The sequence below is a fragment of the Carettochelys insculpta genome, chromosome 8 (genome assembly GCF_033958435.1).
Source record: "Carettochelys insculpta isolate YL-2023 chromosome 8, ASM3395843v1, whole genome shotgun sequence".
Lineage (NCBI taxonomy): Eukaryota > Metazoa > Chordata > Testudines > Carettochelyidae > Carettochelys > Carettochelys insculpta.
In genome coordinates, this window is record NC_134144.1 from 74,746,224 (window position 1) to 75,021,299 (window position 275,076).

Sequence of the window (275,076 nt, forward strand, 5' to 3'; positions counted from 1 at the left end):
CCAGCCCATTGGTCTGCGGGTGGTAGGCTGTGGCCCAGGTGTGCCGGACCCCACACTTGTCCCACAAGCTTTGCAGTAGGGCCGACATGAAGTTGGACCCCTGATCTGTGAGGACCTCCTTGGGGAACCCCACTCTGCTGAAAATGGACAGCAGTGCATCAGCCACGGTGTCAGCGTCGATAGAGGTGAAGGCCACTGCTTCTGGGTATCGCGTGGCAAAATCTACCACTACCAAAATATATTTCTTCCCCGAACGCGTTGCCTTGCTGAAGGGGCCCACTATGTCTATAGCCACTTTCTGGAAAGGCTCCTCTATGATGGGCAGTGGCCTCAAGGCAGCTTTCCCCTTGTCCCGGCTCTTCCCCACCCTCTGGCAGGGATCGCAGGACAGGCAATACAGACGGACAGCTGCAAAGATCCCTGGCCAGAAAAAGTTCTGTAACAACCTTCTCCTGGTGCGGTGGATCCCCTGGTGTCCTGCGAGCGGGACATCATGGGCTAGGTACAGCAGCCTGCGCCGGTACTTTTGGGGAACCACCAGTTGCCTCTGGACCTTCCATGGCTCCGCTTTGCATCTGGGAGCCCATTCCCGGTACAGGAATCCCTTTTCCCACAGGAATCTCTCCCTGCAGCCCTCCCCCAGCTGTGGAGCTGGGCTGAGACTGGCCAGTTCCCTCAGCTTCTGCAAGGAGGGGTCTCTCTGCTGCTCTGCCTGGAATTCTTCCGCTCGGGCAGGAGCGGAGGCTACTTCCCCATCCCTGCCTGGCTCCAGCATCCCTGGCCTGTGAGATCTGGTTTTTGGGGGCCCCCTTTCTCTCAGGGTTGGCCCCTGTGGCTTTGGCTGGGCCTGTACCCCTGAATCTGGGGAGCGCACCCCTCGTTTTCTTTGGCTACGGGTCAGGACCAGGGCACGAGGGCGTTCACCTTGCCAGTTCTCCAGGTCAGCGCCCATCAGTACATCTGCCGGCAAATGGCTGTGCACGCCCACTTCCTTGGGGCCTTCCTTCTTCCCCCATTTCAGGTGCACCCTCGCCATGGGCACCTTGAAAGGGGTCCCATCAATTCCTGTTATCGTCAGGTGGGAATCGGGTATCATGCAGCCCGGTGCCACCACCCCGGGTCGGGCCAGCGTCACGTCAGCGCCTGTGTCCCAGAACCCCGTGACCTTTTTCCCGTCTACCTCGAGGTGTTTGAGACACTTGCTCCACAGAGGTAGCGCTGCCCCCACTCTGTAAACTGGCCTCTGAGCATTTGGTCCCCCTGAGGAGCTGGTCTGTGGGGCGGACTCGGCCCAATTCGAGTGCCCATTGTCAGCACCACCCGCCTTGGCCGCCTGCCCCTCTGGCTTCTGGGACCCCACCCAGTTGACTCCATGACCCCCCGGCCTCTGAGCATTGGGTGGCTGGCCCCTCTTTCCTGGGCTTGCCCAAGAGGTGGTCCCCTCTGGCTCTTGTGAGACTCCTTCCTTCTCTGGTGCTCAGTCAGCCACTGCTGGGAGCTCATCCGTGGGTGCAGTGCATCCCACTTCTGACACCAGTGTGATGGGGTTCAGGGGTCCCCCTGCACTGCACCCCGTCCGCTGGCAGGAGAGACTCTCACTCAGCAGGTACAACAGAAGGTTTATTAGGCAACAGAAGCCCAGTTTCTCCCAGAAGCGACAGCACAGCAGCTAGAGACAGTCCTTCCAACCTGTCCTGGGGAGAAGACCCCGAGGGGTGCCCCTCTGGGGTGTAGCTTCCCCCTCCTCAGGCTGGCTGCCTTCCAGCTCTCCCTTTTCCTCGCCTCTAACTGCCACCCCCGATTCAAAACCCAGCTCAGCTCCTCCCTGCTCTTTGTTCAGGTAGAGGTGTTACCTGCCAGTTGTAGCCCCAGGGTCATCCTTAGCCACTGGGAGCTGCTGCTTGTCTCAGACATCCAGCCTGACTCACACATGCACTCCCCCGACTCCATCACATCCTGTCTGACTCACCTGGCTAGGGACTTTAGAGGAAGCAACTCTTGGTAACAACTACAAGAGGGAATGTGTGTGAATGTGAGTGTGTGCACGCGCGTGTGCACACGTGTGTGCATAAGTGTGAACATGAGTGCAGGTGCATGTGCATGAGTGCGCGCACATGCACGAGTGCATGCGAGTGTGAGCGTGCACGTGTGACTGCATGCACATGCATGTGCGAGTGTGCACGTGCGTGTGCGCGAGTGTGAGCATGCGTGAATGTGCGTGACATATCTCACGCGCCTACGAGAAGTGTTCGTGTCGCACTGCCAGTGGGTGCAGCGTGGTGCCTTTCCCCGGAGAAGGTCCCGGACGCTCCGTACCAGCGTGACAGGTGCGGGCAAGGGCGGTGCCCAGACCGTGGGACTGACAGGGACGTTTGTGCGGCTGACAGCTCCAGGCTGAGTCACGCTCCTACACCCCCAGGAAGCCCCAGCTGCCATGCAGAGAGACAGCTGCCTCGCTCCACGGCTTCCAGGGCCCCCAGGGAACAGCCAGGGCCTGGCCCCCGGCCGGGAAGCCATAGGCCCAGCGGGGCAGGCAGCGTCACATCCTTGCAGAAGCTGGCGTGGCCCTGATGGCCCCCGGGAGCCAGGGCCCAGCCCAATAGCTCTGGGGGGCCCAGGGCTGGGAGAGTTTGTGGGTGGCTCTGTCTCAAGGGAGAGCCCGGCACTGAGCCCCCCCACAGCCCAACGCCCCAGGTACAGGCATGGGGGTCGGCCCTGCCTGTGACAGGAGAGAACCCCCCCAGCCCACACGAGGGCCGGCCCTGCCCGCGAGGGGAGAGACCCCCCAGCCCAGCGCCCCCAGTGCCACACAAGGGCTGGCCCTGCCTGCGAGGGGAGAGACCCCTCAGCCCAGCGCCCCCAGTGCCACACGAGGGCCGGCCCTGCCTGCGAGGGGAGAGACCCCCCAGCCCAGCGCCCCCAGTGCCACACAAGGGCCGGCCCTGCCTGCGAGGGGAGAGACCCCCCAGCCCAGCGCCCCCAGTGCCCCCAGTGCCACACAAGGGCTGGCCCTGCCCACGAGGGGAGAGACCCCCCCAGCCCAGTGCCCCCAGTGCCACACAAGGGCTGGCCCTGCCTGCGAGGGGAGAGACCCCCCCAGCCCACACGACGGCCAGCCCTGCCCGCGAGGGGAGAGACCCCCCAGCCCAGCGCCCCCAGTGCCACACGAGGGCCGGCCCTGCCTGCGAGGGGAGAGACCCCCCAGCCCAGCGCCCCCAGTGCCACACAAGGGCCGGCCCTGCCTGCGAGGGGAGAGACCCCCCAGCCCAGCGCCCCCAGTGCCCCCAGTGCCACACAAGGGCTGGCCCTGCCCACGAGGGGAGAGACCCCCCCAGCCCAGTGCCCCCAGTGCCACACAAGGGCTGGCCCTGCCTGCGAGGGGAGAGACCCCCCCAGCCCACACGACGGCCGGCCCTGCCCGCGAGGGGAGAGACCCCCCAGCCCAGCGCCCCCAGTGCCACACGAGGGCCGGCCCTGCCTGCGAGGGGAGAGACCCCCCAGCCCAGCGCCCCCAGTGCCACACAAGGGCCGGCCCTGCCTGCGAGGGGAGAGACCCCCCAGCCCAGCACCCCCAGTGCCCCCAGTGCCACACAAGGGCTGGCCCTGCCCACGAGGGGAGAGACCCCCCCAGCCCAGTGCCCCCAGTGCCACACAAGGGCTGGCCCTGCCTGCGAGGGGAGAGACCCCCCCAGCCCACACGACGGCCGGCCCTGCCCGCGAGGGGAGAGACCCCCCAGCCCAGCGCCCCCAGTGCCACACGAGGGCCGGCCCTGCCTGCGAGGGGAGAGACCCCCCAGCCCAGCGCCCCCAGTGCCACACAAGGGCTGGCCCTGCCTGCGAGGGGAGAGACCCCCCCAGCCCACACGACGGCCGGCCCTGCCCGCGAGGGGAGAGACCCCCCAGCCCAGCGCCCCCAGTGCCCCCAGTGCCACACAAGGGCTGGCCCTGCCCACGAGGGGAGAGACCCCCCCAGCCCAGTGCCCCCAGTGCCACACAAGGGCTGGCCCTGCCTGCGAGGGGAGAGACCCCCCCAGCCCACACGACGGCCGGCTCTGCCCACGAGGGGAGAGACCCCCCAGCCCAGCGCCCCCAGTGCCACACAAGGGCCGGCCCTGCCTGCGAGGGGAGAGACCCCCCAGCCCAGCGCCCCCAGTGCCCCCAGTGCCACACGAGGGCCGGCCCTGCCCGCGAGGGGAGAGACCCCCCAGCCCAGCGCCCCCAGTGCCCCCAGTGCCACACGAGGGCCGGCCCTGCCCGCGAGGGGAGAGACCCCCCAGCCCAGCGCCCCCAGTGCCACACAAGGGCCGGCCCTGCCTGCGAGGGGAGAGACCCCCCAGCCCAGCGCCCCCAGTGCCCCCAGTGCCACACGAGGGCCGGCCCTGCCCGCAAGGGGAGAGACCCCCCCAGCCCAGCGCCCCCAGTGCCCCCAGTGCCACACGAGGGCCGGCCCTGCCCGCAAGGGGAGAGACCCCCCAGCCCAGCGCCCCCAGTGCCCCCAGCCCACACGAGGGCCGGCCCTGCCCGCGAGGGGAGAGACCCCCCAGCCCAGCGCCCCCAGTGCCACATTGGAGGGGGGAAGGAACTGGGCCTGGGGAGGGGTTGGGCGCTGGGTGGGAGCTGCTGGGTCTGGAGGGGGGCTGGGCTCTGGGGGGGGACTGGGCCCCGGGGGAGTCCCTGGAGTGGGGAGGGAGCTGGTCCCTGAGAGGGGCTGGGCCCTGGGGGTTCCTGGGCCCAGGGGTCCGTGGAGAAGGGAGGGGCTGGGCCCTGGGGGGGGGCTGGTCCTGGGGGTCTCTGGAGGGGAGCTGGGTGCAGGCGGGGAGGGGCTGGGCCCTGGGGGGGGCTGGGCCCTGGGGGTCCCGGGGAGGGCATGTCAGCCCCAGCGAGACACAATTAGCTCAGCCGTCTGCCAGCGCCCCGGGCTGGCTATTTCCAGCTGCTGGGCTGAGTGGCAGCAGCGGGTGTGACCCCCCCACGCTCCGGGGTGGGCACTGAGGGGCGCCCAGCTGGCAGCTCCCCAGTGTGGGGGTGGGGAGGGGGCTGGGAGAGCATCCAGAACAAGTCCCAGCACCAGGTCTGACCCCCGCCCCCCGGCAAACCACCTGCCGGTGCCCCCTGGCCTGCACCTGCCCCCCCCGCCACCAACCTGGCCAGGCCTGGCAGCCAGCCTCTGCCCCTCACCCCAGCCGGCTCCCACCCAATGGCCTCTGCCCCTCACCCCAGCCGGCTCCCACCCAATGGCCTCTGCCCCTCACCCCAGCCGGCTCCCACCCAATGGCCTCTGCCCCTCACCCCAGCCGGCTCCCACCCAATGGCCTTTGCCCCTCACCCCAGCTGGCTCCCACCCAATGGCCTCTGCCCCTCACCCCAGCCGGCTCCCACCCAATGGCCTCTGCCCCTCACCCCAGCCGGCTCCCACCCAATGGCCTCTGCCCCTCACCCCAGCCGGCTCCCACCCAATGGCCTCTGCCCCTCACCCCAGCCGGCTCCCACCCAATGGCCTGTGCCCCTCACCCCAGCCGGCTCCCACCCAATGGCCTGTGCCCCTCACCCCAGCTGGCTCCCCCCGACTCAGCCCGTCCCTGTACCCCCCCAGCCGGCTCCCACCCATCGGCCTCTGCCCCTCACCCAGCCGGCTCCCACCCAATGGCCTGTGCCCCTCACCCCAGCTGGCTCCCCCTCACTCAGCCTGTCCCTGTACCCCCCAGCTGGCTCCCACCCAATGGCCTGTGCCCCTCACCCCAGCTGGCTCCCCCTCACTCAGCCCGTCCCTGTACCCCCCAGCCGGCTCCCACCCAATGGCCTGTGCCCCTCACCCCAGCTGGCTCCCCCTCACTCAGCCTGTCCCTGTACCCTGCAGCCGGCTCCCACCCATTGGCCTCTGCCCCTCCCCCAGCCGGCTCCCACACATTGGCCTCTGCCCCTGTGCCCCACAGGCTGCTCCCCCCAACTCAGCCCCTCCCTGTGCCCCACAGCTGGCTCCCACCCATTGGCCCCACAGCCAGCTCCCACACATTGGCCTCTGCTCCTGTGCCCCACAGGCTGCTCCCCCCAACTCAGCCCCTCCCTGCGCCCCACAGGCTGCTCCCCCATTGGGAGTCTCCCCCGCTTTGTCTGAGCCCTCAGGGCTGAGGGACGCCTGCCCCAGCGCCACTCTGGTCTCCTTCTGTGGGTTCCCCACGGAAGATCTCTGCTGAGCCAGGGCCTGGCTGGAGGCAGCACCTCGCACTCCTCCTGCCTGGCTGACGGCTGCAGAGGAGTCACTGCGAGGCTGGGGGGCTGCCAGCTGGCCAGGGAGGCAGGAACCAGCCGGGCTGTCAGCTGGGGCAGGCCAGAGCCTCTGCAGCACCCCTGAGAACTCCAGCAGGGCTGCAAGCCCCTAAGGCTAGGGGTCCCACAGGAGCTATGGGACCCAGGAGGGTAGCGGGGAGGTCCTGGCCCCAGAGGGGTTCTCAACCCCGTCGCGCAGGATCTATGGGTCCCAGGAGGGTAGCGGGGGGGGGGTCCTGGCCCCAGAGGGGTTCTCAACCCCATTGCACAGGATCTATGGGTCCCCGGAGGGTAGCGGGGGGGGGGGTCCTGGCCCCAGAGGGGTTCTCAACTCTGTCCAACAGGAGCTATGGGCCCCAGGAGGGCAGCAGGGAGGGGTTCTGGCCCCAGAGGGGTTCCCGGCCCGGCCCCACAGGGTCTATGGGCCCCAGGAGGGCAGCAGGGAGGGGTTCTGGCCCCAGAGGCGTTCCCGGCCCGGCCCCACAGGGTCTATGGGCCCCAGGAGGGCAGCAGGGAGGTGTCCTGGTCAGGGCCCACAGGGGTTAATCGCACAGGCCGTCCAAGGAGCGTGTCCACAAGGAAGCTGCCTGGAGCCGGGCCAAGATTCCTGCACATCCGGGCTGGGGCCCGGAGGCTCGGAGCTGGGGGAGGCAGCCCCAGCCCCAGCCCTGGAGCTGGGACAGTGGATTCCCAAGCTCTGACGCCAGGCTGGGCCCGCAGCCGCGCTGCCTTAAATGTCCCTTCCCGCCGGGTGGGGCGGGGGCTGCCCTGCCCCTCACGTCTCCAGCACGGAGCCAGCTCCCGGCACCCACAGGTGCCCACCAGCCACACCCACAGGGGCCGTGGGGCACAGCAGGCCGGGCCCTTGGCCCACACGGCGGGGCACTGCCCAGCTTCGGGGTTACCGGGGTGCCAGGCCAGGATGCCACGAGCCCCGTTCCCAGGGAGCCCTGCCGGGCCCAGTGGGGCAGAGCGCTTGGGGGTGCCCCGGCAGGGCTGGGCGCCAGCCCCGCCGGAGCCGTCTCCTATTTAGACAAAGAGCCAGGCAGAGCGGATCCGAGGGCTGGGCTGGCGGGTTCTTCCTACTTAGGCGAACGGTGCCGCACGGCTGTAAAAGGAGCAGGGAGCAGCCGGGGTGGGGGGTGGGCACATTGGGAGCCGGGGCAGGGACTTGCCCTGTGAGCTGAGTAGCCCCAGGGGATCTGGGCTGGATCTGGGTGCCTGGGGGGCCCTACACTGGCTCTGGGTGCCTGGGGGGGCCCTACGCTGGCTCTGGGTGCCTGGAGGGGGTGCTGTGATGGGGTTCAGGGGTCCCCCTGCACTGCACCCCGTCCGCTGGCAGGAGTGACTCTCACTCAGCAGGTACAACAGGAGGTTTATTAGGCAACAGAAGCCCAGTTTCTCACAGAAGCGTCAGCACAGCAGCCAGAGACAGTCCTTCCAACCCGTCCTGGGGAGAAGACCCCGAGGGGTGCCCCTCTGGGGTGTAGCTTTCCCCCTCCTCAGGCTGGCTGCCTTCCAGCTCCTCTTCCCCAAGCCTCTAACTGCCGTCCCCCGATTCAAAACCCAGCTCGGCTCCTCCCTCCTCTTTGTTCAGGCAGAGGTGTTACCTGCCAGTTGTAGCCCCAGGGTCATCCTTAGCCACTGGGAGCTGCTCTGCTTGTCTCTCACATCCAGCCTGAGTCTCGCATTTGCACTCCCCCCGCTCCATCCCAAGGTGATACCAAGCTGGGAGGGGGCTGCATCTGCTTTGGAGGACGGCGTCAAAATTCAGAATGATCTGGACAAACTGGAGAAATGGTCTGAGGGTAACAGGATGAAGTTTCATAAGGACAAATGCCAAGTGCTCCACTTGGGAAGGAACCACCAGCTTCCGAGGTGCAGAATGGGAAGTGACTGTCTCGGAAGGGGCGCCGCGGAGAGGGGTTCGGGGTCAGAGTGGATCACCAGATAAATATGAGTCTCCGGTGTGACGCTGTTGCCAAAAGAGCAAACGTGGTTCGGGGAGGCGTGAACAGGAGAGTTGTGAGCAAGACAGGAGAAGTCGTTCTTCCATAAGAACATAAGAACATAAGAATGGCCATACTGGGTCAGACCAAAGGTCCATCGAGCCCAGCATCCCATCTGCCGACGGTGGCCAATGCCAGGTGCCCCAGAGAAGGAGAACAGAAGACAAGTGATTTATCTCCTGCCATCCATCTCCTGCCCTTGTTCTGAAGGCTGGGGCACCATACTTTATCCCTGGCTAATAGCCATTTATGGACCTAACCTGCAAAAATTTATCAAGCTCTTTTTTAAACCCTAATAGAGTCCTGGCCTTCACAGCCTCCTCGGGCAAGGAGTTCTGCTTCAGCCCTGCGCTCGTGAGGCCTCGGCTGGAGTGTTGTGTCCAGGTCTGGGCGCCACATTGCAAGAAAGATGTGGAGAAATTGGAGAAGGCCCAGGGAAGAGCAGCAGGAATGATGAAGGGTCCAGAGAACACGAGCTGTGAGGGACGACTGGAAGAACCGGGCTCGTTTAGCTCAGAAAAGAGAAGGCCGAGAGGGGACAGGACAGCGGTTTTCATGCACCTCAAAGAGGGTTACCAGGAGAAAGGGGGAAAATTGTTCTCTTGGCCTCTGAGGACGGGACAAGGAGGTTAAACTGCAGCCAGGGAGGTTTGGGTTGGACACTAGGAAAAGCTCCCTGCCGGTCCGGGTGGTCGAACACTGGAATATGTTGCCCAGGGAGGTTGTGGGATCTCCATTGCTGGCGATATTTAAGAGCAGGTTACACAGACACCTGTCGGAGATGGTGCTTGGTCCTGCCATCAGGGCAGGGACTGGACTTGGCGAGCTCTCGAGGTCCCTCCCGTTCTAGTGTTGTGGGATTTTCATTCTGAGAAGGGGCCTCGGGATCTGGACAGCCGGTGCCCTCAGCGATCACAGCCACCCTGCGGGTGAGCCCCTGTGCCCGGAGAGACCCGATTCCCCCCAGCCCTGTGGGGGCAGGCGTTGCGCCAGGTTGGGCATCACGGGCTGCGGGTGTAGGATAGGCAGCTGGGGGGAGGCAAGCAGGCAGGGGGGAAGATGAGGGGTCAGGAGGGGGGGTTGGATCGTGGGGCAGGTCAGGGAAGGGTGCAGGGGCAGATTGCTGGGCAGGCATGGGGGCAGGGTGGTGACTCATGGGACAGGCATTGGGGCCGGGCGACAGACAGTGGGGCAGGTGTGGGGGCAGGGGTCAGAATTCAGGACAGGTGTGGGGATCGGGGGTGGACTGTGGGGCAGTTATGGGGGGCAGGGAAGCGGATCATATGGCAGGCGTGGGGGGTAGGGAAGTGGATCATGGGGCAGGTATGGGGGACAGGGAAGTGGATTGTGGGGCAGGTGTGGGGGACAGGGAAGTGGATTGTGGGGCAGGCGTGGGAGGCAGGCAAGTGGATCATGGGGCAGGCGTGGGGGACAGGGAAGTGGATCATGGGGCAGATGTGGGGGGCAGGAAAGTGGATCATGGGGCAGGTGTGGGGGTCAGGGAAGTGGACTGTGGGGCAGGTGTAGGCGGCAGGGAAGCAGCTCATGGGGCAGATGTGGGGGCCAGGGAACTGGATCATGTGGCAGGTGTGGGGGGCAGGGAAGCGGATCGTGGGGCAGGCGTGGGAGGCAGGGAAGTGGATCATGGGGCAGGTGTGGGGTGCAGGGAAGCAGCTCATGGGGCAGGTGTGGGGGGCAGGGAATCGGATCGTGGGGCAGGCGTGGGAGGCACGAAAGCGGATTGTGGGGCAGGCGTGGGGGGCAGGGAAGCGGATTGTGGGGCAGTCCTGGGGGGCAGGTCGGGTGGGACGGATGCTCTTCCTCACACATCTGGATGTCCCACCCCCTACGGCCGGAGAAAGCGAGGAGCCCAGCTGGACATACCTTCCCTTTAAAGGCCAGCTCCGTCCCTGGGGCCGGGCCAGGCCTTGGGGGAGCTGTAGCATTATGTCATCTGCTCCCGGCCTGCTCTGGGGGGCTGGCTGCCCCGGAGACCCTGGTGGGGGGAGAGCAGGCTGGTTTGAAGCAGGTACCCCCCAGGGCTGCACCCATGGGTGCATGTCGCAGGGAGGCAGGGAACAGGCATGGGCTGGCATTCAAAGCATCTGCACCCGAACGCCTGGGTCCACTTCATGGTGCTGGCCCGATGCTGGCAGTGACCTGTGGCGAGTCCTGTGGCTGCTCTGTGCCTCAGTTTCCCTGTAGCTTGCTGATGGGTGTGCTGGGGTTCAGGGGTCCCCGAGCTCTGCCCCCCCGTCGCAGCCAGCAGTGACTCTCACTCAGCATGTAGAACAGGAGGTTTATGAGACAGAGCCCAGCTCAGCACAGAGGTGTCAGTACAGCCGGCAGAGACAGTCATTCCAACCCGCCCTGGGGAGAGGACCCCGAGGGGAGCCCCTCTGGGGTGTAGCTTCCCCCTCGCCAGGCTGGCTGCCCTCCAGCTCCTTCCCCCCAGCTTCTAACAGCTGCCTCCGATTCAAACCCAGCTCAGTTCCTCCCTCCTCTTTGTTCAGGGCAGAGGTGTTACCTGCCAGCCTAGGTTATAGCCCCAGGGTCATCCTTAGCCGCTGGGAGCTGCTCTGCCTGTCTCACACATCCAGCCTGAGTCTCACATGCCCCCCGCCGCATTACAAGGGGGTCCAGGAGACAGACAGGGCCAGACTGATGTCAAGAAGTCAGGGCCCCGTGTCTCCAGTCCGGTTCCTATGGGGCCGGGCAGGATAGGGCTAAGCAGCTGGGTCCCCATAGGTGGCCTGGCACCGAGGTGGAGACCATGGGCAGAGCTCTGGCGGCCTGGCACTGAGCTCGGGACCACGGGCAGAGCTCTGGCGGCCTGGCACCGAGGTGGGGACCATGGGCAGAGCTCTGGCGGCCTGGCACCGAGGTGGGGACCATGGGCAGAGCTCTGGCGGCCTGGCACTGAGGTGAGGACTATGGGCAGAGCTCTGGCAGCCTGGCACTGAGCTCAGGAACACAGGCAGAGCTCTGGCGGCCTGGCACCGAGGTGGGGGCCACAGGCAGAGCTCTGGTGGCCTGGCACCGAGGTGAGGACCACGGGCAGAGCTCTGGCGGCCTGGCACCGAGGTGGGGACCAGGAGCAGAGCTCTGGCGGCCTGGCACCGAGGTGGGGACCACGGGCAGAGCTCTGGCGGCCTGACAGCGAGGTGGGGACCACGGGCAGAGCTCTGGCGGCCTGACACCGAGGTGGGGACCACGGGCAGAGCTCTGGCGGCCTGGCACTGAGGTGAGGACTATGGGCAGAGCTCTGGCAGCCTGGCACTGAGGTGAGGACTATGGGCAGAGCTCTGGCAGCCTGGCACTGAGCTCAGGAACACAGGCAGAGCTCTGGCGGCCTGGCACCGAGGTGGGGACCACGGGCAGAGCTCTGGTGGCCTGGCACCGAGGTGGGGACCACGGGCAGAGCTCTGGCGGCCTGGCACCGAGGTGGGGATCAGGAGCAGAGCTCTGGCGGCCTGGCACCGAGGTGGGGACCAGGAGCAGAGCTCTGGCGGCCTGGCACCGAGGTGGGGACCACGGGCAGAGCTCTGGCGGCCTGACAGCGAGGTGGGGACTACGGGCAGAGCTCTGGCGGCCTGACACCGAGGTGGGGACCACGGGCAGAGCTCTGGCGGCCTGACACCGAGGTGGGGACCAGGAGCAGAGCTCTGGCGGCCTGACACCGAGGTGGGGACCAGGAGCAGAGCTCTGGCGGCCTGGCACCGAGGTGGGGACCAGGAGCAGAGCTCTGGCGGCCTGACAGCGAGGTGGGGACCACGGGCAGAGCTCTGGCGGCCTGGCACCGAGGTGGGGACCAGGAGCAGAGCTCTGGCGGCCTGACAGCGAGGTGGGGACCACGGGCAGAGCTCTGGCGGCCTGACACCGAGGTGGGGACCAGGAGCAGAGCTCTGGCGGCCTGGCACTGAGGTGAGGACTATGGGCAGAGCTCTGGCAGCCTGGCACTGAGCTCAGGAACACAGGCAGAGCTCTGGCAGCCTGGCACCGAGGTGGGGACCACGGGCAGAGCTCTGGCGGCCTGACACCGAGGTGGGGACCAGGAGCAGAGCTCTGGCGGCCTGGCACCGAGGTGGGGACCACGGGCAGAGCTCTGGCAGCCTGACAGCGAGGTGGGGACCACGGGCAGAGCTCTGGCGGCCTGGCACCGAGGTGGGGGCCGCTGCCATCAGGGCCTGCCCGAGTGCCTCCACAGGGCACCTGCCCTGGCCCAGCCCAGGCCCCAGCATGGAGACGGGAGAAGCTGCACCCGCTGGCCCGGCCCTGCCCCACCCAGCCCTGGAAGCTGGGGTCCTGGCCCCAAGCACATCTCTTTCCTGGGCTATAAATACCCAGCCTGGGGCCGGCCTGCGCCACGGGGCTATTTCGAGCTCGAGCTGCCTGCTCCAGGAATGTGCTGGCGGGACACAGCTCCTCCCGTCCCAGCAGCGCAGGGCTCCGGTCACCCTTCCCAGAGTGACTCAGCCGGGCGCTGGGGAGCAGGGGGGCTCCAGCCGCCGTGGGGTGCAGCTGGCTCAGTGGGCAGAGGGCTGTGCTGGGGGAGCCTGTGGGCCTGCGACTGGGAGCTGGGGTTACCAGGCGGGGGAACTGCTGGGCTGCACTGGGCAGCAGGCCCCTCCCCGGAGACCCTGGCCTCTGCCAGGGCTGTAGCTGGGCGCCAGAGGGGCTGAGCTGCCCCACCCACGTCCAGCCAGGGACGGGTACGATGGGGAGGCCCCTGCCTGGTCCCTGGGGTCCTGCCCAGCAACTCTCCCTCCACGGGGCTGCTCTGGCCCCGGCATCTGCCCAGTGGCCCGGCCTGGCAATCACCCCCAGGGGGGCCCCTCGTTTGGTGTACGAGGCACGTTGTGGGCCCTGGCAGTGCCATCCAGCCAGCAGAGCCTCGCCAGCCCCCAGGGCAGGACCGGCTGGCACCCAGCAGGCGCAGCATGGTCCAGAGCAGAGCTCCTGCCGGGGGAGACCCCGCCAGCCCCCAGCAATACTGACGGGGGGCCAGGCCCTGCGCTGCGGGTACGAGAGCTCTGGGCTGGGGGGGCAGACCTTGGGCTGCAGGCCGGGGGGCTGGTGGCAGCTCCTGTGCTGTCTGGCAGCCCCCAGCTCCCCGCCCCCGGCTGGCCCAGCTGTCGCTCCCGTGGGGCTGGGCTGGCTGATGTCAGAGCCGTACAAATAGCCGGCGCCCGGGTCCCTCCCCGACTCCTCTCCCTGGGCTCCTCTCGCTCCACAGCCGGCGCCGCCACCATGAGCCAGTCCTACTCCAGCCAGCGGGTCTCGTCCTACCGGCGCACCTTCGGCGGGGGCTCCCCGGCCTTCGCCCGCACCTCCCTGGGCAGCAAGGGCTCGGCCAGCGCCGTCTCCTCCCGCGTCTACCAGGTGTCCCGCAGCGCAGGCGCCGGGCCCAGCCTGGGCAGCCTGCGGGTCACCCGGGTGGCCCCGCTGCGCTCCTACGCGGGCGCCGGCGAGCTGCTGGACTTCCAGCTGGCCGACGCGCTGAACCAGGAGTTCCTGCAGACGCGCACCAACGAGAAGGTGGAGCTGCAGGAGCTGAACGACCGCTTCGCCAGCTACATCGAGAAGGTGCGCTACCTGGAGCAGCAGAACGCCCTGCTGGTGGCCGAGGTCAACCGGCTCAAGGGCAAGGAGCCCACGCACGTGGCCCAGCTGTACGAGGAGGAGCTGCGCGCCCTGCGCCTGCAGGTGGACACGCTCACCAGCCAGCGGGCGCGCGTCGACGTGGAGCGCGACAACCTGCTCGACGACCTCAACAAGCTCAAGCAGAGGTGAGGGGCGGGGGGGCCTGGGGCTGGGGCTGGGGCTGGGGCCGCCCTCCGCCGCTGCCCCGGACCTGCGCGCCGTGCGCGGCCGTCCCCGTGCCCGGCACTGCCTGTGCCCGGTTCCCTGCCCCCAGCGTACCCGTCCCCGTGCCCGGCACTGCCAGTGCCCGGTTCCCTGCCCCCAGCGTACCCGTCCCTGTGCCCGGCGCTGGCTGTGCCCGGTTCCCTGCCCCCGGCGTACCCGTCTCTGTGCCCGGCACTGCCTGTGCCCGGTTCCCTGCCCCCGGCGTACCCGTCCCTATGCCCGGCACTGCCTGTGCCCGGTTCCCTGCCCCCAGCGTACCCGTCCCTGTGCCTGGCGCTGCCTGTGCCCAGTTCCCTGCCCCCGGCGTACCCATCCCTGTGCCAGCCGCTGCCTGTGCCCGGTTCCCTGCCCCCGGCGTACCCGTCCCTGTGCCCGGCGCTGGCTGTGCCCGGTTCCCTGCCCCCGGCGTACCCGTCCCTGTGCCCGGCGCTGCCTGTGCCCGGTTCCCTGCCCCCGGCGTACCCGTCCCTGTGCCCGGCGCTGCCTGTGCCCGGTTCCCTGCCCCCGGCGTACCCGTCCCTGTGCCCGGCGCTGCCTGTGCCCGGTTCCCTGCCCCCGGCATACCCGTCCCTATGCCCGGCGCTGCCTGTGCCCGGTTCCCTGCCCCCGGCGTACCCGTCCCTGTGCCCGGCGCTGCCTGTGCCCGGTTCCCTGCCCCCGGTGTACCCGTCCTCGTGCGTCGCACCCCTGCTCCTTGGTGTGCCCATGCCCATGCGTTGCACCCCTGCTACCTGTCCCCATGTGTCACACCCTGGTTCCCTGCCCCCCGTGTGCCCGTCCCCCTGTGCCACACCCCCACTCCCTGCCCCCCGGTGTGCCCCATCCCCATTTCCCACACCCCCACTCCCTGCCCCCCGTGTGCCCGTCCCCCTGTGCCACACCCCCACTCCCTGCCCCCCGTGTGCCCATCCCCCTGTGCCACACCCCCACTCCCTGCCCCCCGTGTGCCCGTCCCCTTGTGCCACACCCCCACTCCCTGCCCCCCGGTGTGCCCCATCCCCATTTCCCACACCCCCACTCCCTGCCCCCCGTGTGCCCGTCCCCCTGTGCCACACCCCCACTCCCTGCCCCCCGGTGTGCCCCATCCCCATTTCCCACACCCCCACTCCCTCCCCCCGTGTGCCCATCCCCCTGTGCCACACCCCCACTCCCTGCCCCCTGGTGTGCCCCATCCCCATTTCCCACACCCCCACTCCCTGCCCCCCGTGTGCCCATCCCCCTGTGCCACACCCCCACTCCCTGCCCCCCGTGTGCCCGTCCCCCTGTGCCACACCCCCACTCCCTGTCCCCCGGTGTGCCCCATCCCCGTTTCCCACACCCCTGCCCCCTGCCCCCTCGTGTACCCCATCCCTGTGCATCGCACCCTCACTCCCTGCCCCCGGTGTACCCAATCCCTGTGCATCGCACCCCTGCTCCCTGCCCCCTCATGTACTACGTCCCCGTGTGTCGCACCCTCACTCCCTGCCCCCTTGTACACCCCATCCCCTGCCCCGCAACCACTGACCCGTGTCTTACAACTCCCTTCCCATATGCTGCATCCCCACAACCTGCAACCCTGACCCTGTGCCCCTCACCCCCAACCCTTCCCCTGCCCCCGGCACCTCCCTACCCCCCCGGCCCCCCCAGGCGCTCTCTGCCCAGCTCCAGCCCACCCAGGCAGCGAAGGGGCAGCGTGTCCTGTGCAGGCGCTGGGGGCGCTGGGAACACCCCAGTGCTGGCTGCAGAGGGGCTCCTGCCTCGGGGGCTTGGGAGCCCTCTGGGCAGGCACAGGAAGTCCACTGGGGCAGCAGCCTGGGTGACTGCATCACAGACCAGGCCCCAGGGCCCCGGCAGCTCAGCTCAGCTCAGCTCAGCACCCCCAGTCCGGGCCAGCCTGGCCAGAGGGGGACAGAGCCTCCAGCCCCATTCGCCAGTGCCGGGGTGTCGCCGACCCACCCGGGTCTGTAACCCACCGACGAAGCTCTGGGGCTAAGGGTGCCAGCAGGCCTGTGCGCTCACTGGTGCTCAGCACCTTCCCCCACGGCACCTGCCCCCGCCCCAGAGCTCCGCACCCTCCCTGCACAGCACCTACCTGTGCCCCCACCCCAGTGCTCAGCACCCTCCCCCTCACAGCACCCACCCCTGCCCCCACCCCCGCCCCAGCGCTCAGCCCCTGTGCTCAGCACCCTCCCCCCACGGCACCTGCCCCTGCCCCAGAGCTCCGCACCCTCCCTGCACAGCACCTACCTGTGCCCCCACCCCAGTGCTCAGCACCCTCCCCCTCACAGCACCCACCCCTGCCCCCACCCCCGCCCCAGCGCTCAGCCCCTGTGCTCAGCACCTTCCCCCACGGCACCTGCCCCCGCCCCAGAGCTCCGCACCCTCCCTGCACAGCACCTACCTGTGCCCCCACCCCAGTGCTCAGCACCCTCCCCCTCACAGCACCCACCCCTGCCCCCACCCCCGCCCCAGCGCTCAGCCCCTGTGCTCGGCACCCTCCCCCCACGGCACCTGCCCCTGCCCCAGAGCTCCGCACCCTCCCTGCACAGCACCTACCTGTGCCCCCACCCCAGTGCTCAGCCCCAGCGCTCAGCCCCTGTGCTCGGCACCCTCCCCCCACGGCACCTGCCCCCGCCCCAGCGCTCAGCACCCTCCCCCTCACAGCACCCACCCCTGCACCCACCCCCGCCCCAGCGCTCGGCACCCTCTCCCCACACAGCACCCACCCTCACCCCAGTGCTCAGCCCCAGCGCTCAGCACCCTCCCTGCACAGCACCTACCTGTGCCCCCACCCCACTCTGAGCCCCAGCACTCAGCACCCTCCCCCTCACAGCACCCGCCTCTGCCCCCACCAGCACCCCAGAGCTCAGCACCCTCCCCCGCACAGCACCCGCCTCTGCCCCCACCAGCACCCCAGCGCTCAGCACCCTCCCCCGCACAGCACCTGCCCCCGCCCCCGCCCCACTGCTGAGCACCCTCCCATGGTGAGTGCCTCAGCCCCCCCCCAGCACAGCCCCTCCCACCTGCCTCTGTCTGTCTGTCTCCCCCTCCCGCTGCCAGGCAGCACCTGGCCCAGCTGCGCTGGGGCAGCACATCCTGCTGGGGCAGCCCCTGCGGCCAGGAGCCCTGGGCCCTCGCTCCCTGGGGACCCCGGCACTCGCCCAGGGGGTTGGGAGCCCCACCTCCCCCCCCCCGCAGCAGCCCGGGTGCAGCTCCTGGGGACCCCGGCACTCGCCCAGGGGGTTGGGAGCCCCACCTCCCCCCCCCACAGCGGCCCGGGTGCAGCTCCTGGGGGGCCCAGGCACAGGGAGCTCCCCAGCGGGCACAGACCTGCCCTGCAGCCCCTCGCGCCCCGGCCATGCCGTGACTTGTGTCTGCCGTTGCCAGCTTCAGACAGGCCCAACACCCGCACCCCTTACCCGAGCCCCCACTCCCCCCTCCCTCTCTGCCCCACACAGCTCAGGCCCCATGGGCCAGGGCAGCTGGGGCCCACAGCAAACCACCTCGGGGATGCATAAGGGCCAGGTCAGCTCCGCTCTGAGGGGTGGGCAGTCCCAGAGCAGCTGGAGCACAGAGGGGCTCACGGGGGGGGGGCCCACCCTGCCCCTCCTGCTGTGGGAGGGGCAGTGACCCCAGCCCCCAGACAGCGGGGTCCCTGCAGGCAGCCTCTGCGCATGTCCTCGCCCTCGGAGGGCTGGTGGCAATGCCTCCCCGTGGGAGCTGAGCAGACCCCAAACCCTGGGGTCCCACAACTCCCCTGCCCTTCTGCAGGGCCCTGGCGGCCCCTGACTCTGGGTGCTGCCCAGCCAGGCCAGCCGGGAGCCACAGGGTGGGGGGGGCTGGGTCTCTGGACGCCCCCGGGCTGAATGTCACTGCACTGAAGGCAGAGGGGGCAGCTGGTGTCGGTGCCCCACGGCTCTGCTGTGACCCCCATCAGGGCACAGACTGTGCTGGGAGGGAGTCCAGCGGCCGGGCCTCAGGCAGGGCCACCATTCCTGGTCAGCCCCTTTGCACTGCCCCTGCGGGGTCCCTCACCCCAGTATTCCCCGTCCCATCTGGGGATCTCTGACTCACCCTCTGGCGTCCCTGCCCCCCAAGCACCCCAGCCCTGTGTTGCCATCCACGGTCAGTCCCCTGGGCGCGCTCAGCTGACACGCAGGGTCCGTGTGCCCCCTTCCACAGCAGAGCCCCCCAGCCCTGACTCTCAGCTCCCGGCCCCCGACACCGCAGCCCAGATCCCTGCCCTGCCAAGCCCCCAGGCCAGGCCGTGGTGCCCCAGCGCCTCGGCTGCTCCCCTATAAGGCAGGGGCGGCGCCGGTGACCTCAGCCTTTCTGCCGGGCTCTGGGCTGTGACTATAATAGGCAATGGGAGGCCAGGCCGCTGGCCCCGGGCCAGCCAGCGGGAATGCGGAACCAGGGGCCCTGCAGCGCCGGGGCTGTGCTGGCCCAGGCCCTGGGGGGCGGGGAGCCTGGGCTGTCCGTCCGTCTGTCCCTCCGCCTGCGCGCGGCCCTGACGCCCCTCTCGGCTGCCCTCCCCGCAGGCTGCAGGAAGAGATCCAGCTGAAGGAGGAAGCGGAGAACAACCTGGCTGCCTTCCGGGCAGTAAGTGCCGGCGCCGGCCATGCCCTGCGGGAGGGGAGACGCTGGGGGCTCCCGGGGGCGGCTGTGGGGCTCCCTGCCCCCTCCCCAGCACAGAGTCCCTGGCCCAGCGAGCCTCCCTCGCCCGGTGACTCCAGTGCCCGGCTGCGCCTGGCGCCCTCCCGCGGGGGGGCCAGTCTGGTCACGCCGGCCCCTGCCGCCTGGCACCCCGGGGCTCAGCTCTTCATTCAAGGGCAGGTGCCCCCCTACGGCCCCCTGGGCCAGGAGATCCCACAGCCCCCGGCCAGGTGACCCCCTACGGCCCCCTGGGCCAGGAGATCCCCACAGCCCCCGGCCGGGCGACCCCCTACGGCCGCCTGGGCCAGGAGATCCCCACAGCCCCCGGCCAGATGACCCCCTACGGCCTCCTGGGCCAGGAGATCCCCACAGCCCTGGCCAGATGACGCCCTACGGCCGCCTGGGCCAGGAGATCCCCACAGCCCCCGGCCAGATGACCCCCTACGGCCTCCTGGGCCAGGAGATCCCCACAGCCCCCGGCCAGATGACCCCCTACGGCCGCCTGGGCCAGGAGATCCCCACAGCCCCCAGCCAGATGACCCCCTACGGCCCCCTGGGCCAGGTGACCCCCTACAGCCGCCTGGGCCAGGAGATCCCCACAGCCCCCTGGGCCAGGAGATCCCCACAGCCCCCGGCCAGATGACCCCCTACGGCCCCCTGGGCCAGGAGATCCCACAGCCCCAGCCAGGTGACCCCCTACGGCCTCCTGGGCCAGGAGATCCCCACAGCCCCCGGCCAGATGACCCCCTACGGCCCCCTGGGCCAGGAGATCCCACAGCCCCAGCCAGGTGACCCCCTACGGCCTCCTGGGCCAGGAGATCCCCACAGCCCCCGGCCAGGTGCCCCCCTACGGCCTCCTGGGCCAGGAGATCCCCACAGCCCTCGGCCAGGTGACCCCCTATGGCCGCCTGGGCCAGGAGATCCCCACAGCCCCGGCCAGGTGACCCCCTATGGCCCCCTGGGCCAGGAGACCCCCTACAGCCGCCTGGGCCAGGAGATCCCCACAGCCCCCGGCCAGGTGACCCCCTATGGCCTCCTGGGCTAGGAGATCCCCACAGCCCCAGCCAGGTGACCCCCTACGGCCCCCTGGGCCAGGAGATCCCCACAGCCCCCGGCCAGGCGACCCCCTACGGCCCGTGGGCAGCCCCTGGCCCAGTGCCATTGGCTCAGCCGGGCTCCCTGGCTCCCAGGATGTGGACGCGGCCACCCTGGCGCGCATCGACCTGGAGCGACGCATCGAGGCGCTGCAGGAGGAGATCGCCTTCCTCAAGAAGGTGCACGAGGAGGTAGGTCTGGGGAGCCCCAGGATCTGCCCCCGTCCCGGCCCTGCCCCCGCCCCCGCTCCCGTCCCCGCCCTGCCCTCCAGTACTGCCCTGGGATCCTGCCCCTGCCCCGGAGCTGCCCCCACCCTGCCCTGCCCCCACCCCCGCCCCACCCTGCCCTCCAATACTGCCCTGGGATCCTGCCCCTGCCCCAGCGCTGCCCCCACCCCGCCCTGCCCCCGCCCTGCCCTCCAGTACTGCCCGTGGATGCTGCCTGTGGGGCCCTGCCCCGATTACTCCTCTCCCAATCACTGCCTCAGGGCCCCCCACACCTGCTTATTGTCCCAGGACCCTGCCCCCCAGCTACTGCCCCAGGGCCTCAGCCCCATCAGGTTACTGCTCCAGGGTCTCACTCCACTGGTTATTGTCTTGGGGTCCCAGCTGCCCAGTTATTGCCCACCCCCCGTTATTGCTGAGGGCCCTGCCCCCATCCTCCCCTCTTCCCCCCGGCCCAGCCCTGGGCCCTGCTCACAGGGCTGTGCTTTGACCTTGGCTCTCTGCTGCTCTGGGGTGGGGGGCTGGGCTGTGGGGGGCCGGGCGGGGTCCCTGGGTCCCTGCTCCCACGCTGCCCCTTGCCCCAGGAAATCCGGGACCTGCAGGCTCAGCTGCAGGAGCAGCACATCCAGGTGGACATGGACGTGGCCAAGCCAGACCTGACGGCTGCCCTGCGCGACATCCGCGCCCAGTACGAGAGCATCGCCGCCAAGAACATCTCCGAGGCCGAGGAGTGGTACAAGTCCAAGGTCTGGCCCTGTGCTCCCGGGGACGGGAAGGCGGGAGGGATGTGCTGGGCTGGGCTGGGGGGCGACGGGGTCTGTGCTGGGCGGGGGGGTGATGGGGGCTGTGCTAGGTGGTGGGTGACAGGGGCTGGGCTGGGTTGGGGGGCGACGGGGTCTGTGCTGGGCTGGGGGGTGATGGGGGCTGTGCTGGGTTGGGGGGCGACGGGGGCTGTGCTAGGTGGTGGGTGACAGGGGCTGGGCTGGGTGGCGACGGGGTCTGTGCTGGGCTGGTGGGTGATGGGGGCTGGGCTGGGCTGGGCTGGGCTGGGGGGCGACGGGGGCTGTGCTAGGTGGTGGGTGACAGGAGCTGGGCTGGGCTGGGCTGGGGGGTGATGGGGCTGTGCTGGGCTGGGTGGCGACGGGGTCTGTGCTGGGCTGGTGGGTGATGGGGGCTGGGCTGGGCTGGGCTGGGGGGCGACGGGGGCTGTGCTAGGTGGTGGGTGACAGGGGCTGGGCTGGGCTGGGCTGGGCTGGGCTGGGGGGCGAAGGGGTCTGTGCTGGGCTGGTGGGTGATGGGGGCTGGGCTAGGTGGTGGGCGATGGGGGCTGGGCTGGGCTGGGGGGCGACGGGGGCTGTGCTAGGTGGTGGGTGACAGGGGCTGCGCTGGGGGGCGACGGGGGCTGTGCTGGGCTGGTGGGTGATGGGGGCTGGGCTAGGTGGTGGGTGACAGGGGCTGGGCTGGGCTGGGCTGGGCTGGGGGGCGACGGGGGCTGTGCTGGGCTGGTGGGTGATGGGGGCTGGGCTAGGTGGTGGGCGATGGGGGCTGGGCTGGGCTGGGGGGCGACAGGGGCTGTGCTAGGTGGTGGGTGACAGGGGCTGGGCTGGGCTGGGCTGGGCTGGGGGGTGATGGGGGCTGGGCTAGGTGGTGGGCGATGGGGGCTGGGCTGGGCTGGGGGGCGACGGGGGCTGTGCTAGGTGGTGGGTGACAGGGGCTGCGCTGGGGGGCGACGGGGGCTGTGCTGGGCTGGTGGGTGATGGGGGCTGGGCTAGGTGGTGGGTGACAGGGGCTGGGCTGGGCTGGGGGGTGACGGGGGCTGGGCTGGGGGGCGACGGGGGGCTGCGCTCTGCTGGCCATAGATGCGGGGGCAGGACCAGGTCCCTCTCTTCACTCCGCTGTCCTGCACTGGCTCCCCGCCCCGTCCGTCCCAGAGCGGGGAGGCGGTGGGGGTCATGGCCAGCAAGGCCGTGTTGCTGCCCTGCGGGGGCCCAGTGAGCTGCTGCCCCCAGCCCATTGCCCGCAGGCCCCAGCGCTCCCAGCTGACGCCCGGCGCTGCCCCCACAGGTGTCCGATCTGACCCAGGCTGCCAACAAGAACAGCGACGCGCTGCGCCAGGCCAAGCAGGAGATGATGGAGTATCGGCACCAGATCCAGTCCTACACCTGCGAGATCGACGCCCTCAAGGGCACGGTGAGCCGTGGGCGAGGGTGGGCACCAGCTGCCAGTCACAGCTCTGCCCACACCCTGCCCTGGCCCTGGGTGACGCCCCCCTGCTCTGGGGTGTGGGCCGGGGGCAGCTCCCTGGCAGCCCAGAGTGCCAGTGGCTGGGACGCACGCGGAGCTGCACTGCCAGAGCCCTGGCTCTGCCGGGAGAAGGTGGACGCTGTTCTAGGGAGCAGCTAAGGGCACCAGCCCCCCTGCCCTGAGGCCTGGACTGACCCTGTGCCGGCTGGAGCAGCATTAGTTCCCAGCGCTGCTGAAAGGGCCAAGCTGGGGCAACGGACAGCCCCAGGCTGGGGGTTCTCCACAGGGTCACACCGAGCCCGGCTGTCGCCTCTGCCCGGCCAGCCCTCACGCTGGCACGCGCCAGCCTCCCCCGGGCCCCAGCCCTCACGCGCCAGCCTCCCCCGGGCCCCAGCCCTCACGCCAGCACGCGCCAGCCTCCCTCGGGCCCCAGCCCTCACGCGCCAGCCTCCCTCGGGCCCCAGCCCTCACGCGCCAGCCTCCCCCGGGCCCCAGCCCTCACACCGGCACGCGCCAGCCTCCCTCGGGCCCCAGCCCTCACGCGCCAGCCTCCCTCGGGCCCCAGCCCTCACACCGGCACGCGCCAGCCTCCCTCGGGCCCCAGCCCTCACGCGCCAGCCTCCCCCGGGCCCCAGCCCTCACGCCGCCCTCCCTCGGGCCCCAGCCCTCACGCGCCAGCCTCCCTCCGGCCCCAGCCCTCACGCCAGCACGTGCCAGCCTCCCTCGGGCCCCAGCCCTCACGTGCCAGCCTCCCCCGGGCCCCAGCCCTCACGCCAGCACGCGCCAGCCTCCCCCGGGCCCCAGCCCTCACGCTGGCACGCGCCAGCCTCCCCTGGGCCCCAGCCCTCACACCGGCACGCGCCAGCCTCCCTCGGGCCCCAGCCCTCACGCGCCAGCCTCCCTCGGGCCCCAGCCCTCACACCGGCACGCGCCAGCCTCCCCCGGGCCCCAGCCCTCACGCGCCAGCCTCCCCCGGGCCCCAGCCCTCACGCCGCCCTCCCTCGGGCCCCAGCCCTCACGCGCCAGCCTCCCTCAGGCCCCAGCCCTCACGCCAGCACGTGCCAGCCTCCCTCGGGCCCCAGCCCTCACGTGCCAGCCTCCCCCGGGCCCCAGCCCTCACGCTGGCACGCGCCAGCCTCCCCTGGGCCCCAGCCCTCACACCGGCACGCGCCAGCCTCCCTCGGGCCCCAGCCCTCACGCGCCAGCCTCCCTCGGGCCCCAGCCCTCACACCGGCACGCGCCAGCCTCCCCCGGGCCCCAGCCCTCACGCGCCAGCCTCCCCCGGGCCCCAGCCCTCACGCCGCCCTCCCTCGGGCCCCAGCCCTCACGCGCCAGCCTCCCTCAGGCCCCAGCCCTCACGCCAGCACGTGCCAGCCTCCCTCGGGCCCCAGCCCTCACGTGCCAGCCTCCCCCGGGCCCCAGCCCTCACGCCAGCACGCGCCAGCCTCCCCCGGGCCCCAGCCCTCACGCCAGCACGCGCCAGCCTCCCTCAGGCCCCAGCCCTCACGCCAGCACGTGCCAGCCTCCCTTGGGCCCCAGCCCTCACGTGCCAGCCTCCCCCGGGCCCCAGCCCTCACGCCAGCACGCGCCAGCCTCCCCCGGGCCCCAGCCCTCATGCCAGCACGCGCCAGCCTCCCTCGGGCCCCAGCCCTCACGCGCCAGCCTCCCCCGGGCCCCAGCCCGTCCCCTCCGCGCGCAGCTGAGAGAGATTCTGAAACCCAGTCTCATGCCCCACGGGGCTGGAAGGGACCTCAGGTCACTGCGCCCAGGCCCCTGCCCTCCCGGCAGCACCAAGCGCCACCCTGCGGGCTTGAGCTCACAACTCTCGGGGTAGCCGGCCCACGCGCAAGCCACTGAGCCATCCCAGCGGATCTGCCGGGTTCCTCCTGCCCCAAAGGGCCAGACCGCCAGCACGTGCCGTGTGAAGGGCTGTCAAAGAGAGCAGGAACAGGCAGCGGGCAGGAGCTCTTGGCGCAGGCCCGTAGCGGAGGGGGAGTCTGTGGCGTCCAGCCTGGGCGAGGCCAGGTCAGCGATGGCCCCGGCTCAGCGCATCACAGAGATGCTCCTGCCGAGAGGGGCTGGAGCGACGGCGAAGCTGGAGGAGCCTCAGGGCCCCTCTGTCCCCTGGCCCAGGTGGAGGGAATCCCATTGTTCTCCCTGGGTGGAAGCAGGGCTGAGCTGGAGCCTGTCACCTGTCACCTGTCCATGGCCCTTTAACCAGCCGGTCATGGCCTGGCTGCTGGGTGACGCCCCCCGGCCAGGTCCCTCCCAGGTGGGTGGCACCTGCTAACGTTCTTTGTCTGCGTTGGGCCCTTTGCAGGAGGGTGCCCAGCCGCCTGCTGAGGTCGCCCAGCCACGGCCCTTTCACACACACGCGCAGAGCCCCTCCTGCCCCCGCCCGCCCCACACAAACGGCCGTGGGGCCGAGCGGCACAAACCGAACCCGCCACGCGGCAGCGCTCGCGGCGCACCTCACGTGGCCCCTCCGGGCGCGGGTTGGGTGCAAACAGGGCTGTGCTGCTACCATGTGTTGCGTTTTCATCTAAAATGCAGGAGTGTCCCCCATCCCCCCATACCCCCAGCCTTACCCCGTCTCCCAGGCTCCCCGGCTGGGGGCTCGGGCGCTGCGCTGGGAGTGGCCAGGCCAGGCTCTGGGCAGCGTCTCCCATGGGTGCCTGGCACCAGGGCTAGGAGCCTCCTTGGCATCGGCACCAGCCAGCTCTGACCTCAGACCCCCTGCGCCCCGCCATGCACCCCCTGAAGCGCGTCCCCTGCTCGCACCCCCAGGACCCTGTCCCCCCGCACAGTGCATCCCCGGACGGACCGGGGGAGCCTCACACCCCACCGGGCCCTGCCCCCACAGCAAGTCCCCCTGAGGTAACACCCTCCAACCCCAGTCTTGGCCCTGTCTCTGGGCAATGTCCCCCCATATACCACCCCATGCCTCTCCACAGGCCTCCTCACTGGCCCAGCTCTCCCGCATCACAGACCCCCAGGGCTGGGGCCGTGGCCCTTGCAGGGCAGTGGGCTCTGGGAGGTATCGTCAGTGGCCAGGCCTGTAAGGGGTCTCCATCCAGCTGGGGAAGTCACATGGCTCCATCACCGACGGGGCCTGGACCCCCGTCCCTGCAGCCCCCCGGCTCCCTCCAGCTCTGGACAGCGAGTGCCCTGGAGACAGACCCTTACCCAGCCCTGCCCCCCTGCAGGTGGACGTGGGTCTCACTCTCCAGGGGAACACCCGGGGGGTCGGGCGACAGGGACCCAGCGTAGAACAGACTGGTCAGCACAGGGACCAGAAGCCATCAGTACTGTCCAGCTTGGGGAGAGGGTCCCAGAGGGGTCCCCGAGCCGGGTCCTGGTCCCCCTCCTCCCTCTCCAGCCAGAGCAGACTGCCCCACCCCCCAGCCCAGTTCCAATTCACACCAGCCAGGCCCCTCCTCTGCCTCTGTCCTGTTTCCCGGGGAAGAAAGGGGGTCACCTGGTTGCTGTGGTTACATAGGCCCTGGAGGGCCATTGTGTGTCTGTCCGGGGGGTGGGGTCATCACACCGAAACGCCCCTCACTGCTATGTCCTGATGCTGTGCCTGGGGAAACTGAGGCACACAGCCGGTGTTACTGAAAGACAGTAGGAAACACATGCAACCAAACCAGGGGTCTGAAACCGCCCTTCCTCCACACAGATTCCTCTAGGCCCCAAAGGGTCCAGCCCCAGCCCCAGCCCCAGCCCCCAGTCAATATATACCTGGATCCTACCCAAACCACACGCCCGCCAGTCCGTCAGATCTAACCAGCTAAAGATTTATTACTCCAAAAGAGCAGGGTCAGAGGGAGGGATGGTTAGAGCCACACTTCACATGCGTCAGCCGTACCCACTGGTGCAGCCAGCGGTGTTATCTGCTGATTCCTGCGAGTCCCTGAACGGGCATTTCAAGTCACATTGGTCCAGTCACTGGAGCGCTGCAGGTCTGTCCCGCGGGGCTGGACAGGGACCTTGGAGACAGGCCCAGGTACCAAAAGACAATAGATGCAAGATGGACCCTGCAAAGTCCACATCAGCCTTTGCGTCCAGGGCCAAAGCCCTTCCTTCTGCCCGCGGGCCCTAGGGGGTCAGAAGTCACCTGACCCAGGTGAGCCGCTGTGGCAAACTGCCTTTGGTCGCAGCTTTGCCAGCCCGCCCCGTCATTTACATGGCAGCCGGGATGGTGCCTGGACGTCCCATTGCAATTTCTTTGCGGAGCCCAGGGCCCCTGCCCAGTGGGCTGCACCCACTGACATGGCCCAAGCCTCTGGGAGGTGGATCGGGTGCCTGAGCCTTTGCTCACGGCCCATTCACCCTGGCGGGGGCGGGGGCTGAGTTCACACCCCCCAGCGCGACGCCGAGCACTCAGCCGTTTCCAAACACCCTGCAGAGCTGACCCACCTGCGTGCCACGGACGTGAGCGGCACCCTCAGGCTCAGGGCACCCTCAGCTTCCGTTAGACCCCTCCCCCGGCCCCCCCGGCACAATATTGGTCATGTCACAATGCACCCCCCGACCCCCACCTCCGGCCTTCGCTCCCCAGTCTGGCCACCTGCCGAGGTGGGGCTCATCGTGGTCACTGGCTGCCTGGTGTCCGCCCCCCCAGTGTCTGGCTGTGCCTGGGTCTGCCTCCACCAGGCCGTTTGCAGGGACCTGTGGCCCCCAGCCTGTCGGGTGCATGCGCAGCTGTGCCCCCCCAGCCCCGCAAGCAGCAACGCTGCCCCGCGGGGGAAACTGAGACACTCGCTGACGTCAGCCCCGCTTGGTCTCTGCTGCCGGCAGAACGACTCGCTGATGCGGCAGATGCGAGAGCTGGAGGAGCGCTTTGCTGGGGAGGCCGGGGGCTACCAGGACACCATCGCGCGGCTGGAGGAAGAGATCCGGCACCTGAAGGACGAGATGGCGCGGCACCTGCGCGAGTACCAGGACCTGCTCAACGTCAAGATGGCGCTGGACGTGGAGATCGCCACCTACCGCAAGCTGCTGGAGGGCGAGGAGAGCCGGTGAGCGGCCTGGCCCTGCGCCCCCGGGCAGCAGCCTGTGGCTCCGGGCAGGGCGCTGCCAGCCACTGGCACTGCTGGGCAGCCTGCCCCAGGGAGCCCAGCCAGCCTGGCCAACGGGCACTGCCAGGGAGCCCACGCCGGGGACCCCCCTCTGGCCGGGGCAGGGCCAGGGCCCTGAGGCAATGGCACTAACCCTTTTCCTTCTCCGTGTGCCGCAGGATCACCCTCCCCATCCAGACCTTCTCTGCGCTCAACTTCCGCGGTGAGTGCCGCTCGGCCAGCCCAGCCCTGGGCGGGGGGAGCCGTCATCGGCAGGGCCACGGCCGCACGCGGGGCTGCCCGGAGCCCCTGCAAAGGGGGCCTAGCCCTGGCGGCGTGAGGCGGGGCTGCCCCAGCCGGGAGGGCCCCATGGCCGTTGCCCGTGCCTCCCGCCAGCCACTGTCTGGCCCAGCCCGGTGGGGCAGCTGCGGCTCTGCACAGGCCAGCCCGTCGCCCCCCATTTCCCCGCAGCCAGACCGTCACCTTGTGCCCCAGCCCCTCCTGCTAGTGCTCAGCCCCTATGGCCTAGCCCACGGCCCAGCCCCCCTCACTGCCCCATCCCCTCGCCCCACACCCCATGGCCCAGGCTGATTCTCCCGCGCTCTGCAGAGACCAGCCCGGAGCAGCGTGGCTCTGAGGTGCACACCAAGAAGACTGTGATGATCAAGACGATTGAGACCCATGACGGGGAGGTGAGCCGGCGCAGGCGGCTGGGGGGCAAGGGGCCCCTGCCACAGCCGGGCCGTGGGGTGGGCACAGCTGGAGACGGCTCCCAGGCTCCGCGTGGGGGGGCTCTGATCCGCTCCTGGCGGCAATGGGGGCCCCAGCCATGGCACTGCAGCCCAGACTGTGCCGGACACAGACTCCACGGTGGGCTTCCTGCCCGCCCCCCCCACTGACGGGTCGGGCTTAGACGTGACCCCTGAGCGCCTGGCCCAGCCCAGCCGCTCTGCGAGAGGGCCCTGCCCAGCTGCCCCTGGGCTGCCCCAGGCCGGGCGGGGAGGGGCTCTGGGGCTGGCCGGGGGGTTGCCCTTTGCCAGCCTGGCAGCCGTCTCACTGGGGCTCTCTCCCGAGCAGGTGGTGAGCGAGGCCATGGAGCAGAAGCACGAGATGCTGTAGCCATCAGCACCTTCCTGTCCCGCAGACACCCGTCGCCATCCTCCCGCCTCCCGCCCTCACCAGCCCCGGGCACCACCCCCGCCCCACAGCCGTCCCCCCCACGCCCCGTCTCTCCCCTGCTTCGCATGCGCTGTGCTGGGACCGGCGCCGGGGAACCCTGAAGGCGGGAGCCAGGCTGGGCATGGGGACCAGGGCCCCGGCTTGGGGCTGGGTGGGGGGCAGTGCAGACTCCTGGCCAGGGATTCTGCTTCCCTCCCCCCGCCCTCGCACTCACGCACACAGCCCCAGGGCATGATGCCTGGCCGGGTGGGGCCTGCTTCTCCAAGCCAGGGCCCTCGGCTTCCTGCCCACAGCACAGTGGGGCCTGGCTCAGCTCAGCCTTGGGGAGAGGCAGGGCAGGTCAGCCCCCCTCACCCCTCGCCTAGACCAAAGCCATGGCACACCCAGCAGTGCCCAGCACTGGGGAGCTGGGACAGATGCAGGCTCCAGGGATGGTGAAAGTGGGGGGCAGCCCCCAGGAGTCAGTTCAGGGACAGGCTCCAGGGATGGCGAGGGGGGCCCCCAGGAGTCAGTTCAGGGACAGGCACCAGGGACGGCGAGGGGGGCCCCCAGGAGTCAGTTCAGGGACAGGCTGCGGGGACGGCGAGGGGGGCCCCCAGGAGTCAGTTCAGGGACAGGCTGCGGGGACGGCGAGGGGGGCCCCCAGGAGTCAGTTCAGGGACAGGCTCCAGGGATGGCAAGTGGGGGCCCCCAGGAGTCAGTTCAGGGACAGGCTCCAGGGACGGCGAGGGGGGCCCCCAGGAGTCAGTTCAGGGACAGGCTGCGGGGACGGCGAGGGGGGCCCCCAGGAGTCAGTTCAGGGACAGGCTCCAGGGACGGCGATGGGGGGCCCCCAGGGGTCAGTTCAGGGACAGGCTCCAGGGATGGCGAGGGGGGGCCCCCAGGAGTCAGTTCAGGGACAGGCTCCAGGGACGGCAAGGGGGGGGCCCCAGGAGTCAGTTCAGGGACAGGCTCCAGGGACGGCGAGGGGGGCCCCCAGGAGTCAGTTCAGGGACAGGCTGCAGGGACGGCGAGGGGGGCCCCCAGGAGTCAGTTCAGGGACAGGCTCCAGGGACGGTGAGGGGGGGGCCCCAGGGGTCAGTTCAGGGACAGGCTCCAGGGATGGCGAGGGGGGGCCCCCAGGGGTCAGTTCAGGGACAGGCTGCAGGTGCTCCCGAGTGGGAGGGAGCCAGGGGTGGTGGGACCCGCCTGGCCTTAGAGAGGAACCGCGCAGGTGACGGAAGCAGGAGAGAGCGGGCGAGAGAGGGACTGATGCCGAGGGGGGCTCCTCGGCCCCCACCCAGCCGCCCTGCAGTGCGTGTGACTCCCCAAGGCTGCTGAAATAAACAATGGAGCACGATCCTGCCTCCGCGTGCTGACTGCTGTGCCGGCCCCCGGCCTTCTCGGGGCATCTCTGGGCCGGGGGAGGGTGGAGCAGGGCTCTGGCCTGCTGGCTTGGCTCCTCCGAGGGGCAGTTGGGAGCTGGCAGTAGCCCAGATGGTGCAGCCGGGGTGCCGGGATGCAGCCTGGTTTGTTTTTCCAAGCAGGCGACTGCACAGGGCCTGGCTGGGCCAACCCTGCGTGTTTGCCCAGGTCTGGGGCTCCCGAGACATTGCTGCCAGTGCCCTGGGGGGGCACGTGCTCCGGGGTGGTCCCCCGGGCCAGGACAGGGCAGGGAGGGCGGGAGCCCTTGTGCACTCGCTGCCGGGGAGGGGGCGTGAGAGCGGAGAGCAGAGCCACTCCGCAGGCCAAGCATGGACTCGCCCCAGGCCGACGCATTCCCAGCGGCGCAGGCGGGCCCTTACTTATAGCAGCCTCCCCAAGGGGGCGGGGAAGGGGGCAGTGCTGCCCATCTCCGGCAGGTGGCAGTGTGGCACTGCGAAAGGCTCCTGACCCACAGCCCCTGCTAGGGCTCCCTGCTGTGACAGTGGGACCACTGTGTGTGCCTCAGTTTCCCCATAGTTGGGCTACTCACCAGGTGTGGGTGCAGAGGCCAGAGGGACCTCTGTGCCGAATGCCAGGGCCCAAAGGCTGAGTCCCTGAGGCTGCTGGGTTGGGGCACTGCCCCAGCGGGGGGGCTGTGATGGGGCTCAGGGGTCCCCCAAGCTCTGCACCCGTCCGCAGGCAGGAGTGACTCTCACTCGGCAGGAGAACAGCGGGTTCATTAGCGGACAGGACACAGCGTTGTACAGAGGGGTCAGTACAGCAGGCAGAGACAGCCAGTCCCATCCATGCTGGGGAGAGGAGGCCCCGAGGGGCCCCCAGAGCCGGGGCCTGTCCCCCTCCTTTGTCTCTCTCTCTCCCAGCCCAGACTCACTGCTCCCAACTCCCAGTTCCAATTCAAACCCCTCAGGCTCCACCTCCTCCTTTGTCTGCAGCCCAGAGGTGTCACCTGGTCGCCAGGTTACCCCCAGCAGGAGCCCCCCACCCTGTGTGAGACACTCACACACACACACACACACACACACAGGTATCCCCCACTCCACCACATCTCTCCCCCCTTCCAGACCGAACTGAGCGGGGTCACTCAGCCAGTGACCTGGGGAAGTTTGGGGCCCTCCCCTCGTGATCGGGCATCGGCTGTACCCTCGGTGCTCCCCTTGATGTGCACCACCTCCGTGTCATAATCCTGCTGGGGGAGGCTCCAACTCAGGAGCTCGGCATTGGCCCCTTTCATGTGATGCAGCCGGGCAAGTCCCGTTGGGTCCCTCAGGTTGGCTGGTCTCCCTGCTTCGGTCTCTGGTCTATCAGCCACGTTCTCCAGTCAGGCAGGCAGAGCCCATACAGATGCTGCAGCACCAGCAGATCAAACAGTTCTTCTCTGGTCTGGGCCCTGCCCTGTCTGCCCACCAGTCCACACAGCTGCTCTGGCACATGTTTGGAATTCACAGTCCAGTAAAGGAAGGTACAAATGCTTCCACCCTTGGCATTTAGCCAGACCACCAAAATGGCTGGGTGCCTCAGTTTCCCCTTCCTGCCACACAATAGGTTTGGAATGTTCCTCCTCAGGTGAGAAGTTGCAAGACGAGTTACAGGGAACAACGGTGACATTTCAGAATTACAAACTCCTTCTGTTACGCTTAAACGAAGCACACGAGATCTTTTATGGGGGGAAAAGGCAGTACACCGCATTTACTGAGAACGTAACAGAAGCATATGCTTTTAAGACACACACACACACACACACACACACACACACACACACACACACACACACACACACACACACAGAGTGCTGCCAAACGATGTTATAGTTACCAATCCAGAGCCTGGATCAATCTAGTGGCCAGCTACACTGATCACAGAGGGGCAGCAGGGCCTTGTCGGTCACCATCCGATGCTCTCCTGGAGTTGGTGGCAAGAAGAACCCAAAGTCCCACGGCAAAGCACCCTGCTTTTATAATCCTGTCCACCGTGCAGTTTGCTGTGTCAGTCTGTGACTGCTGTGTTATCTTTTGATACCAGTTGTTCTGAAAACATCTGTGGAAGGGTCATCCTGTACTCAACAAACATCTCCGAAAGGCTCACCCTCTAATCAATTGTCCTTAGGGGTGCCTGGTCCATGCTTTAGAGTCGTCAATCTGCCAATCCAATCACTTCTTGACCAGGGGTACGTACTGATGGTCCTTCTCTGACACCGTGGAGTCTGTCTTCACCCACACTTCGCCCCTCCTTCCTTGGCCATCTGGCTCTGGGTATAACCTTCCCACCTTTATCTCAACACAGGCACACCACTTTCTTACCAGGACTCTCAGAGAAAAGCAGAGTAAAGGGCATTGTAAATCAAACAATTAATGCCTCCGCCGTCAATATCATCCTGTAATCTCATTAACATAGACACAATACCAAACTGTCTCTTACTTACTTACTAACTAAATTCACTAACTCTAAAACAGGAGGCATATATTCAATTAAAGTTCAATAAGTGTTACGTATGGTAATATGTTACCTTACACTGCTACCTTGTTAAGCTTAAAATCCAAAATTTAAACAGACTAAAAGAGAATATAACTTTCAAACCCAACACCTCAACACACAATTCATGCTTATACATCAATGTCAACACATCACGTGGCTCTTTCCAAACATTCAGTACATGGTACAATTCTACAGCTTTGGGTAGCAGCACCCACTAGTTACAGCAGCCAGTGTGAGTAACAACAAACCCATTGCAACTGTACATTCACATTGCTCTTTGGTAGACCACAACCTTTGTGTAAAATCCCTGAGAATCTGGTATTTTGGGGCTAAGTGGCTGAGGCCTTTCTTTGCACCATCAAGTTCTAATCTTCTCTCTTGCCCCCTGGGGTGGAAATCTTATCATCATGAATAAGTCAGACTATGAACAGGAGGCAGCCAGACAACTCTCCAACACCACATTTCACAGACCTCTCTCCTCTGATCCCATTTTGGAATTCCAAAAGAAATTACAACAACTACTGAAGGGACTCCCTGCTGCTACTCGGGACCTCATTCACTCAGACACACCAGCTGAGCCCCAGCCTGGATTATTCTATTTACTTCCCAAAATCCACAAACCTGGGAACCCCAGATGCCCTATCATTTTGGGTATTGGCACCCTTACAACTGGACTATCCAGTTACGTGGACTCTCTCCTCAAACCCTATGCCACAAACACTCCCAGCTATATCCGAGATACCACCCACTTCCTGAGGAAATTACAAAACATCGGAAAAGTTCCTGACAACACCATCCTTGCCACCATGGATGTAAAGGCTCTGTCCACTAATAGTCCACACGAAGAAGTATCACAAGTGATCAGGAATACCATCCCTGATGTCACTGCAGCCAATCTGGTGTCTGACCTCTGTAACTTTGTCCTCACCCACAATTATTTCCAATTTGGAGACAATTTATACCTCCAGATTAGTGGAACTGCTATGGGCACCCGCATGGCCCCACAATACGCTAATATATTTATGGCTGACCTGGAACAACGATTCCTCAGCTCTCATCCCCTATAACCACTCCTCTGCTTCAGATACATTGACGACATATTTATGATTTGGACCCATGGTACAGAGACTCTAGAAGAATTCCACAGAGACTTCAACAATCTGCACCCCACCATCAACCTATGCCTCAACTACTCCACGCGAGAGATACATTTCCTGGACACTACAGTATGGCCTGAGATCAGTACCACACTGTACTGGAAACCCACTGATCCCTATACTTACCTACACACTTCTAGCTTCCATCCTGCACACAGAACTAGATCCACTGTTTACAGTCAAGCCCTTAGGTACAGTCGCATTTGCTCTAATCCACTGACAGAGACCAAAAACTACAAGATCTTTACCAAATAGTCATAAACCTGAATTACCCACCAGGAGAAATAAAAAAACCAATCGAGAGGGCCAGACGAATACCCAGAGACCAGCTACTCCAACATAGGCCCAAAAAACCAAGAACAGAACAACACTGGTCATTACCTACAGCCCCCAACTCAAACCACAGGAACACATTATTAAAGACCTACAACCTACGTTATTAAAGACCTACATTATTAAAGACCTTAATCAGGATGCCACACCCCAGAAGGCCCTAGGTGACAGGCCTGTTCTCTCCTACAGACACCTCCCAACCTTATGAGGATTCTCACCAACAGCCACAGTCTATGCCCCAGGAATACCAGTCCTGGGACTTTTCCTCTGCCAACTTTGTCCACATGTCTATTCTGGAGATACCATCACTGGACCTAACCAGGTTAGTCACAGAATCACGGGCATATTCTCATGCTCCTCTACTAACATCATATACGCCATCATGTGCCAACAACGCCCAGATGCTTTGTATATTGGACAGACTTCAAACTCTCTCAGACAAAGAGTTAATGGGCACAAAACAGACATAAAAACACTCCTGATCCACAAACCGGTCGGCCAGCATTTTAATGGAGTGGGGCCAGTCTGTTAATGACTTAAAAGTTTGCATCTTATGTGATGGAGTGTGGGGAGCGCATGTGTGAGTCAGGCTGGGTGTCTGAGGCAAGCAGCAGCTCCCAGTGGCTAAGGATGACCCTGGGGCTACAACTGGCAGGTAACACCTCTGCCCTGAACAAAGAGGAGGGAGGAGCCGAGCTGGGTTTCGAACCAGGGGTGGCAGTTAGGAAGCTGGGGAAAAAGGAGCTGGAAGGCAGCCAGCCTGAGGAGGGGGAAAGCTACACCCCAGAGGGGCACCCCTCGGGGTCTTCTCCCCAGGACGGGTTGGAAGGACTGTCCTCTGGCTGCTGTGCTGTCGCTTCTGTGAGAAACTGGGCATCTGTTGCCTAATAAACCTCCTGTTGTACCTGCTGAGTGAGAGTCACTCCTGCCAGCAGACGGGGTGCAGTGCAGGGGGACCCCTGAACCCCATCACACTGGTGTCAGCAGTGGGATGCACTGCACCCACGGATGAGCTCCCAGCAGTAGCTGTCTGAGCAGAAGAGAAAGAAGGAGCCTCACAAGAGCCAGAGGGGGAGCAGAGCAATTCTTGCAGCTGCTGCTGGTGAGCGGATACCCCGGGAGGCAGCGGGGAGATGAATTATACCTGACTCCTGAAGGCAGAGCTAGCGGGGCTGTGCAGAGAGAGGGGCCTGACCGTGGGGAAGGCGACCAAGGCCCAGCTGATTGCCCAGCTGGAAGAGAGTGACCGATCCGGGGGGGCAGAGCCTGTCCCAGCAGAAAGTGGCCGGTCAGCCTCGGGAAGCGTTTCGGATTCTCCGACAGGAGCAGGGGCTCGACGCCGTCAGACAGACGCGGTGCCCGCCAGGTCGCGCTCAGCTAGCGGTGGTCCATCGCGGGCAGAGTCCCCCGCTGCAGAGCTGCGACGGCTGGAGCTCGAGGTGAAATTAAAGGAACTGGAAGCCCAGGAACGGCAGAGGGAACATGAGCGCCAGAAACGGGAAAGAGAGCGTGAGCACGAGCGCCAGCTACAAGAGAGACAGCAGGAGGAGAGAGAGCGAGAACGGAAGGAGAGAGAGCGAGAGCGGGAGCACGAGCGGGCCATGGCAGAGGCGAGACGCCAAGAGGCCCCAGCTGCGGTAAGTGGGGAGAGGGCCAGACGGCTCGGGGTGGCCAGTCACTTGGAGACGCGTGTGCTGGCCCAGTGTCAGGACCCAGGGGACATGGACGAGTTCCTTACCGCTTTTGAGCGAGCCTGTGAGTTGCATGAGGTTCCCCCATCTGAGTGGCTCTGGCACCTCACCCCCTTGCTGGGCCAGAAGGCCGCAGCGGTGCTCAGCCGGCTGGAGGGGCTGCAGCCTGGGGACTGTGAACGGGTCAAACAGGCCCTGCTGCATAAGTTCGGCCTGACTCCGGAGATGTACAAGAAGAAGTTCCAGGAGGCGCAGAAGAGGCCAGAGGAAACCCATGTAGATACAACCGCCCGCCTGAGGCAAAACTACCAGAAGTGGGCATTCGGAATGGGATCCCAGTCCGTAGAGGACCTGATCGAGCCGGCGGTCCTGGAGCGATTCTACGAGATGTGCGCACCTGACCTGAGGGTGTGGCTCGTGGACCGGAGGCCTGGGGATTCACACAATGCAGGGAAACTGGCAGATGACTTCACAAACAGCCGGGCCAGGTTTGAAAGTGAGCCCCACAAAGAGAGGGAGTCCCGGAGGGAGAGGGAGTCCCGGAGAGACTGAGAATCTCAGAGAGACCGGTCCCTGACTGTACGACAGAGGGGACCACCTCTTGGGCGAGCCCAGGAAAAAGGGGCCAGCCACCTACCCCACAGAGAGCCAGGCAGAGCCTGGGCAGAGCAGCCGGCCCGAGGGACACAACAAGACCCAGGCTGTTATCGCTGTGGGTGAAAGGGGCATAGAGCAGCCCAGTGCCCCAAGCTCCCAGACAGGTTGACCAGGCCGGGGGGTCGTGGAGTCAACTGGGTGGGGTCCCAGAAGCCAGAGGGGCTGGAGGCCAAGGCGGGTGGTGCTGACAATGGGCACTCAGATTGGGCCGAGTCCGCCCCACAGACCAGCTCCTCAGGGGGACCAAATGCTCAGAGGCCAGTTTACAGAGTGGGGGCGGCACTGCCTCTGTGGAGCAAGTGTCTCAAACACCTCGAGGTAGACGGGAGAAAGGTCACGGGGTTCTGGGACACAGGCGCTGACGTGACGCTGGCCCGACCCGGGGTGGTGGCACCGGGCTGCATGATACCCAATTCCCACCTGATGATAACAGGAATTGATGGGACCCCTTTCAAGGTGCCCATGGCGAGGGTGCACCTGAAATGGGGGAAGAAGGAAGGCCCCAAGGAAGTGGGCGTGCACAGCCATTTTCCGGCGGATGTACTGATGGGGGTTGACTTGGAGAACTGGCCAGGTGAACGCCCTCCTGCCCCGGTCCTGACCCGTAGCCAAAGAAAATGAGCGGTGTGTTCCCCAGATTCAGGGGTACAAACCCAGCCAAAGTCACAGGAGACACAGGGGCCAATCCTGAGAGAAAGGGGGCCCCCAAAAACCAGATCTCACAGGCCAGGGGTGCTGGAGCCAGACAGGGATGGGGAAGTGGCTTCCGCCCCTGCCCCAGCCGAACAGTTCCAGGCAGAGCAGCAGAGAGACCCCTCCTTGCAGAAGCTGAGGGAACTGGCCAGTCTCAGCCCAGCTCCCCAGCTGGGGGAGGGCTGCAGGGAGAGATTCCTGTGGGAAAAGGGATTCCTGTCCCGGGAATAGGCTCCCAGATGCAAAGCGGAGCCATGGAAGGTCCAGAGGCAACTGGTGGTTCCCCAAAAGTACCGGCGCAGGCTGCTGTACCTAGCCCATGATGTCCCGCTCGCAGGACACCAGGGGATCCACCGCACCAGGAGAAGGTTGTTACAGAACTTTTTTTGGCCAGGGATCTTTGCAGCTGTCCGTCTGTATTGCCTGTCCTGCGATCCCTGCCAGAGGGTGGGGAAGACCCGGGACAAGGGGAAAGCTGCCCTGAGGCCACTGCCCATCATAGAGGAGCCTTTCCAGAAAGTGGCTGTGGACATAGTGGGACCCTTCAGCAAGGCAACACGTTCGGGGAAGAAATATATTTTGGTGGTGGTAGATTTTGCCACGCGATACCCAGAAGCAGTGGCCTTGACCTCTGTCGATGCTGACACCGTGGCGGATGCACTGCTGTCCATTTTCAGCAGAGTGGGGTTCCCCAAGGAGGTCCTCACAGGTCAGGGGTCCAACTTCATGTCGGCCCTGCTGCAAAGCTTGTGGGACAAGTGTGGGGTCCAGCACACCTGAGCCACAGCCTACCACCCGCAGACCAATGGGCTGGTGGAGAGGTTCAATGGGACTCTGAAGCAGATGCTGAGAACCTTCATGAATCAGCACCCCCATGACTGGGACAACTACTTACCCCACCTGCTGTTTGCATACAGGGAGGTGCCCCAGGAATCCACGGGGTTCTCCCCGTTTGAGCTGCTGTACGGAAGGAGGGTACGGGGACCCTTGGACTTGCTCAGAGCAGAGTGGGAGGGGACGGCCTCTCCTGAAGGGGAGTCAGTGGTACAGTACGTACTGACCTTCCGGGAAAAACTCACCGAGCTCATGGGCCTGGCCAGGGAGAACCTCTCCATGGCCCAAAGGAAGCAAAAGGTCTGGTATGACCGTAACGCCAGGGCCCGAGCCTATGCCACCGGGGACCAAGTGATGGTCCTTGTACCTGTGCGGCGGAACAAGCTGCAAGCGACCTGGGATGGGCCCTTCAAGGTCGTCAAACAGCTAAATGACGTGAATTATGTGGTGGAACTGTCGAACCGGGCCCACAGCCACCGGGTCTATCATGTGAACATGATGAAACCTTACTGGGACAGACAGAACTTGGTGCTGGCCGTGTGCAGACACTGGGAGGGGCAGGGGGATGATCCCTTGGTGGATTTGCTCACAAGGACTGGAGCCAGCTCCTTGCTGGAGTCTATTCCCCTCTCAGACCAGCTGACCCCTGCCCAGCAGACGGAGATCAAGGAGGTGCTGCTGTGATGGGGTTCAGGGGTCCCCCTGCACTGCACCCCGTCCGCTGGCAGGAGAGACTCTCACTCAGCAGTTACAACAGCAGGTTTATTAGGCAACAGATGTCCAGTTTCTCACAGAAGCAACAGCATAGCAGCCAGTGACAGTCCTTCCAACCCGTCCTGGGGGGAAGACCCCGAGGGGGGCCCCTCTGGGGTGTAGCTTTCCCCCTCCCCCAGCTGGCTGCCTTCCAGCTCTCCCTTTTCCTAGCCTCTAACTGCCGCCCCCGATTCAAAACCCAGCTCGGCTCCTCCCTGCTCTTTGTTCAGGCAGAGGTGTTACCTGCCAGTTGTAGCCCCAGGGTCATCCTTAGCCACTGGGAGCTGCTGCTTGCCTCAGACATCCAGCCTGACTCACACATGCACCCCGCCCACTCCATTACAGCTGCATTCGCATCAACAGCTGTTCTCGGACAGACCCGGACGCACTGACCTGGCTGTCCACCGAATAGAGACAGGCACCCACGCCCCTATCAAGTGTGTGCCATTCAGAGCCACAGGGAGGATGGCTCAGGACATAGAGCGGGAGGTTGAAGACATGCTGGCTGTGGGGGTGATCCAACCCTCGTCCAGCCCCTGGGCCTCTCCCGTGGTGTTAGTGTGATGGAGTCGGGGGGGTGCATGTGTGAGTCAGGCTGGGTGTCCGAGGCAAGCAGCAGTTCCCAGTGGCTAAGGATGACCCTGGGGCTACAACTGGCAGGTAACACCTCTGCCTGAACAAAGAGGAGGGAGGAGCTGAGCTGGGTTTTGAATCGGGGGCGGCAGTTAGAGGCTAGGAAAAGGGAGAGCTGGAAGGCAGCCAGCCTGAGGAGGGGGAAAGCTACACCCCAGAGGGGCACCCCTCGGGGTCTTCTCCCCAGGACAGGTTGGAAGGACTGTCTCTGGCTGCTATGCTGTTGCTTCTGTGAGAAACTGGACATCTGTTGTCTAATAAACCTTCTGTTGTACCTGCTGAGTGAGAGTCACTCCTGCCAGCGGACGGGGGTGCAGTGCAGGGGGACCCCTGAACCCCATCACAGTTAGTCCCTAAAAAAGATGGGTCTGTTCGGTTTTGTGTGGACTATCGCAAGCTTAACACCATCACTGTATCGGACGCCTACCCCATGCCCAGGCCTGATGACCTTTTAGACAAGCTGGGGGGAGCCCGTTACCTCACCACCATAGACCTCACCAAGGGGTACTGGCAAGTGCCATTAGACCAAGATGCCCGGCTCAAGTCAGCTTTCATCACCCCTGTGGGGCTCTACGAGTTCCTGGTCCTGCCCTTTGGCCTCAAGGGGGCACCCGCTACCTTCCAGCGTCTGGTGGACCAGCTACTGAAAGGGATGGAGAGCTTTGCCCTGGCTTACATGGACGACGTTTGCATCTTCAGCCAGACGTGGGAGGACCATGTGTCCCAGGTCAAGCAGGTGCTGGACCGACTCCAGAAGGCTGGTCGGACTATCAAGGCAGGGAAGTGCAAGGTGGGAATGGCTGAGGTGACCTACCTGGGCCACAAGGTGGGCAGCGGCTGCTTAAAGCCAGAGCCAGCTAAAGTGGAGGCTGTCAGAGATTGGCCAACACCCCAGACTAAGAAGCAGGTCCAGGCCTTCATTGGGATGGCGGGGTACTACCGGAGGTTTGTGCCCCACTTTAGCTCCATCGCAGCCCCCCTCACGGAGCTATGTAAAAAGGGAAAGCCTGACAAGGTGGTCTGGACCGAGCAGTGCCAAGAGGCCCTCTGCGCGCTGAAGGAGGCTCTGGTCAGGGCCCCAGTGCTGGCAAATCCAGACTTCAACAAGCCCTTCCTGGTGTTCACCGATGCCTCAGACGTGGGGCTGGGGGCGGTGCTAATGCAGGTGACTGACAAAGGGGAGAAACACCCCATCGTGTACCTGAGTAAGAAGCTGCTGCCCCGGGAGCAGAACTACGCGGCCATAGAGAAGGAATGTCTGGCCATGGGGTGGGCGCTGGGGAAGCTGCAGCCGTAGCTGTGTGGATGGCGTTTCACCGTGTACACCGATTACTCACCCCTGACCTGGCTGCATCACATGAAAGGGGCCAACGCCAAGCTCCTGCGGTGGAGTCTGCTCCTGCAGGACTACGACATGGAGGTGGTCCACGTCAAGGGGAACAACAACACCATAGCCGATGCCCTGTCACGCAGGGAGGGCCCCGAACTTCCCCAGGTCACTGGCTAAGTGACCCCGCTCAGTGCGGTCTGGAAGGGGGGAGAGATGTGATGGAGTGGGGGGAGGGCCTGTGTGAGTCAGGCTGGATGTGAGAGACAAGCAGCAGCTCCCAGTGGCTAAGGATGACCCTGGGGCTACAACTGGCAGGTAACACCTCTGCCTGAACAAAGAGCAGGGAGGAGCTGAGCTGGGTTTTGAATCGGGGGCGGCAGTTAGGAAGCTGGGGAAAGAGGAGCTGGAAGGCAGCCAGCCTGAGGAGGGGGAAGCTACACCCCAGAGGGGCACCCCTTGGGGTCTTCTCCCCAGGACAGGTTGGAAGGACTTTCTCTGGCTGCTGTACTGTCGCTTCTGTGAGAAACTGGGCATCTGTTGCCTAATAAACCTTCTGTTGTACCTGCTGAGTGAGAGTCAGTCCTGCCAGCGGATGGGGTGTAGTGCAGGGGGACCCCTGAACCCCATCACACCCTCTGACACCCACCGCCTGCCGTCACCGCGCCACCTGCCTGCCCTGGCCACCCGCCTGCCGTCGCCCTCTGACACCCACCGCCTGCCGTCGCTGCGCCATCTGCCTGCCCTGGCCGCCCGCCTGCCCTGGCCACCCGCCTGCCGTCACCCTCTGACACCCACCGCCTGCCGTCGCTGCGCCACCTGCCTGCCCTGGCCGCCCGCCTGCCCTGGCCACCCGCCTGCCGTCACCCTCTGACACCCACCGCCTGCCGTCACCGCGCCACCCGCCTGCCCTGGCCACCCACCTGCCGTCGCCCTCTGACACCCACCGCCTGCCGTCACCGCGCCACCTGCCTGCCCTGGCCACCCGCCTGCCGTCGCCCTCTGACACCCACCGCCTGCCGTCGCTGCGCTACCTGCCTGCCCTGGCCACCTGCCTGCCCTGGCCACCCGCCTGCCGTCACCCTCTGACACCCACCACCTGCCGTCGCTGCGCCACCTGCCTGCCCTGGCCGCCCGCCTGCCGTGGCCCTCTGCCTCCTGCCGTCACCTTGTCGCGTTCGGCTTGCCGTCACTGCGCCACTATCCAGCACCTCCTCCAAAGGGTTTTCAGTCCCAGCTCCCCGGCACGAGCCCCTCCTGTCCGTACGGCTGCACCCTCGCTGCCTAGACCCAGGTGCATTCAGCAGCGTGAAGAGGTGGGTCTGTGCGGCCCCAGCATGGCACCGGGGTGCTCTGCAGCAGGGACCCCGCCCCGAGCTCTGCGCCTGCTGCGAAGGCACAGCGGGAGCCTGGGGGTTTTCTGGCGGGTCTCTGAGAACAACGTCAGGTCGCGCAGGGTCTGGACCGGCTCCCAGTGGGACCCCAGTCGGAGCCAACCTGCTCGGGTGCCATTCCTGTATAATTGCGACTGCAGCCCCCCGCGTTTGCTGGCTCTCCAGCCAGTCCCTGCGGGCCAGGTCACCGTCACCGCGGGCTGGTTTTCAACGGAGCCATCCGCCCACACCAGGCACAGCACCGCACACAGTCAAAGCCTGGGACACAGGTGCTGCTCCCCCCGGCAGCTCCCTGAGCGTGCAGTCGGGTTGGCCTGACCGGCTGCTGCCCTGGAACAGGCTGAGGAGGGTGTTCGCCCCGGCAGCGAGGTGCAGGGGCTCTCACGCCGGTCAGAAGCTAGCTGGGGGCCGTGGGCTTGGCTGGGGCTGTCTCAGGGCATGGGGGCGCGTCTCAGTTTGAATCCCCGGCCCTTGCTGAGGAGTCGCTGGTGGGGCCAGGCCCTGGTGCGCCTGCCAGGGGCCGCGTCCCCGCGGCAGGTTAGAAAACACCAGAGAACCTCATCGCTGGCACAAGCTGGCAGTGGCGGAGGGGGCGGAGAAGCCGCTGTTTTGACAATCCGGGGACTGTGGGGCACTCGCGGTGGGCAAGGGAGGGAGGCTGCAGGCCCTGCCCAGGGAAGTGGGCTGATCTGGGGGGAAATGGGAAAATCTGCTACAAATGTTGGACCTCCAGGGCAAGACCCCCACTTGCCTCTGTGCACTGGTGGGAGGGGGTCTGAGGCGGAGAAACAGGCGAGTTGGCCCAGCTGGGCGTGCGGAGCTGGTCTCACCAGCAGCGGTCCTTGCTGGGACTCTTCCCTCACATACCTGCGCAGACCAGAGACTCCGCTGCAGCTGCCCTTGGAGCCGGCCAGGGGGCTGGGCCAGGCCAGCAGCAGGTCCCTCTCCGCTGCGCAGCTAATATGGAAAGGCCCAGGGCCCCTTGCTATCTTTGCAAGGGGAGCCGAGCTGTCCCCGCCGCACACTCTGTTCTGAGCGGGGAGCCTGGCCAAGGAATGTGACACATCAGAAGGCAGCTGCTACTTCAGGAGAGGGGGCAGAGACGGCCCAGCTCTGCCGGGTGGGGCTGCAGCCGCAGGAGGGGGGCACCAGGGACGAAGGCCAGAGAGGAGCCCCGCAGGGGCCGCACCCCAGGAAGGAAGAGGAGCAGGGACTGAGTCCCAGAGCAGCGCAGGGTTTGAGCTCAGCCCCGTGCTGCTCCCAGCTTGGCGTGTGGCGTGGGCCCCCTCGGCTCCGCTGCGCAGGCAGCAACCTGAGCCCTCACCTAAAAATAACCCCACGCTCGCCCGGAGCTGCGACCTTCGGGGCTTCGTCTGGCCGGGCGGCACCGAACCGAACGCCATCCGCACCGGGCAGCGGCCGCCTCCGCTCACCCCAGCACACGCCGGCCGCCCCAGGCCGCGCAGCAGGAAGGAGAACCGGACTGGGGGGTGCCCTGAGAGCAGGGCCCAGGGCACAGGCTCAGCAGGGAGCAGGCCTGCAACAGAAACCCCAGCAAGGGGCAGGCGGAGCAGCCGGGAGCCATGCACAGAGCCCAGGCACAGAGAGCCCTGAGTGGCCCTGGAGAGGAGGCCGGGGGGGCAGCGCGCGCGCTGGGGAGGCCTGGAGCAGCCCCTCCGAGTCCCGGCATCCCCCCAAAGCGCGCCAAGGTCACGGCGGTGCCCGGGGCGGGAGCCGTCCGCCCAGCTGCTCCCGTCTTCGCGCGGAAGCTGAAGAACGCGGCCATTGGCACCGGCTGCGACATTCGGCTGCGGGTGGTTGTGCTGGGGAGCCCCCCGCCCCGCCTGCGCTGGTACAAGAACGAGGCCCCCATCCCCACAGCGGGAGAGGAGTACGGGACGCTGCGGATACGCGACAGCAAGCCAGAGCACGCGGGCGTCTACACCTGCGTGGCCCGGAATGAGCAGGGGGAGGCCGTGACAAGCGCGGTGCTGGCCATCATCGACATGGAAGGTAAGGCCCGTGCTCCCGGAGTGGGAGCCGGTGCTGAGGCCAAGACCCTGGGAAGGTGCGCAGGGGCCCCGCCTGTCGCCGAGATGCAGCTGCCTCTGGGGTGGGGTGCAATGCTCACTTTCCCATGGCACCTGAGTGGAACTGCCGGGGCTGCACTTTGCCATGGGAATTTGCACCGGGGCCTTAGGTCCCCGAGCTGCAGTTGCTGCCCCCGGAGAGCTCTGAGCATCGAGGGGTGCCCAGCGCAGGGCTCGGGCCACAGGCTGGGCACTGCAAGAGGGGGCGTGGCGAGGCTGTGGTGGGGCAGGTTCAGGGAGCCGCACTCGGGGCAGGAGGAGAGAGAGAGAGTGCAGTGCAGAGGTGCTCACAGACTCAGGGCACCCTTCCAGCTGGCACGGCACAGGGGGTGAGGCTGGCTGACCGCCAGATGGAGCCCCCCTGCCCAACAGTGCCCAAGGGTGTGCCTGGGAAATGACCCATCCCGCCAGTGGCTGGATCAGGCCTCGTCTGTGGGGTCCAGCCAGGCCGTGGTACGGACAGTGCCCCCTCGACCTGGTGCTGCTGGAGCCCGGGGCCATGGGGGTTAACGCTCTCAGGGGCTGAAACAAGCTGCCACGAAACGGAGACCATTGGGTGTCACCAGCATGGGACCTGCCCATTGGTCAGTTGTGGGGGGGGCACAGTGGAGTGGGCGGTGCCCATTGGTCAGTTGCGGGGGGGGCACAGTGGAGTGGGCGGTGCCCGTTGGTCAGTTGCGGGGGGGGGCACAGTGGAGTGGGCAGTGCCCGTTGGTCAGTTGCGGGGGGGGCACAGTGGAGTGGGTGGTGCCCGTTGGTCAGTTGCAGGGGGGGGCACAGTGGAGTGGGCGGTGCCCGTTGGTCAGTTGCGGGGGGGCACAGTGGAGTGGGCGGTGCCCGTTGGTCAGTTGCGGGGGGGGGCACAGCGGAGTGGGTGGTGCCCGTTGGTCAGTTGCAGGGGGGGCACAGCGGAGTGGGTGGTGCCCGTTGGTCAGTTGCGGGGGGGGCACAGCGGAGTGGGTGGTGCCCGTTGGTTAGTTGCAGGGGGGATGGGCACAGTGGAGTGGGCAGTGCCCATTGGTCAGTTGCGGGAGGGGCACAGTGGAGTGGGTGGTGCCCGTTGGTCAGTTGCAGGGGGGATGGGCACAGTGGAGTGGGTGGTGCCCATTGGTCAGTTGCGGGGGGGGGCACAGTGGAGTGGGCAGTGCCCGTTGGTCAGTTGCGGGGGGGGGCACAGTGGAGTGGGTGGTGCCCGTTGGTCAGTTGCAGGGGGGATGGGCACAGTGGAGTGGGTGGTGCCCATTGGTCAGTTGCGGGGGGGGGCACAGTGGAGTGGGCAGTGCCCATTGGTCAGTTGCGGGGGGGGGCACAGTGGAGTGGGCGGTGCCCGTTGGTCAGTTGCAGGGGAGATGGGCACAGTGGAGTGGGCAGTGCCCGTTGGTCAGTTGCGGGGGGGGCACAGTGGAGTGGGTGGTGCCCATTGGTCAGTTGCAGGGGGGGGGCACAGTGGAGTGGGTGGTGCCCATTGGTCAGTTGCAGGGGGGAGGGGCACAGTGCAGCCTTGCCTTGGGGACTGCATGGCGGTGTTTGGGGTGTGGAAGGGACCATGTGTGGACCTGGGTCATGGAGGGAGATTTGGCTGCAGTAGGTTGTGCTGGGGAGCCCCCTGCCCCGCCTACGCTAGTGCAAAACCAGGCCCCCACCCCCTGCCGGGAGTGTGTGGGGAGGTGCCTTGCAATGGGGCCCGTGTGTGGTAAGGGGGGGCATGTGTCGCAGTGTGTGGGGAGCGGGGGCTGTACACGGGCTTGGAGCGTGTGTGGACATGCCTAGCGGTGTGTGGGGAGCGGGGGCTGTACACGGGCTTGGAGCGTGCGTGGACATGCCTAGCGGTGTGTGGGGAGCGGGGGCTGTACACGGGCTTGGAGCGTGCGTGGACATGCCTAGCGGTGTGTGGGGAGCGGGGGCTGTACACGGGCTTGGAGCGTGTGTGGACATGCCTAGCGGTGTGTGGGGAGCGGGGGCTGTACACGGGCTTGGAGCGTGCGTGGACATGCCTAGCGGTGTGTGGGGAGCGGGGGCTGTACACGGGCTTGGAGCGTGCGTGGACATGCCTAGCGGTTTGTGGGGAGCAGGGTCTGTACATGGGCTTGGAGCATGTGTGGACATGCCTAGCGGTGTGTGGGGAGTGGGGGCTGTACACGGGCTTGGAGCATGTGTGGACATACCTAGCAGTGCTGGGAGTGGGGGCTGTACATGGGCTTGGAGTGTGCGTGGACATGCCTAGCGGTGTGTGGGGAGCGGGGGCTGTACATGGGCTTGGATTGTGTGTGGACATGCCTAGCGGTGTGTGGGGAGTGGGGGCTGTACATGGGCTTGGAGCGTGTGTGGACATGCCTAGCGGTGTGTGGGGAGCAGGGTCTGTACACGGGCTTGGAGCGTGCGTGGACATGCCTAGTGGTGTGTGGGGAGTGGGGGCTGTACATGGGCTTGGAGCGTGTGTGGAGATGCCTAGCGGTGCTGGGAGTGGGGGCTCTACACGGGCTTGGAGCGTGTGTGGACATGCCTAGCGGTGTGTGGGGAGCGGGGGCTGTACACGGGCTTGGAGCGTGTGTGTACATGCCTAGCGGTGTGTGGGGAGTGGGGGCTGTACACGGGCTTGGAGCGTGTGTGGACATGCCTAGCGGTGTGTGGGGAGCGGGGGTTGTACACGGGCTTGGAGCGTGTGTGGACATGCCTAGCGGTGTGTGGGGAGCGGGGGCTGTACATGGGCTTGGAGCATGCGTGGACATGCCTAGCGGTGTGTGGGGAGCGGGGGCTGTACACGGGCTTGGATCATGTGTGGACATGCCTAGCGGTGTGTGGGGAGCGGGGGCTGTACACGGGCTTGGATCATGTGTGGACATGCCTAGCGGTGTGTGGGGAGCGGGGGTTGTACACGGGCTTGGAGCGTGTGTGGACATGCCTAGCGGTGTGTGGGGAGCGGGGGCTGTACACGGGCTTGGAGCGTGTGTGGACATGCCTAGCGGTGTGTGGGGAGCGGGGGTTGTACACGGGCTTGGATCATGCGTGGACATGCCTAGCGGTGTGTGGGGAGCGGGGGCTGTACATGGGCTTGGAGCGTGCGTGGACATGCCTAGCGGTGTGTGGGGAGCGGGGGTTGTACACGGGCTTGGATCATGTGTGGACATGCCTAGCGGTGTGTGGGGAGCGGGGGTTGTACACAGGCTTGGAGCGTGTGTGGACATGCCTAGCGGTGTGTGGGGAGCGGGGGTTGTACACGGGCTTGGAGCATGTGTGGACATGCCTAGCGGTGTGTGGGGAGCGGGGGCTGTACACGGGCTTGGATCATGTGTGGACATGCCTAGCGGTGTGTGGGGAGCGGGGGTTGTACACGGGCTTGGAGCGTGTGTGGACATGCCTAGCGGTGTGTGGGGAGCGGGGGTTGTACACGGGCTTGGAGCGTGTGTGGACATGCCTAGCGGTGTGTGGGGAGCGGGGGCTGTACATGGGCTTGGAGCATGCGTGGACATGCCTAGCGGTGTGTGGGGAGCGGGGGCTGTACACGGGCTTGGATCATGTGTGGACATGCCTAGCGGTGTGTGGGGAGCGGGGGCTGTACACGGGCTTGGATCATGTGTGGACATGCCTAGCGGTGTGTGGGGAGCGGGGGTTGTACACGGGCTTGGAGCGTGTGTGGACATGCCTAGCGGTGTGTGGGGAGCGGGGGCTGTACACGGGCTTGGAGCGTGTGTGGACATGCCTAGCGGTGTGTGGGGAGCGGGGGTTGTACACGGGCTTGGATCATGTGTGGACATGCCTAGCGGTGTGTGGGGAGCGGGGGCTGTACATGGGCTTGGAGCGTGCGTGGACATGCCTAGCGGTGTGTGGGGAGCGGGGGTTGTACACGGGCTTGGAGCGTGCGTGGACATGCCTAGCGGTGTGTGGGGAGCGGGGGTTGTACACGGGCTTGGAGCGTGCGTGGACATGCCTAGCGGTGTGTGGGGAGCGGGGGTTGTACACGGGCTTGGAGCGTGCGTGGACATGCCTAGCGGTGTGTGGGGAGCGGGGACGGGCAGTACCTGCCATGGGGACTGTGCGTGGCAGTGTGGGGTGGGGAGCCATGCGCTGCAGCGTGGGGAGCGGGGGGACTGTGTGGGCCTGGATCATGGGAGAGCCTGCCTTGCAGCGCGTGCGTGCGCGTGCGCGTGCGCGTGCGAGGCATGGGGAGGGGAGGGGAGGGGGTGTGTGCAGGGGGAGCTGTGCCTTTCCGTGCGTGTGAAGAGAGGGGCTGGGGGCCGTGCGTGGCCCTGAGGGAGCTGCTTACCTGGAGCTGCGGCTGTGCAGGCGGTGGAGAGAGAGGGCCCCTCCCTGGGACAGACTGCTCTCCCCTGGTGCCTACGCCTGGCACCCCCTGCTGCTTTGTGCCCCCCTTGGAGCTCGGCTCTGGGGCAGCTGAGGGTGGAGCTGAGCATTCAGGTCCCCGCCCCGACCTGGCGGCCCGGAGCGAAAAGGCGCCCGGGTGCTTGGGGTGCCGCCTGGCTGGACGGTTCCTGGAGGGCTCCTCACAAGCCGTCTTCGAGCAGAGAGACGCCCGGGGACTGGCAGCCCTCTGGCGTGGGAAGCTGCCTCAGCTGGGCGCAGGGACTGTGCGGAGCATGGTGGCACTGAGCTGAGAGGGGCTGGGTGCTGGCCAGAGGCAGCGTCTGTCTGCCCAGCCCCAGCAGCAATGCCTCCTGCTCTTCCAAGGCTCTCGTCCATGTGGCAGGGGCAGCAGGCACCCGAGCTGTGTGCAAGGCCCTGGCTGGCTGGGGCGGTGCATGGGGTGGGGCTGCCCCAGGCTGGGCCCTCCCCTGGGCTGCTCAGCCTTGCCTCACCTTTTCAGATCCCTGCCGGGGCCCTTTGTCCCACTGCTGCGGCTGCCCAGTGCTTGTCCTCTCTGCAGAGCCAGGGCCAGTCGCTGCCCCCACAGCTCCGCGGTGCGGCCAGCTGCCAGTCTGCCTACCCCTGACCCTAGGTGTCTGCTCACACCAGCTCCTCCCCTGGAGCCAAGTGGGCCCCAGCCCCTGCCCGCTTGGCCTGGGCTTCGTGGTCACACTCCGTTCCCCACTGCCCCGGCAGGACGAGCCCCGAGTGTGGGACGTTCAGCGCCCCAGGGAGCTGCCAGGCTGGAGGTGCCCACATCAGCTGCCTGGTGGGAGGGCTGGCCACCGCCCCTAGCTACGTGCTGTCCTATTGCGCCAGGGCCCAGCTCTTTAGGGGGAACTCAGCTCCCACCCTGGCTCCTCCCTGGGCACCCTCCTGATGCTGGGTCTGAGCAGCCCCAGTGCCCGCGGTGTCTGCCCCCATTTCTGGATGCCCTGCTCTTCCTCGGCTGTCTCTGGCCTCACTCGCTTGTGCGGCAGCGGTTTTACTGCCTGTGGTTGTTCCTGGCACGCGGTGGCTGGTTCCGGTTAGGAGCAGGCCCTGAACCACGTGCTGGCTGGGGCTCTGCAGGGGGCTGTTGTTGGCAGATTGCTCTGGGCTCTGCAGAAGCCGTGGCAGCTTCCCGTGGACCCCCTGCCCATGCCACTCAAACGTGGCCCTAGCTGCAGCCAGCAGGGGCCTGGCCGGCTGCAGTCCTGTGTGGTCCCACTGCTGTTGAGACGGTGACCCAGGGCCTGCTCAGGTGGTGTGGCACAGACGGCTGTCACAGAAGATGCCTTAAGCTTCTTCCCCAGTGTGCTGGTCATGCCACTGACAGCCACCTTCTGGGTGTCCCCCCACCCTGTCCTGCTGGACCAGAACGTCTGGTCTCCCCCAGCCCAGGCACAGAGCTGGAGTTACCACGTCCCTGCAGATCAACGCAGACACTGATTAACGGCAGCTCTGGGGGGTGCAGCTCGAGAGCACAGCACCCAGGAAACCAACCCCCAGAAGGGATCGAACCCCCAAATTAAGCTGGCTCTGCAAAAGTTTTGCACCGGGAGGGTTCCTCAGGGAAGCCGCTTTATCCGTGGCAGGGTGATATGCGCAGCGGGGCCCCCAGGCAGTAATAATTCGCACCGAGCTGGATGGTGAAGTGGTCATTAAGCAAAACAGGTCGGATTTCAGTGGTTCTAAGTGAAAACAGGCAGCTGAAAGTTACCTTACGAAAGGGGCAGGAAAATGCATGGCTAGTCCCAACTGCCCCAGGAGGCTTACAGCCTCCAGCTTCTCCCCCCCGGTAAAATCTTCAACCCAGAGCTCCTCTTTTCTCCGTCCTGGGGCAGCAGCCTTCCCTAGGCCTTGATTTCTTCTTGGGGTGTGTCGGGCAGACTCCAGAGCCGCCTGAAGACAAAAACCAGTAGCTTCCCACTGCCTACGTAGACTTTCGGAGGACTGGGAACCTTCGTTCTCCAATGGAAAACACTGGATCAAAGTAGCGTTCCACACCAGCCCGCCTGGCCACGGGTCTGGCTGGCACCAACCACCCTCTACTTACCGGACAAACAAGGCTGTTTACAAGTTGCTAACTCCTTGGGGTTCAGGGCAGGAGCGATGGCTCTCGTTGGCACATTTACCAATATAAACCGACTCACAGTGGCCCTCTACCCCGCACAGAACAATCCATGGCAGGCACCCAGCCAGCATACCCAGCTCCAGCAGAGTGTAACATGAACGTTGGTGGGCGACTCCCCGAGTTCTGGGTATTGATACCCACCAGCCGCTTTCCCTAAAGTGGGGGTGGGGGGGCGGTACAGAGAGTCCACAGAGCGTGTCCCTTCTGCGAGGGCAGCTTGTGCCCGCTGGGCACTGCTGTTGCGGGGTGGAGAGCCAACAGCAGGGGCTGACGGGTGGGGTCCATACTCACACCAAGCCTGGCATGAGGGCACACACAGCCCCGCAGTGTGGGCGTTCAGCAGCTTGCAGCCCCATGGCCAGCATCCCTCACTGTGTGGGAGCTGAGCTGTCTCTGCCGGCTGCACTGACCCCTCTGTATGACGCTGTGTCCTGTCGGGTAATAAACCTGCTGTTCTCCTGCTGAGCGAGAGTCACTCCTGCCTGCGGCTGGGGTGCAGAGCTTGGGGGACCCGAACCCCATCACACTTTCATTTCTGGGTACTCGAGTACAATCAAGATGTGACGTGTGTGCGCTTTTACTCAAGTAGTTTTCCAGAGGGACACCAGCGACTTGTACTTACACCTCCCTCCTCCCCACCACAAAAAGCAGCCATACTTTTACTGAACTAACTCTTTGGGTAGTTTTCCCACCTCAGCTTCCGGGGCACTGCTGAGAGGGTCGATCAGCACCGAGTCGGACGCGGGCAGGTGACCTGCTCGTGTGACACGCTCCATCTTGGGACATACTAGCTGCGTCTACACGTGCACGCTACTTCGAAGTAGCGGCACCAACTTCGAAATAGCGCCCGTCGCGTCTACACTCGTCGGGCGCTATTTCGAAGTTAACTTCGACGTTAGGCGGGGAGACGTCGAAGTTGCTAACCTCATGAGGGGATCGGAATAGCGCCCTACTTCGACGTTCAACGTCGAAGTAGGGACCGTGTAGACGATCCGCGTCCCGCAATGTCGAAATTGCCGGGTCCTCCATGGCGGCCATCAGCTGGGGGGTTGAGAGATGCTCTCTCTCCAGCCCCTGCGGGGCTCTATGGTCACCGTGGGCAGCAGCCCTTAGCCCAGGGCTTCTGGCTGCTTCTGCGGCAGCTGGGGATCTATGCTGCAGGCACAGGGTCTGCAACCAGTTGTCAGCTCTGTGTATCTTGTGTTGTTTAGTGCAACTGTGTCTGGGAGGGGCCCTTTAAGGGAGCGGCTTGCTGTTGAGTCCGCCCTGTGACCCTGTCTGCAGCTGTGCCTGGCATCCCTATTTCAATGTGTGCTACTTTGACGTGTAGACGTTCCCTCACTGCGCCTATTTCGATGTTGGGCTGAGCAACGTCGAAGTTGAACGTCGACGTTGCCGGCCCTGGAGGACGTGTAGACGTTATTCATCGAAATAGCCTATTTCGATGTCGCAACATCGAAATAAGCTATTTCGATGTTGGCTGCACGTGTAGACGTAGCCACAGTCACACAGGGAGAACAATGGGATTCCCTCCGCATGGGCATGGGGATAAAGAGGGGCCTAGAGGTTTCTCCACCTTTGTCTTCACTCCAGCTCCTCACTTCAGGAGCATGAGCTGAGCCCGGAAGGACTGATGGCCTGTCCTTACAAAGGATGTCCTGCAGAGACTTATAAGACAGCAGCCTATTCCATCTGCTGCAGCCTGCCTCAACGACTTTCCATTTGGTGTATGTAACTCAACTCCTTTACCAATTCTACTCTCAACCTTTTTTTCTTTCTTTATATTCATAACCTTTAGATTTTAGATGCTGAAGGCCTGGCCCAGCTGCTCTTTGGGTCAGATCTGAGGTACACATTGACCTGGGGATGTGGCTGGTTCCTTGGGGCTGGAAGAAGCTGTTTGGATTTGCTGAGGGTGGTGTCCATAACCTCTCACCTGTACAAGGAGTGGTGCGGTTGTGGCCCAGGAGAAGCTGGAGTGTCTGGGGGGGTTGCTGGTGTGACTTGTTGGCTAGTGTGGTGAACAGGAGCAGAGCTCTGTGTGGTGCGTTTGGTGTCTTACTACTAGAGGACCCCTAGGCTTGGTCTGTACCTACCCCTCTCTCTGAGCAGTTTGCCCTGACTTGACCCTCTGAGCAGCGCCCCCAGAAACCTTCCAGTGTTACCGGAATTCTTTGAACACCAGGTGTCTCCTTATGCACCACTATTACCAGGAAAAACAAGCAGAAATGTCACAATTTCCAGACTAACAAAATGGCACGTTGGGTGATGAGCTTTCGTGGGCCGGGCCTGCTTCGTCACTCATCACCGCGTGGATCACTGGGTTAGTCTTTGAAGTGTGACATTGCTGCTGCTTTGTTTTGTTGGAGTGCAGACTAAGGCGCCCACCACCCTGTCACTATTAACAGGGCCAAGGTTTTTCAATAGGACCAGGCACACTGAGAGTTTGTACAGCTTTTGGTATCAGCAGCACATCAGTTGCAGAAGTGAGCCTGAGCAATAAGAACAAATCCACTTCAAACCTACATTTATAAACACTTTTTCACTGCTCCCCGCCCCGCACTTTGGCTCATCACCACTGGAGTTCAGTATCGGAGGGGCAGCCATGTTAGTCTGGATCTGTAACAGCAACGAAGGGTCCTGTGGCACCTTATACACTAACAGAAAAGTTCTGAGCATGAGCTTTCGTGAGCACAGACTCACTTCATCAGATGCTGGTCTTGGAAATCTGCAGGGCCAGGTATAAATAAGCCAGAGCAAGGGTGGGGATAACAAGGTTAGCTCACTCAGCAAGGGTGAGGCTTACTACCAGCAGTTGATCTGGAGGTGTGAACACCAAGGGAGGGGAAGCTGCTTTTGTATTTAGCCAGCCATTCGCAGTCTTTGTTTAAGCCTGAGCTGAGGGCATTGAATTTGCAGATGAATTGTAGCTCAGAAATTTCTCTTTGGAGTCTGGTCCTGAAATTTCTTTGCTGTAGGATAGCTACTTTTAAGTCTGCTACTGTGTGGCCTGGGAGATTGAAGTGCTCTCCTACGGGTTTTTGTATATTGCCATTTCTGATGTCTGATTTGTGTGCGTTTATTCTTTTACGTAGAGACTGTCCAGTTTGTCCGATGTATATAGCAGAGGGGCATTGCTGGCACACGATGGCATAAATTATATTGGTAGATGTGCAGCTGAATGAACCCACGATGGTGTGGCTGATCTGGTTAGGTCCTGTAATGGTGCTGCTGGTGTAGATATGTGGGCAGAGCTGGCAACGAGGTTTGTTGCATGGATGGGTCCCTGAGTTAGAGTGACTGTGGTGCGGTGTACAGTTGCTGGTTAGGATTTGCTTCAGGTTGGCAGGTTGTCTGTGGGCAAGGACTGGTCTGCCTCCCAAGGCCTGTGGAAGTGGGGGATCATTGTCCAGGATGGGTTGTAAATCCCTGATGATGCGCTGCAGAGGTTTTAGCTGAGGACTGTAGATGATGGCTAGTGGTGTTCTGTTGGTTTCTCTCTTGGGCTTGTCCTGTAGTAAGAGGCTTCGTGGCACACGTCTGGCTCTGTTGATCTGTTTTTTCACTTCCTCAGGTGGGTATTGCAGAGATCAAGAATGCTTGGTGCAGATCCTGTAGGTGTTTGTCTCTGTCAGAGGGGTTGGAGCAAATGCGGTTATATCTTAGTGCTTGGCTGTAAACGATGGATCGTGTGGTGTGTCTGGGATGGAAGCTGGAGGCATGAAGGTAGGCGTAGCAGTCAGTAGGTTTACGGTACAGGGTGGTATTGATGTGGCCATCGTGTATTAGCACCGTGCTGTCCAGGAAGTGGATCTCCTGTGTGGACTGTTCCAGGCTGAGGTTGATGTTGGGCTGAAAGTTGTTGAAGTCCCGGTGGAATTCCTCCAGAGTCTCCTTCCCATGGGTCCAGATGATGAAGATGTCATCAATGTAGTGTAAGCAGAGACGGGGTGTTAGTGGACGAGAGCTAAGGAAGCGCTGTTCCAGGTCAGCCATGAAAATATTGGCATATTGAGGGGCCATGCGGGTACCATAGCTGTGCCGCTGATTTGAAGGTATATGTCATCGCCAAATATGAAATAGTTCTGTGTGAGGATAAAGTTACAGAGCTCAGCTCTGTATTTTCATGGCTGACCTGGAACAGCGCTTCCTTAGCTCTCGTCCACTAACACCCCGTCTCTACTTACGCTACATTGATGACAACTTCATCATCTGGACCCATGGGAAGGAGACTCTGGAGGAATTCCACCGGGACTTCAACAACTTTCAGCCCAACATCAACCTCAGCCTGGAACAGTCCACACAGGAGATCCACTTCCTGGACACCACGGTGCTAATACACGATGGCCACATCAATACCACCCTGTACCGTAAACCCAGTGACCGCTACGCCTACCTTCATGCCTCTAGCTTCCATCCCAGACACACCACACGATCCATTGTCTACAGCCAAGCACTAAGGTATAACCGCATTTGCTCCAACCCCTCCGACAGAGACAAACACCTACAGGATCTCTACCAAGCATTCTTGAAACTGCAATACCCACCTGAGGAAGTGAAAAAACAGATCAACAGAGCCAGACGTGTGCCACGAAGCCTCTTACTACAGGACAAGCCCAAGAGAGAAACCAACAGAACACCACTAGCCATCACCTACAGTCCTCAGCTAAAACCTCTGCAGCGCATCATCAGGGACTTACAACCCATCCTGGACAATGATCTCCCACTTTCACAGGCCTTGGGAGGCAGACCAGTCCTTGCCCACAGACAACCTGCCAACCTGAAGCAAATCCTAACCAGCAACTATACACCGGACCACAGTCACTCTAACTCAGGGACCCATCCATGCAACAAACCTCGTTGCCAGCTCTGCCCACATATCTACACCAGCAGCACCATTACAGGACCTAACCAGATCAGCCACACCATCGTGGGTTCATTCAGCTGCACATCTACCGATATAATTTATGCCATCGTGTGCCAGCAATGCCCCTCTGCTATATACATCGGACAAACTGGACAGTCTCTATGTAAAACAATAAACGCACACAAATCAGGTATCAGAAACGGCAATATACAAAAACCCGTAGGAGAGCACTTCAATCTCCCAGGCCACACAGTAGCAGACTTAACAGTAGCTATCCTACAGCAAAGAAATTTCAGGACCAGACTCCAAAGAGAAATTTCTGAGCTACAATTCATCTGCAAATTCGACGCCCTCAGCTCTGGCTTAAACAAAAACTGTGAATGGCTGGCTAAATACAGAAGCAGCTTCCCCTCCCTTGGTGTTCACACCTCCAGATCAACTGCTGGTAGTAAGCCTCACCCTTGCTGACTGAGCTAACCTTGCTATCCCCACCCTTGCTCTGGCTTATTTATACCTGGCCCTGCAGATTTCCAAGACCAGCATCTGAAGAAGTGAGTCTGTGCTCACGAAAGCTCATGCTCAAAACTTTTCTGTTAGTCTATAAGGTGCCACAGGACCCTTCGTTGCTGTTACAGATCCAGACTAACATGGCTACCCCTCCGATATAAGAAGTCCTGTGGCGCCTCATACTCTAAGAGAGATTTTGGAGCACATTTTGGATTTTGTGGGCTTTGTGAAGTGGGCTTCCTAATCAAATTCGACACATCAGCACTTGAATAGCGACAGAGAGACAGCCATGTCAGTCTGTATTCTATCAGAACAACACAGCAGTCCAGTAGCACTTTAAAGACTAACAAAATAATTTATTAGGTGACGAGCTTTTGTGGGACAGACCCACCTCTTCAGACCAGAGCCAGACCAGAGCAGACTCAATATATAAGCACAGAGGTCCAGAAGTTGTTATCAAGGTTGACAAGTCAGAAAAATTGTTATCAAGGTTGGCAAATCAGAAGAGCAGCGGGGAGGCGGGAGGGGGCTGTGGGGTGGGGAAGTCAAGAGTTAGATAAAACAAAGTAAGTAAAAGAGTCCTTATAATGGGCCAGGTAATTGCTGTCCCGGTTGAAACCATGTGTTGATGTGTTGAATTTGAATATAAATGAGTGTTCTGAGCACTCTCTCTGTAAACGATCATTAAGTTCCTTTTCAGTAAAACACAGACTTTCAGGTCATTAACAGAGTGGCCCACTCCACTACAGTGCTGGCTGACAGGCTTGTGAGTTGGGAGTTTTCTGATGTCTGTTTTGTGTCCATTCATTCTGTGTGGAAGAGTGTTTGCAGTCTGTCCTATGTGCCTGAGGTGTGGGCGTTGTTGGCACATGATGGCACATATGATGTTAGTTGAGGAACATGAGAATGTGCTCATGATTCTGTGAACAACCTGGTTAGATCCAGTGATGGTATCTCCAGAACGGATATGTGGACAAAGTTGGCAGTGGGCCTTGTTGCAAGGAAAAGTTCCAGGACTGGTGTTCCTGCGGTATAGACTGTGGCTGCTGGTGAGAATCCTCATGAGGTTGGGAGGTGTCTGTAGGAGAGAACAGGCCTGTCTCCCAGGGCCTTCTGGAATGTGGCATCCTGATTAAGGATAGCTACTAGGTCTTTAACTATGCGTTGCAGTGGTTTGAGTTGGGGGCTGTAGGTAGCGACCAGTTGTGTTCTGTTGTTGGTTTTTTGGCCTATCTTGGAGTCGCTGGTCTCTGGGTATTCGTCTGGCCCTGTCGATTTGTTTTTTTATTTCTTCTGGTGGGTAATTCGGGTTTATGACTATTTGGTAAAGATCTTGTAGTTTTTGGTCTCTGTCAGTAGGATCAGAGCAAATGTGATTGCACCTAAGGGCTTGACTGTAAATGATGGATCGTGTTGTGTGTGCAGGATGGAAGCTAGAAGGGTGTAGGTGCGTATAGCGATCAGTGGGTTTCCGGTACAGTGTGGTACTGATCAGGCCATCCTTGATTTGTACTGCCGTGTACAGGAAATGTATCTCTCGCGTGGAGTAGTCGAGGCATAAGTTGGTGGTGGGGTGCAGATTGTTGAAGTCTCTGTGGAATTCTTCTAGAGTCTCTGTACCATGGGTCCAAATCATAAAGATGTCATCAATGTATCTGAAGTAGAGGAGGGGTAATAGGGGACGAGAGCTGAGGAATCGTTGTTCCAGGTCAGCCATAAATATATTAGCATATTGTGGGGCCGTGCGGGTGCCCATAGCAGGGCCCATAGCCCTTGGTACGAACAAAGACAACAACTCTCTCACACATCACAAGGCCGGCTGCCCTTCCTTTGATGCTTGTAATGATCTCAGGCAGGACATTAACGTCCCCCTCAGCCGCTCCCTCAGTTCACGTATTTGATGTGTCAGTTTCTACTGCAATTTTTTGGACCTCTGTGCCATCTATCTGGGTCTGGACTGGAAATTACACCGCTCTGAGGACGTGGGTCTGGCCTGCGAAAGCTCATCAGCTCGGAAATCCTTTTGTTAGTCTTTAAAGTGCGACATGACGGCTGGTTTGTTTTGTGCAAAGTATCTGTTAGTCTGTAAGGTGCCACAGGTTCTTTTCACTGGTGAATTGACAGACGCACTTTGGAGAAGAGCCGCCTGCCTGCACGCTGCAGCAGCCAGCTGCGGGAACTCGCAGGGACAGGCAGCGTAGGGGTAGGAGAGCAGGGAGGTTGAGCACTGCATCCCAGGGAAGGCCTTGCCACACCTCAAGCACAGAGCGAGCTGCTTTCCCGCTTATTCCATCCCGCACTCCACGCTAGAACTAACCAGCAGTGGCTGGGCTACCCCGCTAGTGATCTAACTCAGTTACTATGACAACAATCGGATCTATCACTACGACAACCCAGTACCCAAGATCTATCACTATGACAACCCAATGCTCGTCACTAGTTTCCACATTGTCCGTGCGCACAACAATCAAATCCCCTTCGTGCTCTCCTGTGCCCTGGGTAGGGTGGCACCCCGCTGGGACAGAGATGTCTGCCCGTTTCCCACCAGCAGAACAGCCACAATTGTTCAGTCTCTGGGATTTTGCTAGGCTGTTATCTGGACACAACCAATTTACAGCAGCTTTCTCCCTGGCAGACACACACGTAGGGCCGGTCCCTCTCTGAACCAGCGCTGGGACAACTGCCCATCAGCTACCACAGGCTGAGAGGCACCTTGTGCACACAAAGGACCGGAAAGAAACTCTTCCCCCAGACTGCTGCTGCTCAAGGCACACAGACACGCGGAGACCTTCTCTGCTGTGTCCCAGCGCCCCCGGCTGGAGTCGGACACACACCGGGAAACGGAGCCGCCCTCCACGCCCATCAGAGGCACCGCTGGGCTCCACAAGCCATGGCAGATCCCACGGAGCTCCCTCGCGCCGCTCCTTTTCCTCCTGTTCAGGTTCACCTGCACAAGCGTCAGTAGCCAACAATCCATCCTCCTCCCCTACGTCCCCTTTCCTCAGGCCGGGCTCCAACCTGACCAGCGTCACTCCGCGCCAGCGAAACTTTCTCCTGATCCCCGAGTTCTCCCTGGGCTGGAGCTAATGCCGGGCCCCTTCTGAGACCTTAGCCCAGGGCTCAGAACCCTCGCTCTGCCGACAGACACCCAGAGAAACCTGCCAGAGGCCTGCCACTGCCCCAACAGACCTGGGCTCAGGGCCATCCCCTCCCTGGGCTTCGTTCGTGGCACTGACTTGGCTGAACAAAGCTCTGGTGTCATCTCCAGCCAGAATCTCCTTAGGCAGTAACTCTTTTACAGCAGCTGCGACCTCATGCCCAGACCCTGTCCCATCCTGGCCCCAGGCACACGCCCAGCTAACTCCCAGAGGGCTGGAAGAGTCTCCTCTTACTTGGTACGTAACCCTCCTCCTTGAGAGACCTGACAGCCTGTGATTTGACCCCCTCATGCTCTGTGAACTCTCCAGTCCTGCTCCTGGGCCTAGCACCAGCCTTCACCTGGGCCCACAGCAACAGCAGCGCTGGTCCGTTCGGTTACCCGCCGCCAAGGGCCTGCGGTCACAGCTGCTCTTCGTTAACCTCCCTGATGTGGCAGGTGACACCCAGGAGCTGCATCCGCACTCGCCTTGGGGCTGGGCCATTACCCTGAGTAACACATTGACCCTGTTAAAATCAGCCCATCTTCCAGCAGTGCTAGGAGACAGACACCCGGGAGCTACAGGCCCTGCAGTCCTTCCCCTGCTTTCTCCACATGGAGTTCGAATCTGGCATCCCTCCCTGCGGCCAGCCCGGCCCCCACCCGCCCCAGCCCAGCTCTCTCCCCACCGCCCACCGCAGCTGGCCTGGCCCTCCCCACAGTTCAGCACTCTGGCTCAGCGGTGGGCGGCCTCCTGGGCTTCCTACCTGTGCTGTTTGCACTGCCCTTGTGAGAGCCACGTGCAGGCACAGCGCTGCTCGGCTTCGAGCAGCAGCCCCCACGCAGCGAGCAGAGCAACCCGCGCCTGGGTCCCGACAATCTTGCAACCCACGGAGGTGGCGGAGGGCTGCTCAGGCCTCCCGCTCACTAGCCTGGGCTGCCTGTAGGGGCTTTAGTTTCTCTTTCTAGATCAGCCGTGTTCAGCTCCTTCAGCAGAGGCGTCTCTGCAAGTTCCCAGTCCTGCTCGAGTTGTGGTGTCTTCGCTGCCTCCTGCATTCCAACTGCCCGGCCCCTTGGGGTGGGGGGAGGCAGGGGGGTGCATGGCTGCCCACTGGTCACAGCTCTCCAGCAAGGGTCTCAGCTGTGCACCCTGTGGCTTTCCTGCTCCAGGGAATTCCTGTTTCCAAACACAACTCTTCCAGGGCTCTTTTTCCAAAACCCTCATGTCGTTGCTCGGACATTGCACCTGCTCGTTAACTTGTGTACTTAAAACTACTGCACAGGAGCAACACACTGCTTTTACTGGACACTCACATAGCAATCCACATGCCTCGTCTGCATGTGCCATATGAAACTCACACACACGCTCCTGTCTTGTGGCTGTTACCAATAGTTGCTCCCCCCAGTTGCACTGGACAGCTGAGTTAGAGGGGGGAGGGCAGAGCTGGGCTTCTGCCGGTCCTGATCCATGCTCCAGTGCTGACAAGATGAGACCCGGGGTCCCTCTGCAAGATGCTTCCACTGACAGTGTCCGCTCTCCCATGCAGGTCGACACCAGTTGGCCATCTCAGGCATATGAATAATCTGGGAGAGCCGTCATTTGCCTATGCAATTAGACATCCCTGGTAACTTCTGGGTGGTGTCTCATTCACCTTTGAAGACACAAAAGCCGTCCAGGAGCACTTTACAGACTAAGCAAATAATGTATTAGGTGATGAGCTGTCATGGGACAGCCCCACTTCTTCCGCCCAGAGCCAGACCAGAACAGACTCCATATTTAAGGCACAGAGAACCAAAAACAGGAATCAAAGTTGACAAATCAGAAAAAAAAATGATCAAGGTGAGCAAGTCAGAGAGCAGAGGGGTGGGGGGCGGGGAGGTCAAGAATTAGATTAAGCCAAGTATGCAAACGAGCCCTGATAATGTCCCAGAAAATTTGCATCCTGCTTCAAACCACGTGTTACTGTGTCGAATTTGAATATGAAAGAGAGTTCAGCAGCTTCTCTTTCTAAAGCAGACTGGAAATTCTTCTTCAACAACACGCAGACTCCTAAGTCATTAACAGAACGGCCCACTCCATTGAAACGTAGAGCAGCTGGCTTGTGGCTCCGGAGTGTTGTGATGTCTGGTTTGTGCCCATTAACTCTTTGTCTGAGAGAGTCTGAAGTGTGTTCTTCAAAGAGGGGAGCACTTCCAACGAAGGCATTTGCTGGAGACGCCCAAGGTGTCCATATGTCCTTCGTTCAACGGGCCCACTTCACAGGTCCCATTGTCCTTCTCCTGGGTCTTGGATCTGTCTTTTATTCTTTCTCCAATCCAGCAAATCCCTGGAGGTGCTGGTCTTGTGCACTGTGATGGAGTGGGGGGAGTGCAAATGCGAGACTCAGGCTGGATGTGAGAGACAAGCAGAGCAGCTCCCAGTGGCTAAGGATGACCCTGGGGCTACAACTGGCAGGTAACACCTCTGCCCTGAACAAAGAGGAGGGAGGAGCCGAGCTGGGTTTTTGAATCGAGGGCGGCAGTTAGAGGCTGGGGGAAGAGAGAGGGAGGGCAGCCAGCCTGAGGAGGGGGAAAGCTACACCCCAGAGGGGCACCCCTCGGGGTCTTCTCCCCAGGACGGGCTGGAAGGACTGTCTCTGGCTGCTGTACTGTCGCTTCTGTGAGAAACTGGGCATCTGTTGCCTAATAAACCTCCTGTTGTACCTGCCCAGTGAGTGTCACTCCTGCCAGCGGACAGGGTGCAGTGCAGGGGAACCCCTAAACCCCATCACATGCACCTTATCCATTCCCACCTCACTCCCGCCACAGGGCACCCAATTAAGCAAACCAAAAAAAAGGGGGGGGGGTGGAGGGGGTGGGGAGGGGGAAGGTACGAAGGCATTTCCTTTACCTTTCAAGGCCGATTCTGCAGGGTACAAACCTGCCGTGTGCAGGGAAAAAGAGGCAGTGATCTAGCAAAGGACTCCAGTGAGATGTGGTTAGCCCAGAGACGGACCTGCGCTCTCTGTCCCACAACGCAGACTGACCCAGAGCTCCACGGACGTGGGTCCATGGCTCCAGGCACGGGCAGGCGGCAGGAGGGTTTCTGGGCACTGGGAGAGGGTCCGTGGGGGGGAGTTGCTCAGGGCAGGGGGAGGCTGCAGCGAGCTGGTGCTGGCTTTCCACTCATGGGGGGGCAGAAGCACCAGCACCAGCTCACCGCTGCGGGGGGCAGGGGAGCCCTGAGCCTTGTGGGCCCCAGCAGCGGAGGCTGGGGCCCAGCTTGGCCCAGAGGCTCTGGCTGGCAGATGGAGGAAGCAGCGCTGCAGGGGGAGCACCGCCCCCCAGCACCGCCCCCAGCGCTTCCATTGGCCAGGAACCGTGGCCAATGGGAGTAACATGGCGATCCTTGCAGAGACCACTTCCCTGCAGCCGGCAGAGCTGCGTGGAGCACCTGCGACCCTCCCCCCGAGAACACAGCCCGGTAAACAGCTCCCCACTCGTTCCTGCCCCCGCTGGCCTGGCCGGACTCCCCACCCCCTCTGCTCCGCCCTCCAATTCCCCCCCAGCCTGCTCCTGCGGCCCAATTCCCATCAACCCTGCCCTCCCCCCGCCTGCTCCTGCACCCCAATTCCCATCAACCCTGCCCTCCCCGCAGCCTGCTCCTGCACCCCAATTCCCATCAACCCTGCCCTCCCCCCGCCTGCTCCTGCACCCCAATTCCCATCAACCCTGCCCTCCCCCCAGCCTGCTCCTGCACCCCAATTCCCATCAACCCTGCCCTCCCCCCGCCTGCTCCTGCACCCCAATTCCCATCAACCCTGCCCTCCCCGCAGCCTGCTCCTGCACCCCACGTCCCATCAACCCTGCCCTCCCCGCAGCCTGCTCCTGCGGCCCAATTCCCATCAACCCTGCCCTCCCCTGCCTGCTCCTGCACCCCAATTCCCATCAACCCTGCCCTCCCCCCAGCCTGCTCCTGCACCCCAATTCCCATCAACCCTGCCCTTCCCCCAGCCTGCTCCTGCACCCCACTTCCCATCAACCGTGCCCTCCCCCGCCTGCTCCTGCACCCCAATTCCCATCAACCCTGCCCTCCCCGCAGCCTGCTCCTGCACCCCAATTCCCATCAACCCTGCCCTTCCCCCAGCCTGCTCCTGCGGCCCAATTCCCATCAACCCTGCCCTCCCCGCAGCCTGCTCCTGCACCCCAATTCCCATCAACCCTGCCCTTCCCCCGCCTGCTCCTGCACCCCACTTCCCATCAACCCTGCCCTCCCCGCAGCCTGCTCCTGCACCCCAATTCCCATCAACCCTGCCCTTCCCCCGCCTGCTCCTGCACCCCACGTCCCATCAACCCTGCCCTCCCCCCAGCCTGCTCCTGCACCCCACTTCCCATCAACCCTGCCCTCCCCGCAGCCTGCTCCTGCACCCCAATTCCCATCAACCCTGCCCTTCCCCCGCCTGCTCCTGCACCCCACTTCCCATCAACCCTGCCCTCCCCGCAGCCTGCTCCTGCACCCCAATTCCCATCAACCCTGCCCTCCCCTGCCTGCTCCTGCACCCCAATTCCCATCAACCCTGCCCTCCCCCCAGCCTGCTCCTGCACCCCAATTCCCATCAACCCTGCCCTCCCCCGCCTGCTCCTGCACCCCAATTCCCATCAACCCTGCCCTCCCCCCAGCCTGCTCCTGCACCCAACTTCTCATCAACCCTGCCCTCCCCCGCCTGCTCCTACACCCCACTTCCCATCAACCCTGCCCTCCCCCAGCTTGCTCCTACACCCCACTTCCCATCAGCCCTGCCCTCCCCCCAGCCTGCTCCTGAACCCCACTTCCCATCAACTCTGCCCTCCCACAGCCTGCTCCTGCACCCCACTTCCCATCAACCCTGCCCTTCCCGACTGCTCCTGCACCCCACTTCCCATCAACCCTGCCCTCCCCCCAGCCTGCTCCTGCACCCCAATTCCCATCAACCCTGCCCTCCCCCAGCCTGCTCCTGCACCCCACTTCCCATCAACCCTGCCCTCTCCCCAACCTGCTCCTGCACCCCACGTCCCATCAACCCTGCCCTCCCCCAGCCTGCTCCTGCACCCCACGTCCCATCAACCCTGCCCTCCCCCAGCCTGCTGCTGCACCCCAATTCCCATCAACCCTGCCCTCCCACGCCAGCCACTGCACCCCTCATTTTTGACCTCACTCCAGAGCCCAGGAGGATCCCACAAAATCTACTAGGCCCTGGCCCTAAGGAGAGTTATTGAGCCCTGGGTGTAAGCTCTTAGCCTCGGCACCTCCCTGCCCCCCCACCCCCCCCCGCCATCCTGTGGGGCTGGGGCTGGGGCTGGGGCTGGGGCTGGGGCTGGAAGGGAGGGGCAGTGTCAGCTGGGAGCCAGCTCAGGGAGCGTTTTTGTTCGGTTTGATTTGGTTTTGGCTTTGTACTTGTGTGTGGCCCCCAGGTGAACTGTCTGTGGACCAGCAGCCCCGACCCAAGAGAGGTCCGGCACCCTGGCTTAAAGACCGGGCTACGTACAGCCCAGCTCCGTACTGCAGGTCCTCCACTACCAGGCACCAGCCCCTCACGCCGAGCCCGGCTGTCACCACACTGCCCAGCCAGACCTCACACCAGCAACTCCCTCCCACGCTCCAGCTTCTCCTGGGCCCCAGCCCGTCCCCTCCGCACACAGGGGAGAGGTTGCGGAACCCACCTCACCGAATCCACCCAGGTTCTGCCTGCCCCCAAGGGCCGGCCGCATCCCCGGCTCAGTGTGCGCCTCGGGTCTGACCGCAGGGAGCAGCTAGGCCAGGCCTTCGCAGCTAACAGCTAAGGGGTTCCAAAGAAAGACGAAGCAACCAGGGGTTAAGGTTGTGAAAGGGATCAGTTACAGCCCCGCTGCACGGCTCTCGCTGCAGGATTGTTGCAGAGGTGGAATAATCTGCTGGTTTAACACAGGTCTCTGGAATACAACCACTCTTGGGATGGGTCATCAGCCCTATCAAGCCTCAATTCATAGCACAGGTGATGAGCGGATTGAATCACAGAGTCCTGGGGCTGGAAGAGACCTTAGGAGGAGACCAGAGGAGAAACCTCCAGGGCCCTTTTTCTACCCTGGCCCACGCAGAGGGAATCCCATTGTTTTCGCTGTGTGAAAGTCCCTCTGTGATGGGGTTCTGGGGTCCCCAATGCTCTGCACCCTGTTTGCAGGCAGGAGAGTCTCTCACTCAGCAGGAGAACAGCGGGTTTATTAGCCGACAGGACACAGCATCGTACAGAGGAGTCAGTACAGCAGGCAGAGACAGCCAGTCCCATCCATGTTGGGGAGAGGAGGCCCCTCGGGGCCCACAGAGCTGGGGCCTGGCCCCCTCCTTTGTCTCTCTCTCCCAACCCAGACTAACTGCTTCCAACTCCCAGTTCCAATTCAAACCCCTCAGGCTCCACCTCCTCTTTTGTCTGCAGTACAAAGGTGTTACCTGGTCGTCAGGGTTACCCTCAGCAGGAGCCCCACACCCTCTGTGAGCCACTCACGTACACACAGGTATCCCCCACTCCATCACATCTCTCCCCCCTTCCAGACCGAACTGAGCGGGGTCACTCAACTGGTGACCTGGGGAAGTTCGGGGCTCTCCCCTTGTGACAGGGCATTGGCTGTACCCTCTGTTCTCCCCTTGATGTGCACCACCTCCACGTCATAGTCCTGCTGGGGGAGGCTCCAAGTCAGGAGCTTGGTCTTGGCCCTTTTCATGTGATGCAGCCGGGCAAGTCCCTTTAGTTCCCTTGGGTTGGTCGGTCTCCCTGCTTCGGCCCCGGTCCGTCAGCCATGTTCTCAAGTCGGGCGGGCAGAGCCCATACAGATGCTGCAGCACCAACAGATCAAATAGTTCTTTTCTGGGCTGGGCCCTGCCCTATCTGCCCACCAGTCCATACAGCTGCTCCAGCCAATGTTTGGAATTCAGTTACAGTCCAGAAAAGGAAGGTACAAATGCTTCCACCCTTGGCATTTAGCCAGACCACCACAATGGCTGTGTGCCTCAGTTTCCCCTTCCATGCCACACAATAGGTTTGGAATGTTCCTTCTCATGTCAGAGGTTGCAAGACTAGTTACAGGGAACAATGGTGACATTTCAGAGTTACAGACTCCTTCAACATACAACTCATGCTTCTACATCAATGTCATCATGTCACATGGCTCTTTTCAAACATTCAGTGCATGGTACAATTCTACAGCTTTTGGTAGCAGCACCCCTTGGTTACAGCAGTCAGCGTGAGTAACAGAACGAACCCATTGCAACTGTACATTTACGTTGCTCTTTGGTAGACCACAACCTTTGTGTAACCTCCTTGAGAATCTGGTATTTTGGGGATAAATGGCTGAGGCCTTTCTTAGCAACATCAAGTTCTAATCTTCTCCCTTGCCCCCTGGGGTGGAAATTTGATCTCTCTGGCTGTGCCCTCCCTTCTAACAAGAGCTGGGCCATTGATGATCTCAGGGAGACGGCCCCCTCCCAGCCAGCCTGGAACTTTGCAAACCAAACTGCTTTCTGAGAGTTGTTTTGTGAGTCCCAGACGCAGAATCCACATGAAGGAATCCCTGTTTATCCCTTACTGGCCCACCAGGCCCAAAGCTCCTTTGTCCTTTCACCTCCAACTACTGCCTCCCCCATGGAACCAGAAATGGAATCCAGTATGAGAATATAAGTGTTTCCACCATCTGGAGATGGGGAATTGCTGAACCTCTCCTGCATCCTACAGAGACTGACTGCAGCTGTTTTACTTGGTTCTCACAGGGCTGCTCACATTCCCTGATAGTTTTTACTTTACTTGCACCAACTTCCAATTCCTGAGAAACTTTTACACTGCCTGCTTTGGACCCTTCCAGAGCACAGCCAGTGGTTTCATACTCAGGCAGGTCCTGGCCATCAGGAGCTGAAACAAACTTCTCCCCAGGCAAAGGGCTGCTCTGGCTCTTACAGACAAGCACCTTTCCTGTTCACTTTCCTTCACCTTACTCCCATTTTCTGCAGTCCCCACAGATGGGTCAGGAAAAGTTTCAGGGAAATTCTCTTCCTCAAGAGCTTCCCCAAACAATAACTCACCCCTGTCTGCCTCCACGGGGGCACTGCTCCCTTGAGCCACAACCAGCTCCTGGGTTCCACCTACACCCAGGATCACTTCTGGCCCATTAGGCAGATTCCCACGTAATCCCCCTCCAGGCAGACAGCCAGTACCACCGGACAGAAGGTCAGGATCCCTTTCCTCCCTTCTGCTACCAGCTCCTTTATCTTCATCAGTCAGCGTAACTCCATTGCCCGTCTGTTCTTGTGTCCTGGCGAGAGGATGACTCTGGTAAGACAGAGTCCTCTCACCCCCTCCCAGTAACACCTCAGCGTCAGGCAAAGAACAAGTACCAGAATCGTCTGGTCTCTGGGATTCCCTGATGATACTAACTGGATCAGACCGAGTTAAAGCGTCATCCCCCCTGAGAGACACAGAGGCAGGCCCACTTCCCATCTGGGCTTCAGCTGCCCTCAGATCCAGCTCTGGGATCTTGGCTCCATCTCGAGCCCCCACAGGCTCAGGCAAAGGATTCACTTCCCCAGAAGCAGAAGCACTTTTTCTTGCACCAAGGACCAGTGTCCTTAGCAGGGACACCACTGCCCATCCCAGAGCCATTCCCTCTGCTCCAGCCCCCATGGTTGGATTCAGAGACACACCTGGAATGCTCTTTTCTGGTGGATCCTTCTCCAGCCACCCTAGGCTGAGGAATCCTCCTCAGACAATGGGCTAGTTTCCTCATTGGCACCTTTTCCAAACGCAGGCTCTGCTCTCTCCCCAGGCTGCTGCTGCTGTTCAACACAGACAGGCAATGGGAGACACTCTCTGCTTTGTCCCAGCCCCCCGGCTGGTCTCCACACACACACAGAAGGTGAAGCAGCTTCTCTCACAGACAACTTGCCATTCCCAGTGGATCAGCTGCTTTCCTGCACAGACACACAGGCACCTTCCTTGGCCCAGGCCTGGAAAACTCTTCGCAGGTCTGTCTTGGCCACTAGTAGATGATGGGTTGGAATCGCTCCTTCCCTCCTTGAGCTGCGGCAGGCCACTCGGTTCAGAGCTCCATGCAGTCCAGGGTTCCCTGCCCCGATCCGGGCTCACCTCTGCAGGATTTTCCCCAGCCCTCAGCTCCGCCACTGCACATCCACGCTGCCTTGTCCAGCTTCTTTAATCTCGATTCGGTTTCCAGGTGCTGCCACTTCACAGCGGAGTTGCTCAGCGTGGTTGCAGGCTCTCAGGCTGATGCCCTCTGCACCCCACGATTCCTGGAAGAATCCCTTCAGTGTGCCAGGCTTCTTGCGGGTCACAAGCTGCCCGGGGTTAGGCTGTAGGCCCCTCTGCCCTCTGGGACCGACTCCAACAGACTCCCAGCGGAACCCCTTCTTCAGTGTGACACCCGCTCTCAGGGACCATGAGCACACTGTCTTGGGAAGAACTCATTCAGCGTCAGCCTCCTCAGGGGTCACTTGTTCCTGGGGGTTGGGCTCTCGGCCCCTCCACCTTCTGGGACCGACTCCAACAGATTCCCAGGAGTAACCCCTCCTCGGGTGTGACACCCCCTCTCGAGGACCACGACCGCAGTTGCTTGGGTTCGGCCGCAGGCCCCTCCGCCTTGGGGAGCTGCACCTCACTGCCCGTCAGCACACCTGGGTCTCGCAGGCCCCACTTCTTCTGGGGCCCCGGTCACTTACTGCTGGATGCTCCATCCTCAGGGTGCAGAACATCCCACTTCTGACACCAGTGTGATGGGGTTCTGGGGTCCCCAATGCTCTGCACCCTGTTTGCAGGCAGGAGAGTCTCTCACTCAGCAGGAAAACAGCGGGTTTATTAGCCGACAGGACACAGCATCGTTCAGAGGAGTCAGTACAGCAGGCAGAGACAGCCAGTCCAATCCATGTTGGGGAGAGGAGGCCCCTCGGGGCCCCCAGAGCTGGGGCCTGGCCCCCTCCTTTGTCTCTCTCTCCCAGCCCAGACTAACTGCTTCCAACTCCCAGTTCCAATTCAAACCCCTCAGGCTCCACCTCCTCTTTTGTCTGCAGTACAAAGGTGTTACCTGGTCGTCAGGGTTACCCTCAGCAGGAGCCCCACACCCTCTGTGAGCCACTCACGTACACACAGGTATCCCCCACTCCATCACACCCTCCCAAGATGGAGTTTATCATATGACCAGGTCACCCGTCCATGGCAGCCGGGGCTCACGTGCTGGTCTGAGTGTTCACAGAAAACCTCGTCGGATGTGGATTGGCGCCAGCTAAGGCACGTTGTCAGGGAAATGCTGGTTCACCTGAGTGGCCACCCTTCCACAGCAGACTGGCCCAGCCTCCTGCCGAGGTCTCCCAGATGCAAACGTTAGCAGCACAAGTACAGAGCCGGTACTTGCAACCTTGGCTACAAAAGTGGCACGTGCACCTGAGCAGCACAAACAGAATCAGCAACTCCTCCGATTTCCACAGACACCTCACCTGGCCCCACCGCCCACCAGGTTTGGTGTGAACAGAGACCCATGGTTGCAACAACGATCTGCATTTGCATTAGACTGCACCATCACACTCCAGTGCCGGCGTAACCCTCCGGCACAGCTCCGTCCCGGAGGGGCCAGGGCAGCTGGGCTCTGGAGCACGGGCGCTGACGGCCTGTCCTGTGATGCTCCTGGCTAACGTTGAGCCACAGGTGTTACTGTGGAGACAGCTGGTTGTGTTTGGATCCTGGAAAAGGCAGATGCCCCATCCCCTACGGTCGTAGAAGCCTAGACTCCTAGGGCTGGAAGAGACCTCAGGAGCCCCCTGCCCAACGCAGGATCAACCCCAACTAAGTCATCCCAGCCAGGACCTTGTCACACCGGGACTTAAAAACCTTCAGGGGTGGAGATTCCACCACCTCTCTAGGCAACGCATTCCAGTGCTTCCCCACCCGCCTGGGGAAGTAGTTTTTCCTAATATCCAACCTACACCGCTCCCTCTTCAACTCCAGGCCATTGCTCCTTGTTCTGCCATCTGACACCACTGAGAACAGCCTCTCTCCTTCCTCTTTAGGGCTCCTCTTCAGGACATTGAAGGCTGCTATCAACTCGCCCCTCAGCCTTCTCTTCTGCAGACTAAATAAGCCCAAATCTCAGCCTCTCCTCATAGGTCATGTGCTCCAGCCCCCCTATGCATTTTGATTGCCCTCTGCTGGACCCGCTCCAATGCATCCGCATCCTTTCTATGTTGGGGCCCCAGAACTGGATGCAATACTCCAGAGGAGACCTCACCAGTGCTGAGCAGAGGGGAATAACAACTCCTCTAGATCTGCCAGAAATGCTCCACCTAATGCACCCAATATGCCATTAGCCTTCTTGGCTACCAGGGCACACTGCTGACTCCAGTCCAGCCTCCCATCCTCTGTAATCTCCAGGTCTTTTTCTGCTGCACTGCTACTTAGCCAGTCGGCCTCGCTGAACCTCAGCAGATTTCTTTTGGCCCAGTCCTCCAATTTATCTAGGTCACTCTGGACCCCATCCCTACCCTCCAACATACCTACCTGTCCCCCAGCTTAGTGTCATCTGCAGATTTGCTGAGGGTGCCATCCATCCCCTCATCCAGGTCATTAGTAATGATGTTGAACAGTACAGGCCCTAGAACCAATCCTGGGGGAACCCCACTTGGAACCGACCACCAACCAGACCTTGAGCCATTGATCACCACCCGCTGGGCCTGACCGGCAAGCCAGCTTCCTGTCCACCTTACAGTCCATGTGTCCAGTCCATACTCCCTTAACTTATGGGCAACAACGTTATGTGAGACTGTATCAAGAACTTTTGGTCCTTGGGGGCCCTGGCTATTGTGGTACAGGGCTGCAGGGAGACCGGCCTCTGACCTGGTCTGCTCTCCAGAGACCTCTCAGGGCCTCTGCACTGCCAGATGCCCTGGACCAGCTTGTCCCCTGCCCAGGGAAACTCCTCCATGCCCCAGCAAAGCTCCGCGAGGCTGCCAGGCTGAGCTGTCGTCCTCCCCAGAGCCTGGCCCAGCCTCATGGCCGCTTCCTCCTTAGAGCGGCCCCAGGAAAGCTTGCTGGTTCCAGCTGGTTGCTGGCCCTGCCGGGCAGCCCCAGACTTCCCAGGATGGCACTCCAGGGCTTCTGCCCCACCCGTGGGCACTCACAGGGCAGGCGCTGGGCTGCTCTGCCTCGCAGGTGCTGGGCTGCTTTGCAGCAGTGAGTTCCGCAAGTCGTGCACTGCAGCCAGACTCACTTCTTCCCCCCTGCGGAGGTGCTGCCCCTGCAGCACAGTGACTTGGTCTCAGTCTCCTTTTCCCCACATGCCCTGCAATGGCCGCAGCAGCAGCAGTTCCTGCCCGTGGGCTCCAGGACAGGGCAGGGTGCGCCCAGTTCCCTGCCAGTGACTCCCTGCCGGGCCCCCTGCCTGGCCCTGCTCCCCTTCGTACATCTGCCTGGGCTCCACAGGGCACTGCAGAGAGGGGCTGGCCTCCCCTGCCCAAGCCTTAGCCCCACTGGCCTCCTGTGCTGGTCGGCCGCTCCGTGGGCCGCCCCCAGGGCTCACTGGGGGGTTAGACGCTGCACAGGGGTTGCTTGGCCAGGCTCTCAAGGCTCCACCTTAGCAAGTGCGGCCACACGGCGGCTCCTCCTGGGTCGAGGGGCCTCCCTGAGGAGTCTCCGGAGCTGTGGCCAGCCCTGGCAGGAGCAGCTCCGGGCCCGTGGGGCAGTGCCCGCTGCATGGGGTGCTTCGCGTGCCGCGATCCGGAGCCTGGGGACGAACGGCCTGGCTGGCCGTGTGATCCAGGCTCCCTGCAGCTGTCCAGTCAGTCAGGGCCGCCACGGCCCCGCTCCCTGCGGCAGTGCTGGGGGTTATTTTTGCTGTGGAATGTGCCAGCCCCTCAGATTCTAGCAGGGCAGTGGGCTCTCGTGTTACACACAGGGCGCGACAGAGACCGCGGTGGGGGTGACTATAGCACCGGGCTGCAGGCTGGGCACCTTTTCCTCTGCCCGTGGCCCCGAGCAGTCCGTGCTCTAGCTGGTAGGAGAAATGATGGGGCTCCCCGTCCCTTCCCACTCCTGCCCAGCCGGCAGAGGGCTCCCGCCGTGCCCAGCTCTCCGGCTCGGGACCCCCTGCATCCCAGAGGCGTGAGGTTTAGGCTGGCCGTTCTCTGTGCTAGTGGCACACAGCTCTGCAGCTCCCCGGGCAGCTGTCACCGCCCCACACTGGGCTGTGGGCCTAGGTGGGGAGGAGACAGTCGTGTCAGTCTGTGCAGCCCCCAGCATGACCTCAAAGCCCAGCTGGTTCCCAGGCTCGGGGCATGTCTGCCACACGTCTGGTGGAGCCCCTGCGCCGGTCCCCGGCTGTGCCAGTGGGTCAGTGCGAAGGGCAGAGAACGGGTGTGCAATGAGGCCCTAGCAGGGCCGAGTGCCCAGCTGCAGCAGGGACCCCACAGGCAGTGCACAGCTGCCCTTGATAGGCTGTAATGGAGTGGGGGGAGTGCATGTGTGAGTCAGGCTGGATGTCTGAGGCAAGCAGCAGCTCCCAGTGGCTAAGGATGACCCTGGGGCTACAACTGGCAGGTAACACCTCTGCCTGAACAAAGAGCAGGGAGGAGCTGAGAGGGGTTTGAATCGGGGGCAGCAGTTAGAGCCTAGGAAAAGGGAGAGCTGGAAGGCAGCCAGCTGAGGAGGGGGAAGCTACACCCCAGAGGGGCACCCCTCGGGGTCTTCTCCCCAGGACGGGTTGGAAGGACTGTCTCTGGCTGCTGTGCTGTCGCTCCTGTGAGAAACTGGACATCTGTTGCCTAATAAAACTTGTGTGGTACCTGCTGAGTGAGAGTCTCTCCTGCCAGCGGACGGGGTGCAGTGCAGGGGGACCCCTGAACCCCATCACACAGGCCGAGCCTCGTGTGGGACAGAAACCTCGGTGCCAACACAGATGCCAGAGCCAGTGGGCCCAGCTGGTGCTGCAGGTCAGCTCCGTGCCAAGCTCCGGCACAGACGAGAGAGCCGCTGCCACGGCACAGCCAGAGTCACCCGCCGCTGGAGAGGAGAGAGGAACCCGCAGGAGGGGCCTGCCAGCTGCATGTGCAATAGCCCCCGGGGTGCTCACGGTGCTGCTGGGGGGCGCAGGCCCAGCCCGCACCGCCACTGGGGGGGCACTCGTAGTGCTGCTGGGGGGGGGCGCAGGCCCAGCTGGCACCGCCACCAGGTGCTCATAGTGCTGCTGGGGGGACACATGCCCAGCCGGCATCGCCACCGGGGGGCGCTCACAGTGCTGCTGGGGGGTAGCAGGCCCAGCCGGCTCCGCCACTGAGGGGTGCTCGTAGTGCTGCTGGGGGGCGCAGGCCCAGCCGCCACCGGGGGGCGTTCGTAGTGCTGCTGGGGGGGCGCTCGTAGTGCTGCTGGGGGGGCGCAGGCCCAGCCGCCACCGGGGGGCGTTCGTAGTGCTGCTGGGGGGGCGCAGGCCCAGCCGGCACCGCCACCGGGGGGTGCTCGTAGTGCTGCTGGGGGGGGGCGCAGGCCCAGCTGGCACCGCCACCGGGGGGTGCTCGTAGTGCTGCTGGGGGGGCGCAGGCCCAGCCGCCACCGCCACCGGGGGGCGCTCGTAGTGCTGCTGGGGTGGGGGGGCGCAGGCCCAGCCGGCACCGCCACTGGGGGGCGCTCGTAGTGCTGCTGGGGTGGGGGGGCGCAGGCCCAGCCGGCACCGCCACCGGGGGGCGCTCGTAGTGCTGCTGGGGTGGGGGGGCGCAGGCCCAGCCGGCACCGCCACCGGGGGGCGCTCGTAGTGCTGCTGGGGGGGCGCAGGCCCAGCCGGGGTTGGTCTAAGGCCAGGCCTGCACTACGTGGAAGCGTTGATCTAAGATACGCAATTGCCACGGTGAGAATTGCACTGCTGGAGTCGACGGCTCGCAGACCGATTTTTCTGGCTGTGCCGGCAGCAGGAGGTTGGCAGGAGAAACTCTCCCCTTGAGCCCCGGGCTCCTCGTGCGAGGAGGACCTGGACTGATGGCAGAGCCCCGATGGCGCGTGGAATCGAACCCTGGTAGGTGACCGTGAGCAAGCTGGTCTTCCAGGAAGTGCAGATGCGCCATTTGAGTCATGAGCCTCTCTGCAGCCCCTGCCCCAGCACGCAGAGGGGCCAGTCCCTAGGCCAGCGTTGCGTTGGGACCACAGACCCACGGGGCGAGCAGGACATGCAGGGGTCACCTAGCCAGACCCTGCCGCAGTGCTGGGTGTGCTGGGTCTGCCCCACCCCAGACAGACGCTCTCCAGCAAAGGAGCTCCTGTGGCCGCCCCAGGCACCTGCTCCACGTCCTGCTGCTCCCACAGGGCAGCAGTTCCCCCGAGATGGACCCCAACTCTGCTCCGCTGCAGTTTGGCCCCTTGCCCCGGGGACGAGAGAGAACAACTTTCTCTGGCGTTTTTCTGGCAGCCTTTCCCCTACCTGCCGCCTGCTGGCACGTCCCCCGTCTCTCCTCCAAACCGAGTGGTGCCCAGTCTGGCAGCCTTCGCCCCGAGTGCTGCATTGCCCCCCATGGGGCAGCTTTGTCGCTGCTCTCTGGAGCCTTGCCGGTCTCTGCGCCGCCTCCCTCAGCACTGGCCCCAGCCCTCCAGCTGAGACCTGCCCACGCCGACAGAGCGGTGCTAGCCCCTGCCGGCACTAGCCTGCTCTGCCTCCTCCTCCACCCTGACATGGCCGGGGCGCTGTGCAACCGGATCCCACTGCTGCCCCTTGTCCGGGCTGTGACCCCCCCCACCTCCCAGGCCCTCCCAGCAGTGCTGCTGCAGCTGGCTGTCCCGCACTGCCTTGGGGCGTTTGGCTTGGCTTCCCTGAGAGCAGCGCCGTACGCCGGGCACCGCTGGGGTTCTGTGTCCGGCTGTGGGGGCCCAGGCCGGGCACTGCTGGGGTTCTGTGTCTGGTTGTGGGGGCCCAGGCCGGCACCAGGGGTTCTGTGTCCGGCTGTGGGGGCCCAGGCCGGGCACTGCTGGGGTTCTGTGTCTGGCTGTGGGGGCCCAGGCCGGCACCAGGGGTTCTGTGTCCGGTTGTGGGGGCCCAGGCCGGCACCCGGGGTTCTGTGTCTGGCTGTGGGTGCCCAGGCCGCCACCAGGGGTTCTGTGTCCGGCTGTGGGGGCCCAGGCCGGGCACTGCTGGGGTTCTGTGTCCGGCTGTGGGGGCCCAGGCCGGGCACTGCTGGGGTTCTGTGTCTGGCTGTGGATGCCCAGGCCGGCACCAGGGATTCTGTGTCTGGTTGTGGGGGCCCAGGCCGGCACCCGGGGTTCTGTGTCTGGTTGTGGGGGCCCAGGCCGGGCACTGCTGGGGTTCTGTGTCCGGCTGTGGATGCCCAGGCTGGCACCAGGGGTTCTGTGTCTGGCTGTGGGTTCCCAGGCCGGCACCAGGGGTTCTGTGTCCGGTTGTGGGGGCCCAGGCCGGCACCCAGGGTTCTGTGTCTGGTTGTGGGGGCCCAGGCCGGCACCAGGGGTTCTGTGTCCGGCTGTGGGGGCCCAGGCCGGGCACTGCTGGGGTTCTGTGTCCGGCTGTGGATGCCCAGGCCGGGCACTGCTGGGGTTCTGTGTCCGGCTGTGGATGCCCAGGCTGGCACCAGGGGTTCTGTGTCTGGCTGTGGGTTCCCAGGCCGGCACCAGGGGTTCTGTGTCTGGTTGTGGGGGCTCAGGCCCAGGCCGGCACCAGGGGTTCTGTGTCCAGCTGTGGGGGCCCAGGCCAGCATCAGGGGTTCCGTGTCTGGTTGTGGGGGCTCAGGCCCAGACCGGCACCAGAGGTTCTGTGTCCGGCTGTGGCTGCTGTGGTGGGCTGGGCTGGTGGCCGTGGTGAGTGGGGTGTGGAGCTGTGGTGACCCCATGGCGGAAGGGGAAGGGGTGTCTCGGGGAGGGGCTGGGCTGGTGTCTCTGGAGAGCTCCAGAGGCACAGGCTGTGTGCATGGCGCAGGGTGGGGCAGGATTAGGGGGAGTGTGTCAGTGGGGTGGGGGAGCCAGGCCCCTGTCTCTGTGGGGCTGTGAGGCCATGAGTCGAGAGCAGCTGGCCTGGCTGGGGGCTGCAGGGGTGCGGCCATGCCCATGTTACCCACGTCCCTGGGATTCCTGGGGCTGCTGCGGGGACCCAGGCCAGGGCAGGTGCCTGGTGCCTAGGCTGGATGGACCCAGGGGCAGGGACAGACTGCTGGAGCAGAACCAGCAGCAGCTGGAGGGGCAGAGACCCCCCCAGCCCTGTTCCCAAGACAGATGCAATGAGCAAGGGGAGGGGAAAGAGTCTCACCCCACCCGCCCTGAGCTTTCAGACACCCAGCCCCATCCTGCCCAGCCCTGCCCTGCCCTGGGAGCTCCTGCCCTGGGCTCCCTGGGGCCTGCGCACCCTTCTCCACTCGCTGCCTCCCCCCACTCCATCCCCTCCCTCCCTCCCCCACCCAGCTCCAACCCACCTGTCCCCTCTGCCCCTCCCCCGTCCTTCCCCTCCCCCACCCAGCTCCAACCCACCTGTCCCCTCTGCCCCTCCCCCGTCCTTCCCCTCCCCCACCCAGCTCCAACCCACCTGTCCCCTCTGCTCCTTCCCCGTCCTTCCCCTCCCCCACCCAGCTCCAACCCACCTGTCCCCTCTGACCCTCCCCCGTCCTTCCCCTCCCCCACCCAGCTCCAACCCACCTGTCCCCTCTGCTCCTTCCCTGTCCTTCCCCTCCCCCACCCAGCTCCAAACCACCTGTCCCCTCTGCCCCTCCCCCGTCCTTCCCCTCCCCCACCCAGCTCCAACCCACCTGTCCCCTCTGCCCCTCCCCCGTCCTTCCCCTCCCCCACCCAGCTCCAAACCACCTGTCCCCTCTGCCCCTCCCCCGTCCTTCCCCTCCCCCACCCAGCTCCAACCCACCTGTCCCCTCTGCCCCCCCGTCCTTCCCCTCCCCCACCCAGCTCCAACCCACCTGTCCCCTCTGCTCCCTCCCCGTCCTTCCCCTCCCCCACCCAGCTCCAACCCACCTGTCCCCTCTGCCCCTCCCCCGTCCTTCCCCTCCCCCACCCAGCTCCAACCCACCTGTCCCCTCTGACCCTCCCCCGTCCTTCCCCTCCCCCACCCAGCTCCAACCCACCTGTCCCCTCTGCCCCTCCCCCGTCCTTTCCCTCCCCCACCCAGCTCCAACCCACCTGTCCCCTCTGCCCCTCCCCCGTCCTTCCCCTCCCCCACCCAGCTCCAACCCACCTGTCCCCTCTGCCCCTCCCCCGTCCTTCCCCTCCCCCACCCAGCTCCAAACCACCTGTCCCCTCTGCCCCTCCCCCGTCCTTCCCCTCCCCCACCCAGCTCCAACCCACCTGTCCCCTCTGCCCCCCCGTCCTTCCCCTCCCCCACCCAGCTCCAACCCACCTGTCCCCTCTGCTCCCTCCCCGTCCTTCCCCTCCCCCACCCAGCTCCAACCCACCTGTCCCCTCTGACCCTCCCCCGTCCTTCCCCTCCCCCACCCAGCTCCAACCCACCTGTCCCCTCTGCCCCTCCCCCGTCCTTTCCCTCCCCCACCCAGCTCCAACCCACCTGTCCCCTCTGCTCCTTCCCCGTCCTTCCCCTCCCCCACCCAGCTCCAACCCACCTGTCCCCTCTGCCCCTCCCCCGTCCTTCCCCTCCCCCACCCAGCTCCAACCCACTTGTCCCCTCTGCCCCTCCCCCGTCCTTTCCCTCCCCCACCGCCCCTCCCCCTACCCGGCTGTCGGGGGGGCGGAGGGAGCCCCCCCACGCTCGCGGCTCCCTGCGCACGCTCGGCGGTTGGCTCGGTGCGAGGCGCGGGCGCGGAGCCGAGCCGGGCCAGGCCATGAAGAAGCGCTGGGGGAAGAAGCGGCTGCAGGTGAGGCCGCGGCCGGGCGCTCTCCAGGGTGCTGCGCGGGGGCTGCGTGGGGAGGCGGGATCCGCCCTGCCCAGCACCGCCCCCGGGCCGCTCCCCTCCCCTCCCCTCCCCCGGGCCGGGCCGGGCCCCCCGCCCATCCCTGGCGGCCGCAGCGGGCGGTCCGGGCAGAACCTCCCTGCGGCCGCCGGTGCCCCGGCTCAGCGGGTGCCGCCCCCAGCCCGGCCCAGGCCCCGCTGCTGGCCTGGCGTGCAGAGCCCACTGCATACCGCCCCGTGCACATGGCAGCCCCGCTCCGGCCGGGGAAACTGAGGCACCGCACGCAGGGGCCTGGCCCAGGGTCACCCACGCAGCGGGTGTGGGAGCTGGGAGCAGTGTCCTGGAGGCCTGGGTCCTGCCCTGCTTTCTGGCCTTGGCCCCACTCCCTGCGGCAGGGGAAACTGAGGCAGGGCACCCAGCCCCTGGGCCTGGGCCTGGCCCTGCTCCACCCGTCATGCCTCTCCCAGAGGGAGCGTCCCTCTGCAGGCTGGTGGCCTCCCTGCGATGGCCAGAACCCAGCCTTGCGGGGCAGGTGGAGGGGTGTTTCCCACGGCAGCTGGGCAGGGCTGGCGTGGCCGTTTCCCAGCCGGCAGCGGGCCCAGGGGCGAGCGGGGGCAGGAGAGCGCCTGTTAATGGCTCTCGATTGCATTTTCATGTTGAAATGGAGGAATGATGCGTCGCCAGCGTTGTTAAATGCTCATACGTCTTCCCGGGCTGGGAAACCCAGGCTCCGAGCCAGAGCCAGCTCAGCTGGTGGGGAGGGGAGCCCAGCGCAGGCCGGGCACGGTCAGATCCCTGCTTGCCAAGGTTGGCAGAGACCACCCTCTGCATGTGGGGGCCCTGCTGAGCACAGCCACAGACCTTCCCCAGGCAGTGACAGACCCCACCACGGCCCAGGGTGAGGCTTCCCGAGGTAATTCCTGTCCCGGCCCACCTGTGCCAGGGGACGTGGCTAGTGTCAGTGCCCAGCCCTGCCTAGGGTTCGCCCTGCCTCTGCCAGGCTGCAGAGCCAGGAAATGCCTCTTTCCTGGCTGCACGGCCACCCAGTCGTGCGCTGCTGGGCTCAGCAGTGACGGGCCCCCAGACCTGTCTCCGGGCGGGTTTCCCCCTGGGTCGTACCGTCTGGCTCCTGAGCTGGGGCACCAGCCAAGGGCCCAGGACCCCAGCAGCGGCGCCTAGCGCAGAGACCCAGCAACGCCAGCGCTCGGCGCTGCCTGGCAAGTCCTTTCCGCCCACCAGGACTGCATCTGCCCTTTGGCCTCAGAGCTCTGCACACCCACGGCCGCCGGGCTAGAGCCAGTGCTGCTGTCCCATGCCCGCTCGAGGCGCGGGGGCAGCTGCCGATACAAGCCCAGGGCTCTGCTCGTGGGCAGCCACTCAGGCACATGGCGCCAGCTCCCTGCCAGAGTTGCTGCTTCCCCCGGCACATGTGGCTGTTCTCTGCTCCGAGAACCCCTGTGTCCTGTGCCCCTGCCCAGGGATCCGCCCCCCACCCTGCACGCCCTCCACAGGGATCTGCCCCCTACGCTGCACACCCTGCCCAGGGATCCACCCCTGAACCTGCACGCCCCGCCCAGGGATCTGCCCCCCACCCTGCACACCCTGACCAGAGATCCGCCCTCACCCTGCACGCCCTCCACAGGGATCCACCTCCCCACCCTGCACGCCCTGCCCAAGGATCCACCCCCAACCCTGCACGCCCTGCCCAGGGATCTGCCCCCCACCCTGCACACCCTGACCAGAGATCCGCCCTCACCCTGCACGCCCTCCACAGGGATCCACCTCCCCACCCTGCACGCCCTGCCCAAGGATCCACCCCCAACCCTGCACGCCCTGCCCAGGGATCCACCCCTGAACCTGCACGCCCTGCCCAGGGATCTGCCCCCCACCCTGCACGCCCTGCCCAGGGATCCACCCTCACCCTTCACTCTCTGCCCAGAGATCTGCCCCCCCACCCTGCACGCCCTGCCCAGGCACCCGCCCCCTCACCCTGCACGGCCCTGCCCAGGGATCTGCCCCCCTAACCTGCACTCCTGCCCAGGGATCTGCACCCCACCCTGCACGCCCTGCCCAGGCACCTGCCCCCCACCCTGCATGGCCCTGCCCAGGGATCTGCCCCCCACCCTGCACGCCCTGCCCAGGCACCCACCCCCCACCCTGCACGGCCCTGCCCAGGGATCTGCCCCCCACCCTGCATGCCCTGCCCAGGCAGCCACCCCCCCTCCCTGCACAGCCCTGCCCAGGGATCTGCCCCCCACCCTGCACGCCCTGCCCAGGGATCCGCCCCCCCACAGCCCTGCCCAGGGATCTGCCCCCCACCCTGCACAGATGGCCACTTTCTGTGTCCCTAGATCCCCACGAGTGCGAGCCCCTTCTAGGTCTCAGTTGCTCTGTGCTGGTGACCTCTCCTCAGCTGTGTTTCCACTCCCTCGGTTTCTGTGCTGCTGCAAATGTTATCAGGTTTGCCTCTGGGTCATCGCTAAAAGCACTGCGGAGGGCCAGGCAGGCTAGATGCCTGGGGGACCCCTGGAAGCAGGCTCTGGGTGATGAGCTCCGGGGTGGTTACCGTCAGACCAGCCGGCCAGCCCTTCTGCAGCGGGGGGAGAGCGCCATGCGCATTTCACGCTCTTCTACCGTTTTCAATCAAAGTGCCACGTGGTAGCAGTCAGCTGCCTGGAGCCGCTGCTCCGTCACAGCTCTTAGCGTTGTCATTCCTTCTCCATGTCTCATCTCCCTAAAAAAGGCTCTCAAGAGAGCGCTGCAGCTCGCTGCCATAGGCCCAGAGCCCCTGTCTTCATTCCAGCCCTCCTTCCATGGCCTGTTCGCTGAGTCTTGGGTCAGCTGCTTCCGTCTCATCCCTGGGATACCCGTCAGGCCAACAGGCCACAGTTACCAGCTTGTTCCGCTAGCCCTGTTTAAAACGTGGCCCAGCGGCTCTTTCTCCCGCTGCCTGCCGAGTGCAGCAGTCAGCCGGGCAGGTGGGCGCGCGCTGCCTGTGTGCTTTGGGCGGTAGGCATGTGCACGTACAGCTCATTCTCCCTGGCCACTTTCTCCCAGTTTGCTGGTGCCCCGGGTGGCTGCAGGCGGTTGTCACCGAGTGCGGGGCCCTGGCCCCAGCCACAACCAGACGTGACTCTCACTCAGCAGTAACAGGTGGGCGCGTTAGTCTGTTCGCCCACAAAACAGCGCAGCAGAAACGCAGCACTTTGCGGACTAACAAAGCGATGAAGCTGGTCTGTCCCGCCGAAGCCCATCACCGCGTACCATTGTGTTCACCTAAACTGCAACATTTCTGCTGCTTTGTTTTCTCACTCTGCTGGTGAAATAGAAGGTTATTAGCCAACAGCGCAGCACAGAGGGGTCAGTGCAGCAGCCAGTCCCGTCCATCTCGGGGAGAGGAGGCCCCGAGGGGGGCCCCAAGCCGGAGCCTTGTCCCCGCTTTGTCTCTCCCCCGGCCCAGGCTCACTGCCTTCCAACTCCCAGTTCCCGTTGGACCCGGGCACACCCCACCTCCCGCCTGTGTGCTGCTCCCCAGGGAGCAAAGGTGTCACTGGGGAGCCCCCGTTACCACTGGGCACTGACGCTGCCTAGTGCAACTTGGGGAATCGCCGGGGAACCACAGGGCACCAGGAAATACTGCCAGTTACCCAGGGAATAAAACCCTCACAGTCCTCACCTCAAAAACAACAAGAAGTCCCGTGGCACCTTATAGACCTCACCTCATCACATCTCTCCCCCTTCCAGACCGAGCTGAGCGGGGTCACTCAGCCAGTGACCTGGGGAAGTTCGGGGCCCTCCCTGCGTGACAGGGCATCGGCTATGGTGTTGTTGTTCCCCTTGACGTGGACCACTTCCATGTCGTAGTTCTGCAGGAGCAGACTCCACCGCAGGAGCTTGGCGTTGGCCCCTTTCATATGATGCAGCCAGGTCAGGTGGCAGTTGGGGATCACCCAGTCTGGTGCCAGCACATTGGGCTGGGACAGCGTCACATGTGCGCCTGTGTCCCAGAACCCCCAGACCTTCTTCCCATCCACCTGCAGGGGGGTGAGGCACCCGCCCCACGGAGGGAGCCCTGCAGCCTCCCTGTAGACTGAGCCCAGTGCACCTGGGCCCTCAGAGGAGCTGACCCGGGGATCTGCCTCCTCCCAAGCTGAAGGTACTGCCAGCCCCTCCTACCTGGGCAGCCAGCCCCTCCTGCAGCTGGGCCCCTACCCAGTCCCCCCACAAGGCCTCTGGTTGCTCATCCCAGCTGGGATCCGGGGGCACTGGGCCTGCTTATGGCCCTTCTGCCCCCAGCGCTAACAGCTGAGGTATCCCTGTGTCCCTTGGGGTGGTTGGTCTCCCTGCTTTGGCCTCTTCTCCTTCAGCCACATTCTCATGTCAGGCAGGCAGAGCCCATACAGTTGCTCCAGCACTAGCAGATCAACCACTTCTTCCCCGATCGGGGCCCCTGCCCCATTTGCCCACTTGCAGGGTTACTGCCCCACCCACAGGAGCTGTTCCTCATAGGTCTCCCCATGGGACTTCCGTGAGCTCCAGAACCTTTTTCCGATGTGCCTTGGTGGCCACCCCAGACTTGTGCAGCGGGGCCTTTCCGAGCAGTTCAGAGCCCCGACTGCGCCCCCTCCAGCTGGCTGAACATCCCGACGGCTTTGCGATCCAGTAGCAGGGTGAGACAGATCAATCCGGAGCAGATCACCGGCCTTCTCAAAGGCATTGAGGAAAGCATCGATGTCACCCCACCTTTAAACTAGCAGGGTATTTGGTTCAGAGCTCCAAGCAGTCCGGGGTCGCCTACCCCAATCCTGACTCACCGCTGCAGGAGTTTCTCTAGCCCTCAGGTCTGCCTTCGCACATTCATGCTGCCTCTCTCGCGCTCTCTCTCAGTCGAATTGCCAGGTGCCGTAGCTTCACAGCCGAGTTGCTGAGCAGAGTTCTCGACTTACAGGCCGATGCCGCTGCACCCCACAATTACCAGAAGAAGCCTTTCAGTGCGCCAGCCTCCCTGTGGGTCACACCCCTGCTGGGGTTCAGGCCGTGGGTCCCTCTGCCTTCTGGGGCCAATTCCAACAGACTCCAGGAGTAACCCTTCCTTGGGTGTGACATCCCCTTGTGAGGACCACAACCACGACCACAACCACACTCTCTTGCGTTCAGCAGTGGGCCCTCAGTCTCTGGGGACTGCCCCTCACTGCCCTTCAGCTCACATGGGTCTTGCTGGTCCCCTTCTTCCTCCTGCGCCCCAGTCACTTACTGCTGGATGCTCCAGCCATGGGGTGCAGCACATCCCACTGCTGACACCAGGTGTCCCCCTGACCTTCCTGCCAGTCCCAGTCACTTGTCCATCTTCAGCTTCTCTGTGGCATGAGCATCCTGCATGTGGTCCTCGTGTCCCACTCTGCTTGAGTGCCTGTGCCAGCCTTTGCACTGGGGCTGCTGGCCTGGGGTCGGTGGCCAGTGACAGCCTTGGCTGGGTGGGTCTCCTGGACTCCTCTCCCCTGCTGGCTGCAGGAGCTGCTCCCAGGAGCATCTACAGATGGAACTACCCAGGACCATCCTTTCACATGGGGGCAGGGCCATTGCAAGGGGTGCGGGGCAGGGCCCAGGGCAACCCCCAGTGCCCAAGGTGTGGGCCCCAGCAACCCCCTCTGTGCTGCAGCCTTGCCCTTCCCCCGCTCTGCCCCTACCCCTGACCACCTAGTGGGGCTTACCTAGGGCAGGGTGTGGCAGTGAACGGCAGCAGCAGCCACAGAGGTCGCCTCCCCCTACTGCCCTACCCCACCCTGCACTCACCACGTGGCACTGTGCACCACTCTGCCATGGCTTCCCAGCCAGCTGAGCTGCACTTCTCCCCAGGCAGCTGGGTCAGCCTCCTCGCTGCCCCTGGGGAAGTGGGGCTCGGCAGGCTGGGAGGCTGCAGTGGAGTGCCTGGTTGTGATGGGGTTCTGGGGTCCCCCAAGCTCTGCACCCTGTCCACAGGCAGGAGAGTCTCTCACTCAGCAGGAAAACAGCAGGTTTATTAGCCGACAGGACACAGCATCGTACAGAGGAGTCAGTACAGCAGGCCGAGACAGCCAGTCCAATCCATGTTGGGGAGAGGAGACCCCGAGGGGCCCCCAGAGCTGGGGCCTGGCCCCCTCCTTTGTCTCTCTCTCCCTCAGCCCAGACTCACTGCTTCCAACTCCCAGTTCCAATTCAAACCCCTCAGGCTCCACCTCCTCCTTTGTCTGCAGTACAAAGGTGTTACCTGGTCGTCAAGGTTACCCTCAGCAGGAGCCCCACACCCTCTGTGAGCCACTCACATACACACAGGTATCCCCCACTCCATCACACTGGTGGAGGGGAGAGGAAGTGGCCCCTGCAGCTGCCCCAGGTAACGCTCCCCCTCCCGCCCATAGGCAGTGCTCTGCGGTTTAGTTTTCAGTTGCTCTGTGCTAACTACAGGAGACCAAGTCTGCGTAACAAGTACAGGTTGAGCCTCTCTAACCCGGCACCCTCAGCCAGCAACACCTGCCATCCGGCGTGATGTCAGTCAGCCGGGTGGGCGGGCCCTTAGCACGGGCGTGGCCAAGCTTCTTGCGGCCCCATACAGTTTGTGTTACACGATGCACACGGGATGTTTTTAGAGGGACAAGGCAAGAACGCCACGTTTATTGAGAACACAGCACCGCTCTATTGCATGCATATAACATATATCGCTTACTCAGAGGAGTACGCGCGCGCGCACGCACACACCCCTCCCGTCTTGTGGTTGCTTTATAGTTACCAGACGTTGCTCACTCCAGTCCGTTGGCCAGATGGATCAGAGGTGCGTGTAGAGCCAGGTTCTGTTGATCTGGATCAAAGCTCCGATGTTGACGAGAGGAGCCCAGCTGTGGAGTGGGGCACACGTCTCTTATAGCTTTTAGCCCACAGTCCTGGTTCTGTCCCACTGCCCCAGGCACCATGAATCACCAGTCAATGGCAGAGGGGTTTGATCCTTTCCTGTGTGACTCATCACCTGCAGATGGGACTTAGGTCACTGCTGCAGAGTCCAGTTCTTATTGTTCTTCAGCCTCCAAGTCTTTGTTGTCCAGACAGGCAGCTCCAGAGAGTAACTCTCTAAGCATCCACATTCGCACTTCCCGGTGGCTCTCACACACACCCATTGTCACACACAGACAGCACAAGGGTTACCGGCTCGTACAAAGTTAAAAGGGAGTTTTAGGTACAATATGGAATCAGGTGCAGTGTCTTATGACTATACAATAACCAGTGTAAAGGGTAATAGGAAGGCAGAAAGTAATGTACAAAATAACAAATCTAAAGAGCAATACCAGGTCTGCAGCCTGTTGAAAGGCTACAGGGTGATACAGGGTGATGCCAAGATACATAGGAATACAAAGTTCTATTACAATAGGCCCAGCCATTTAGAGTTGCTACATTTGTTTCCAGCCACCAGCCCTGGCTCCCATGTTCTGGCCACTGTTTAGCTGTCATTCGCCCCTCCCTGTTTTCTCAGAGCCTGGTGAGCCGTGGGAGTGTTGATAAGGTGCTAGACTGTATTGACCTCCTATAGGCTGGCAAATTCTCTTGTCCGGCCCCAGTCAGTCCCGAGGGTGCCAGGGAGAGGTTCAACCTGTGTCTTTGTTTTGGTAGCAAATTCACCTTGGCTAAGGCAACGGTTTGATTTTGTGTCCTGGAAGGCAGCGGAGCATCTGCGTGTGCCTGAGACTGAGAGCGCAGCTGTCAGAGATGGCCATTGCTTTCCTCTTGTTTCCAAGGGAGGGTGAAGGCCTGGGGGATAATCCTGAGGCAAGAGCCCGAGAGTGGCGGCCTGGGCGCGAGAGAGGGGGTTGCATTCGGGTGGTGCAGCGCATCTCCCAGGGTCGGGGATCTGTGACCTCGAGGAGGGATTTTCAGCAGAAGCCTAGCGGCAAGGCACTGAGCACCTCTTGCAGGCCTCACCTTCTGAACTCCAAGTGCCCGGTGGGGTCAGCCTTGACGGATGCCTTCCTGGTGAAACACATCCTAGAGTACTCGAGGAGCTGACTGAGCCGTTAGCTATTAGCCTTGAAAACTCCTGGACCACGGGGGAGCTTCCAGGAGACTGGAAAAGGGCAAATCTAGTGCCCATCTGTACAAAGGGAAACAGAGACAACCCAGGGAACTACAGGCCAGGCTTGTGTGCTGGGAAAGATAATGAAGCGAGCAATGACAGCAGCCGTAAGGTGCTAAGTAACGGCATCAGAGGGACAGCCATGTCAGTCTGTATCCCAGCAGGACAAAACAGCACTCAAGTCGCACTTTAAATACTAACAAAATAGTTTATTAGGTGATGAGCTTTTGGGGACAGACCCACTTCTTCAGATCAGAGCCAGACCAGAACAGACTCCAGAAGGCCCTAGGTGACAGGCCTGTTCTTTCTTACAGACAACCTCCCAGCCTTATGAGGATTCTCACCAGCAACCACAGACTATACTGCAATAATACCAATCCTGGAACTTTTCCTTGCAACAAGCCCTGTTGCCAACTTTGTCCACATATCTACTCTGGAGATCCCATCACTGGACCTGACCATGTTAATTACAGAATCACGGGCTCATTCTCACATTCCTCAGCTAATGTCATATACACCATATGTGCCAACAATGCCCACAGACCAGGTATATCGGACAGACGCAAACACTCTTCCACAAAGAATGAATGGACCCAAAACAGGCATCAAACACTCCAAATACACAAACCCGTCAGCCGGCACTGTAATGGAGTGGGCCCTTCTGTCGATGACCTGAGAGTTTGTGTTTTACTGAAAAGGGATTTTAACAACCGACTACAGAGGGAATGCTCAGAACTAACATTCATATTCAAAATCGAGACATTAACACATGGTTTGAACCAGGACAGCAATTACCTGACCCATAATAAGGGCTCTTTTACATACTTTGAAGTTTTATCTAACTCTTAACTTCCCCACCCCCACCCCTCTGCTCTTCTTATTTGCCAACCTTGATAACAACTTCTGGACCTCCGTGTTTTATATATAGATTCTGCTCTGGTGTGGCTCTGGTCTGAAGAAGTGGGTCTGCCCCACAAAACCTCATCACGTAATAAATATTTTTGTTCGTCTTTAAAGTGCTACAGGACGGCTATTTCCACAGAGAGTAGGTATCAGTGGCTCCCAGTCATGCTGGAAGGGATTAACATGTGGGGTTCCCCAGGATCAGTCTGGGAGCTGGTTCTGTTCAATATGTTCATCGGATGCAGCAATCCCTCGGTTGATGCATCTTCCGGTTGTGCTGAACTCGCTTTAACGGGAGTTTCACACAGCTTGGAGACGCGCGGCTGCCAGCCTGCCTAGCTTCCTGCAGCAGCCGGTGACTAGGCGGGGTGAGAGCCTCTTCCCCCTGCTTCCCAGAGCAGCGCTAGGCACCACTCTGGGAAGGTGGGGGGAAGGCTTTTCGCTCACCTAGCTGCCTGCCACTGCGGGCAGCCAGGAGGACTAACACCCCCTTCCCAGAGTGGGGCTACTGTCAAGCTGACAGCAGCCCCGCTCTGGGAAAGTAGGAAGAGAGTTTTAGGGATCAGCCCCCCCCCCATGGCCTGAACTCAGCCCCAAGCCACGCACAGGGCTCCCAGCCCTTGGTGCACTACAGCCCCACACGAGGCTTGAGCTCAGCCCCTGTTGTGGCACACAGGGCTCGGGCTCCAGACCCCTGCCCACCACCTGCCATGGACCCGGCTCCAACCCCCACAGACCTGGCTCCAACCCTCACATGCCCCAGCTCAACTCCACCTTCCTGCCTCCCCTACAGCCCTAACCCTCCCCAGGCTTAACCCCTGAGCCCCAGCCCACTAGCCAAACCCCCCTCAACTTGTCCAGAATTTGGGATGCGCAAGGGTTGTGTAGAACACATCCCTCGCGTATCCCAAGGGACTACAGTACTGGCACAGAGAGAGCGCTCAGACAGTTTGCACAGCCACAGGGTGGGAGGGGTTGCAACTGCCTTGGCGGGGAAGGCTGTAATTAAAGTGATCTGTGCAAACTGGAGAAATGGAGTAAGATAAATCGGATGATGTTGTGATGGGGTTCTGGGGTCCCCCAAGCTCTGCACCCTGTCCACAGGCAGGAGTGACTCTCACTCGGCAGGAGAACAGCGGGTTTATTAGCCGACAGGACACAGCGTCGTACAGAGGAGTCAGTACAGCAGGCAGAGACAGCCAGTCCCATCCATGTTGAGGAGAGGAGGCCCCGAGGGGCCCCCAGAGCTGGGGCCTGGCCCCCTCCCTTGTCTCTCTCTCTCCCAGCCCAGACTCCCTGCTTCCAACTCCCAGTTCCAATTCAAACCCCTCAGGCTCCACCTCCTCCTTTGTCTGCAGCCCAGAGGTGTCACCTGGTCGTCAGGTTACCCTCAGCAGGAGCCTCACACCCTCTGTGAGCCCCACATGTACACACACAGGTATCCCCCACTCCATCACATCTCTCCCCCCTTGCAGACCGAACTGAGCGGGGTCACTCAGCCAGTGACCTGGGGAAGTTCGGGGCCCTCCCCTCGTGACGGCATCGGCTGTACCCTCGGTGCTCTCCTTGATGTGCACCACCTCCATGTCATAATCCTGCTGGGGGAGGCTCCAACTCAGGAGCTTGGTCTTGGCCCTTTTCCTGTGATGCAGCCGGACAAGTCCCGTTGGGTCCCTCGGGTTGGTTGGTCTCCCTCCTTCAGCCCTGGTCCATCAGCCACGTTCTCAAGTCGGGCAGGCAGAGCCCATACAGATGCTGCAGCACCAGCAGATCAAACAGTTCTTCTCTGGTCTGGGCCCTGCCCCGTCTGCCCACCAGCCCATACAGCTGCTCCAGCAAATGTTTGGGATTCAGTTATAGTCCAGTAAGGGAAGGTACAAATGCTTCCACCCTCGGCATTTAGCCAGACCACCAAAATGGCTGTGTGCCTCAGTTTCCCCTTCCTGCCACACAATAGGTTTGGAATGTTCCTCCTCATGTGAGAGGTTGCAAGACTAGTTACAGGGAACAATGGTGACATTTAGAGTTACAGACTCCTTCAACACACAATTCATGCTTCCAGATCCATGTCATCATGTCAAATGGCTCTTTCCAAACATTCAGTGCGTGGTACAATTCTACAGCTTTGGGTAGCAGCACCCCTTGGTTACAGCAGTCAGTGTGAGTAACAGAACAAACCCATTGCAACTGTACATTCACATTGCTCTTTGGTAGACCACAACCTTTGTGTAACCTCCTTGAGAATCTGGTGTTTTGAGGCTAAATGGCTGAGGCCTTTCTTTGCACCATCTAATCTCTCTTGCCCCCTGGGGTGGAAATCTGATCTCTCTGGCTGTGCCTTCCCTTCTAAAGAGAGCTGGGCCATTGATGATCTCAGGGAGACGGCCCCCTTCCAGCCAGTCTGGAAATTTGCAAACCAAACTGGTTTCTAAAAGTTGTTTTCTGAGTCCCAGACGCAGAATCCACATGAAGGAATCCCTGTTTATCCCTTACTAGCCCACCAGGTCCAAATCTCCTTTGTCCTCCCACCTCCAGCTTCTGCCTCCCCATGGAATCAGAAGTGGAGTCCAGTATAAGAATAGACGTGTTTCCACCATCTGGAGATGGGGAATTGCTGGCCCTCTCCTGCATCCTACAGAGATTGACTGTGCAGCTGTTTTACTTGGTTCTCACAGGGCTGCTCACACTCCCTGATAGTTTTCACTTTACTTGGACCAACTTCCAATTCCTGAGAAACTTTTACCCTGCCTGCTTTGGACCCTTGCAGAGCACAGCCAGTGGTTTCACACTCAGGCAGGTCCTGGCCATCAGGAGCTGAAACAAACTTCTCCCCAGGCAAAGGGCTGCCCTGGTGCTTACAGACAAGCACCTTTCCTGTTCACTCTCCTTCACCTCACTCCCATTTTCTGCAGTCCCCACAGACGGGTCAGGAGAAGTCTCAGGGAAATTCTCTTCCTCAGGAGCTCCCTGTGATGGGGTTCTGGGGTCCCCCAAGCTCTGCACCCAGTTTGCAGGCAGGAGAGTCTTTCACTTAGCAGGAAAACAGCGGGTTTAATTAGCTGACAGGACACAGCATTGTACAGAGGAGTCAGTGCAGCCAGCAGAGACAGCCAGTCCCATCCATGTGGGGAGAGGAGGCCCCGAGGGGCCCCCAGAGCTGGGGCCTGGCCCTCTCCTTTGTCTCTGTCTCTCCCAGCCCAGACTAACTGCTTCCAACTCCCAGTTTCAATTTAAACCCCTTAGGCTCCACCTTCTCCTCTGTCTGCAGTACAAAGGTGTTACCTGGTCGTCAGGGTTACCCTCAGCAGGAGCCCCACACCCTCTGTGAGCCACACACACACACACAGGTATTTCCCACTTCATCACACTCCCCTAAACAACAACTCACCCGTGTCTGCCTCCACAGGGGCACTGCTCCCTTGAGCCGCAACCAGCTCCTGGGGTTCACCTACACCCAGGATCACTTCTGGCCCATCAGGCATATTTCCACATAATCCCCCTCCAGGCAGACAGCTGGTACAACCAGACAGAAGGTCAGGGTCCCTTTCCTCCCTTCTGCTACCAGCTTCTTTATCTTCATCAGTCAGCGTAACTCCACTGCCAGTCTGCTCTTCCTGTGTCCTGGCTAGAGGATGACTGTGGTGGGACAGAGTCCTCTCACCCCTCCCAGTAACACCTCAGCATCAGGCAAAGAACAAGTACCAGAATCGTCTGGTCTCTGGGATTACCTGATGATCCTAACTGGATTAGACCAAGTTAAAGCATCATCCCCCCTGAGAGACACAGAGGCAGGCCCACTTCCCATCTGGGCTTCAGCTGCCCTCAGATCCAGCTCTGGAATCTTGGCCCCATCTCGAGCCCCCACAGGCTCAGGCAAAGGATTCACTTCCCCAGAAGCAGAAGCACTTTTCTTGCACCAAGGACCAGTGTCCTTATCAGGGATACCACTGCCCATCCCAGAGCCATTCCCTCTGCTCCAGCCCCCATGGCTGGATTCAGAGACACACCTGGAATGCTCTTTTCTAGTGGTTCCTTCTCCAGCCACCCCAGGCTGGTGAATCCTCCTCAGACAATGGGCTAGTTTCCTCATAGGCACCTTTTCCAAACGCAGGCTCTGCTCTCTCCCCAGGCTGCTGCTGCTGTTCAACACAGACAGACAATGGGAGACACTCTCTCCTTTTTCCCAGCCTCCCGGCTGGTCTCCACACACACACAGAAGGTGGAGCAGCTTCTCTCACAGACAACTTGCCATTCCCAGTGGACAAGCTGCTTTCCTGCACAGACACACAGGCACCTTCCTCGACCCAGGCCTGGAAAACTCTTCACAGGTCTGTCTTGGCCACTAGTAGATGATGGGTTGGAATCGCTCCTTCCCTCCTTGAGCTGCGGCAGGCCACTCGGTTCAGACCTCCAGGCAGTCCAGGGTTCCCTGCTCCGATCCGGGCTCACCTCTGCAGGAGTTTCCTTAACCCTCAGATCTGCCACTGCACATCCACGCTGCCTTGTCCAGCTCCTTTAATCTCGATTCGGTTTCCAGGTGCTGCCACTTCACAGCGGAGTTGCTCAGCATGGTTGCAGGCTCTCAGGCTGATGCCCTCTGCACCCCACGATTCCTGGAAGAATCCCTTCAGTGTGCCAGGCTCCTTGCGGGTCACAAGCTGCCCAGGGTTAGGCCGTAGGCCCCTCCGCCCTCTGGGACCGACTCCAACAGACTCCCAGCGGAACCCCTTCTTCAGTGCGACACCCGCTCTCAGGGACCATGAGCACCCTGTCTTGGGAAGAACTCATTCAGCGTCAGCCTCCTCAGGGGTCACTTGTTCCTGGGGGTTGGGCCGTCAGCCCCTCCACCTTCTGGGACCAACTCCAACTGACTCCCAGGAGTAACCCCTCCTCGGGTGTGACACCCCCTCTGGAAGACCACGACCACAGTTGCTTGGGTTCAGCTGCAGGCCCCTCCTCCTTGGGAAACTGCACCTCACTGCCCATCAGCACACCTGGGTCTCGCAGGCCCCTCTTCTTCCGTGGCGCCCGTCACTTACTACTGGATGCTCCATCCTCGGGGTGCAGAACATCCCACTCCTGACACCAGTGTGATGGGGTTCTGGGGTCCCCCAAGCTCTGCACCCTGTCCGCAGGCAGGAGTGACTCTCACTCAGCAGGAGAACAGCGGGTTTATTAGCCGACAGGACACAGCATCGTACAGAGAAGTCAGTGCAGCAGGCAGAGACAGCCAGTCCCATCCATGTTGAGGAGAGGAGGCCCCGAGGGGCCCCCGGAGCTGGGGCCTTGCCCCCTCCTTTGTCTCTCTCTCCCTCAGCCCAGACTCACTGCTTCCAACTCCCAGTTCCAGTTCAAACCCCTCAGGCTCCACCTCCTCCTTTTGTCTCCAGTACAAAGGTGTTACCTGGTCGTCAGGGTTACCCTCAGCAGGAGCCCCACACCCTCTGGGAGCCCCCCCCCCACACGTATCCCCCACTCCATCACAGATGTTCATAAGAACAAGTGAAAAGTGCTCTGCTGAGGCTACGCCTACACTGTGATAGAAATTCAGTTTTATTGAGATCAGTTTTATAGCGCTGGGTTTGATAACGTCCGTGCTGAGTGCGCTCACCTCCCTGCAAAGTCGAGTTCGTGCTGCCACACTGAGTCGCCAAACAGCGACTGCTGCAGCAGTGCATTGTGGGAACCTATCCCACACTTCCCTCAGCCCTGTAGCATTTTTGGCTTTTTCCCTGATGCAGTATGGGGGGAAGAAAATGCCCCACAAATGGCCGTGGGTGTGTGATGTCACCTTCCCACGCTGCACTGCCCTCATTCCCCTCCCGAGGAAAGCAAGCGGCCACTTTTTCAGAAGGAAAGAAGTAAAAGTCGGGCATCCCAGGCACAAGAAAACCAAACAGGCTGGCTTCAGAAAGTGACTGAAACTGGTTGCTCAGCTGGTTTTTCCCCCATTGAAAGAACACCTTCACGCTACTCCGTTTAGTACGACTTTTGCCTGATTAGCCGGCTAACACGCCAGGCAGGGGACTGTCATGCCCACATGCCAGCTTGATTCTGTGCCCTGAGCTCACCCAGGTGACCCTGCCATCTCAACTGGTCCCACAGCTACTTTTCCCCCTTGACACGCCCTGCCTGGGCAGAACGGTACGACTTCGACCAGGAAGCTCCTCTGAAAATGTTCTGGGAACAGATCGCAGCTTGTGAGGAAAGTCGTGGGGCACCGGTTGAAGGGCCAGTTGACAGGGTCTCTTCAGTTGCTTTCTACGGCGGGGGAACAGCCCCAAATGCCTATGACTGTGGGGGCCAGTTGCCCCCGTTCTAAGAGGGATGGGAACGTGTGGGTGCCGGATGTCACAAGCTGTAATCTGTTACCCTTCAACACCCAGCCCCCAAAGTCTTAGCCACAGGGGGTAGATTTCCCCCTGGCAACAACCATCCCCCAAAATCTTTGCCATCGGGGGGACATCCCCCCAGTGACAGGCAGTCCCCAAAATCTTAGTCTTCCCTGCTATATCCTGTACAGGGAAAAGCCACCACCCTGTCCTGGGGCTAATTTTTCATGGCTAGAAGCAATCGCCCCACTGATTATCAATAAATGAATTAAAAATGGGCCCAGGTGCCCACTTCAATTTCCCAGGCTTCCTGGGGCCGAATTCAAATTCACAGGCTTCCTGTTACCTACTTCCTGCACACCTGGAGAGCAGCAGAGATGGAAGCAGCCAGAGTGGACAACCGTGGGGCATTGTGGGATACATACGGGACACCTCTCGAGGCCAATAACTTCAATGTAAATAAATGCCATTCCCACATTAGCGTTAATCCAACTGTTTAAATTCGAACTTGCCATTATGCCAGCTCACTTTGTGGGTGTAATAATATTGACCTCAGTGCTCCCAAAAATCGACCTAATGGCGTTTGCAGTGAAGACAGTGACATTGTAAAATCGAGCTAAACCTGCCTTTATCAGGTAGAGCAGACACAGCCTCAGGGAGGAGCAATCGGTGTCACGCGTAGCGCATGGCGGGGGCCTTCTCGGAAGCAGTACTGTGGAAAGGTCACAGGTTCAGCCTTCAGTTCCTTGTCAGCTGCCCTCTTGGTGAGAGGCGCCTAGGGCACAGCCTGCCGCCTTCTGGGACACAGGCCTCAGCTCAGCGAAGACCTACGTTGTCAGCACACGTGGCGGTTGGGTTTAGGCGGTTACAGAGCAACCAGGAAAAGGAAGATTACAACACGGAGTGACTGCCTGGGACCCAGCTGAAATGTTGTGGAGCGCAGAGGGTGCCTCACTCAGCCGGGGAAGTCCTGCAAACCTACGCAAAATTGAAAATGAAAAATCCTGATGCCATCTGACCATACATCCCCTTCCTACATTTCAGCCTAGTCCTGTTTCTCTCCCCTGGCCACACAAGTACTGCCACAGGCACATCACCGCTTCCGTTCCAAAATCCCCCTCTCTCTTCCCATTGGCTCACCTGGCTCCTTCCCAGAGCTTCCTGGAGATTTGCAGAGACCCACCAGCTCTGGGTTTAACCCTTATGGGCAATTTAGTTAACAGAAAGCCGGGATGTCTAGGAAAGAGATACTCGCCCTCCCATCCATCACATGGGCCTACCATGAATTTATAGAGCAGCAGTAAGATATTCTCTGTCTTATTCTTGATCCCTTTTTAAAATATTCCTAACGTGCTGTTTGCATTTTTGACTGGTGCTGCCCATCGAGAGGACGTTTTCAGAGAACTGTCCACAGTGACTCCAAGATCTCTCGAGCACAAACAGCTAAATTAGTCGCCGTTGTTTTTCTCGTGTATTTGGTACTGCGTTTCCCAACGTGTGTTACTTTGCATTTATCAACACTGAATTTCACCCAACACTTTATGGCCCAGTCACCAGTTTTGTGAGATCCTTGTGATGCTCCTCACAGTCCACTTTGGACTTAACTCTCTTGAGCAGTTTAGTACCACCTGCAAATTTTGCAGACTCGCTGTTTGCGCCTTTCTCCAGGTGGTTTATGAATGTGTTGAATAGGACTGGTCCCAGCACAGACCCTGCCGGACACCACTAGTGACACCTCTCTCCAGTCTGAAAAACTGACCATTCATTCCTACCCATCGTTTCTTGTCTTTTAACCAGTTCTCAGTCCATGACAGGACCTCCCCTCTTATCCCCTGACACCTTACTTTACTTAAGAGCCTTTGGTGAGGAACCTCATGAAAGTCTAGAAATCTAAGTACACGATAGCCAGAGGATCCTCCTAATCCACACACTTGTTGACCCCCTCCTCAAGAACTGGTAGATTGGTAAGGCGTGATTTTTCTTTACAGAAAATATGTTGACTTTTCCAAAGTTATGTTCATCCATGTGTCTGACAATTCTGTTCTTTACTATAGTTTCAAGTAGTTTGCCTGATACTGACATTAGACTTACTGGCCTGTAATTGCCAGGATCACCTTTAGCACCCTTTTTAAAAGGGTTGGTGTCATATTAGCTATCGTCCGATTGTTATGTACAGAGGATGATTTAAAGGAAGTTTTGGGTGGCCTTCAGTAAAAACTTCCTAGCCATGCGGATGACTGAGCGCTGGAATAAATTGCCCAGGGAGGTTGTGAAATCTCCATTGTTGCAGATTTTTAAGAGCAAGTTGGACACACATCTGTCAGGGCTCGGCTAGATGGTGGTTGGCTCTGCTGTGAGTGCTGGGAGCTGGACTTGATGACCTCTTGAGGTTCCTTCCAGTTCTGTGGTTGTAGGACTCCTTGGTCTGGGCATGGGCTGTCTCTGGGGTCTCTGGCTGGAAGGATAATGCTCTTCTCTTTTCCTCTGCAGAAACCCGGCCACTCACGGCGCTTTGGGCGCTTCACGCATGGTGCGTTGTTCCTGGGACCCAAGCTCCTCCCCGGGTCTCCCCAGTCCCTTTCCAATGGCAACCAGGGCTCTTGCATTGCGGCACACCTGGGCCATCCCCTGCCAGAGTCACAGGCTCCTGTGGGGAGTGACTCCTCCCCACGGGACAGCCAGCTGGAACTAAGGAGCAGGGGACCACGCTGGTGGCCCCTGTCCCACTTGGCCAGGCCCCAGGGAGGGGGCTCAGCCCCAACATCCCCTCGCAGGGGTGCCCCTGGGATGCAAGAGGGCCTGGGAAACAGACGCTGCTCTGAGCTGTGAGCTGCATGGTATTTCCTGGTGCCCCATGCCGGGTGCTGCTGTGGTCAGGGCAGGGCTGGTCCATGGAACTGCTGGGAAGGGCAGGGCAGGGCTGGTCCATGGTGCTGCTGGGAAGGGCAGGGCAGGGCTGGTCCATGGTGCTGCTGGGAGGGGGGCAGGCCTGGTCTACAGTGTTCTGGGGTTTGGGGGGATCAAGTCTCGTCCATGGAGCTGCCGGGGGAGCAGAGATCTATGGGGGATCTGTGGGGGAGAGGAGGCCAGCAGAGTGTGGCTGGGAAGAGGAGGCCCATAGAGGGTGTCAGGGCTGTAAATGGGGCTGGGGGCCTGTCCAGGGTACGGGGGAGGGGAAGTCTGTACAGGTGCCAGCAGAGTCTGTGGGAGGTTGGGTGGAGGCACCAGTTAGGGGGTGTCTCAGGCAGGATCCCACTGGGCAGCAGGTGGGTCCATGGCTCAGGCCAGGCAGGAGAGCGGGGGGCACTTACAGGGGGCGTCTGAGATGGGCGAGGGGCACCCACCACTGAGTTACGTGAAGCTCTGATTGGAGCCAAGGGGCAGTGGGCACCGAGCCCCCCACCCTGCTATGCCAGCCCTGGGCCAGTCACTCCCAGATGCCTGCTGGCTGCCACTGCATGTCCATCACATCCCAGCCCAAGGCCTGCCCCTCACCTCCCGTGGGTCCCACCCCAGCCCCTCTCGCCCCTCACCTCCCGTGGGTCCCACCCCAGCCCCTCTCGCCCCTCACCTCCCGTGGGTCCCGCCCCAGCCCCTCTCGCCCCTCACCTCCCGTGGGTCCCGCCCCAGCCCCTCTCGCCCCTCACCTCCCGTGGGTCCCGCCCCAGCCCCTCTCGCCGCTCACCTCCCGTGGGTCCCGCCCCAGCCCTTCTCGCCCCTCACCTCCCGTGGGTCCCGCTCCAGCCCCTCTCGCCCCTCACCTCCCGTGGGTCCCGCCCCAGCCCCCTTCATCCCTCAACTCCTGTGGGGCCCACCCCAACCCTTCTCGGACCTCACCTCATGTGGGGCCCATCCCAGCCCCCTTCATCCCTCACCTTCTGTGAGTCCCGCCCCAGCCCCCCTCGGCCCTCACATCCTGTGGGTCCCGCCCCAGCCCCCTTCATTCCTCACCTCCTGTGGGGCCTGCCCCAGCCCCCCCTCACTCCTCACCTCCCGTGGGGTCCACCTCGACCCCCCTGGGCCCACCGCCCCCCGGCTGCCGGCAGTGCCGCTGGCTGGGCTGATAACGGGCGCTGATGTCTCTCTCTCTCTTGCTGCCCCAATGGAAGCGAAGTTTTCCGCTCCTGCAGGAAACAAAGTTACGGTAGGAAACCAGCCAGCCTCGCCCCCTCCCCTCCCCTGGGCCTCTCGGCCCCCGCGCTGCTTCTTCCCGCGCTGCCCCCCACGCGGCCCCCGCGCTGCCCCCCGCGCTGCTTCTTCCTGCGCTGCCCCCCACGTGGCTCCTGCGCTGCCCCCCACGCTGCTTCTTCCCGCGCTGTCCCCCGCGCTGCTTCTTCCCGCGCTGCCCCCCACGCGGCCCCCGCGCTGCCTCCCCCGCGGCTCCTGCGCTGCCCCCCGCGCTGCTTCTTCCCGCGCTGCCCCCCACGTGGCTCCTGCGCTGCCCCCTGCGTTGCTTCTTCCTGCGCTGCTTCTTCCCGCGCTGCCCCCCACGTGGCTCCTGCGCTGCCCCCTGCGTTGCTTCTTCCTGCGCTGCTTCTTCCCGCGCTGCCCCCCACGTGGCTCCTGCGCTGCCCCCCACGCGGCTCCTGCACTGTCCCCCACGTGGCTCCTGCGCTGCCCCCCACGCGGCTCCTGCGCTGCCCCCCACGCGGCTCCTGCGCTGTCCCCCACGTGGCTCCTGCGCTGCCCCCCGCGCTGCTTCTTCCCGCGCTGTCCCCCACGCGGCTCCTGCGCTGCCCCCCGCGCTGCTTCTTCCCGCGCTGCCCCCCACACGGCCCCCACGCGGCCCCTGCGCTGCCCCCCACGCTGCTTCTTCCTGCGCTGCCCCCCACGCGGCTCCCGTGCTGCCCCCCATGGTGTTTGTTCCCACGCGGCCCCCCACGCGGCCCCCCCCATGCTGCCCCCCACGCGGCTCCTGCGCTGCCCCCCGCGCTGCTTCTTCCCGCGCTGCCCCCCACATGGCCCCTGCGCTACACCCCACGCTGCCCCCTGCGGTGACCCCCGCACTGCTCCCCAAGCTGCTTCTTCCCGCGCTGCCCCCCGCGCTGCCCCCCACATGGCTCCTGTGCTGCCCCCCGCGCTGCTTCTTCCCGCGCTGCTTCTTCCCGCGCTGCCCCCCACGCGGCCCCCTGCGCTGCTTCTTCCTGCGCTGCTTCTTCCCGCGCTGCCCCCCACACGGCCCCCACGCGGCCCCTGCGCTGCCCCCTGCGCTGCTTCTTCCCGCGCTGCCCCCCACATGGCCCCTGCGCTACACCCCACGCTGCCCCCTGCGGTGACCCCCGCACTGCTCCCCAAGCTGCTTCTTCCCGCGCTGCCCCCCGCGCTGCCCCCCACATGGCTCCTGTGCTGCCCCCCACGCTGCTTCTTCCCATGCGGCCCCCGTGCTGCCCCCCCACAGACCCCGCGCTGCCCCCCGCGCTGCCCCCCACCCTGTTTCTCCCCACACTGGCCCCCCACCCTGCTGCCCCCCCATGCTGCTTGTCATCCCATACTGCTCCGTCCCAGCTGCCCCTCCCAGACTGTGCTGCTCCTGTTCCCCCCACGCCCACCGGCCAGGCTGCAGCTCCCCTTTCCCTGGCCTTGTGTGCTGCTCCGGGCGTGCCAGAGCCTGGACCACCTCAGGCCCGCTGGGGCCCCCGGCTCTGGCTGCCTGCACCGGCAGGGCCTGGGCACTCGCCAAGTCCCTCCCAGCACTGACCCCAGCTGGGCGGTCGGAGGTTCCCGGCCCTGTGGCCCTCACCGCTGCTTCTCTCTGCCCAGACTCGGAGACAGGTGAGGAGGACGCCAGCGAGGCCCAGGTGACGCAGCGCCCTGAGCTCCAGGATGAGACACCTTTCAGCTCTCCCACAGGTGAGCCCAGGGGCTGCCAGTGGAGGGGGCGGCGGGGAGGCTGACCAGTCAAGACTCCACTGGGGGGCAGGGACACAGCCGGTTGTGGCTCCATTGGGGGTGGGGACTGGGCACAGGCCTGGTCTCAGCAAGAGCCGGGGGAGCCCGTCCTGGCTTCAGAGGGGCTGGGGAGAGCAGAGGGGGACCCAGCGTAGAACAGACGGGTCAGCACAGGGACCAGAACCCGTCAGTACCGTCCAGGAGGTTTCTCAGGGTCGTGGCAGATGGGAACCATCGGCAGGTCACAGTCCTGCCTTTCGGGCTGTCTGCGGCCCCAAGGGCTTCACCGAATGCTTGGCGGAAGCAGCAGCACCCACAGGCAAGGGGGGCAGCTGTTCCCGTACCTGGGCGACTGGCTACTCAAGCGTCGTTCCGGGGAGCAGGTGGTTCAGCATGTACAGCTGATCCGTCAAACCTGTGTGAGCCTCGGTCTCTTGATCGACGGGGTAAAGTCGGGGTCGGTCCCGTCTCTGTCAGTAGAATTTGTAGGGGCACGGCTGGACGACAGGTTCAGGTCCATGGGGGCCATCATCTGAGACATCCTGGCAGTCCCCCCACGACGGCCGGGGCTGCCTGCGTTTGCTGGGTCACATGGCAGCGTGTACCTTCGTGGTACAGCGCGCCAGGGTAAGGATGAGCCCTCTGCAGCTACAGCTGGCATCGGGGTATTGCCCTGGACGAGACAGTTTAGAGGTGGTGGTTACAGTGTGGACATGTAGGCAAAAGGTTTTGAAAGGTTTGGAAAGAGTCGAGCCCCAGGTTCGGGCACCGCTGCCCTGTGGGATCTCGGTTTGGTGTTAGCCAGGCTTGTGGGGCCCCTCTGAGCCCCTGCTCCCTGCTGTTTGAGTTACAAAACAGCGTTTTCTTGGCTGTCGCCTCAGCCAGGGGAGTGTCTGAGCTGAGGGCACTTTCCCGCAACCCCTTGTGCACCGCGCTTCACGAGGCCGAGGTTAGGCTGAGACCTCGCCCGCGTTTTTACCTTAGGTGGTCTCCACGTTTCATGTTAACCAAGACATTTCCCTACCGGCATTTTACCCAAAGCCCCCTGCCAGCCCGAGGGAGCGACGGCCTCATACCTTGGACGCTAGAAGGGCGCCGGCCTTCTCTATGGATAGGACCAGTCCCATTAGACAGACACAGCAACTCTTTGTGGCAGTCGCTGCTCGGAGGAAGGGCCGTCCAGTCTCCTCCCAGTGGATTTCCTCCTGCATAGTGAGGTGCACGGAGGAGTGTTACAAGCCCTAACCTTCCCCGCCGGTTAGGGCTCTCCACGAGAGCGCGGGCGTCGTCTGTGGCGTATTTGGGGCAGGTGCCTACCCAGGACATCTGTGGGGCGGCCACCTGGTCCTCAGTTCCTACCCTTACCCACGCTGCGCGTTGACCTAGCACGCACGGGAAGGCGCCGCGGTGGGCAGGGCTGGCCTGCGGTCCGTTCGGGGCCCCAACCCCACCTCCTAGGCACTGGCTTGTGTTCACCCAGCTTGGAGTGCGCATGAGCACTCACTGGACGGAGCAAAGACAGGCCCGTTCTGTAACCGGTGTTCTTCCAGACGTGCTGCTCCTGTCCCCTCCAAAACCCTCCCCCCTTCCCCGCTGTCGGCGTCAGCGGCGAGAGGGGCCTGAGTTGGGGCGGGTCGCTATGCCTGCACCGCTCCAGGGGTGCCTCCCCAAGCCTAGGGCTGCTGGGTAGGGCACAAAGCTTCCGGCGACTGGGCATGAGCGTGAGCCGGCGCACACCCCACTTGGAATGGACGTGAGCGGCACCTCTCGAAGAACACCAGTTACAGAGCAGGGAACTGGCTTTTGTGTGCCTGAGGAAGCCGTCATGCCGAAATTCCCATCATCATGTAGGTGTTAGTACAGTGCCCAGGGCAACTGAGGCAGTGTGACATAGTACATTTTCTGAGGCACCACTGAGAGGGCCAAATCAGGGTGAATTGCTAACAGACGGCTACATACAGTCCTGAGTAGAGGTACTCCACTACAAGGTGTGCTGGGGTTCAGGGGTCCCCAGGCTCTGCACCCCGGCCGCAGCAGGAGTGACTCTCACTCAGCAGGTAGGACAGGAGGTTTATGACGCGACAGAGCCCAGCTCAGCACAGAAGCGTAAGTACAGGCAGCAGAGACAGTCCTTCCAACCCGTCCCGGGGAGAGGCGCCCGAGGGGGGCCCCTCTGGGGTGTAGCTTCCCCCTCCTCAGGCTGGCTGCCCTCCAGCTCCCTCTCCCCTCCAGCTTCTAACTGCCGCCCCCAATTCAAACCCAGCTCGGCTGCTCCCTGCTCTGTGTTCAAGGCAGAGGTGTTACCTGCCAGCCTAGTACCAGAGGTGGCCATGTTAGTCTGTAGCTTTGAGAACAACAAGAAGTCCTGTGGCACCTTGTAGACTAACAGATAGTTTGGAGCATGAGCTTTCGTGGGCAAAGACCCACTTCATCAGATGCATGAGTGGGGGGTGTGGTTTCAGAGGGGTATTTGTCAGTGCTGGCTTCCCTCTTACTGGGACCCCACTCTTTAAATACCCCTCTGAACCCCGCCCCCCCATGCATCTGACGAAGCGGGTCTTTGCCCACGAAAGCTCATGCTCCAAAATATCTGTTAGTCTATAAGGTGCCACAAGACTTCTTGTTGTCCTGCCAGCTTAGGTTCCAGCCCCAAGGGGTCATCCTTAGCTGCTGGGAGCTGCTCTACCCGTCACACACATCCAGCCTGAGTCTCACATGCACCCCTCCGCCTCCACCACACAAGGCACCAGGCCAGCCACACAGAGTACTTCTGGTCACCCCGCTGGCCAGCCAGACCTCGCACCAGCAACCCCCTCAGACACCCCAGCTTCTCCTGTGCCCCAGCCCGTCCCCTCCCCTCCGCACACAGCTGAGAGGTTACGGAACCAGCTTCACCAAATCCACACAGCTTCTTCCCGTCCCAAAGGGCCGGCCACATCCCCAGGTCGGTGAGCACCTCGGATCTACCCAACGAGCAGCTGGGCCAGGCCTTCGCAGCTAACAGCTAAGGGGCTTGGGGAGGAAGCCTGGGACAGGGCTCAAATACACACCCCAGTTGCACAGTTCTCAGTGCCGGCCACAGCAGTGCAATGCCTGTCTGATAAGCCTCAGGAAATCATCCGCTTTGGCTGGATCGTCGACCCTTCTGGGCCCCCGTTCACAACAAAAATGCTCCTGCAGTGAGGAGCTGGAGTGAAGACAAAGCTGGAGGGGCCTCAGGGCCCCTTTGTTCCCTGGCCCAGGTGAGGAATTCCATTGTTCTCCCTGGGTGGAAAGACAGCTGAGATGGAGCCTGTCACATAAGCAGGTCACCTGTCCACATCCCTTTTAATCCATCAGCCGTCGCCTCTCTGCTGGGTGACACCTCCCAGCCAGGTTCCTCGGAGGTACATTCGAATCCAATAAGGCCGTTTGTCCATTGAGTGCAGCTTCACCTGACTCTCTTAGCGGTCGCTCGATACCGAGTAGGATGCCTTCGTGTGACCCTGCTATCTGTGAGTTCGGTGATGGCTATCAGCCCAGTTCTGGAGCTGCAGGTCTCATCACAGAAGGGGCAGGTGCTGGTAGCTGTTGGAGGGGCGCAGGGCAGTTTTCGATGCTCTTTTCTTCTTCTCCGCCTGTCCTTGACTGCGCTGTGGTGGGACCTCTCAACTTGTGCCATCCCCTCGCAGATCACCGCTCTCCACTGGGGACCATCTTGGGCGAGGTTCTCCCAAGTGTCAGCTCCAGTGCTGCACTTCTTCATGTGCGTCTTCGGCATGTCCTTGTATCACTTCCGCTGGCCCCAACGATCCTCGGCCCTTCCTCCAACTCGGAAAACAGAAGCTGTTTTGGGAGGCGCTGATCACACATCCCAACCACGTGGCCAGTTCAACGAAGCTGTTGATGAATGATAATAGCTGTGTCTACACGTGCACGCTACTTCGAAGTAGCGGCACTAACTTCGAAATAGCGCCGGTCGCGGCTACACGCGTCGGGTGCTATTTCGAAGTTAACTTCGACATTAGGCGGCGAGACGTCGAAGTCGCTAACCTCATGAGGGGATCGGAATAGCGCCCTACTTCGACGTTCAACGTCGAAGTAGGGACCATGTAGACGATCCGCGTCCCGCAACGTCGAAATTGCCGGGTCCTCCATGGCGGCCATCAGCTGGGGGGTTGAGAGATGCTCTCTCTCCAGCCCCTGCGGGGCTCTATGGTCACCGTGGGCAGCAGCCCTTAGCCCAGGGCTTCTGGCTGCTGCTGCGGCAGCTGGGGATCCATGCTGCAGGCACAGGGTCTGCAACCAGTTGTCAGCTCTGTGTATCTTGTGTTGTTTAGTGCAACTGTGTCTGGGAGGGGCCCTTTAAGGGAGCGGCTGGCTGTTCAGTCCGCCCTGTGACCCTGTCTGCAGCTGTGCCTGGCACCCTTATTTTGATGTGTGCTACTTTGGCATGTAGATATTCCCTCGCAGCGCCTATTTCGATGTGGTGCTGCGCAACGTCGAAGTTGAACATCGACATTGCCAGCCCTGGAGGACGTGTAGACGTTATTCATCGAAATAGCCTATTTCGATGTTGCTACATCAAAATAAGCTATTTCGATGTAGGCTTCACGTGTAGACGTAGCCAATGTCTTCAGTGCTGGTCATGTTCGACTCTTCCAGGACGCCAGTGTTCGTGCACCCGTCCTCCCAAGAGATATTTACGGTTCTCCTGGGGCAGCGCTGACGATTTTGTTCAAGCAGCTTTGTCTTGGGGTAGACGTCCCGGTTCTCGAAGACCCTTTGCCTCAGGCAGGCAGAAGCAGAGCTGGCGTGGCTCAGACAATGCTGAATTTCCGCAGCAACGTCGACTTTCGTGGAAAGACGACTTCCAAGGTGTGGGACACGCTCCACATTTCCCAGCAGTCCTACACTCTGCTTCCACAAAGGAAGCGTTGCAAGATCACCCTTAGGAAGCTGCTGAGGGATTTGGTCAAGGGATTCTAGGACCACAGTGGAGGGGCGGTTCAAGAGCTCATTATAGAGTTTCCTCCAGCGAGGAACAACGGCTTCATTGTTCTTCAAGAGTTGGGCACTACCCTTTCATTTCAGGGGATCGATTCCATGGCTTCTCTGTCCGTAAACAGCATTGTTAGCATTGAAGAGACCTCTTGTATCGTTGATGCCTGCGGGATGGTGGAGCTCTCCCACCTCCTCAGTCCACCGCTGGTTTTTCAGAGTCCTTGTTTTACACTACACTTCTACCGGGGCCTCGGCGTGTGCTTCGCCCTTCGTCGTGCGGTCGGTGTCCCTTTGCCCGTCCCTTCAGCCTTTCCTTTTTGCCTCACTCAGGTTTTCAGTTTCCACATGGTTCTCATCAAACCAGTCCTGGTGCTTCCTGGTCTGGTGGCCGATGGTGTCTCCACAAGCTCCAATGATGGAGTTTTTCGATTGACACTAAAGTTCTTCTACATCTTCAGGGTGTGCTGTTGCAGCTTCCTTTGGAGCGCTGTCTGGAGGTCACTTCATCTGATGGGGTCCTTCAAGCCTCATACGTTGATCTGTCATCGGATCTCTCTCCTCTGACTGCTCCATTTGGTGACAATCCGAAGTGCCGTTGTGGATGGAATAAGGCGGTGGCTGGTGTAGCAGGTACCAGCGCTGGTCACTGCACGTGTGAAAAGGACGTCACGCCGATCCCAAGCGCTGACGATGACATTGTCTGTGAGGTGCCCCTGCCTCCATCGAGGATGTTGCTGTGAGGTCTTAACTCTGTTTCTCCGGCGGCACGGGGCGTTCGTGATGACGAGCTCGTGTTCCGCACGTTTCGTGAGGAGGAGCGCGCCAGGGAGTTGCTGTTGCTGACTCCTTTGTTCCCAGTGGCAGTCTGCCAGAGGTCCGTGTTTCGTCCAGCCCTGGCACTGAAATCCCCCAAGAGAATAATCTCGTGTCCTGGGGGGAAGTCTTGCAGGACTGCGCGCAATTGGGTGTAGAACTTCTCCTTCACTCCATCTTCGGCGGCCAGAGTTGGGGCATAAGCACTGATGACAGGTGCCTGCTGGTTTCTGGCAAGCTTCAATCGGGGAGTCATGAGATGCTCGCTGATTCCGACCGGGACTTCAGATGGGACCCTTGTCAGTTTGTTCTTGATGGCAAATCCTACTCCATGCAATGAATTCTCTTCCTCTGGGGACCTTTCCAGAAAAACGTGTGCCCTTCACCTTCTTCTCTTCACTGTCCTCCTTCTGGCCCGGGTGTTTCTCCTTTCACAATGGATTCCTGCACCTCCTATTGTGGTCTCCCAGAAACTGACATTTCAAATGTAAGCACAGAGCCCATATTCCTAACTCGATCTATTATTTTGCATTTATGAACACTGAATTCCATCGACCCTTGAGTTGCCCAGTCACCGGGCTTTTTGGGACCCCTCTGGACTTAACTAGTTGGAATAATTTTGTATCATCTGCAAATTTTGCCACCTCACTGCTCACCCCTTTCCCCAGATTGCTTATGAGTAAGTTGAACAGCCCTGATCCCAGTGAGACCCCTGGAGCTCACCACTCAGTGGTCCTACTCTTTACCTCTATCTTTTAACTGGAATACCGTGTAATATTATGAGGGATTCTGGGCCAAGCTGGGGGAACAAACCCTGGGCAGATTGCTGAGAACCGGGCCACTTACAGCCCAGGCCGGGATTTCCTTCTCACTGAGGTAGATCAAACCAGCCACAAAGGTACCTCTGCCAGCCCCCCTGGCCAGCCAGAAGTCAAACAAGCAAACCCACAGATTCCCCAGCTGCTCCTAATGCCCAAACCAGCAACTCTTCTTACTCTGGTGAGAGGGTGTGGAAACCCATTTCACCAACGCCACACAGATTCTTCCAGGCCCTAAAGTGTCCAGCCATAGTCCCAGGTCACTTTTTACTTGGCTCTTGCCCAAAACAGCACGCTGGGCGAGTCCTTTAGAATCTAAACTCTAAAGGTTTAGAAAGAAAGAAAGAAAGAAGAGGGTGAGAGAGAGAAATTGTTGAAGTGATCGTTACGTACGTCAGTTACGGCTGTTGATGCAGGATATGGTGGTGTTATACGCTAATTTATTGAAAGTCTCTAAAAATACATCCCGTGAGGGATGGGTCCAAGTTCACACAGGCATAGCTCAGGAGGATGGAGAACAAAGATGGCCCCTGGCAGCTGGCCATGTGGCAGGAAAAATTCCTTTCGTCTTCCGCAGGGGATGGAGGGTCACTTGAGCAGCGGGCTGCTGTGGCGGTCTGCCCTTGGCTCCAGCCCTCAAGACAAGTCCCAAATTCCCGAGATGTTGTATCTGATGCCTGAGTCTTTGTTCACCGTCCTGCCTGGGAGAAGACCCCCCGTCCCATGTGAATCCTTAGCTCTAAAGCATTTCTCATACAGAGCTAGAACCAACATCTACAACTTTACAAGGAAACAAGGCACAGGTGTACAAGTGTGAAATTCTGGGGTTCAAATTCCATGAGGGGGGCCTCCAGCCCTCCTAGCACCCCCTAAACGGTGCCTCCGGCAAGGGGGCCCATGTAGTCCTAGCTCTAGCTGGAGCGGGGGGCCTGGACGGTCCTGGTTCAGCCCTGGCTCCCAGGGGGGTGGGTCTGGCCAGTGCCAGCTTTGTGCGGGTGGGGGCTCTGATCCAACCTCTCCAGACGCTGCCTGCCAGTCCCCCTCTCTCCTCTGCCCAGGGGAGTCGGACACGCTGGCGGACGCCTCCATGAGCATGTCAGCGCTGGGCCTGTCGCAGGCGGAGGATCACTCCAGCTGGTCGGGCAGCCAGCAGACGGTGGTGGAGAAGGAGACAGCGTCCGGCCTCCCAGTGAGGGGGCCCTACCTGCGCCCCAGTGGCTGGCAGCCGCCGGGGACCCCAAGGCAAGCACATGCGCTGGCCCCCCGCGGCGCCGAGGTCAGGCACCTGGGGGTGGAGCCACTGCTGCGGGCCTCGCGTGCTAATCTGGTGGGCCCAAGCTGGGGGTCGGAGGATAGCCTCTCGGTGGCCAGCGACCCCTACGGCAGCGCCTTCAGTCTGTACAGAGGACGGGCGCTCTCGATCCACGTGTAAGTAGTGGGGGAGGCTGCGGAGGGGGCATCACGCCGGGGCCATCTCCTCCTGACCCCCGCAGCCTTGGGTCTTTCTTTGCTCCTTCATCCCCGGGGGAGGAGCAGGGCCTCTGAGCACGCCGCAGACCCTGCCCGCGGGAGGGGTGGGGCGCAGGGCCACGCGGCTGGCTCGTGGGAACTGCTTGGCCCTTCTCCTGGGCCGTGGGCAGGCAGCGGTGCTGATCCTGAGCCCTGCAGTGCCCAGCCCTCCCGCCCCCATGCCCCCGCAGCTCTGCTGACCCCCGCCGATGCGACCCCCTCTCCGCCCCCCGGCCCTGCTCCCTGGCTTTCCCAGCACTTGCCCCCCAGAGCCCGCTGGTCCTGGGGCGTGGGGCTTGCCGGCCATCCAGCCCCCGCTGGGATCTGAGGCAGGGCCCTCCGGCAGACAGGGCTGGCCCCTTACAGCAGGCGCCCTGGGACACTCATTTTGCCCGGTTGCAGCCCCAGCCGGGCTGCTGGGACTTGCTGGCCCGAGGGAGGCGGGGTGGGAAGCGCCATCTCCCCAGCTGCCTGCTGTGCTCAGAGGCCCCATCCTGCCCGCGCGGGCGCCTGCCTGCCCCTGTGACCTCCATCGCGCCCATCTGCGTCCCAGGCTGCTTGCTCCACCAGACTCATCTTCACCCGCGGTCCCGCCCGCAGCCCCGGGCTTCCGCGCCCACCGCCTGCCAGCCGGCCGGCCAGCCCACCACCCCAGCGGCCGTGGGGCGGGGAGGGGGTGGCGCAGGTCTGGCCGTGTCTCGGAGCCCATGGGCAGGGCCTGAACCAGGGGAGTGTGGGCCCTCGTGTCCGTGTGTAGTGCCCGCGCGTGTGTGTCCGTGTGTGTGTGTCGTGCCCACGCGTGTGTGTCCATGTGTGTGTCTGTGTGTCTGTGTGTAGTGCCCACGCGTGTCCATGTGTGTGTGTGTGTGTCTGTGTGTAGTGCCCACGTGTGTGTGTCCGTGTGTGCGTGTCCGTGTGTAGTGCCCACGTGTGTGTGTCCATGTGTGTGTCTGTGTGTAGTGCCGACGTGTGTGTCCATGTGTATGTCTGTGTGTAGTGCCCACGTGTCCGCGTGTGTGTCCATGTGTGTGTCTGTGTCTAGTGCCCGTGTGTGTGTCCATATGTGCGTAGAGCCCATGTGTGTCTGGGTGTGCGTGCCCATGTGTGTGTGTCCATATGTGTGTGTACAGCCCACTTGTGTCTGGCTGTCCAGATGTGTGTAGTGCCCACGTGTGTGTGTGTGTGTCCTTGTGTGTAGAGACCACATGTGTGGCTGGGTGTCTGTATATATGTGTGTCCGTGTGCGTCTGTCCGTGCACGTGTCCGGGTGTGTGTGCCTGGGGGTGTGTGTGCCCACGTGCATGTGCCCGTGTATGTCCGGGTGTGCGTGCGCCCAGGTGTGCGTGCCCATGTGTGTGTGTGTGCCCGTGCATCTGCGTGTGCATGACCACGTGTGGCTGGGTGTGACGCGAGGCTGTGTGACTTGCATGACCACTGTGGGAGCCCAGGGTGACTTCCCCCTCCCCGGGCCCAGCTGTTGAGTGCATTGGTTCGTCTGAGTCTGCCGGCTGGCCTCGGCCGTGCCACACCCAGGGGCTGCCCCAGGGAGAGCGTGGGCCCAGGTGCCCCCAGACAGGCCGTGGGTAGTGGGAGCACTGCACCCCTGCTTGCTGGGCGCAGCCCGGGCAGCACCAGGGGAGCAGCTCATCCCTCCGCCGCTGGCCTCCAGCCAGGCAGCCTGCCCCCAGCTGGGCGACAATCAGTGGGGCCAGGATGGGGCCCCGAGACGGGAGATGCCTCCTCAGCTCCGCCAGCCCTTGCCCCAGAGCAGTGCCGGCTGTGCCGAGGGGCGGGGGGTGCGTGCCCAGCCCGATCGCCCTCCCCCCTTCTGAACTTCCTCCCCGGTCACACGCCCCTCCCAGCCCTGGGGCAGGGCCCTTTGCCAGCCGTGCACAGGCCTGGGTCTGACATCCCGTTTCCCTTCTGCCTGCAGCAGCGTCCCCCAGGGAGGATACAGGAGAGAGGAGCCCAGCGGCAGCATCTCCGACCTCTCGCCGAAGCCTGGGGCAGACCCCCGAAGGCCTGCAGAGCAGCTGCTGCCCCCCAAGCCACCCGTCCTCCGCCCGCCCTCTCCCAGGGTGGCCCAGAGCCCAGCCCAGCCGGGCAGCCGAGGTCCTGGTGTCCCCTCCTCCACGCCCCTGACCCCCCGCAAGAAGGCCCTGATGCCGGTGGAGTACCAGGACACGGTGCCCGAGGAGTACGAAGAGAAGGTGAGGAAGCCCAAGTCGGTGGGGCGCTCGCAGGCCAGCACGCTGGAGTCCCGGCCCCAGACCCCGCTGAGCGAGACCTCCAGCCGCCTGTCCGTGCTGCGGCACTCGCCCAGGCTGGTGCGCTCCGGCTCCAAGATCTTCGAGAAGCTGAAGTACTTTGAGGAGCGCCGCAGGAGCCTGGAGCAGAGCGACAGCCCCCTGCCGGTGCACGCCTGGCTGCCCCTGCGCAAGACGCGCTCCTTCGAGCAGCCCGACCTGGGCGGCTCGCAGGAGGAGCTGCAGGACGGCGTGCAGTCGGAGCTGGGCGGCCCCACGTGCTGGCGCCTGGCCTTCCGCCGCAAGGCCGCCTCCTTGGACGAGCGGGGCCGCTGCGCCAGCCGGGTCGGCGACCTCGAGCACAAGTTCTCCCAGGAGCTGAGCCGCATCAAGAGGACAGTGTCCAAGCAGCAGCTGCTGAGGTCGCAGGAGCTAGTGAAAGCCAGCCTCCCGCGGGGCCCCAGGCAGCCCCTGGGAGAACAGGGGGCCCCGCCCGGCCCAGCCACGCCAGCCCCCAAAGGCCAGCTGCCCAAGACCCTGCCACCCACTGAGAACGCTCCCGGCAGCCAGCAGCCGGCCCTGGCCAGCGTGGGGCGTGGGGGGTCCAGAGACGGGGCGGAGCGGGCGGCTACGCGGAAGCCACTGCTTCGCAGCTGTGCCGTGGCCAGCCGGCCCAGCGCGGAGGCTGGAGCCAGCAGTGTGGAGCCTGAAAGTGGAGCCGAGGGCAAGAGGAGGGTGGAGCAGTGCCCCTTGTCGCAGGCCGCTCCGCTGGGGCGGGCAGGGACCCCCGAAGGAGTCGCTTGCCTGGATGGAGGCCCCAGGGGCCGGGCGAGAGCTAGTCGCGACGGCAGGACCTCTGGGGCTGGGAGCGAAGCTCTGGCCACAAGGCTGGAGGGCCAGCAGGGGCCGCACAGAAAGCGGGACGGGGCCCCCGACATGCGGTTCCTACCCTTGGCCAAGCTTGGCCCGGAGGGCAGCAGGGCAGGACCGCGGGGCCCTGGTGGGGCCACGGAGCAGAGGCCGCTGAAGGAGAGTGAGAAGGATGAAGGGAGAAGAGCTCGGAGCAAGGGGAAAGGCCGCCGGACTCGGCCCACCTCACCAGAGCTAGGTAGGGGCAGCCCCAGCAGTACCTCGCCAGCCCCCTCAGTTCTGGGCAGCCCAGAGCCCCCCAGAGGGCTGGGGTGCAGCTGTGAGTTCAGGTCCTGTCTCCCCTGCCGACTCCTTGGGCGAGTCCCTCAGTACCACCTGCCCTCGGGGGCGGGGAAGGCTGGGGTAGTGGTGTAATACTTAGAGGGATGCTGGGCCAAGCTTAGAGACCGTACCCTGGGCAAATGGCTAAAATCTGGGCCACTCACAGCCCAGGCTGGGATTTCCTTCTCACTAAGGTGAACCAGGTGAGCCACAGCAGCCCCCCGGCCAGCCAGAGCCACACCAGCAAACCCACGGGCTGCCCAGCTGCCCCTAATGCCCAAACCAGCCACTCTTCTTACTCTGGTGAGAGGGTGTAGAAACCCATTTCACCAACGCCACACAGACTCTTCCAGCCCCCAAAGGGCCAGCCCCAGGTCCATGTATGCTTGGCTCTTACCCAAAGCAGCACGCTGGGCCGGTCGGTTAGCACCTGAGATCGAAAGGGTCATTAACTCGGGAAGGAAGAAGGAAGAGGGTGAGAGAGCCCAGGGTGAAGGTGGTACGTTCCGGACATCGGGTACAGCCCTGGCTGCAGGCCACAGCCGCTGGCAGGAGCTGCTGCCCTTGAGAGTCTCTGAAATCACATCCCGAGTGACAGGCCCCCAGTCTACACAGGCTAAGGTCATGAGGCCTGAAGAACAAGATGGTCACTGCCAGGGACGTCTTTATAGACTCCCCATGTGGGAAGACCCTTTCTTCACGTAGGCAGCAGGGCATCACCTGAGCAGGTGGCCTGTTATCACAGAATCCCAGGGCTGGGAGGGACCTCAGGAGGTCATCGGGTCCAGCCCCCTGCCCAAAGCAGGATCAACCCCCACTAAGTCATCCCAGCCAGGGCTTGGTCAAGCCAGGACTTGAAAGCTTCTCAGGATGGAGAATCCACCACTTCTCTCGGCAACGCATTCCAGTGCTTCACCCCCCTCCTGGGGAAAGAGTTTTTCCTAATATCCAACCTACACCTCCCCCTCTGTAACTTCAGCCCATTGCTCCTTGTTCTGCCATCTGACACCACTGAGCACAGCCTCTCGCCATCCTCTTCAGAGCTCCCCTTCAGGAAGTCGAAGGCTGCTATAAATCACCCCTCAGTCTTCTCTTCTGCAAATTTAATAAGCCCAAATCCCTCAGCCTCTCCCTATATGTCACGTGCTCCAGCCCCATTAATCATTTTCATTGCCCTCTGCTGAACCCGCTTCAATGTGTCCACATTCTTTCTATGCTGGGGGGCCCAGAACCAGATGCAATACGCTAGATGTGACCTCACCAGTGCTGAGTAGAGGGGAATAATGACTTCTCTAGATCTGCTGGAAATGCTCCTCCTAATGCACCCCCGTATGCCATTAGCCTTCTTGGCTACAAGGGCGCACTGTTAACTTATGTCCAGCCTTTCATCCTCCATAACCCCCAGGTCCTTTTCTGCTGCACTGCTCCTTAGCCAGTTGGTCCCCAGCCTGTAACAGTGTTTGGGATTCTGCCGTCCCAAGGGCAGGACTCTGCATTTCTCCTCGTTGAACTGCATCAAATTTCTTTTGGCCCAATCCTCCAATACATCCAGGTCACTCTGGACCCCATCCCTATACTCCAGTGTATCTACCTGACCCCCTGTTGGGGCACTCTGCCATTGGCCACTGGGTTAAACAGCAGGGCTCAATGTGGATTCAACAACTGGGTCTCTGTTCCTTTGTTCAGCCCACGTCACCGGGCTGGGGAGCTGATCGCACCTTCCTTTGGGACCCTTAGCTCTGAAACATTTCTGATCCAGCTATAGAGCCAATATCCATAACTTAAGAACATAAGAACATAAGAATGGCCATACTGGGTCAGACCAAAGGTCCATCCAGCCCAGCATCCCATCTGCCGACGGTGGCCAATGCCAGGTGCCCCAGAGAAGGAGAACAGAAGACAATGATCAAGTGATTTATCTCCCGCCATCCATCTCCTGCCCTTGTTCTGAAGGCTAGGGCACCATACTTTACCCCTGGCTAATAGCCATTTATGGACCTAACCTGCAAAAATTTATCAAGCTCTTTTTTAAACCCTAATAGAGTCCTGGCCTTCACAGCCTCCTCGGGCAAGGAGTTCCACAGGTTGACTGTGCGCTGTGTGAAGAAAAATTTCCTTTTATTAGTTTTGAACCTACTACCCATCAATTTCATTTGGTGTCCCCTAGTTCTTGTATTATGGGAAAAGGTAAATAATTTTTCTATATTCACTTTCTCCACACCATTCATGATTTTATATACCTCTATCATATCGCCCCTCAATCGCCTTTTTTCCAAACTGAAAAGTCCCAGTCTCTCTAGCCTCTCCCCATATGGGACCCATTCCAAGCCCCTAATCATCTTAGTCGCCCTTTTCTGAACCTTTTCTAATGCCAATATATCTTTTTTGAGGTGAGGAGACCACATCTGCACGCAGTACTCGAGATGTGGGCGTACCATAGTTTTATATAGGGGAAGTATGATATCTTTTGTCTTATTATCGATCCCTTTTTTAATAATTCCTAACTTCACATACAGCCATGACACAGACATACAATTGGCATAAACAGCTTCAGGGCAGCATCAGTTTTCATTAGACACCAATGTAAAAAGGGAATAAGAACAACGCAGGAAACTACAGACCAGTCAGTTTAACTTCTGTACCAGGAAAGATGATGGAACAAGTAATTAAGGAAATCATCTGCAAACACTTGGAAGGTGGTAAGTTGATAGGAACAGGCAGCATGGATTTGTAAAGAACAAATCATGTCAAACCAATCCGATAGCTTTCTTTGATAGGATAACGAGCTTGTGGATAGGGGAGAAGCGGTGGATGTGGTGTACCTAGACTTTAGGAAGGCATTTGATATGGTCTCGCATGATATTCTGATCAATAAACTAGGCAAATACAACTTAGATGGGGCTACTGTAAGGTAGGTGCAAAACTGGCTGGTTAACTGTACTCAGAGAGTAGTTATTAATGGTTCTCAATCCTGCTGGAAAGGTATAATTACTACTCAGAGAGTAGTTATTAATGGTTCTCAATCCTGCTGGAAAGGTATAACAAGTGGGGTTCCGCAGGGGTCTGTACTGGGACTGGTTCTGTTCAATATCTTCATCAACGATTTAGATATTGGCATAGAAAGTACGCTTATTAAGTTTGCAGGTGATACCAAGCTGGGAGGGGTTGCAACTGCTTTGGAGGACAGGGTCAAAATTCAAAATGATCTGAACAAATTGGAGAAATGGTCTGAGGTAAACAGGACGCAGTTCAATAAGGACAAATGCAAAGTGCTCCGCTTAGGAAGGAACAATCAGTTTCATATACAGGATGGGGAGAGACTGTCTAGGAATGACGACAGCAGAAAGGGATCTCGGGGTTATAGTGGGCCACAAGTTAAATATGAGTCAACAGTGTGATACACATCTCCTAGAACTGGAAGGGACCTTAGGAGGTCATCTTGTCCAGTCACCTGCCCTCTTAGCAGGGCCAAACACCATCCCTGGCACCTATTTTCCCTGAATCGTAAACGGCCTTCTCAAGGATTGAGCTCACAACTGTGGGTTTAGTAGGTGAATGCTCAAACCACTGAGCTATCCCAAACATGATTCTGGGATGCACTCACAGGTGTGTTGTGAACAAGACACGAGAAGTCACTCTGCCGCTCTACTTTGCACTGGTTAGGCCTCAGCTGGAGTATTGTGACCAGTTCTGGGCACCGCATTTCAAGAAAGATGTGGAGAAATTGGAAAGGGTCCAGAAAAGAGCAACAAGAATGATCAAAGGTCTAGAGAATGTGACCTATGAAGAAAGGCTGAAAGAATTGGGCTTGTTTAGTTTGGAAAAGAGAAGATTGAGGGGGGACATGATAGCAGTTTTCAGGTATTTAAAAGGGTGTCATAACGAGGAGGGAGAAAACTTGTTCTTCTTGGCCTCTGAGGATAGAACAAAAGGCAATAGACTTAAACTGCAGCAAGGGAGGTTTCGGTTGGACATTAGGAAAAAGTGCCTAACTGTCAGGGTGGTCAAACAGTGGAATAAATTGCCTGGGGAGGTTGTGGGATCTCCATCGCTGGAGATATTTAAGAACAGGTTAGATAAATGTCTATCAGGGATGGTTTAGACAGTACTTAGTCCTGCCATTGGGGCAGGGGGCTGGACTCGATGGCCTCTCGAGGTCCCTTTCAGTCCTCGTGTTCTATGCTTCTATGACCTCACTTGGCCCACCTGGCACGAGATTTGGTGCACACACAATACGATGGTCACAGAAATGGTTTTATAATTATTGCAAAATCCAGTGACATCCCAGATGGGCCTGTGGATGTGCCTGGCATGGGTAGGGCTTTCCTAGCCTGCTCCAGCATGGACGCCCCCGTTATCCAGCCAGAAACCATGCTGGTCTGGGCAGCCAGGCGTAAGTTCTACCTGCCTCTCCCCCAGCCTAACTGTGGGCCCTGCCGGGCTGGGGGCCTGGGGGCTTCCCATCTGTGCCAGCTGGAGAGGTTGAGAGTGCTCCACAGACACACCTGCCCCAAGCCTTCTCACCTGGCTGTGCCCAGCCTGGGGCTGCCAGCAGGGCAGGGTGGGGCAATACAGCTGCTGCCCACTGCCAGTGAGTGTCAGTGGTGTGCTGGGGACACTTGCTCAGTCCCTGCTCTGCCCTGCCCTGCCCTGCTGCGCCCTGCTCTGCCCTGCTGCACCCTGCCCTGCTCTGCCCTGCCCTGCTGCAGGTGCTTTGGGACTTTGCTGTTTGCCTTGTGCTCTGAGAGGTGGAGCAGAGGAGGGCTGGGGGCTTGGCTCATCAGGGTGAGTGGGCATATGGAGGAGAGACTGAACATCCCCTAGGAGTGGGAGTGGGGTGAACGAATCACAGGCTGGGGGCTGCACAGGGCTGCAATGCCAGGAGTGTCGGCATAGGGCGGTGTGTGGGGCAGGGGTCAGAGGCAGGGTGAGCTGTGTCCAGGGGGCGGTAGGGGAGGCGACAGGACTCGGGGTGCACCGCCTGGCTGGATGGGTCTGGCACTGTGCAGCGGAGGGCCAGGAGGGGATCTCTGGGGCCAGAGTGTCTAGCTAAGGGAGTCCGGGGCAGGCATGGGAGCCTTTGGGTCACTCAGAGCCAGGCCTGCCTGGGCCCATGCCCTGGCTACCCTGAGCTCTGCCCAGCCTGGGCTCCAGGGCACCAGAACCCAGCTCACCCTTGCCTTTGACATCTCAGCGTGCTCCCCGGCCCCACCCCACTCGCTGCTGACTCGGGGGGCACTGGATTGGCCCTGGCACCCCTTCTTCAGCTGTGCCTGAGCATGGCAGCTACTGCCTCCCAGTAGAGGGGCACCGAACGCTGCTCTGAGCCTGGCATTGCGGTTGGCTGCTGGCTTGGCAGGTCTCCTTCGCTTGGCTAGGGCCAGGGACTGAGCTTTGGCACCCCAGCTCCTGGGCAAGACTGCAGGGCACCTCTCTGAGGGTTGGATGGCACCTTTGCCCAGTGCTGCCCTGCTGGCTTTTCCAGAGGTGGCTCAGGCACTGCAGACACGGAGCCACCACACTCCTAGGATGGGCATCACAGCAGAAGCCCTCCTGGCCCAGCACCCAAGCTGCGAGTGCACCCGCTGTGCTGCCTGGGCTGTGTGGCCAGAGGCCGCCTGTCTGGGCACAGGGTTTGGTAGCCCTGACCCTACATCAGTCCCACACACCTAGTTTGCTGCAGGACCCCCACCCCCAGGTGCACCCTCAGCTCCTGCGGGCAGCGGTGTGCCACATGGCTGGGGAAACCCACCTGGCACTGCACCTGGGCAGGGAGTGCAGGGCGCCTGGGTCGCACTGGCCCAGGAGAAGCAAACGCTCCCCAGTGGGGCAGTGAGGAGAGCCCCAGAGCAGATTTCCCCAGGAGGTCCCTGGAGTCTCTGCCTTTGCCCTCCATTGTCTCTCTGGCACTTGGCTGGAGCTGAGCACCGCCAGGAGCTCCGACGCCCTGCGCCGGGCACCGCCAGGAGCTCCGACGCCCTGCGCCGGGCGGATAAAAGCCCCAGCTGCTTTACCTCTTGGCAGAATGTCACTGCAGCTTGGGGCAGGCTGGGGCAATGGGGCAGACATGGCTCTGCAGCAGGCAGACCCAGACTCCCTGAACTGCAGTGAACACCCCCCACTACCAGGGTGCACTCACCTCCCTAGCTCCTTCCAGCTTTGGGCCCTGCAGGGCGCTCTGCAGCCCTGCCCCATGGCTCCCCTCTTTGCAGGGGTGTTCGCTGGCGGCTGGCGCAGGCGCCCTGGGGGCATCTCCCTGACCGTGGGAGCAGTGTGGGTCTGGCTGGGCAGCATGGTGCCTGGAGCCATCTCCCTCTGTCCTGCCTGGGCCCCCACACCCCATGTACTCCAGAGCCCTAGCCTGGGCCCCCATATATCCTCATGGGGCTGATCCCTCCCTCTGCCGTGTGCCCGTCTCCATCCCCGCTCGGTGCCATGGGGCTGATCCCTCCCTCCGCCGTGCGCCCGTCTCCATCCCCACTCGGTGCCATGGGGCTGATTCCTCCCTCCGCCGTGCGCCCATCTCCATCCCCGCTCGGTGCCAAGGGTGTGATCTCTCCTCTCCCTGCTCAGAGTCGTCTGACGATTCGTACATCTCCGCGGACGAGGACCCCCTGGAGGCCCCCGTTTTCGAGATCCCCATCCAGGACGCTGCAGTGAGAGTAGGGGAAGAGGTGCTGCTGAAGTGCATTGTCACGGGCCACCCCAGGCCCCAAGGTGAGCTGTGCTGGCTGCTGGAGCCTGGGAGGGTGGGAGCTGTGCCGGCTGCTGGGGCCTGGCAGGGTGGGAGCTGTGCCGGCTGCTGGAGCCTGAGAGGGGTGGGAGCTGTGCCAGCTGGGGGGGCAGCTCGGGGTTGCAGAACCAGCAGGGCCTAGAGAGCTGGGTCCCCTCCAACCCAACACTGACTCCAGCGGTGTCACTTCCATGCCAGGATTGCAGGGGGCATCATCCTGTCCCTACCCCCTCCCGGCTGGGGGGTACTGGCTCACAATCACACCACTGGGGGTCGGGTGGGGGGCACACAGACCACAGCTGTCTCCTGCGGGCTGCCTGGGGGTCCCTGGCTCCCAGGTCATGCCCACACGTGGTCCCTCTGGTGTGACAGGCCCTTCTTGAGGAGTCTCCTGTCTGTTGCAATACCCCAGCACGTCTGGCCCCTCGGGGAGTCCCCTCGCCCTGCCCCCAGCCCCCAACCTCCCCCTGAATGGCCTCCCCCCTACCCCCACTGCCCATCCTCCCCCTGCCTCCCACCCCACCTCACAATCCCCCCAACCCCAGTCACAGGCTCACAGCTCCCCTCGCTCTGCCCCCAGCCCCCACGCCCCGAGGGAGCAGCCAGCCCTGTTCTCCAGCCTGGAGCCACTCCCAGCCGGCCTCACGCAGGCGATCGCTGAGCACTGGACCCAGCACACGACCTCCCCGGCCCGTGGGCCTTGGTCCCCAGCACCGCCCGGCTGAGTCTGCCCTGCGCCCGGGGGTGGGGGCCCTGCCTCATCTCTGCCCCTTCCCGTCCTCTCCCGTCCCACAGCCCCCTGTTTCCAGCCCAGCCCAGCCCCCAGTACCCCAGCTCCTCCCCTGGCCTTTGTCCTCCGCCAGGTAACCAGGGCGCCTGGACCCCTCTCTGCTCCGCCAGGTAACCAGGGCGCCTGGACCCCTCTCTGCTCCCGCCTTTGTCCCCGCTGGCTGGGACCAGCCGGGCAGGGCACCGGGCTCCTCTCTCCGCAGCCCATTGTCCTCCACGGGCCAGGACCGGCTGTGCCACCCGAGCTGGGTCTGCCGGGCACCGGGCACCTGTCGCCAGGGTCTCTGTTCTGTGCTCCTCCTGCAACAACCAACCCCCTCCCCCTCCCCTCATTACACCAGGGACCCAGGGCACGGAGTCCCCACCCCCGCATGCCAACCCCCCAGGCCCCACTTGGGCACAGCAGGGCAAAGCAACCAGGTGCTCACTGCAGAGCCGAGACAGGCGCTTCCCACAGGGGGTCCCCCAGCCCCAGTGAAGGGGTGTTTTCGGTACAGCCCATTGCACCGCGCGGCTGCCCTGGGGCTTTCGCTGTGGCTGGGTCTGGGGAAGGGCCTTGTGCTGGCACAGGATGATGCTCTGGCCACAGGGGAAGTGGCAGCAGCCCGGGGGCAGTACCAGCCTGAGAGACTTGCCCATGTTGCAGAGGCAGTGGCAGAACCAGGAGCCTGGAGCCTCTGTCCCACGGGCACAGTATCCAGTCCTGCCCCACGCAGGGATGGCTGCTGGGGGTGTGGCTCGGTGCCCGGCCTCAGCAGTGGCGGGGGGCGCTGGGTGTCTGGCTCAGTGCCCGGCCTCAGCAGTGACGGGGGGCGCTGGGTGTCTGGCTCGGTGCCCGGCCTCAGCAGTGACGGGGGGCGCTGGGGGTCCGGCTTGGTGCCCGGCCCCAGCCGTGGCGGGGGCCCTGAGGATGCTGGGTGTCTGGCTTGGTGCCCGGCCTCAGCAGTGACGGGGGGTGCTGGGTGTCTGGCTCGGTGCCCGGCCCCAGCCGTGGCGGGGGCGCTGGGGGCCCGGCTCGGTGCCCAGCCGTGGCGGGGGGCGCTGGGGGCCCGGCTCGGTGCCCAGCAGTGGCGGGGGGCGCTGGGGGCCCGGCGCGGTGCCCAGCCGTGGCGGGGGGCGCTGGGGGCCTGGCTCGGTGCCCAGCCGTGGCGGGGGGCGCTGGGGGCCCGGCTCGGTGCCCAGCCGTGGCGGGGGGCGCTGGGGGCCCGGCTCGGTGCCCAGCAGTGGCGGGGGGCGCTGGGGGCCCGGCTCGGTGCCCAGCAGTGGCGGGGGGCGCTGGGGGTCTGGCTCGGTGCCCAGCAGTGGCGGGGGGCGCTGGGGGCCCGGCTCGGTGCCCAGCAGTGGCGGGGGGTGCTGGGTGTCTGGCTCGGTGCCCGGCCCCAGCCGTGGCGGGGGCGCTGGGGGCCCGGCTCGGTGCCCAGCAGTGGCGGGGGGCGCTGGGGGCCCGGCGCGGTGCCCAGCCGTGGCGGGGGGCGCTGGGGGCCCGGCTCGGTGCCCAGCAGTGGCGGGGGGCGCTGGGGGCCCGGCTCGGTGCCCAGCAGTGGCGGGGGCCCCGAGGGTGCTGGGGGTCCGGCGGGGGGCGGAGGTGGGGGTCTCCCTGCGGCTCACCGCCCGCCCGCCCGCAGTGCGCTGGAGGAAGGACGGGGCGCTGGTGGAGGGCAGCGCCTGGCGCCCCATCAAGGCAGAGGGCGAGCGCCACACGCTGCTGGTGCGGAGCGCCCGGGCCGCCGACGCCGGACTCTACACGGTCACCGCCGCCAACGAGGTCGGGGAGTCGCGGTGCAGCGCCGCGCTGAGCGTGCGGCCGGGTAAGCGCGGGCCGGGCCGGGCCGAGCCGAGCCGGGCGGGCCGGGGCGGGGCCGGGCCGGGCCTTACCCTACAAGGCGCGCCCTGAGCCGGGGCTGGCGGGCGGGGGCGGGGAGCCGGGCTCTGCTCCTTCCCGGCCGGCTCCCGTGAGGCGGGGCTCGGCTCGGGGCCTCGGCCGGGGGCGGCCCCCCTACCCCATCCCACCGAGCCTGCCGGAGAAGGGCCCCGGGGCGGAGCCGCTGCCCGGCTGCGCCCATCCTCGCGGCGTCGGACCCGGCCCCGCCCTTCTCGGCCGGGTGCGCCGCGGGATGGAGCCGCCCGCCGCCCTGGGTAAGTCGGGGCGGGGTGGGGGGTCTCACGGTAGTTTCCCAAGGGCCCCCGCTCATCCCCTCCGCCCGCCCCGGGGGGTGCCCGGCTCACCACCGCCCCCCTCCGCCCGCCCCGGGGTGTGCCCGGCTCACCACCGCCCCCCTCTGCCCGCCCCGGGGGGTGCGCGGCTCACTGTGTCCCACAGCCGTCCCTGTGCCACTTTGTGCCCCGCTTTGGGCTCTCTTCCGGGGGCAGCTGGTCTCTGCCGCACAGCTCTGGCACCCTGGGGCAGGACCCTGGCGTGAGGGCGTTGGTCAAGGTCACCTTCAGCTTTGTGAGGCAGCCTCTTGCCTGACCTCAGCCCCTTTCAGCCTGCCTGGCCCCCGCTTTGCCCCCAGCCCCTCCCCTGCACGCTGCTGGGCCTGGGGCGCTGCAGGGTCCCATCTGCCCCCTGCTCGCCAGCCCGGGGAGACGCCCCACCACCTGCCTGGGGCCTGGGAGAAGGCAGGGCAGGGCTGGAGCAGCCCAGGGCTCCCGGTGGGGTGGGGTGAGGCTGGCAGAGCAGCCCTGGCACGCGGGGGCCCTGCCTGCTAGATCTCATCCGGGACTTGCAGCCCTGGCCCAGAGGGCAGTGCATGGCCACCCCGGGACTGGCCCACTGCTGCCGTTCCAGCCTGGGCAGCTGCAACCTCCTGCCGGCCTGGGAGCTTTCACTAGCCTGCTGCCTTCTCTCTCCCGGGCCAGCTTCCCCCGCAGAGCGCCAGGGCGCCCTGCTGCCCCCACTGGGCCTGGTCAGCCCCATCACGTCAGACGAGGAGTACCTGAGCCCCCCGGAGGAGCTCCCGGCCTCTGGGGCCCCCCAGCGCCGGCTGCAGCGCAGCGTGGACCTGGTCCCCACCCACACCCCCGCGGAGACCAGCTTCAAGGCTGCCCCCTCCTTCGAGGTGAGGGGCGGGAGCCGCGTCCGGGCAGCACGGGGTCGCTGGGCTGGCCGGGGTGACTGGTGGGGAAGGGCGCTGGCAGCGGAAACCCAGGGGAGGGGCTGGGTTAGTCCCTGAGACACCCCCACGTCGCCTCTGCCCTGCCCCACCCCTCGGGCCGACCCCCTCCCTGGAGGGCCGCGGTGCAGCCGCTGGGGCTGCGTTCGGAGGGCGAGCGTGGGGGCCGCCCCGCTCCTCCCCGAGTGCTGCGTTGTCGGCTTCCTCTGCTGCCGCCCCGGCCCCTGGGGGCACCCGGCCCCCCAGCTCCTCAGGCCGCCCAGAGGCCATGGCCCCTCCTGCCCGCGTGCTCTCGGGGCACCTGCATGTCTCAGCCTGTGCTCCCCGTCCCAGGTGGCTCTGTGTGACCAGTCGGTGCAGGAGGGGCAGGACGTTGCGATGAGGGTCCGGGTCCGGGGCGAGCCCAAGCCCATGATCTACTGGTGAGTGCCCCCAGAGTGGCTCCCCAGGCCTGTGGGGCCAGCAGTGCTGGGGCAGGGCCCTGCAGGGGGACCGGTGGGGGGCCCAGGCCGAGGACTGGCTGGTGGGGGGGCAGGGATGGGGCCTGGGGTCTGCCCCCTCTAGGAGGGGCTGGCTCTGATCAGCCCAGGGCAGGGGCTGGCGAGGTGACCCCGGTCGCAGGAGGGGGGCAAGAGCCCTGGGCTCCTTTAGCACCAGGGGAGAGAGGCCCAGGGGCAGCGCCTGAGCAGACTCCCCCCAAGCCAGGGCAGCTGCTGACTGTGCCCCCGTCTCCCCCCAGGCTGAGGAACCGGCAGCCGGTGCGGTTCGGGCGGCGGCTCTCGGTGGCGGAGGAGGAGGGCGGCGCCTGTGCTCTGCACATCCTGGCGGTGGAGTGTGCGGACGCCGGCTTCTACGCCTGCAAAGCCATCAACGAGTACGGCACCAAGCAGTGCGAGGCCCGGCTGCAGGTCCGAGGTAACGCGGCCAGGCCCACGGCCACAGGTGGGGCCCACACGGGGTCCCTGCAGTCCCAGGGAGGCACCTCCCCTTCAGCACGACAGCCCCTTCTCGGGGGCTGCTCTCGCCAGGGCAGCCCCTCACCTCCGGAGACCGGTGCCTGGCTCTGCCGTGGGCCCCTCAGGGAATCCCCTCGCTCTGCCCGGCCCCCACGCCCCGAGGGAGCAGCCAGCCCTGTTCTCGAGCCGGCCTCACGTGGGCGATCGCTGAGCACTGGACCCAGCACACGACCTCCCCGGTCCGTGGGCCTGGCTCCCCAGCACCGCCCGGCTGAGTCTGCCCTGCGCCCAGGGGTGGGGGCCCTGCCTCATCTCTGCCCCTTCCCGTCCCGTCCCGTCCCAGAGCCCCCTGCTTCCAGCCCAGCCCAGCCCCCAGTACCCCAGCTCCTCCCCCGGCCTTTGTTCTCTGCCAGGTAACCAGGGTGCCTGGGCCCCTCTCTGCTCCCACCTTTGTCCCTGCTGGCTGGGACCAGCCGGGCAGGGCACCGGGCTCCTCTCTCCGCAGCCCATTGTCCTCCACGGGCCAGGACCGGCTGTGCCACCCGAGCTGGGTCTGCCGGGCACCGGGCACCTGTCGCTGGGGTCTCTGCTCTGTGCTCCTCCTGCAACAACCAACTTCCTCTGCTCCGTACACCAGTAGGCCCCTGGGACATTGACTGTGCCCCTCTCTCCCCCGCACGCAAACCCTTCAGCCCCCTCCCCACATCCCCCTGCACCAGCCAACCCCCTCTCCCCACAGCGGTAAGCCACAGGGACACCATGTGCCCCCTGTCTGCAAAGCCCTTGAACCCCACAACTACCCATGTCGTCACACCCTGCCAGGCTGGGCTGGGGGCCAGGTCCCTGCAGAGGAGCTGCTCCCAGGCTGGGGTGGGGCTCAGCTGCCTGGTTCTGCTGCTGCTCTGGCCCTGCATCTCCACGGCCTCTGCCCGAAACAGGGCCTGGCCCCATGACACCGCCGTGTGCTTGTCCCCTCTCTGGCGCCTGGTGTGGGCGCGTGGGGGTCTGAGGGCCAGTGCGCTGGAGGGCTGGTCCCTCTGGGGACTGACAGAAGAGTCCAACCTACCCTGACCCCCTTTCACTCTCCTCTGGCCCGGCCCTGGCACCCCCCATCCAGCTCTGCCGGTGTCCCTTGTCCCAATGCCTGGCCCTGGTGTGCTGGGGTTCAGGGGTCCCCCTGCACTGCACCCCGTCCGCTGGCAGGAGTGACTCTCACTCAGCAGGTACAACAGGAAGTTTATGAGGCAACGGATGCCCAGTTTCTCACAGAAGCGACAGTGCAGCAGCCAGAGACAGTCCTTCCAACCCGTCCTGGGGAGAGGAGCCCGAGGGGTGCCCCTCTGGGTGTAGCTTTCCCCCTCCTCAGGCTGGCTCCTTCCAGCTCCCTCTCCCCTCAGCTTCTAACTGCCACCCCCGATTCAAAAACCAGCTCGGCTCCTCCCTCCTCTGTGTTCAGGGCAGAGGTGTTACCTGCCAGCCCAGGTTATAGCGCCAGGGTCATCCTTAGCCGCTGGGAGCTGCTCTGCTTGTCTCACACATGCACCCCCCCACTCCATCACACCTGGCACCCTGCCCTCCAGCCCTGCCGGTGCCCTTCATCCCAATGCCCAGCCCTGTCTCCCCGCATGCAGCCCTGCTGGTGCCCCTCAGTCCCAATGCCCAGCCCTGGCAACGCCCAGCCCTGCCGGTGCCCCTCAGTCCCAATGCCCAGCCCTGGCAACGCCCAGCCCTGGCACCCCGCATGCCGCCCTGCCAGTGCTCCTGAGTTGACCTGCAGCCCCCTCTGGCCCAGCCCTGGTCTCCACCCAGCTCTGCCGGTGCCCGTCAGTCCCTGCCTGAATCGTAGTGCTGGGTCTCCTGGTGCCCTTTGATGTGGGCTCCTGGGGTTGCATCTTGTCCCTGCTCAGGGGAGAGCTGTGCCCGGGGGTGGCTCCATCTCAGCAAGTCCCCTGCCCCGGTGGCTGGCAGCGTGGGATCTGCTGCAGCTGTGGGCCCTGCTCCCAAGCGTGGCTCCCCCAGGCGGCTCCGTGCTGCCCTCCCACCTGGCGGGGGGCTGCTGGGACAGGCGCTGCTGCCGTCCGCGGAGGTGCCGTTCTTCTGCCCGGCCTGGCCAGGTCCTCCCCTGCCTGGAGTGCCAGGCCAGAGGGAGCCTGCTGCCACACTACCCTGGGCAGGCTCGGGCCCCTGGGGCTTGGGAGTTCGGGGGCTGCACTCCTGGAGGTTCCTCACGGATGCGAACCTCAGTAAAAGATGATCTTCCGTTGCTGGGGCTCCGGGACAGTCTGGGAGCGTGGGCAGCCCTGGGCCTCTGGGGCCCACCTCTGGGACGCCTCTCCTCCCAGACCCCCACGTGGCTCCTGGGCCCCAGGGTGGACCAGCACCCTGCCGCTCCAGGCCAGCCCCCACCACCCCCACCCAGCCCCTGGCAGGCAGGGACGCCCCGTGTGCCTGTGCCGTGCTGTGCCGTGCTAACCCTGCCGCTTGCTGACTGCGTTTTTTGTCTGTACACAGGGGGAGTGCGATAAGGGGGCACGTCCCTCCGAGCCGCGGCCCTGGGGCTCTTTAGCACCACACCTCTTAGGCACCGGACCTGGTTTCGCGTTATTGCCTTCGGCTCCAAAAGGGACGGCGTGACCAAGGGGCAGGGCTGGTGCCCTGGCCTGGCCCCACCCGCCGCCACCTCCTGGACTCTGGCCTCCCGGAGGCGTGGACCAGCGGGCCCTGGACACTGGGGCGTGGGGCCAGCTGGCGGGGGAGGCGGAGCCGCAGGGCGTGGGCGGGGCCAGTTTGGTGTAGCGCAGAGGCGGCCCAGCGTCCGTGAGCCGGGCCGCGGTGGCTGCATGATGCTGTCTGTCCCAGTCTGTCCGTGTGTCTGCGTCTGTGTGTCCCGCTGCTGCGGAGCAGGGAGCCCACGCAGCGCCCGCCTCTGCAGAGACTGTGCCAGGCCGGGCTGGGCCGAAGGACTGGGGAACATGGACAGTGGGCAGCTGAGGAGCGTACGCGCCTGGGCCGGGGGCAAACAGCCCCTGGCAGCCTCCCCCCCGCCAGCCTCGGCGCCGGCTGTGACGCGCACAGGCAGCCCGTTGCGGCCCCAGGGTCCCCAGGCCTGGGTGCTCCTGGCTGGAGGGAGGGGCCCTAGGGAGCTGGGGGTGGGACCCTTCTGTAGCTCGAATAAAGTGTGTTTGGTAAAGAGCTGTGTAGTCTGTTCCTGTCCCAGAGCCCCAACCCCTTCGGGTCCTGCTGCACTCGGCACCCTCTGCTGCTGCCTGGGGTCACACTGCCCCTCCTTCCTGGCATGTCCCCGTGGCCCTGCCACCCTTACTTGGGCACCGTCCTTCTCCCGTACTTGGCATGTCCCCAGCCCTCTGCCATTCCCTGCATGTCTGGGGCCTCCCCCCACCCCCCGTTCCCTTGCAGCTGCTGAGGTGCATTTCTCTCTCCCCAGCGCACCCCAGGGGCCAGGCTCTGGCCGTGGCGGTGCCCCTGCAGGACGTGGCGGTGGGGGCCGGGGAGACGGCGCTCTTCGAGTGCCTGGTGACGGGCCCGCCGGACCTGGATGTGGACTGGCTGTCCCAGGGGCGGCTGCTGCAGCCTGCCCTGCTCAAGTGCAAGATGCATTTTGACGGGCGCAAGTGCAAGCTGCTGCTCACCTCCGTGCACGAGGACGACAGTGGCGTCTACACCTGCAAGCTGAGCACCGCCAAGGGTAAGGGCCCTGCGCCCGCGTGCGGGGGCAGCCAGAGCCCAGCCTGCCAGGGGCACCACCACTGCCCTGGGAGGGGAAAGCTGGTATTGGCGGGGGACCAGAGTGGGCCAGGCGGGCTGAGCTCTCTGGGGGGCTTTTCTTTCCTTGCCAGCCGCAGCTCCTGTTCCAAGCCCCAGGCTGGGTCCTGGCCACGGGATCTCTGCAGCTGCTGGCAGCTGTCTGGGCCCTTGCTGCCCACCTGCTGCTGGGATGGGGCTGGAGAACCCAGTGGGGAGCTGGCCTGGGAGCCCCGTGGTCTGGGGATGGAGGGCACCTGCCTGGGCTGGGCCTGCCTTTCCTCCCCCCTTGCTCCTGGGGGGCAGGAGCGCCCCAGCCCTGGGGACTGTTGGAGGGAGGCTCAGGTGTTGGCCCAGCACCCAGGAGCAGCTGCTGCGTGTCCCCTTCAGTGCTGGGTGATGGGCCTGTTCCTCCCTCTGTTGTACACCGAGTGCGGAGGGCATTTGGTACGTGCGCCAGTGTGGCAGCGGTGGGGATCTGGGGGGACAGGGCTGGGGTGCTGGGGGTGAAGGTTCTGGGGTGGGGCTCCAGGGTTGATGCAGTTCAGCATCCCCAAGCTCTGCCCCCATCCGCAGGCAGGAGTGACCCACTCAGCAGGGCCGTGTCTACACTTGGCCAGAATTGCGACAGGGCCGTGCTAATGGCCAAACCAGAGAGTGCTAATGAGGCGCTGAAATGAATATTCAGTGCCTCATTAGCATGCTGCCGGCCGGGCTCCTGGAAAGTGCCACGATTCAATCGCGCGGCTCGTCTACACGGGGCCCTTTTCGAAAGGATCCCGCAAAGGTCGCGGGAATAAGGGGATTTCAACGTTTGCAGGGCCCTTTCGAAAAGGGTCCTGTACAGACGAGCCACGCAATCAAAACGTGGCACTTCCCAAGTGCTGCAGCCAGCAGCATGCTAATGAGACACTGAATATTCATTTCAGCACCTCATTAGTATTCTCCGATTCGACCATTAGCATGGCCCTGTTGAAATTTTGAACAAGTGTAGACAAGGCCCAGGAGAACACCGGGTTCATTAGCCGACAGGACACAGCGTCGTACAGAAGAGTCAGTGCAGCCGGCAGAGACAGCCAGTCCCATCCATGCTGGGGAGAGGAGGCCCCGAGGGGCCCCCAGAGCCGGGGCCTGGCCCCTTCCCTTGTCTCTCTCTCTCCCAGCCCAGACTCACTGCTTCCAACTCCCAGTTCCAATTCAAACCCCTCAGGCTCCACCTCCCCCTTTGTCTGCAGTACAAAGGTGTCACCTGGTCACCAGGTTACCCTCAGCAGGAGACCCCCACCCTCTGTGACACACACCCCACACGCCCCAGTCCATCACATCTCTCCCCACTTCCAGACCGAACTGAGCGGGGTCACTCAGCCGGTGACCTGGGGAAGTTCGGGGCCCTTCCCTCGTGATCGGGCATCGTCTGTACCCTCGGTGCTGCCCTTGATGTGCACCACCTCCATGTCATAATCCTGCCGGGGGAGGCTCCACCTCAGGAGCTTGGTATTGGCCCCTTTCATGTGATGCAGCCGGGCAAGTCCCGTTGGTTCCCTCGGGTTGGTCGGTCTCCCTGCTTCAGCCCCGGTCCATCAGCCACGTTCTCAAGTCGGGCGGGCAGAGCCCATACAGATGCTGCAGCACCAACAGATCAAATAGTTCTTTTCTGATCTGGGCCCTGCCCTGTCTGCCCACCAGTCCACACAGCTGCTCCAGCCAATGTCTGGAATTCAGTTACAGTCCAGTAAGGGAAGGTACAAATGCTTCCACCCTTGGCATTTAGCCAGACCACCAAAATGGTTGTGTGCCTCAGTTTCCCCTTCCATGCCACACAATAGGTTTGGAATGTTCCTCCTCACGTGAGAGGTTGCAAGACGAGTTACAGGGAACAACGGTGACATTTCAGAATTACAAACACCTTCAATGGACAGTTCATCCTTATACATCCATGTCATCATGTTACACGGCTCTTTCCAAACATTCAGTGCATGGTACAATTCTACAGCGTTTGGTAGCAGCACCCCTTGGTTACAGCAGTCAGCGTGAGTAACAGAACAACCCCATTGCAACTGCACATTTATGTTGCTCTTTGGTAGACCACAACTTGTGTGTAACATCCTGAGAATCTGGTATTTTGGGGATAAATGGCTGAGGCCTTTCTTAGCACCATCAAGTTCTAATCTTCTCTCTTGCCCCCTGGGGTGGAAATCTGATCTCCCTGGCTGTGCCCTCCCTTCTAACAAGAGCTGGGCTGTTAGTGATCCTTGGGAAAACCTCCTTCTCCCCGCCAGTCTGGAAATTTGCGAACCAAACTGCTTTCTCAAAAAAAGAAGCAGCCAAGTTGCACTTTAAACACTAACAAAATAATTTATTAGGTGATGAGCTTTCGTGGGACAGACCCACTTCTTCAGACCAGAGCCAGACCATTCTCAGTGCCTTAACCATTGAGTCTGTTCTGGTCTGGCTGTGGTCGGAAGAAGTGGGTCTGTCCCACGAAAGCTCATCACCTAATAAATTTTGTTAGTCTTTCAAATGCTACTTGACTGCTTTTTTGTTTTGGTAGTGTACAGACTAGCAGGGCTTTCTCTCTGTTGCTTTCTGAAAGTTGCTTTGTGAGTCCCAGACTCAGACTCCACATGGAGGAATCCCTGTTTGTCCCTTACTGGACCACCAGGCCCACAGCTCCTTTGTCCTCCCACCTCCAACTTCTGCCTCCCCATGGAATCAGAAGTGGAGACCATTACGAGAATATGTGTGTTCCAATCACCTGGAGATGGGGAATTGCTGGTGCTCTCCTGCAAGTGACCTGGCTCAGGACCACATTCCCAGGACACTGGTCACACCCAGTCACTTGGTTCTCACAGGGCTGCTCACACTCCCTTATAGTTTTCACTTTACCTGAACCAACTTCCAACTCCTGAGAAACCTTCACCCTGCCTGCTTTGGACCCTTCCAGAGCACAGCCAGTGGTTTCACACTCAGGCAGGTCCTGGCCATCAGGAGCTGAAACAAACTTCTCCCCAGACAAAGGGCTGCTCTGGCGCTTACAGACAAGCACCTTTCCTGTTCACTCTCCTCCACCTCACTCCCATTTTCTGCAGTCCCCACACACAGGTCAGGAAAAGTTTCAGGGAAATTCTCTTCCTCAAGAGCTCCCCCAAACAACAGCTCACCCCTGTCTGCCTCCACGGGGGCACTGCTCCCTTGAGCCACAACCAGCTCCTGGGTTTCACCTACACCCAGGATCACTTCTGGCCCATCAGGCAGATTCCCACAAAATCCCCCTCCAGGCAGACAGCTCGTATCACCAGACAGAAGGTCAGGGTCCCTTTCCTCCCTTCTGCTACCAGCTCCTTTATCTTCATCAGCAGCGTAACTCCACTGCCCGTCTGCTCTTCCTGTGTCCTGGCGAGAGGATGACTCTGGTAGGACAGAGTCCTCTCACCCCTCCCAGTAACACCTCAGCATCAGGCAAAGAACTAGTACCAAAATCACCTGGTCTCTGGGATTCCCTGATGATACTAACTGGATCAGACCGAGTTAAAGCATCATCCCCGCCCCCCGAGAGACACAGAGGCAGGCCCACTTCCCATCTGGGCTTCAGCTGCCCTCAGATCCAGCCCTGGGATCTTGGCCCCATCTCGAGCCCCCACAAGCTCCGACAAAGGATTCACTTCCCCAGAAGCAGAAGCAACTTTTCTTGCACCAAGGACCAGCGTCCTTATCAGGGACACCACTGCCCATCCCGGAGCCATTCCCTCTGTTCCAGCCCCCATGGCTGGATTCAGAGTCACACCTGGGATGCTCTTTCCTGGTGGTTCCCTCTCCAGCCACCCCAGGCTGGGGAATTCTCCTCAGGTAATGGACGAGTTTCCTCGTTGTCGCAGGCTCTGCTTCTTCCCCAGGCTGCTGCTGCTGTTCAGCACAGACAGACAATGGGAGACACTCTCTCCTTTGTCCCAGCCCCCCGGCTGGTCTCACACACACACAGAAGGTGAGGCAGCTTCTCTCACAGACAACTTGCCATTCCCAGGGGACGAGCTGCTTTCCTGCACAGACACACAGGCACCTTCCTCGGCCCAGGCCTGGAAAACTCTTCGCAGGTCTGTCTTGGTCACTAGCAGACGGTGGGTTGGAATTGCTCCTTCCCTCCTTGAGCTCTGACAGGCCACTCGGTTCAGAGCTCCAGGCAGTCCAGGGTTCCCTGCCCCGATTTGGGCTCACCCCTGCAGCAGTTTCCTGAACCCTCAGCTCTGCCACTGCACATCCACGCTGCTGCTCTCTTTCTCTCAGTTGATCTGATCCTTAAAGCTCAAGTCACTTTCCAGGTGCTGCTGCTTCACAGCGGAGTTGCTTAGCGTGGTTACAGGCTCTCAGGCCGAAGCCCTCTGCACCCCACGATCCCTGCAAGAATCCCTTCAGTGTGCCAGACTCCCCAGGGTTAGGCCGTAGGCCCCTCTGCACTCTAGGACGGACTCCAATGGACTCCCGGGAGTAACCCCCCCTTGGGTGTGACACACCATCTCGAGGACCACGACCACAGTTGCTCGGGTTCAGCTGCAGACCCCTTCCCCTTGGGGAACTGCACCTCACTGCCCGTCAGCACACCTGGGTCTCGCTGGCCCCCTTCCTCCTGCACCCCTGTCACTTATTGCTGGATGCTCCATCCTCGGGTTGCAGCACATCCTACTTCTAACACCAGTGTGATGGGGTTCAGGGGTCCCCAAGCTCTGCACCCCATCTGCAGGCAGGAGTGACTCTCACTCAGCAGGAGAACAGCGGGTTTATTAGCCGACAGGACACAGCGTCGTACAGAGGAGTCAGTGCAGCCGGCAGAGACAGCCAGTCCCATCCATGCTGGGGAGAGGAGGCCCCAAGGGTCCCCTGGAGCCGGGGCCTTGCCCCCTCCTTTGTCTCTCTCTCTCCCAGCCCAGACTCACTGCTTCCAACTCCCAGTTCCAATTCAAACCCCTCAGGCTCCACCTCCTCCTTTGTCTGCAGCCCAGAGGTGTCACCTGGTCGCCAGGTTACCCTCAGCAGGAGCCCCCCACCCTGTGTGAGCCCCACACGTACACATGTATCCCCCACTACACAGCAGACCGCACCCCTGGACTGCAGGCGGTACACAGCAGGCGTGTCTTGGTTCTCTAGGGCAGGCTCTTTCTCAGTCAGCCCTGGCTCAGCTTCCACTGCAGTTCCTCTGCTGACCCTGGGGAGGTGCTTCTGGAACCCCCGAAACGTGCCAGCTCGCTAACGCCAATGGGAGCTTTGGGAAAATTGGGGTTCCAGGTGCACCAAAACGTCCCACACGGCTGTGGACTCATTTAAAACAAGTCCGTAACCTGCTCCCCTGCGGGAGGGCGCCTGTCTCCCACGTCCCCAGGTACCCGTCTGGATCTGGGCCATTGGCTGTCACTTTCAACTGGCTTATCTTCCCCAACCTTCTGTCTGCCAGCGCAGCAGCTGAGCAGCACCCGCTCCTCGCGGCGTCAGACCTGCCCGGGGAGGCAAATTACTTTTCGGGGCATAACAAGCCTGGCAGGAGGGGGAAAATGGGCTCAAGGTTTAGCACTTGCAAGGCCTTTTCCCCTGGGAATTCTGAGAGAGGAATAAACCCCCAGGGGGGAGCTCAGCCCACTGCCCAGCCCCTGGGCGTTTTCCTGGCTGGTTTCTGTACCAGACGTGTGCGGTCGGTCGGTGGGACTCAGGGGGCTTTTGCCTGATGTTGCCCGGACCGAGCGGTGAGCCGGGGCTGTGCTTGCTCTGTTCGGTGCACCGCTCGCACGCTCTGTGCCGCGCCAGCATGGCCATGGTAGCTACGCCTCCGCGGCAGCTGCTGCCTGGGACAAGCCCCGTCGCCCTTGCCGGGTGTGTGGCTTGTGCACTTGGCTGTCTCCCGGCAGCTTGCCCTCGTGGAGCTCGTAAGCTCATGTAGGTGCTCACCTTGGCAAGCCCAGTGCCGCCTCAGCAGCGTGAGAGTCGTACGAGCCACGTTTGACCCCGGCTGAGCTGGGAAACGAGCTGCAGTGAATGGATTGCGCCCCAGGCTGCTTGGCTGGGGAGTGGAGCCTGCTCCCAGCCGGGCTTCTTGGGCTTGGGGCCAGGGAAGAGGCATCTCTCCCTCTCTTAGGCCTTGAAAATTGGAGGTGGCTGTCCGGGAGGGAGAACTGCCTGTAGGGATCTAGGGGTCCTGGTGCCCCCCAAGCCGAGTGAGAGGCACCAGTGTGACGGTGCTGCCCGGACAGCCGCCCTCCTGCACTGGCAGGCGGGAATAAGCAGTGTCTGCGCTCGTCAGCACGGGCCTGGCCTCGGCTGGCGCAGCGGTGCCCGTTCTGGGCACTGCCCTGGGGTGGAGGTGGCAAACTGGCGAAAGTCCCGAAACCCTGGCCTCCGGGCAGCCGGCCCCAGTGGGGCGGGGCTGGAGAGGAGAGGGCAGGGGCGACGGGAGAACAGCTCTGGCCAGGAGAGGCTGCTGTGCCATGGAGGTGGATTGACTTGTTCTCAGCCGCGGGGCTCAGGGCCGGCCGGTGGGGTTCAGCTGCAGCCAGGCCGGGGTTGGCGGGACAGGAGGGACTACCCGGGAGGCCGAGCCTTGGGACAAGCTGTCCGGGAGGCCATGGAGCCTCCAGCACTGGCAGGTGTGAGCACGGGCTGCGGGGAGCTGCCGGGGCTGGGGCCGGCCCAGGCCGGGGCCGGCTGGCTGGCGAGGGCTGACCCTGCCTTGCGAGGCGTCCGGAAGATGAGGCCTGGAAAGCCGGGGGGGCCCCAGCCATGGACCCAGCTCTCAGCCCAGAGACGTCGTTTCCTCTGCTGGGCTGGGTTCCAGACGGGCAGTGCCACAGCTGCCAACCCCCTGTCACCAGCCCCTCCACCCCCCAGTCATCAGTGCTCCTGCCACTAACCTCTGATCTGCCATCAGTGCTCCTGGCTGCTAACCCCGCACCTTAGCCATTAACCTCCCTGAAACACAGCCGGGCTCTGGGGGCCGCTGCTGAGAGCTCACATCAGGACAAATTGCTCAGGGACAACCCCTGACCAGGGTCCTCCTCTGTCTGGCACCAAACCCACCTCCCAGGGCACTTCTGTTCTCCACACCAGGCAGCCAGACGCCCCACCAGCACCTCCCTCCCACACGCCAGCCTCCTTGGGCCCCAGCCCGTCCCCTCCGCACACAGGGGAGAGGTCGTGGAACCCACCTCAGCCCATCCAGGCAGGTTATTCCTGCCCCCAAGGACCAGACGCTGTAGCAGGACGGGGCTTCTGGGCACAGCTAAGGAAATCAACCCAGGGTGTCTTAGCTCAACTCCGGGCCATTCACAGCCCAGGCTGGGATTTCCTTCTCACTGAGGCAAATCCACCCAGCCACCACAGCACCTCTGCCAGTCCCCCTGGCCAGCCAGAGCCACACAAGCAAACCCCCAGATTTCAGAGCTACTTCCCAATGCCCAGACCCACAGCCCCCTACTCGGGTGAGAGGTTCTTAAAACCTGTTTCGCCAACTCCACACAGATTCTTGTGGGCCCCAGAGGGTCCAGCCACAGCCCCAGGTCGATGTACACTTGGCTCTAACCCAACACACCACGCCGACGCCAACCCTTCAGCTCTAAAACCTGAAGGTTCATTCGCAAAGACAGCCAGACAGAGCAGGCTGCGAGAGAAGGTCTTCGTGTGCTACTTACACGACATAGGTCGGTTACAGCTACGGCCGCAGCAGCCACGTTCTGTGCTGATTCGTGTAAGTCTTTGCAAGCGTCCTTCCGAGGGACGGGCTCCGCCCGGGCAGGCTTCGGTCGTGGGACTGACAGAACAAAGGGGGACGCTGCCCGGGGAGGGAAAAGTCTGTTCACCTTCCCATCAGGCACTGGAGAGTCAGGGGCACCTGAGCCAGGTGGCTGCTGTGGCCTCTGCCGCTGGACGCATCCCAGGTGACAGTCCCACATCCCTGAGCTGTGTATGGGCCAGCTGGGAGTCGGGTCCTTCAGTTGAGTCCATCACCCGCGCCGGGGCGGGGATCTCGCCTGCCTCGGTGAGACTCGTCACTCACACGTTCCCAAAGCAGCGCGAGCCAATAGCTAGAACTTCTCGTACAACACGGCGCAGACACACCTCACGTGGACAGATTCGGGGACACCTCCCTTGGGCCACCGGGCACAGGAGTCGGTGCCACTCGGCACAGTGGTGACAGAAGTGGCGTCCATATTCCTTTTAAAAATCCAGTGACGACATAGCCACATCCCCAGGTCCATGTGTACCTCAGAGCTGACCCGAAGAGCAGCTGGGCCAGGCCTTCAGCATCTGCCAGCTGAAGGGTTATTAATAAACAGAAAGATGAAGGTGAGAGTAGAAGTGGTAAAGGGATCAAATTGCGCACGTTGATCACGAAAGTCCTTGGTGCCAGTGTGATGGGGGGCAGTGCATGTGTCTCACAGGGGTTGTGGGGCTCCTGCTGGGGGTAACCTGGGAACCAGGTGACACCTCTGGGCTGCAGACAAAGGGGGAGGTGGAGCCGGAGGGGTTTGAATTGGAACTGGGAGTTGGAAGCAGTGAGTCTGGGCTGGGAGAGAGAGAGACAAAGGAGGGGGCCAGGCCCCAGCTCTGGGGGCCCCTTGGGGCCTCCTCTCCCCAGCATGGATGGGACTGGCTGTCTCTGCCGGCTGCACTGACTCCTCTGTACGACGCTGTGTCCTATCGGCTAATAAACCCGCTGTTCTCCTGCTGAGTGAGAGACTCTCCTGCCTGCAGACGGGTGCAGAGCCTGGGGGACCCTGAACCCCATCACACGGGTGTCAGAAGTGGGATGTGCTGCACCCCAAAGATGGAGCATCCAGCAGTAAGTGATGGGGGCTGAGGAGGAGGAAGGGGGCCAGCGAGACCCAGGTGTGCTGACGGGCAGTGAGGTGCAATTCCCTAAGGAGGAAGGGCCTGTAACCAAACCCGAGCAACTGCGGTTGTGGTCCTCGAGAGGGGGTGTCACACCCGAGGAGGGGTTACTCCTGGGAATCTGTTGGAGTCGGTCCCAGAAGGTGGAGGGGCCGAGAGCCCAACTCCCAGGAACAAGTGACCCACGAGGAGGCTGACGCTGAATGAGTTCTTCCCAAGACAGTGTGCTCATGGTCCTTGAGAGCGGGTGTCACGCTGAAGAAGGGGTTCCGCTGGGAGTCTGTTGGAGTCGGTCCCAGAGGGCAGAGGGGCCTACGGCCTAACCCTGGGCAGCTTGTGACCCGCAAGGAGCCTGGCACACTGAAGGATTCTTCCAGGAAGTGTGGGGTGCAGAGGGCATCAGCCTGTGAGCCGGCAACCCCACTCAGCAACTCTGCTGTGAAGCGGCAGCACCTGGAAACTGAATTGAGATTAAAGGAGCTGGACAAGGCAGCGTGGATGTGCAGTGGCAGAGCTGAGGGTTAAGGAGAATCCTGCAGGGGTGAGCCCAGATTGAGGCAGGGAACCCTGGACTGCCTGGAGCTCTGAACCGAGGGGCCTGCCGCAGCTCAAGGAGGGAAGGAGCGATTCCAACCCACCGTCTGCTAGTGGCCAAGACAGACCTGTGAAGAGTTTTCCAGGCCTGGGCCGAGGAAGGTGCCTGTGTGTCCGTGCAGGAAAGCAGCTTGTCCCCTGGGAATGGCAAGTTGTCTGTGAGAGAAGCTGCCTCACCTTCCAGGCGTGTGTGTCTGAGACCAGCCGAGGGGCTGGGACAAAGGAGAGAGTGTCTCCCATTGTCTGTCTGTGTTGAACAGCAGCAGCAGCCTGGGGAGAGAGCAGAGCCTACATTTGGAAAAGGTGCCAAGGAGGAAACTCCTCCATTGTCTGAGGAGGATTCCCCAGCCTGGGGTGGCTGGAGAGGGAACCAGGAAAGAGCATCCCAGGTGTGACCCTGAATTCAGCCATGGGGGCTGGAGCAGAGGGAATGGCTCTGGGATGGGCAGTGGTGTCCCTGATAAGGACACTGGTCCTTGGTGCAAGAAAGATTCTCTCTGCTTCTAGGGAAGTGAATCCTTTGCCTGAGCCTGTGGGGGCTCGAGATGGGGCCAAGATCCCAGAGCTGGATCTGAGGGCAGCTGAAGCCCAGATGGGCAGTGGGCCTAACTCTGTGTCTCTCAGGGGGGATGATGCTTTAACTCGGTCTGATCCAGTTAGTATCATCAGGGAATCCCAGAGACCAGACGATTCTGGTACTTGTTCTTTGCCTGATGCTGAGGTGTTACTGGGAGGGGTGAGAGGACTCTGTCCTACCAGAGTCATCCTCTAGCCAGGACACAGGAAGAGCAGACGGGCAAGGGAGTTAAGCTGACTGATGAAGATAAAGGAGCTGGCAGCAGAAGGGAGGAAAGGGACCGTAACCTTCTGTCTGGTGGTACTGGCTGTCTGCTTGGAGGGGGATTATGTGGGAATCTGCCTGATGGGCCAGAAGTGATCCTGGGTGTAGGTGAACCCCAGGAGCTGCTGGTGGCTGAAGGGAGCAGTGCCCCTGTGGAGCCAGACAGGGGGGAGTTGTTGTCTGGGGGAGCTCTTCAAGAGAATTTCCCTGAAACTTCTCCTGACCCGTGTGTGGGGACTGCAGAAAATGGGAGTGAGGTGGAGGAGAGTGAACAGGAAAGGTGCTTGTCTGTAAGAGCCAGAGCAACCCTTTGCCTGGGGAGAAGTTTGTTTCAGCTCCTGATGGCCAGGACCTGCCTGAGTGTGAAACCACTGGCTGTGCTCTGCAAGGGTCCAAAGCAGGCAAAGTAAAAGTTTCTCAGGAATTGGAAGTTGGTTCAGGTAAAGTGAAAACTCTCAGGGAATGTGAGCAGCCCTGTGAGAACCAAGCGAAACAGGTGTACAGTCAGTCTCTGTAGGATGCAGGAGAGGTTCAGCAATTCCCCATGTCCAGATGCTGGAAACACTTATATTCTCACACTGGACTCCACTTCTGATTCCATGGGGAGGCAGAAGTTGGAGGTGGAAGGACAAAGGAGCTGTGGGCCTGGTGGGCCAGTAAGTGATAAACAGGGATTCCTTCATGTGGATTCTGTGTTTGGGACTCAAAGCAACTTTCAGAAAGCAACAGAGCAGGAGTTTGGTTTGCAAATTTCCAGACTGGCTGGGAGGAGGAGGTTTTCCTGAGGATCACTAACAGCCTAGCTAGTGTTAGAAGGGAGGGCACAGCCAGAGAGATCAGATTTCCACCCCAGGAGGCAAGAGAGAAGATTAGAACTTGATGGTGCTAAGAAAGGCCTCAGCCGTTTATCCCCAAAATACCAGATTCTCAGGGATGTTACACAAAGGTTGTGGTCTACCAAAGAGCAACGTAAATGTACAGTTGCAATGGGTCTGTTCTGTAACTCACACTGACTGCTGTAGCCAGTGGGTGCTGATACCCAAAGCTGTAGAATTGTACCATGTACTGACTGTTTGGAAAGAGCCATGTGACATCATGACATGGATGTAGAAGCATGAATTGTGTGTTGAAGGAGTCTGTAACTCTGAAATGTCACCATTGTTCCCTGTAACTAGTCTTGCAACCTCTCACATGAGGAGGAACATTCCAAACCTATTGTGTGGCATGGAAGGGGAAACTGAGGCACACAACCATTTGGGTGGTCTGGCTAAATGCCAAGGGTGGAAGCATTTGTACCTTCCCTTACTGGACTGTAACTGAATCCCAAACATGTGCTGGAGCAGCTGTATGGGCTGGTGGGCAGACGGGGCAGGGCCCAGACCAGAGAAGAACTGTTTGATCTGCTGGTGCTGCAGCAGCTGTATGGGCTCTGCCTGCCCGACTTGAGAACGTGGCTGATGGACTGGGGGCGAAGCAGGGAGACCAACCAACCTGAGGGAACTAAAGGGACTTGCCCGGCTGCATCACATGAAACGGGCCATTGCCAAGCTCCTGAGTTGGAGCCTCCCCCAGCAGGATTATGATGTGGACGTGGTGCACATCAAGGGGAGCACTGAGGGTACAGCCGATGCCCTGTCACGAGGGGAGGGCCCCGAACTTCCCCAGGTCACCGGCTGAGTGACCCCGCTCAGTTTGGTCTGGAAGGTGGTAGAGATGTGATGGAGTGGGGGATACCTGTGTGTGTGTGTGTGAGTGTCTCACAGAGGATGGGGGGCTCCTGCTGAGGGCAACCTTGACGACCAGGTGACACCTCTGGGCTGCAGACAAAGGGGGAGGTGGAGCCGGAGGGGTTTGAATTGGAACTGGGAGTTGGAAGCAGTTAGTCTGGGTTGGGAGAGAGAGAGATAAAGGAGGGGGCCAGGCCCCAGCTCTGGGGGCCCCTCGGGGCCTCCTCTCCCCAGCATGGATTGGACTGGCTGTCTCTGCCAGCTGCACTGACTCCTCTGTAGGACGCTGTGTCCTGTTGGCTAATAAACCCGCTGTTCTCCTGCCGAGTGAGAGTCACTCCTGGCTGCAGACGGGTGCAGAGCTTTGGGGACCCAAACCCCATCACAGCCGGCTGCAGCAGAGGAGAAATAATTGCCTGTTTTACAAGTCTCTGAAGTCCATCCTGTGTTAGGAGGGCTCAGCAATTTCCCCCCCCCCCGCCCCCCGGGCTCAGCGATCCTCCCCAGGCTCAGCAATTCTCACCCCCACCCCCCCAGGCTCAGCCCATCACAGAGGTGCTCCAGAGGTGAGGTGGTGGAGTGAAGCCCAAGAAGGAGACACTTCAGGGCCCTCTCTATCCCCTTGCCCAGGTGGAGAGAGTCCCAGCGCTCTCCCTGGGTGGAAGTACGCCCCAGGCGGGAGCCTGTCATAGGAACAGGTCTCCTGTCCGTCCTGAGTCGGCCCTTCCGCTCACGGGCTGGGCTGAGCATTCACACTGAGTGCCTGAGGCGTGGGTCAGCCCCACTGAGGGGCCACTGGCAGCGGGGTGTGACCCACCCGACCAGTCGCTCTCCCACCACAGGCCGGCCCAGCCGCCATCGGCAATACCAGCACAGAGCCAGTCCTCAGCACGTCACACCCCAACGTGCCCCCCGCCCTGCCCTGCGCAGCCAGAGCCAGCAGTGCCAGCTGCCCGGCTTGCGGCAACGCAGCCCAGCGGGGGCAACGAGGATTTGCATATTCGTATCAGACCCCAGCTGCCAGCCATTAAGCCGCCCTGGGCACTGCCCTCACCCGAGCCCTTAACCCCTTGGCTGCCACCCCTCAGCCACCGCCCCCCAGCCCGTAGGGGAGGGTGAGCTGAGCCCACTCAGCCGCTCCTGGGTTCAGGGCCCAGGGGTGAGGGGAGTCCTGAGCCCTCCTGGACTGGCTGTTGCAGGGCCCCCAGGCTCAACCTGCCTGCAGCCCCTGCCCAGCCCTCACCCTCATGCGTGGCCTGGCGAGCAGCCCGTGTGCCTGGCGCTCACCGCTGCCTTCTCCTGCCTTGCAGAGGAGCTGACCTGCAGCGCCCGGCTGACCGTGCGCCCATCCGTCCAGCCGCTCTTCACCCGCAGGCTGCAGGACCTGGCCGTGGTGAAGGGGCGGACGGCGCGTTTCGACTGCAAGGTCAGCGGCACGCCAGCTCCCACCATCACCTGGACCCACTTCGGTAGGCGCCCCTCCCCGGTGCCCTGCTGCTGTCCTCACCGTAGCCCGGGGACCCCTGTGTCGCCACCCCCCAGGGAACCCCTCTGAGCCCCCACCCTACCGGGGTACCCCTTTGTTCCCCTCACCATAGCCCAGGGACCCCTCTGAGCCCCCACCCTACCGGGGTACCCCTCTGTTCCCCACTGCCATGGCCTGGGGACCCCTCTGTCACCACCCCCCAGGGAACCCCTCTGAGCCCCCACCCTACCGGGGTACACCTCTGTTCCCCTCACCGTAGCCTGGGGACCCCTGTGTCACCACCCCCCAGGGAACCCCTCTGAGCCCCCATCCTACCAGGATACCCCTCTGTTCCCTGCTGCCATGGCCTGGAGACCCCTGTGACCCCCCCACCCTACTGGGATACTCCTCTGTTCCCCACTGCCATGGCCCGGGGACCCCTCTGTCCCCCTCACCATAGCCCAGGGACCCCTCTGTTACCACCCCCCACAGGAAACCCCTCTGACCACCCACCCTACAGGGATACCCCTCTGTTCCCCGCTGCCATGGCCTGGGGACCCCTCTGTCGCCACCCCCTAGGAAACCCCTCTGACCCCCTCACCATAGCCTGGGGACCCCTCTGTCGCCACACCCCCAGGAAACCCCTCTGACCCCGCACCCCACTGGGAAACCCCTCTGTTCCCCGCTGCCATGCCCTGGGAACCCCTCTGTCCACCAACCACCCTGCCGGGACACCCCTCTGTTCCCTGCTGCCATGGGCTGGGGACCCCTCTGTCCCCCAGCCACCCTGCTGGGACACCCCTCTGTTCTCTGCTGCCATGGCCTGAGGACCTCTCTGTCCCCCAACCACCCTGTTGGGACACCCCTCTGTTCCCCACTGCCATGGCCTGGGGAACCCTCTGTTCCCCACTGCCATGGCCTTGGGACCCCTCTATCCCCCAACCACCCTGCCGGGACACCCTTCTGTTCCCCACTGTCATGGCCTGGGGAACCCTCTGTTTGCCGCTGCCATGGCCTGGGGACCCCTCTATCCCCCAACCAACCTGCTGGGACACCCCTCTGTTCCCCACTGCCATGGCCTGGGGAACCCTCTGTTCCCCACTGCCATGGCCTTGGGACCCCTCTATCCCCCAACCACCCTGCCGGGACACCCTTCTGTTCCCCACTGTCATGGCCTGGGAAACCCTCTGTTCCCTGCTGCCATGGCCTGGGGACCCCTCTATCCCCCAACCAACCTGCTGGGAAACCCCTCTATTCCCCACTGCCATGGCCTGGGGACCCCTCTGTTCCCCACCCCCCCGCAACCACCCTGCCAGGACACCCCTCTGTTCCCCACTGCCGTGGCCGGGAGCCACCAACCCGCTCCATCCCTGGGCCTGCCCAGGCTCTGAGCCACCCATGGCACCCCCTCTGCTCTGGGCCGCCCTGGCCTGCCCCAGGGGCATGTCTGCTGGCCTCTGCTCTGGGCTGCAGGCTCCTGGCCAGCGCCATCCCCCAGGTGCGGGGCTGCAGGCAGGCCTGACCCGTGGGGCTCCGTGCCCAGCTGCAGGCAGGGCTGACCCGCACGGCTCCGTGCCCGGCTGCAGGCCAGCCCGTGGAGGATGGCGAGAACGTGCGACGTCAGCAGGAGCAGGGGCTGCACTCGCTGGTGATCACGCACGCAGACAGCGAGGATGAGGGGCAGTACGGGGTCTGTGCCACCAACGAGCACGGCCAGGCGGAGACCTCGGCGGAGCTGTATGTGGAGGATCCACGCCCGGCTGCCGCCTCCCCCATGTAAGAGCTGAGGGGGGCTGCAGGGGGCCCAGGGCCTGACCTCCGGGGCCTGGCCAGCCATGGGGCTCCTAAGGGGGGCGGCTCCATGGGGCTGAGTGTCAGTGCCAGTTGGTGGGCTGCCCGCCCTCCCCGGGGTCTGGCCTGGGGCCCCACTGCTGGGCATGGTAGCGGTGGACTGGGGAGGGGACACTTCCCTGCCCTCATGGCACAGGGCTCTGTTGTCCAGGCCAGGAGCCAGGCCGCTGGCACCACTGGGGCCTGTGCTGCTGGGCTCCTGGCCTGGCATTGGCCCTGAGCTCATGGGCACAGCCCAGCCGTGGCTGGCGTGGATACCGGAGTGCTGTGCCGGAAACTGCTCCTTGGGCAGCGCCCGCTCCGGCTGCCCATCGCCCCTTCCCTGTCTGGGCTCTGGCCAAGCCTGGGCACTGCCTGGGCGCTGCCTGGGGCGCTGTGACCAGTCCTGAACGTGCCTTGAGTCCGTGGTTGAGTTCACAGCTCATGGCGGCTAACGGGCCAGGAGAGCCCGTGTGCTGGGCACAGCCCCGTGGGGAAGGGAGAGCAGCAGCCTGGCGCCCTGTGCCCGTGTGCTGGGCGTGGGGAAGGGAGGGCAGCAGCCTGGCGCCCTGTGCCCGTGTGCTGGGCGTGGGGAAGGGAGAGCAGCAGCCTGGCGCCCTGTGCCCGTGTGCTGGGCGTGGGGAAGGGAGGGCAGCAGCCTGGCGCCCTGTGCCCGTGTGCTGGGCGTGGGGAAGGGAGAGCAGCAGCCTGGCGCCCTGTGCCCGTGTGCTGGGCGTGGGGAAGGGAGGGCAGCAGCCTGGCGCCCTGTGCCCGTGTGCTGGGCTCAGCCCAGGCTCCCCGAGTAGGGCCGGTGGGCGTCTGCTGGCTCGTGGGCATCAGCCCCACGGTGCCCCTCTGAGCAGCACGTGTTGCCCGCAGCTCTGAGGAGGCTGGGCTGGGGCAAAGGGCAGACCGGGGGCGGCGGCACTTGTGGGTCCGGCTGTACTTGCCCCACGGCACTGGCCGTTGCAGGTCCAAGCTGGAGAAGATGCCGTCCATCCCGGAGGAGCCGGAGCTGCCCGAGAGCGAGGTGGAGCACTTCACCATGCCCGACTTCCTCAAGCCGCTGCAGGACCTGGACGTGCTGGAGGCCAAGGAGGCAGTGCTGGAGTGCCAGGTGGCCGGGCTGCCCTACCCCACCATCACCTGGTTCCACAACGGCACCAAGATCTGCAGCTCGGAGGACCGGAAGATGACCCAGTGTAGGGCTCTGGCCGCGCTGGCTCTGCTCTTCGCGGGGTACCCCCTGCGCACCTGCCCGGCCTGCGCACCCCAAGAGGCTCAGCACCCGCCCTCGCCTGTAGCTCACCTGCCTGCCCAGCTCAGCACCCCCTTCTCCAGCCACAGCCCTTGGGGCTGCCCAGCCCCGCTTGGCCGGTGTCCTGCCAGCCGCTCAAGGAGACCTGCTAGCAGAGCTGGAGTCAAAGCACATGGAACAACAGCGCCCCTGGGCCCCCCCCCACAGCGCCCCTGCTGGGAGAGGCCGGGCTGGGGTCCCCGGGAGCCCCCCACACTCGTGCCCCCACAGCGCCCCTGCTGGGAGAGGCCGGGCTGGGGTCCATGGGGGGTCCCCCCACACTCCTGCCCCCACAGCGCCCCTGCTGGGAGAGGCCGGGCTGGGGTCCATGGGGGGTCCCCCCACACTCCTGCCCCCACAGCGCCCCTGCTGGGAGAGGCCAGGCTGGGGTCCATGGGGGGTCCCCCCACACTCCTGCCCCACAGAACCCTGCTGGGAGAGGCCGGGCTGGGGTCCATGGGGGATCCCCCCACACTCCTGCCCCCACAGCACCCTGCTGGGAGAGGCCAGGCTGGGGTCCCCGGGAGCCCCCCCACACTCCTGCCCTGCCCCCACAGCGCCCCTGCTGGGAGAGGCCAGGCTGGGGTCCATGGGAGGCCCCCCCACACTCCTGCCCTGCCCCCACAGTGCCCCTGCTGGAAGAGGCCGGGCTGGGGTCCCCGGGAACCCCCCCACACTCCTGCCCCCACAGCGCCCCTGCTGGGAGAGGCCGGGCTGGGGTCCCCGGGAGCCCCCTCACACTCCTGCCCCCACAGCGCCCCTGCTGGGAGAGGCCGGGCTGGGGTCCATGGGGGGTCCCCCCACACTCCTGCCCCCACAGCGCCCCTGCTGGGAGAGGCCGGGCTGGGGTCCATGGGGGGTCCCCCCACACTCCTGCCCCCACAGCGCCCCTGCTGGGAGAGGCCGGGCTGGGGTCCATGGGGGGTCCCCCCACACTCCTGCCCCCACAGCGCCCCTGCTGGGAGAGGCCGGGCTGGGGTCCCCGGGAACCCCCCCACACTCCTGCCCCCACAGCGCCCCTGCTGGGAGAGGCCGGGCTGGGGTCCCCGGGAGCCCCCTCACACTCCTGCCCCCACAGCGCCCCTGCTGGGAGAGGCCGGGCTGGGGTCCATGGGAGGCCCCCCCACACTCCTGCCCTGCCCCCACAGCGCCCCTGCTGGGAGAGGCCGGGCTGGGGTCCCTGGGAGCCCCCTCACACTCCTGCCCCCACAGCGCCCCTGCTGGGAGAGGCCGGGCTGGGGTCCCCGGGAGCCCCCCCACACTCCTGCCCCCACAGCGCCCCTGCTGGGAGAGGCCGGGCTGGGGTCTCTCCATGCCATGACCCCTGTGCTCCCACTGAACTCCCGTGTGCCGTCCCTGGTCCCCAGTGTGCCCAGCTGGTGCTGAGCGCCGACAGGCTGTGGGGGAGTGGGGCGCAGCAGCCGTCCAACCCTGGTTTCCTTCTCTTCCCTTGCGCACCGCCCGGCAGACAAGGACGTTCACCGCCTCTTCTTCCCGGCTGTCAGCCATGCGCACGCCGGCGTCTACAAGAGCGTCATTGCCAACCGCGTGGGGAAAGCCACGTGCTATGCGCACCTCTACGTGACGGGTACGGGCCTGGGGCTGGCGCTGGGCGGGGGCGGGGCACAGCTGCATGGGGCGGGACCCCTTGGGGCGCAGGTGGCAGTGCTCGGCTGGCTACGGAGGACCCCGCTAAAGGCTGTCAGACCCAGGAGTTCTGTCCCCTCACTGCATTTGCCCAGGGCCTCTGGGGTGGCTCTGCTGGGCCCGGCCCAAGCGGCCTGCTCCTTAGGGCTGGCACGTGCCCATGGTCCATGGCTCATGGGCAGCCGTGCTGGAGGCAGCTGAGTCTGCCTCTTCGGGGTGCTGGCGTCTGCCCCGCCAGGCATCTTGAGCCCACGCACGGCCCCCGAACTTGTGGGGCAGTGGTGGGAGCTGCTGCCAGGCAGAGCAGACCCTAAGCAGGCAGCAGAGGTGCAGGGAGCAGAGCTGTGAGGGGACGTGGCCCATCCCAGGTGTCCCCCCCCACAAGGCTCAGCTGGTCCCTGTGCACAAATGCCATGCGTGAGAGTCTGGGCCCTGCCCACTCGGCAGGCTGCACCCACCTGTGCCATGCCGTGCCATGCCATGCCTGCCTGTTTCTTCCAGACGTGGTGCCAACTGCCCCGGACGGGCCGCCCACTGTGCTCGCCGTGACCGGCAGAGCCATCACGCTGACCTGGAACAAACCCAAGTGGCTGGACTCAGCCATAGGTGAGGTGGGCTAGTGGGTGGGAAGGGAGGCTGGAGACTCCCTGTCACTGGTACGAAGGCCCCAGGACAACCCTGGCTTCCACCAGCACCTCTCAGTGGGCTTGGTGCACAGTGGGGGGTAGGAGTTCATCGGGGGCAGAGGGGAGCTGGGATGAGACTACAGCAAAGAATAATATTGTTGGACACAACAATGGACTTAATGCGTTGGAGAAAAGTCGACATGTTTCCTGTAACGTGAAATGACGGCTCACCAATCTGCTAGAGTTCCCTGAGAGGCCAACAAGCGTGTGGCCAAAGGGAACCAGTGGATATACTGTACTTAGATTTCCAGACAGCCTTGACAGGGCCCTGCACCACAGGCTTGCGAGCCAAGTGAGCTGTCCTGGCATGAGAGGGAAGGTCTCTTGTGGATCGATAACTGGTTAAAAGACAGGAGACACAGGGTAGGAATGAACGGTCCATTTTCACACTGGAGAGAGGTGTAACTAGTGGTGTCCCGCAGGGCCCATACTGGGACCAGCCCTATTCAGCACATTCAGGAACCATCTGGGGAAGGAAGTGAGCAGTGAGGTGGTAAGATTGGCAGATGGTACTAAACTGCTCAAGAGAGTTAAGTGCAAAGTGGACTGTGACGAGCTTCACAAGCATCTCACAAAACTGGTGACTGGGCTGTAAAATGGCGGGTAAATTCAGTGTTGATGAATGCAAAGTAACACACGTTGGGAAACGCAGTACGTGTGAAACGATGGGGGCTCCTGCAGCTGGTTCTGCTCGAGAGATCTTGGACTCACTGTGGACACTTCTCTGAAAACGTCCTCTCGATGGGCAGCAGCTGTCAAAAAGGCGAACAGCACGTTAGGAATCCTGAAGCAAGAAATGGGGAATAAGAGAGACGGTCTCATTGCTTCTCTGTAAATCCCGGGTACGCCCCGTCCGGCACACTGCGCACGTCGCAAACCGGAGAGCGCGGCCCTGGAACAAGTTCCGAAAGGGGCAACAGAAATGCCGAGGGCTTGGGCAGGGCGGTGTGCGGAGAGGTGGAAACGCCGGGGCCTTTCCCGTTCGGAAGGGCGGAGAGGAGAGGAGACCTAGGGGTGTGCTGGAGGTCTGCAGTCACGCCAGGTGTGCAGAAAGTGAACAAGGAGCAGCTCTTTACTCCTTCCTGTAGCACAAGCACTGGGGGTCACCCATGACATGACTGGGCCGCAGGGAGGTTTGTCTTGGGTCCCCCAGTGGCTGGGAGCCAGCGTGGGTAGGAGTGGAGTCTCTGGTCCCCGGCTGCCAGAGGCCGGGAGCAGCTGGCAGGGGCTGGCTCCCTCGGTGTTCCCCTGTTCCGGTCGTCCCCTCTGGACGCTGGGCGAGAGGGGCCACTGGCTCGCTCTGGCCGTGCTGAGACGGGCCGGGGCGATGGAGATGCTGCCCGCTGAGCGGCTGCTCTTCCAGCCAGCCTGCAGCAGCTCCCCTGAGCTTCTGGGGTCTGCGTGGGGTCAAGGCACCCAGCAGGACAGGCACCCGAAGACGCTGAGAACCGTTAGTGCCCGGAGCCCCTGCCGGCATCTTGAGCTCCAGCAGCTGCCCCCAGTCGAGCCAGGCCCTGGCAGTGACCTCCTAGCCGGCGAACGTCGGCTGCTCCCGGGCCCAGCGTGCGGGGAGCGGCCGGGGCAGCAGGGGCAGGGTGGGGAGGTGACCGACTCCGCAGGCAGTGCCAGTGTTCCCGGTGGGCTGAGCGCGGGGGTGGCTGCCCAGGGGAGACTCAGCTGCCGCCCGGCGGAGGAGCAGCGCCCGCAGGCAGGAGCGTCTCTCTGCTGGTGGTGCACGTCTGCGCAGGACTCAGTGCCCACCACAGCAGTTATTCTGCCCTGGGGTGGGGAAAATGAGCAGGAGGTTGCGCTGCACCCAGCCAGGGTGGCCACGCTGGGGTCGAGGGTGCCGAGGAGGGGCGGGGGCAGGCTGGGGCGGGTCGCAGGGTGCCGAGGAGGGGCGGGGCCAGGCTGGGGTCGCAGGTTGCCGAGGGAGGGGTGGGGGCAGGCTGGGGCGGGTCGCAGGGTGCCGAGGAGGGGCTGGGCCAGGCTGGGGTCGAGGGTGCCGAGGAGGGGCGGGGGCAGGCTGGGGGGTCGCAGGGTGCCGAGGAGGGGCTGGGCCAGGCTGGGGTCGCAGGTTGCCGAGGGAGGGGTGGGGGCAGGCTGGGGCGGGTCGCAGGGTGCCGAGGAGGGGCTGGGCCAGGCTGGGGTCGAGGGTGCCGAGGAGGGGCGGGGGCAGGCTGGGGCGGGTCGCAGGGTGCCGAGGAGGGGCGGGGGCAGGCTGGGGGGGGTCGCAGGGTGCTGAGGAGGGGCTGGGCCAGGCTGGGGTCGCAGGTTGCCGAGGGAGGGGTGGGGGCAGGCTGGGGCGGGTCGCAGGGTGCCGAGGAGGGGCTGGGCCAGGCTGGGGTCGCAGGTTGCCGAGGGAGGGGTGGGGGCAGGCTGGGGCGGGTCGCAGGGTGCCGAGGAGGGGCTGGGCCAGGCTGGGGTCGAGGGTGCCGAGGAGGGGCGGGGGCAGGCTGGGGCGGGTCGCAGGGTGCCGAGGAGGGGCGGGGGCAGGCTGGGGGGGGTCGCAGGGTGCTGAGGAGGGGCTGGGCCAGGCTGGGGTCGCAGGTTGCCGAGGGAGGGGCTGGGCCAGGCTGGGGCGGGTCACAGGGTGCTGAGGAGGGGCGGGGGCAGGCTGGGGTCGAGGGTGCCGAGGAGGGGCTGGGCCAGGCTGGGGTCGAGGGTGCCGAGGAGGGGCAGGGGCAGGCTGGGGGGTCGCAGGGTGCCGAGGAGGGGCGGGGGCAGGCTGGGGTCGAGGGTGCCGAGGAGGGGCTGGGCCAGGCTGGGGTCGAGGGTGCCGAGGAGGGGCGGGGGCAGGCTGGGGGGGGTCGCAGGGTGCCGAGGAGGGGCTGGGCCAGGCTGGGGTCGAGGGTGCCGAGGAGGGGCGGGGGCAGGCCGGGGGGGGGGGTCGCAGGGTGCCGAGGAGGGGCGGGGCCAGGCTGGGGTCGAGGGTGCCGAGGAGGGGCGGGGGCAGGCCGGGGGGGGGTCGCAGGGTGCCGAGGAGGGGCTGGGCCAGGCTGGGGTCGAGGGTGCCAAGGAGGGGCGGGGGCAGGCCGGGGGGGGTCGAGGGTGCCGAGGAGGGGCGGGGGCAGGCTGGGGGGGGTCGCAGGGTGCCGAGGAGGGGCTGGGCCAGGCTGGGGTCGAGGGTGCCGAGGAGGGGCGGGGGCAGGCTGGGGTCGAGGGTGCCGAGGAGGGGCGGGGGCAGGCTGGGGGGGTCGCAGGGTGCCGAGGAGGGGCTGGGCCAGGCTGGGGTCGCAGGGTGCCGAGGAGGGGCTGGGCCAGGCTGGGGTCGAGGGTGCCGAGGAGGGGCGGGGGCAGGCTGGGGGGGTCGCAGGGTGCCGAGGAGGGGCAGGGGCAGGCTGGGGGGTCGCAGGGTGCCGAGGAGGGGCTGGGCCAGGCTGGGGTCGAGGGTGCCGAGGAGGGGCGGGGGCAGGCTGGGGGGTCGCAGGGTGCCGAGGAGGGGCTGGGCCAGGCTGGGGTCGAGGGTGCCGAGGAGGGGCGGGGGCAGGCTGGGGGGGGTCGCAGGGTGCCGAGGAGGGGCTGGGCCAGGCTGGGGTCGAGGGTGCTGAGGAGGGGCGGGGCCAGGCTGGGGTCGAGGGTGCCGAGGAGGGGCGGGGGCAGGCCGGGGGGGGGTCGCAGGGTACCGAGGAGGGGCTGGGCCAGGCTGGGGTCGAGGGTGCCGAGGAGGGGCGGGGGCAGGCCGGGGGGGGTCGAGGGTGCCGAGGAGGGGCGGGGGCAGGCTGGGGGGGGTCGCAGGGTGCCGAGGAGGGGCTGGGCCAGGCTGGGGTCGAGGGTGCCGAGGAGGGGTGGGGGCAGGCTGGGGTCGAGGGTGCCGAGGAGGGGCTGGGCCAGGCTGGGGTCGAGGGTGCCGAGGAGGGGAGGGGGCAGGCTGGGGGGGGTCACAGGGTGCCGAGGAGGGGCGGGGGCAGGCTGGGGGGGTCGCAGGGTGCCGAGGAGGGGCTGGGCCAGGCTGGGGTCGCAGGGTGCCGAGGAGGGGCTGGGCCAGGCTGGGGTCGAGGGTGCCGAGGAGGGGCGGGGGCAGGCTGCGGGGGGTCGCAGGGTGCCGAGGAGGGGCTGGGCCAGGCTGGGGTCGAGGGTGCCGAGGAGGGGAGGGGGCAGGCTGGGGGGGGTCGCAGGGTGCCGAGGAGGGGCTGGGCCAGGCTGGGGTCGAGGGTGCCGAGGAGGGGCAGGGCCAGGCTGGGGTCGAGGGTGCCGAGGAGGGGCGGGGGCAGGCTGGGGGGGGTCGCAGGGTGCCGAGGAGGGGCTGGGCCAGGCTGGGGTCGAGGGTGCCGAGGAGGGGCGGGGGCAGGCTGGGGGGGGGTCGCAGGGTGCCGAGGAGGGGCTGGGCCAGGCTGGGGTCGAGGGTGCCGAGGAGGGGCGGGGGCAGGCTGAACTAGGAAGGGAGAGGGGGTCTGGGCGGGCTGAGGGGTTCTGTTGGGGGCAGGGCGAGGGGTGCGATGGGAGGGGGGCCTGGGCTGGGCTGAGAGGCCTTGGGAAGGTGGGTAGTGCAGGGCTGGGACCAAGGCAGCAATGGGCTGTGAGGGGCTGGGAAGGGGGCCGTGGTGGGGGCGGGGCGGGGCCGGGACAGGCCAGGGGGAGGGGACCTGGGCCAGCGTAGGGCTGGATCTACCCCCGGGCAGTGCAGCCTGGAGACACCAGTGGCTGCCTGGTGCTGGGATGGGGCCTGTAGCCTTGGGGCAGGTCGGGGATGGTGCTGGCCGGGAGCCCCAAGCGCAGCCCGGCAATGGCCTCCCCTCTGTGCAGACCCCGCGCTGGTGACCTACACCGTCCAGCAGCAGGTGCTGGGTGCCAGCCAATGGACCATGGTGGCCAGCGGCCTGCGAGATGCCCGCTGCACGCTGCACGGCCTGGCCAAGGGCCCACGGTTCCTCTTCAGGGTGCTGACGGCCACTCCCCGGAGCAGCAGCAAACCCTCGCCTCCCTCGGAGCCGGTGCAGCTCCTGGATCGAGGTAAGGGGGCCGGGGGCTCCCTGGGGCATCGCCCGGCACAGCCTGCAGCAGCGCCGGAAGGCGGGAGCGCACCCAGAGGGGCCGTGGCCCAGCAGCTCTTCGGTCCCCTGCCGCAGTTACTGTGCGCGCTGCTCCCCTGGCCGGAAGGGGCCTGTGACGGGGTCCCTGGGGCAGCCGGGGTCTGTGGCACGGCTGTGCCCCCCGGCCTGGCTGTCCCGCGGTGGTGAGCGAGGCGGCGCCTGGCTCCGAATAGCTCCTTGGAACGCGGCGCTGAGGTTTGACCTGAGCCGCTAGTTCCACGTTTCCCCTGCCCCTCGCGCCCGGAACAGCGCTGCTCTTCCCACGCCAGCGTACCCCGACAAGGCACCCACGGCGGAGCCCCAGCCCCGTGGGCAGGAGCGCTCCCTGCGCGCTCCCGTACCGCCCGGGTAACCCAGCCCGACCCTGCGCTGTGCCGCCCGGGCCCGGGCAGGAGGCTGGCCAGTGTCAGGGGGACACCCAGCAGCCTGGGTAACCCGAGCGGGATTTCCCACCCACTGCAGCCCACCACTGTAACCAGGGAGGTTTGGGGTAGCACCGCAGAGGGTCAAATCAGGGTAGCTCTTAGAGACAGGCCTACTAACAGCTGGAGACCGGGGCCCTGCCTGTGGCGCCCCAGCTCATCACACCGAACGCTTCTGGCCATCGCGCTGCTCAGCCGGACCTCAGACGAGCAGTTCTCTCTGGCGCGCCCACTTCCCTCATGCCCCAGCCCGTCCCCTCCGCACACAGGGGAGAGGTCGTGGAACCCACCTCCGAATCCACCCAGGTTCTTCCTGCCCCCGAGGGCCGGCCGCATCCCCGGCTCAGCGTGCACCTGCCTCGGTTGTGAAGAGAGTCGGTTACACCCCCGCTGCACGGCTCTCGGAGCAGGACCGGCTCGGGGACGGGGCGCACCTCTGGCTTAAAGCAGGGCGCCCGAAGGCAGCCTGCGGAGGGGTGGGGTGGGGTGTCCGTCCTTCCAGCTCAGCTCGCAGGCAAGAGCCTCCAGAGGCGACAAGGTGGAGGCCTGGCCCGTGCGAAGGGAGTCCCATTGTCCTGCGTGGAGTTGTGTCCCAGCGCTGAGACTGTCTCGTCAGCAGCCCCCTGGCCCTGCTGGTCCGTCCCCCTCAGGCGGCGGCCACGGCTCCCGTGCTGATCCGACTGTTCCCAGCAGAGCTCCTGGTCTGTGGGTTGGCACCGCCTGAGGGGCGTTGTCGGTGAAGAACCGCTCTTCGCCCTTTCGCAGGGGGCCAGAGCGCAGCCTCCTGGAGAGCTCACGAGGTCGTCGAGCCCAGGCCCTGGCTGAAATGTCCCCCAAGCAAACGGTGGCCATGCCGGCGCTGAGCCAGGTCTCACCTGCCAGCGCACAAATGACGCCTCCATGGGAGCAGTCTGAGACCAGCAGATCGTCGGCTTTTCACAGGCCCCTCCTGGGGCGGGTTGGCGCAAGGGTCAGCGCAGGACGTAGAACCGCGGGTGCCCCAGTGAGCTGTGCGTTCACCTCCCGGGCCGGGCACGCCACACGCAGTTCTAGGTCAGGGCGAACCCGGGTAACTAGCCCCAGAGCAGCGGCGTCAGGTGGTTGGAGGAGGCCGGCGTAAAAACCCGGAGAGGAGAGGAGAAACGTGCCCAGTCTGAATGTTAACCCTGAGCCCCTGGGTAGGACTTTGCTCGGGCACATCCCGCCCCCCACCCGGCTGAATCGTACTGCACAGGCATCTCCCTGCAGCCTGGGGCTGGCTCCTCGCTGGCGACTTCCTCCTCTCGGCGGTCTGGCTGCTTCCAGCCCAGGCGGGGAGGAGGAGGGCCAGGGCACAGTGCCCTGTCCCTTGTTTTATACCCCAGAGCCTTAGAAACCCTGGCTCCCAGGTGTCCTGCTGGGGGAGGTCCCTGACTCCGGCTCCCCTGCTGCTGAAGGGCGTTGGGCGTGAGGGTCTCAGACTTGCAGCATGTTTCAGTAACAACCCCACGGCAAACACTCTCTGGGCCCCGCACGCAGGCAGCGTCCACCCCTGGAGAGACCAGCAGCCACCAGCAGCTCGGGGCCTTTCTCCGGCTTCAGGTGACATATAGCCCAGCTTCCTGGCAGTGGTCACTTGCTGTGGGGTGCCGGGTGCTGCTTGGTGGGACCGAGGGCCACGGAGGGCACGTGGCACAGCGGCTGGTCCCATCCCCAGCTGTGAGGAACCCCGGGCTGTGGTGAGGAACCCCGGGCTGCGGGGGCATGGGGGAGCCGGAGGCCCTGCTGTGCTGGTTTCTCCCTGGGGCCTCGTTCCTCCTGCTGCCCCTTGGCAGCTGGGTGAGAAGAGGGCTCTGCCCTGGGGAACCTGGCCTGGGGTGCAGATCCATGGTGACTAGGGCTGTGTTGCCAGGTCCATACCTAGAGGAGGCCCCTGTCATCCTGGACAAGCCAGATGTGGTGTACGCGGTGGAGAACCAGCCAGCCTCCATCACTGTGACCCTGAACCACGTGGAGGCCACCGTCACCTGGAAGAGGTGGGGCACAGCATCACCAGTTGGAGCTGTGGCAGGACCAGGGCTGGAGACCCAGGATGTCCCTGGGACCTCTGTCACCCTGCGCCCTCGGGGCTCCCATGAGCTCCCCGGAGCCCTGTCTGCGGGGGAGCCTCTTGGAAACTCCAGTTCCTCCCAGCGCCCCTCGAACCATTGCTGAGCTGTGTACACAGCTGGGGAGAGCTCCCAGTGAGCCCACCCCCCATCTCTCCCAGCAGGGGCACTGTGGGGGGCAGGGTGCCGGCTGTGGGGCGCCCCAGTGAGGGCTGTTCCTTGCCCTGGCAGGGGTGGCTCGGTGCTGGAGGACCGGGCTGGCGAGTGTGAGATCAGCATGGCCGACGATGACCAGCATTGCCTGCGGCTTTGCCAGGTGCGCCGTGCGGACACCGGGGAGCTCGCCTGCGAGGTGAGCAACAGGCACGGTGCCGACAGCTGCTCCATCAGTCTGCAGCTGGCAGGTATGTCGGGGCTGTGACAGGACGGGGGTTCTGGGCACAGCCAGAGAACTCAACCCAGGGTGTCTTTGCTCAAACCCGGGCCCCTCACAGCCCAGGCTGGGATTTCCTCCTCGCTAAGACAAATCCAACCGGCCGCCACACACCTCTGCCAGCCCCCCGGCCAGCCAGAGCCACACCAGCAAACCCCCAGACTGCCCAGCTGCTGCACCAGCCCAGGCCAACAGCCCCAAACAACGGGCGAGAGGCTCTTAAACCTGTTTCACCAACTGCACACAGGTTCTTCCAGCCCCACAGGGTCCAGCCCCAGCCCCTGCCCCCGGTCAATACATACTTGGCTCTTACCCAAAGCAGCGCACTGAGCCAGTCCGTTAGGAGCGAAAGGTTTATTAGCGAGCACAGACAGGAAGAACGGGTCAGAGACAGGAGGTGTTACAGTGCTACTTGACCTGTGCCGGTTACAGCTCGGGGTGCAGCCAGCCACGTTCTGCGCTGCTCTTGTAAGTGTCGAACCACGATGGTCCCGCCAGGGCCACCTTACGGCTTTCCACGGGGGGGAAAAGATCCCTTCTTCTCCCTGCGGCCCTGGAGGGTCAGGCTCCCCCGCCCCAGGCGAGCGGCTGTGGCAGGCGGCCATAGGTCGCTGGTCGCACCAGCCCGCCCCAGTCCTTCACGTGGCAGGCGTGATGGGCGTCCGGGCGTCTGCTCTCCACCCCACCGCTCAGCCCAGGTCTCCTGCCCCGCGGCGGCTGTGGGACTTTGCCCCGGCCGCATTGGTGAGGACAGGCTGAGTCCCCCATGGCCGAGCCGTGGCTGGGACGTCTGGGCCTTTGGCCGGTGCGTCGCCTGGGGGGAGGGGATCGCACCTCCTGGTGTGCGACTGGACACTAACACAGCTCCCACGCGGCGATAGCGCCGGAGCCAGGTGTGATGGGGTTCTGGGTTCCCCCAAGCTCTGCACCCCGTCCACAGGCAGGAGAGTCTCTCACTCGGCAGGAGAACAGCGGGTTTATTAGCTGACAGGACACAGCGTCGTACAGAGGAGTCAGTGCAGCCGGCAGAGACAGCCAGTCCCATCCATGCTGGGGAGAGGAGGCCCCGAGGGGCCCCTGGAGCCGGGGCCTGGCCCCCTCCTTTGTCTCTCTCTTCCAGCCCAGACTCACTGCTCCCAACTCCCAGTTCCAGTTCAAACCCCTCCGGCTCCACCTCCCCCTTTGTCTGCAGTACAAAGGTGTCACCTGGTCGCCAGGTTACCCTCAGCAGGAGCCCCCCACCCTGTGTGAGCCACACACACACACACACACACAGGTATCCCCCACTCCATCACATCTCTGCCCCCTTCCAGACCGAACTGAGCGGTGTCACTCAGCCAGTGACCTGGGGAAGTTCGGGGTCTTCCCCTCGTGATCGGGCATCGGCTGCACCCTCAGTGCTCCCCTTGATGTGCACCACCTCCATGTCATAATCCTGCTGGGGGAGGCTCCTAGTCAGGAGCTTGGTATTGGCCCTTTTCATGTGATGCAGCCGGGCAAGTCCCGTTGGTTCCCTCAGGATGGTTGGTCTCGCTGCTTCAGCCCCGGTCCATCAGCCACGTTCTCCATTCGGGCGGGCAGAGTCCATACAGCTGCTGCAGCACGTTTGGGATTCAGTTACAGTCCAGTAAAGGAAGGTACAAATGCTTCCACCCTCGGCATTTAGCCAGACCACCAAAATGGTTGTGTGCCTCAGTTTCCCCTTCCATGCCCCACAATAGGTTTGGAATGTTCCTCCTCATGTGAGAGGTTGCAAGATGAGTTACAGGGAACAACAGTGACATTTCAGAATTACGACCTCCTTCAACATACAATTCATGCTTCTACATCAATGTCATCATGTCACACGGCTCTTTCCAAACATTCAGTGCATGGTACAATTCTACAGCGTTTGGTAGCAGAACCCCTTGGTTACAGCAGTCAGCGTGAGTAACAGAACAAACCCATTGCAACTGCACATTTACGTTGCTCTTAGGTAGACCCCAACCTTTGTGTAACCTCCTTGAGAATCTGGTATTTTGGGGATAAATGGCTGAGGCCTTTCTTAGCACCATCAAGTTCTAATCTTCTCTCTTGCCCCCTGGGGTGGAAATCTGATCTCTCTGCCTGTGCCCTCCCTTCTAACAAGAGCTGGGCCATTGATGATCTCAGGGAGACGGCCCCCTCCCAGCCAGTCTGGAAATTTGCAAACCAAACTGGTTTCTAAAAGTTGTTTTGTGAGTCCCAGACGCAGAATCCACAAGGAGGAATCCCTGTTTATCCCTTACTGGCCCACCAGGTCCAAAGCTTCTTTGTCCTTCCACCTCCAACTTCTGCTTCCCCCATGGAATCAGAAGTCGAATCCAGTATCAGAATATAAGTGTTTCCACCATCTGGAGATGGGGAATTGCTGGCCCTCTCCTGCATCCTACAGAGATTGACTGTGCAGCCATTTCACTTGGTTCTCACAGGGCTGCTCACATTCCCTGATAGTTTTTACTTCATTTGGACCAACTTCAAGTTCCTGAGAAACCTTTCCCCTGCCTGCTTTGGACCCTTGCAGAGCACAGCCAGTGGTTTCACGCTCAGGCAGGTCCTGGCCATCAGGAGCTGAAACAAGCTTCTCCCCAGGCAAAGGGCTGCTCTGGCTCTCACAGACAAGCACCTTTCCTGTTCACTCTCCTTCACCTCACTCCCATTTTCTGCAGTCCCCACAGACGGGTCAGGAAAAGTTTCAGGGAAATTCTCTTCCTCAAGAGCTCCCCCAAACAATAACTCACCCCTGTCTGCCTCCACGGGGGCACTGCTCCCTTGAGCCACAACCAGCTCCTGGGGTTCACCTACACCCAGGATCTCTTCTGGCCCATCAGTCAGATTCCCACGTAATCCCCCTCCAGGCAGACAGCTGGTACCACCAGACAGAAGGTTAGGATCCCTTTCCTCCCTTCTGCTGCCAGCTTCCTTATTTTCATCAGGCAGCGTAACTCCATTGCCCGTCTGCTCTTCCTGTGTCGTGGCTAGAGGATAACTGTGGTGGGACAGAGTCCTCTCACCCGTCCCAGTAACACCTCAGCATCAGGCAAAGAACAAGTACTAGAATCATCTGGTCTCTGGGATTCACTGATGATATTAACTGGATTAGACCAAGTTAAAGCATCATCCCCCCTGAGAGACACAGAGGCAGGCCCACTTCCCATCTGGGCTTCAGCTGCCCTCAGATCCAGCTCTGGGATCTTAGCACCATCTCGAGCCCCCACAGGCTCAGACAAAGGAGTCACTTCCCTGGAAGCAGAAGCACTTTTCTTGCACCAAGGACCAGTGTCCTTAGCAGGGACACCACTGCCCATCCCAGAGCCATTCCCTCTGCTCCAGCCCCCGTGGCTGGATTCAGGGTCAAACCTGGAATGCTCTTTCCTGGTGGTTCCTTCTCCAGCCACCCCAGGCTGGTCTCAGACACACGCCCGGAAGGTGAGGCAGCTTCTCTCACAGACAACTTGCCATTCCCAGTGGACGAGCTGCTTTCCTGCACAGACACACGGGCACCTTCCTCGACCCAGGCCTGGAAAACTCTTCGCAGGTCTGTCTTGGCCACTAGTAGATGGTGGGTTGGAATCGCTCCCTCCCTCCTTGAGCTGCGGCAGGCCACTCGGTTCAGAGCTCCATGCAGTCCAGGGTTCCCTGCCCCGATCCGGGCTCACCTCTGCAGGAGTTTCCTTAACCCTCAGCTCTGCCACTGCACATCCACGCTGCCTTGTCCAGCTCCTTTAATCTCAATTCAGTTTCCAGGTGCTGCCACTTCACAGCGGAGTTGCTCAGCGTGGTTGCAGGCTCTCAGGCTGATGCCCTCTGCACTCCACGATTCCTGGAAGAATCCCTTCAGTGTGCCAGGCTCCTTGCGGGTCACAAGCTCCCTGGGGGTTAGGCCGTAGGGCCCTCCGCCCTCTGGGACCAACTCCAACAGACTCTCAGAGGAACCCCTTCTTCAGTGTGACACCCGCTCTCGAGGACCATGAGCACCCTGTCTTGGGAAGGACTCATTCAGCGTCAGCCTCCTCGCGGGTCACTTGTTCCTGGGGGTTGGGCCGTCAGCCCCTCCACCTTCTGGGACCAACTCCAACTGACTCCCAGGAGTAACCCCTCCTTGGGTGTGACACCCCCTCTCGAGGACCATGACCACAGTTGCTTGGGTTCAGCTGCAGGCCGCTCTGCCTTGGGGAGCTGCAACTCACTGCCTGTCAGCACACCTGGGTCTCACAGGCCCCGCTTGTTCCGGGGCCCCGGTCACTTACTGCTGGATGCTCCATCCTCGGGGTGCAGAACATCACATTCCTGACACCCCTGTGATGGGGTTCTGGGGTCCCCCAAGCTCTGCACCCTGTCCGCAGGCAGGAGAGTCTCTCACTCAGCAGGAGAACAGCGGGTTTATTAGCCGACAGGACACAGCATCGTACAGAGGAGTCAGTGCAGCCGGCAGAGACAGCCAGTCCAATCCATGTTGGGGAGAGGAGGCCCCGAGGGGCCCCCAGAGCCGGGGCCTTGTCCCCTCCTTTGTCTCTCTCTCTCCGAGTCCAGACTCACTGCTTCCAACTCCCAGTTCCAGTTCAAATCCCTCAGGCTCCACCTCCTCCTTTGTCTCCAGTACAAAGGTGTCACCTGGTCAAGGTTACCCTCAGCAGGAGCCCCACACCCTCTGTGAGCCCCACACACACACACAGGTACCCCCCACTCCATCACACCAGGACTCCTCACGCACAGGGCACAGCACGCCAGGGGCACTGCCAGGCTCAGGGCCGCACCAGCTTCTGTTAGACGCCTCCTCCCTCGGCCCAGCTGGCACAGGACTCGGTGCCACGAGGTTCAATGGGCACAGAAATGGCTTTACCCCATGGTAACATCCAGTAACGTCACAGGGGTCCTCCGCAATCCCAGCCTGGGCGGAGCCTGACCCATCCCCCAGCTGGGGGCGGAGCCTGGGAGAAGTCTGACCCATCCCCCAACTGGGAGGCGGAGCCTGGCTGAGCTGGTCACACCCCCCAGCTGGGGGCAGGGGCAGAAGCAGGGCCAGGGGGCAGCTGCCTGCTGCTGCCTGCGCCCAGGAGGGGGAACGTCTGTTGGTCCCCAGAGGCGCCGCACTTCGAGTCCATCATGGAGGACCTGGAGGTGGGGGAGGGCGAGACGCCGCGCTTTGCTGTGGTGGTGGAGGGCAGGCCCATGCCCGACATCCTGTGGTACAAGGTGAGCCGGGGCTGGGGGCAGAGACACCGGGGGGGTTGGACCGACCCCCGTTCCCAGCCCTGCCCTGCCCCCGTTCCCTGCCCCTGCCCTGCCCTGTGCTGACCCCCTTCCCAGCGCTGCCCCCAGCCCAGCCCAGCCCCCGTTCCCTGCCCCGTGCTGACCCCCTTCCCAGCGCTGCCCCCAGCCCAGCCCAGCCCCCGTTCCCTGCCCCCTGCCCTGCCCTGTGCTGACCCCCTTCCCAGCGCTGCCCCCAGCCCTGCCCCCGTTCCCTGCCCCTGCCCTGCCCTGTGCTGCCCTGTGCTGACCCCAGCCCTGCCCTGCCCCCTGCCCTGCCCTGTGCTGACCCCAGCCCTGCCCTGCCCTGTGCTGACCCACTTCCCAGCGCTGCCCCCAGCCCAGCCCTGCCCCCGTTCCCTGCCCCTGCCCTGCCCTGTGCTGCCCTGTGCTGACCCCAGCCCTGCCCTGCCCCCTGCCCTGCCCTGTGCTGACCCACTTCCCAGCGCTGCCCCCAGCCCAGCCCAGCCCCCGTTCCCTGCCCCCTGCCCTGCCCTGTGCTGACCCACTTCCCAGCGCTGCCCCCAGCCCTGCCCCCGTTCCCTGCCCCTGCCCTGCCCTGTGCTGCCCTGTGCTGACCCCAGCCCTGCCCTGCCCCCTGCCCTGCCCTGTGCTGACCCACTTCCCAGCGCTGCCCCCAGCCCAGCCCTGCCCCCGTTCCCTGCCCCTGCCCTGCCCCCGTTCCCAGCCCTGCCCTGCCCCCGTTCCCTGCCCCCTGCCCTGCCCTGCCCTGCCCTGTGCTGACCCCAGCCCTGCCCTGCCCCCGTTCCCTGCCCCTGCCCTGCCCTGCCCTGCCCTGCCCTGTGCTGACCCCAGCCCTGCCCTGCCCCCTGCCCTGCCCTGTGCTGACCCCGTTCCCAGCGCTGCCCCCAGCCCTGCCCTGCCCCCGTTCCCTGCCCCCTGCCCTGCCCTGCCCTGCCCTGTGCTGACCCCGTTCCCAGCGCTGCCCCCAGCCCAGCCCTGCCCCCATTCCCAGCCGCCAGCCCAGCCCTGTGCTGACCCCGTTCCCAGCGCTGCCCCCAGCCCAGCCCTGCCCCCGTTCCCTGCCCCTGCCCTGCCCCCGTTCCCAGCCCTGCCCTGCCCCCGTTCCCTGCCCCCTGCCCTGCCCTGCCCTGCCCTGTGCTGACCCCCTTCCCAGCGCTGCCCCCAGCCCAGCCCAGCCCCCGTTCCCTGCCCCCTGCCCTGCCCTGTGCTGACCCCGTTCCCAGCGCTGCCCCCAGCCCTGCCCTGCCCCCGTTCCCTGCCCCTGCCCTGCCCTGTGCTGACCCCCTTCCCAGCGCTGCCTCCAGCCCAGCCCAGCCCCCGTTCCCTGCCCCTGCCCTGCCCCCGTTCCCTGCCCCCTGCCCTGCCCTGCCCTGCCCAGCCCTGACCCTGTTCCCTGCCCCTGCCCTGCCCTGTGCTGACCCCAGCCCTGCCCTGCCCCCGTTCCCTGCCCCTGCCCTGCCCCCGTTCCCAGCCCTGCCCTGCCCCCGTTCCCTGCCCCTGCCCTGCCCTGCCCTGCCCTGCCCTGTGCTGACCCCAGCCCTGCCCTGCCCCCTGCCCTGCCCTGTGCTGACCCCGTTCCCAGCGCTGCCCCCAGCCCTGCCCTGCCCCCGTTCCCTGCCCCCTGCCCTGCCCTGCCCTGCCCTGTGCTGACCCCGTTCCCAGCGCTGCCCCCAGCCCAGCCCTGCCCCCATTCCCAGCCGCCAGCCCAGCCCTGTGCTGACCCCGTTCCCAGCGCTGCCCCCAGCCCAGCCCTGCCCCCGTTCCCTGCCCCTGCCCTGCCCTGTGCTGACCCCCTTCCCAGCGCTGCCCCCAGCCCAGCCCTGCCCCCAGCCCAGCCCAGCCCTGCCCCCGTTCCCTGCCCCCTGCCCTGTCCTGCCCTGTGCTGACCCCCTTCCCAGCGCTGCCCCCAGCCCTGCCCTGCCCCCAGCCCAGCCGCCAGCCCAGCCCTGCCCTGCCCTGTGCTGACCCCCTTCCCAGCCCTGCCCCCAGCCCAGCCCTGCCTTGCCCTGCCCTGACCTGCTCTGCCCCCATTCCCAGCGCTGCCCCCAGCCCTGCCCACGCCCCTTACTCCCGGCTGCAGCCTGTGCCAGCCAGTGCTGCCCCCGTTCCCAGCCCTGCCCTGCCTGTGCCCATGATCCCAATCCATGGCCCCGACTCTTCCAGCGCAGCCTGTCCCCACCAAAGCCCCCCACTCTGCTAGAGCCCTCGGCCCTGGCACGCAGCCCCTGCTGGCCTGGCCCAGCTCCGGCTCAGCCCATCCTGACCTGGCTCAGCCCAGCCCAGCTCCCGCCCAGCCTGGCCCAGCCCAGCCCATCCAGCCGTCGCTCTCCAGAGGAAGGTGGGATCCCTGGCTGTGTGCCAGTGGCTGTGCCAGGTTCTGAGGGGCCCCAGTGGCGCCCCTGGACTGCCTGTGGCCTGTGCTCCCCCCAGGACGAGGCGCTGCTGGCCGAGAGCAGCCGCCTGACCTTCGTGTACGACGAGAGCGAGTGCTCCCTGGTGCTGCTGGGCGCCACAGCCCTCGACAGCGGCGTCTACACCTGCGCCGCCCGGAACCTGGCCGGGGAGGTGTCCTGCAAGGCCGAGCTGGTGGTGCGCACAGGTAGGGCCCCCTTGGGCGCGGTGCTGGGCTGGTGGAGAGGGCAGCAGCCCAGAGCCCTCGGGGAGGAGCCTGACCCGGGATCTGCACCCAGCCGCCAAGATGCCTGTCACTGGGGCAGCGAGGTGCGGCTGCGGGACACTTGGTTGTCTCTGGGGCAGTGAGGGCTTTGCAGGGCCCCCAGTCCCACAGCTCCTCCCCGCAGCGCCCCTCGCCCGGGGAGGGCTGGGCGACTCTCCCTGCCTCTGCTCCCCGGTGAGGCGCCTGGAGGCTGGGCTACGTCCCTTCTGCTGCGGGTGGCGAGTGCAGGGGAGCCCACCCCAGCCCAGTCCTTCTGCACCTGCAGGGTCTGGGGCATGTGCCCCGCTCTCCCCCCGGCTGGTGCCCAGGCTGTCCCCTCCCCTCACCCATGCTGGCCTTGCCTTCCAGCCCAGCCGCAGGCCGTGGCTGCTGGGGCCGAGGAGGGGCATGCGGCCAGGTGGCTGACAGACGACTACGAGGTGCACGAGGAGCTCGGGAGGTAAGACTGGCTGGGGCAAGGCAGGTGCCTGGTGAGGGCCATCCCTGGGTGGCCACAAAGCAGAGCCTGGTGCTCCAGCTTTGCACAGCTCCACCCCACGCCCCCAGCACCAGAGTCCCCGTCCCCCAGCAGGACAGGGTGGGCCATGGCCAGGGCCTGTCAGAGCCCCCAGAGCAGGGACAGCCCAGCTGTCAGCATGGCCACTGCAGGCGGCCAGGGCAGCTCCGCCTCTGGGGCCTGGCTGGCCTCTCTCCTGACCCGCCAGTGCTGGGCCTGAGGGTGGCTCATGCCCAGCTCAGGGCCAGGGCGGCAGCTAGAGCAGGTCTGGGCTCCCTAGAGCTCTGCCCAGGGCCAGCACTGGGAATCAAAGGGAAGAGGGGCATGGGGCTGCTCAGGCCCCATTTCAGGTATGCCCCCGACACCGCCCGGGCTGGCGCCCCCAGCTGGGAATGGCAATTGGCCAGGGCACTGGGGGGTGCCTTGGCGGAGGGGTGGCGCTGCAGCCCTGGGTCCTGGGGACCCCCAGCCTGATGTTGCATCTCCTAGGCGTCAGGGAGACACGTTTCTGGGCAGGAATACGACAGAACTGGGAGATGCGCTGGCCCACAGCAGCGGAAAGGCTGTGCTCTGTGTGGGCGCGTGCCGTTCCTGTCGTTGGCATTAGACACACGAGGCGCAAACCTGCTCTAGACCTGCTAGGTGAGGGCCGTTAGCGATACTTGGGGGACGCAGCGGCCTGGCTCTTGGGGCAATGCTCTGACTAGCCAGGCTTTTCTGCGAGCCTGGACAGTGCTTGGGCCTGCCAAGGTGTGATGGAGTGGGGGATACCTGTGTGTACGTGTGGGGCTCACAGAGGGTGTGGGGCTCCTTCTGTGGGTAACTGAGGTGACCAGGTGACACCTCTGGGCTGCAGACAAAGGGGCAGGTGGAGCCTGAGGGGTTTGAATTGGAACTGGGAGTTGGAAGCAGTGAGTCTGGGCTGGGAGAGAGGGAGACAAAGGAGGGGGCCAGGCCCAGAGGAAGGGGTGCCCGAGTGTCCCCCCACGGTTTGCAGGGAGGTATTTGCCCAAGAGGTGGGGGCTGGGTCTGCATGGGCAGGCCCAGGCTGCTGACTGGCCATTCGTTTTCTGGGGCAGTTGGGAAACATGGTGCCACCCAATGGTCCTTCTAAAGTTTCCATCCAGTGTGGGATAACATTTGTATGCACACCGAGGCACATGCACCCCAGCAGAAACACAAGCCTGGCTGGGGGTGCTTAGCTAATCAACTTGGCAACATTGAACTCTCCCCTGGGTGGCCGCCCAAGCACCCGGCTCACAGGGCACCCTGCTGCCAGCTGGACATTCAGAGCCATGGGGCTGGGTTGGCAGGTAACAGGAGTGACAGGGAGAGCTCTCTGAGAGCAGCAGCAGCCGCCGCGGGGAGAACGCTGCCAGGGAAGGGAGGCACAAGACAACGGAAAACACCGTAATTAGGGCCCTACTGAATTCGTGGTCCACATTGGACAATTTCACGATAAATGGGGCACTGAAATCTGAAATTTCCCTGAGTTGCAGTTGTGGAGCTCTTGACCCAAAAAGGAGTTTGGTGGGGGTCACGAGGTTGTTATTGCTAGGGGTTGTGGTACTGGCACCCTCGCTGCTGCACCGCTGCTGGCAGCAGCACTACCTTGAGCGCTGGGCAGCTGAAGAGCAGTCACTGCTGGCCAGAAGTCAGAGCTAACACCAGCAGCAGCATGGTCTTGCTGCTCTTACCTCTGGGCTGCTGCTCACAGAGCTGGGCCCTTGGTCAGCAGCTGCCCAGCACTGGCCCCCAGCTCTGAAAGCAGCAGTACAGGAGTAGGGGCGATGTGGGTGTGGTGTTGCTAACCTTACTTCTCCACTGCTCTGGGGGGGTGCTGCCTTCCGAGCTGGGCACCCGGCCAGCATCACAACCACCAGTTGCCCAGCTCTGAAGGCAGCACAGCAGTAAGGGTGGGAATATCACTGCCCTGCTAAAATAACCTTGTGTCAGGTGTGGGTCACCTTTGGCTCAGGACTGGTCTGCCCCGGGAATTCTGTACAGTGCAAGGACTAGCACATAGTAGGCCAGATTTCAGGGGAGGCCCCAGGTTTCCCCATCCGTGCTGTGGTTTGCACGGCTGTGAACTTGGGAGGGCCCTACCCCAATGCTGCTATTAAACTCACCCTGTGCCTCCGCCTGCAGTACTGCAGTGTGCACCAGTCTGGGTAGCCGTCTCCGCTGTGCACGGGAGCTGGAAACAGGCGACAAAAGGGGGGCCAGAGGGGCTGGCGTGTGCAGCGAGGTTCAGACATCCAGGAGGGCTCAGTGGGGCAAAGAGATGGCTGAGGGGCCGGGGGAGGCTGTGACCCCAGGGCTGTGTGGAGAGGGGCAGCCGGAGGTGTCCTTTGCCCCTCTGACAGCACACGAGCTGGGGGTCACCCCATGGAATCCCGAGGTGCTGGTTTAAAGGCAGCAGCAGGAGGCATTTTTCCCGCAGCACAGGCCCCTGGGAGTCGCCTGGCCAAGGGCTGGGAGTCAGGCACAGCCCTGCTCCGGGTGCCCTGTGCTCCGGGAGTCGGGCAGGATCCAGGATCACCGCCCTGCTGGGTGCCGGTCTGTCAGAGGCAGGATGCTGGGCCAGACAGACCCTGGGCTGCCAGGGCAGCTGCTCTTGGGTTCCTTAGCCACCACTGCAAAGAAGGGCTGGAGTGTTCCCTGCCCGCTGCTCCCTGCCCCCCTCGTGCTGCTCCAGGGGCCCAGACTCCTCCCATCCCCTCCCTGCACAGGCTTTGCCAGGGTGTCCCTCATCCCCCCTGGTGTCCCCCTGGGGTCTGCACTCCTGCCGGCTTCTGTCTGGCACCCAGCCCCGCCCCTGCTGGCTGCAGCTCTCCCGGTGTTGCAGGGGAGCCTTCTCCTACGTCAGGAGGGTGAGGGAGAAGAGCAGCGGCCTGGACTATGCAGCCAAGTTCATCCCCTGCCGGGCCAAGGCCAAGCAGTCGGCATGCAGGGAGCTGGAGATCCTGTCCCACCTGGACCACGAGCGCATTGTCTACTTCCATGACTCCTTTGAGAAGAAGAATGCCGTGGTCATCGTCATGGAGCTGTATCCACTGGGGCTGGGGCTGGGCCGGCACTGGAGCCCTGCTGGGCTGCCATGGGGCACCGCTCACACCTGCCTTGCGGCAGTCTGAGCTGCCATTGACAGGGCTGGCCGTGGGGCATCCTGGCAGGGCGCACCATGGGAGTGGGGCTCGTGGTGCCAGGTCCTGGCGGGCCGTGGCCATGGGGAGTGGGGCTCGTGGTGCCAGGTCCTGGCAAGCCGTGGCCATGGGGAGTGGGGCTTGTGGCGCCGGGTCCTGGCAGGCTGTGGCCATGGGGAGTGGGGCTCATGGCGCCAGGTCCTGGCAGGCCGTGGCCATGGGAAGTGGGGCTTGTGGTGCCAGGTCTTGGCAGGGCACACAGTGGGAGTGGGGCTCGGGACACTGGGTCCTGGCAGGCCGTGGGAGTGGGGAGTGGGGAGTGGGGCTCGTGGTGCAGGTCGTGGCAAGCCGTGGCCATGGGGAGTGGGGCTCGTGGTGCCAGGTCCTGGCAGGGCACACAGGGGGAGTGGGGCTCGTGGTGCCAGGTCCTGGCAGGCCGTGGCCATGGGGAGTGGGGCTCATAGTGCCAGGTCCTGGCAGGCCGTGGCCATGGGGAGTGGGGCTCGGGGCACTGGGTCCTGGCAGGCTGTGGGAGTGGGGCTCATGGCGCCAGGTTCTGGCAGGCTGTGGGAGTGGGGAGTGGGGCTCCTGGTGACAGGTCCTGGCAGGGCACACAGTGGGAGTGGGGCTCGGGGCACCAGGTCTTGGCAGGCCGTGGGAGTGGGCAGTGGGGCTCGTGGTGCCAGGTCCTGGCAGGCCGTGAGAGTGGGGAGTGGGGCTCGAGGCGCCAGGTCCTGGCAGGCCGTGGGAGTGGGGCTCGTGGTGCCAGGTCCTGGCAGGCCGTGAGAGTGGGGAGTGGGGCTCGAGGTGGCAGGTCCTGGCAGGCCGTGGGAGTGGGGAGTGGGGCTCGTGGTGCCAGGTCCTGGCAGGGCACACAGGGGGAGTGGGGCTCGTGGTGCCAGGTCCTGGCAGGCTGTGAGAGTGGGGAGTGGGGCTCAAGGCGCCGGATCCTGGCAGGCCATGGCCATGGGAAGTGGGGCTTGTGGTGCCAGGTCCTGGCAGGGCACACAGGGGGAGTGGGGCTCGGGGCACTGGGTCCTGGCAGGCCGTGGGAGTGGGGAGTGGAGCTCGTGGTGCCAGGTCCTGGCAGGCCATGGGAGTGGGGAGTGGGGCTCGTGGTGCCAGGTCCTGGCAGGCCGTGAGAGTGGGGAGTGGGGCTCGTGGCGCCAGGTCCTGGCAGGCTGTGGGAGTCGGGAGTGGGGCTCGTGGCGCCAGGTCCTGGTAGGCCGTGGGAGTGGGGCTCGGGGCACTGGGTCCTGGCAGGCCGTGGGAGTGGGGAGTGGAGCTTGTGGTGCCAGGTCCTGGCCGGGCACAGGGGCAGCTCGTGGCACAGGGTCCTGGCAGGGCACGAGGTGGCTGTCTGTGCTGTGGCCCCCTTCTCCTTGACGGCTCCCCAGCTGCACGGAGGAGGAGCTGCTGGACAGGATGGCGAGGAAGCTCTCAGTGTGTGAGTGGGAGGTGAGCGCTGGGCTGGAGCTGGCCTCAGACCTCGGTCCCCTGCCGGTCACCTTGGGAGCTGTGCAGGGCTGGGACCTCGGACCAGAGCCCAAGGCGGGGCCCTGGGCAGTAACCTGGTGTGATGGGGTTCAGGGGTCCCCCTGCACTGCACCCCGTCCACTGGCAGGAGTGACACTCACTCAGCAGGTACAACAGGAGGTTTATTAGGCAACAGATGCCCAGTTTCTCACAGAAGCGACAGCACAGCAGCCAGAGACAGTCCTTCCAACCCGTCCTGGGGAGAAGACCCCGAGGGGTGCCCCTCTGGGGTGTAGCTTTCCCCCTCCTCAGGCTGGCTGCCTTCCAGCTCCTCTTCCCCCAGCCTCTAACTGCCGCCCCCCATTCAAAACCCAGCTCGGCTCCTCCCTCCTCTTTGTTCAGGCAGAGGTGTTACCTGCCAGTTGTAGCCCCAGGGTCATCCTTAGCCACTGGGAGCTGCTCTGCTTGTCTCCCACATCCAGCCTGAGTCTCACATTTGCACTTCCCCCCACTCCATCACACCTGGCGCCCATCCTCTGCCGCTTGGGGGCTGCCCTGCGGCCCCTCTGGCTAAGGGCTCTCATCTCCTGCAGATTCGCTCCTACATGCGGCAGCTACTGGAGGGGCTCACGTACCTGCACGGCTGCCGCATCCTGCACTTGGATGTCAAGGTGAGTGTGGAGCAGAGCTGTGCCCCCCCCAGGGCTCCCCCGGCGAGTGGGGTGCAGAGCTGTGCCTCCCCAGGGCTCCACCAGTGAGGGGGTGCAGAGCTGTGCCTCACCCCCAGGGCTCCCCCAAGTGAGGGGGTGCAGAGCTGTGCCCCGCCCCAGGGCTCCCCTTGGGGAGTGGGGTGCAGAACTCCTGGCTCCCCCAGCATTTCTCTGGTGCACTGGTCTCAGCTTTCCCTTGGCCCCGGCCCTGGGCGCCATTGCTATCCCAGGACTGCTAGGGGGTCCCCAGGGTCCCCTGTGGCACCACACCCCCACCCTGGGGTCCATGTGCTGCCCTGCGTCCGTCCTATTGGCTGGGCCTGGCCGGGGGCGCTGGGCCCATCTGACCCTTGGCTGCCGCACGCTCTCCTGCAGCCGGAGAACCTGCTGATGGCGGACGCCGGCAGCGACCAGGTGCGGCTCTGCGACTTTGGCAATGCGCAGCGCCTAGCGCCGGACGGGGCCCAGTACTGCAAGTACGGCACGCCCGAGTTCGTGGGCCCCGAGATCGTCAGCCAGAGCCCCGTGTCCGCCGTCACCGATGTCTGGTACTGTCCACCCAGCCTGGAGCCAGCGGGGCTGCTCCCCGGGGCACCAAACCCCAGCCTGGCCTGATGGGACCCTGGCCGGGAGGCGGGTTGCAGAGGGGCAGCTCTGCGGGGACCCAGGGCTGGGGGCACAGTGGAGGGCAGGCCCTGGGGTGAGTCTGGGACCCTCCCGGGCCAGGTGCCCTGTTCCTGGGCTGCTCATTGTCTCCTTCTCTCTGCAGGCCCGTGGGAGTCATCACCTACCTGTGGTAAGGGCCCTGCCCCCCTGCTGCTGCTCCTCCCATGCCCGGGCCACTCGCCCCAGGCTGCTCCCATGCTAACAGGCCCTGGAGCTGCCACACTGGGGCCCACGAAGGAGGCAGCCCCCAGCTGGGCCTGCTCTGGGGCCCCCACACACCTGCCATCCCTGGAGGGCAGGCTGGGCCAGCCCCATCCCCCTTCCCCACAGGGCTGGGGGCTCCCAGCGCTTCCCATGGGCACAGGCTGGCGCTGGGCGGGGGCAGGTGCCACCTGGTTTAGGTACCTAGCCTGTGTGATGTCCTGTCCGCCCGTGTGCGCCCGGGGCTCCTGGTGTTCCCCTCCCCCCACTGTGCACCCCACGGCCTGGCTCCCCTCCCCCGCCACTGGCACTCCAGGGCTCCTGGCATTCCCCTCCCCCCACTGTGCGCCCCACAGCCTGGCTCCCCTCCCCCCCACTGGCACCCCAGGGCTCCTGGCATTCCCCTCCCCCCACTGTGCGCCCCACAGCCTGGCTCCCCTCCCCCCCACTGGCACCCCAGGGCTCCTGGCATTCCCATCCCCCCACTGTGCGCCCCACGGCCTGGCTCCCCTCCCCCCCACTGACACCCCAAGGCTCCTGGCGTTCCCCTCCCCCCACCGGGCACCCCACGGCCTGGCTCCCCTCCCCCCCACTGGCACTCCAGAGCTCCTGGCATTCCCCTCCCCCCACTGTGCGCCCCACGGCCTGGCTCCCCTCCCCCCCACTGACACCCCAAGGCTCCTGGCGTTCCCCTCCCGCCACCGGGCACCCCACGGCCCAGCTCCCCTCCCCCAGCTGGCGCCCCAGGCTGGCTCCCCTCCCCCACACTATCGCCCCAGGGCTCCTGGCGTTCCCCTCCCCAAGCTGGCGCCCCAGGCTGGCTGGCCTCACCGTGGCTCTCCTCGCCGGCAGCCTGACGGGGATCTCCCCGTTTGTGGGGGAGAACGACAAGACCACGCTGATGAACATCCGCAACTACAACGTGGCCTTTGAGGAGAGCATGTTCCTGGGGCTGACGCGGGAGGCCAAGGGCTTCCTCATCAAAGTGCTGGTGAACGACCGGCTGTGAGTACCTCTGGCCGGCCGGGCAGAGCAGGAGGGGCAGCCACGGCGCGCTGCAGGAGCCGGGGCGGGGGCAGCCGCGGCGCGCTGCGGGAGCCGGGGAGGGGCAGCCGTGGCGCGCTGCGGGAGCCGGGGAGGGGGAGCCGCGGCGCGCTGCGGGAGCCGGGGGGGGCAGCCGTGGCGCGCTGCGGGAGCCGGGGAGGGGCAGCCGCGGCGCGCTGCGGGAGCCGGGGGGGGCAGCCGTGGCGCGCTGCGGGAGCCGGGGAGGGGGAGCCGCGGCGCGCTGCGGGAGCCGGGGAGGGGCAGCCGCGGCGCGCTGCGGGAGCCGGGGCGGGGGCAGCCGCGGCGCGCTGCGGGAGCATGTTGGGCCAAGTGCCCCCATATCAGGGCCCAGGCCTAGGACTGAGCTGCCAGGTGCTCTGGCCTGGGTCCTGTGGCACATCATGGCTCATGCCCAGCCCTGCTCTGCGGTGCCACGGGGGGTGGCTGGCGCAGGGATTGTTGCTCCCTCTCCCCACTGGCAGCCCCCTTGGAGCAGAGCCCTTGGGCCCTGCCTGGCTCTGACCAAGGCCCTGCCCTGTTTGCAGGCGGCCCACTGCGGAGCAGACACTGCAGCACCCCTGGTTCAAGGTGAGGGGGTGGCTGTGCCTGGGGGGCAGTGGCATTGGATGGAGGGAGGAGCAGCCCCAGGGGGAGCGGCCCGGTGGGCAGGGAAGGGGCCTGGGGCGGGGATCTCTGGTGGGCAGGGAGGGGGCCCTGGCAGATGAGGAGAGGGCGTGGGTAGGGGGGCATCCTGGCGGGTAGGGGGGCAGTCCTGGTGGGAGGAGAGAGGGTCCTGGTGGGCAGGGGGCATCCTGGCAGGCCGGGAGGGGGCCCTGGTGGGCAGGGGGACATCCTGGTGGGCGGGGAGGGGGTACCCCGGCAAGGAGGGAGGGGGTACCCTGCATTCAGGGGCAGAGGCACCGGGCAGCCTGCGGATGCAGCTGTCTCCTCCCTGCAGACCCTGGCCAAGGGGAAGTCCATCAGCACGGACCACCTGAAGCTCTTCCTGTCCCGACGGAAGTGGCAGGTGGAGGCGGCGGCCGAGGCCTGGGGGGGCTGGGGGCAGGCGCTGCCCTGGGTGGAGAGGGGGTGCACAGGCGGCAGAGGCTGTGCCCACGTGGCAGGCTGGGGGGGCCCAGCGAGGCGCCTGTGTGAGGAGCAGAGGGTGGGGGCCGGCAGTTCCTGCCTCCCCCCATGGCTGTGGCGGAGCCGCACGTGCCAGAGCAGGGGGCAGGCTGGGGCTGCCTGGGGACCCCCAATGCTCTGGCAGGGCCAGGAACCTCAGGCCAGTGGCTCCTGTGTATCTCCATGTGCCCCGTGCATGCCAGCCGGCAAGCTAAGGATGGGACTCCCCTGCCACCCCAGCTGGCAGCTCGGGGGCTGGTAGTGAGCTTGGCTCAGTCCGCCTGCAGGGCTCCCCCATGCACCTCCCCCTACACCCACAGCCCCTCCTAGGGGCTCCCCCCTCGCCCCAGACCCCCAGGCTCCCCCCGCTCCCCAGCTTCCCTGGCCCCTCTGTGTGGCTGTCCCCAACCTGCCTGCCCTGACGCACCCTCTGCTCCCCACAGCGCTCGCAGATCAGCTACAAGGGCAGCCTGGTGCTCAGAGCCATCCCAGAGCTGCTGGAGGACACGTCCTGCCACCTCTCCATCGCCGTGCCCAGGCACCAGCAGGCCTCGCCCGCTCTCTCCTCCTCCTCCGACTCGGAGGACCTGGACGAGCTGCCCCTCCTGCCCATGCCCGGCCAGCTGGAGTTCTCAGGCTCCCGCATCTCCCTCAACGAGCTCCCCGCAGAGGACGAAGCGCCGGGCCAGGCCGAGGGGGGCCTGGAGGAGGCCGCCCCCATGGAGTGGCAGGCGGAGGGCCCCGGGAAGAGGCGGAGGGGCACTGGGCCGCGGAAGAGGCCCACGGAGGCAGAGGGGCCGGGCTCCTCGGACGAGGACGCCCCCGAGGCCCAGGCCAGCTTCCAGTGCCCCCGCAAGGCCCTGAAGAAGGGCTCCAGCCTGGAGGCCCCGGAGGGGGGGCGCCTGCCCTGCAAGCGGGGCGAGCTGCGCCGGGGCAGCTCCGCGGACAGTGCCCTGGTGCTCAGCCTGCCGGCGGGGGCCGCCGAGGAGCCTCCCAAGGTGCTGAAGAAGGCGGCGTCCATGGAGCTGCCGCGCCGGAGCCCCAGCCCGGGGGGTCCGCCCCACAGGCTGCCCGAGGAGCTGCTGCGCCACCGCCTGATGCGGGGCGGCCCCGCTGAGGGCAAGGTCAGTGGCCTGCGGGGGCCACTCCTGGAGACCCTGCGCCCCCCCCGGCCCGCCAAACAGCCCCCCCCGGGGACCCGGCTGGTGCGGGCGGCCTCCAGCGAGGCAGCCCCCCAGCCCCTGGCCCAGCAGCCGCGCCTGCTGCAGAAGAGCAGCTCCTTCAGCCAGGGCGACGTGGAGCCGGTGATGGTGCACCGGCGCTCGGGGGCCCCGCTTGAGATCCCCATGGCTCAGCTGGAAGCCCAGAGACTCAAGGAGTCCCCCTCGCTCTCCGCCCTTAACGAGTCCCGGCCCCAGACGCCCCGGGAGAGCTCCCCCAGGCCAGCCGAGCTGCCAGGGGCCCCCCCCGAAGAGGGCGGCTTGCCAGAGGACAGGGCCAAGCCCCAAGCCAGCTTGGCAGCGGGGAGTGAGAAGCCGCCAGCTGAGAGGCCTCAAGACAAGCCTGTGCCCCAGGCTGCGGCTGCCAGACCGGCCCAGATCCCCAGGGCGGGGGCTCCCACGGCCACCGTGTCCCTGCCAGAGCCCGCAGCGCCGGAGCCACCTGCCCTGGGCGCCGGAGCCCCCCCGCCCTCCTCCTACGCACAGGTCATGCAGTCTATCCAGCTCCCGGCAGCGCCTGCGGAGCCTGCCCCGGCTGAGCCGCCCGCTGCCTGCCCAGAGCCACACCCGGGGCCCCCCCCAGCCCATGCCGCAGTGGGGGCCAAGGCCGCGGTGCCTGCGGAGAAACCGCCCCCCCCACGCTCCAGCGCCCCCCCGACCATCCAGGACATCGACTCGGAGGAGGTGTTTGAGGCCAAGTTCAAGCGGGGCCGGGAGTCCTCGCTCAGCCGGGGCATGAAGCTGCTCGGCCGGGCCCGCTCCGAGGACCGGCACCCGGCCAGCCCGCGAGGGCGGGAGGAGGGGATGTACCGGCCCAGCCCTGCTGGGGCCCCGCTGGAGCTTTCCAAGGGCCCTGCCCCCAGGGCCCAGTCGGTGCAGGAGCTGCGCCAGCCGGAGGAGGCCAGCTTCATCCGCAGGGTGTCCCAGCGCCTCTGGCGCACGCCGCCCACGGAGAGGAAGAAGCCCCCGGAGGAGCTCGGCCGCCGGCTGTCCTGGGCCCTGGGGCTCAGCGCCTCCCAGGAGCAGCAGGACTCGGCCAGCCTGCAGCCGGAGTCGCCCGTCGTGGCCATGCGGCGGAAGCTGAGCTCCACGGTGGAGCGCGTCGCCCTGCGGCTGCGCAGCCCGGCGGGCGGCAAGGGGGAGGAGGAGGGGCCCGAGAAGCGAAGCCCGCTGCTGGCGCTGCTGCGGAGGTCCAGCTCGGAGGGGGAGGGCCTGCGTGGGGGGGGGGGTCCCCCAGAACCAGCTGGCGGCGCAGTCGGCCCTGGCGCCCTCCTCCGACTCCGTCCAGTCGCAGGGCAGTGCCCGCTCGGAGGCCTCTGCCCAAGGTGAGCGGGATGGGGCTGCGCGGGGCCCAGAGGTGCCGGGGGCGGCCAGCTCTGCCCATCGCCCAGCCGGGCCCACGCTGGCCCTGAGGCGACCCGGCGCCGCCCATGGCGGCGTGGCAGAGCTGGGGGCCCTGCGTGAGCGACACCCGCTCAGCCTGGCAGCCGCAGCCCCTCTCTGGGCGTGTGGGGGGCAGGGCCATGCCAGGCTGCGGGCGGCTGGCAGGGCTCGTCCCAGTGCCCAGCGGCCCTGCGGCGCGACTGTGGGCAGCCCCAGCCAAGGAGTAGCCAGCACGGCCTTGGCCCCTCTCTCCTCCCTCCAGGCGAGGGCCAGAGACGCTCCCGCTGGGACCGCTGGGGCTTGTCGCGCCCCAAGAAGGACCGGGTGGCCTCGCAGCCCAACATCCCGGCCAGCCTGCTGCAGGAGGACGGCGCCGTCGCGGGCAGGCAGTACGTGCGCAATGAATCAGGTAGGGCCCGCCCTGCGACCCAGGATGCTACTGGGGCCGTAGGAGCTGCGGGGCTGGCCGGGGGAGGGCCGTGGGGGAGAGAGCGGCTTGGCTATCCCAGGGGATGTGGGGTGGGGGACTGGGCAGAGGCCAACTGGCTGGGAAGCAGGTGTGGGGAGGGGAGGGGTCCTGGTTCATTGCTGGGGGGCAGGCAGAGCCCTGCAGCCTAGCAGAGCCATGCATGGGCCAGGTCAGCCATAATGGGGTTCACAGGGGCCCCTGCACCCACGGGAGCCATGAAACGCCCCATTGGATCCATTGCGCCCGAAGCCACCCGAGGCTCCGGACAGGTCCCAGTGTGTAATACAGGAGGAGCCGGTGAGAGGGTTAGTTAGAGACAGGGCTATGTGCAGCCCACGCCCGGGGGCCCTCCACCGCAAGGCACCGAACCCAACATGGCTGGCACCGCACTGCCCAGCCTGACGTCGCAGCCACAGCTGCCGCCCACGCTTCAGCTTCCCTTGGGCCGCAATCGGCACCACCCCATGCACAGCTGAGAGGTCATGGAACCAGCCTCACCCCATCCACACAGGCTCTGCCCGTCCCAAGGGGCCGGCCACGTCCTCAGCTCGGTGCGCACCTCGGATCTCGCTCCACACAGCAGCTGGGCCAGGCCGTCCGCCTCCAACAGCTCAAGGGCTGTCGGGGGCAGGAATCAGAGGCGAGCCCCAGGGCCAGGCTTCGTGGGGCGGCTGGTAGCAGAGCTGGAATGAAGCTCCCACAGAACTAGGTTGGAGTGAGGCGCGTGTTTGGAAGCTGCCCCCATCTTCTCTGTCAATCTGTGGTTCTAAGTCTGCACTTGGAACTTAGCGTGGCGGCTGTTATGCTAATGAGGTGCTGAATATGCACATTAGCACCTCCTTGGCCTGCTTCGCAGTGCCTCATTACCGTGGCACCTCCAACAGGAGGGGGAGCGTAGACGCAGCCTCGCCCTGTGGAGTACCTCTGCTGTGAGGACAGGTGGCTCGGTCCTTGGTCAGAGCTTCCGTTCTGCTGGCTGTGCTGTGGGGTTCCCCCATCAGTGTGACCAGAGCCGGCCCCTCCTCGTCTTTCGCCAGACGCCTCCCACGGCCGCCTCACAGGAGATCGGCTGCACCCCCAGCTCTGTGCCCGCAGTGGTGCTGGGCTGCGGGCAGTGCCCTGCATGGGCAGCTGTCAGGTAGTGGGCATGGGGCACTGGGCTCAGGTGGAGCAGCCCAGCTGTCAGCCTCCCACGCAGAGCTCCGTGGTGCGCTGCGAGCGCAGCGGGCAGGGCCGTGGGAGGCCAGGGTGAGTGCAGGGGCACCGACGGGAGCAGCAGTCGATCTGCACCATGAGGGGTCTCACTTACTTTGCCCCCTGCCAAGGCCCCTTGCTAGTCCTGGGAGCTGGTCTGTGCCTCTCCAGGGCTCCTCAGCCTGACTCCAGGGCTACCAGCAGCGCCGGGGGTGTCGCACACCGCAGGAGTCTGGGGCACAGCTGAGAAATCCCACCCTGGGCAAATGCTTACAGCTAGGCCACTTCCTGTCCAGGCTGGGGGCTCCTTCTCCATAAGGTGAACCGAGCCAGCCACAAGAACAATGAGATGTCCTGGGGCACCTTATAGACTAACGGGTTTATTGGAGCATGAGCTTTCGTGGGCAGCATCAGACGCACGTCACAAGCCAGCCGCAAAGGTACCTCTGCCAGCCCCTCTCTCCAGCCAGCAGCTACACAAGCAAAGCCACAGATTTCCCAGGTGCTGCACCAGCCCAACCCAGCAACACTCCTACTCCGGTGAGAGGTTCTTAAAACCTATGTCACCAACTCCCCACAGATTCTTCCAGCCCCTGAAGGGCCAGCCCCAGCCCCAGCCCCAGCCCCAGCCCCAGCCCCAGCCCCAGGTCCGCGCATACTTGGTTCTTGTCCAAAGCTGGTCGGTTAGCACCTGAGATCGAAAGGGTTATTAACATGGGAAGGAAGAGGGTGAGAGAGCCCAGGGTGAAGGTGGTACATTCCGGACATCGGGTACAGCCCTGGCTGCAGGCCACAGCCGCTGGCAGGAGCTGCTGCCCTTGAGAGTCTCTGAAATCACATCCCCGAGGGCCGGGGGCCGAGACCGCACCAGCTTAGTTCATAGCAGAGACGTTCTCGCAGACTGCTCCCCACAGGGAGGCTGAACAAGTGCTCTGAGGAGTGAGGGATGAGACGGCCACTGCTTGGATCCTCTTTGTAGACTTGCCAGCAGAGGAAGGTCCCTGCTCCAGGTCACGTAGGCGATGGTGAATTACCTGATCAGGTTACCTGTCCACGCTGCTTTGGGGCCTTCTGCCATTGGCCGATTCCCAGAGGACACGTCTCAGTCAAATTCGTGAGCTGTGGATCGAAGTCTGAGTCTCTGTTCGGCCCGTGGCACCTGGCTGGGAGGGGACCACACCTTCCCTTGTGACCCTGCGCACTAACACATTTCCAAGGCAGCGCTAGAGCCAACATCCATAACTTCACACACCGCCACGGCACAGACGTACAGGCAGCAGAGGCAGGTTCAGGGCATCGCCGGGTGTCATGAGCCACCTCCCCTGGCACAAGGTGTGGTGCCAACTTGCTGCAGTGGTCACAGAAATGGTTTTGCACTTGCTGTAAAACTCCAGTAACATCGTAGATGCCGCCCCCCAAGATGCCGCCCAGGCCAGGACTGAGCCTGTGTCCCTGGGCACAGCTCACAGCCCCACATGCTGCTTCTGGGGGGGCGTGCACCTGCCCGGCCGCAATTCTGGCCTCACGCCCCTGCGCCTCCCCTTTGCTTTCCAGACTTCCCCCCGGTTTTCCACATCAAGCTGAAGGATCAGGTGCTGCTCGAGGGCAACGCAGCGACCCTGCTCTGCCTGCCAGCTGCCAGCCCTCCACCCCAAATCTTCTGGATGAAGGGTAGGTCTGGGGGCCTGGGCATGCCTGTGTTCCACCCCACTGAGGGCTGGGGGTGATCTGTGCGCGTGGGACTGGGGGGTTCTGTTTGCAGAAGTGAGTGTGGGGCACACGGTGGGGCTGAGGCACTGTGACCTGGGGCTGGGTGCCCTGTACTACTCGCAGAGGGAACACTGCAATAAATTGCCCAGGGAGCTTGTGGAATCTCTGTTGTACTGAACAGCCCTGCACGGTATCTTTGCGGGGAAAAGACAAAACACCGCATTTACAGGAAACACACAGATAGCATCAACACTTCTCGCATACATGTGACATATTACACACACACACTCACATGTACGTACATGCACGTGCACACACAGGCATACTCACATGTACATACACACACGCTCGTGCACACACAGGCACGCTCACATGTACGTACATGTGCGTGCACACACAGGCACACTCACATGTACGTACATGCGTGCACTCGCGCGCGCACAGGCACACACGTACATACACACTCGCATGCACACACTCGTGCACACGCAGACACACTCACATGTATGTACACACACGCACGCACGCACACACACACTCCCATCTTGTTGCTGTTACCAATAGTTGCTCCTGCTAAGTGCACTGGCCCGGTGAGTTAGATGGGGGAGGGGTGGAGCCGGGCTTTTAGCAATCCGGATCGATGCTCCCGTGCTGACAAGATGAGACCCGGGGTCCCTCTGCAAGATGCTTCCACTGACAGTGTCCGCTCTCCCATGCAGGTCGACACCAGTTGGCCAGCTCATGCATATGCATAATCTGGGAGAGCAAACTTATGAATATGCATTTAGCACCTTCTTGTGGGTGGTGCTCCCACAGGCAGGCACTTGCTGGTGACTCCCCAGGGGTCCATGTGTCCAGCGTTCTTTCAGTGGGCCCACTGCACAGGCTCCACTGTTCTTCTCCCTGGGCTTGGATCCACCTCCTCCAACCCTTGCAAGTGCCTGGAGGTGTCTGTCTTCCGCCTTCCCATTCACACCTCATGCGCTCCACTGGGCAGTCAATGAAGCAACCCAAAACTAAAGGGCACAGAGGGGTTTTTCTTTCCCTTCCCTCCTTCTAGGAACTGTTGTACAAAAGAGAAGGACATTTCCGTGTCACAGGGCTCAACACAATGACACAGAAAGTGACTTGACAGAATATTTAAAAACTCCAGAGTTTTAACACAAAGCTGCACCTACCTCTCCATCTTGGAGACGTCCTAAGATAGTAGTAGCAGTAGTAGTAGTAGCGGTAGTAGCAGTAGTAGTAGCGGTAGGCATCGTTCAGTCTGCATAGACTATGGATCACGCCCTTTAAAGTTTCAATTGAGGACTTCATTTACAGCGTCTGTTGTGACTATGAAGACCCACACGAGAGTGACAGTCCTTGCTGCATCTCTTGCAGATGTGGTGGGTGTCTGGCAAGTCCTTATTGTGCTTTCTGTGCGCTCGCTTCTCCTCTGCTAGCTGTCTGATCCTCACCTCGCCCTTCTGAAGGCCCTTGTGTAACCCCTTGTGATGGGGTTCAGGGGTCCCCCTGCACTGCACCCCGTCCGCTGGCAGGAGTGACTCTCACTCAGCAGGTACAACAGGAGGTTTATTAGGCAACAGATGCCCAGTTTATCACAGAAGCGTCAGTACAGCAGCCAGAGACAGTCCTTCCAACCCGTCCTGGGGAGAAGACCCCGAGGGGTGCCCCTCTGGGGTGTAGCTTTCCCCCCTCCTCAGGCTGGCTGCCTTCCAGCTCCTCTTCCCCAAGCCTCTAACTGCCGTCCCTGATTCAAAAACCAGCTCGGCTCCTCCCTGCTCTTTGTTCAGGGCGGAGGTGTTACCTGCCAGTTGTAGCCCCAGGGTCATCCTTAGCCACTGGGAGCTGTTCTGCTTGTCTCTCACATCCAGCCTGAGTCTCGCATTTGCACTCCCCCCACTCCATCGCACCCCTGCCTCCATCTGCTGCGGTCGTCTGCTAGTTCTTCCCTGTTGTCCAGCTCAAGGTCTACCTCTCTGAGGTCTTGTAATGGGGTTCAGGGGTCCCCCTGCACTGCACCCCGTCCGCTGGCAGGAGAGACTCTCACTCAGCAGGTACAACAGCAGGTTTATTAGGCAACAGATGTCCAGTTTCTCACAGAAGCAACAGCATAGCAGCCAGAGACAGTCCTTCCAACCTGTCCTGGGGAGAAGACCCCGAGGGGTGTCCCTCTGGGGTGTAGCTTTCCCCCCTCCTCAGGCTGGCTGCCTTCCAGCTCTCCCTTTTCCTAGCCTCTAACTGCCACCCCCGATTCAAAACCCAGCTCAGCTCCTCCCTGCTCTTTGTTCAGGCAGAGGTGTCACCTGCCAGTTGTAGCCCCAGGGTCATCCTTAGCCACTGGGAGCTGCTGCTTGCCTCAGACATCCAGCCTGACTCACACATGCACCCCCCCCACACTCCATCACATCTCTCCCCCCTTCCAGACCGCACTGAGCGGGGTCACTTAGCCAGTGACCTGGGGAAGTTCGGGGCCCTCCCTGCGTGACAGGGCATCGGCTATGGTGTTGTTGTTCCCCTTGACGTGGACCACCTCCATGTCGTAGTCCTGCAGGAGCAGACTCCACCGCAGGAGCTTGGCGTTGGCCCCTTTCATGCAATGCAGCCAGGTCAGGGGTGAGTGATGGGTGTACACGGTGAAACGCCGTCCAAACAGGTACGGCTGCAGCTTCCCCAGCGCCCACACCATGGCCAGACATTCCTTCTCTATGGCCCCGTAGTTCTGCTACCCCCTCCACTCCATCACATATGCCTAGAACCTCTGACAGTTGGTCGATGGAGACTTGGTCACACAGATGCAGAGTCCGTCCGTAGATCAGGTCCGGGCACACACGCCCCTCTGGGGGACGGCCGTCGCTTGGCCAGGTCTGGCAGTCCTTTGTTCAGAGGGTCGTCTGAGGCCAACTGACTCCCGAGCCAGGAGCAGCTTGAAGACAAAACGGAGACGACGCAGCTGTCTTCTGTTTCCTTTGCCATGAGGCTGGTACTTCCTGTGTCCAAGACACAAGTTACCCAGCACATGGCCAGCAAAGGCCCCCGGGGCCCACCCATGAGCTTCCCTCCAGCCTTGCTGCCCCACAGGGAGCATGTCCTGGCCCCTTGCCTGGTTCCCCATACAGCTGGCGGGCCAGGAGCGAGCTGGGCCAGGCAGACACCAGGCTGTCAGGGTGTCCCCCATGAAGTACAGTCCCAGCTGGCAATACAGCCATCACCCGCACGCCTGGTGATGCCCGGAGAGCCAGGGCTCTCGTGCTTGGCCTTAGGCCCGATTTTCCAGACGCCTCTCACGGCCTCTGGTCTCGCCCCTGCAGGCTCACGCTGCTGGTGTCAGCAGTGGCTTGCAGTGCCCTGGGCATGGACCCAGCCCGCCCTGCCGCATGGGGCTGGCACTGCACGTCCCTCTCACAGGGAGCAGCGCTCTGTGCTCCAGGGCTCGGGCCAAGACTCCGGCACTGATCCAGGTCTCCCACCCTCACTTAGCCCAGGCCAGCCCCGCTGCAGGCCACACCAGGGACTTGCTGAGCAGGCACAGGACACTGCCCTTGCTAGGCTCTGCTGCACTGGGGGTAGCCCAGGCTAGGCAGCTGGGGAAGCTCTTATGTTTAGGAATACGTTGTGCCCCTGAATTCAACCAGTGCAGGGCTGTCCTGGAGTGGGGGTCCCCATCCCTGCCCCCCTGCAGGCGGACGTGGGCCTCACTCCCAGGGGAACAGCCGGGGGTCAGGCCACAGGCACCCAGCGTAGAGCAGACTGGTCAGCCCAGGGACCAGAACCCGTCAGTACCATCCAGCTTGGGTAGAGGGGCTCAGAGGGGTCCCCGAGCTGGGCCCTGGTCCCCCTCCTCCCTCTCCAGCCAGACCAGGCTGCCCCACCCCCCAGCTCAGTACAAATCCCACCTGCCAGGCCCCTCCTCCCGCCTGTGCCCCACAGCAACCTGAAAGGTGTCACCCGGCTGCCCACGTTACAAAGGGCACCGCCACAGCAAAAACTCAAACCTCCCATCACCAACTGGGCACTGATGCTGTGCTGGGGAAAACCGAGGCAGACACATGGCGTTACTACAGGGCAGTGGGAAACACATGCAGCCTAGAGGGAATAAAATCCTACAAAGCCCCTTCAGCCCAAGAGTCACGGACCCTCAGAATCGGGGCCACCTCCCCAGCTTGGGGCCAGTCCCTGGGAGGCTCCTCTGTGGGCCAATCCCCCAAAGGGTCCCATTCCTCCAGGGGAAGCTGTGTGACCCCACTACCTCCTGGGGCTGGCCCCCTCACCCCCGCAGCCTCCTGCCCTCCCCAGTGAGCCCCAGGCAGCACGTCCCACCGCAGGGTGACTTGTACTGTCTTAACCCTGTGGGGCAGCGCGCCTACGGGGACGTAGAATCCTAGAACTGGGGGCCCTCGAGAGGTCACCAAGTCCAGACCCCAGCTCTCCCGCCGTGCCAGGCACCATCCAGCCTGTTCGTGACAGGCGTGTCTGCCCTGCTCTGATGCGCCTGCAGGAGGGGCGATCCCACAGCCTGCCTGGGCAGATAACGACCTGGGAGTTCGGGAGTTTTCCAATGTCCAGCCTACGCCTCCCTGGCTGCAGCTTCAGCCCTTGCTCCTGGTCCTGTCATTTGGAGTTGCAGGGGAGGTTCTCTCTTTCTCTTCCTTGAAACAACCCCGTCGGTGCCTCAGTCTTCGCTTTTCCAGGCTGAACAAGCCCAGTTCGCTCAGTCTCACCTCACAGGCCACGTTCCCCAGGCCTTTCGTCAGTCCTGTGGCTCTTTGCTGGACCTTCTCCAGTTTGCCCAGTTTGTTGACCTTTGTCCAGTGTCTCCTGAAATGTGCCCAGAGCTGGACTCAGCTTCCAGCTGAGGCGACATCAGCGCAGAGTGGAGCAGAAGGAGGACGACGTCCCCTGTCTTGCTCACAAGACGCCCAGAACGAGCTTTCCTTTTTTCACAGCTGACTCCTACTCCTCGCGGGCTCCACTCTGACCCCTCTCCGCAGCGCTCCTTCCTTGGGAGCCGCTGCCTGTTTGGCCTGTGTCACACAGACTGTTGCTGCGAGTGGAGCACTTTGCATTTGTCCTGACTGAACTTCTTCCTGTTCACCTCACATCACGTCTCCAGTTTGTCCAGATACTCTGAGTTCTGACCCCGTCCTCCAAAGCAGGTACAACCCCGCCCCGCCGGGGATCTTCTGCAGACTGGCTCAGCGTGCTCTCCAGGCCAATATCGCTACCATTGATGAAGATTTTGAACAGACCTGACTTGTTACATCCTTCCACCTGACTGAGCCATTGAGAGCTGCTGTCTGCAGACGGTTATCCGGACAGTTCCACGCTAGGATGTATCTCCCTCGTTTGTGAATGAGAAGGGTGTGACAGACTCTATCCAGTTTCTGACTGAAGCCTAGATATACCCATCCACTGCGTCCCCTCTCTTCGCAGAAGCCACACAAGCAAACCCCCAGATTTCAGAGCTACTTCCCAATGCCCAGACCCACAGCCCCCTACTTGGGTGAGAGGTTCTTAAAACCTGTTTCGCCAACTCCACACAGATTCTTGTGGGCCCCAGAGGGTCCAGCCACAGCCCCAGGTCGATGTACACTTGGCTCTTACCCAACACACCACGCCGACGCCAACCCTTCAGCTCTAAAACCTGAAGGTTCATTCGCAGAGACAGCCAGACAGAGCAGGCTGCGAGAGAAGGTCTTCGTGTGCTACTTACACGACATAGGTCGGTTACAGCTACGGCCGCAGCAGCCACGTTCTGTGCTGATTCGTGTAAGTCTTTGCAAGCGTCCTTCCGAGGGACGGGCTCCGCCCGGGCAGGCTTCGGTCGTGGGACTGACAGAACAAAGGGGGACGCTGCCCGGGGAGGGAAAAGTCCGTTCACCTTCCCATCAGGCACTGGAGAGTCAGGGGCACCTGAGCCAGGTGGGTGCTGTGGCCTCTGCCGCTGGACGCATCCCAGGTGACAGTCCCACGTCCCTGAGCTGTGTATGGGCCGGCTGGGAGTTGGGTCCTTCGGCTGAGTCCATCACCCGCGCCGGGGCGGGGATCTCGCCTGCCTCGGTGAGTTCTTGGCTCTGAGTCTACATTTCCAATAGTGCTGTAGGGCCAATATCCGTAACTTCACATAGCACCATGGCACAACACCGAGTCACACACAGGCTCAGGGCATCCCCGGCTTTCACTGGACACCTCACTTGGCCCCCCCAGCACAACATTGGGTGCCAGCAGAGACAATGGTCACAGACACGGCTTCTGTGTCCCATTCTAGCATCCAGGGACCACATCTTCCTTGGCTCCAAAGCTGCAGGGTCACCGCCTCCGGGTACACGGGGGGCCCCTCAGGGGCTAACACCACTGGGGCACACGGGGGCCCCTCAGGGGCTAACACCTCTGGGGTACACAGGAGCCCCTCAGGGGCTAACACCACTGGGGCACACGGGGGCCCCTCAGGGACTAACACCTCTGGGGTACACGTGGGCCCCTCAGGAGCCAGTGCCTGACTGGGGCTGGGCTGCAGTCGCTCGGTGAGGTGCCTGTGCCCAGTGCCACAGGCCGAGCCCCAGGCTTGCTACGGGAACAGCCAGGGAGCAGAGCCGCCAGCCCCACTCACCCTCCCTCCCTCCCCACAGACAAGCAGTCGCTGGTGTCCGACGCCACGGTGAACATTGCCGCGTGTAAGGATGGCCGCCAGCTGCTCACCATCCCCAAGGCGTACCAGAAGGACTCCGGCCTGTACGAGTGCACAGCAGCCAACGCCCTGGGCTCTGCCACCAGCTCGTGCACCCTGGCCGTGGCACGTAAGGACCCGGGTGCGGGAGGGTGCCGGCTGCAGCAGCTCAGGGCCACCAGGCTGGGAGCTGCCACATGACTGGGCAGGAAGGGCAGAGATGGGTGGGGGGGACCATCTGCCGCTGCTCCCCCAGCCGCGGGGGCGCCAGCCAGGGGACGGGGCTGGCTGAGGCCCGGGCGCCGCAGGCCACGTACGCGCCGGCGTGCAGAGCCCCGGGGCCTTTGGGCCAGTGCTAGTCATGTGGCTGCGCCTGCTCCTGTGGCAAGAGGTCCCAGCTCCCCGGTGCTACTGCGGCTGCCTGTCCCCCAGCCCCCACCTCAGTGCCTCTTTCTCCCTGCCAGGCCTGCCGGGGAAGCCGGGCACCCCGGAGATCCCCCAGAAGTACAAGAACACGGTGCTGGTGCTGTGGAAGCCGGCAGACAGCCGCGCCCCTTGCACCTACACCCTGGAGTGCAAACTGAACGGTACGAGGCGCCTGCGCCCAGCGGACGCGCCCTGGGCAGGGCTGGCCAGGCCAGGGCAGCTCTTGGGGCACACTGGGTCCGTATTCCTCAGTGCCCCCTTCGGAGCCGCTGCTGCCGCTGCCCTGCCGTGCTGGGGCTGGCTCCCACGCTGCCCTGGGCTGCGAGCGGGGCCTGGGGTACTGTTGTGCCCCCACCCTGGGCTGCCTGCCAGCCCCGGTGCTGTTACCCCTCAGCCCAGCCCGAGGGCGGGCGTGCTCCCTGCGCGCTCACGTACCGCACGGGGAAAGGCCCAGCCCGACCCCTGGCCGAGGGGCCCTGCGCTGTGCCGGCTGGGGGGCTGGCCAGAGTGGGCCCAGGTCGCCCTGCCCCGGTGTGCAGGGGAGCGTAACGCAAGCGGGAATTCCCGGCCCAGCGCAGAGACTGGTCCGCGGCGTGGGGCGAGTCGAAGGGGTGGGGTGTGTGAAAGGGCAGGGCCAGCACAGCAAAGCGCCGGTCCAACGCCTCACCGGCTTACCGGGCTCCGCAGCTTCAGGGCGTGGAGGGGGCATCAGCCCCAGCCTGTGGACGCCGCCTTCCCCGGGCTGCTGGGAGGGGCGAGCCGGCAGGGCAGGGACCGGGCTTGGCGCTCCCCTGCACGGCTGCAGCGGGGCAGCCGGAGACCAGGCACATGCCCCTGGGACCCTCAGGTTACAACTGCCTGAACTGCTGACGGTGACAGGAGGTGGGCAGGTGCCAGCCACTGGCCAGGGCGTGGGCCGGGCCGGGGAGGCCCTCGGGGTTTAGCTCTGGCGTTTTATCGCTCACGGTACGCCAGCGCCACCCAGGACCGTCTCCTCAGCATTCTCGCTGCTGCCGGCATTGGGGCGTGAGCCGAGCGGGGCAGTCCGGTGGTGTGGTGCATGCGGGGGCTGCGATGCAGTGCCGGGTCCCCGGCTGACGAGTGCTCAGCGCCCCAGTGTGCAGCACGGTTCAGCCACCCCCAGCAGTGTCTGGTCAGCCCAGGGCCTGTCCTGCGACTGCCCAGGCTGGCGTAGGGGGCAGCCAGGGCCTGTCCTGCGATTGCCCATGGCCGGCGTGGGGGGCAGCCAGGGCCTGTTCTGCAACTACCCATGGCCGGCATAGGGGGCAGCCAGGGCCTGTTCTGCGACTGCCCATGGCCGGCATAGGGGGCAGCCAGGGCCTGTTCTGCGACTACCCATGGCCGGCATAGGGGGCAGCCAGGGCCTGTTCTGCGACTGCCCATGGCCGGCGTAATGCAGCTCGCCCCGCCAGCTTGGTGGGCAGCCAGGGCCTCCAGGGTCCTGTGCGGAGGTTCAGTGTGTCAGGGGCTCTGCAGTGTCCGGCCGCGGCCCCTGCGCAGCTCAGAGATTTGGGGGCACGGCAGAGCCGCGAGCAGTGGCCGCTAATCCCACGCCGAGAGCACCCGGCGCCCTCAGCCGGCTGCCGGCAGCATCCCCGGTGCCTGCCCTGGCAGTGTTTGGGCCGGGCTGTTCGGCCGGACCCAGGGCACCGTCTCCCTGCAGATCCCAGCGCGGCGCCAACCACCCACCGCAGCCCGTGAGCCCTGGGGCCTGGTGCTCCGGCCCTGACAGCTGCGCGTCCCTCCCCAGGGGACCGCGAGTGGAGGACCCTCGGCTCGGGCATCGCCGACTGCTACTTCAACGTGACGGAGCTGCCCAGCCGGAGCACTGCCCGGTTCCGGGTGGCCTGCATCAACAAGGCTGGCCAGGGGCCGTACAGCACCGCCTCGCAGGCCGTGGCCATCGAGGCAGACGGTGAGCTGGCGCCTGGGGAGCAGGGGGGCTGCTGGGTATGGGGGCAGCCCCCTGGCACAAGCTGCTCCCGGGACTGCGGGGCTGCCAAAGCGGGAGACCCCACTTCCAGCCTAGCGGGACAGCATCCCTAGTGGTCAGAGCCTGGCTCCCTGGCTGGCCGTGTCCTGGCCTCACATGGGGGGTGGGTCTGTGCCCAGCTGCCCTGGCTCTGGCTCTGGCTCCCACCCTCTGTGGGGCAGGGTGGGGGCTCACTGGCCAACTGCTCTGCTTTGCTTCCCATCCAGATCCTGATGCTACCCGCCCGGCTCCCACTGCCCCGAAGGACGTGGCTGCCCCTGAGAGGGCTGCCTCCAGCCGCTCCGCCCAGCCCCTGCCCGAAGCCACAGGACCCCCGGCTCCCCCTTTGCCTCCCCAGCACCAAGGGCCAGTGCACCCGCCCAGCCAGGCACCTCAGGCAGCCGTCCCCAGGGCCGAGGCAGCCCCCCAAGAGCCGCTGTGCTCACCTGCTGCACCCGCCGCGTCCCCCAGCCCCGGCCTCACCCCAGCAATCGCTGTGTCTGTCGCCCCCGGGCTGGTGTTAGCGCCCTCCAGGGCTGCCCCTCCACGCCCCCTCCCAGCACCCACAGCCCACCGGGCAGTGCAGGCCTCACCCGCCCCAGCTCCCGCCCCGCTCACCCCCATGGCCCCCAAGGCGGCGCCTGTGTACGTGGTCACCTCCTTTGTCTCGCTGCCGGCGGCCACCCCCCTCAAAACCCCCCCAGCCCCGGCCCCGGCCCCCGCCCCCACCCCCCCCCTCAATGAGGCTGTGCCGTCGGCCGTGCAGGTCCCAGGCCAGAGCACCACCCTGAGCAGCCCCAGCCCCGCAGAGGCCAAGGAGGGCAGCGCACTGCGCCAGGGGGTCCCCCAGAAGCCCTACACCTTCCTGGACGAGAAGGCAAGGTGAGTGCCGGCCCTGCCCTCTGGGCGCCCGGCGGGAGGTCAGCGTGCCACGCTCCGCCCCGCCCCGCCTCTGGCCCCGGCTGGGGAGAGCCGGGGGCTCTGCGTGTGTCCGGCCCGGCACCTGACCCTGTGGCCCAGCGTCGCCCACCCACAGGAGCAGGGCTGAGCCCCCCGCTGGGGTCAGGCTCAGCGAGGCCCCTTCAGCGGCCAGCGCCTGCAGGGGCACGTGTGCCAGCCGGGGGGGTTGTCGGCTGCACCCGCCGGGCGCCCCGAGCTGGAGGCAGAACTGCGGGGCAGACCCCGCTTGGGGCTGGGGCCCCAGGGCAGAGAGCAGCGGGGCCGGGTCGGGGTTCGCAGGGTGCCCATGTGCGCTGTGCTGCAGGGGCCGGTTTGGGGTGATCCGGGAGTGCCGGGAGAACGCCTCGGGCCGGCACTTCATGGCCAAGATCGTCCCCTACGCGCCGGAGCGGAGGGGCGCCGTGCTGCAGGAGTACGAGATCCTCAGGGGCCTGCGGTACGAGCACGTCATGGGCCTGCACGAGGCGTACATCACCCCGCGCTACCTGGTGCTCATCACCGAGCGCTGCGCCGGCAAGGAGCTGCTCCACAGCCTGGTTGACAGGTGGGGCCGCCGGGGCGGGGCGGGGCGGGGCGGTGGGGGGCTGGTTGTGGGGGGCTGGCTGGGGCGGGGCAGGGCAGGGCGGGGGCGGCTGGTCACGGGGGGGCTGGCTGGGGCGGGGCAGGGCAGGGCGGGGGCGGCTGGTCAATGGGGGGGCTGGCTGGGGCAGGGCAGGGCAGGACGGTGGGGGGCTGGTCGTGGGGGGGCTGGCTGGGGCGGGGCAGGGCAGGCCAGGGGCGGCTGGTCACGGGGGGGCTGGCTGGGGCGGGGCGGGGGGGCTGGGCCTGGTCGGGGGGGCTGGCTGCGGCGGGGCGGGGGGGCTGGGCCTGGTTGGGGGGGCTGGCTGTGGCAGGGCGGGGCGGGGCGGGGTGGGGGTGGCTGGTCACGGGGGGGCTGGCTGGGGCGGGGTGGGACGGGACGGTGGGGGGCTGGTCATGGGGGGCTGGCTGGGGCGGGGCAAGGCAGGGTGGGGGCGGCTGGTCATGAGGGGCTGGCTGGGGCGGGGCAGGGCAGGGCGGGGGTGGCTGGTCACGGGGGGGCTGGCTGTGGCAGGGCGGGGCGGGGCGGGGTGGGGCTGGGCAGGGGGGGCTGGTCGCGGGGGGGCTGGGCCTGGTCGGGGGGGCTGGCTGTGGCGGGGCGGGGCGGGGGTGGGCTGGCTGGGGCTGGGCGGGACGGGACGGTGGGGGGCTGGTTGTGGGGGTCTGGCTGAGGCGGGGCAGGGCAGGGTGGGGGCAGCTGGTCATGGGGGGGCTGGCTGGGGTGGGGCGGGGGGGCTGGGCCTGGTGGGGGAGGCTGGCTGCGGCAGGGCAGGGCAGGGCGGGGGGGGTGGGTCGTAGGGGGGCTGGGCCTGGTCGGGGGGGCTGGCTGTGGGAGGGCGGGGCGGGGCGGGGGTGGCTGGTCATGGGGGGGCGGGGTGGGGCTGGGTGGGGGGGCTGGTCGTGGGGGGGCTGGGCCTGGTGGGGGGGGCTGGCTGCGGCGGGGCGGGGCGGGGCGGGGCGGGGGTGGCTGGGCTGGTGGGGGGGGCTGGCTGGGCTGGTGGGGCGGGGCGGGGCGGTGGGGGGCTGGTCACGGGGGGGCTGGCTGGGGGGGAGGGGGGGCTGGCACTGAGTCCCCGCCCCCGCAGGTTCCGCTACTCGGAGGACGACGTGGCCGGCTACACGCAGCAGCTGCTGCAGGGGCTGCAATACCTGCACGGGCGCCACGTGCTGCACCTGGACATCAAACCCGACAACCTCGTCGTCTCCCACGGCAACACGCTGAAAATCATCGACTTCGGCAGCGCCCAGACCTACGACCCCCTGGCGCTGCGCAAGCTGGGCTGCCGCGTGGGCACCCTCGAGTACATGTGTGAGTGCGCAGCTGTGCCCGGCTCCCGGCCCCGCCCCCCGGCCCCGCCCGTCTGCTCCCGGCCCCGCCCCCCGGCACTGCCCATCTGCTCCCGGCCCCGCCCCATGGCCCTGCCCCCCACCTGTCTGCTCCTGGCCCCGCCCCCCGGCCCCGCCCGTCTGCTCCCGGCCCCGCCCCATGGCCCTGCCCCCCACCTGTCTGCTCCTGGCCCCGCCCCCCGGCCCCGCCCATCTGCTCCCGGCCCTGCCACCCAGCACCGCCCCCCGCCCATCTGCTCCCGGCACTGCCCCCCGGCACCGCCCCCTGCCCATCTGCTCCCGGCGCCACCCCCCGCCTGTCTGCTCCTGGCCCCGCCCCCCGGCACCACCCCCCACCTATCTGCTCCCGGCCCTGCCACCCAGCACCGTCCCCCGCCCGTCTGCTCCCAGCCCCGCCCCCTGGCCCCGCCCCTCTGCTCCTGGCACTGCCCCATGGAACTGCCCCCCGGCACCGCCCGTCTACTCCCGGTCCCGCCCCCTGGCCCCGCCCATCTGCTCCCAGCCCTGCCCCGTGGCACCACCCCCTGCCCATCTGCTCCCAGCGCTGTCCCGTGGCACCGCCCCCCGGCACCACCCGTCTGCTCCTGGCCCCACCCCGTGGCACCACCCCCCCCTGCCCATCTGCTCCCGGCCCCGCCCCGTGGCACCGCCCCCGCCCGTCTGCTCCCGGCACTGCCCCCTGCCCATCTGCTCCCAGCGCCGCCCCCATGGCACCGCCCCTGTGGTACCAACCCCTGCCCCGTCTGCTCCTGGTGCCGCCCCATGGCACCGCCCCCCACCCCGTCTGCTCCCGGCACCTCTGAGCCCCCCCGTCTCCCCCAGCACCACTGAGGCCCCCCCCACCCCATCTCCCCCAGCGCCTCTGAGCCTCCCGCCCATCTCCCCCAGCACCGCTGCTTTCCCTCGGGGTCTTTGGCCGAGGCTGACCCAGGCCTGTGCTTCTCGCCGGCAGCTCCGGAGGTGGTGAAGGGAGACCCGGTGGGCTCGGCGGCTGACGTCTGGGGGGTTGGCGTGCTCACCTACATCATGTGAGTCCCAGCGGGCCGGGCCGGTGCCTGTGTCGGGGTGGCCAAGCTGCGGGTGCCGTGGCACTGGGCTGTGCCCACACAGGGGTAATGCTCTGGGGCCCTGTGGTGCAGCCTGGCTGCTCAGGAGGGAGCCAGCTCTGGCTGCGCTTAAGCTGGGCGACATCGCCGGGATCGGGGCTCTCTCCGACCAGCTGCGGCCCCGGCAGGCCTGGTGGCACCGCCCCGCCCGCGGCACTGTGGCACCTGGCCGTGCCCATGGCAGGCAGTCCGGGTTGCAGCCCTGGAGGGCTGTGCCAGCTGCTCACCCGCTCTGCCCCCGCCCCAGGCTCAGCGGCCGGTCGCCGTTCTTCGAGCTGGACCCCGTGGAGACAGAGAACCGGATCCTGGCCGGGCGCTTTGACGCCTTCAAGCTGTACCCCAACGCCTCGCAGAGCGCCGCGCTCTTCATCCGCAAGGCGCTCTCCATCTACCCCTGGTGAGCGCGCCAGGCCTGGCCCCCGCCCCCAGGCACGTCCCCGCCAGCGAAGGAGGCGCTGTGCCCACGACGGCTCGCAGCATGGCCCGGGCCAGGCTCAGCAACGGTGCCCACGAGCTGCCAGACAACGGCCCGTCTCGCCCAGCGCCCTGCCCCAGAGGGAATGCACAGAGCAGAGACCCAACAGCCCTGTCACCCTGCCTAGCTTCTGCAAACAGGCCGGGGTCTGTCTCTGCCCGGCGCTGGGAGGGCAGTGGGGGCTGGTGGTTAGAGCAGGGACCGGGGACCCAACTGCCCTGTCACCCTGCCTAGCTTCTGCAAACAGGCCGGGGTCTGTCTCTGCCCGGCGCTGGGAGGGCAGTGGGGGCTGGTGGTTAGAGCAGGGACCGGGGACCCAACTGCCCTGTCACCCTGCCTAGCTTCTGCAAACAGGCCGGGGTCTGTCTCTGCCCAGCGCTGGGAGGGCAGTGGGGGCTGGTGGTTAGAGCAGGGACCGGGGACCCAACTGCCCTGTCACCCTGCCTAGCTTCTGCAAACAGGCCAGGGTCCCCTGCATGGCCAACAGCCACAGACGGGCCCGTCCTCCGTGAACTTAGCCAGCTCGATTTGCACCCTGTAACCGTCTTAGCCTTCATAAAACTCTAGCTGGGAAGTCCCCAGGACAGGGGCTGGGAGCCAGGACTCCTGGGTTCTTTCCCTGGTGCTGGGAGGGCAGTGGGGGCTGGTGGTTAGAGCAGGGGGTTGGGAGCCAGGACTCCTGGGTTCTCTCCCCGGCGCTGGGAGGGCAGTGGGGACTGGTGGTTAGAGCAGGGGGCCAGGAGCTGGGACTCCTGGGTTCTCTCCCCACTCCAGGAGGGCAGTGGGGGCCGGTGGTTAGGGCAGGGGCTGGGAGCCGGGACTCCTGGGCTCTCTCCCCACTCCAGGAGGGCAGTGGGGGCTGGTGGTTAGAGCGGGGGCCGGGAGCCAGGACTCCTGGGTTCTTTCCCTGGTGCTGGGAGGGCAGTGGGGGCTGGTGGTTAGAGCAGGGGGTTGGGAGCCAGGACTCCTGGGTTCTCTCCCCGGCGCTGGGAGGGCAGTGGGGACTGGTGGTTAGAGCAGGGGGCCAGGAGCTGGGACTCCTGGGTTCTCTCCCCACTCCAGGAGGGCAGTGGGGGCCGGTGGTTAGGGCAGGGGCTGGGAGCCGGGACTCCTGGGCTCTCTCCCCACTCCAGGAGGGCAGTGGGGGCTGGTGGTTAGAGCGGGGGCCGGGAGCCAGGACTCCTGGGTTCTTTCCCTGGTGCTGGGAGGGCAGTGGGGGCCGGTGGTTAGAGCATGGGGGGCCAGGAGCTGGGACTCCTGGGTTCTCTCCCCAGTGCTGGGAGGGCAGTGGGGGCTGGTGGGTAGAGCAGGGACTGGGGAGCCAGGACTCCTGGGTTCTCGCCCCACTCCAGGAGGGCAGTGGGGGCCGGTGGGTAGAGCAGGTGCCGGGAGCCGGGACTCCTGGGTTCTCTCCCCAGTGCTGGGAGGGCAGTGGGGGCTGGTGGGTAGAGCAGGTGCCGGGAGCCGGGACTCCTGGGTTCTCGCCCCAGGGACAGGCGTGGCTTTGGCCCGTCCCTCAGCCCAGCTCTCTTGCAGGAGCCGGCCCGCCATCAGGGACTGCGTGGCCAACCCGTGGCTGCAGGACGCCTACCTGATGAAGCTGCGCCGCCAGACGCTCACCTTCACCACCAACCGGCTCAAGGAGTTCCTGGTGGAGCACCAGCGCCGGCGCAGCCAGGCTGCCACCAAGCACAAGGTCTTACTCCGCTCCTACCCCGGCGCGGGCGCCCCGTCACCCGTCACGCAGTAGCCCCGCCCCCGGCGCCGGAGGAGGCAAGGCACATTCCAGGGGCGGGGCCGTGGAGGCGGGCACCGGAGGCTGAGCGCCCTCCTCGCTCCGGCACAGACGGCGCTGCCGAGGGGTCGCTGCTCCCGCCTCGCCTGACTCCTCCCACGGGGGACCTGCTGCAAGGGGCGGGACTTCCTGGTTTGCTGTGCCTGCCGACAGGAAGTGCTACGCAAAGGGCTGGACTGGTGCACCTCGGGGCTGGCCAGTGTGGGCCGGGGGACAGGAGCAGCCCAGCAGCAAGTGCCGAGCTGTGGATGGGAGCGGGGCCGCTGCCCGGCCCACCTGCTGCCGCCCCCGCCAAGCGGCTCCGCATATCTCCACCCCCTCCAGGGCCACGTGAGCGCGAGCTGGGCCTGGGGGCTGCCCCTCGGCTGCGGGGCCTGTGCCCCATAACCGCAGGGGGGGAGCAGAGCGCAGAGCTCCCGTGGTAGCACCAGGCCATGCAGCACTCGGGTTAGTGTCCCTGGCCCCGTTCTGCCCTGCACAGGGCTGGAGCCGCAGCCGCTGTGCCGGCGGTACTGCTGCGAGGTTGGCGTGTTTGCGGGTTGTGTGACCCCCAGTCCGGCACCTCCCCCCACCCTGCAAACGCAGCAGCCCCCCGACGCCTCCTGGGGCGCTGCTCAGTCACACCTACTAGTGGCAGCCTGACCTGCGCAGACACACGCGTGCACAGCAACACGCCTGCGCGGACACACGTGTGCACAGCCACACGCCTGCGCAGACACACGCGTGCACAGCGACATGCCTGCACAGATGTGTACACAGCAACACACCTGTATGGATAGATGTGCACAGTGACACGCCTGTACAGAGACGTGTGTACACAACAACACGCCTGTATGGACGCACATGTGCAAAGCAACACACCTGCACAGACATGTGTACACAGCGACACACCTGGACGGACAGCCATGTGCACAGTGACACACCTGTACAGAGACGTGCACAGTGACACGCCTGTATGGACGCACATGTGAACAGCAACACAACTGTATGGATATGTGTGCACAGCAACACACCTGCACAACATGCCTGCACACACACGTGTGAACAGTGACACACCTGTGTTGACACATGTCCACAGTGACACACCTGCACAGGCATACGTGTGAACAATGACACACCTGTATGGACATGTGTGCACAGCAACACACCTGTACGGATGCACATGTGCAAAACAACACACCGGCACAGATGTGTACACAGCGACACGCCTGAACGGACACGTGTGCACAGTGATGCCTGCACGGACAGACATGTGCACAGCAACACACCTGAACAACATGCCTGCACACACGTGTGAACAGTGACACACCTGTGTGGACACACATGTGCATGGCGACACACCTGTACGGACACACGTGTGCAAAGCAACACACCTGCACAGACGTGTACACAGTGACACACCTGGACAGACAGACATGCACGGTGACACACCTGCACAGACACATGTGCACAGTGACACACCTGTATGGACGCACAGGTGCACAGCAACACACCTGCACAACAAGCCTGCACACATACATGTGAACAGTGACACACCTGTGTTGACACACGTGCAGTGACACACCTGTACGGACGCATGTGTGAACAGCGACACACCTGTATGGACACACATATGAACAGTGACACACCTGTGTTGACACACGTGCACAGTGACACACCTGTATATATCCACGCGTGCGCACACACACACGCACGCACATAGGCCTGTCCACCCTCACTGTGACACGACGCCCACACACAGTGACGCACCTGTATGTATCCATGCATGCACGCACACACAAACGCGCACACACACACACTCAGAGGCCTGTCCATCCTCGCTGTGACACGACGCCCACACACAGGGCCACACCTGTATGTATCCACGCGTGCACGCGCACACACACGCATGTGCGCACACACACACAGGCCTGTCCACCCTCACTGTGACGTGATGCCCACACACAGGGCCACACCTGTATGTATCCACGTGCACATGCACACACATACACATGCACACGCACGCGCACACACACACAGGCCTCTCCACCCTCACTGTGACGTGACGCCCACACACAGGGCCACACCTGTATGTATCCATGCGCACACATGCACACACACAGGCCTTTCCACCCTTGCTGTGATGTGACGCCCACACACAGGGCCACACCTGTATGTATCCACATGCACACGCGCACACACACACACACACACGCACAGGCCTGTCCACCCTCGCTGTGACATGACGCCCACACACAGGGCCACACCTGTATGTATCCACACGCACATGCGCACACACACACACACGCACAGGCCTGTCCACCCTCGCTGTGACGCGACGCCCACACACAGGGCCACACCCCGCATGGCGGCACGGACAGACACTCCCCCTACACCACCTGTGACAGCCAGTTCCCAGGTAACTTCCTTCCCACCAGACTCTGCCCCAGGGCTGCCCCCCAGATCTCTGCACCAGCCAGCCCCACACACTGCACTGCGTTGCACCGCACCCCAGAGACGCCGCGTGGGGTAGCAGCACCAGCCACGGTGCCCCCACCCCTCTGCCTGCCCCGCCAGCCACCAGCACTGAACCGGGGGGGCGCGACCTCTGCCTGCCGACTGCCCCTGCCCCCAGAGAGGAGCCGCTCCGGCAGGGCTCCCCACGGGGCCAGCTTCGCTCCCGGGGACCTGCCAGGGCAGAGCAGGGAGCTGGGCAGGCCCCCCAGCCCCCTGCTCAGAGCCAGCCAGCGCCCCCACCCCTGTGCTACTCTGGGCAGGCCAGGGCTTCCACGCACACCCCAGCGGCTGGGCCGCGGCCGCTGGTCTGGGGGCGGCACAGCAGCCCCTGCAGGTGACCGGGCCAGGCTCCGGCCCAGCACTGCCCTTCGCTGGCCCCGGGTGCCCTGCCGGGGTCAAGCCATGTGAACCTGGGGGCGGGGGGCTCCACTCTGGTTTCTCCCCCTTCTCTGTGAGCCTGGCTCTGGCTGCCACGCCGTAGGGTGCCCCCAGCCCCTCTCCCCTCCCAGCGGGCGTGGCTGGCTGGGCTGGGCAGGTGGGCCGTTGGTGGGGGCAGGGAGCCCCAGGCTGCTGCGCTGCTGCTGTATTTATTGATTTGTGACGGTTTCTTCCTCCCGGGAGTCCCTGCTGCCCGCTGTGCTGCAAGGTCGGATCTGGAGTGGCACCAGCAATAAAGGTCCTGAGCAGCCCGGCACGGCGTGGTGTGGCTCCGTGTGGTCATTGGCGTGCCCCGGCAGATGCCCCGGGCTCGCAAGGTGCGGCCGAGCCCCAGAGGCGCTGCGACGGGCAGAGGACAGGCCACTGGCAGCGAGCCGCCCCAGGGGTATCCGTGGACGGCCCTGGGACTGGTGGGACTTGGCTGAGCCCTCGGAACCTGGCAGAGCTGGGCCCCGGCCCTGGGGCTGACCCCCGGGGGCACCACTGAGGGGCAGTTCAGTCAATTGCTCAGAGCCCCAGTCCTGGGTCCTCTGGTGCAAGGCACCAAACCCGTCCCCCGGAGCACAGCTGCCACCCAGCCCGGCATCCTGCTGCAGTCCTCTGCGCCCAGCTGCCCTCGTGTCACGACCAGTCCCCGCCTCGCACAGCTCAGAGGGGACAGACCCAGCCTGGTCCATCCAGCCCCTAAGGGACGGCCACATCCCCAGGTCAGTGCGTCCCGCAGGTCTGAGCCAACACGCAGCTGGGCCAGGCCTGGACGGAAGGCTGGGAAAGGCATCAACGCCCCCCCGTCAGCTGCACAGCGCTCGGCCCAGGCTTGTCGCAGAGCTGGAATAATTCACTGGCTTAATTCAAGTCTCTGGAACGCAGCGGCTGCTGGAAGGGCACCGGTCCCTCCAGGCTCAGCTCATGGCAGAGCCCGCCAGAGGTGACGAGCCGGACTGAAGGAAAGGGAGGAAGCCCAGGGCCCTTGCCCAGGTGTTCTCGCTGCGTGACGACGCCTTCGAGCGGCGCCTGTGCCTGGCACGGGTCCTCGCCAAGCCCCACTGGAGGCAGCTGCTGGGGCTCACGTTGCAGGATGAGGGTTTGCAGGACCTGCCGTTTGCTGTTGGTCCCTCACGTGGCAGCAAACGGGGGGTCTGTGAGGGCATCTCCCCGTGCGGGGGGGCAGCTGTGGCTGGCTTAGCAGGTGCTGGTTTGCGTTTGGGGGTTACTGGTTGGTTGCCTGGATGATACTGTCCCTGAGCTTGTGCCCTTGGCAAGGCGCGTGCTGAGCTGTTTGGAGGGTCGTGTGCTCAGGCCAGTGGCTGGCCAGTCAGTGAGGGAAGCGAAACCCAGGGCAGACGCTGTGGACCCAAGGAACCCTGGAGCTGGCATGAGCCCATTAGGTGATGGTGCTGGTGAAATGCGGCTAGCGGTGCAGAGAAGTGTTCAGGAAATATTGCTAGTCAGTGTTTTGAAAGGATCAGGATCATGTGCTGGGATTCCTGCGAATGAAGAATTAATGGATGAATTATTTGAGCCCAAGAGTTTAAAAAGAGTTGGCTGAGGAGCTTGGTCTGCCTCCCAGAGGTTATTTTTAACCATGTGGAGCACCAGGGACATTTCAGAAGGGTGTCAGAGTGCCAAGTTTGTGTCCAGCCAGCTAACAATAGACCAATTAGCCTGACAGCGCTGCTGGTGAAATGAGAGTGAAGCCAACAGAGGATTCAAACATAAAGAATCAGCGCCCGGGAATGTACTTCGTGGCAGCTGAGGAGGCTTTGTGGTGAACTGGACTTGCTGCACAAGTGGGCTTTGCTGAGCTGCCGGAGTTGGCTGGCGACGTAAAAGACTCCTTCAGGAATGGGATGGAAAAACCAGCCCCCGTCAGCGTCCCTGGCTTAGGACTTGGCTGAACGACAGCGTTCGGCGAGCAGCTGTCAGTGGGGCGTCACTGCAGACTGTGGCGTGACCGAGTGCAGGGATGTCGGTGCTGGAGCTGCACAGAGCTTGTCGGCTGGCTGGGCACGTGCTGGGCGAGGTGCTGAGCAGAGTGGCTGGCGCGGAAGTGAACCGCTCCAGGGCGGGGAGAGGAGTGGGGTGAGGGGCTGGCAGGGGCTTACAGAGTGTGGCACCTGCACTGCCACCGTGCTTGCCCCGGGTGCTGTGCCCAAGTGGGGCCTGGGGAGGGGGGTGAGGGGTTGGCATGCGGGGGTGGGGACTCCATGCCCTGGGTCCCTGGTGTAACGAGGGGAGGGGGAGGGGGTTGGTTGGTGCAGGAGGAGCACAGAACAGAGACCCTGGCGACAGGTGCCCGGTGCCCGGCAGACCCAGCTCGGGTGGCACAGCCGGTCCTGGCCCGTGGAGGACAATGAGCTGCAGAGAGAGGAGCCCGGTGCCCTGCCCGGCTGGTCCCAGCCAGCGGGGACAAAGGCGGGAGCAGAGAGGGGCCCAGGCGCCCTGGTTACCTGGCAGAGCAGAGAGGGGCCCAGGCGCCCTGGTTACCTGGCAGAGCAGAGAGGGGCCCAGGCGCCCTGGTTACCTGGCGGAGCAGAGAGGGGCCCAGGCGCCCTGGTTACCTGGCGGAGCAGAGAGGGGCCCAGGCGCCCTGGTTACCTGGCGGAGCAGAGAGGGGCCCAGGCACCCTGTTGCCTGGCGGAGCAGAGAGGGGCCCAGGCGCCCTGGTTACCTGGCAGAGCAGAGAGGGGCCCAGGCACCCTGGTTACCTGGTGGAGCAGAGAGGGGCCCAGGTGCCCTGGTTACCTGGCAGAGCAGAGAGGGGCCCAGGCGCCCTGGTTACCTGGCAGAGGACAAAGGCCGAGGGAGGAGCTGGGGTACTAGGGGCTGGGCTGGAAGCAGGGGGCTCTGGGACGGGACGGGACGGGAAGGGGCAGAGATGAGGCAGGGCCCCCACCCCCGGGCACAGGGCAGACTCAGCCGGGCGGTGCTGGGGAGCCAGGCCCATGGGCCGGGGAGGTCGTGTGCTGGGTCCAGTGCTCAGCGATCGCCCGTGTGAGGCCGGCTGGAGAACAGGGCTGGTGGCTCCCTCGGGGCGTGGGGGCCGGGGGCAGAGCGAGGGGAGCTGTGAGCCTGTGACTGGGGTTGGGAGGATGGGCAGCGGGGGGTAGGGGGGAGGCCATTCGGGGGAAGGGTGGGGGCCGGGGGCAGAGCGAGGGGCTCCCCAAGAGGCCGGTGGCAGAGCCAGGCACCGGAGGCTCTGAGAGGGGTGATCCCAGGAGTGGGAGGAGCTTAAGCCCCAAGCGAGAGTGACCCCTCCCCCCACAAGACGAGACTGTTGCGCTGGAGGGGCTGCCCCCAGGGACTGTACAGGCCACACCTGTGGGTCGGAGCGCCAGGGTTTCCTGCTTTGTCTCCCACAGCTGAGTGGGTCTCGCCTTGGCCCGGCGGTTCTGCACTGGGTGCTGATGGCGATGCCGCCCGTCCCACGGCTTCCGCCCTCGCCAGCGAGCGCAGGGGCTGTCTCCCGCCTTCCCTTGGGCTTGGCCTCGTCCGTGTGTGCTGGGGTTCGGGGTCCCCAGGCTCTGCACCCCGGCCGCAGCAGGAGTGACTCTCACTCAGCAGGTAGGACAGGAGGTTTATGAGGCGACAGAGCCCAGCTCAGCACACAGGTGTCAGTGCAGCCGGCAGAGACAGTCATTCCAGCCCCTACGGGGGAGAAGGCCCTGAGGGGGGCCCCTCTGGGGTGTAGCTTCCCCCTCACCAGGCTGGCTGCCTTCCAGCTCTCTCTTCCCCCAGCCTCTAACTGCCGCCCCCGATTCAAAACCAGCTCGGCTCCTCCCTGCTCTTTGTTCAGGCAGAGGTGTTACCTGCCACTTGTAGCCCCAGGGTCATCCTTAGCCACTGGGAGCTGCTGCTTGTCTCTCACATCCAGCCTGACTCACACATGCACCCCCCCCCCCACTCCATCACATCTCTCCCCCCTTCCAGACCGAACTGAGCGGGGTCACTTAGCCAGTGACCTGGGGAAGTTCGGGGCCCTCCCTGCGTGACAGGGCATCGGCTATGGTGTTGCTGTTCCCCTTGACGTGGACCACCTCCATGTCGTAGTCCTGCAGGAGCAGACTCCACCGCAGGAGCTTGGCGTTGGCCCCTTTCATGTGATGCAGCCAGGTCAGGGGTGAGTGATCGGTGTACACGGTGAAACGCCGTCCAAACAGGTACGGCTGCAGCTTCCCCAGTGCCCACACCACGGCCAGACATTCCTCCTCTATGGCTGCGTAGTTCTGCTCCCGGGGCAGCAGCTTCTTACTCAGGTACACGATGGGGTGTTTCTCCCCTTGGTCATTCACCTGCATTAGCACAGCCCCCAGCCCCACGTCTGAGGCATCGGTGAACACCAGGAAGGGCTTGTTGAAGTCTGGATTTGCCAGCACTGGGGCCCTGACCAGAGCCTCCTTCAGCGCGCAGAGGGCCTCTTGGCACTGCTCGGTCCAGACCACCTTGTCAGGCTTTCCCTTTTTACACAGCTCCGTGAGGGGGGCTGCGATGGAGCTAAAGTGGGGCACAAACCTCCGGTAGTACCCCGCCATCCCAATGAAGGCCTGGACCTGCTTCTTAGTCTGGGGTGTGGGCCAATCTCTGACAGCCTCCACTTTAGCTGTGTGATGGAGTCCTGGTGTCCCCCAAGCTCTGCACTCTGTCCGCCGACAGGACACAGCATCGTACAGAGGAGTCAGTGCAGCCGGCAGAGACAGCCAGTCCCATCCATGTTGAGGAGAGGAGGCCCTGAGGGGCCCCCAGAGCTGGGGCCTGGCCCCCTCCTTTATCTCTCTCTCTCCCAACCCAGACTAACTGCTTCCAACTCCCAGTTCCAATTCAAACCCCTCAGGCTCCACCTCCCCCTTTGTCTGCAGTACAAAGGTGTTATCTGGTCGTCAGGGTTACACTCAGCAGGAGCCCCCCCCCTCTGTGAGCCACACACACACATACAGGTATCCCCCACTCCATCACAAGCTGGCTCTGGCTTTAAGCAGCCGCTGCCCACCTTGTGGCCCAGGTAGGTCACCTCAGCCATTCCCACCTTGCACTTCCCTGCCTTGATAGTCAGACCAGCCTTCTGGAGTCGGTCCAGCACCTGGCTGACCTGGGACACATGGTCATCCCACGTCTGGCTGAAGATGCAAATGTCGTCCATGTAAGCCAGGGCAAAGCTCTCCATCCCTTTCAGTAGCTGGTCCACCAGACGCTGGAAGGTAGCGGGTGCCCCCTTGAGGCCGAAGGGCAGGACCAGGAACTCGTAGAGCCCCACAGGGGTGATGAAAGCCGACTTGAGCCGGGCATCTTGGTCTAATGGCACTTGCCAGTACCCCTTGGTGAGGTCTATGGTGGTGAGGTAACGGGCTCCCCCCAGCTTGTCTAAAAGGTCATCAGGCCTGGGCATGGGGTAGGCGTCCGAGACAGTGATGGCGTTAAGCTTGGGATAGTCCACACAAAACCGAACAGACCCATCTTTTTTAGGGACTAACACCACGGGAGAGGCCCAGGGGCTGGACGAGGGTTGGATCACCCCCAGGGCCAGCGTGTCTTCAACATCCCGCTCTATGTCCTGAGCCGTCCTCCCTGTGGCTCTGAATGGCACACACTTGATAGGGGCGTGGGTGCCTGTCTCTACTCGGTGGACAGCCAGGTCAGTGCGTCCGGGTCTGTCCGAGAACAGCTGTTGATGCGAATGCAGCATCTCCTTGATCTCCGTCTGCTGGGCAGGGGTCAGCTGGTCTGAGAGGGGAATAGACTCCAGCAAGGAGCCGGCTCCACTCCTTGTGAGCAAATCCACCAAGGGATCATCCCCCTGCCCCTCCCAGTGCCTGCACACGGCCAGCACCAAGTTCTGTCTGTCCCAGTAAGGTTTCATCATGTTCACATGATAGACCTGGTGGCTGTGGGCCCGGTTTGACAGTTTCACCACATAATTCACCTCATTCAGCTGTTTGACGACCTTGAAGGGCCCATCCCAGGCCGCTTGCAGCTTGTTCCGCCGCACAGGTACAAGGACCATCACTTGGTCCCCGGTGGCATAGGCTCGGGCCCGGGCGTTACGGTCATACCAGACCTTGTGCTTCCTTTGGGCCATGGAGAGGTTCTCCCTGGCCAGGCCCATGAGCTCGGTGAGTTTTTCCCGGAAGGTCAGTACATACTGTACCACTGACTCCCCTTCAGGAGAGGCCGTCCCCTCCCACTCTGCTCTGAGCAAGTCCAAGGGTCCGCGTACCCTCCTTCCGTACAGCAGCTCAAACGGGGAGAACCCCGTGGATTCCTGGGGTACCTCCCTGTATGCAAACAGCAGGTGGGGTAAGTACTTGTCCCAGTCATGGGGGTATTGATTCATGAAGGTTCTCAGCATCTGCTTCAGAGTCCCATTGAACCTCTCCACCAGCCCATTGGTCTGCGGGTGGTAGGCTGTGGCCCAGGTGTGCCGGACCCCACACTTGTCCCACAAGCTTTGCAGCGGGGCCGACATGAAGTTGGACCCCTGATCTGTGAGGACCTCCTTGGGGAACCCCACTCTGCTGAAAATGGACAGCAGTGCATCCGCCACGGTGTCAGCGTCGACAGAGGTCAAGGCCACTGCTTCTGGGTATCACGTGGCAAAATCTACCACTACCAAAATATATTTCTTCCCCGAACGCGTTGCCTTGCTGAAGGGGCCCACTATGTCTATAGCCACTTTCTGGAAAGGCTCCTCTATGATGGGCAGTGGCCTCAGGGCAGCTTTCCCCTTGTCCCGGCTCTTCCCCACCCTCTGGCAGGGATCGCAGGACAGGCAATACAGACGGACAGCTGCAAAGATCCCTGGCCAAAAAAAGTTCTGTAACAACCTTTCCCTGGTGTGGTGGATCCCCTGGTGTCCTGCGAGCGGGACATCATGAGCTAGGTACAGCAACCTGCGCCAGTACTTTTGGGGAACCACCAGTTGCCTCTGGACCTTCCATGGCTCCGCTTTGCATCTGGGAGCCCACTCCCGGCACAGGAATCCCTTTTCCCACAGGAATCTCTCCCTGCAGCCCTCCCCCAGCTGTGGAGCTGGGCTGAGACTGGCCAGTTCCCTCAGCTTCTGCAAGGAGGGGTCTCTGTGCTGCTCTGCCTGGAACTCTTCGGCCGGGGCAGGGGCAGATGCTACTTCCCCATCCCTGCCTGGTTCCAGCACCCCTGGCTTGTGAGATCTGGTTTTTGGGGGCCCCCTTTGTCTCAGGGTTGGCCCCTGTGTCTCTTGTGACTTTGGCTGGGCTTGTACCCCTGAATCTGGGGAGCGCACCCCTCGTTTTCTTTGGCTACGGGTCAGGACCAGGGCATGAGGGCGTTCACCTGGCCAGTTCTCTAGGTCAGCCCCCATCAGTACATCCGCCGGCAAATGGCTGTGCACGCCCACCTCCTTGGGGCCTTCCTTCTTCCCCCATTTCAGGTGCACCCTCGCCATGGGCACCTTGAAAGGGGTCCCATCAATTCCTGTTATCGTCAGGTGGGAATCGGGTATCATGCAGCCCGGTGCCACCACCCCGGGTCGGGCCAGCATCACGTCAGCGCCTGTGTCCCAGAACCCCGTGACCTTTTTCCCGTCTACCTCGAGGTGTTTGAGACACTTGCTCCGCAGAGGCAGTGCCGCCCCCACTCTGTAAACTGACCTCTGAGCATTTGGTCCCCCTGAGGAGCTGGTCTGTGGGGCGGACTCGGCCCAATCCGAGTGCCCATTGTCAGCACCACCCGCCTTGGCCGCCAGCCCCTCTGGCTTCTGGGACTCCACCCAGTTGACTCCATAACCCCCCGGCCTGCTCAACCTGTCTGGGAGCCTGGGGCACTGGGCTGCTCTATGCCCCTTTCGCCCACAGCGGTAACAGCCTGGGTCTTGTTGTGTCCCTCGGGCCGGCTGCTCTGTCCGGGCTCTGTTTGGCTCTCTGGGGGGTAGGTGGCCGGCCCCTCTTTCCTGGGCTTGCCCACGAGGTGGTCCCCTCTGTCGTACAGTCAGGGACCGGTCTCTCTGAGATTCTCGGTCTCTCCGGGACTCCCTCTTTCTCCGGGACTCCCTCTCTCCCCGGGGCTCACTTTCAAACCTGGCCTGGCTGTTTGTGAAGTCATCTGCCAGTTTCCCTGCATTGTGTGAATCCCCAGGCCTCCGGTCCACGAGCCACACCCTCAGGTCAGGTGCGCACATCTCGTAGAGTCGCTCCACGACCGCCAGCTCGATCAGGTCCTCTACGGACTGGACTCCCATTCCGAACACCCACTTCTGGTAGTATTGCCTCAGGCGGGCGGTTGTATCTACATGGGTTTCCTCTGGCCTCTTCTGCGCCTCCTGGATCTTCTTCTTGTACATCTCCGGAGTCAGCCCGAACTTATGCAGCAGGGCCTGTTTGAACCGTTCATAGTCCCCAGGCTGCAGCCCCACCAGCTGGCTGAGCACCTCTGCGGCCTTCTGGCCCAGCAAGGGGGTGAGGTGCCGGAGCCACTCAGCTGGGGGAACCTCGTGCAGCTCACAGGCTCGCTCAAAGGTGGTAAGGAACTCGTCCATGTCCCCTGGGTCCTGACACTGGGCCAGCACACGCGTCTCCAAGTGACTGGCCACCCCGAGCTGTCTGGCCCTCTCCCCGCTTACCGCAGCTGGGGCCTCTTGGCGTCTCGCCTCCGACATGGCCCACTCATGCTCCCACTCTCGCTCTCTCTCCTTCCGCTCTCGCTCTCTCTCCTCCCACTGTCTCTCTTGTAGCTGGCGCTCGTGTTCACGCTCTCTTTCCCGTTCCTGGTGCTCACGTTCCCTCTGCCGTTCCTGGTGCTCCAGTTCCTTTAATTTCACCTCGAGTTCCAGCCGTCGCAGCTCTGCGGCGGGGGACTCTGCCCGCGATGGACCACCGCTAGCTGAGCGCGACCTGGCGGGCACCGCGTCTGTCTGACGGCGTCGAGCCCCTGCTCCTGTCAGAGAATCTGAAACGCTTCCCGAGGCTGACCAGCCACTTCCTGCCAGGACAGGCTCTGCCCCCCCGAATCGGTCATTCTCTTCCAGCTGGGCAATCAGCTGGGCCTTGGTCGCCTTCCCCACGGTCAGGCCCCTCTCTCTGCACAGCCCCGCTAGCTCTGCCTTCAGGAGTCGGGTATAATCCATCTCCCCGCTGTCTCCCGGAGTATCCGCTCACCAGCAGCAGATGCAGGAATTGCTCTGCTCCCCCTCTGGCTCTTGTGAGGCTCGTTCTTTCTCTTGCGCTCAGACAGCCACTGCTGGGAGCTCATCCGTGGGTGCAGTGCATCCCACTTCTGACACCAGTGTGATGGGGTTCAGGGGACCCCCTGCACTGCACCCCGTCCGCTGGCAGGAGAGACTCTCACTCAGCAGGTACAACAGGAGGTTTATTAGGCAACAGATGCCCAGTTTCTCACAGAAGCGTCAGTACAGCAGCCAGAGACAGTCCTTCCAACCCGTCCTGGGGAGAAGACCCCGAGGGGGGCCCCTCTGGGGTGTAGCTTTCCCCCTCCTCCGGCTGGCTGCCTTCCAGCTCCTCTTCCCCCAGCCTCTAACTGCCGCCCCCGATTCAAACCCCAGCTCGGCTCCTCCCTCCTCTTTGTTCAGGGCAGAGGTGTTACCTGCCAGTTGTAGCCCCAGGGTCATCCTTAGCCACTGGGAGCTGCTCTGCTTGTCTCTCACATCCAGCCTGACTCACACATGCCCTCCCCCCACTCCATCACAACCGCAGAGCTCTCCTGGCTCACGCCAGTCAGCACGAGCACATCCCACAGCTGCGTCAGGCCTACGCTCCCTACAATCCGTGCCAGTGCCAGTGCCAGTGCCAGTGCCAGTGCCAGTGCCAGCCCTGCTGTGCACCCTCGTCACCCTGAAGCCCATCCTCGGGCGGGTGCCCTGAGCGCTGCCTCCTCGTCCCCGGCCAGGCCAGGGTGCTGGCGTGTGATGGGGCCGCCTGGAGCTGCAGCACACCACTGGCTGGGGCCCCAGTGCTGTGCCTCTGCCCTGTTCTTGCCCAGTGCTGCACTGTACCCCTTTGCGGCCCTGCTCCTGCCCTCACTAGCCCAAGGGCCCCTGCCCCCCATTCCTCTGGCCGCAGCACGGCTCAGGCTGGCCGCGCCAGGCCCAGGCTATGGGCACCCTGCAGTGGCTGCCTTGGCCAACCTCTGCCAGGGTTCAGGGCAGCTGGGGGTTAGCACAGGGCAGCAGCAGGGGTGAGGCTCCCACTCAGCCTGCAGAGCAGCAGCCTGCTCCTCCCTGCCCTCCCGCCTGCTGCTGCTGCTGCTGCTGCTACTGCTGGGTGTGGCGGGGGGGGCGGAGTGGGACAGGCTGGGAGACAACCCCACTCTTGCTGCCACTGCCCAGGTAATATTCCCCTCCATAGGATGGCTGGGGTGGCTGCTGGAAGGCTCCCCAAAAACAGAGGGGCTGGGGGTGCAGTGGGGGTTGGGGAGCAGTGGGGATGTGGGGGTGCAGTGCAAACACTGGGCAGCAGTACTAGGGGTGCAGTGGGGGATGGAGTGCAGTGCTGAGTGGTGTGCAGTGGAGGCGTGTGGCAGCAGTGCTGAGGGTGCAGTGGAGGATGGGGTGCAGTGGAGATATGGGGAGCAGTGCCCGGGTGCAGTGGGGGAATGGGGTGCAGTGGAGCCGTGGGGAGCAGTGCCAGGGTGCGGTGGGGGATGGGGTGCAGTGGAGCTGTGGGGAGCAGTGCCGGGGTGCAGTGGAGCCGTGGGGAGCAGTGCCAGGGTGCGGTGGGGGATGGGGTGCAGTGGAGATATGGGGAGCAGTGCCGGGGTGCAGTGGGGGATGGGGTGCAGTGGAGACATGGGGAGCAGTGCCAGGGTGCAGTGGGGGGTGGGGTGCAGTGGAGCCATGGGGAGCAGTGCCAGGGTGCAGTGAGGGTGGGGTGCAGTGCAAACACTGGGCAGCAGTACTAGGGGTGCAGTGGGGGATGGAGTGCAGTGCTGAGGGGTGTGCAGTGGAGGCGTGTGGCAGCAGTGCTGAGGGTGCAGTGGAGGATGCGGTGCAGTGGAGATATGGGGAGCAGTGCCCAGGTGCAGTGGGGGAATGGGGTGCAGTGGAGACATGGGGCAGTGGTGCTGGTGTGCAGTGGGGGATGGGGTGCAGTGGAGACATGGGGAGCAGTGCCGGGGTGCAGTGGGGGGTGGGGTGCAGTGGAGCCGTGGGGAGCAGTGCCAGGGTGCGGTGGGGGATGGGGTGCAGTGGAGACGTGGGGCAGCAGTGCCAGGGTGCAGTGAGGGGTGGGGTGCAGTGGAGCCATGGGGAGCAGTGCCGGGGTGCGGTGGAGCCGTGGGGAGCAGTGCCAGGGTGCAGTGAGGGGTGGGGTGCAGTGGAGCTGTGGGGAGCAGTGCCAGGGTGCGGTGGGGGATGGGGTGCAGTGCAGCTGTGGGGAGCAGTGCCAGGTTGCGGTGGAGCCGTGGGGAGCAGTGCCGGGGTGCGGTGGAGCAGTGGCGGTGTGATGGAGTGGGGGATACCTGTGTGTGTGTGTGGCTCACAGAGGCGGGGGGGCTCCTGCTGAGGGTAACCCTGACGACCAGGTGACACCTTTGTACTGCAAACAGAGGAGGAGGTGGAGCCTGAGGGGTTTGAATTGGAACTGGGAGTTGGGAGCAGTGAGTCTGGGCTGAGGGAGAGAGAGAGACAAAGGAGGGGGACAGGCCCCGGCTCTGGGGGCCCCTCGGGGCCTCCTCTCCCCAGCATGGATGGGACTGGCTGTCTCTGCCGGCTGTACTGACTCCTCTGTATAATGCTGTGTCCTGTCGGCTAATAAACCTGCTGTTTTCCTGCTGAGTGAGAGACTCTCCTGCCTGTGGACAGGGTGCAGAGCTTGGGGGACTCCAGAACCCCATCACACTGGTGTTAGAAGTGGGATGTTCTGCACCCCGAGGATGGAGCATCCAGTAGTAAGTAACGGGCGCCACGGAAGAAGAAGAGGGGCCTGTGAGACCCAGGTGTGCTGACGGGCAGTGAGGTGCAGTTTCCCAAGGCGGAGGGGCCTGCAGCTGAACCCAAGCAACTGCGGTTGTGGTCCTCGAGAGGGGGTGTCACACCCGAGGAGGGGTTACTCCTGGGAATCTGTTGGAGTCGGTCCCAGAAGGTGGAGGGGCCAAGGGCCCAACCCCCGGAACAAGTGACCCCTGAGGAGGCTGACGCTGAATGAGTTCTTCCCAAGACAGGGTGCTCATGGTCCTTGAGAGCGGGTGTCGCACTGAAGAAGGGGTTCCTCTGAAAGTCTGTTGGAGTCAGTCCCAGAGGGCAGAGGGGCCTACGGCCTAACCCCAGGGAGCTTGTGACCCGCAAGGAGCCTGGCACACTGAAGGGATTCTTCCAGGAATCGTGGGGTGCAGAGGGCATGAGCCTGAGAGCCTGCAACCACACTGAGCAACTCCGCTGTGAAGTGGCAGCTCCTGGAAATGGAATCGAGATTAAAGAAGCTGGACAAGGCAGCGTGGATGTGCAGTGGCAGAGCTGAGGGTTAAGGAAAATCCTGCAGAGGTGAGCCTGGATCGGGGCAGGGAACCCTGGACTGCCTGGAGCTCTGAACCGAGTGGCCTGCCGCAGCTCAAGGAGGGAAGGAGCGATTCCAACCCATCATCTACTAGTGGCCAAGACAGACCTGCGAAGAGTTTTCCAGGCCTGGGCCGAGGAAGGTGCCTGTGTGTCTGTGCAGGAAAGCAGTTGATCCACTGGGAATGGCAAGTTGTCTCTGAGAGAAGCTGCTCCACCTTCTGTGTGTGTGTTGAGACCAGCCAGGGGGCTGGGACAAAGGAGAAAGTGTCTCCCATTGTCTGTCTGTGTTGAACAGCAGCAGCAGCAGCCTGGGGAGAGAGCAGAGCCTGCGTTTGGAAAAGATGCCAATGAGGAAACTAGCCCATTGTCTGAGGAAGATTCCCCAGCCTGGGGTGGCTGGAGACGGAACCACCAGGAAAGAGCATTCCAGGTGTGTCTCTGAATCCAGCCATGGGGGCTGGAGCAGAGGGAATGGCTCCGGGATGGGCAGTGGTGTCACTGTTCAGGACACTGGTCCTTGGTGCAAGAAAAGTGCTTCTGTTTCTGGGGAAGTGAATCCTTTGCCTGAGCCTGTGGGGGCTCAATATGGAGCCAAGATCCCAGAGCTGGATCTGAGGGCAGCTGAAGCCCAGATGCGAAGTGGGCCTACCTCTGTGTCTCTCAGGGGGGATGATGCTTTAACTTGGTCTAATCCAGTTAGTATCATCAGGGAATCCCAGAGACCAGACGATTCTGGTACTTGTTCTTTGCCTGATGCTGAGGTGTTACTGGGAGGGGGTGAGAGGACTCTGTCCTACCAGAGTCATCCTCTCGCCAGGACACAAGAACAGACGGGCAATGGAGTTACGCTGACTGATGAAGATAAAGGAGCTGGTAGCAGAAGGGAGGAAAGGGATCCTGACCTTCTGTCCGGTGGTACTGGCTGTCTGCCTGAAGGGGGATTACATGGGAATCTGCCTGATGGGCCAGAAGTGATCCTGGGTTTAGGTGAAACCCCGGAGCTGGTTGTGGCTCAAGGGAGCAGTGCCCCTGTGGAGGCAGACAGGGGTGAGTTATTGTTTGGGGGAGCTCTTGAGGAAAAGAATTTCCCTGAAACTTTTCCTAACCCGTCTGTGGGGACTGCAGAAAATGGGAGTGAGGTGAAGGAGAGTGAACAGGAAAGGTGCTTGTCTGTGAGAGCCGGAGCAGCCCTTTGCCTGGGAATAAGTTTGTTTCAGCTCCTGATGGCCAGGATCTGCCTAAGTGTAAAACCACTGGCTGTGCTCTGGAAGGGTCCAAAGCAGGCAGTGTAAAAGTTTCTCAGGAATTGGAAGTTAATGCAAGTAAAGTAAAAACTATCAGGAAATGTGAGCAGCCCTGTGAGAACCAAGTAAAACGGCTGCACAGTCAGTCTCTGTAGGATGCAGGAGAGCGCCAGCAATTCCCCATCTCCAGATGGTGGAAACACTTATATTCTTATACTGGACTCCACTTCTGATTCCATGGGGAGGCAGTAGTTGGAGGTGGAAGGACAAAGAAGCTTTGGGCCTGGTGGGCCAGTAAGGGATAAACAGGGATTCCTTCATGTGGATTCTGCATCTGGGACTCACAAAACAACTCTCAAAAAGCAGTTTGGTTTGCAAATTTCCAGGCTGGCTGGGAGAGGGCCGTCTCCCTGAGATCATCAATGGCCCAGCTCTTGTTAGAAGGGAGGGCACAGCCAGAGAGATCAGATTTCCACCCCAGGGGGCAAGGGAGAAGATTAGAACTTGATGGTGCTAAAAAAGGCCTCAGCCATTTATCCCCAAAATACCAGATTCTCAAGGATGTTGCACAAAGGTTGTGGTCTACCAAAGAGCAACGTAAATGTACAGTTGCAATGGGGTTGTTCTGTTACTCACGCTGACTGCTGTAACCAAGGGGTGCTGCTACCAAAAGCTGTAGAATTGTACCACGCACTGACTGTTTGGAAAAAGCCATTTAACATGATGACATTGATGTAGAAGCATGAATTGTATGTTGAAGGAGTCTGTAACTCTGAAATGTCACCATTGTTCCCTGTAACTAGTCTTGCAACCTCTCACATAAGGAGAAACATTCCAAACCTATTGTGTGGCATGGAAGGGGAAACTGAGGCACACAGCCATTGTGGTGGTCTGGCTAAATGCCAAGGGTGGAAGCATTTGTACCTTCCTTTACTGGACTGTAACTGAATTTCAAACATGTGCTGGAGCAGCTGTATGGGCTGGGGGGCAGACAGGGCAGGGCCCAGACCAGAAAAGAACTATTTGATCTGTTGGTGCTGCAGCATCTGTATGGGCTCTGCCTGCCCGACTTGAGAACGTGGCTGATGGACCGGGGCCGAAGCAGCGAGACCAACCAACCTGAGGGAACTAAAGGGACTTGCCCGGCTGCATCACATGAAAAGGGCCAATACCAAGCTCCTAAGTTGGAGCCTCCCCCAGCAGGATTATGACATGGAGGTGGTGCACATCAAGGGGAGCACTGAGGGTGCAGCTGATGCCCGATCACGAGGGGAGGGCCCCAAACTTCCCCAGGTCACTGGCTGAGTGACCCTGCTCAGTTCGGTCTGGAAGGGGGGAGAGATGTGATGGAGTGGGGAATACCTGTGTGTATGTGAGTGGCTCACAGAGGGTGTGAGGCTCCTGCTGAGGGTAACCCTGACGACCAGGTAACACCTTTGTACTGCAGACAAAGGAGGAGGTGGAGCCTGAGGGGTTTGAATTGGAACTGGGAGTTGGAAGCAGTTAGTCTGGGCTGGGAGGGAGAGAGAGACAAAGGAGGGGGCCAGGCCCCAGCTCTGGGGGCCCCTCGGGGCCTCCTCTCCCCAACATGGATTGGACTGGCTGTCTCGGCCTGCTGCACTGACTCCTCTGTACGATGCTGTGTCCTGTCGGCTAATAAACCTGCTGTTTTCCTGCTGAGTGAGACTCTCCTGCCTGCGGACAGGGTGCAGAGCTTGGGGGACCCCAGAACCCCATCACAGGCGGGCTGCAGTGCGTTTGGCAGCACAGCAGGCTCTCCGCAGTGGGCTGTAGTTCCCTACCGCTCTCGGGCGGCCAGGCTGACGTACGCTGGGCGCCGCTACGGTCCAGGTGCAGCGTTTGGCGCCAGGTTCTTGGCGCAGGGCTGACGCTGTGCTGTGCCACCGCCCGTTAGCTGCCACACGCGCTGGGGCCGGCCCGCTGGTGCGCCCTGGGAGGCAGTCAGCTGGCGGTGCAGCCAGGCAGAGACTTGGCGATGAGCAGGGCCAGACCTGGGTAGAGCTGCCCGGCCCTGGCAATGGGCAGACGGGGGCAACCTGCAGCTGAACCCCTCTAGGACTGCAGTGCAATGCTGCAACCCCCTTGGCGGCACTGGGCTCTGACACGGGGCCTGGCGCTGTGGGACTCGGGGTGCCCTGCCAGCCGGGGGCACCATGAACCGTGCTGGGAGGCCCCTGACGGCGCACGCAGCCTGGCCTACCTGGCCAGCGAGATTGGGCCGAGCCACGAAGCCTGGTAACTACAAACCCGCAGCAGCCGGTGGTGGGGGGGAGCTGCATGGGGGGGTGAGTGTGAGTGGGTGTGGGTGTATGCATGGGGGTGAGTGTGCAGGTGAAAACGCACACTGCTGTTCACACCGTCCCTTCAATGGCTGCGCTGTGTTGCCTTTTCCCCTGAAAATGACCCTGGGTGCTTCTTCTAAGCATACCCCTGGGGGGGTGCAGTGGGGGTGCTGGGCAGTGGCTGGGGGGGGGAGCAGTAATGGGGGTGCAGAATGGCTGGTGGGGGAGTTCTAGCCCGTGCAGTGGGGTGCAGTGGGGGTGGTGGGCAGTGGCTGGGGGGAGCAGTAATGGGGGTGCAGAGGGGCTGGGGGGAGAGTTCTAGCATGTGCAGTGGGGTGCAGTGGGGGTGCTGGGCAGTGGCTGGGGGGGAGCAGTAATGGGGGTGCAGAGGGGCCGGGGGGAGTTCTAGCACGTGCAGTGGGGAGCAGTGGGGGTGCTGGGCAGTGGCTGGGGGGAGCAGTAATGGGGGGTGCAGAGGGGCTGGGGGGAGAGTTCTAGCATGTGCAGTGGGGTGCAATGGGGGAGCAATAATGGGGATACAGTGGGGGAGCTCTGGCAGGTGCAGTCAGGAGCTGTGGAGAGCAGTAATGGGGTATAGTGGAGGAGCTCTAGTGGGGGTGGCACAGGAGCCACATGGGGCTGCACTGGGGTGCAGTGGGGGGAGTAGTGCTGGGGGAGCTCCATCAAGCGCAGTGAGAGTAGTGGGGGAGCAGCAATGGGGGTGCAGTGGGGAGCAGGGGAAGCTCGATCGGGCGCAGCGGGGCTGGCGGAGGAGCCGGCGGGGGGGAGCAGCAGTGGGGAGCAGGGGAAGCTCGATCGGGCGCAGCGGGGCTGGCGGAGGAGCCGGCGGGGGGAGCAGCAATGGGGGTGCAGTGGGGAGCAGGGGAAGCTCGATCGGGCGCAGCGGGGCTGGCGGAGGAGCCGGCGGGGGGGAGCAGCAGTGGGGAGCAGGGGAAGCTTGATCGGGCACAGCGGGGCTGGCGGAGGAGCCGGCGGGGGGAGCAGCAGTGGGGGTGCAGTGGGGAGCAGGGGAAGCTCGATCGGGCGCAGTGTTGCTGGCAGAGAAGCCGGCGGGGGGGGGCAGCAATGTGGGTGCATTGGGGAGCAGGGGAAGCTCGATCGGGCGCAGAGGGGCTGGTGGAGGAGCCGGCGGGGGGGGGCAGCAATGTGGGTGCAGGGGAAGCTCGATCGGGCGCAGTGTTGCTGGCAGAGAAGCCGGCGGGGGGGGGGCAGCAATGTGGGTGCATTGGGGAGCAGGGGAAGCTCGATCGGGCGCAGAGGGGCTGGTGGAGGAGCCGGCGGGGGGAGCAGCAGTGGGGGTGCAGTGGGGAGCAGGGGAAGCTCGATCGGGCGCAGCGGGGCTGGCGGAGGAGCCGGCGGGGGGGGCAGCAGTGGGGGTGCAGTGGGGAGCAGGGGAAGCTCGATCGGGCGCAGCGGGGCTGGCGGAGGAGCCGGCGGGGGGAGCAGCAATGGGGGTGCAGTGGGGAGCAGGGGAAGCTCGATCGGGCGCAGCGGGGCTGGCGGAGGAGCCGGCGGGGGGGAGCAGCAGTGGGGAGCAGGGGAAGCTTGATCGGGCACAGCGGGGCTGGCGGAGGAGCCGGCGGGGGGAGCAGCAGTGGGGGTGCAGTGGGGAGCAGGGGAAGCTCGATCGGGCGCAGTGTTGCTGGCAGAGAAGCCGGCGGGGGGGGGCAGCAATGTGGGTGCATTGGGGAGCAGGGGAAGCTCGATCGGGCGCAGAGGGGCTGGTGGAGGAGCCGGCGGGGGGAGCAGCAGTGGGGGTGCAGTGGGGAGCAGGGGAAGCTCGATCGGGCGCAGCGGGGCTGGCGGAGGAGCCGGCGGGGGGGGCAGGCACAGGGCTCGGGACAGACACAGGCAGCCCCGGCTGCCCAGCTGCCGCCCGCGGTCCCCACGGACGCGGGGTATGCGATGAGCCAGCACCCGGCTGCCATCCGCCCGGCCCCAATTCCCCGCTCGCCGCCGGGCTATATAAGGAAAGGCAGGGCCGGGCGGGGGCAGGGGCTGGGGGCGGAGAGTGGGGCTGGGGGCAGCCAGGGCCGGGCGGGGGCAGGGGGTGGGGGTGGGGGCGGGGGCGGGGGCGGGGGGTGGGGCTGGGGGCAGCCAGGGCTCCGGCGGGGGCGGGGGCGGGGGCGGAGAGTGGGGCTGGGGGCAGCCAGGGCTCCGGCGGGGGCAGGGGGTGGGGTCAGGATTTGGGGGCTGGGGGGGAGCGGCGGCGGGGGGGGGGCGCTGGGAGCAGCCAGGCCTCCGGCGGGGGCCGACACAGCAGGCGGGGGCCTGGCCCGGCCAAAGAAGGCCAGGTCGGGGCCGGGAATGCAGCCGGGGCCGGGGGCCAGGCGGCCCCTCCTGGGCCAGGTTATAAAGCCGGGGCTGAGGGGGCGCTGCAGACACCCCGCCTGGCCATCCCCGACAGCAGCTCGTGGCAGCCCCGGTAAGCCCCTCGCCCCCCAGGTGAGAGCTGGGCAGCCCTCCAACTCCCTGCTCCCAGCCCCCCCACCCTGACTCCCCACTCCCAGCCCCCCGCCCCCCAGTTCTCTGCTCTGAGACCCCCCACCCCCCAGCTGCGCACTCCCAGCCCCCGCACTCCCAACTGCCCTCTCCCAGCCCCCCGCCCCCCAGTTCCCTGCTCCCAGCCCCCCCACCCCCCAACTCCCCCCCGTTGCCCCTCAGCCCCAGGAGCAGGGAGACCTGGCACCCTGAGCCCCAGTGCCAGTCCCACCTTCCCGGCCCCTGCCATGCCCACGGCGCTCAGTGCTGGGCCCAGCCGTACAGGGAAGTTTGGGGCTGTTCCCTTTTCCCCAGGACACGGGGTGGGGGCAGTTTAGGGCAGGTCGTGCCAGGGGGTGGGGCAGCATGTAGTGGGAGGGTGGGGCAGGGAGTGTGGGGGCTGACGGGGCAGGGGGTAAGTGGGTGGCCAGGCAGTGGAGTGGAGGGCGGGAGGTGGGGTGAGGGGGTGGTGGCAATAGGCGGGAGGCTAGGGCAGTGGGGGTGGGGCAGCAGGGGGCTGTGGCGAGAGGATAATGGTGCAGTGGGGGGCTGAGGTGGGAGGCAGGGCAGGGGGGGTGGGGCAACAGGGGGCCGTGGCGGGGGGATAATGGTGCAGTGGGGGGGCTGGGGTGGGAGGCAGGGCAGTGGGGGTGGGGCAGCAGAGGGCCGTGGTGAGGGGATAATGGTGCAGTGGGGGGCTGGGGAAGGATGGCGGGGCAGTGGGGGTGGGGCAGCAGGGGGCCGTGGTGGGGGATAATGGTGCAGTGGGGGGCTGGGGTGGAGGGCAGGGGCAGTGGATGGTGGGGCAGCAGGAGCTCTAGGGCTGAGGCTGGGGCTGAGCTGAGGTCAGGGTTTGCCAGCAGGGTCTGGCCAGGCCAAGGGGGCTCTGCCCTGGGGGACCCATTCAGGCACCGCCCTTGTGGGGTGGGTGCAGCACGCTGGGGGTGAGGGCTGGTTCTTCCAGCCCCCCACAATGTCTCAGTGGGGCTGGAGAGGCCACAGCAGCTCCATTGGCTGAGGCAGGGAGGCCTGAGGGGTCGGCCCCCTGTGTGGGGTGCGGGGGGGGGGCTAGGAGGCCAGGGGGGGATCCAGGACTTTCTAGTGTGTGGTTCCTGGGGCAGGTGCACAGGGAAAGGGAGTCCCAGGGAGGGTCTGGGAGTCCCTGGGGAACTCAGGGGTCCCAGGGAGCGTCTGCAGGTCCCTGGGGGGACGGGGGTCCCAGGGAGGGCCTGGGGGGCCCTGGGGAGCTCTAGGTTCCCTTGGAGGGGCCTGGGTTCCCCTGGGGAACGCTGGTGCTGAGGCCGCTCACCCTTGGCAGATGTCGAAAGCAGCCCCCAAGAAGGCGGTGGCCCCGCCGCCCCCCGGCTTCACCCTGAACATTGACGACCCACAGGTGCAGAATGCAGCCATCCGCATCCAGGCCTCCTACCGGGGACACAGGTATGGGGCCAGCGAGCGGCCAGGGCAGGGCTCTCACAGAGGGCCTGTGGGTGCAGAGGGGTCCCAAGGGGCTGGAAAGGCGAGACGCTGGGGGTGGAAGTGGGGGGCTTGTGGGGGCAGCAGGGGAAAACTGGGGGGGTGGTCGGTGTAGGTGGGAAGTGGAGGATGTGAGCCCCTGGGTGCGGGGAGGAGGATGTGGGGGCAGAGGGCAGGGACCTGGTGGGCAACAGGGGGCTCCAATGGGGCTCAGAGGGCATGAGGGCAAGAGGCGGAGGGCAGGGGGCAGATGAGGGCAGGGGCAGGAGGCAGAGGGCAGGAGGTGGAGGACGGAGCAGTGGGGGGGAGGAGGCTGAGGGGAGGGGCAGGGGGGCAGGGGGCAGATGAGGGCAGGGGCAGGAGGCAGAGAGAATAGGCAGATGCAGAGGCAGTGGGGGGAGGGAACGGGAGGCAGGGGCAGATGTGGAGGCTGGGGCAGTAGGGGGGCAGATGCAGAGAGCAGGGGCAGTGGGGGCGGGGGCAGATGCGGAGGGCGGGGAACAGGAGGCGGGGGCAGGGGCAGACACAGAGGGCAGGGCAGTAGGGGGGCAGACGCAGAGGGCAGGGAACAGGAGGTGGGGGCGGGGGCAGATGTGGAGGGCAGGGAACAGGAGGCGGGGTAGCCTGGGCAGATATGGAGGGCGGGGCAGTAGGAGGGCAGATGCGGAGGGCAGGGAACAGGAGGCGGGGGCGGGGGCAGATGTGGAGGGCGGGGCAGTAGGGGGGCAGACGCGGAGGGCAGGGAACAGGAGGCGGGGGCGGGGGCAGATGTGGAGGGCGGGGCAGTAGGGGGGCAGACGCGGAGGGCAGGGAACAGGAGGCGGGGGCGGGGGCAGATGTGGAGGGCGGGGCAGTAGGGGGGCAGACGCGGAGGGCAGGGAACAGGAGGCGGGGGCGGGGGCAGATGTGGAGGGCGGGGCAGTAGGGGGGCAGACGCGGAGGGCAGGGAACAGGAGGCGGGGGCGGGGGCAGATGTGGAGGGCGGGGCAGTAGGGGGGCAGACGCGGAGGGCAGGGAACAGGAGGTGGGGCAGTAGGGGGGCAGACGCGGAGGGCAGGGAACAGGAGGCAGGGGGCAGGGGCAGACGCGGAGGACAGGGAACAGGAGGCAGGGGTGGGGGCAGATGTGGAGGGCAGGGCAGTAGGGGGGCAGACGCGGAGGGCAGGGAACAGGAGGTGGGGGCGGGAGCAGACGCGGAGGGCAGGGAACAGGAGGTGGGGCAGTAGGGGGGCAGACGCGGAGGGCAGGGAACAGGAGGTGGGGGCGGGGGCAGATGGGGAGGGCGGGGCAGTAGGGGGGCAGACGCGGAGGGCAGGGAACAGGAGGTGGGGGCGGGAGCAGACGCGGAGGGCAGGGAACAAGGTGGGGGTGGGAGCAGACGCGGAGGGCAGGGAACAGGAGGTGGGGCAGTAGGGGTGCAGACGCGGAGGGCAGGGAACAGGAGGTGGGGGCGGGAGCAGACACGGAGGGCAGGGAACAGGAGGTGGGGGCGGGGGCAGATGGGGAGGGCGGGGCAGTAGGGGGGCAGATGCGGAGGGCAGGGAACAGGAGGCGGGGGCGGGAGCAGATGCGGAGGGCAGGGAACAGGAGGTGGGGGCGGGAGCAGAAGCGGAGGGCAGGGAACAGGAGGTGGGGGCGGGGGCAGATGGGGAGGGCGGGGCAGTAGGGGGGCAGACGCGGAGGGCAGGGAACAGGAGGCGGGGGCAGGGGCAGATGTGGAGGGCGGGGCAGTAGGGGGGCAGACGCGGAGGGCAGGGAACAGGAGGCGGGGGCGGGGGCAGATGTGGAGGGCGGGGCAGTAGGGGGGCAGACGCGGAGGGCAGGGAACAGGAGGTGGGGCAGTAGGGGGGCAGACGCGGAGGGCAGGGAACAGGAGGCAGGGGTGGGGGCAGATGTGGAGGGCAGGGCAGTAGGGGGGCAGACGCGGAGGGCAGGGAACAGGAGGTGGGGGCGGGAGCAGACGCGGAGGGCAGGGAACAGGAGGTGGGGGCGGGGGCAGATGGGGAGGGCAGGGAACAGGAGGTGGGGGCGGGGGCAGATGGGGAGGGCGGGGCAGTAGGGGGGCAGACGCGGAGGGCAGGCAACAGGAGGCGGTGGCGGGAGCCCCCGGCGGGGCAGAGCCCAAGGGGACGCAGCCGGTCGCCCCGGGCAGGTCCCGCACGGAGCTGAAGGAGAAGGGCCCCCCGCGGGTGCTGCAGGAGCTGAAGGACGTGGTGCTGATCGAGGGCAGCGCCGCCCGCCTGGAGTGCCGCATCAGCGCCTTCCCCGACCCCTTCATCCGCTGGTCCAAGGACGGGCGGGAGCTGAAGGATGGGCCCAAGTACCGCTACGTCTTCGAGGACCCCGACATCGTGGCGCTGGTGGTGCGGGACGGGGAGCTGGCCGACCTGGGGCGCTACACCATCTCCGTCAAGAACCCCTTCGGGGAGTGCTTCGACTCCGCCCGCATCCTGGTGGAAGGTAGAGCCCCTGGGTGCCCCCCCGCCTGCGCGCCAGCCCCTGAGCCCCCTGGGTGCCCCCCTGCCTGCGTGCCAGCCCCTGAGCCCCCTGGTACCCCCCTGCCTGCGCGCCAGCCCCTGAGCCCCCCGGCGCCCCCCCGCCTGCGCGCCAGCCCCTGAGCCCCCCGGCGCCCCCCCGCCTGCGCGCCAGCCCCTGAGCCCCCTGGGTGCCCCCCGCCTGCGCGCCAGCCCCTGAGCCCCCCGGCGCCCCCTGCCTGCGCGCCAGCCCCTGAGCCCCCTGGGTGCCCCCCCGCCTGCGCGCCAGCCCCTGAGTGCCCCCCCACCTGCGCGCCAGCCCCTGAGCCCCCTGGGTGCCCCCCCGCCTGCGCGCCAGCCCCTGAGCCCCCCGGTACCCCCCCCAGCTTGCGCGCCTGCCCCCAGGAGCCCCCTGCCTGCCTGCCTGCCTGCCTTGCCCACAGGAGCCTCCCGCCTGCCTGCCTGCCTGCCAGCCCCTGGGTCCCCCTGGAGTCCCCCACCTGCCTGTCAGCCCCTGGCACCCCCAGGAGCCCCCCACCCTCCTGCCCCACCCACAGGAGCCTCCCGCCCACCCGCCAGCCCCTGGGTCCCCCGGGCACCCCCTGCCTGCCCACCCCGCCCCTGGGTCCCCTGGGAAACCCCCGCCTGCCTGCCCTGCCCTGGGAGCACCCCCCGCCCGCCTGACCTCTGGGACTTCCCATCCAGGCCCCCACCTCCCACCAACCCCTGGGGCTCCCTGTCCAGCCCCCCACCTCCCGCTAATCCCTGGAGTTCCCCATCCAGCTCCCCACCTCCAGCCTGACCTCTGGGACTCCCCATCCAGCCCCCCACCTCCTGCTGACCCCTGGGACTCCGTGTCCGACCCAACCCCTGGGGCTCCCTGTCCAGCTCCCCACCTCCCACCCAACCCCTGGGGGGTGTTGCTGTGGCGTAGCGCAGGGGACTGGTGCTGAGCTTGTGCCAGCTGGGCCCTGCCTGTTCCTTGGCGGAGGGCTCGGCTCGGCTCGGCTCAGCTGCCCCCCGCCCCCCAGTGCCTGCCAAGATTGAGAAGGGGCCGGAGAGCACCAAGGCGAAGAAGGGCAGCACGGTCACCCTGACGGCGCAGATCAGCGGCGAGCCGGCGCCCGACGTGGGCTGGGCCAAGGACGGCGAGGACATCGAGGAGGACGACAGGTGAGGGGCCGGGGGCAGCTCTGGCGCAGGCACCCAGTGCGGGGCCAAGCGTGGTCCTGGGGGTGGGGCTAGCACCCGAAGGGCACCGGCCCTGGCACAGGAGCACCGGGGTGGGTGGGACCGGTGGGGGTCCTGGCGCAGGCGCTCCCGGCTCTGCGACGCCGGCCTGTCTCCCCAGGGTGTTCTACGACATCGGCACCAGCTCCACCACCCTCACCATCAAGCGGGTGAGCGCCAGCGACGCCGGCAAGTACGAGGTCTTCGTGGAGAACAGCCTGGGCACCGACGAGTCCTTCGCCCGCCTCGACGTGCTGTGACCTCGGCGCCCCGCATGGCGCTGCCGCCGGCCCCCCTGCCCTGCCCCCGGCCTCGCCCGCTGGGACCCCCGCCAGCCCCCCGCCCCCTGCAGCCAGCCTCGCCCGCTGGGACCCCACCAGCCCCCCGCCCCCTGCAGCCAGCCTCGCCCGCTGGGACCCCGCCAGCCCCCCGCCCCCTGCAGCCAGCCTCGCCCGCTGGGACCCCGCCAGCCCCCCGCCCCCTGCAGCCAGCCTCGCCCGCTGGGACCCCGCCAGCCCCCCGCCCCCTGCAGCCAGCCTCGCCCGCTGGGACCCTGCCAGCCCCCCGCCCCCCGCTGGGACCCCACCAGCCCCCCGCCCCCTGCAGCCAGCCTCGCCCGCTGGGACCCCGCCAGCCCCCCGCCCCCTGCAGCCAGCCTCACCCGCTGGGACCCCGCCAGCCCCCCGCCCCCCGCTGCCAGCCTCGCCTGCTGGGACCCCGCCAGCCCCCCGCCCCCCGCCTCGCCCGCTGGGACTCTGCCAGCCCCCCGCCGCTGGCCTCACCCGCTGGGACCCCGCCACACATCCCACCACCCCTTTGCCCTCCACTCTGGGACTCCGCCAGTGCCAGCAGCGACCCTGCAGGGAGGCTGCTCACCCGTCTGGGGGCACAGCCCTGCCCTGGGGCATAACATACGCTGGCTGTTAAATGGTGCTGCTCCCAGCTCCCCCAGGCAAGGAGGGGAGGCCCTGGCCTCACTGCCCCTGCGGGGTCCAGGCCACTCAGGACTCACCGGGCTCAATAAAGGGGCGGCTGCTCTGTGACTGTCTCTGCTCCCAGCTTTGTAGCTCAGAAGCCAGGGCAGGAGCAGCACACCCTGCCCATCCCCCGCCCCACGGGGCCCCGGCACACCCTGCCCATTCCCTGTCCCATGGTCCCCCCCGGCACACCCTGCCCATCCCCCGCCCCACGGGGCCCCGGCACACCCTGCCCATCCCCCGCCCCACGGGGCCCCGGCACACCCTGCCCAACCCCCGCCCCACGGGGCCCCGGCACACCCTGCCCATCCCCCGCCCCACGGTGCCTCGGCACACCCTGCCCATTCCCCGTCCCACGGTGCCTCGGCACACCCTGCCCATTCCCCGCCCCACGGGGCCCCGGCACACCCTGCCCATCCCCCGCCCCACGGTGCCTCGGCACACCCTGCCCATTCCCCGTCCCACGGTGCCTCGGCACACCCTGCCCATCCCCCGCCCCACGGGGCCCCGGCACACCCTGCCCAACCCCCGCCCCACGGGGCCCCGGCACACCCTGCCCATTCCCTGTCCCATGGTCCCCCCCGGCACACCCTGCCCATCCCCCACCCCACAATGGCCCCGGCACACCCTGCCCATCCCCCGGCTCCACAGGGCCCTGGCACACCCTGCCCATCCCCCGCCCCACGGTGCCTCGGCACACCCTGCCCATCCCCCACCCCACAATGGCCCCGGCACACCCTGCCCATCCCCCGGCTCCACAGGGCCCTGGCACACCCTGCCCATCCCCCGCCCCATGGGGCCCCGGCACACCCTGCCCATCCCCTGCCCCACGGTGCCTCGGCACACCCTGCCCATTCCCTGTCCCATGGTCCCCCCTGGCACACCCTGCCCATCCCCCACCCCACAATGGCCCCGGCACACCCTGCCCAACCCCCGGCTCCACAGGGCCCTGGCACACCCTGCCCAACCTCCTGCCCCATGAGGCCCCGGCACACCCTGCCCTTCCCACTCCCAGCAGTGCCAATCCCCCGCCCCACAGTGGCCCAGAACATCCTGCCCATTCCCTGCCCCATGGTCCGCCTGGGACACCCTGCCCACCCCCCGCCCCCCAATCCCTCCACACACTCTGTCCATCCCCCACCCCACAGTCCCCTGGAATGCCCTGCCCTGCCCTGCCCTGCCCCACCCTGGGGCCCCTTGGCACACCTGCCCCCTACACTCACCACCCAGCTGAGGCCCTTTTGTGTTGTTCCACCTCACTCATGTCAGTGACCCACGCCAGCCCCACAGCTGCACTACTGCCTGCTCTGGGCCGCAGCCCCTGCGCAGCACCCAGCTCCCTGCTGTGCCTGGACACAGCCCCGTCTGGGCAAGGCCCCTCCACCAGCACTGAGACATGCTTCTTCCTCTGGGGCTGAAGTGCAGCCACCTTCCGCACGGGGCAGGGCAGGGCCGGGCCAGGCCGATGGGTAGTGGTCAATGGCTCACTATCTGGATGTTGGTCGGTTTCAAGCCTAGTGCCCCAAGCCTCGGTTCTGGGGCTGGTGTTGTTCAACATCTTTATTAACGACACGGATGAGGGACTGGGTTGCACCCTCAGCAAGTTTGCGGATGACACAAAACTAGGGGGAGAGGTAGATTTGTTGGAGGGTAGAGAGAGAATCCAGAGGGACCTGGATAAATTGGAGGACTGGGCCAAAAGAAATCTGATGCGGTTCAATGAGGAGAAGTGCAGAGTCCTGCACCTGGGGCGGAAGAATCTCAAGCATTGTTACAGGCTGGGGACCGACTGGCTCAGCAGCAGTACGGCGGAAAGGGACCTGGGGGCTATGGTGGATGAAAGGCTGGATATGAGTAAACAGTGTGCCCTTGTCGCCAGGAAGGCTAACGGCATAACTGGGGTGCATTAGGAGGAGCATTTCGAGCAGATCTAGAGAAGTGGTTATTCCTCTTTATTTGGCACTGGTGAGGCCACATCTGGAATATTGTGTCCAGTTTTGGGCCCCCCAGTGTAAAAAGGATGTGGATTTGCTGGAGCAGGTTCAGCGAAGGGCAACAAAAATGATTAAGGGGCTGGAGCACAAGACCTATGAGGAGAGGCTGAGGGATTTGGGCTGGTTTAGTTCACAGCAGAGAAGACTGAGGGGTGATTTAATAGCAGCCTTCAACTTCCTGAAGGGGAGCTCTAAAGAGGAGGGTGAGAAATTGTTCTCAGTGGTATCAGATGGCAGTACAAGGAGTAATGGGCTGAAGTTGAAGAGGGAGAGGTGGAGGTTGGATATTAGGAAAAACTCTTTCCCCAGGCGGGTGGTGAAGCACTGGAATGCGTTGCCTGGAGAGGTGGTGGATTCTCCATCCCTTGAGATTTTTAAGTCCCGGCTGGACAAGGTCCTGGCTGGGATGACTTAGTGGGGGTTGATCCTGCTTTGGGCAGGGGGCTGGACTAGATGACCTCCTGAGGTCCCTCCCAGCCCTGGGATTTTGTTAGGGCAGGGTGGGGGGGTCTATTTACATTGCCCCCCTCGGAGTTTGAACCCCTGAATTTCCTATTGGGGTGTCCTGGGCTGGGGCAGGTGCGGGGTATGCACACAGTGGGTGCCATGTGGGCAATGCTCTGGGGCAGCCCAAGAGGCCAGGCAGAAGGCTAGAGCTGTGCTGGGACAGGGCCAGGAGCTCTCCCAGAGCCCCCCGCGTGAGGTCTGACCTGGGAGCATGCAGCTCCCCTCCACCGCCCACAGCGGGCCCACTCGGCGGGCTCCAGCCTGCACCCCACCTCCGCAGCATGGGACTCACGTGGAGCACAGCCTGTAAGCACGGGGAACAGGAGCCATCAGGAAAGTCCACTTGGGGGGCAGGGAGCCCAGCACCAGGGCTCTGCCTCCAGCACCCCCCAGCCAGCCCCACTTCTAGCTGCCTGGTCTGCACATGCCTACTGCTCCTTTTCCCGCCTTGCTCAGCTGGTCGCATCCCCCTCCTGCTGGCACGCCCCTCTGTGATGGGGTTCAGGGGTCCCCCTGCACTGCACCCCTCCTGCTGGCACGCCCCTCTCCCCCAAAGGGCCTTCCCTACCACAGCTGCAGGCAGCTGGCACAGCCCCTGAAAACACGCCCTTACCCCCCACCCGAGATTGGAGCAACACCCAGAGAAACTGAGGCACGCTCCGAACGCCTGCGAAACAGGCTCCCATCAGCTGGCATTGATTGCCCGGGGCACCCCCCTGTCCCAGAGGGCAGTGCACACACGCGGCAGGGTCAGGAAGCAGGGGGTGCAGACGGGACCATTCGGGGCGTTAGAGGGCAGGCCGTGAGTGCAGCGTTCCCACCGGTTGCTCTGTCTGCCTCTGGCTAGAGCAGCCACCACACAGCCCCGGCCTGGGGTGGAGCAGCCCGCACTAAACCAGGGAGTCTGGCCACGGTCCAACTCCAGCAAGCCGAGAATTCGAGAAGCCCAGGGCCGGAAGGGATGTTCAGAGAGCCACAGGTCCAGGCTGTCGCCAAGCACCGGCCAGCCTCCCCGCCAGGCGTCTCCCCGCGCGTACAAATCTCCAGCAACGGAGAGGCTGCAGCCTCCCCGGGCACTTTAGTCCAGTGCGGCCCCACCCTGGCAGCCAGGGAGCTCTTCCTCCCATCCCACCTACATCCCCGCTGCAATTTGAGTCCTTTGCTGCTTGAAACTGCTGCATCCCCCTCCCCAGCCCTGCAGCCAAGGGCCACTCCCCAGCCATGGGCTGCTGTCAGATGGGGGCTTCTCTGGCCATAGCTGAGAGGGCCAGACCTGGGCAAGTTACTTACAAGAGGGCTACTGACAGCCCCAGAGTGAGGATCATCCCCACAAGGCACCAAACCCGTCACCCCGAGCACTTCTGTGCACCACGCTGTCCAGCCAGACCGCACACCTGCAGTTCCCACAGACACTCCGGTTTCTCTTGGGCCACAGCCCGTCCCCTCCGCACACGGGTGAGACGCTATGAAACCAGCCTCACTGAATCCACACAGGGCCGGCCGGCCCCAAAGGACAGGAGCAGCCCCCGAAAGACCGGGCTGAGAGAACAATGGTCAAAGTGATCAGATTGCACCCACCAATCACAGGGCTCTTGGTGCCGGCTGCAGCAGGTGGAAAAGGCTGTGATCTTACAGGTCCCTGGAGCACGTCCTCAGTTAGGGTGCAACATCGCCCCTCCGGGCTCAGCTCCTCGCAGACACGTCTGGATTGAAGATGAAGACTGCAGACTGAAGGGGGAAGACTGAGGACAAAGCTGGAGGAGCCTCGGGGCCCCTCTGCCCCCCTCCCGGGTGGAAGGAATCCCATTGTTCTCCCTGGGCGGGTGCCTGTGCAAAATGCAGCTTGTTATGGGAGCAGGTCACCAGTCCATGGAGCCGGGGGCGGGGGGGGGTTGGTGTGCAGTGGGCAGGCCAGCGACAGGGTATTTGCTCGGTTTGGGGGCAGAGGGGCTGTTCTGGCAGGGGAGTGGAACTGATGGATGGGGGGTACATTGGGTCAGGGTGCAGGGGTGGGGGGGCAGTACGGATGGATGGGGGGTACATTGGGGCAGGGTGCCGGGGTGGGGGGCGGTACCGATGGATGGTGGGTACATTGGGGCAGGGTGCCGTGGTGGGGGGTGGTACCGATGGATGGGGGGTACTTTGGGGCAGGGTGCAGGGGTGGGGGGCGGTACCGATGGATGGGGGGTACTTTGGGGCAGGGTGCCGTGGTGGGGGGCGGTACGGATGGATGGGGGGTACATTGGGGCAGGGTGCCGTGGTGGGGGGCGGTACGGATGGATGGGGGGTACATTGGGGCAGGGTGCCGGGGTGGGGGGCGCGGTACGGATGGATGGGGGGTACATTGGGGCAGAGTGCCGGGGTGGGGGGGCGGTACCGATGGATGGGGGGTACATTGGGGCAGGGTGCCGTGGTGGGGGGCGGTACCGATGGATGGGGGGTACATTGGGGCAGGGTGCAGGGGTGGGGGGCAGTACCGATGGATGGGGGGTACATTGGGGCAGGGTGCCGGGGTGGGGGGCGGTACCGATGGATGGGGGGTACATTGGGGCAGGGTGCTGGGGTGGGGGGGGCGGTACGGATGGATGGGGGGTACATTGGGGCAGGGTGCCGTGGTGGGGGGCGGTACCGATGGATGGGGGGTACATTGGGGCAGGGTGCCGGGGTGGGGGACGGTATCGATGGATGGGGGGTACATTGGGGCAGGGTGCCGGGGTGGGGGGGTGGTACCGATGGATGGGGGGGTACATTGGGGCAGGGTGCCGTGGTGGGGGGCGGTACGGATGGATGGGGGGGTACATTGGGGCAGGGTGCCGGGGTGGGGGGGCGGTACCGATGGATGGGGGGGTACATTGGGGCAGGGTGCCAGGGTGGGGGGCGGTATCGATGGATGGGGGGTACATTGGGGCAGGGTGCCGGGGTGGGGGGGTGGTACCGATGGATGGGGGGGTACATTGGGGCAGGGTGCTGGGGTGGGGGGGGCGGTACGGATGGATGGTGGGTACATTGGGGCAGGGTGCCGGGGTGGGGGGGCGGTACCGATGGATGGGGGGTACATTGGGGCAGGGTGCCATGGTGGGGGGCGGTACCGATGGATGGGGGGTACATTGGGGCAGGGTGCCGGGGTGGGGGGCGGTACCGATGGATGGGGGGTACATTGGGGCAGGGTGCCGGGGTGGGGGAGCGGTACCGATGGATGGGGGGTACATTGGGGCAGGGTGCCGGGGTAGGGGGGTGGTACCGATGGATGGGGGGTACATTGGGGCAGGGTGCTGGGGTGGGGGGGGCGGTACGGATGGATGGGGGGTACATTGGGGCAGGGTGCCGGGGTGGGGGGGCGGTACCGATGGATGGGGGGTACATTGGGGCAGGGTGCCGGGGTGGGGGGCGGTACCGATGGATGGGGGGTACATTGGGGCAGGGTGCCAGGGTGGGGGGCGGTACCGATGGATGGGGGGTACATTGGGGCAGGGTGCCATGGTGGGGGGCGGTACCGATGGATGGGGGGTACATTGGGGCAGGGTGCCGGGGTGGGGGGCGGTACCGATGGATGGGGGGTACATTGGGGCAGGGTGCCGGGGTGGGGGAGCGGGTACCGATGGATGGGGGGTACATTGGGGCAGGGTGCCGGGGTAGGGGGGTGGTACCGATGGATGGGGGGTACATTGGGGCAGGGTGCTGGGGTGGGGGGGGCGGTACGGATGGATGGGGGGTACATTGGGGCAGGGTGCCGGGGTGGGGGGGCGGTACCGATGGATGGGGGGTACATTGGGGCAGGGTGCCGGGGTGGGGGGCGGTACCGATGGATGGGGGGTACATTGGGGCAGGGTGCCAGGGTGGGGGGCGGTACCGATGGATGGGGCGGTACTTTGGGCTGGGGGGCAGGCCGGGTGCAGGATGATGTTCGGTTCGGTTCGGGGGGGCTGTTGTACCAGGGCGGGTTCAGCCCCACGGACGCCAGGGAAGAGACGCGTCCCCACCACAAGCCAGGCTGGGGATCTGCCCACCCCCGGCCGCCCCTCGGCAGCGCCGCCCCACGTGGGGCGGGTCCCGCTGTCCCCAGACTGGAGGGGCGGCCCGAAGGGGACTCGCCCCGGGGCGTCAAGGGGGACGCACGAGCGATCCAGCCCCTCCGCGGCGAGACGTCCCCCGAGCCGAGGCTGGGACCCCCCTGCCCCCCGCGGCGCTGCCCGCAGCCGCTGCCGCCCCAGTGCGATGCCCTGTCTGGCCCTGCCAGGGCACCTGGGGCCCCACAGCGGCACTGGGCGGGGCGGGGCCCGGGCTGCGTCCAACCGCACAGCGCAGCGGGCGCCTGCCCTGGCTCAGCCTGAGCCCCCTGCGGCCGCGGCTACCGCGGGGCTCAGCCCGTCCCGCCCCCCGGCTCTATGGGGCGCGGATACCGCGGGGCTCAGCCCGTCCCGCCCCCCGCGGCTCTATGGGCCGCGGCTACCGCGGGGCTCAGCCCGTCCCGCCCCCCGGCTCTATGGGGCGCGGCTACCGCGGGGCTCAGCCCGTCCCGCCCCCCCCGGCTCTATGGGGCGCGGCTACCGCGGGGCTCAGCCCGCCCCCCCCGCCCCCGGCTCTATGGGGCGCGGCTACCGCGGGGCTCAGCCCGTCCCGCCCCCCGGCTCTATGGGGCGCGGCTACCGCGGGGCTCAGCCCCCCCCCGCCCCCCCCGGCTCTATGGGCCGCGGCCACCGCGGGGCTCAGCCCGTCCCGCCCCCCCGGCTCTATGGGCCGCGGCCACCGCGGGGCTCAGCCCGCCCCCCCCGCCCCCGGCTCTATGGGGCGCGGCTACCGCGGGGCTCAGCCCGTCCCGCCCCCCGGCTCTATGGGGCGCGGCTACCGCGGGGCTCAGCCCGTCCCGCCCCCCGGCTCTATGGGGCGCTGCCACCGCGGGGCTCAGCCCGTCCCGCCCCCCCGGCTCTATGGGGCGCGGCTACCGCGGGGCTCAGCCCCCGGCTCTATGGGCCGCGGCTACCGCGGGGCTCAGCCCGTCCCGCCCCCCGCGGCTCTATGGGCCGCGGCTACCGCGGGGCTCAGCCCGTCCCGCCCCCCCCGGCTCTATGGGCCGCGGCTACCGCGGGGCTCAGCCCGTCCCGCCCCCCCCCGGCTCTATGGGCCGCGGCCACCGCGGGGCTCAGCCCGTCCCGCCCCCCCCCGGCTCTATGGGCCGCGGCCACCGCGGGGCTCAGCCCGTCCCGCCCCCCCGACTCTATGGGGCGCGGCCACCGCGGGGCTCAGCCCGTCCCGCCCCCCCCCCGGCTCTATGGGGCGCGGCCACCGCGGGGCTCAGCCCGTCCCGCCCCCCGGCTCTATGGGCCGCGGCCACCGCGGGGCTCAGCCCGTCCCGCCCCCCCGGCTCTATGGGCCGCGGCCACCGCGGGGCTCAGCCCGTCCCGCCCCCCCGGCTCTATGGGGCGCGGCTACCGCGGGGCTCAGCCCGTCCCGCCCCCCCCCCGGCTCTATGGGCCGCGGCTACCGCGGGGCTCAGCCCGTCCCGCCCCCCGCGGCTCTATGGGCCGCGGCTACCGCGGGGCTCAGTCCGTCCCGCCCCCCGCGGCTCTATGGGGCGCGGCTACCGCGGGGCTCAGCCCGTCCCGCCCCCCCAGCTCTATGGGGCGCGGCTACCGCGGGGCTCAGCCCGTCCCGCCCCCCGCGGCTCTATGGGGCGCGGCTACCGCGGGGCTCAGCCCGTCCCGCCCCCCCCCGGCTCTATGGGGCGCGGCTACCGCGGGGCTCAGCCCGTCCCGCCCCCTGGCTCTATGGGGCGCGGCTACCGCGGGGCTCAGCCCCCCCGCCCCCCCCCGGCTCTATGGGGCGCGGCTACCGCGGGGCTCAGCCCGTCCCGCCCCCCCCCCGGCTCTATGGGGCGCGGCTACCGCGGGGCTCAGCCCGTCCCGCCCCCCCCCCAGCTCTATGGGGAGCGGCTACCGCGGGGCTCAGCCCGTCCCGCCCCCCCCCCGGCTCTATGGGGCGCGGCTACCGCGGGGCTCAGCCCGTCCCGCCCCCCCCGGCTCTATGGGGCGCGGCTACCGCGGGGTACCGGGGGGCGAGGGAGCCGGGCCAGGTCCCTGTTGTAGGGAAGGGGCGGGGCCGAGCTCTCCCCCCCGACCCCCCCGTGCGCTGGGCTCCCCCGGGCGCACCCCGCCCCGGAACTACAGCTCCCAGCAGGCCCCGCGCGGGGGCGCAGACGTGGCCGGAAGTGAGGTGCGGAGCTCGGAACCGCCGTCGCCAGGTGACGGGCCTGGGCCCATCGAGCGCGGGGGCCGGTCTGGGCGGGGGGGCTGCGCTGCGCTGCGCTGCGCTGCGCTGGGCTGGGGGGGGCCGGTTGGGGCTGCGCCGCGCTGGGGGGGGCGGGGGGGCCGGTTGGGGCCGCGCTGCGCTGGGGGGGCCGGTTGGGGGGGGCCGGTTGGGCCGCGCTGATCCCGGCGCTGCCCCCGCGCGTCTCTCCCCGGCAGGTCGGAGATGCTGAAGGCCGTGATCCTCATCGGGGGGCCGCAGAAAGGTGGGACTCGCCCCCGCCCCCGCCCCGCCCCGCTGCTGGCCCGTCGGGTTCTGGCTGAGCTGCCCCCCCCACCGTGGCCCCACAAAGCCGCCAGCCCCCCCCGGCCCCCTCCTGCTGGCCTTGGCCACGGCCGCCCCCGTCAGCCGGGCGAGGGGCGCGGGGTGAGGGGCGTCGGGCGAGGGGTGCGGGGCGAGGGGTGAGGGGTGTGGGGTGAGCGGCAGCAGGCGAGGGGCGCCAGGCGAGGGGTGTGGGGTGAGGGGCGCCGGGCGAGGGGCGCCGGGCGAGGGGCGCGGGGCGAGGGGTGTGGGGTGAGGGGCGCCGGGTGAGGGGTGTGGGGTGAGCGGCAGCGGGCGAGGGGTGTGGGGTGTGGGGCGAGGGGTGTGGGGTGAGGGGCGCCGGGTGAGGGGTGTGGGGTGAGCGGCAGCAGGCGAGGGGCTCTGGGCGAGGGGCGCCGGGCGAGGGGTGTGGGGTGAGCGGCAGCAGGCGAGGGGTGTGGGGCGAGGGGCGCCGGGCGAGGGGTGTGGGGTGAGGGGCGCCGGGCGAGGGGTGTGGGGTGAGCGGCAGCAGGCGAGGGGTGTGGGGCGAGGGGCGCAGGGCGAGGGGTGTGGGGTGAGCGGCAGCAGGCGAGGGGTGTGGGGCGAGGGGTGCGGGGCGAGGGGCGCCGGGCGAGGGGTGCGGGGCTCTGGGCGGCAGGCGATGGGCTCTGGGCGCTCTGCGGCTGGGCCCGTCCCCTGCCCCCTTGTCGCAGTCCGGCAGAGGGTTGAACGCCCGGGCGGCCCCCGTGGGCTCCTTCGCCAGCCTGGGGGCCGTGGGCGCCGTGCGGGGGTCTCTGCTCGGTGTCCCCACCCTGTTCCCACATGTCGCACCCGTGACCCCTCCACCCCCCCCAGGTCTTTCTAATCTGTCCCCAGAGTTCAACCCGATCCCGTCCAGTAGCACGTCCCGCTGGGCTGGCGGGGCCTTGGTGGACGGGCCTGGCCTGGTCTCTCCGCCACCACCCCCAGCACTCACGTAGTGCCCTGCGAGCCCTTGGCCAGCTGGGTTGGGGCTGTCTTGTTTCCTTGGCTCTGGGCACGGCACTTGGTGCCAGGAGGGGGAGCTGCAGCTGGCCACCCAAAGGCTCCCGCCTGCCCATCTGCTGGTGCTGGGGAGGAGAGGGCTGTGCACCCCTGTGAGCCAGGCTGGTTTGGAAACCCCTGCTCAGCCCGTCATTGCTTCGCCCAGGGACTCGCTTCCGGCCCTTGTCCTTCGAAGTCCCCAAGCCGCTGTTCCCCGTGGCGGGGGTGCCCATGATCCAGCACCACATCGAGGCCTGCACCAAGGTATGAGCCGGGCGGGGCGAGGGCTGGACACACCTGTGCAGGGGTGAGGGTTGTTCAGCTCTAGGGCTCAGAGCTAGAGAGCAGGGGTGGATTTTAGCTGAGCCCATGGGGGGCTGGGGGAGAGGGCAAGGCCTGGCACTGGGCTCTCTTTGCACCTAACCACCATGTGTCCTGCTCCCAGGTTCCATGCATGAAGGAGATTCTGCTTGTGGGCTTCTACCAGCCCACAGAAGCCCTGAGCCGCTTCCTGGCGTCTGCGCAGCAGGAGTTTAAAATCCCAATCAGGTGTGTGGATAGGAGCCCTGGCTCCGGGCCCATGGCCAGGCTGTGGGCAAAGCCAGGGCTGGCAACTTCCCACTCTGAGTCGGGGTGGGAGGTGCAGGGTGTGTGATTTGTAACTTAGGCGACCAGGGTCCCTGCTGGGGGAGCCTTGGCAACCAGGCAGGATCATTTGTAGCCTGGGCAACCAGGTGACGCCACTCCGAGCTGCCACTCTGAGCCAGACGAGAGCCTGGCTGGGTTTTGAATATGCAAAGAGATAGAGCAGTTAGAGGAAGGGAGGGAGGCTGGAGAGGAGCAAAGTCAGGCCAGGCCGGGTTGAGCCAGGGGCTCCAGGTTGGGGTTCTCTTGGCTGGGGGCGCGTGTGAATCTCCTTGTTGGTGTGCTGACAAGTCTGTACCTCTGTGCATCTCTGATGCCTAATAAACCTTTTCTTCCACTTGCTGTGTGTGAGTCTCTTCTGGCTGTGGGTGGGGTGCAGAGCTTGGGGACCCCTGAACCCCATTACAGGGGGGCATAAGAAAGACCACGCGGGATCAAACCAAAGGTCCTTCTAGCCAAGTGCCTTGGATAGTCCCAGCTGCTTCCGAAGGAATGAACAGAACAGGGCGACTGTTGAGTGAGCCGTCGGGTCTTCTAGTCACAGCTTGTGGCAAAGAGGGGCCAGGGACCCAGAGCAGGAGGCTGCCTCCCTGCCCATGCAGCCAGCCACAGCCCTGGTCCTAGCCCTAGCCACCTTCTCTAGTTCTGTCTTGAACCGTGCTATTGGCAGCCTTCACACCTGCCCGGCAACAAGTTTCCCCCTAACTATGCCCTGTGGGAGCAATGTGTCCTCTTGTGTGTCTGAAACCTGCTGTCTGTTAATTCCCTTTGTGACCCCCAAGCTCACGTCATGGGAAGAGAAATTGACTTTAGTTTTCTTCACATCAGGCATGATTAATTTAAAGACCTCTACCCTGCCCCCCTCAGCTCCCTGTTTTTCACGCTGAGGTCCCAGTCTGTTTCATCTCTCCTCACACGGAAGCTGTTCCATCACCCTGATCACTTTTATTGCACTTCTCTGAACCGATTCCAATTCTGGTACAGTTTTGTGATGGGCAACCAGAAGTGCATGCAGTAATCAAGCTGTGGGCGTACTGTGGATTTACATAGTGGCAATATGATGTTTTCTGTCTTACTCTCTCCCCATTTCCTCATGGTTCCTAACATGCTGTTGGCTTTTTGGATGGCTGCTGCATATGGAGCAGATGTTTTCAGAGGACTATCCATGATAACTCAAGAGCTCTTTCTGGAGTGGTAACAGCTAATTTAGACATTATTTGAGATGTATAGTTGGGGATTATGTTTTCCAACGTGCAGTACTTTGCAATTATCAACGCTGAATTTCATCTGCTGTTTTGTTGCCCAGACGCCCAGCTTAGTGAAATCCCTTGATGATTCCTCACCGTCTGCTTTGGACTTCGCTATCTTGAGCAGTTTTGTATCATCTGCCCATTTTGGCACCTCCCTGTTTACCCTTTTTCCAGATCATTTATGATTCTGTTGAACAGACTGGTCCCAGTACAGCCCCAGGGGACCTACCAGTTATCCTGTGTTCTGAAAACAGACCACGTTTGTTCCTGTCTTCAGCCATTTACCCATCCATGAGAGCACCTGCCCTCTGGCCCCCGGACAGCTCACGTTGCTTGGAAGCCTTTGGCGAAGGCCGTTGTCCAAGGCTTTCTGGAAGTCTAACTGCCCTCTAGCCCCTGGATCCCCATTGTCATCCCCTCAGCGATTGTACAGCGTGGGGAGGCCTGCTTTCCCTCTGCCTGCCCCCCGTTCTCCCTCTCGCTGTGTCTGACCGCTCTTTTTGGTGTGTTCACCAGTGGCCTGGGGCTGAAATCAGGGCTTGCAGCCTATAATTGCTGGAAGGCCTCTGGCTGGACTTCCTGCTGTCATGTCTCCTGACCTGGTGACTAGCCTTTTGTCAAAGGCAGGAGATGGATGGCACAAGACAAATCACTTGATCATTGTCTTGGGTTCACCTCCTCTGGGGCACCTGGCATTGGCCACTGTCGGCAGACAGGATACTGGGCTGGATGGACCTTTGGTCTGACCTAGTATGGCCGTTCTTATGACCTGTCTCAGTTCTCTGTTGCCTGAGTGGGATCCCTGCAGGCCCAGGACACCAAGGTCTTAGCTGGCTGCTGCCATTCCCCGGGTCTCTCTCCACTTGCTGAGCCCGCCTGAGCAGGCAGACGGGGTTGTCTTGCCATAGAGGCCCTGCTCCCAGGAGCGGGGCATGGGGCCGCTGTCCTATGTCCTCTCCCTGGGCCCAAGGCTGCACTGGTGTTGCCGTGGCAGGGAAGCCTCTGGCTCACAGGTGGGTCTCATCAGTGTTCCTCGTAAGCCAGGTGCTTGTGCAGCTTCTCAAAAGATAGCCTGATGCCACCCAGCTGGCACTGCCAATGGAAACATGCCGTGGTGCACATAATATTATTCTGCACACGGAAGGAGAAGCTTAGAGGGACCCTGGGGCACCATGACCTGACTTGCTTGTAAATTTTCACAGCGCCTCAGGCCAGGGCCTCTGGCACTGCTCTGAGAGCAGCCAGGCCGGGCTCTGGGCAGCGTCTCCCCTTGGCACCTGGCACTGGGGCAAGGAGCCTGCTCAACATTAGCACCTCCTGGCTCTGACCTAGGAGCATTCAGCCTCCTGCTCGCTCCCTGAGGTCCCCCTGGGTGAGATCTGGGGAAGCCTCACATCCCAAAGGGCCCTGCCCCACCTGCAGCCAAATGCCTTCTAGGCAGTGTGTGCCACAGACGGGTTCCTGACAACTGATGACCCAGTGTAGCAGAGAGCTTGCGAGTGTGGAAATCAGGGACCTTAAACAGACTCCATCTGGTGGATCCCCTTCCCCCAGGCAAGGAGACTGAGCAGGTTCCAGCAGGCATCTTCACCTGCCCCTACTGCACTTTCTCAGGCAAACAAGCCACCCGGTCTTCATCAAGACTCCCAGCTGGCGCCTTGCTGGCATTGGACTCTGGTCCTCAGCTGCCAGGACACAGTGTGTCAACCACACTTTGTGCCAGGCAGTGAGTCACACCCACACCTGCCCTAGGGGTCAGTGCTAGGGCCACACACCTGGCTTGCCCCACCTGGGTTCTGGCATGCATGTTCTTGGGATGACCTGTTCAGCTGTTCCCGCTTTGTTTCCCAGGTATCTGCAGGAGTACGCGGCCCTGGGCACAGGTGGTGGTATCTATCACTTCCGGGACCAAATCCTGTCGGGCGGCCCCGAGGCCTTCTTCGTCCTCAATGCGGACGTGTGCTCGGAGTTCCCCCTGCCGGAGATGTTGGCCTTCCAGCAGCAGCACAGCGACCCACACAGCTTTGTCATTCTGGGCACAACGGTGAGCAGGGGGGCCAGCCCAGCCCAGCCCAAGGCTGCTGGGGGTTCCTGCGGCAGGCAGCCGGCTGGGAGCCTTGGACCCCTCTGCACGGAGTCCACTGACCTGTCCCCACTCCACAGGCCAACCGGAAGCAGTCCCTGAATTATGGCTGCATTGTGGCCAACACGGACACGAGTGAGGTAGGGGCTGGGGCCACGTGGGAAATGCTGTCCGGGTAGGGCGGTGGGTGGGCTGGGGGCACTCTGGCCATGCTCCCAGCACGGCCCCAGCTGGCACGTCTGCCCTAGCTGGCGCCCGGCGGGGCGGCACTGGTGAGCAGGCACCATCTCATTGTTCCCCTACCTGGGCAGGACACGCTCTGTTCTGTGCACCACCATAGACACGCTGCCGGTGGGGGGCGCCTGCCTCTCGCCTGGGCAGCCGCCCATGCACTTGGCTCACAGGCAGCACTGGCAGTCAGCTCGCGGCCCCTCCCCCTCAGGTCCTGCACTACGTGGAGAAGCCCAGCACCTTCGTCAGTGAGATCATCAACTGCGGCATCTACCTCTTCACGCCAGTCATCTTCCAGCACATCGGCCAGGTCTTCCAGCGCAGCCAGCAGGAGCGGCTCCTGTGAGTGCCCAGGGCTCCAGCCACCGCCCTCTGCCCCCTCCTGCATTGCCTGACCTTGCCCCCGGAAGTCTCTGCTGCCCCTCGCCCAGCCTGCAGCCGTGCCTGGGTGTGCGTGCCCGCCCAGTGTGGCACCATGGGGTGGCACTCAGCACCAGCTCCCTCCCGGGGAGCCCTGGTTAGCTGCCAGGGCACGTTCTCCACTTCCCCCGCTGTGCTGCTGGGGCTCCTGTTCAGGGTGCCCATGGCTCCGGGCCCTCCAACTCCCTGCACATCTGCCTCTCTCAGTCCACGGCATGGGCAGAGCTCACCTGGCAGCAAGGACTGATACGGCATGGCCCTGCCCCATGGGTTCCCCAGTGCAGAGCCAGTTGTGCGGGGGCACTGGGGAGCACGGGGGGGGTTGGTGGGAGAAGCAGCCCTTCAGCGCCCTTCCTGGTAGCTGCCGTGGGGAGGCCCCGGTGCAAGTGAAGGGGGGCAGGATTCCCGCAACCCAAGCCCTGTGCTGATTGGTTGCTGTGGCATTGCTGCCCATCCCCGCTTCTGGCAGCTGGCAGAGGTGGTGGCTGGGCCAGGCATCCTGCCAGAGGGCAGACAGTGATCCTGGATTAGGGCGCTGGAGGCAGTGGGGCTGGTGGGAGCCCTCGCCCTGTGCATCTGGCCTGGCAGGGAGGAGAGTGCCAACGGCTGGCAGCGTGCGGAGGTCATCCGACTGGAACAGGACGTCTTCACGGCGCTGGCGGGACGTGGCCAACTCCGCGTCTACAAAACCGACGGCTTCTGGAGCCAGATCAAATCTGCTGGGTGGGTGGGGAGTGGGTGTGCGCTGCGAGGTGGGGCTGGGTTACCCAGAGGGCTATATATGTGGGGTCGGGGGGCATGGGGAGCCGGTGAGGGCGGTGTCCCTAATGCGGCTGGGTTGGGGTCGCTGGGGGGCTGTGGGGGGGTATGGGGAGCAGGTGAGGGCGGTGTCCGTAACACGGCTGGGTTGGGGTGGCTGGGTAGTTTTGGGGGGGCATGGGGAGCAGTTAAGGGTGGTGTCCGTAGCGTGGCTGGGTTGGGGGGGCTGTGGGGGGGTGTGGGGAGCAGGTGAGGGCGGTGTCCCTAACGCGGCTGGGTTGGGGTGGCTGGGGGGCTGTGGGGAGCAGGTGAGGGCGGTGTCCATAGTGTGGCTGGGTTGTGGGGGTGTGGGGAGCAGGTGAGGGCGGTGTCCCTAACGCGGCTGGGTTGGGGTGGCTGGGGGGCTGTGGGGAGCAGGTGAGGGCGGTGTCCGTAGCGTGGCTGGGTTGGGGGGGTGTGGGGAGCAGGTGAGGGCGGTGTCCGTAGCGTGGCTGGGTTGGGGGGGCTGTGGGGGTGTGTGGGGAGCAGTTAAGGGCGGTGTCCGTAGTGTGGCTGGGTTGGGGGGACTGTGGGGGGGCGTGGGGAGCAGGTGAGGGCGGTGTCCGTAGTGTGGCTGGGTTGGGGGGACTGTGGGGGGGCGTGGGGAGCAGGTGAGGGTGGTGTCCGTAGCGTGGCTGGGTTTGGGGGGCGTGGGGAGCAGGTGAGGGTGGTGTCCGTAGCGTGGCTGGGTTGGGGGGGCTGTGGGGGGGCGTGGGGAGCAGTTAAGGGCGGTGTCCCTAACGCGGCTGGGTTGGGGGGGACTGTGGGGGGGCGTGGGGAGAAGGTGAGGGCGGTGTCCCTAACGCGGCTGGGTTGGGGGGGACTGTGGGGGGGCGTGGGGAGCAGGTGAGGGTGGTGTCCGTAGTGTGGCTGGATTGGGGGGGCTGTGGGGGGGCGTGGGGAGCAGTTGAGGGCGGTGTCCGTAGCGTGGCTGGGTTGGGGGGGACTGTGGCGGGGCGTGGGGAGCAGGTGAGGGCGGTGTTCCTAACGCAGCTGGGTTGGGGGGGCCGTGGGGGCGCGTGGGGAGCAGTTAAGGGCGGTGTCCGTAGTGTGGCTGGATTGGGGGGGACTGTGGGGGAGCGTGGGTAGCAGGTGAGGGTGGTGTTCCTAACGCGGCTGGGTTGGGGGGGGACTGTGGGGGGGCGTGGGGAGCAGTTGAGGGCGGTGTCCCTAACACGGCTGGGTTGGGGGGGACTGTGGGGGGGCGTGGGGAGCAGGTGAGGGCGGTGTCCGTAGCGTGGCTGGGTTGGGGGGGCTGTGGGGGGGCGTGGGGAGCAGTTGAGGGCGGTGTCCGTAGCGTGGCTGGGTTGGGGGGGACTGTGGGGGGGCGTGGGGAGCAGGTGAGGGCGGTGTCCGTAGCGTGGCTGGGTTGGGGGGGACTGTGGGGGGGCGTGGGGAGCAGTTGAGGGCGGTGTCCCTAACACGGCTGGGTTGGGGGGGACTGTGGGGGGGCGTGGGGAGCAGGTGAGGGCGGTGTCCGTAGCGTGGCTGGGTTGGGGGGGACTGTGGGGGGGCGTGGGGAGCAGTTGAGGGCGGTGTCCCTAACACAGCTGGGTTGGGGGGGACTGTGGGGGGACGTGGGGAGCAGTTGAGGGCGGTGTCTGTAGCGTGGCTGGGTTGGGGGGGACTGTGGGGGGGCGTGGGGAGCAAGTGAGGGCGGTGTCCGTAGCGTGGCTGGGTTGGGGGGGACTGTGGGGGGGCGTGGGGAGCAGTTGAGGGCGGTGTCCCTAACACGGCTGGGTTGGGGGGGACTGTGGGGGGGCGTGGGGAGCAGGTGAGGGCGGTGTCCGTAGCGTGGCTGGGTTGGGGGGGCATGGGGAGCAGTTGAGGGCGGTGTCCGTAGCGTGGCTGGGTTGGGGGGGACTGTGGGGGGGCGTGGGGAGCAGGTGAGGGCGGTGTTCCTAACGCGGCTGGGTTAGGGTGGCTGGGGGGCTGTGAAAGGCTAGTGGGTAGCAGGTGAGGGCGGTGTCCGTAGTGTGGCTGGGTTGGGGGGGACTGGGGGGGAGCGTGGGTAGCAGGTGAGGGTGGTGTTCCTAACGCGGCTGGGTTGGCGGGGGACTGTGGGGGGGTGTGGGGAGCAGTTAAGGGTGCTGTCCGTAGCGTAGCTGGGTTGGGGGGGCTGTGGGGGGAGCATGGGGAGCAGTTAAGGGCGGTGTCCGTAGCGTGGCTGGGTTGGGGGGGCTGTGGGGGGGTCATGGGGAGCAGTTAAGGGCGGTGTCCGTAGTGTGGCTGGGTTGGGGGGGCTGTGGGGGGACGTGGGGAGCAGTTAAGGGTGGTGTCCGTAGCGTGGCTGGGTTGGGGGGGCTGTGGGGGGGCGTGGGGAGCAGTTAAGGGTGGTGTCCGTAGTGTGGCTGGGTTGGGGGGACTGTGGGGGAGCGTGGGTAGCAGGTGAGGGTGGTGTTCCTAACGCGGCTGGGTTGCGGGGGGGACTGTGGGGGGGTGTGTGGAGCAGTTAAGGGTGCTGTCCGTAGCGTAGCTGGGTTGGGGGGGCTGTGGGGGGGCGTGGGGAGCAGTTGAGGGCGGTGTCCATAGCGTGGCTGGGTTGGGGGGGCTGTGGGGGGGCGTGGGGAGCAGTTGAGGGCGGTGTCCGTAGCGTGGCTGGGTTGGGGGGGAGTGTGGGGGGGCGTGTGGAGCAGGTGAGGGCGGTGTCCATAGCGTGGCTGGGTTGGGGGGCTGTGGGGGGGCGTGGGGAGCAGTTAAGGGCGGTGTCCGTATCGTGGCTGGGTTGGGGGGGGCTGTGGGGAGCAGGTGAGGGCGATATCCGTAGTGTGGCTGGGTTGGGGGGGCGTGGGGAGCAGGTGAGGGCGATATCCGTAGCGTGGCTGGGTTGGGGGGGCGTGGGGAGCAGGTGAGGGCGATATTCGTAGCGTGGCTGGGTTGGGGGGGCGTGGGGAGCAGGTGAGGGCGGTGTCCGTAGCGTGGCTGGGTTGGGGGAGACTGTGGGGGGGCGTGGGGAGCAGGTGAGGGCGGTGTCCATAGTGTGGCTGGGTTGGGGGGGACTGTGGGGGGGTGTGGGGAGCAGGTGAGGGCGGTGTCCGTAGCGTGCCTGGGTTGGGGGGGCTGTGGGGCTGTGGGGGGTGTGGGGAGCAGTTGAGCGTGGTGTCCGTAGTGTGGCTGGGTTGGGGTGGCTGGGGGGCTGTGAAAGGCTCGTGGGTAGCAGGTGAGGGCGGTGTCCCTAACGCGGCTGGGTTGGGGGGGCTGTGGGGGGACGTGGGGAGCAGTTAAGGGCGGTGTCCGTAGCGTGGCTGGGTTGGGGGGGCTGTGGGGGGGGCGTGGGGAACAGTTAAGGGCGGTGTCCGTAGTGTGGCTGGGTTGGGGGGGACTGTGGGGGGGCGTGGGGAGCAGTTAAGGGCGGTGTCCGTAGTGTGGCTGGGTTGGGGGGGCTGTGGGGGGGGCATGGGGAGCAGTTAAGGGCGGTGTCCGTAGTGTGGCTGGGTTGGGGGGGCTGTGGGGGGGCATGGGGAGCAGTTAAGGGCGGTGTCCGTAGTGTGGCTGGGTTGGGGGGGACTGTGGGGGGGCGTGGGGAGCAGTTAAGGGCGGTGTCCGTAGCATGGCTGGGTTGGGGGGGCTGTGGGGGGGGTCATGGGGAGCAGTTAAGGGCGGTGTCCGTAGTGTGGCTGGGTTGGGGGGGCTGTGGGGGGACGTGGGGAGCAGTTAAGGGTGGTGTCCGTAGCGTGGCTGGGTTGGGGGGGCTGTGGGGGGGGCGTGCGGAGCAGTTAAGGGTGGTGTCCGTAGTGTGGCTGGGTTGGGGGGGCTGTGGGGGGACGTGGGGAGCAGTTAAGGGCGGTGTCCGTAGTGTGGCTGGGTTGGGGAGGACTGTGGGGGGGCGTGGGGAGCAGGTGAGGGCGGTGTCCCTAACGCGGCTGGGTTGGGGGGGCTGTGGGGGGACGTGGGGAGCAGTTAAGGGTGGTGTCCGTAGTGTGGCTGGGTTGGGGGGGCTGTGGGGGGACGTGGGGAGCAGTTAAGGGCGGTGTCCGTAGTGTGGCTGGGTTGGGGAGGACTGTGGGGGGGCGTGGGGAGCAGGTGAGGGCGGTGTCCCTAACGCGGCTGGGTTGGGGGGGCTGTGGGGGGACGTGGGGAGCAGTTAAGGGCGGTGTCCGTAGCGTGGCTGGGTTGGGGGGGCTGTGGGGGGGGCGTGGGGAGCAGTTAAGGGCGGTGTCCGTAGTGTGGCTGGGTTGGGGGGGCTGTGGGGGGGGCGTGGGGAGCAGTTAAGGGCGGTGTCCGTAGCGTGGCTGGGTTGGGGGGGCTGTGGGGGGGGCATGGGGAGCAGTTAAGGGCGGTGTCCGTAGTGTGGCTGGGTTGGGGAGGACTGGGGGGGGGCGTGGGGAGCAGTTAAGGGCGGTGTCCGTAGCGTGGCTGGGTTGGGGGGGCTGTGGGGGGGGCGTGGGGAGCAGTTAAGGGCGGTGTCCGTAGTGTGGCTGGGTTGGGGGGGCTGTGGGGGGGGCGTGGGGAGCAGTTAAGGGCGGTGTCCGTAGCGTGGCTGGGTTGGGGGGGCTGTGGGGGGGGCGTGGGGAGCAGTTAAGGGCGGTGTCCGTAGTGTGGCTGGGTTGGGGAGGACTGGGGGGGGGCGTGGGGAGCAGGTGAGGGTGGTGTTCCTAACGCGGCTGGGTTGGGGTGGCTGGGGGGCTGTGGAAGGCTCGTGGGGAGCAGTTGAGGGCAGTGTCCCTAATGCGGCCAGGCGGCAGCTGGGTTCAGACCCCTTCTGGAGTTTGGGGGGCTGTGGCTGCGAGTCCTTCAGCACCCCCCGACCTATGCCTGACCTGACCATGCTGGGCTGGCCCTGCACGGCACTTTCCCCTTGGTGGACACTCAGTCAGGCAGGTCCTGGGATGCAGGGGCCCCTCACTCCCATTGTCTCCTTCCCCCAGCTCCGCCATCTACGCCAGTCGCCTCTACCTGAGCCAGTACAGGGAGAGCCACCCAGAGAGACTGGCCCAGAACAGCCCGGAGGGGCCCACCATCCGAGGTACCCGCCTGGCTCTGCCCCTCTCCCCAGGGGCAGGGGCAGGGGCAGGGGCAGGGGCCGGCCGCAGCGCCTGGGCGTGCTGCTAGCTGAGCCTGCACGCTGCGGTCCCCCCTCGCCCGAGGGCTGCCAGGAGGTGTGAGGTGTGCCTGCAGGGCAGCCCTGTGGGCACAGGGTTTCTCTTGGCAGTTCCTCTGCCCGCCTGTTGCCCAGCCTGGGTTGGGAGGGGTTGGGGTGCAGAGCATCCCCTCACCTTTCTTTGTGTTGCAGGGAACGTGTACATCCACCCGACAGCCGTCATTGACCGCACTGCTGTGGTGAGTGCCAGGCTGGGGCGCCCAGATGGCAGTTTTCCAGCCCAAGCGGGCCGGGCGCCACTCTCTGGGCATCACGGCCGGGCTCTGCTCACAGCCTGCCCTGCTCTCTCCCTCCAGCTGGGCCCCAACGTCTCCATTGGCAAGGGGGTGACGGTGGGAGCCGGCGTGCGTGTGCGAGAGTCCATCATCCTGCACGGGGCGTCACTCCAGGTAGGGCAGGGCCGGGGCAGCCTTTCAGCCCCCTCCGCCCGTCTGCTGGAAATGGCAGCGTGGACTGAGCCTGAGCTGTCTCCTCTGCTCCCCAGCTCGGCCCCGGTCAGCCCCACACACTGACCCCAGCTGTGCGGGGGCCCTGCCAGAGCGGTGGGAGCAGGGAGGCCGGCTTGGGCCCGGTTTGGGGGCCCGCTGAGGCTCTGCCTGACGCTCACCCCAGGCTGCCTTATCCTCAGGATCACACCTGTGTGCTCAACAGCATCGTGGGCTGGGACAGCACCATCGGGCGCTGGGCCCGGGTCGAGGGGACGCCCAGTGACCCGAACCCCAACGACCCCTATGCCAAAATGGACAGCGAGACCCTCTTCAGGGACGGCCGGCTCACGCCCTCCATCACCATCCTGGGTGGGTCTGCTGGCCTGGCTGCAGCGAGGGCTGGCAGTGCGGGAGGTCTTGGGGCCACCAGCCGTGGTTGTCCTGTGGGGCAGGAGCTGCAGTGGGGAGGAGCAGGGCTCTGTCTGGGGGCGGGGGAGGGTGCCGTGGCCCCCCCCATGGCCCCCCTGAGTGCGTGGCCCTGGCCCTGGGAGGGGTGGGGAGCCTCCCCTGGCTCTTCCTGGCTGACTGGCTATGTCTGTGGGGGAGCCGGGTGCGTGGCCCTGGCCCTGGGAGGGGTGGGGAGCCCCCCTGGCTCTTCCTGGCTGTGTCTGTGGGGGAGCCGGGTGCATGGCTCTGGCCCTGGGAGGGGTGGGGAGCCCCCCTGGCTCTTCCTGGCTGTGTCTGTGGGGGAGCCGGGTGCGTGGTTCTGGCCCTGGGAGATGTGGGGAGCCCCCCCCCGCCGGCTCCTCAGGGCTGACCGGCTGTGTCTGTGGGGGAGCGGGTGCGTGGCCCTGGCCCTGGGAGAAGTGGGGAGCCCCCCTGGCTCTTCCTGGCTGTGTCTGTGGGGGATCCGGGTGCGTGGCCCTGGCCCTGGGAGGGGTGGGGAGCCCCCCCACCCCTGCCCCGACTCCTCAGGGCTGACTGTCTCTGGCTCTCCCCTGCAGGCTGCAACGTGACCATCCCTGCAGAGGTCGTGATCCTCAACTCCATTGTCCTGCCGCACAAAGAGCTGAGCCGCAGCTTCAAGAACCAGATCATCTTGTGAGGGGCTGGCACCCGGAGCCTGGCTGAGGGAGGAGGGGGCCGCTGCTGTACCCCAGGCCTTGCTTCTCAGGGTGCCCTGGCTGCGGCACAGGCGCTTGGCCCCACTGGCCGGCAAGCTGGGCCTCTCCAGCCGCTGCAGGGCCCCAGGACATTAAAGTTGAAGGAATCACTGCCAGCCCCTGTGTGGCTCAGCCTGGGCTAAAACCCTGCTCCCAGGGTGTGTCAGAGACGGGGACCCCCAGGCGCTGTCCCCGTCCACAGGCAGGAGTGACTCTCGCTCAGCAGCAGAGCAGCGGGTTTATTAGCCGACAGGACACAGCCTCCTACAGAGGGGTCAGTGCAGCAGCCAGTCCCGTCCATCTCGGGGAGAGGAGGCCCCGAGGGGGGCCCCAAGCCGGAGCCTTGTCCCCCCTTGTCTCTCTCCCCCGGCCCAGGCTCACTGCCTTCCAACTCCCAGTTCGCGTTGGACCCGGGCACACCCCACCTCCTGCCTGTGTGCTGTTCCCCAGGGAGCAAAGGTGTCACCGGGGAGCCCCCGTTACCACTGGGCACTGACGCTGCCTAGTGCAACTTGGGGAATCGCCGGGGAACCACAGGGCACCCCCGGGGCACAGTCCCTACACGCCCCCCCTCGTCAGAGGCTCTCCTGCTGTTTGCCCACCCCGGCGCTCTCCCGGCTGGGCAGCACAGACATCTCCCTGCACAGAAGCGGGGAGATGCTGGGGTGGCTGCAGGGGCTGTTCCCTGACCTGCCCCTGCAGCGTTAAACTGGGCACTTCTCAGTTCACAGGCAGGCTTGTCTCGCACGGGGTGCTGGCTTGGCAGGGCCAGCCCAGGGCACCTAGCAGCAAGGCTGGGCAGCCGAGGGCTTAAGCTGCCAGTCTGGCGGGCCTCCTGCGCTAGAATAGCAGCGTGGGTGGTATTCGGGGCTAGCAATGGAGCACTTACCTGGCCTTCCTGCCTGTGTCCTCGCAGCACCCACGGCACCTGGGCTTGAGCCCATCCTGTGGGGTGCAGGACCTCCCGCTGGCGGCCTGGGCGTGGGCCATGGAGTCCCGGGGAAAGGCAGCTGCTGGTAAGTAGTGTCCCTGGGCCGGGAGGAGCGGCTCTGAGCCCGGCCCGGGGGCAGCGTCAGCCCTGGCCTGCAGGAGGCGCTGCAGCACCAGGTGCAGCTGGAAGCTGTCCCGCTGGGCGCCTGCCGGCAGCTCCGGCGCCGTGCCTCTGCCACGGGGCTCGTGTCGCTCTCCGTTGCCATTGCGCGCATGCCCGCGCCCCAGCGAAGACTGCCCGTGCCAGCCAGCAGCCGAGGCTGGGTGAGCGCTTTCCCTGGGCCGGGGGCGGAGCTCAGCAGCGCCGGCACCGAGTGGGTTTCGAGGAGGCCGGCGGGGTAGAGGCAGCGGCGGGCTGTGCCAGAGCCGGGGCCCACACAGGGATGTGATTCAAGTAGCTGTGGTGCACGTTCCGTCATTAAAAGCTGGGTAATGCTGCATCTCCATGTGACCGGACTGGTGACTCAGCGGGCTGGGGAGCGGCTGGGCAGGGATGGTGGTGGGAGCTGTTACCGGCTGTGCCTGTCCCTGTGGGGCATGTTCCTTCACTGGGGTCACTCCTCGGGGGCGGGTGCTAATTCTCACTGCTGCTTGTTACCCTGGTGTGCTCGTAGGCGCTCTACCTCTCCCTCCTGCCAGCACCCCCAAGCTACTGCCGGCCTAGCCTCCCCAGGCCTGGTTCGGCCCACCCCAGACTCAGATGAACACGCTCCCCCTGCCAGGGCGTGTCTGAGAGGACCTGCTCAGCCGCACTCTCAGGCTGACCCTTGTATGTCCCTGGTCTCAGCGGTGCCGAGCTGTGACCCTCTGGCCTTGGACTCAGTGGGCTGGGTTAAAGAGCACTTTATGGTGCTCCCCATCACGCCACAACCGTTCTGCTGCGTGCTGGGTGACCCAGCTGCACAGGCGGGCGTCTCGAGCGCTACAGGGATCTGTCGCTTAGGAGCCAGGAGTTGTGTCGCAAAGCCGGGGAGGAAGCCGGAGCAGCACTGGGGGGAGCGGGGCTTGACCGTGCCCTTATGTGCAGGTGGTAGCCATGCGAAGGGAGCCAAAGCCCGGAGCAGTGCCAGTACTGAATCGAGCTTCAAGCTGACGACAGCTGTCAGGGCCAGCAGCCAGAAGGGCCCACGGCGGGCTGGAGGCGGAAAGGAAGGCGGCGTCTGCACTGAAGAGATCTGTTGCATTGCTCCTGTCCGTAGCTCTGGCAGGAGAGGCTTTCCCTCTGCACGGGGCCGGACGTTGGGGAACCCCTCTGCCGACACCTTCTTCGGCACAAGGCCCCCGGAGCCCGAGGGAGATCTCGGTGTTGTGTGACGCTTGAGCTGCTGGGGGTTCCCAGCTGGTGACAGTAGCTGTGTCCAGTGTTGGAGGCAAGCAGAGCTGAGCCCCCAGCAGGGTCACGCTGGAGAAGACGAGATCCTGGTTGGGCATTGTATGAAAAGTGGGATGGATGCCATGGTGCACAGTGGGCGTGTAAGGAAGTGACACGGGAGCGCAGGGCATGAGGGCCAGGCGCGAAACGCTTGTCATGTGCACTAGAGGGAAGAGGACGCCCGAGGGCAGGGCAGCCTGGCTGCTCGGTGCAGAGGGAGGCGCAGGAGACGTGGAACGGACAGAGGCAGGGCTCCTTCTGCCCCAACACGGTGGAGCCGCATTCTGGCCCCTACTTTCCTGGCCTGGTTTGGCAGGCAGCTGGGCTGAACTCCCTGCTGGCCACCGGTGCCAGAGAACGGGGGAGCGGGGGGGGTGAAATTTGGCTCCTTAAAGCCACATGTGAAGGAAGGGCCCTTCCCCTGCTCCGCACGTTTGGGGCTCCAGCTGGGAGCCGCCGTCTCTGGTCCCAGCATGGCTTCTGTGGCATCATGCTGGGAGCCGTGGGGCTCCTGCCACCCGGCACGGTCCTGGGGCCCAGCACGGTGCTTGCATGGCTGCGGCGGCCCAGTGCGCCCCTAGCTGTGGCAACCCCTTTGGCACCCACTCGGTAACTCACCGGCATTCTCTTGGGGACAGGCTGGGGTGTGTGGCCCTGGGTAGGGGGAGAACATTCATTTGGGGGTACCTGGCTGTGGAGAAGGGGGAGGGCCTGGGGGTGCGTGGCCCTGGGGTGGGGGAGAACATTCAGGTGGGGGTACCTGGCTGTGGAGAAGGGGGAGGGCCTGGGGGTGCGTGGCCCTGGGGTGGGGGGAGCATTCAGTTGGGGGTACCTGGCTGTGGAGAAGGGGGAGGGCCTGGGGGTGCGTGGTCCTGGGGTGGGGGGAGCATTCAGTTGGGGGTACCTGGCTGTGGAGAAGGGGGAGGGCCTGGGGGTGCGTGGCCCTGGGGTGGGGGGAGCATTCAGGTGGGGGTACCTGGCTGTGGAGAAGGGGGAGGGCCTGGGGGTGCGTGATCCTGGGTAGGGGGGAGCATTCAGTTGGGGGTACCTGGCTGTGGAGAAGGGGGAGGGCCTGGGGGTGCGTGGCCCTGGGGTGGGGGGAGCATTCAGGTGGGGGTACCTGGCTGTGGAGAAGGGGGAGGGCCTGGGGGTGCGTGGCCCTGGGGTGGGGGGAGCATTCAGGTGGGGGTACCTGGCTGTGGAGAAGGGGGAGGACATTCATTTGGAGCTGGCTCAGTCACCGCCAGGGTGCAGCTTGGACCCTGCAGGGGGGGGATTACACTGTTGGGGGGGCCTTGGCATGGGGAAGCGGGGGCAGTGTGGGGCTTGAGTTCCGCCACCTTTTCCTCTAGGCAGAGGTACTGAATGATTCCTTTGTTTCCGCTTTCGCCAGGCAGGTTGCGGGGGGCTGGGTGCCGACCCCAGGGAACGCCGGCAGAAAGGGGACAGGCCAGGAGGGCAAGCTAGGGAAGGCCAAGTTAAAATTGCTGAGCGTTAGATGGCTTCGTCACCAGGGCCTGCCGAGCCACAGCTGGGAGACGCCAGGGGCCGATAGCGGAGGTAGGAGACTTTACCTGTCACCTTTGGGAAGTGCTGGGACTCAGGCGAGAGTCCAGAAGACTGGCACAGGGCCAACCTAGTGCCCATCTATGCACAGGCCACCCCGGGAAATCGCAGCGCAGGCGGCAGAGCTGCGCTGCCAGGCGAGGTGATGGGCCAGATCCCTGAGAAATCCGGGGGTGGGAAACCAAAAGCCAGTCCTGTAGCGCTTTAAAGCATACGAGGTGATGGGCTTTGCGGGGCCGCCCACTGCAGAGCTGGAAATGGCGCTGCCAGCGACCGGGCCTGACGACTAGATGAGACCTGGGGCCTGCCCAGGCCAAGTGTGGGCACAGCCTGCGGCAGTGACGCCTGTGCAGAATTCTGCCCCCAGCAGAGGGACAGTAGTGCCGGCCGACGGGCTGCCAAGCAGCTGAAGCCCGATTGGTATGATGACCCTGTGGCTGGGGAGGCAGCATGGGCAAGGCCGGGGCAGGCAGGGCGTGGGGGGCGGGGCACCGGGAAGGGGCACGGTGGCCCCAGGTGCACCTCTGAGGCCGTTTTCTCTTGGCCAGCAGCAGCTGTGAGCCCAGCCACCCCGAGTCAGCCTCCCTTTCTACCCTACAGCAAGCACGCCGCCCGGGGGGAGGCTGCTGCCCAGCCTGTGCGCCCCGAAACAACACCTCTGCCACATAAACTTTCCCTGGGTGCTGGGTGCAGCTCGGAACGGCTCGGCCCCGGGCCTGTGCAATGCCCACGGCTCCTGGGGGTCTGCGGCTGGGTCTCTGCTTGTGTCCAGCGGGTGCAGAAACGCCTCGTGCACTGGCGCAGGCGAAGGGCCCTTCACCCCACAGGGATGGTTAATCGTTGGGCTGCTTTAGCCACAGGCGGGGCGGGGGCGCAGAGAGAGGTGGAGGTGGAGATGGAGGGAGGGGCCTGGGGGCAAGAGGGGTAAGCTACAGGCCAGGGGTGGGAGTTCAGACTGAGTCCAAGACCCCCAGCCCTGTCCCGCCTCTCCCCCGGCGGGGGGGGAAGCCAGCCCTCCAGGTCACACGCAGCCCCTGTCCCTGCACCAGGAATGGCAGAGGGAACATGAGCGCCAGGAACGTGACACAGAGCGTGAACACAAGCACCAGCTACAAGAGAGACAGCGGGAGGAGTGTGATGGGGTTCTGGGGTCCCCCAAGCTCTGCACCCGGCCGCAGGCAGGAGAGACTCTCACTCAGCAGGAAAACAGCAGGTTTATTACCCGACAGGACACAGCATCGTACAGAGGAGTCAGTGCAGCCGGCAGAGACAGCCAGTCCAATCCATGTTGGGGAGAGGAGGCCCCGAGGGGCCCCCAGAGCTGGGACCAGGCCCCCTCCTTTGTCTCTCTCTCCCTCAGCCCAGACTAACTGCTTCCAACTCCCAGTTCCAATTCAAACCCCTCAGGCTCCACCTCCTCCTTTGTCTGCAGTACAAAGGTGTTACCTGGTCATCAGGGTTACCCTCAGCAGGAGCCCCCCACCCTCTGTGAGCCACTCACATACACACAGGTATCCCCCACTCCATCACAAGGAGAGAGAGCGAGAGCGGGAGGAGAGAGAGCGAGAGCGGGAGCTTGAGCGGGCCATGGCAGAGGCGAGACGCCAAGAGGCCCCAGCTGCGGTAAGCGGGGAGAGGGCCAGACGCATCAGGGTGGCCAGTCACTTGGAGACACGTGTGCTGGCCCAGTGTCAGGACCCAGGGGACATAGACGAGTTCCTTACCGCCTTTGAGCGAGCCTGTGAGTTGCATGAGGTTCCCCCAGATGAGTGGCTCCGGCACCTCACCCCCTTGCTGGGCCAGAAGGCCGCAGCGGTGCTCAGCCAGCTGGTGGGGCTGCAGCCTGGGGACTATGAACGGGTCAAACAGGCCCTGCTGCATAAGTTCGGCCTGACTCCGGAGACATACAAGAAGTTCCAGGAGGCGCAGAAGAGGCCAGAGGAAACCCACGTAGATACAACCGCCCGCCTGAGGCAATACTACTGGAAGTGGGCGTTCGGAATGGGAGTCCAGTCCGTAGAGGACCTGATCGAGCTGGCGGTCGTGGAGCGATTCTACGAGATGTGCGCACCTGACCTGAGGGTGCGGCTCATGGACCGGAAGCCGGGGGATTCACACAATGCAGGGAAACTGGCAGATGACTTCACAAACAGCCGGGCTAGGTTTGAAAGTGACCCCCACAAAGAGAGGGAGTCCCGGAGAGAGAGGGAGTCCCGGAGAGAGAGGGAGTCCCGGAGAGACCAGTTCCTGACCGTACGACAGAGGGGACCACCTCTTGGGTGAGCCCAGGAAAGAGGATTCAGCCACCCACCCCCAGAGAGCCAAGCAGAGCCTGGACAGAGCAGCCGGCCCGAGGGACACAACAAGACCCAGGCTGTTATCGCTGTGAGCGAAAGGGGCATAGAGCAGCCTAGTGCCCCAAGCTCCCAGACAGGTTGAGCAGGCCGGGGGGTCATGGAGTCAACTGGGTGGGGTCCCAGAAGCCAGAGGGGCTGGCGGCCAAGGCGGGTGGTGCTGACAATGGGCACTCGGATTGGGCCGAGTCCGCCCCACAGACCAGCTCCTCAGGGGGACCAAATGCTCAGAGGTCAGTTTACAGAGTGGGGGCGGCAATGCCTCTGCGGAGCGAGTGTCTCACACCCCTCGAGGTAGACAGGAGAAAGGTCACGGGGTTCTGGGACACAGGCGCTGACGTGACGCTGGCCCGACCCGGGGTGGTGGCACCGGGCTGCATGATACCCGATTCCCATCTGACGGTAACAGGAATTGACGGGACCCCTTTCAAGGTGCCCATGGCGAGGGTGCACCTGAAATGGGGGAAGAAGGAAGGCCCCAAGGACGTGGGCGTGCAAAGCCATTTGCCGGCGGATGTACTGATGGGGGGTGACCTGGAGAACTGGCCAGGGGAACGCCCTCGTGCCCTGGTCCTGACCCGTAGCCAAAGAAAACGAGGGGTGCGCTCCCCAGATTCAGGGGTACAGGCCCAGCCAAAGCCACAGGAGCCACAGAGGCCAACCCTGAGAGAAAGGGGGCCCCCAAAAACCAGATCTCACAGGCCAGGGGTGCTGGAGCCAGGCAGGGATGGGGAAGTAGCATCCGCCCCTGCCCGAGCGGAAGAATTCCAGGCAGAGCAGCAGAGAGACCCCTCCTTGCAGAAGCTGAGGGAACTGGCCAGTCTCAGCCCAGCTCCACAGCTGGGGGAGGGCTGCAGGGAGAGATTCCTGTGGGAAAAGGGATTCCTGTACCGGGAATGGGCTCCCAGATGCAAAGCAGAGCCATGGAAGGTCCAGAGGCAACTGGTGGTTCCCCAAAAGTACCGGCGCAGGCTGCTGTACCTAGCTCATGATGTCCCGCTCGCGGGACACCAGGGGATCCACTGCACCAGGAGAAGGTTGTTACAGAAGTTTTTTTGGCCAGGGATCTTTGCAGCTGTCCGTCTGTATTGCCTGTCCTGCGATCCCTGCCAGAGGGTGGGGAAGAGCCGGGACAAGGGGAAAGCTGCCCTGAGGCCACTGCCCATCATAGAGGAGCCTTTCCAGAAAGTGGCTATAGACATAGTGGGCCCCTTCAGCAAGGCAACGCGTTCGGGGAAGAAATATATTTTGGTAGTGGTAGATTTTGCCACGCGATACCCAGAAGCAGTGGCCTTGACCTCTGTCGACGCTGACACCGTGGCGGATGCACTGCTGTCCATTTTCAGCAGAGTGGGGTTCCCCAAGGAGGTCCTCACAGATCAGGGGTCCAACTTCATGTCAGCCCTACTGCAAAGCTTGTGGGTCAAGTGTGGGGTCCAGCACACCTGGGCCACAGCCTTCCACCCGCAGACCAATGGGCTGGTGGAGAGGTTCAATGGGACTCTGGAGCAGATGCTGAGAACCTTCATGAGTCAATACCCCCACGACTGGGACAAGTACTTACCCCACCTGCTGTTTGCGTACAGGGAGGTGCCCCAGGAATCCACGGGGTTCTCCCCGTTTGAGCTGCTGTACGGAAGGAGGGTACGGGGACCCTTGGACTTGCTCAGAGAAGAGTGGGAGGGGACGGCCTCTCCTGAAGGGGAGTCAGTGGTACAGTACGTACTGACCTTCCGGGAAAAACTCACCGAGCTCATGGGCCTGGCCAGGGAGAACCTCTCCATGGCCCAAAGGAAGCAAAAGGTCTGGTATGACCGTAACACCCGGGTCCTTGTACCTGTGCGGCGGAACAAGCTGCAAGCGGCCTGGGATGGGCCCTTCAAGGTCATCAAACAGCTAAATGACGTGAATTATGTGGTGGAACTGTCGAACCGGGCCCACAGCCACCGGGTCTATCATGTGAACATGATGAAACCTTACTGGGACAGACAGAACTTGGTGCTGGCCGTGTGCAGACAGTGGGAGGGGCAGGGGGATGATCCCTTGGTGGATTTGCTCACAAGGACTGGAGCCGGCTCCTTGCTGGAGTCTATTCCCCTCTCAGACCAGCTGACCCCTGCCCAGCAGACGGAGATCAAGGAGGTGCTGCATTCGCATCAACAGCTGTTCTCGGACAGACCCGGACGCACTGACCTGGCTGTCCACCGAATAGAGACAGGCACCCACGCCCCTATCAAGTGTGTGCCATTCAGAGCCACAGGGAGGACGGCTCAGGGCATAGAGCGGGAGGTTGAAGACATGCTGGCTCTGGGGGTGATCCAACCCTCGTCCAGCCCCTGGGCCTCTCCCGTGGTGTTAGTCCCTAAAAAAGATGGGTCTGTTTGGTTTTGTGTGGACTATCGCAAGCTTAACACCATCACTGTCTCGGACGCCTACCCCATGCCCAGGCCTGATGACCTATTAGACAAGCTGGGGGGAGCCCGTTACCTCACCACCATAGACCTCACCAAGGGGTCCTGGCAAGTGCCATTAGACCAAGATGCCCGGCTCAAGTCGGCTCTCATCACCCCTGCGGGGCTCTACGAGTTCCTGGTCCTGCCCTTTGGCCTCAAGGGGGCACCCGCTACCTTCCAGCGTCTGGTGGACCAGCTACTGAAAGGGATGGAGAGCTTTGCCCTGGCTTACATGGACGACATTTGCATCTTCAGCCAGACGTGGGAGGACCATGTGTCCCAACTCAAGCAGGTGCTGGACCGACTCCAGAAGGCTGGTCGGACTATCAAGGCAGGGAAGTGCAAGGTGGGGATGGCTGAGGTGACCTACCTGGGCCACAAGGTGGGCAGCAGCTGCTCAAAGCCAGAGCCAGCTAAAGTGGAGGGTGTCAGAGATTGGCCAACACCCCAGACTAAGAAGCAGGTCCAGGCCCTCATTGGGATGGCGGGGTACTACCGGAGGTTTGTGCCCCACTTTAGCTCCATCGCAGCCCCCCTCATGGAGCTGTGTAAAAAGGGAAAGCCTGACAAGGTGGTCTGGACAGAGCAGTGCCAAGAGGCCCTCTGCGCGCTGAAGGAGGCTCTGGTCAGGGCCCCAGTGCTGGCAAATCCAGACTTCAACAAACCCTTCCTGGTGTTCACCGATGCCTCAGACGTGGGGCTGGGGGCGGTGCTAATGCAGGTGAATGACAAAGGGGAGAAACACCCCATCGTGTACCTGAGTAAGAAGCTGCTGCCCCGGGAGCAGAACTACGCAGCCATAGAGAAGGAATGTCTGGCCATGGTGTGGGCGCTGGGGAAGCTGCAGCCGTACCTGTTTGGACGGCGTTTCACCGTGTACACCGATCACTCACCCCTGACCTGGCTGCATCACATGAAAGGGGCCAACGCCAAGCTCCTGCGCTGGAGTCTGCTCCTGCAGGACTACGACATGGAGGTGGTCCATGTGAAGGGGAACAACAACACCATAGCCGATGCCCTGTCACGCAGGGAGGGCCCCGAACTTCCCCAGGTCACTGGCTAAGTGACCTCGCTCAGTTCGGTCTGGAAGGGGGGAGAGATGTGATGGAGTGAGGGGGGGGTGCATGTGAGACTCAGGCTGGATGTGGGAGACAAGCAGAGCAGCTCCCAGTGGCTAAGGATGACCCTGGGGCTACAACTGGCAGGTGACACCTCTGCCTGAACAAAGAGCAGGGAGGAGCTGAGCTGGGTTTTGAATCGGGGGCGGCAGTTAGAGGCGAGGAGAAGGGAGAGCTGGAGGGCAGCCAGCCTGAGGAGGGGGGAAGCTACACCCCAGAGGGGCACCCCTCGGGGCCTTCTCCCCAGGACAGGTTGGAAGGACTGTCTCTGGCTGCTGTACTGTCGCTTCTGTGAGAAACTGGACATCTGTTGCCTAATAAACCTCCTGTTGTACCTGCTGAGTGAGAGTCACTCCTGCCAGCGGACGGGGTGCAGTGCAGGGGGACCCCTGAACCCCATCACATCGCTGTCACTGGGTGCACAAATAGCAGGGCGACAGGAAGGCGTCCTACTCGTTATCAAGCGCCTGCTAAGAGTGGGTCGGGGCAACTGGTGTGGCAGCTGGCGCTGGCTGGGCGCAGGCTCCGGCTCACCTGCACTCGTGCAGGGTCACTGCAGCCAACGGCCCAGGCCGAGGCTCCCTCTGGCTCAGACCCCCAGGTCCAGCCCTGAGCTGGCCCACGCCGAGCTTGTAGGGCCCCAGTTCCCATGGGCCAGGCAGGATTGTGCCAGGCAGCACCAGGCTGACTCAGCGGCATCGCCCTCGGCTCTGCCCAGCGGGCGCTCACTTGGGCGCCCCATGACCAAGGGGCACTGCTCCTAATAAGGGGCTTGGGACACCCCGGGCCCAGCTGCCAGTGAAGCAACGAGCCCCCCGCCATGTCTTGCAAGGTGCATGCCACTGCCCCACCGTGCCCGGCAGAGGCCCCAGGCGAGGGGGCAGGGACTGGCACAGGGGGGCTCCCAATGAGTGCATGCCAGCCTTGCCCAGCAGGGGGCGCTGTGGGGGTGTCTGGCTGTGGGGGGCTCATGGTGTGTCCAGCCTGGCCTCGCACAGCAGTGGGCGCTATGGGGGTGTCTGTGTCTGGGGGGGGGAGGCCTCACCCAGAAGGGGGTGCTGTGGGGGTGTCTGATTGTGGGGGGCTCACAGTATGTCCAGCCTGGCCTCACCCAGCGGGGGGTGCTGTGGGGGGTGTCTGTGTCTGGGGGTGGCTCACCCAGCAGGGGGCGCTCTGGGGGTGTCTGTGTCTGGGGGGGGGCTTGCCCAGCAGGGGGCGCTGTGGGGGTGTCTGGCTATGGGGGGGCTCACGGTATGTCCAGCCTAGCCTCGCCCAGCAGGGGGCACTGTGGGGGTGTCTGTGTCTGGGTGGGGCTCACCCAGCAGGGGGCGTTGTGGGGGTGTCTGGCTGTGGGGGGCTCACAGTATGTCCAGCCTGGCCTTGCCCAGCAGGGGCCACTGTGGGGGGTGTCGGTGTCTGTGTCTGGGGGGTGGGGCTCACCCAGAAGGGGGCACTGTGTGGGTGTCTGTGTCTGGGGGGGGGGGCTTGCCCAGCAGGGGGCGCTGTGGGGGTGTCTGTGTCTGGGGGGGGGGCTTGCCCAGCAGGGGGCGCTGTGGGGGTGTCTGTGTCTGGGGGGGGGGGCTTGCCCAGCAGGGGGCGCTGTGGGGGTGTCTGTGTCTGGGGGTCGGGGCTCACCCAGCAGGGGGCGCTGTGGGGGTGTCTGTGTCTGGGAGTGGGGGCTCACCCAACAGGGGGCGCTGTGGGGGTGTCTGTGTCTGGGGGGACTCACCCAACAGGGGGTGCTGTGGGGGTGTCTGTGTCTGGGGGTCGGGGCTCGCCCAGCAGGGGGCGCTGTGGGGGTGTCTGTGTCTGGGGGTGGGGGCTCACCCAGCAGGGGGCCCTGTGGGGGTGTCTGTGTCTGGGGGTGGGGGCTCACCCAGCAGGGGGCGCTGTGGGGGTGTCTGGCTGTGGGGGGCTCACCCAGCAGAGGGTGCTGTGGCAGGGGCTCACCATGCGCTCAGCCTGACCTCGCCTGGCCGGGGCGCTGTGGGGCGCCCCACGTGTGCTGTGGGGCTTGTGCCAGGCGCCGATGCCCTTGGCAGACGGCTGGAGGGCGCCGCGTCCTTTGGGCCGAGCGCGCTGCTGGCTGCGGCGCAGACGGGGGCCGGCCCCGCGCATGCTAAGCGGTTGGGCTGCGTGAGGAGACGGGGCCCCCCTGCCCCAGCCCCCTCCCCGCTCGCCGCCTGGGTCTGCCCGGGAGTGATGGACCCCCCCCCACCAGGGCACCGACCCTCCCCACCACCACTGCTCCCTCTGCCAGCCCCACGCCCCCCCCCACACAGCCCCTCTGCCAGCCCCACGGAGTGACCACTGCTCCCTCTGCCAGCCCCATGGCCCATTTCCCCCACAGCCCCTCTGCCAGCCCCATGGAGTGACCACTGCTCCCTCTGCCAGCCCCACGCCCCCCCACACACAGCCCCTCTGCCAGCCCCACGGAGTGACCACTGCTCCCTCTGCCAGCCCCACACCCCCCCACACACAGCCCCTCTGCCAGCCCCACGGAGTGACCACTGCTCCCTCTGCCAGCCCCACGCCCCCCACACAGCCCCTCTGCCAGCCCCACGGAGTGACCACTGCTCCCTCTGCCAGCCCCACGCCCCCCCCCCCACACAGCCCCTCTGCCAGCCCCACGGAGTGACCACTGCTCCCTCTGCCAGCCCCACGCCCCCCCACACAGCCCCTCTGCCAGCCCCCCCCACACACAGCCCCTCTGCCAGCTCCACGGAGTGACCACTGCTCCCTCTGCCAGCCCCACGCCCCCCACACAGCCCCTCTGCCAGCCCCACGGAGTGACCACTGCTCCCTCTGCCAGCCCCACGCCCCCCCCACACAGCCCCTCTGCCAGCCCCACGGAGTGAGCACTGCTCCCTCTGCCAGCCCCATGGCCCATTTCCCCCACAGCCCCTCTGCCAGCCCTACGCCCCCCCCCCACAGCCCCTCTGCCAGCCCCACGGAGTGACCACTGCTCCCTCTGCCAGCCCCACGCCCCCCACACAGCCCCTCTGCCAGCCCCACGGAGTGACCACTGCTCCCTCTGCCAGCCCCACGCCCCCCCACACAGCCCCTCTGCCAGCCCCACGGAGTGACCACTGCTCCCTCTGCCAGCTCCCCCCCCCCACAGCCCCTCTGCCAGCCCCACGGAGTGACCGCCAGCCCCCCCACACACACAGCCCCTCTGCCAGCCCCATGGAGTGACCACTGCTCCCTCTGCCAGCCCCACGCCCCCCCCACACAGCCCCTCTGCCAGCCCCATGGAGTGACCACTGCTCCCTCTGCCAGCCCCATGGCCCATTTCCCCCACAGCCCCTCTGCCAGCCCCACGGAGTGACCACTGCTCCCTCTGCCAGCCCCACGCCCCCCCCACACAGCCCCTCTGCCAGCCCCATGGAGTGACCACTGCTCCCTCTGCCAGCCCCACGGAGTGACCACTGCTCCCTCTGCCAGCCCCATGGCCCATTTCCCCCACAGCCCCTCTGCCAGCCCCACGGAGTGACCACGGCTCCCTCTGCCAGCCCCACTCCCCACAGAACTCCTGGCCCATCCCCACAGCCATCCCCCTCCCAGCCCCACAGCTGGACCTGTAGAGAGCGGGGTTGGCTGGGGCAGGCGAATCCCACAGCTGTGCCTGCCAGTGAGGACCTTGGCGATCCTGCAGGGGGCGCCCTCTCCCTGCCTGTGCCGGCCCCGCGGGAGCTGAGAGGTGGGGCTGGCCCCACAGCCACAGGCTGCCCCACCCCACGGCAGCCCCAGGGAAGGCGTGTGCATAGGAGGGGCTCTCCGAGGGGTGACGCTGCTTGTGTGTGTGTGTGTGTGTGTGTGTGTGTGTGTGTAAGTGTAAGAGGGGCTCTCCGAGGGGTGATGCTGTGTGTGTGTGTGTGTGTGTGTGTGTGTGTGTGTGTGTAAGTGTAAGAGGGGCTCTCCGAGGGGTGACGCTGGGTGTGTGTGTGTGTGTGTGTGTAAGTGTAAGAGGGGCTCTCCGAGGGGTGACGCTGGTGTGTGTGTGTGTGTGTGTGTGTGTAAGTGTAAGAGGGGCTCTCCGAGGGGTGATGCTGGGTGTGTGTGTGTGTGTGTGTGTGTGTGTAAGTGTAAGAGGGGCTCTCCGAGGGGTGATGCTGGGTGTGTGTGTGTGTGTGTGTGTGTGTGTGTGTGTAAGTGTAAGAGGGGCTCTCCGAGGGGTGACGCTGGGTGTGTGTGTGTGTAAGTGTAAGAGGGGCTCTCCGAGGGGTGATGCTGGGTGTGTGTGTGTGTGTGTGTGTGTGTAAGTGTAAGAGGGGCTCTCCGAGGGGTGACGCTCTGTGTGTGTGTGTGTGTGTTTGTGTGTAAGTGTAAGAGGGGCTCTCCGAGGGCTGACGCTGGGTGTGTGTGTGTGTGTAAGTGTAAGAGGGGCTCTCCGAGGGGTGACGCTGTGTGTGTGTGTGTGTGTGTTTGTGTGTAAGTGTAAGAGGGGCTCTCCGAGGGGTGACGCTGGGTGTGTGTGTGTGTGTAAGTGTAAGAGGGGCTCTCCGAGGGGTGACGCTGGGTGGGTGTGTGTGTGTGTGTGTGTGTAAGTGTAAGAGGGACTCCCTGAAGGGTGATGGGGGGGTGTGAGAGAGTGCTGCACACGTTGGAGGACCCGCCGCGCACACCCAGGACAACTCACAAGGCTGCTCCCCCGCCCTCTCCCCGTGGGCTCAGTGACCCTCCAGCCCGGGGCTGCCTGCGCCGTGGGGGCACGGGGGCTGTGGGTGCTGCGGGGGCGGGCGAGGGGCGTTTTGCAGAGCGACTCTCACTGCTCCCTGCAAGGTTGAATCTGAGTCAGATTTTGGAGCAACTGTAATTATGGCTGGATCGATCCGCTCAGTGCGCCAGGAAAATCTAATCGCGCCCCCGGGGCCCCGGCTGCAGCCGCGCTGCAGAGACACCCCCGCCCTCCGCTCAGGCTTCCTGCTGGCTCCCGCCGTCCGCCGGGCGCTGGGGGCCCCCACGTACTGCCCCCGGGCCCGGCCTGCCCTGCCCTGCCCTCCCCCTGGTTACTGCCCCCGGGCCTGCCCTGCCCTGCCCCCACTTACTGCCCCCCGGCCTGCCCTGCCCTGCCCTCCCCCTGGTTACTGCCCCCGGGCCTGCCCTGCCCTGTCCTGCCCTCCCCCCACTTACTGCCCCCCGGCCTGCCCTGCCCTGTCCTGCCCTCCCCCCACTTACTGCCCCCCGGCCTGCCCTGCCCTGCCCTGCCCTTGCCCCACGTACTGCCCCACGTACTGCCCCCCGGCCTGCCCTGCCCTGTCCTGCCCTCCCCCCACTTACTGCCCCCCGGCCTGCCCTGCCCTCGCCGCAGTTACTGCCCCCAGACCTGGCCTGCCCTGCCCTGCCCTGCCCTAGCCCCAGTTATTGCCACCAGGCCCAGCCTGCTGGGGGTGGCCCTGACCCCCAGTTACTGCCCCCCCCTCATTCTGCAGCACGGCACCCCCTGGCGCCATGCCAGGCCTTGGGGCCAGCACTGACTGCCAGGGCCACTCCCCTACAGGGCCCCCATCCCAGGCACAGCCCCCCAGTGCCACCTGAGCGCGCTGGGGTCCATGCAGAAAGGTGCGGGGGTCCTGAGCATGGCACTGCTGCCCTGCTCGCTGGGGTCCATGCAGAAAGGTGCGGGGGTCCCGAGCATGGCACTGCTGCCCTGCGCGCTGGGGTCCATGCAGAAAGGTGCGGGGGTCCCGAGCATGGCACTGCTGCCCTGCTCGCTGGGGTCCATGCAGAAAGGTGCGGGGGTCCCGAGCATGGCACTGCTGCCCTGCTCGCTGGGGTCCATGCAGAAAGGTGCGGGGGTCCCGAGCATGGCACTGCTGCCCTGCGCGCTGGGGTCCATGCAGAAAGGTGCGGGGGTCCCGAGCATGGCACTGCTGCCCTGCTCGCTGGGGTGCTGGCGTGACCCTGGCTTGGCCGTGCGCGCAGCGGGGTGGGGAGGGGCTGCCCTCTCTCCCGACTCAATGTCCTTGCGTTCCTGGGCCGGCAGCTTCCACGTGCTGATGGGCCCCAGCGGCTGTGCCAGCCTGTCGCTGCCGGGAACAGTGCGGCTCGCAGAGCCTGGCCCCGGCCGAGGAGCTCCTGCGTGGAGCAGAGCGCTCGCTGCCCCACGGCACCCTGCAGCGCCACAGCAGCCCGGAGCGCTGGCAGAGGCGGCTGGCGCAACAGGGTGCCAGTCCCTGCTCAGAGCTGTGCCCAGCCCGGTGCCCTGGCAGCCCTGGCGAGGGCTGCTGGAGACGTGTCTCTGCAGCTGGGCGCACGGACGGTGTCCCAGGACCCTGGCAGGTGCATGTCCCAGAGGCAGCCCCGGTGCCTGGGGAGGCTGGTTTCCATGGCAGCAGGCATGCTGAGGGCATCCATCTCGGCGGGGACCAGCCGCCCGCTGCGCCACATGGTGGGTGATTTATGGCACCACAGGCCAGCTGCGGCCACCGGTCCCTGCCTGGGCCAGGGGGCCCAATGCACACGCAGAGAGGAGCGGTAGGCCCCAAGGCCTGGGAACCAGCCAGCCAGCGCAGGGGCCGCAAGACAAATGGGGCGGGGGGTGAGCTTGGCATGGAGCAGTGCAGGCTGAGAGCAGGATGGATGTGGGTGGGTTTGGCACGTGGGAGGAAGATGGGGGGTGGGTGGGGTTGGGGCGTGGGAGGAAGATGCCGGGTGGGTGCGGGCGGGGTTGGGGCGTGGGAGGAAGATGTCGGGTGGGTGCGGGCATTGTTGGGGCGTGGGAGGAAGATGGGGGTTGGGTGCGGGCGGGGTTGGGGTGTGGGAGGAAGATGTGGGGTGGGTGCGGGCGGGGTTGGGCCATGGAAGGAAGATGGGGTTGGGTGTGGGCGGGGTTGGGGCGTGGGAGGAAGATGGGGGTGGGTGCAGGAGGGGTTGGGGCATGGGAGGAAGATGGGGGTGGGTGCGGGCGGGGTTGGGCCATGGGAGGAAGATGGGGGTGGGTGCGGGCGGGGTTGGGGCGTGGGAGGAAGATGTGGGGTGGGTGCGGACGGGGTTGGGGCGTGGGAGGAAGATGTCGTGTGGGTGCGGACGGGGTTGGGGCGTGGGAGGAAGGTGCCGGGTGGGTGCGGGCGGGGTTGGGGTGTGGGAGGAAGATGCCGGGTGGGAGGAAGATGCGGGGTGGGTGCGGGCAGGGTTGGGGTGTGGGAGGAAGATGGGGGTGGGTGCGGACGGGGTTGGGGCGTGGGAGGAAGATGGGGGTGGGTGCGGGTGGGGTGGGGGCGTGGGAGGAAGATGTCGGGTGGGTGCGGGCGGGGTTGGGGCGTGGGAGGAAGATGGGGTTGGGTGCGTGCAGGGTTGGGGCGTGGGAGGAAGATGGGGGGTGGGTGCGGGCGGGGTTGGGGCGTGGGAGGAAGATGGGGGTGGGTGCGGGCGGGGTTGGGGCGTGGGAGGAAGATGGGGGTGGGTGCGGGCGGGGTTGGGCCGTGGGAGGAAGATGGGGGTGGGTGCAGGAGGGGTTGGGGCATGGGAGGAAGATGGGGGTGGGTGCGGGCGGGGTTGGGGTGTGGGAGGAAGATGTGGGGTTGGGTGCGGGCGGGGTTGGGGTGTGGGAGGAAGATGGGGGTGGGTGCGGGTGGGGTTGGGGCGTGGGAGGAAGATGCCGGGTGGGTGCGGGCAGGGTTGGGGTGTGGGAGGAAGATGGGGGTGGGTGCGGACGGGGTTGGGGCGTGGGAGGAAGATGCCGGGTGGGTGCGGGCGGGGTTGGGGCGTGGGAGGAAGATGCCGGGTGGGTGCGGGCGGGGTTGGGGCGTGGGAGGAAGATGGGGGTGGGTGCGGACGGGGTTGGGGCGTGGGAGGAAGATGCCGGGTGGGTGCGGGCGGGGTTGGGGCATGGGAGGAAGATGGGGGTGGGTGCGGACGGGGTTGGGGCGTGGGAGGAAGATGCCGGGTGGGTGCGGGCGGGGTTGGGCCATGGAAGGAAGATGGGGGTGGGTGCGGGCGGGGTTGGGGCGTGGGAGGAAGATGGGGGTGGGTGCAGGAGGGGTGGGGCATGGGAGGAAGATGGGGGTGGGTGCGGGCGGGGTTGGGCCATGGGAGGAAGATGGGGGTGGGTGCGGGCGGGGTTGGGGCGTGGGAGGAAGATGTGGGGTGGGTGCGGACGGGGTTGGGGCGTGGGAGGAAGATGTCGTGTGGGTGCGGACGGGGTTGGGGCGTGGGAGGAAGGTGCCGGGTGGGTGCGGGCGGGGTTGGGGTGTGGGAGGAAGATGCCGGGTGGGAGGAAGATGCGGGGTGGGTGCGGGCAGGGTTGGGGTGTGGGAGGAAGATGGGGGTGGGTGCGGGCGGGGTTGGGGCGTGGGAGGAAGATGTCGGGTGGGTGCGGGCGGGGTTGGGGCGTGGGAGGAAGATGGGGGTGGGTGCGGACGGGGTTGGGGCGTGGGAGGAAGATGTCGGGTGGGTGCGGGCGGGGTTGGGGCGTGGGAGGAAGATGCCGGGTGGGTGCGGGCGGGGTTGGGGCGTGGGAGGAAGATGCCGGGTGGGTGCGGGCGGGGTTGGGGCGTGGGAGGAAGATGGGGGTGGGTGCGGACGGGGTTGGGGCGTGGGAGGAAGATGGGGGTGGGTGCGGGTGGGGTTGGGGCGTGGGAGGAAGATTCCGGGTGGGTGCGGGCAGGGTTGGGGTGTGGGAGGAAGATGGGGGTGGGTGCGGGCGCGGTTGGGGCGTGGGAGGAAGATGGGGTTGGGTGCGGGTGGGGTTGGGGCGTGGGAGGAAGATGCCGGGTGGGTGCGGGCGGGGTTGGGGCGTGGGAGGAAGATGGGGGTGGGTGCGGACGGGGTTGGGGCGTGGGAGGAAGATGGGGTTGGGTGCGGGCGGGGTTGGGGCGTGGGAGGAAGATGCCGGGTGGGTGCGGGCGGGGTTGGGGCGTGGGAGGAAGATGGGGGTGGGTGCGGGCGGGGTTGGGGCGTGGGAGGAAGATGGGGGGTGGGTGCGGGTGGGGTGGGGGCGTGGGAGGAAGATGTCGGGTGGGTGCGGGCGGGGTTGGGGCGTGGGAGGAAGATGGGGTTGGGTGCGTGCAGGGTTGGGGCGTGGGAGGAAGATGGGGGGTGGGTGCGGGCGGGGTTGGGGCGTGGGAGGAAGATGGGGTTGGGTGCGGGCAGGGTTGGGGCGTGGGAGGAAGATGCCGGGTGGGAGGAAGATGCCGGGTGGGAGGAAGATGCGGGGTGGGTGCGGGCGGGGTTGGGGCGTGGGAGGAAGATGGGGGTGGGTGCGGGCGGGGTTGGGGCGTGGGAGGAAGATGGGGGTGGGTGCGGGCGGGGTTGGGGCGTGGGAGGAAGATGTGGGGTGGGTGCGGACGGGGTTGGGGCGTGGGAGGAAGATGTCGTGTGGGTGCGGACGGGGTTGGGGCGTGGGAGGAAGGTGCCGGGTGGGTGCGGGCGGGGTTGGGGTGTGGGAGGAAGATGCCGGGTGGGAGGAAGATGCGGGGTGGGTGCGGGCAGGGTTGGGGTGTGGGAGGAAGATGGGGGTGGGTGCGGGCGGGGTTGGGGCGTGGGAGGAAGATGCCGGGTGGGTGCGGGCGGGGTTGGGGCGTGGGAGGAAGATGTCGGGTGGGTGCGGGCGGGGTTGGGGCGTGGGAGGAAGATGGGGGTGGGTGCGGACGGGGTTGGGGCGTGGGAGGAAGATGTCGGGTGGGTGCGGGCGGGGTTGGGGCGTGGGAGGAAGATGCCGGGTGGGTGCGGGCGGGGTTGGGGCGTGGGAGGAAGATGGGGGTGGGTGCGGACGGGGTTGGGGCGTGGGAGGAAGATGGGGGTGGGTGCGGGTGGGGTTGGGGCGTGGGAGGAAGATTCCGGGTGGGTGCGGGCAGGGTTGGGGTGTGGGAGGAAGATGGGGGTGGGTGCGGGCGCGGTTGGGGCGTGGGAGGAAGATGGGGTTGGGTGCGGGTGGGGTTGGGGCGTGGGAGGAAGATGCCGGGTGGGTGCGGGCGGGGTTGGGGCGTGGGAGGAAGATGGGGGTGGGTGCGGACGGGGTTGGGGCGTGGGAGGAAGATGGGGTTGGGTGCGGGCGGGGTTGGGGCGTGGGAGGAAGATGCCGGGTGGGTGCGGGCGGGGTTGGGGCGTGGGAGGAAGATGGGGGTGGGTGCGGGCGGGGTTGGGGCGTGGGAGGAAGATGGGGGGTGGGTGCGGGTGGGGTGGGGGCGTGGGAGGAAGATGTCGGGTGGGTGCGGGCGGGGTTGGGGCGTGGGAGGAAGATGGGGTTGGGTGCGTGCAGGGTTGGGGCGTGGGAGGAAGATGGGGGGTGGGTGCGGGCGGGGTTGGGGCGTGGGAGGAAGATGGGGTTGGGTGCGGGCAGGGTTGGGGCGTGGGAGGAAGATGCCGGGTGGGAGGAAGATGCTGGGTGGGAGGAAGATGCGGGGTGGGTGCGGGCGGGGTTGGGGCGTGGGAGGAAGATGGGGGTGGGTGCGGGCGGGGTTGGGGCGTGGGAGGAAGATGCCGGGTGGGTGCGGGCAGGGTTGGGGCGTGGGAGGAAGATGCCGGGTGGGAGGAAGATGCGGGGTGGGTGCGGGCAGGGTTGGGGCGTGGGAGGAAGATGGGGGTGGGTGCGGGCGGGGTTGGGGCGTGGGAGGAAGATGGGGTTGGGTGCGGGCGTGGTTGGGGCGTGGGAGGAAGATGGGGTTGGGTGCGGGCGGGGTTGGGGCGTGGGAGGAAGATGTGGGTGGGTGCGGGCGGGGTTGGGGCGTGGGAGGAAGATGGGGGTGGGTGCGGGCGGGGTTGGGCCGTGGGAGGAAGATGGGGGTGGGTGCAGGAGGGGTTGGGGCATGGGAGGAAGATGGGGGTGGGTGCGGGCGGGGTTGGGGTGTGGGAGGAAGATGGGGGTGGGTGCGGACGGGGTTGGGGCGTGGGAGGAAGACGCCGGGTGGGTGCGGGCAGGGTTGGGGCATGGGAGGAAGATGGGGGTGGGTGCGGACGGGGTTGGGGCGTGGGAGGAAGATGCCGGGTGGGAGGAAGATGCGGGGTGGGTGCGGGCAGGGTTGGGGCGTGGGAGGAAGATGGGGGTGGGTGCGGGCGGGGTTGGGGCGTGGGAGGAAGATGGGGTTGGGTGCGGGCGTGGGAGGAAGATGGGGTTGGGTGCGGGCGGGGTTGGGGCGTGGGAGGAAGATGTGGGTGGGTGCGGGCGGGGTTGGGGCGTGGGAGGAAGATGTGGGGTGGGTGCGGGCGGGGTTGGGGCGTGGGAGGAAGATGGGGGTTGGGTGTGGGTGGGGTTGGGGCATGGGAGGAAGATGGGGGTGGGTGCGGGCGGGGTTGGGGCGTGGGAGGAAGATGGGGGTTGGGTGCGGGCGGGGTTGGGGCGTTGGCGGAAGATGTGGGGTGGGTGCGGGCGGGGTTGGGGCGTGGGAGGAAGATGCCGGGTGGGTGCGGGCGGGGTTGGGGCGTGGGAGGAAGATGGGGGTGGGTGCGGACGGGGTTGGGGCATTGGAGGAAGATGGGGGTGGGTGCGGGTGGGGTTGGGGCGTGGGAGGAAGATGCCGGGTGGGTGCGGGCAGGGTTGGGGTGTGGGAGGAAGATGGGGGTGGGTGCGGGCGCGGTTGGGGCGTGGGAGGAAGATGGGGTTGGGTGCGGGTGGGGTTGGGGCGTGGGAGGAAGATGCCGGGTGGGTGCGGGCGGGGTTGGGGCGTGGGAGGAAGATGGGGGTGGGTGCGGACGGGGTTGGGGCGTGGGAGGAAGATGGGGGTGGGTGCGGGCGGGGTTGGGGTGTGGGAGGAAGATGTGGGGTTGGGTGCGGGTGGGGTTGGGGCGTGGGAGGAAGATGGGGGTGGGTGCGGGTGGGGTTGGGGCGTGGGAGGAAGATGCCGGGTGGGTGCGGGCAGGGTTGGGGTGTGGGAGGAAGATGGGGGTGGGTGCGGGCGCGGTTGGGGCGTGGGAGGAAGATGGGGTTGGGTGCGGGTGGGGTTGGGGCGTGGGAGGAAGATGCCGGGTGGGTGCGGGCGGGGTTGGGGCGTGGGAGGAAGATGGGGGTGGGTGCGGACGGGGTTGGGGCGTGGGAGGAAGACGCCGGGTGGGTGCGGGCAGGGTTGGGGCATGGGAGGAAGATGGGGGTGGGTGCGGACGGGGTTGGGGCGTGGGAGGAAGATGCCGGGTGGGAGGAAGATGCGGGGTGGGTGCGGGCAGGGTTGGGGCGTGGGAGGAAGATGGGGGTGGGTGCGGGCGGGGGTTGGGGCGTGGGAGGAAGATGGGGTTGGGTGCGGGCGTGGTTGGGGCGTGGGAGGAAGATGGGGTTGGGTGCGGGCGGGGTTGGGGCGTGGGAGGAAGATGTGGGTGGGTGCGGGCGGGGTTGGGGCGTGGGAGGAAGATGTGGGGTGGGTGCGGGCGGGGTTGGGGCGTGGGAGGAAGATGGGGGTTGGGTGTGGGTGGGGTTGGGGCATGGGAGGAAGATGGGGGTGGGTGCGGGCGGGGTTGGGGCGTGGGAGGAAGATGGGGGTTGGGTGCGGGCGGGGTTGGGGCGTTGGCGGAAGATGTGGGGTGGGTGCGGGCGGGGTGGGGGCGTGGGAGGAAGATGGGGTTGGGTGCGGGCGTGGTTGGGGCGTGGGAGGAAGATGGGGTTGGGTGCGGGCGGGGTTGGGGCGTGGGAGGAAGATGTGGGTGGGTGCGGGCGGGGTTGGGGCGTGGGAGGAAGATGGGGGTGGGTGCGGGCGGGGTTGGGCCGTGGGAGGAAGATGGGGGTGGGTGCAGGAGGGGTTGGGGCATGGGAGGAAGATGGGGGTGGGTGCGGGCGGGGTTGGGGTGTGGGAGGAAGATGGGGGTGGGTGCGGACGGGGTTGGGGCGTGGGAGGAAGACGCCGGGTGGGTGCGGGCAGGGTTGGGGCATGGGAGGAAGATGGGGGTGGGTGCGGACGGGGTTGGGGCGTGGGAGGAAGATGCCGGGTGGGAGGAAGATGCGGGGTGGGTGCGGGCAGGGTTGGGGCGTGGGAGGAAGATGGGGGTGGGTGCGGGCGGGGTTGGGGCGTGGGAGGAAGATGGGGTTGGGTGCGGGCGTGGGAGGAAGATGGGGTTGGGTGCGGGCGGGGTTGGGGCGTGGGAGGAAGATGTGGGTGGGTGCGGGCGGGGTTGGGGCGTGGGAGGAAGATGTGGGGTGGGTGCGGGCGGGGTTGGGGCGTGGGAGGAAGATGGGGGTTGGGTGTGGGTGGGGTTGGGGCATGGGAGGAAGATGGGGGTGGGTGCGGGCGGGGTTGGGGCGTGGGAGGAAGATGGGGGTTGGGTGCGGGCGGGGTTGGGGCGTTGGCGGAAGATGTGGGGTGGGTGCGGGCGGGGTTGGGGCGTGGGAGGAAGATGCCGGGTGGGTGCGGGCGGGGTTGGGGCGTGGGAGGAAGATGGGGGTGGGTGCGGACGGGGTTGGGGCATTGGAGGAAGATGGGGGTGGGTGCGGGTGGGGTTGGGGCGTGGGAGGAAGATGCCGGGTGGGTGCGGGCAGGGTTGGGGTGTGGGAGGAAGATGGGGGTGGGTGCGGGCGCGGTTGGGGCGTGGGAGGAAGATGGGGTTGGGTGCGGGTGGGGTTGGGGCGTGGGAGGAAGATGCCGGGTGGGTGCGGGCGGGGTTGGGGCGTGGGAGGAAGATGGGGGTGGGTGCGGACGGGGTTGGGGCGTGGGAGGAAGATGGGGGTGGGTGCGGGCGGGGTTGGGGTGTGGGAGGAAGATGTGGGGTTGGGTGCGGGTGGGGTTGGGGCGTGGGAGGAAGATGGGGGTGGGTGCGGGTGGGGTTGGGGCGTGGGAGGAAGATGCCGGGTGGGTGCGGGCAGGGTTGGGGTGTGGGAGGAAGATGGGGGTGGGTGCGGGCGCGGTTGGGGCGTGGGAGGAAGATGGGGTTGGGTGCGGGTGGGGTTGGGGCGTGGGAGGAAGATGCCGGGTGGGTGCGGGCGGGGTTGGGGCGTGGGAGGAAGATGGGGGTGGGTGCGGACGGGGTTGGGGCGTGGGAGGAAGACGCCGGGTGGGTGCGGGCAGGGTTGGGGCATGGGAGGAAGATGGGGGTGGGTGCGGACGGGGTTGGGGCGTGGGAGGAAGATGCCGGGTGGGAGGAAGATGCGGGGTGGGTGCGGGCAGGGTTGGGGCGTGGGAGGAAGATGGGGGTGGGTGCGGGCGGGGTTGGGGCGTGGGAGGAAGATGGGGTTGGGTGCGGGCGTGGTTGGGGCGTGGGAGGAAGATGGGGTTGGGTGCGGGCGGGGTTGGGGCGTGGGAGGAAGATGTGGGTGGGTGCGGGCGGGGTTGGGGCGTGGGAGGAAGATGTGGGGTGGGTGCGGGCGGGGTTGGGGCGTGGGAGGAAGATGGGGGTTGGGTGTGGGTGGGGTTGGGGCATGGGAGGAAGATGGGGGTGGGTGCGGGCGGGGTTGGGGCGTGGGAGGAAGATGGGGGTTGGGTGCGGGCGGGGTTGGGGCGTTGGCGGAAGATGTGGGGTGGGTGCGGGCGGGGTGGGGGCGTGGGAGGAAGATGCCGGGTGGGTGCGGGCGGGGTTGGGGCGTGGGAGGAAGATGGGGGTGGGTGCGGACGGGGTTGGGGCATTGGAGGAAGATGGGGGTGGGTGCGGGTGGGGTTGGGGCGTGGGAGGAAGATGCCGGGTGGGTGCGGGCAGGGTTGGGGTGTGGGAGGAAGATGGGGGTGGGTGCGGGCGCGGTTGGGGCGTGGGAGGAAGATGGGGTTGGGTGCGGGTGGGGTTGGGGCGTGGGAGGAAGATGCCGGGTGGGTGCGGGCGGGGTTGGGGCGTGGGAGGAAGATGGGGGTGGGTGCGGACGGGGTTGGGGCGTGGGAGGAAGATGGGGGTGGGTGCGGGTGGGGTGGGGGCGTGGGAGGAAGATGGGGGGTGGGTGCGGGCGGGGTTGGGGCGTGGGAGGAAGATGGGGGTGGGTGCGGACGGGGTTGGGGCGTGGGAGGAAGATGGGGGTGGGTGCGGGTGGGGTGGGGGCGTGGGAGGAAGATGTCGGGTGGGTGCGGGCGGGGTTGGGGCGTGGGAGGAAGATGGGGTTGGGTGCGTGCAGGGTTGGGGCGTGGGAGGAAGATGGGGGGTGGGTGCGGGCGGGGTTGGGGCGTGGGAGGAAGATGGGGGTGGGTGCGGGCGGGGTTGGGCCGTGGGAGGAAGATGGGGGTGGGTGCAGGAGGGGTTGGGGCATGGGAGGAAGATGGGGGTGGGTGCGGGCGGGGTTGGGGTGTGGGAGGAAGATGTGGGGTTGGGTGCGGGTGGGGTTGGGGCGTGGGAGGAAGATGGGGGTGGGTGCGGGTGGGGTTGGGGCGTGGGAGGAAGATGCCGGGTGGGTGCGGGCAGGGTTGGGGTGTGGGAGGAAGATGGGGGTGGGTGCGGGCGCGGTTGGGGCGTGGGAGGAAGATGGGGTTGGGTGCGGGTGGGGTTGGGGCGTGGGAGGAAGATGCCGGGTGGGTGCGGGCGGGGTTGGGGCGTGGGAGGAAGATGGGGGTGGGTGCGGGCGGGGTTGGGGTGTGGGAGGAAGATGTGGGGTTGGGTGCGGGTGGGGTTGGGGCGTGGGAGGAAGATGGGGGTGGGTGCGGGTGGGGTTGGGGCGTGGGAGGAAGACGCCGGGTGGGTGCGGGCAGGGTTGGGGCATGGGAGGAAGATGGGGGTGGGTGCGGACGGGGTTGGGGCCTGGGAGGAAGATGCCGGGTGGGTGCGGGCGGGGTTGGGGCATGGGAGGAAGATGGGGGTGGGTGCGGACGGGGTTGGGGCCTGGGAGGAAGATGCCGGGTGGGTGCGGGCGGGGTTGGGGCATGGGAGGAAGATGGGGGTGGGTGCGGACGGGGTTGGGGCGTGGGAGGAAGATGCCGGGTGGGTGCGGGCGGGGTTGGGGCGTGGGAGGAAGATGGGGGTGGGTGCAGGAGGGGTTGGGGCGTGGGAGGAAGATGGGGGTGGGTGCGGGCGGGGTTGGGCCATGGGAGGAAGATGGGGGTGGGTGCGGGCGGGGTTGGGGCGTGGGAGGAAGATGTGGGGTGGGTGCGGACGGGGTTGGGGCGTGGGAGGAAGATGTCGTGTGGGTGCGGACGGGGTTGGGGCGTGGGAGGAAGGTGCCGGGTGGGTGCGGGCGGGGTTGGGGTTTGGGAGGAAGATGCCGGGTGGGAGGAAGATGCGGGGTGGGTGCGGGCAGGGTTGGGGTGTGGGAGGAAGATGGGGGTGGGTGCGGGCGGGGTTGGGGCATGGGAGGAAGATGCCGGGTGGGTGCGGGCGGGGTTGGGGCGTGGGAGGAAGATGGGGGTGGGTGCGGACGGGGTTGGGGCGTGGGAGGAAGATGGGGGTGGGTGCGGGTGGGGTTGGGGCGTGGGAGGAAGATGCCGGGTGGGTGCGGGCAGGGTTGGGGTGTGGGAGGAAGATGGGGGTGGGTGCGGGCGCGGTTGGGGCGTGGGAGGAAGATGGGGTTGGGTGCGGGTGGGGTTGGGGCGTGGGAGGAAGATGCCGGGTGGGTGCGGGCGGGGTTGGGGCGTGGGAGGAAGATGGGGGTGGGTGCGGACGGGGTTGGGGCGTGGGAGGAAGATGGGGGTGGGTGCGGGCGGGGTTGGGGCGTGGGAGGAAGATGCCGGGTGGGTGCGGATGGGGTTGGGGCGTGGGAGGAAGATGCGGGGTGGGTGCGGGTGGGGTTGGGGCATGGGAGGAAGATGCCGGGTGGGAGGAAGATGCTGGGTGGGTGCGGGCAGGGTTGGGGCGTGGGAGGAAGATGCCGGGTGGGAGGAAGATGCGGGGTGGGAGGAAGATGCCGGGTGGGAGGAAGGTGCCGGGTGGGAGGAAGATGCGGGTTTGGCCTGGGCTCAGAGCAGGGGCCCGGGTTTGGCCTGGGCTCAGGACAGTCGCACTGCTCGCCCCATCCCTGCCCTCCCTGCGAGGTGCCGGTGGCTGGGTTGTTTGTGGCCTGGCCTAGCCCTGGGGTGCAGGGAGGCTGCGTGGGCTCCCTGTGCCCCCCAAGCCCTGCCTGTTGGCCCAGCCGTGGGCTGCCCTGTGCTGGGCTGGGTGAGGTGAAGGTGGGATTTGCGCACTGGCAGGCTGGCGCCTGCGAGCGCCCGCGTGGGTGTGAAGCCGCCATCTGACGCCAGCGCACTGCCGAGCAGAGCCGCCCGCCTGGGGATTTTCTGCTCCACGCTGCACATCTGGCTCTGCCACCGACGCAGGATTAAGAGGGAACGGAGCCGTCCGCAGAGAGGCTGGCGCGTGCCAAGTGCGCCCGGCACCTCTCCAGAGTGCCGCGAGCGGGGGCAGAGCGTGTCTCAGAGACAGGCAGCACCTCGCGCCCACCTGAGCCTCCCACTGCTACGCCTGGCCTCAGTGCTGGGAGCTCCCCGCCCTGCCGGGGGCTCGGCTGTCCAGAGGTGCTCAGCATCCGATCTGCCCCCCAGGGAGCCCGGGGGAAAGCCAGCTGCTGTCACCCCACACTGGATCTGTGCAGCACCCAACATAGAGCCAGGGCCAGGCTGGCGTGTGGTTCCCAGCCCCCCTCGTGCCTTGGCACCCTTCCTGCACTCTCCTTTCCCTCCCCGCCTCCTGCCCCGGAATGCCTGGACTCCCCCTCGCCCTGCTTGTGCCCCGCTTTGCCCCACGGCGTCCAGGCTCCCCTTTCCTGCATCACTCTGGCTGGGACTGCTCTGGAGTGGGCTGGGGCCAGCAACAGCTCAGAGCTGACCTCCTTGAGGGGCAGATCCTCCAGAGCTGCAGGCAACCTCTCTGCAGGGCCCCACACACCTGACCTTAGCCTGGGCCGCTGCTCAGCAGGCAGCACTGCCCAGCCATGGCCTGGCAACCCCTGGGCAGCATGTTCCCTGGGGCCCTCCCTCTGAGGCAGTTGGAGGAGAGTTCTCGGCTTAGAGGGAACGTTCCTCAGTTTCCCCACTCGCTCGCTCTGGTACCCACTGGGAGTGCATGGGTTAATTTCTCCTCCAGGGAGGGCTGCCACCGATTACCATCACTTTCCAGTGGTTGGACAAACTGAGGCCAGGAGCCAAACTCTGCGGCTTCCTGGGCCCAAGTGAGCCGCGGCTAATCCGCCGCCCAGGCTGCGAGGGACCCGGCCCCGGAAGCGGAGAGCCTGCTGGCGCCGACGGTAGGGTAGCACCGCACCGCACCGCTGGCTGCAGAGCCGCCAGTGGGGACCTGGCAGCAAGGAAGAAAACCCCCGTGCGGCTGGGAGTGGGGCGCGGGCGCGGCGCGGCGAGGCAGGGCCGGGAAGCGTGAGCAGCTGAAGGCGGAGCAGGCAATGCTCTCCACCGGTGCTAGCGGGTGGTGGGCTTTTGAAAGGGAGCTGGGGCCAGTGCCACCTCCACGCCCTGCGAAGGGAGCCGCTTTCCCAGACAACGCAGCTGACCCTGCCGCGTGCCAGGCCGGCGTGCGGCGCAGGGCCACGGCGGTCCAGGCAGACGATGGGCGCTCCCCCAGACCCGCCCAGCGGCGAAGGAGCACGGCAGCGGGGTGCCTGCGATGGGCAGTGAGAGGGGCTGAGCGGGCTGGAGGGAGGTGCCAGTGGAGCTCCTGCGGGGATCCGTCATGGGACCCAGCTTGTTCCAGTTCCCTACCGACCTTGGCACAAGACGTGGGCGTGTGCCAAGGACGCTGGCTGCTGACTCACGGAGAGGCGGCATTGCCAATCCAGACAGAGCCGGGGGATCGTGAGCAGAGCAAGGGGGAACTGAACAGTGTGAAGTGCCAGGCGGGGCCCTAGGGCCCAACCCCGACCAGTGGCTCTAAGCTGCCCACTCCTCGGGCGAGGAGAAGCCCTGGGTGCGCCGGCTGGTCCCCGGGGCTGGGCCTGCCCACGTGAGGGGCTTGTGAGCAAGGCTGATGCAGTGCGAGGAGCACCAGGCAAGGCGTCTCCAGCAGAGACCAGGCCACATCAGTGCCCTTGCACGAGGCCCTGGGGAGACCATAGGCACCGAGCTGGTGGGTGCTCAGGGGCTGGAGCTCCCACTGGCAGCCCCCTCGACTAGCACCTCGCCCCTCCCTGCAGCACCCCGCAGCCAGCACCCCGCCTCATGCCTCGCCCAGCCCCTGCCTGGGGGCAGCTGTTTGGCAGTGAGGTGATGGGGGGCAGCACCACGTGCTTGGGCAGGGGGTGGGCCTGGGGGAGGACGGGAGTGGGTGGAGCAGGGCAGAGCATCCCCATCAGTTAGGGGCTCAGTGCCTATGGGTGACCCTCCCGGGTTTAAGAGCTGAAGCGAACACAAGAGTTGCTGCCTGGCTGTGGGTCCCCAAGAGAAGCCGCTTCTCCCCAGGGTCACGCCCCTGGAAGGGATCTCCGCTGGGGGACTTCACTGCCTCTCGCGCCTGGTCCTCGGGCTGCACCCGGAATGAGGGGCCCCGCAGCCCCGCTCCCCAGTCCGGGCGAGGCATGGCCTGCAGCCAGCACAGAGCTAACAGGCCCATGGGGTGAGGGGAGGCTGTCGCCCACTGGCAGGGGGACCTGGGACCTCCGGGACAGGCCTCAGGAGAGCCGGGTCCTTCGCAGGCCCCAGACACATGCAGGACGATCTCTTGGTGGCACTTGCCCAGCGGAGCTGCAGGCCAGTGAGGTGAGGGCCTGGCTCTGAGCTGGTGCACCGCAGACCTGCCGAGGCCTCGGGCACCGTGGGCAAGGCCGTGCCACTGCTGAGCGGTGAGTGGGCAGGGCCTGCTTGTGGCGTGCCACGCACACCAGTTAACGGGCACTGGCTGGGTGCCCCCTGCAGACACCTTGCCCCACAACTAACACACCCAGGGCAGGCCTGAGAGCAGCAGCTGACGGCCTGGGACCGAGCCCCAAGTCCAGGGCAAGGGGGCACCTGGGTAGCGTCGGTGGGCAGCCAGCTGAGGCGTCAAGAGGGATGGGTCACTTCTTCGGAGCGGCGCGTAACACGCCAGGCACCATGTGGGAGGTGTCTCTGGCTGACCTCGGGGCACTGTCACGTCCCTGTCATGCAGCTGTGGCCACGGCAAGGAGCGCGCGTTACACCCAGGATTGTGCCTTGCTCCCAGGAGCCCTGGCCAGGCACCATCTGTCCTTGGAGTCTGTGCTCTGGGGGCGCCTGGCGTCTGCCGCATTGGCCGTCTGGGCAGGGCTGAGGGGAGACCCAGCAGGCACAGCCCCTGAGCAGCACCCCTCGGGGAGCAGGAGAGCCACTGGGCACCACGCTGGGGAGGTGACTCCCACTCCCTTGCTGTTCTCCCCGCTTCCTGCCGCACAAGCAGGGCCCACCAGGTTCCACTCCCGGCTGCCGGGCTCCGAGCCCAGGAATGGGCTACCCAGGCGAGTGCAGGAGGCACCAGAGGCAGGACCTGGCTGTGTGTGTTCAGACCAGGGAAGGGGCAGGGAGCTGATGCCGCTTGCTGCAGAGACACGGCCAGCTCTGGAGCTGGGAGAGGGGCGCAGATCTCAGGGCATCGGCTGGCTGGAGGTAAAAATACCATCAACCTATAGCAGCTTGAAATGAGCAGGTTTGTCCCCCTGAGCCAGGAGGTCCTGGAGCAGCACCTTGGGGCAAAACATCTCTCTGGTCTTCAGACTGCTCAGGTGAGAGCACACAGGAGTCACATTGTGGGGCAGAAGTGACTCCCCAAACCAGGATGGGGTGGGCCACTCTGGTGCCAAGACCCAGCCCACCAGCTCCCAGACCAGGAGTGTCACTACACGGATTCCCTGACCACCCAGCCACTCTGACATCTGTGCCTCTGAGCACTGAGGCTCCGACCCTAGCGACCTTCCACGCGACTGCCCCAGCCCCACTTCCCCGGTGCCACAAACCCGACTGCCCAACCCCACTTCTCCGGTGCCACAAACCCGACTGCCCAACCCCACTTCTCCGGTGCCACAAACCCGACTGCCCAACCCCACTTCCCCGGTGCCATAAACCCGACTGCCCAACCCCACTTCCCCAGTGCCATAAACCCGACTGCCCAACCCCACTGCACCGGTGCCATAAACCCGACTGCCCCAGCCCCACTTCCCCGGTGCCATAAACCCGACTGCCCAACCCCACTCCCCCGGTGCCACAAACCCGACTGCCCAGCCCCACTCCCCCGGTGCCATAAACCCGACTGCCCAACCCCACTTCCCCGGTGCCATAAACCCGACTGCCCAACCCCACTTCCCCGGTGCCATAAACCCGACTGCCCAGCCCCACTTCCCCGGTGCCACAAACCCGACTGCCCAACCCCACTTCCCCGGTGCCATAAACCCGACTGCCCAACCCCACTTCTCCGGTGCCACAAACCCGACTGCCCAACCCCACTTCCCCGGTGCCATAAACCCGACTGCCCAGCCCCACTCCCCCGGTGCCATAAACCCGACTGCCCAGCCCCACTTCCCCGGTGCCACAAACCCGACTGCCCAACCCCACTTCCCCGGTGCCATAAACCCGACTGCCCAGCCCCACTTCCCCGGTGCCACAAACCCGACTGCCCAACCCCACTTCCCCGGTGCCATAAACCCGACTGCCCAACCCCACTTCCCCGGTGCCATAAACCCGACTGCCCAACCCCACTTCTCCGGTGCCACAAACCCGACTGCCCAACCCCACTTCCCCGGTGCCATAAACCCGACTGCCCAGCCCCACTGCACCGGTGCCATAAACCCGACTGCCCAACCCCACTCCCCCGGTGCCATAAACCCGACTGCCCAGCCCCACTTCCCCGGTGCCACAAACCCGACTGCCCAACCCCACTTCCCCGGTGCCATAAACCCGACTGCCCAGCCCCACTTCCCCGGTGCCACAAACCCGACTGCCCAACCCCACTTCCCCGGTGCCATAAACCCGACTGCCCAACCCCACTTCCCCGGTGCCATAAACCCGACTGCCCAACCCCACTGCACCGGTGCCATAAACCCGACTGCCCAACCCCACTGCACCGGTGCCATAAACCCGACTGCCCCAGCCCCACTTCCCCGGTGCCATAAACCCGACTGCCCAGCCCCACTTCCCCGGTGCCATAAACCCGACTGCCCAACCCCACTGCCCCGGTGCCATAAACCCAACTGCCCCAGCTCCACTTCCCCGGTGCCATAAACCCGACTGCCCAACCCCACTGCCCCGGTGCCATAAACCCGACTGCCCAACCCCACTTCCCCGGTGCCATAAACCCGACTGCCCAGCCCCACTTCCCTGGGTGCCATAAACCCGACTGCCCAACCCCACTGCCCCGGTGCCATAAACCCGACTGCCCAACCCCACTTCCCCGGTGCCATAAACCCGACTGCCCCGTGTGATGGAGTGAGGGGAGGGCATGTGTGAGACTCAGGCTGGATGTGTGTGAGACAAGCAGAGCAGCTCCCAGTGGCTAAGGATGACCCTGGGGCTACAACTGGCAGGTAACACCTCTGCCCTGAAAAAAGAGCAGGGAGGAGCCGAGCTGGGTTTTGAATCGGGGGCGGCAGGTAGAGGCTAGGAAAAGGGAGAGCTGGAAGGCAGCCAGCCTGAGGAGGGGGAAAGCTACACCCCAGAGGGGCACCCCTCGGGGTCTTCTCCCCAGGACGGGTTGGAAGGACTGTCTCTGACTGCTGTACTGTCGCTTCTGTAAGAAACTGGGCATCTGTTGCCTAATAAACCTCCTGTTGTACCTGCTGAGTGAGAGTCACTCCTGCCAGCAGACGGGGTGCAGTGCAGGGGGACCCCTGAACCCCATCACACCCCGATCTGACTTCTCCAGGTGCCATAAACCCGACTGCCCGACCCCACTTCCCTGGGTGCCATAAACCCGACTGCCCCGACCCCACTTCCCCGGGTGCCATAAACCATGTGATGGAGTTGGGGGGGTGCATGTGTGAAACTGTGATGGGGTTCTGGGGTCCCCCAAGCTCTGCACCCTGTCCGCAGGCAGGAGAGTTTCTTACTCAGCAGGAAAACAGCAGGTTTATTAGCCGACAGGACACAGCATCGTACAGAGGAGTCACTACAGCAGGCCGAGACAGCCAGTTCAATCCATGCTGGGGAGAGGAGGCCCCGAGGGGCCCCCAGAGCCGGGGCCTGGCCCCCTCCTTTGTCTCTCTCTCCCTCAGCCCAGACTAACCACTTCCCAACTCCCAGTTCCAGTTCAAACCCCTCAGGCTCCACCTCCTCCTTTGTCTGCAGTACAAAGGTGTTACCTGGTCATCAAGGTTACCCTCAGCAGGAGCCTTACACCCTCTGTGAGTCACTCACATACACACAGGTATCCCCCACTCCATCACATCTCTCCCCCCTTCCAGACCGAACTGAGCGGGGTCACTCAACTGGTGACCTGGGGAAGTTCGGGGCTCTCCCCTTGTGACAGGGCATTGGCTGTACCCTCTGTTCTCCCCTCGATGTGCACCACCTCCACGTCATAGTCCTGCTGGGGGAGGCTCCAAGTTAGGAGCTTGGTTTTGGCCCTTTTTATGTGATGCAGCCGGGCAAGTCCCTTTAGTTCCCTTGGGTTGGTTGGTCTCGCTGCTTCGGCTCCGGTCCGTTAGCCACGTTCTCAAGTCGGGCGGGCAGAGCCCATACAGATGCTGCAGCACCAACAGATTAAACAGGTCTTTTGTGGTCTGGGTCCTGCCCCATCTGACCACCAGTCCATACAGCTGCTCCAGCCAATGTTTGGAATTTAGTTACAGTCCAGTAACGGAAGGTACAAATGCTTCCACCCTTGGCATTTAGCCAGACCACCACAATGGCTGTGTGCCTCAGTTTCCCCTTCCATGCCACACAATAGGTTTGGAATGTTTCTTCTCATGTTAGAGGTTGCAAGACTAGTTACAGGGAACAATGGTGACATTTTAGAGTTACAGACTCCTTCAACATACAACTCATGCTTCTACATTAATGTCATTATGTTACATGGCTCTTTCCAAACATTTAGTACATGGTACAATTCTACAGCTTTTGGTAGCAGCACCCCTTGGTTACAGCAGTTAGCATGAGTAACAGAACAAACCCATTGCAACTGCACATTTACGTTGCTCTTTGGTAGCCCACAACTTTTGTGTAACCTTTTTGAGAATCTGGTATTTTGGGGATAAATGGCTGAGGCCTTTCTTAGCACCATCAAGTTCTAATCTTCTCCCTTGCCCCCTGGGGTGGAAATCTGATCTCTCTGGCTGTGCCCTCCCTTCTAACAAGAGCTGGGCCATTGATGATCTCAGGGAGACGACCCCCTCCCCGCCAGCCTGGAAATTTGCAAACCAAACTGCTTTCTGAGAGTTGTTTTGTGAGTCCCAGACGCAGAATCCACATGAAGGAATCCCTGTTTATCCCTTACTGGCCCACCAGGCCCACAGCTCCTTTGTCCTTTTACCTCCAACTTCTGCCTCCCCCATGGAATCAGAATTGGAGTCCAGTGTGAGAATATAAGTGTTTCTAGCATCTGGAGATGGGGAATTGCTGAACCTCTCCTGCATCCTACAGAGACTGGCTGTGCAGCTGTTTTACTTGGTTCTCACAGGGCTGCT

At 64.8% G+C, this 275,076-nt stretch overlaps 4 protein-coding genes across 6 annotated transcripts; all 4 read left to right on the plus strand.

Moving 5' to 3' along the window:
• Positions 1 to 13,468: 13,468 nt before the first annotated feature.
• On the plus strand, positions 13,469 to 28,826 carry DES (desmin). The gene is made up of 9 exons (XM_075001604.1): positions 13,469 to 14,065; positions 18,665 to 18,725; positions 19,970 to 20,065; positions 20,683 to 20,844; positions 22,163 to 22,288; positions 27,143 to 27,363; positions 27,582 to 27,625; positions 28,012 to 28,094; positions 28,480 to 28,826. Exons 1-9 carry the CDS (start codon positions 13,527 to 13,529, stop codon positions 28,519 to 28,521), a joined length of 1,374 nt encoding a protein of 457 aa, XP_074857705.1. The 5' UTR covers positions 13,469 to 13,526; the 3' UTR covers positions 28,522 to 28,826.
• A 14,218-nt stretch (positions 28,827 to 43,044) lies between these two features.
• SPEG (striated muscle enriched protein kinase) lies at positions 43,045 to 194,294 on the plus strand. Its single transcript, XM_075001611.1, is given in 44 exon segments — positions 43,045 to 43,963; positions 95,723 to 95,762; positions 97,342 to 97,376; positions 98,993 to 99,082; positions 106,794 to 106,977; positions 109,178 to 110,598; positions 117,255 to 117,398; positions 119,829 to 120,011; positions 121,063 to 121,262; positions 121,650 to 121,738; positions 122,056 to 122,231; positions 125,718 to 125,978; positions 139,375 to 139,533; positions 141,116 to 141,305; positions 142,332 to 142,561; positions 144,125 to 144,244; positions 144,805 to 144,909; positions 149,736 to 149,942; positions 152,336 to 152,459; positions 152,763 to 152,935; positions 158,066 to 158,178; positions 160,648 to 160,816; positions 161,243 to 161,333; positions 164,239 to 164,439; positions 165,934 to 165,994; positions 166,606 to 166,683; positions 167,098 to 167,270; positions 167,492 to 167,518; positions 168,442 to 168,594; positions 169,179 to 169,221; positions 169,592 to 169,660; positions 170,202 to 172,196; positions 172,198 to 172,303; positions 172,624 to 172,770; positions 175,579 to 175,695; positions 182,367 to 182,534; positions 182,869 to 182,991; positions 184,602 to 184,766; positions 185,051 to 185,705; positions 186,088 to 186,327; positions 187,448 to 187,671; positions 188,662 to 188,737; positions 189,063 to 189,212; positions 190,827 to 194,294. Coding segments are annotated over 44 exon segments (10,119 nt in total). The 5' UTR covers positions 43,045 to 43,533; the 3' UTR covers positions 191,041 to 194,294.
• Positions 194,295 to 212,334: 18,040 nt separating this feature from the next.
• On the plus strand, positions 212,335 to 218,259 carry SPEGNB (SPEG neighbor). The gene is made up of 5 exons (XM_075001756.1): positions 212,335 to 212,490; positions 213,865 to 213,986; positions 216,175 to 216,482; positions 217,528 to 217,669; positions 217,848 to 218,259. The coding sequence occupies exons 2-5, from the start codon at positions 213,865 to 213,867 to the stop codon at positions 217,984 to 217,986; spliced, it is 711 nt and encodes a 236-aa protein (XP_074857857.1). The 5' UTR covers positions 212,335 to 212,490; the 3' UTR covers positions 217,987 to 218,259.
• Positions 218,260 to 227,388: 9,129 nt separating this feature from the next.
• GMPPA (GDP-mannose pyrophosphorylase A) lies at positions 227,389 to 241,000 on the plus strand. Of its 3 annotated transcripts, none has more exons than XR_012646428.1 (13): positions 227,389 to 227,442; positions 227,666 to 227,712; positions 228,937 to 229,034; positions 229,216 to 229,319; positions 232,517 to 232,709; positions 232,829 to 232,888; positions 233,191 to 233,321; positions 233,988 to 234,122; positions 239,066 to 239,163; positions 239,431 to 239,477; positions 239,595 to 239,687; positions 239,950 to 240,095; positions 240,731 to 241,000. XR_012646428.1 is itself a non-coding variant. In XM_075001612.1 (13 exons), the coding sequence occupies exons 2-13, from the start codon at positions 227,673 to 227,675 to the stop codon at positions 240,829 to 240,831; spliced, it is 1,269 nt and encodes a 422-aa protein (XP_074857713.1). In that variant the 5' UTR covers positions 227,389 to 227,442; positions 227,666 to 227,672; the 3' UTR covers positions 240,832 to 241,000. The 3 variants fall into 3 exon arrangements, 2 of the variants coding, with proteins under 2 accessions (XP_074857713.1, XP_074857714.1); XM_075001612.1 differs by having other exon boundaries at positions 239,927 to 240,095; XM_075001613.1 differs by lacking the exon at positions 233,988 to 234,122 and having other exon boundaries at positions 239,927 to 240,095.
• The last annotated feature ends 34,076 nt before the right edge of the window (positions 241,001 to 275,076 follow it).

What these genes read in the sequence shown, in the direction of transcription:
- DES (XM_075001604.1), top strand. Translation starts at nt 13,527, where the DNA reads ATGAGCCAGTCCTACTCCAGCCAGCGGGTCTCGTCCTACCGGCGCACC. An exon ending in AGGAGTGGTACAAGTCCAAG is followed by an intron (nt 20,845 to 22,162) that starts GTCTGGCCCTGT and finishes CTGCCCCCACAG; the next exon opens with GTGTCCGATCTGACCCAGGC. An exon ending in CTCTGCGCTCAACTTCCGCG is followed by an intron (nt 27,626 to 28,011) that starts GTGAGTGCCGCT and finishes CGCGCTCTGCAG; the next exon opens with AGACCAGCCCGGAGCAGCGT.
- SPEGNB (XM_075001756.1), top strand. Translation starts at nt 213,865, where the DNA reads ATGTCGAAAGCAGCCCCCAAGAAGGCGGTGGCCCCGCCGCCCCCCGGC. An exon ending in GCCTCCTACCGGGGACACAG is followed by an intron (nt 213,987 to 216,174) that starts GTATGGGGCCAG and finishes CGCCCCGGGCAG; the next exon opens with GTCCCGCACGGAGCTGAAGG. An exon ending in CGCCCGCATCCTGGTGGAAG is followed by an intron (nt 216,483 to 217,527) that starts GTAGAGCCCCTG and finishes CCCGCCCCCCAG; the next exon opens with TGCCTGCCAAGATTGAGAAG.
- GMPPA (XM_075001612.1), top strand. Translation starts at nt 227,673, where the DNA reads ATGCTGAAGGCCGTGATCCTCATCGGGGGGCCGCAGAAAG. An exon ending in ACATCGAGGCCTGCACCAAG is followed by an intron (nt 229,035 to 229,215) that starts GTATGAGCCGGG and finishes TCCTGCTCCCAG; the next exon opens with GTTCCATGCATGAAGGAGAT. An exon ending in CCAACACGGACACGAGTGAG is followed by an intron (nt 232,889 to 233,190) that starts GTAGGGGCTGGG and finishes CCTCCCCCTCAG; the next exon opens with GTCCTGCACTACGTGGAGAA.